Genomic DNA, 243,793 nt, shown 5'->3' on the forward strand with positions numbered 1-243,793 from the left:
GAAAATATGCCATAGAAGCGAGACATATAAGACGCGTGTATATAGCTGCACAAGCGTTACGTGTTCAAATCCAATATATATAGAGTATAAGCGTTGGCGTGGAGCCAAGTACGGCGCATTGGGTTAACGAAGACGAAATAAGCGATAGAAAAAAAAACTCGAGTAGTAGCGTAATTGGAGCAGGGAGCGTATTACGTGCGAGCGAGAAAGATGGAATACAGATCGCGCGCGATCGGGATGCGGCGAAACAATCGGGGGAAAAGTGCGATGTGGCGCGCGTGTCGTATCACCTCGATGCATACGCCAGATAGAGAGACAGAGAGAACGAGATGTATGGAATCGCATAATGAAACTGCGAGAGAAAGGATCCTCCTCCCACGCCAAGAGAGCTGCACACACACACATACACACGAATTTATGTAGACCCATACTAGCATAATATAAAATATATGTAGTATATAATACGGCGCAAGTTCTTGTTATGGAGCGCGGAAGAAGAAAGTTATCAAAAAAGCAGGTCAACGCACCGCGCCGCGGCTCGCTCGCTCGCTCAACAAGCGCAGCTCGATCTTTGCGGCTCTTTACAAGGCGCGCGCGGGTCAGCATATAAGTAGACTATGGTGGAAAGTGAGCGTGCCGCCAGCTCTCATGCTCGCACGTATACATATACTGCTTGATTCGTGCACGCTGGATATCTTTGTCAAAGTTATTCGATAAGCTGGACAGCAGCGGCGAGATCGGTCAACGATCCGGGCGAAATTTAATTCGCTACCTTATTTCGATCGAATCGCATACATTATGTAGCGGAGCTATCGATTTCTTACCTCTCAAGCTCATCTTGTTTGAATTTTCCACCCGCTTAATTGCAGACGATTAGCATTGTTGTGCGATCGTGTATACAGTTGTAACATACAGAAGCAGGCGGTCACGAGGGGGTGATGCTCGCGGAATGGTATATGCAGCTACTTCGCAAGCTTATCTCGCCACTCTCGACAGTCTCGGACTCTGTACTGGGTGTGCTGACAAAGATCTTTGCCGCTGTTATATTCATTGCGATTGCGTTGTTCTTGGCTGAGTCGAGTGCTGAAACTTTGGAGAATCGTTCCTTCCAAGTACAAATGCGTGGATGTCTCGATCGAAATGGAACATGTCCTCGAGCTTTTTGCTTTGGGTAAATTGGCATTTATATATCGATAAAGTCTGCGGGCTCTGCCATCAATCAGTGCACGCTTCATATAAATAAAGACTATATGCAGGAAATTCAATATACCCTCCCTCGCTCGCTCGTTCGCTAACAAAATCAATAAATGCCTTCGTATATGGATAATAATTGTACGATATGGAGCATAACGAGCTAATATGTTGGGCATGGAATATAAAGATGATATGTGCGGTAGTATGAGCAATGTAGTCGCTCGAAAAAATTAATCGAGCACGAAAGAGGAGGAAGATATTCCTCGAGCTGCGTCGGACTTTGTAGCTGTGTCGCGCGAAGGCTAAGGTCGCTGAGAGACAATTACATCTGTGCGCCAGGCATCCCTGCACATACAGATATAAGTCACGTACATATGGCAGAGCTGCGAAACGATCGTCGTTGCGACTATAAAACTGCGCGAGTATAAACCTGCCGAGGGATCATCGCTCGCGATACTACATCGATCCTGTACACGCGGAGTCGACGTTAACCAAGAGAGCCTTTTAAAGCCGCATAGGCCAGCGCGACAAAACTAACGAATGAAAAAAGCCACAAAATGCTGGTGTCGCTGGCAATACAACTCGTCACGGTTCGCGTTCGAGCGTGTGTGTAGGGCTATTGACGACTCGCGAGAATGCGGCTGATAATGTTCGAGTCGTCGTCACCTCTTTCTTTCTCTCGCTCTTTCTCACTTTACGTATAATTTATGCATCTGCTGTAGGTACGTAGTACATACATATATACAATACATACATGTTATAGGTATATAGGTGCACGCGTTGGTCGCGAGAAAACCGTTTGTTTGCATAAACACAAAGAGAAACGAGCTTGTAGCACTATAGCAGGCCTACAACAAAGCCGTGTTCGCCGACACCTCGAGAGCCGGCGCGAGTCTCGTGCTGCTGTAGCTCGAGCTGCACCGGCCTCGCGCTCCTTGTTTTTGCCGATTTTTTGTTGCCAGCGAGCGAGCAACTCGACAGCCAGCCTCGACGCTCGGGCACGAATGTAGCTGCGATTCAGCAGCAGTACGACTCGTATAGAACCAACTCTCGCAAAAGCGCCTGCGCACGCAGCTCGGCTAGCAGGTACGACACGCGTAGCTCGATCCACGCATCGCAATTGACAATTAGAGCTCGAGAGCTCGGGGACGCGATCGCGGCTACGTAAGCGCGTACGAAGCGGTGCGATCGCGCTGAATATGTAAGCCAAGTGCAGCGCACGCAAATTCATGCAATATACATAAGTAGCAGCGTATCGCGTCGCGCACAAATCGACGGGCTATATAGATAATGCGCCACTGCCAGATATACGCTATTATAATACACCAGTGCTATTGGCGATGGTACAACTGCACCGAGGGCAGCTCGTATCATTCTTATGGTCGCGCGAGACTCGCCGTTGTATTATGCGCGCCGCGGCAATTAACAAGTGCAGTTTATAGCGAAATATACCCGGGATATATAATGATCCGAATAACTGTATAAGCGAATGCGCGTATACGTGTGTACATAATATTATATCTAACAGTAATCGCGCGCAAATCGTGCCCGTAAAAATGATAGGCCGCGATCGGAAGGACTTTGGTGCTGTATATAGTTATGGTACTGCTCTGCTGACGATTTGAGCGAGAAACAACAATGCGTATTGGATCCACGAGTGCATGTACGAGTGCCTGGGCTCGTTCTCTTATTATAGACAATAGCGAGCCAAGCGCGCTTATCGTACGTCGAAACGACATAGCTGCAACTGCAGCGTCGCGATCCTTCGTTGGAAGATCCTTTTGATATTTGATGTCGCGCAATGAGAGTCGCGAGTTTCGCGCGGACGAAAGTATTTTGTTTATGTGGATGATCCTCCGTAGACGCATAACGTGTACGCTCGCGTGTGTGTCATGCGGTTGCAGCTATGTCGAGAGTGAGCAACAGCCATATGCATACTCGTGTATGTATTATATACTGGTGTATGGAGTCAGAGGCCCGCGACCTCCTTGAGAACGGTCCTTGACTCTTGCCTAGGCAGCCTTCCCCTTCTCGCGAGCTGTTGCTGCTGCTGCTGCTTGTTCGCGAGAGATAAGAGCGTTCGCTGTTGCAGCCGTGTGCTTGCAGCTATGCGAGCAACGAGCGAAAATCGCGCGCAAGAGAAAGAAAGAGAGAAGAGAGGAAGACGGCCGCCGCGCTGTACGTAGCCGAGAGAAAGAAGAAGAAGCAGCAGCAGCAGCAGCGAGGAGAACCAAGTTCTCCGCTCAAGGAGGAGAAGGAGGAGGAGGAGGAGAAGGAAGGAAAAATCACGAGAGCTGCACTCGCGCGCAAAGAGTTAGCCGAGGCATAGCCAAGCGCATAGCTGCATAGCTACGTACAAGAGAGCGAGCGAGATGAGAAATTGGAGTAGTCGGAGTGGAAAAGAGCGAGTTGGAAAACTGGAAGGGCTGGATACACACACAGTGCGCACACCAACAGAAAGAGAGAGAGAGGAGGTAATGGCGCCTCTGGCATTCTATATATTTTCTGCGATGCACCTCTATGTACGATCTGTGTACGTGCACTTACACACACACACATACACACACGTAGGGCTGTGAATGTGTGTGCTGCATTTATTGATGCTCATAGCGTACACGTACACGATATACAGACACATACACACGTCGACGTGGAGGTCGCTGCCTTTTCTATTCCTCGTGTGCATCTCTTCTTTCTCTCTCGCTCTTTCTTTCTCGTCAAGGTAGGCTGATCAGCTTTTTACTGCATGCATACTTGCGATATTTTATTCCTGCGCTGTCGTGACGCTATACGTGCATAGTACTACTCTTGTCGACAGAGAGATAGCTCGAGCTCAACAATTCAGATATTATGGAAAATGTCTATTCTTTGAAATGCGCCAAGAGCCAGCTCCGAAGAGCCAGAGTATATATCGCAGCTGTGCTCGTTGTTGACGTTTTTTGGCCCGTCGTTTATATTCACTAGGCATTGTTCTTTTTTTTTAACTCAAAAAATAGAGACCCATGAGTCCCACGAGATGTTTTAGTCGAGCGAGCAATTAAACATCGTCGCCATCGGTGCCGTCATCGCGCGCGTAAACATCGTTACGGCAGTTGCGGAAAGTTTAAGCAACTCAACGGCCTGGGTCAGTAGCAGTAGCAGCAGCAGCGGCGGCGGAAAAGGAGATGGGAACCGAAAGCGAAGGTTCCTATACGCGCTCAGGCTCGAAACTGCGATTTCTCAATACGTATTATCCCAGTGAGCTGAAAGCCTGACGAAGTCGCTCGTCTGTCCCCGAAGCTCGACGATACATTTACAGTAATTACTCGAGCGTCCTTAGAGGTAACGCGAAGATTGGCAAAAACCGATCGGCGCTCCAGGCGGTTCACCGAGAGGAAAAGGAAACTCGTAAAACGACGGTGTATACGAACAACCCGAGTGCAACTGCGCGACAGCAGCAGCAGCAGCAGAGGCTAAGCTGACCATCCAAATAAGTCGAACGAAAGTAAAAGACTCGCCGCGCGGCACACTTCTGTTACGCTACATGCGCCCGTTCCATGTGCAGCGTGTGGAGCTGTTACAGCTCTCGTGGTACCGAGCTCCTCTTGACTTTCGCGCTCCATTCATTGCCGCGCGAATTTCGGAGCCGCACAAAAGTTTGATACAAACTGCAGCCGGAGAACGTGTGCTGCGCGCGTACCTTTACCACGAGGCAGCGAAAATCGCGTCACGCAGATACACATACATATACGCTGGTCCGTTGATGTTGTTATACGTGTACAGTTTGCTGCTCGTTCGAGCCTGGCGCAGCTGAGCCGCGGCTTGGACGCACCCCGCCCGCCGCCCGCATTCACTTTCTCGACGACGAGAATGTTAAGCCTTTCGTATATATAATACGAGTGCGGCCTCCAATGCACAGTCTATCAAATGCACGGCTATACACCTAAGCCGACAATTGGCGCGCAATTCGATTGCATCGATGCCTTTATGGCATTATAAATTTCATTTCGACCTAGAGATCGCGAGAGGCATCCATCGATTATTGCCGAGAGATTGCAGAACGAAGCAAATGAGCAAACGAGCGCCGATTGCACACCGCGCTAGCTATTATATGTACGCGCTCGTACATAACAATTGGTCGGAATTTCAGCTAGCTGCTAATTTGTAAGCAAAATGAACGATTTAAAGAGCTACCCATTATTTCCTCTCTCTCCTTCAGCTGTGTATAGTACCTAACTGCTCTCTTCTAACTAATTCATTAGCGGTAACAACTGCCGAGCCGTCGTTAAAGAAGAAAGTATTTATTTTATATTTTCACGTTATATACATAGATATATATAAAAATCATGCAGCTAGTTAGAGAGAGAGAGAGATAACTTTGAGCCTTTATGATCTATAAAGTTGATGATCCCGCAGCTGTCGCTGTTTATCAGCCGATTATGATCCGAACCGTTAGACATGAAAAATTCGCTTCTATATAACGAACTATATAATGTACACAGAGCCGCACGAACTATAGCCTAGCTGCAGCAATGGTCTCTGCGCGAGCTGCGATCTACGCGTAGAAAATTTCTTTTTCTTGTAGCTGCGGCGCAGCTCTCGCGCAACGATGATCGCTATTCGAGCGCGCGCGGGCATTCTTGATATTTTCTAAAATTGCCTCTCGTAGAAACTACCCGCGCCGATCATAATCACGGAAGAAGAAGAGTATTTCTTTTTCAAGCTGCAAACTAGCCGCTCTAACAAAAAGCTCGATTTTCTTTGCCATTTCTCGTGTACAGAGGTAAAATTGGATATTGTCGGAGGCAGTGATATATTTTTGCCCTTGAATCCTACGTATAATTGGTCAAAGGTAAACAAACTTGTAATCTATGCTGGCTAATAAACCAAAGAATCAATTATAGAATTACATTAGCGGAGAACAAGCTCGGTAACGATGAAGACACGTGTATAGTCGTTTTCACAGTAGCAGCAGCAGTGCATTCTCTTGATTATTAAATACAGTATTCTCATTATATGCGACGTACGTTATATGCATCAACCTACGCTCCTGTTATCTCAGTAGAGCCAAATCAACTAATGATCGTTGGAAAAAGGATAGCCACTGGGGCGGAGCAAGCTAGTGACTTTTCTCGCGAATTCTTTAATTATATAGTTTTACGCTGCATTGGAATCGCATGTCGAGTTCAAGTCACACAACCGTACCACTTTGAGAGCTAGCAGAATATATCGGTAATCGCGTGCAAGTGAGCAACGTATTATGTAGCTGCGTCAAGGAGGAAAATCCATGCGGAATGCGCTTGGCTTCGGATAATCCTTCGTCGTTGAAGTCACCGCGCGCGACTAGCCTGCTATACAGGCATTATTACATTTGCCGCAGAAGGGATCATCTCTATCGCTTTGACCCTCGCGACAGGACTCAACTCGGAGCTCAACGAAATGGGGTCATAAAAAGTGCGATAATGCGCATGGACACGAGGAAATGTACTCGGAGCCTTATAGTTGGCTCGAGCTTAGACAGACTATACGCAGGATTTACCGTCGAGTTGTTTTACGGGCGGAATAGCTCGGAGCTGCCGAGCGCTAGGGTGAAAATATAATATAATCAGCTGGTAATTAAAAAGAGGCGAGCGTGCGAAAGCATGTGTGGTCTATATGATGGAATATGGCATATTATATATGTAGCAGTGCGCGCGGCGCTATACATAGGCAGAGTTCGAGAGCTGTTATATAGAGTGAGAGGTGTTGCTTTATCAGATCAGGCCCCGCGTACACACTCGAACGTATAGATATACCGAGGCTGCAGTCGGCAGTCGGGAGTCGCTATATAGCTGCATAGAAGGCGGATTTGAAGCCAGCGCGATTACGTAAGTCGAGTAAAAGGTCTATATACGTATAGGCTGCTGCTGCTGCTGCTACATGCGCTCATGCTAGTCGCGGGGAGAGTATAAGAGTCGGAGCCAACGTCGAGCTGCAGACTGCACTCGTACTGTTACCGTTGCGCGCCGCGTAACAACAATTCGCCTCGACGAAAAATTGCCTTAGTCGAGCGGGCGGCTCTCTCGCGCTATCTGGCCTCGCGCGGCCCGCAATTGCTTTTCTCGATTCCCACAGCACACAGCCGTACACGAGCCGTACGCAATTGCACCGGGTCGAGTTTTTCGGGACAGCTCGTTGTGGTACTCGCGGACAGGAGTTATACGCTATCGGGCTTATCTGCGCTACGAGCCATTTCTCGCGTCGATCCGCGGACGATCACGATCGTTAAACTCGGTATAATGGTGAAAAATCCGATATGGTCGCACATCAAGAGCCACTACATACACGAGCATCGTTTCAATTTTTACGCGTTATTATGGACTGCAGTGATGCGAGAATATTCGCGCTTGTACATAAATGCGTGTATATAGACCGGTTGCAATGTATTGTGCAGCGCGTACGTATGCGCGCCCGTACTTACAAGCGGTTATTCGCAAAGGTATATAACGCGTCTGCCTACCGCAGCAGTCTGACCTCGAAGCTCATCGTTATATTACGATCGTTGTTGCAGTCGTCGCTGTCGCCGCCGCCACTCAAGCCAGCAGCTCTCTCTCTCTCTCTCTCATTTTCAAGAGCTATTATTTGTCCGTACGTTTTGCCTTGTCCGCTCTTCGAGAGAGCTGCAGCACGGATCAAAGCTGCCACGAAGGACGGGGGGATTTTCGGAAAAACGGCAATCGCTGTGTAGTCTCTCGCTGCAATATGAGCGCAAAACGTTGCAATGTCTTTTGACAAAGCGCGCGAGAATCCGCAGGCGCGAATCGAGCCGTTGCACGCACGAAAACTCGCTTGGCTCGGAGCTGCGTGCACGCGGACTCGGAGCAGCTCGGCACATACCCGCACTTTGCTTTGTATGTATGTGTAATGGGTTATTTTATCTCAAACGACTTAAGTATACACATTACTAGCGCAGCGAGAGGAGCGGGCGAGCGCCTGCGCGTGCCACGCAGCCAATGCCCAGGTAATTTCAATTGAAAGGCCAGTTAAAGGGATAGAATTATCAGCTGAATCGACGTTTCGAGAGCTTATATTCCGGCGCACTGCGGCCGAAGCGCGATTAAATGTTATTTTCGAATCAGCGCACGAATACGTATACGTGTCCAATCGGAATGGTCTGCCACTGTGCTGCTGAAAATGCGAGTAATGCAAAGTGCCGAGTACGACTCCTCTATCTTTCTCTCTCTCTCTCACTGCACTGACACTTGAATTTAATTCTCGCACGTCTACGTAGTTTCTTCTCTTGCTCCGATACACATGCACGATACACATTCGTGTGCGTGTGCGAGTGAGCTGCTACTACTACGCTGCACAGTGCAGCGCACGCATAACCCACGTGATCGTCTTTTTGCCGCGACGCCTCGCGTGGAACCGGCAGAGAGTCCTGCCTGGGGAAAGCTCTAACATTAGCATACAATGCGATTTACCTATAGATCGCTTTTTGTAATGGCACACACTAGGGCACTTTATTAAATCTTTCATGCGTCTCTCTCTTCGCTGTTTCAGCATCTTCTCTTTGCTTGAATGAGTCGTAAAAAAATACCCAAGCTCTTTTCGACGTCGTTCTCGCGTGGACCGACCGACCATATTTACTCGCATTCTAAATTCTAGTCTTTTTTTCTCATCTTTTTCTCATTCCCTTCTTGTTATTTTCTGTTTATTTTCGGAAAATTCATATTCGATCTTAATTATAAGTTTGCCGCACTGCTTATACGCTGCTGTCAGCTGCGCAGGATCGCAAGGTGAAATAATGAGAAAATAACGCTGCGACGTTAGTCGCTGTTCGATCGAGACCGGCTGTAATTGTACCGGCTCGCGCGCATCTCGTTAAAAATTCGCAAATCTAATTAATCCGCGCGATCGGAACTTTTTTTTCTTCTTCAAAGACGACGATGTTTATAAAAGGGAAGCAATCGTGCTCTATTTGTAAACGACTGGTATACTCGTCAAGCCAGCTCCGTAATTCTCTATATATCGTTCGCTGTACACGTCACTTTTATTTCGCATTATATACTAGCTCTGCAACGAAAGTTGTTCCTTATTGGACGAGTCGAGCGAAACTTGCAGAGACTATCGATGTATATTGTATTTACGCAGTTGCTGCGCGCACCGCCGATTGTTCCAGCGTTAATTAGAAATGTTTTGCGCGTACGCGCGACATTCGCGTGTCGCAATTATTGGCCGAGTCACAGCAGCGAGGCAGCTCAGCGCCATACGCGCGAGAAGCTATAGAAAGAGCGTCTAGTCGCGTTGTTTGTCGCTCTCTGCTGTGACAACGATCCAGGTCAGCGATTGAATTTGAGATACGACGTGTACATAATACTCATAAAATGACATGTTGCACAGCCAGCGCCTTCGATTATTGCCGACCGCAGCGACTTATTATATACATATCTTCCAATGCAGCCGATATATATGTATGAAATATTCATTGTTCCAGAGCGAAACAATCGGCGCACGGACCGCGAAAACCGAGTAGAAATCGCGTGTGATAGATGGCCCTTTCGATTGCCACGATAGCGAATGCGTAGGAGAAATGGAAAACATAAACATTCCCAGCCTTGGAGCGGAAAAAGAGAACGGATTCACCTAGTATTGGAATGTCGCAGGCCGAGCAATTGATCTCGAGACAAAAAATTTGCCCGAGTCAGAGGATAATTTACGGTAAACCGAGAGCGACGTGCGCGAGCTCGACAAGGCCGACGCGATTATATTGTGATATCGCCAAATTTCATACCGAGCTCGAGCTTCCACTTATAATTACGACTAATTGGCTCGCTCATTGTTTGGATAACGTCATGTCCTCGGACGGCGAGCGTACGATCGGAATTTCGATCGCGAAACCAAAGAGAGTAGCAGAGAATGAAAAATAAATAAAATATGATGATATTTCAATCGATAGAAGCTGCGAGCTCTTATTCAAAGGACGGCAATGTTAAGGTCGCCGGTAATCGGATGAATTCATCAATTCGCTGCAATTGTGGCCAAGTGGGGAAAGTTTTTGTTGTTTTGGAACGAGTTTGCGTCCTTAATAAATACAAGCAGAAAGCAGTACGAGCTGCAACGATTTATAGCTCGTTTCTCAAATCGCTCGACTTGCTCTTTGATATTTGACACCTACGGACGATGAACTATAAGGCAAACATTTTTCATGCGTTATTTTTGTCAAACTGTCACGTACGTGACTCCTTTTTTGCTCAAGATTGGATTATATCTATTTTTTGCTCCTTGAGCCTAATGTTGACCAAGAAATCTTTCAAGGTAGAATTTATTCGCATCAAAGAGATGGACCAGGGCAGATAATCTTTGCAGAAGCTGTCAGAGCCTCGAGAATTCTTGGATACACAGCAGCATCAGAGAGAGAGAGAGAGAGACGAAGAGTTTCGACAATCTCGAGAGAGAATAAGCAAAAAAGGCAGAATTATGCGCAGGAGAGTGAGAGGGAGTGAGACTTGGAGATATGCGAGTCGAACCTGCAGCTTGGTACGCTCGAGATACATACCACAGACTAGGCAAAACAGTCTTTTCACACGTAGACATAGCGGTGCAGAGTGGATATGCATGCGCGCAGTACGGCAGTAGTACAGTAGCATCATGGGCTGCAGCAAAAAAAGTACTAAAATGGCAAAATATGAGCGCGAGCATACTGCGCCGTTGATCGACGGCCTGGCGAAGAAGCGCCGCTACCGCTGCTGCTGCCGTACTGCGGAGATGATCGCGCGAGATCCATGAGAAAATGCACGAGAACGAAATTATAGCGTGTCCATGAGTGCAGCGCAGCACTCGAGAGCTCGTGGGCCGCACACGGCTCAGTGGCGACAGCAATTTAGCATCGCGGCCAGCTGCAACGCTGCTATGTGTTAACGTGTACAGGACCGCAATTGTCTGGTACTGCATCGTAGGCCCAGCTCAGGATCGTTTCGTTCTTACGCACTCGCACGTACGCGATCGTTTGCGTGAAAAACAATGCGTCGAAAATAGACGAATGATATATAGTGAATTCACCGTCCTGAAAGTCGGGCGCGTAATTTACGATACGAAGCTCAATTAAGTGTCAAGGACTCGAGAGAACTGCTGCTAACTGCCTGCTAAATAACACGTAGGTCGGTATATAACTGAATTATGCAGCCGTATCCTGCGGATACGCGAGCGATAAGACGCGCTTTATATATGCGGCGGTGAGCGCTTAATAGCCAAACGATGACCCAACTGATGGCGGACTTTTTTCGCGCTCGTCATCATTAGGCCAGCTGCTCGCATATGTGCCAGTGTGGAATGGCATTGCATTGTTACGATGTATATATATTATATATTTTCTCCGGCGGTACATATCTGCGTATGCGCAGGCGATAAATAACGCCTATGGCAGAGCGAGGGACCGGTAACGCTCGGCGCAGGCGCGTCTCTCTCAAACTATGCACTCGTGCCGGCGATCCGCGGGCCGATCTTTAATATATATTAAACACATGCGCTCGCGGTGTCCTCGCTGTTATATAGCGGCGGCGCTCGATCGCCACAGAGTCGACGTGCAATTTATGCTGGGCGTTCGCGACTGAATAGCAGCTATATGCGCGACTACGAGATCTGCGGCTGCTGCTGCTGCTGCTGCAGGGTCAGATCGACTCGCGCATACAAGTACACACGAGCTCGCGTGGCGCACGACGTACACACACCAATAATATCTCGCATCCATGCACGAGATAGATATATATGCGTGCTTTCCTTTAATTGGCTCGGCCGGGCTATTTTTAGTTCTCGAGAGATCTCGAGCTCGAGCCCTATGGCGTGCACGCGCAGTCCCGCAGTCGCTGCGTAGCTCGAGCTGCTGCACATATCGATATGCACATACGTGTACCATATATACGTAGGCGTCAGTCAGCGGCGAGAAAAGTACACTCGATCCCGAGCGACAATTTCGTCTCTTTGGAATATTTCAGTGCGCGTGCCGATCGCCCAGAGTACACCGGCTGCCAGAGATATAGCTACATACTGCTCTGCCGATCTTCTCTTTCCACGCGAATAGGCTCGCGATCGAGAGTTGCTGGACTCGTCTTGGAGCTGCGCTCGCCTGGCTGCCCCGCGCTCCGAGTTATTCGCATTCTTAGCTGCGCCGCCTGCAGTATTCCACTATACTATAACACGCAATCGATGGGCCCTGAATAATATCGGCTGGGCTGTTATCTGCTTCCTCCTGCAGTATACACTGCACTCCTGCGCACATCGAGAGAGAGAGAGAGAGAGAACTTGTATATCTATATCGACTCCATGTCGGAGCATTAAAAGCTACCTGCATCCCTGCGAGTGCCTCGCGAATTATTTCGATGCGCAATTAAATGTGTAGCACACATAATAATGTGTTTTCCACGAAGCCTAGCGACTCGAGAGAGCTTCGGAAATAACACCCGATGGCACAATTATTATACCTGTAGCTATGGTTATATCGTTCGGTGAATCTATCCTCGCTGCCGTATACGCTCTTTTTCTACCTGCTCTAGGAAAGGTCGACGCGAGATTTTTAATTCAGTCGTCGCTACCGAGTTTCGCTAGTAACTCTCGACGATTGCCATCTATATTTGCATTCTATCGTCGTGCTATATCTGCGAGGGTCACGAATCACGCAATTTTTCATACAATTCATTGCTATGTAATTCATCAACGACGCCAATGAGTCAAATACGTTGTTATGTCAGCGCAGTCTCTGCGGCGTTTATAATTTTTAACAAAGCCATCGAATTATATTAAATTGCGCATAATTGACCGAGCGTTAAAACGTATTTAGCCTCTCTCACTCGTATATTAAGCGCATTTCTAGTACGAAAATTGATGTGTATATAAACGTGAAATATATTGCGAGGTAGCTCACTTTAACATACAGTGTAATCGTCGTCGTCGTCGACACGCTCCGCTGACTAAACACGTGTCTCGGGCCCCCGAGATTACGTATTACAGCACACACACATATTATGCAAAAGGATCGTTTAGGGCCATCGGAGTATCGAATTTTGTAGTGTGCTCAACGACGCGTGCACATGCAAGCATCGCTTCTTATTTGACTACACGTATCCACGGCACAGCTCGTTCGAGTATCATAACAGGTAACTCGCAGGTAAGCTATATACAAAACGTAAACTGCCTAAAAAGACTGCATTCTCCTAAAAGCGGAGGCCTCTTCGCGAAACGACGTAAAAACAGCGAAAAAAACAGCATTTTTTCCAAAGAAGCCCAAAAGAACACGACCATCAACACGAGCCGGAGAATTCGAGCGTGGCGCATGTCTATATAAACGAAACGAGTGGCCCACAAAACGACCACTTCATTAAAATTCATTCAAATATTTTTACAGGCCACTTTTGCTTTTAGTCGTTTAATCTGCCAAGCCGCGCGCGGCTCTTCCTTCGCTCCTGAAATATGTGTCTCGACGCGCCAAACCAAACGTATCACTTATGAAGTCGAAGCTTTTGGTGCAAAGTGCCGATCGATGTATTTACCACAATTTTTCGCTAGAATCCAAGATGGATTTACTTACGAGGGTAGAGCGCAAAAACTATTTTATTGCTCGCGCTGTCCACAATTTTGCAGCTATAAATAGCTGCTAGAAGAAGAGGGAGACTTTAGATTACACTTGTCAAAAAAAAAAGGAAAAAAACGACTATAAGTCGTCGTAACAAGCGACGGCGGTGGTGGCGGCGGCGGCGGCAACAGCCATAACGCATCCTGTTATTGTTGGATGCGCTCGATGCCTTTGCACGCACACGTGTAACGGCATTTCGATAATTACAGGCCTGCCCGTGCGATGCTCTGCTAGAGTTAGCTCGACTGCTGCTGCTGCACTTATGATCAACTAGACGAAAAATAAAATAAATCGCCCGATCCGCGGCTGCTGAAGGGAAAAAATTCCTTCGAGGATCATTTGTGCCTGGCGTAACGCCTTGGCGTGTACACGATCTTCCTCGTACAGCGCGTCGCATTCACGATCGCGACGAGTAGAGAAAGAGCTAGAGAGAGAGAGAGAAAGAGCAATAACTATTAGTCGCATCTTGGTGCGGTCGTTAGCTTTTGGAGCGAAATTTTGCAGAAGATAGCTGCTAGCTAGCTCGCGCGGACAAGTCATGAATTTTCAGATTAATGGATATGCTGGCGTTGCGCTCATCGCGTGTAGGTACTGCAGTCCGGTGACGGGCGCACGCAACGATCCGTACGGAGCTTGCTCTCGCTCGAGCAGCGCACTCGAGCCTATATAGACTCGAAAGAGTCGCTCGCCTTGGCGATTTACGCAGAGCCGAGCGCAGTCGAGTCGTCGTAGGCTTTATATATTTTCACCGTGATATCGCGCGTAAAATTTTCTCTCTCTCTCTCTCTCTCTCTCTCTCTCTCTCTCTGTCTTTCTGTCTTTCTTTCGCGTCGAGTGTCTGCATATATAATGCCAAGTACACGCACTTTAACGACCAAACGTAACTCGTGTACTCGCGCATAATATTATATGCTGTTTACGGTGCAAATGAAAAGCAGCGCAGAGAGACAGCGGCAGCGGCAGGGTCCAGGTCGAGCGCGACGAGCAGCGAGTTAACGTGGGCGGCAGGGCAGGATAAATGGCCCGAGTATGCGCGCTCGGTTCACCGTACCTTACATACACGCTACGCGCACGGGAGGCGAAGGTGACGCCAAGGTGACGAGCTCGCAGATAATCCTGGCCGAGCCGCGCGATATAATGCCCATATAGTAAATGGATACGTCCGAGAGCACACGATCGCGCGAGTATACACTGTTACCAGGAGTATTAATCTTTGACCGATGTATGAGCGCTGTGCACGAGTGTACGTATGTACGCGAGAAACTGTAGCCAAATCGCCCCGTTCAACGGGTTAATGCATGAAATAAAAAATATAAGCGAGTAAAATTTATCCGACGGGCATATCGCGCGAGACGCCCGATCGCAGCGCAGTGCTGTGTACCACCATCGCCGCTCCCAAACGTGCCCTTACGTACATACGATATATAATATGCTCTCTCGAGCTGCACAGCCATAAGTGCAGTGCTAGCACGCGCGATCCGAAACAGTTAGGACGATTAGCTAAAGCATCAACGCATCAACGTCGTCGTCGTCGTATGGCGAGGGCAAATACATTTTGCATTTGTATCGGTCGATGCCGCCGCCGCCGCCGCACTCGACTTTGACTTTATAAATATAAATCAGTCGTCGCGAGCGCACATTATGCTATATACATACAGCCGGAGAGAATGATGAACGACGACTAATTAGCTGCGCGCGGAGGATGTAATAGACCGTTATAGAGTATGGCTTATAAAAGCCCCACGCGTACGCCTGCTGCTAGCGATCGGCAAGGATACTCTCGTCGAGCCGATCGTTGCTGCTGCGGCTCGAGGTGCATGAGGCTCGGCTATCTCGCTTGTATCGCTGTTTTGCGCGCTTATCTCTCGCGCGCGCGAGATCGCCGAGTCTCATATATACATTTATAAAAGCATGTGTGTGAGCGTCGATCCGCGGCTCGAGCGATGCGCGTGGGAGTTTGTTGGTCAAGGCGGCTCCGACCAAGATTCATCTCTCGTTCTTGCTCAACCTCGACGTAGCCGATATCGTTTTTCCAGCACATCGAGTCTTCTACCCAATCCATTTGCAATATCTGCCAAGTTCAAAGGGCTGTATTATATAGCGCTACCAGCGTTGCATGTGTAAAAATCCACACAAACATCTCTGACAGTAGCTCTTATGGCTCGCAATGCACTCGCGACTCTCGTCCGCTCCAAGTCGACTAGAAAAAAGCTCGCTTACGCGTACAGCGGGTGAAAGCTGCCCAGGAGCCACGGCGATAAATCAGCTGGGCGTCGCTGGCTCGAGTCTAATTCAATGATTCTCGAAGTATATTCCAAGACCCCCCCCCCCTTCTCTCTTAGAGTAAACGACTGTACGTTTTTCACTCAAGAGAGCTGCCTCCCTGCCTGCGTTTCTCGCGCATGGCCAAAGTACTGTGTGCGTATTGTTGCTCGATGCGGCTACAGTTATACAAACAAGACCTTTAAAAACCGCCCAAGCAGCGATCTTGAAGTATTGCTTGAGACAACTCGAATAACCGGAGAATAAATGACTCTGTACTGTTGCTACAAAGTCTGATGTTTTCAAATAAAAAGTTTCGCATCAGGACACTCATATAGGTACGAAAGATCATATGCAAGTTTGAGCTGCAAAAAAAGAAAGCCCCGGATCACGTATTATTTAGCGACCGATAAAAAGCCAAAATCTAGGATCTAGGGTCTACAGGATAATAATGAAATAATTCCACCAAAACATGTAAGCTAACAGAAGCATTCGAAGTTGGTACCGTCAATCGGTCGCACAAGGGACCTAATTGATGTAAAAGCAGCCTAATTACAACGTCTCTGTAGTTTGTTGTTAAAAAACTGTAATAAATATCTTCAATTATAAGCGAACGTTTATTGTGCTTGTAGTTGTGCAAAATGATGGCTCAAAACAACTAAGATCGTTTAACGATATTGAAAAATTTGCGAGAAAATGTAAACTGGCAGGTCGAAGAAGATAGACATGAATTTCTCCGTCAACTTTTTTCTTTAATCAAAAATTGGACAATTGGACTTCCAAATCTCCAAGACGTTTTTTGTCCCGAAAAGATCGAGCGTATTCTCTTCGACTCCTTAAATTTTTGTGATAAAGACGAAGATACGGATATTACGAGAAGTCGGTGGAATTCGAAAAACTACCAAGAAGATTTTTTCAGGAATGGGCACTGGATTGTTTCTATGAGATAATACACCATCGGCTGCTGATTCTTTGCTGTGATAAGATTATCGAGCAGTTAATGAATCAAGATTTATGTAATATTTGTTTGGCGGATGCAGGACCATTTTTGTGAGGACGATCATCATATTTGTAGTGTTTTCTTCATATGTAATTAAAATGTGCAAATTTTCTACATTAATCAAATAAATAAATTGAAAAATGAGTGTCCGATTCTTTATTGACAAGCACACCATCATTCGAGGGGAAATATCTAAAATTGTACAGTCATTATCATGGCTCCTTATAGAGACTAAAGTTTGTTCTACATACGCATCAAAAGTATAAATAAAATTTTTAAAAATTTTAAAAAGTTCAAATACACGCAAATTTATCAATCCTATACGTACTCTCGAAGCTGCACGCGTATAAACAGCTTAAACTGAAATTTACTTACGCGCCTCACGGGCGTTGCAGCATAAGCCCGCGAGTATTGCGTTGGCGCGCGCATGGCAAGAATAGCCCAAAGTACAGTAAATCTTGGAGAAAAGCGATTTTTCTGTCGGAGCCGACGCCGAGCGCGTTTGCATATTGCGAAACCGATTCGCAGCCGAGCGAGCCCCTCTGCGTGCGCTGCAGTATGCGTACGTGCACGTACAAAACACAATGCCGATCTCGAAGAGAGTTCGGAAGGCGACTTTCTAAAAAAAAGCCGGACGCGGGCCTCGAGATCGATTTTGCGAAATATTACGCGCTCCAGCCCCGTTCGTTATGTCGTTGCTGCTGCCGTTGTTATAATGCGTGTTCGCGCGTCGAGGCCACTAACCGGTCGCCGCGCATATAATACGAGTGTGGCGGCGGCGCCAATCGCCGCGATCCGATTAGGCAGGGTCAAAACTAGAACGCCCGCCTCCACTTACACGCTGTACAAGCTCGGCTCGAGTTTGCCCAGAAAACGTTCACTTTCACGATCAATTCGCGGCTAGTCTCGATCGCGCTTATAAATTCAAAGACTCGACGCGCTGCGCTGCGTGTGCTGCATTGCGCGGCCGTACCGCACGTAAACAAAACGTCAAGGTTGCGCCGCGCGCCGATCGTTTACTGCTGCCGTGCGTCCAGCTATTTATTATATACCGGTTCGGAACCGATCGATAAAAGCCCAAATTAGACTCGATGAATTGACGCAATAAAATGAAAAAAAAAATGCCTACCGCAACGATGCGCAATATAATCGCAATGTATCGAGAGAAAAGGTCGCACGCACGACTCGGTCATCTGGTATATAAGTCGAGAGACGACTGCAGCACTCGTATCATAGCCGTGCAAAGGCGAATACATTTAAACGCGTTGCATTATGGCGCAGTTGCCGATCGCAGTGTACACGGAAAAAGGTCGAATTTCCAGTTGGAGAGCTCCTAAGCCAGGCGCTGCGAGCTGTTTCGTCAGAGGTAGGAGCGCGCAAAAAAGCCTCGCCAACGCAATCGGCGCAGCTAATAAGGCCCCGAGCCAAGCGACTACTCTAGCATGCACAGCCGAGCGCGAGCTAATTTCGGATATTCGTCTGCCGCTTGCGATTGTGCATCTACAGACGAGCCAATTCGGAGCTCCTTGTTCTTCTGTGCGTTATTATTGATGCGCTGCGTGTAGAGCACGTTCGCCGTCATGCATAAGTCATATGCATACCTCGATGCTTTGCTCAATTATTTGACGATTAAACTGGATACCAATGGTACTTTGTCAATTGTACAGCGTGCAACTCGTTTAATTCTTTTCAAGTCGAGCCATTTGCATGGCGGAGCCGTCATCACGAATGCGGAACCCGCAGTCACTTCGATTCATAGGCAGCGACTTTGCTTCGTCGAGCGAGGCATCGTTTATAATTCTTCGGTTCTATAATGTACACGCGTTGACGGAAGAGCCCCACGCATAATGTGTGTATAGCTTGTATGTATTCGCGGATTCAACAGCGATAAACAGTGCGCATAAAGAGGATTTGTCCGACTGCTATCTGACTCCTCGCACTCGAGGGCCTCTCGTAGCCCAGCAGCAGCTAGTGTTGTGTACCTTCGAGGATGGAAAATCGTGTAAGGTAATCCCGTATATATGTACAAGGAAGCGACGATCTTATCTGGCTGGACGCAACAATAGACACTCCCGTCAGAATTTTGAACTCGCCAGGCGAGCGGCCCCCGATAAGCTGAGAGATTTCGCGGCCTGATTCTATATAGCAACGGCTCGTGTAACTTGGAATCGATGCGAGAAACGAGAGAAAAAAAAAGAAGCGCCGAAAGACCGGCTCGCTTCGAGCTAGCTGTGACTCCGGTAGGTTTGCTGAAATATAAATTACCCGCTACTGTCTATGCGGTACGGCGTAGTGTTCGCGACTATTTCGCCGCGTCGAGCAGCAGCAGCAGCTGAGCCATTGAAAATCCCACGAATATACATCCATCTATCTATATATTATTCGCGATCTCTACGCTCGAGCAATCCTGGCGTATCATTACGCGCTGTACGCGCCAAGCCGCGTATACATAATACGCTCAATGCCTAATGATGATGGCTCGATACTTATTCGCGGCGGCGGCGGCGGCGGCGGCGGCGACGGCTGCCTTCAAAGAATAAGAAAAAAAAAACGAAAAAAATCGAGCCGCAACGCATCGCACGCGGTCATTCGTTGGTAGATATCTATATGTATAGCCGACAACGAGTACACACCACTGGCGTGCAGCGATCGAGACTACGGCAGCCTCGCGCGAAAATACGGTTCTCGGGCCAACCTTAGAAAAGCCTGTCATTTGCTATCGCGCCTGCCCCATGCGCAGACAGAGCCAGCCAGAGAGCTCGATTCGCATTGTATAATTCTCCGTCATTAAGTGTACACATCCTATACTTCGAGCGAATCGAGCTATGTGTATAGTTATATCATGCAGCGCGCCGCGGACTACGTATACAGAGTGTGTATGAAAAAAATCGACGTATTTTAGATCCACGATACGGCGTCTCTAAATATAATGTATTACCTGCGCAAGCAGACCAATTATATGCGCTACATGCAATGTTTATCTTTCCACGTGCACGAGTTCGATCGTACGGACGTTCGATCCTTGTGACGCGCTCTCTGTGCGCATACCTTCATTATTTGTATGCGGCGAACTATGCGAGCATAGAAAAAATAACACCGCGACATAGTTGCGCTCGCAAAGCAGATTTCCGGCGCTAATTTGTGCGTGAATCGAGTTTCGATTATTTTATTGAACAAAATCTTTCATTAGCTTTTGTTACAACTTTTGAGCTGTCGTGCTTAGACTTATATCATTATTTTGACTTTTTCACTTGCAGATTTACAGATGAAGGTACTCGACATCTAGCGGTGAATGCTTCAAGTGGCATCATCGTATTGTAATGCGACTCCAATTTATTCCTTTCATTTTCTACCCCTAAATTGCTGGAGTGTTCATAGGATTTCTATTAGTTCATAGATACATTTTGCAAAGAATAATCCCAAGCAAACGTAATTTTTCGACTTTTATGAACGTTTTGTGTACATTTATTGTGTTGAAAAACGAGCAGCGCAACACTGACAATAAAAATTCGACCATGAAACCCGCACCGGAGTGCACCAGCCAGAGAGAGAGAGAGAGACGAAAAAGAGAAAGAAGGCAGCTGATGGGCTTTCGTAGCTTCACTCTCGCTCTCCAAGCATAAATCTTTGAGATCGCAAATGTCAGGCATGATAGCGAAGCAAGAAGCTCTGCGGACCTTCTTCCAGCGAAAGAAAGAAAAAATACAACGCCAGAGTAAATTACGAGTAAGTACAAAGAAAACGCATGTCGCGAAAAATGTGCCGAGAGAGAGAAAGAGAGCAGCTCCCGATGAATATAAACGATTTAACCGGCTCGAGGGTGTCGGACTTTGAGCATCGACCGAGGCTTCTTGCGCCAACCGCAATCATCCTTGACTTGTTTCAAAACTCTGCTGCTCGAATCTTCGGCTCGGTAGTTTTATTTTCCTTCCTTTTTTTCTCAGCGATTTCGCGCATTAGACGTTCGAGGCTGTGCGACGACGAGTCAAAGTGCACAAGCGCGCGTTTCCAGTGTATTTTTTTATTCCTCTGCGCGTTACCTATTGCCGCAGTCTTCGTATACACTTGGCCGCACCATTTCACTTTCCGGAGTAAAAGTTGTTAACCTCTCGAGGGACTCCAGCGAGCTGCTCTTATTTTTCTTTTGTCCCACTGCCGTCTGAACGGTCTGACTTTTTTTAGGTCTCTCTTTCACTCACTTTTTTCATAACACCGATGACATTGGGCACACTTACCACGATACTCGCGACTGAATGAATATTTTCGCGCTTCGTAGGTTGATTCGAGCTTAGTCGTCTCATCAAATTACAGCTCGATTTTAGGTTTACGTGAAAATTGGGCAAATTAGTTACAAGCCCGTCTAATCGTCCAACTTTTTCGCTCAATTAGAGACCAGCAGCACTACAATATGGTAACGTCTCGTCGCAAGTCCCTTTCACGAGCTCTTAAACTTAACCTTGTCGAGATGAACAATTCGAGTGCACGTAGCGAGAGTACCGGTGTGTTTGAGCTGCAGTCAAAAAAATCCACTCTCACAAATACGTACGACGTGTTAACAGCGATTCGGAGCGATATTGCAGTTTACGCGCGCCGTGCTTAAGAGCCTCTAACGAGATCATTTCTCGTATGCTGCCCGCGTGTGTCCGTAAGTATCCTGCCCAGGCAATATCTTTTGTACCTTTGGACGATCGTTTCTTGCAGAATACCTGCTTGTATGCCAAAGTCAAACAGAGACTCATCAAACAAGCCAAGCGGCCGCATTTGTATTCGCGCGCATAGATATATAGGATGCGGTGCCTCGTTACTCGGCTTAAACACGAGTCGCGCCAGACGTCGAGACAAGCGCTGAAACGACTTTGTCGACTTTACCGCGCCATATTCGTGAATTTTCGCACAGTCAGTGTGCAACGTCGAGCCTTTGATTTCATTAGTCCGCATGTACATCACAAGGTCCTTGCAACGCGAGCGTCGATGACTTATAGTCCCATCGATAAGCAGGGAATTTGTCCTTTGCAGCCACTTGAGAAATGTAGTCGATAAACTCAAAGGAGAAATCATTTTTATGCGCGAATTGATGCGCCTCATCCTCTACGGCAATAATTCAGCAGGAACAAAAGTAAGGAAACGGCTAACGTATATACACAATGCTATACGTGTGAGTCTGCAGAATGGCTTTCGCACTCGGTGGCTGCTTTGCACGGACGATAGCAAAAAGCGAATTGCGAGGATCGAATGTACTTATACAGTCGCGCGCGGCAGAACAAATTGCGGGAAGAGTTTTGTAGAGAGAATCTCGTGTATAGCCGTGTACCTTCGCACGCGAGTGTCCTCGCGGGGAGTAATCTATGCCGAAGCGCTGCGGTGTTATTCTCTTGACACGTTGGGCGTTTTATCCCTCGCCATGTATACTGTACTCGTGAAGGTATCCTTGAAAAGTCACCGATACGCATCTATTAGCTTTAGCCTTTATTAGCCGGGTGCTGCTGCTCGTTCGTGTGTAGCTATCATCGAAAGTGGCAGAGCACATCGGGCGGTATAGTGGGCGGTGACGGGCAGCTTCGTCAGTACACAAACGCTCGTGGCGAATCGCTCGAATCGTTAGCCCAATTTCACGAGGCGACCAACTTCTCTCTCTTCTCTTCGCTTTTTATTTTGGCGAACAGGCGCGAGACCCAAGACGCGTTCAATCTATATACGTATTTTTGTGCGCGTACAATGTTTCGCGCGAGTCTCGCCAGGCCAACGCGTACTTTCTAAAAGTCATACATACATAAATATTGTACACGAAAAGGTGGCTGCACACGCGTACACTGTTGTCGGGCCCGCGGCTCTTGCTGCTGTTGCTGCTGCTGATCGGCAATAAGCAACGAGTCACACGAGCCGGAAGCCCTACGCGCTCGTGTTACGAATACGTATCTGCGCTGGCTGGCAAATATATTAAGCGAGCCGAGCACATGTTGCAGGGTGATCGAGCAAAAAAAAAAAAGAAGAATGAGAATCACGGGCGCAAAAGTCTACAGGAAGAAGCGTACGTATACGGACGAGCAGCACAAGGAGGACCTTATCATAGTCATTATCACACAATGTGGGCGTCGTTGAACGTGCTAATTTCGAGGCTTAGCTGCGAGAAATGTAGAGGCGATATTTTGAAGCATCGATTCAAGACGATCCCTTTTTTCGAGAAGCCTGCTATCCATGAATGCAAAATGAAAAAAAATATCGGGAGCTCGACTGGAGCGAGCCCCACGCCGATCGCGCCGGGTAATTGTTGTTGAGCTGCTGCTGCGGGCTGCTGCACATTTGCCTTGTTCTCGCGAGCTAGGCCAAAGATAATTTGCGGTTCGATCCTGTGTGCACTGCGGGCTGTCGTCGCTTTTTTTGTTTATGTGTGTGTGTGTCGGTCAGCCAAGCATCTTTCGAGAGACTCTCACTCGCTCGAATTGGCAAGTATAACGGAAACGCGCGATACATCTCATGTTTATGTATAGAGAGAATATATTCGCGCGCGTATTTAATACCTTCTACCCACAAAAAGCGCGTAGGTATATAGGCATACAAAAGCGGGCACAATTTGGGACGAAGACGACGACGACGACGATGATGGCTTTTGGAAAGTCGCGCTGCTGCTGCTGCTGCTGTATGTCGCAAATCGCTTTCGGTTTCGGCGCTGGCATTTGCAAAGATTGATATTGGAAACGCCACTGCTCGCGCGGTAGCGATATTTGTTATTCACTTATGTACGAGCCCGCGAGAGAGCTCCTACGCTATTTCACTTCCAGCGCGGCCGTATACATACAGCACACGCATCCGCGGAATTCTTTGTGAGAAAATTGCCACTGCGCGTTTACCGCGCGCGCGCTTAAACTTGTGCGTTAAAGCGTCGTAATTCATTCGCGTATATGCATTATATTATCGTAGCAGCAAATGTATCTCGGAGCGAGCTAATAGCTGCAAATATAACGCAGCTAATTCACGGCACGCATGAATGTATACTACGCGCTCGCGCATCCTAATAAGCATCATTTGCGGAGAGGCTTGGTATAGTCGATCGTTGTATGTACGTAAACGCACATAAAATGTATAAAAATCGCTCGACGCCTGCTGAACTTTCCCGAATATAAGCACGAAAACGAGCGAGTTTCGCAAAAATTATATAAAATCCTGTATATGCATTCGGTGCAGATAAACAAAACATTTATTCATGAATTTATGGCCGATCGTTGTATATACCAAGCCGACTAATCAATTTTCCAGCGCAGAAAGAGAAAAATGCTCGCGTACGCATATATTATTATATATATTGGCGCGGAATAAAGTGCATTCGCGTATAGCCGGAAGAAAAAGAGCCAAACAAACGCAGCATAGAGAGAGATAAGAATATCTCCGTGGCTGTGTACTCGTGTGTGTGTGTGCGTGTGTTACATAGCTGGTTTCATCTCGATATCTCGCGCTCCGTGGCCGAGCGCAATGAGCTCTTGCACAAAACAACGCTTTATACACATAGGTAGAAGCTGCGAAGGTAAGAAGACTACGCGACTATATATGACAGTACAGTGTGTGTATGTGTCTGTGCATGCGGGTAGTGCGCTCGTCGACTATGCGACTACTACTACTACTACTACTACATGGCTATGGACTCCGAGAAAAGGAGCAGCAACAGCAGAGTGCATCGAACTATTCGAAAAGGAAAATAAGGGACTTCCTCTCTGTCTCTCTCTGACTCGCTTGCACTCACATATATATAGATACGTTGCTTGTGCTCGCCTCAGTCGATGCTCCGCGCGCATATTTATATATATACACATCCGTTGCACGAAGCAGCGAGTACAGCGCAGAGAGCTCGAGCCAGAGTAGAGTATATACACAGCAGTCGAGCCTGTACACAGCACTCCTCTAAGCTCGGAGCTAGCAAGAAAGGATGTGTATATATAGCCTCGAAGAAGCAAAGAAGAAAGAGAGAGAGAGAGAGAGACGAAGAAGAAGAGAGAAGGAGATAGAAGGAAGAAAGGAAGTGAGAAGGTAGCTGCAGCGCTCGACGAGCTCATGCAGCTCACTCGCGCGCATTATATAGCCTATGCACAGCTAGACTCTCCGCGAGCCTCGCTAGCTCGCTCGCGCGTGCATTGACTCGGGCCAAGGTCAAAGCAGATTAGACATAGATCATTCGCTTTATTTTCGTCTCTTCGTCTAGGCTCTGCTGCTGCAGCCGACGACAAAACTTATGATTCATTGCTGGTTGTTAATCTCTGTCTTTCTCTCTCTCTCAGCTTCGCTTTTATCTACCTGGAGAGAGAGAAAGAGACAGTCTCGCAACTGATAGGACATAAACTTGCTTCGGTTTTCCATTCACTTCTCGTGGGAGGGACACTTTAACATGCGCTCGCATAGCTTTGAGCGAATATAACGATTGAAACGACGCGATGACGACAACTGCAAAAATAAACGAATGGAATATACCTATCTCGCGCATTATAATAAGTTGCAAAACGAGCCAGCTAATTCTAAGCAAAGAAAAGCCAACAATACGACTTTTGGCTTGACTTATATAGCGAGAGAAGAGACGCACGCACCAAATTCGTTTTCAAATTTTTAGCTGTCATTCGGTCATTCGTTCGCCCCATTGGGCCATTCGAAAGCACAATCGTTCTTCGTTCGTATATACAAGTCTCGCTTATAATTGACATCGTTCTGTCGGATTATACGTAGGAAATCTACTTGTCGCGCCTCTTGTGTGCGTCTACCACTTGAAACATCGCAACCGAGTCTGTAGAGTAAAAGTGTAGTAGCACGAAACGTTGTGCAATCGAGTTATTTAATTTGTACAGCAGTTACGCATCGAGTAAAACAAACGATTTTTCATTAAGGATGTACGCCAACTCAAAATTAGCAGAAAACAATTGAATCTTTTCTGTTTTGTAAACACTTTCATCGTACTTTATAGACAGCTCCAATGTACAAAGTGCTTTTTCGGAGACCACGCGCAGTGAAAATGATTTTTTAAATTTTGACAGAGTATGCGCTCTATGCGAGAATCATTACTTATTATCGGCGTTTCAATGCACCTTATTTTAAAGATTACTTTATTGTGCTTGTCAAAGGAGAAAACAATTAGTAAATCGGAGGCGTCAAAGTAATGAGTAAACACTAACGAGCTTGAATATTTTTGAAATGTCTATGATAATCTTTCTCAAGACTTGGAAAAACAAGTAGTTTTATTTGCAATCTGAACTAATATTTGAATCATTTGAACGTAGGTAAGACAGAACGGATGAAACGTACGTTTGTTGGAGCACATACAAAACTTTTGATAAAGAAAAACGAGATAAGGACGAATGTGTAGCACTGTACGAAGCTCGGCCAGGGGCTCGAGCGAGCTAAAGCGCAGTAAAGTGCAGAGTAAAACAAGCCTTATCAACAAGGACTCGAACGTAAGGATCTGAAAGTAAGCGGCCAACGACACGCAGCCGCTGTGCTCCACACTGCGCACACACACACATATGCACACATGTAATCGCAGAAATGCACCGCACAGAGATCACGCCTGTTATATACATGAATGTGCACAGTGGGTCCGATTATATTATGTGTACCAAGTGGTATGTACAAATGCAGCCGTGGTGCACGAGCTGCTCAGTCAGCATTAACAATCGCGATCGCGTACAGAGCTGCTCGAGCCCAAGAAAGTCGAGGGCGAAACGAGCGACAGGCACTCGCCGAACAACGCGAACTAGCTGCAGCTGTCACTCGACTTTGCGTATACCTAGAGACGTAATCGATCGACGATCTAGCCTATGCAGGTACGATCGATCGCACGAGTTACGCGAGCTCGTGTACATTCGTTTAAAGGCCACCTACACCGCAATCGAGCACATACCGATTTATTTATTTTAGCTTCTCCCGAAATTGGAGGCACGCGCGCGTAACGTAATGAAGATGTAACGCGCGACCGAATGAAGCCGTAGGGCAAGCGCAATAAATCGGAAAGGGTGCGCGGCGAGCGAGAACAGCCGAGAAGAACAAGGGGCCCCGCGCGCTAGTAGTCGGTAGCACGTTTTATGAAGGCAGAGCAAAGACAGTACGGCCGAAGATTCGGAGCATTGCTGCTGCACTGCACTGGGGGGCGCGCTTTATCGCGCCAGATCTGAAGCTCGTGTCTCGAGCCGGCCCCGACCCCTCTTGGACGTACTACGCGTTTTGCGAATCTCTCTCGAGAGCTTGCCGCACTCCGTACGCGAGATACGAATCGGCAGCGAACTACAACGCGTCCGAGCCCAACGACGAGAACATCATTGTCGGGCGCGTAGTGAATCGCCGATTGCGCGAGCGGAAGGAAGGAAAGAAGAGACGAATAAATCGAAATCGGTACTCACTGGAGACGGCCGTAGTTGCGCTTCTCGAAGTTGTTCGAGCCATTGTCGTCGTTGTTGTTGTTGTTGTTGTTGTGCGAGCTGTCGAGGCCTTTGACGGTTGCTCTCAGCTGCAGCGAGACGATGTCAAAACGGCTCCTGCTGTTGCTGCTGCTGCGCGGGTGCTCGCCTGCGTCGGTGGCTCACCTCGGCACGGCGACTTCATCGAAGTGGCAGTTTAGCAGCACCACCAGCAACGGGGGCCCCTTACTGCTAGCCCTGCCACAAGCTCGACTCGCAGAAAAACAACCTTTTTTTCCCCCTTTCTGTGTGTTTTTATTTTTCTAATGAACTTTTTTTTGACAATTGTTGAAAAACTGCACGTAGCACTGGTAGTAGCAAATTATTATTATTTCGAAACGAAGCGAATTGAACACACTGATCTACAAACTACTGTCTCGGGAAAAAAGAAACTACAACAACAAAACAACTTCCACTTTTATTTTCCGGTTAACCGCTGATGTTCGTGCGCAAAAATCGCTCAAGTATCGCGACAGGCGCGCGCGTCGCTACACGGCGCGGACCCAACTGAGCCTAGACTCTCCCGCACTCCTCCTCGGTGGCGGTGGCGATCGCGAAGCTCTTCGCCAACGTGCGACTGTTGTACGACGGTGTGGGACCCCGCCACAACGTCTTTACCTCTCTCTCTCTCTCTCTCTCTTTCGCTCGCACTGCTGCAGAGAGGCTCGAAAAACGGCTCTCACGGGGCCCGCATCCTTCTCTCTCTGTCTTACTCGCTCGGCTGTGCTCGACCGTGCCGCTCTACGCTCCTCTATGCCCACTCGCAGAGTCAGTCGCTCGCTCCCTCTCACTCGCGGTGCACACGCTATATACATCGACTCGCGGCGCGCGTATATACTTCTACCTACCTCGTGGAGTCGCGCTCGACTCCCCAGTCCCTGTACCCCGCAGTCCCCCACCAGATATAATATGCAAAAGTCAGGTATACCTCGAGACGCGGCTCTTCCTTCGCGGGCGCGATATCGAGCTAGCGAGACGTCGAGAATTCGGTTAGCCTAGACTCGTTGTGCAGGCGTGCAGCGCGAGCTTACGTTATCTATGCACAAGGCTTTCTCTGCGATGTAAGCAACGACCCGGCCTCGTGCCGAGGAAGTAGCTCCGACTCGCGGGTTCCTCATACTCGGGTGTCGCGTGCCTCGTTATCGCACCTCTCGGGCCTACGAGCGGGCCACGGGCGATCGATGTGTTTCCATGTAGCGCTAAGCTCAAAAGCTGCCGACTCACGCTGGCGCCGTGACTCGAACGATTTTTCGGCTGCGGGCCCAAAAGAAATCGGCTTTGTCGCTTCTTTTCCACGCGCCACTACGATCCGTTATAGGAGTCAAGAGACGCGATGATGCAGCGATCTGTCCGCGATGCAATACGGTAGTTATCCTCCCACGCGACCCAAACGAAATTGCGCAATCGCCACTTTCAATGTAAGCATGCCTATATAGTAATAATGACGCGCTCTTCGATAATACCTATATTACGAATCGTTGCCAGCCTATAACTCCATACGTGGGTTGTCCCGCGAACATCGATTGCAACCATTGTTCTCTCCTCCTGTGCTCTTGGCTTTTCGATATATTATAAAATACTTCCCGTAGCTATTGCATCCATAATTTTTCTTCCACTTCCCTCCTTCCCCTTCTCTACGGGCTCTCCTGAACGTTTTGATGGGCAAGGTCATGTTTTTGCTTTCTTTACATATTTCCGAGCGGTGCAATCAATGAGCAATAGGAGGGAAAGACCGAGCAACGGAGAGAGAGAGAGAGAAGGAGAGCTCTATTTCACTGTAATGACCGCTGTTAGCACACGCACACCCACGAGTTGCAACACTTTTGTGCATACATTACCCGATTCCGAAACATTCTCTTGTGCCACGCATATATTCTCTCGTAAATCTCCTCTAGTCGCATAAATTTTTATTTATTTAGAATGAAAGAACCAGGGACGAAGAAGGGAGAACAGAGAACGAGTAAACAAAACCAAAATTTGTGTCTACACATACATCGTTCTGTTTGGCTTTTCGAGTCCTTGACATTCTGCATTTTTTCGTGATACATTACCAAAATTTGTCCTGTATTCTTGAATGTTTAATTGAATAAAATTTTGAATTATATCATGGATCATACAGTCATTGAGCATTCAAGCTGAAATGACTTGTAAAAGAGGTTTAACGTTCACTGTAATAAAATATTTTTTGCATTGTATCAGATTTAAAAAAATAATCATGGTCATGACGTTAAAAAATAATTGTACTAAAAAATTTTTAAGACTGAACTTGAACGATGATATTATTTTGAATTGACATGTCATCAATTTTAATAGAAGGTAATTATATGAAAGTCAACAAAAAAATCATGATAGCGGACGTACGTAAAAACTTTTTCTTTTCTTCATTTAAATATTTAACTAATCGGTTTTATTCTCATTTTACAGAATTTTTGTTTGGCAAAAAAAAGGACTAATAAATTTTTTGACAAGAACTTATCAGATTGAAATACAACAATGTTTTGTTTTACTATCATTTATACATAAAAATATTATAAAGAATCAGCAAGTGTTTTTTATTAAATATTTTATAAATATACTATTAACAGTAAATATAGTAACGATATTGAAAATGATATCAAGCAACATAGGACACCGTATTGAAAAACATTTATAAAACAATAGTTAGAAAAAAAATAAAACTACCTATTAATGCAAGCTCTCACGAAATTAAAGCATAAATCAGATGAACTTAACACTAGTAAAGTACTTAGATGGACATATCTATGGATAAAGTTTGTAGCTAAAGGTACAGAATTTGACGTATGATTGAATTATGCTGCATTAAGATGAGATTTATGTTAGAGTTTAGTTAAAAATGAAATAAATCGATCTTTCATGGCATCGGTACGGATGCCGTTTGGCTAAGAGCAATAGCAGTTGATTGCTCTTTTTCAGCGAGAGCATCATTTGAGAAACAACTGTAAACGTTTACGGGGTATCACTTTTCAGTAACGGTGCGCGCCAAGATGGATGCATTATTTTTTGTCGTCAAAAATAGCGTATTCCTGTAAATGCGCAATCGGCCATCATTCGAAAGAGCAGAGAACAACGCATATCCCATGTGCAGGAACTGTGGCGTCGACTCGCCGCGCTGCAATCATGCACGAGCTCGAGATGCAGGAGATTTTCTTTGCGCGAGCACGTATAAGATATCGACGCTGTTGGCCGGCGTGAACCACAGAGAGCATCATCAACGGGTGTACGAATATTTTTACCGGGACGCGCGTCGGCGAGCGAGCGAGCGAGCAAATGTAAGAAGCCTCGTAATAAAGCGTAAAGGCAAAAACAAAGATATGCTAGGCAGAGAGCAGCAAAATAGATATAAGATGAGATAAAAAATTTCGATTTATGAGTTGCCGGTGCGAGGATAATCGAGAAGAGGAGAGCAGGATAGAGCGAGCCGAGGCAGGAAGATTGCCACGCGTGCCGAAATTACAATACATGACTAGGCACTGCGATCGGATTTTATTAGTTGCCGTGCGTCGAAGAATATCAAGAAAAAAATGAAAACTTAAATGCGACAATAGCGAAGCCCGAGTGCGCGACTGTGATAACGAATTCACTTATTCCGATCTCTCTCTGGGGCCTCGGGCTGGTCTCGAGTTCGCGTCTTCTCGCATCTTCTCGACGCCGATCCACTGAATCGGCATACGCATGTGCTGTTGTTGCTGCGCAGCTTGGGCAACCCACGCAGAACAAAATCATCGTATTCCAGGTCTTGCCGTTGTACGACTGTAGGCAGCAACAACGTCTGTTATGAATGCGCGCGCGCATAAAGCGTAGCTGGCACAGTCAAGTGCACGCGCGCCTTCAGCCATTCTCGTTTTATATATAAAATTTATATGCGAACACACTGCATACGTGTGTGTACGTGTACACGTAAAAGTGCACAACAGAGAGAAAGAATTTATTTATACTTTTAGCTTTATACGCGGCTCGCCGAGGACGATGCCGCGCGCTCGGTGCATCAGCCATAAATACATGCGAATTTGATATCAAGCGATGTGATACGATGCGAACAAGCGAGTTTTTACCCATGGTAAATCTGCTGCTACTGCTGCAGCTCCATCGCGCATATATATATGCACATATGTGTTCGTTCGAGCTCACGGGTGGGTGACGTGAAAAACGAGCAGAGCTTTCAAAACTTTCTGCTGCGCATGTTTTACAACGGAGCTCGATTGCGCTCCTAAGTATTTGATGAGGTGATTTGTGCGATAACATTGGCACAGTGTCAAGGATTATAATGCCTATTATGTTGATGCAATATTGTAAGAATTTGGAAATTCAAAGCTTATTGACATTAGTCAACATAACTAAGGAGATCAAAATGTCGAAAAAAAGTTAGAAGAGTTGGATTTCATGAGAAAAGTTGCAAGTTTTTTTATGAAAAGGAGGACATTGTCGGAAAATTTTAGGTAGAAAAATTTTTATGCTCGAACATTTTTCGACACTACAGAAAAAAATTTCGGAAACTATTGAACTGATCAAGCTGAAATTTTAACAGGAACTTCAAAATAACATTTTTCATTGAGCCACGTAGCTGTTTTTCCGCTAAAATCCCATGTAGCTCAATAGAGAAAGTCTGTAATTTTAATTGTACTTTATGTAAGAGGCGCGTATACTCTTTTTCTACAAAACGAGGGGTCGCAGCACGAGCCGGAGGAGAATTTTTAAAAGAAATCCTCAGAGCGGCGTTACCCCTAAAGAAATTTATATAAAAATCGACATGAAATCCACTTCAATACGTGTCGCTTTCCATTCAGAAATCCCTTCCTTTTTTTCATAATACAAGGTACCATCGACTCCCTATTTACCGTGTTTATCCTCCCAGGGTATCTCGCTGAGGGCGTTGCGCTCGATGTCGCAGACGATGAGGGTGCCAGCGGTCCTCACGACCGCGTGATTGTCCCGCTTGCCCATGATCTTGACGTCGTCGATCTCGTGGCAGCTGACGGACTTGACCACCACCGGTCGGCTGTGGTTGTTCTCGAGCGACCTCGCCACGACCTGGCTAAGCCCGACGTAGGCGACCTCGTGGCTGCCGCGAACGACGCTTCGACGCAGTATCGTCTCGAAGTGCTCGACGGCGCCGGTCAGTCCACCGATCACCAGCCTCGAGCCTGCAACGGTAAGAGTAATAATTACCAAAAATTCACAGTCGATACAAAGACGAAAGTTTGAAAAATTCACGATATACCGTCTCTTCTCCAAGCGATCGCCGTGACGGTGTAAAAATTCGGCAGGGCCTTGACCACGGACTCGTCCCACTGATTCTTCCTCGGGCTCCTTTTTGTACATGTTCATCTTACAAAATATTTACAAAAAATGATAATTACAAATAATCCTTTTCGAATCCCACCCTGCCGTTATTATTAGGTACGATCAAACATTTTTCGAAGCAATTATTTCAAACGGAATTTCTGCATAGGTTCCTTAGAAGAGAATGATTATATGAAAAAATATAATAAGAAATAAGCATCGCAGGCATAGTAGTGCCAGCATGCCATCTTGGAATACGCAGTAGCAACTTAAGACCGATGATTACTTCAATTTCAAATCTCAATAAACTGAATTTTACTGCACGTTCTTGCAGTGTTGAACGCAAGCAGCAAGTCCAAAGAAAGATTAAATTCGTAATCCAGTATCAAGTATAGAACCATAAAATGCATCGCTGATAATTAAAATAGTCTACGCGCGAATGCAGATGAAGATTCACTCGGCAGTAGCACCGTAGCCCCTCATAACGTACATAGCATCGCGCCGCACGGTCAAATGAGATGTACGTGGATATATACAGGCTTGCAATTAATCTTGCTTCGCAGCCCTCGCAATTCTTCGACGCCAGTTCATTAGTCCTCGCTCGCTCAGGCGCGCGCATCGATGGTAGCTTTTCCGAGAGCACTCGAGACTCAAAACGTGCTCCGGTCATTCGATGCCACAGCAATGTCTAGCTGCTCGGTGATCCTTCTTCGAGATAATTCGAAATCGGTTGTAGCATCCACGAGCTATGCACTTGTGCGAGCATTGCGAAAATCTTACGTAGTTAATGCGATGATGCATTTTGCGACAAAAGTTTTGGTGCAGTTGCGCAAATTTTTAATTAATACTTTACATCTTTGATTGTAACACAGACCAGAGTGCCAAGAAAAAAATAGAACCGCATGCGTACAACGAATACGAACACAACGAGAAATTCTCTCATATTCTCCAAGTACAATAAGAGAAATCGGCAAGCTGGAGCGAGCTTTGAGACAGAGGGACGAACGCCGCGATGGATCAATTGATTGGCTGTTAAGCGTGCAAGCCGCGCAATCAAAAGCGGAAAATCTGCCCAAACACGTTTGCGAGCTCATCGTGCCACTGCTGCTGCTGCTGCTGTTACTGCAATAGTCCTTTACACGGTACTTATCACGCGTAAATGCGTGAAAATGGAAGAAAACGATCGTGGAGGAAACTACTGCCTGGCCAAGAATGTCTCCGCTGCAGCTACTCCAAGCCAGCAGTGGCAACTCGTTGTTTTTGCCAGCTGTATAGCTCTTATGGCTCGTCTCTTTCTTCAGGCGCGTGTTCGTAATTTTCTTGGCTCGAATCTAGCGTGTGCGCAGGCCAGGATCCATTGGCTCGAGACCATATAGTATGAGCTGCACGCGATAAATCAAACGTCCGCACGAGCGTATGTATAATGCTCTCGCTGCGCGATGTGCTTCAAATAAATCTGAGAAAATGATACGCTTAGGTGGATGCGCTAGAGGCGGCGGCGGTGGCTATACACAGCTAACTAGCCCGGCAGAGCTGGACAACAGTTGGATATTCTATATAACTATTGCTGCCGGTGATGCAGTACATCCACAGCTGCAGAGCTCGCAGAAGCGCAACCGAGGACGACTGCGGCAACTCGTATAGGATATTATATATAGTGCGTGCAAGTTGCTTCTTCTGCCTCGCGGATGCATCCGCGCAATTCGTGCGCCTCGATAGCGGATGGCCACGGTGACTCGCGATATAAGCTCGCTGCCGAGCACTCGATCGTGATATTACGCTCGAAGCGCGGCATCGTCGACTCGCTCTTGCACCTGAGATCTTTTCATCTCGATCCTCGCAGCTACTCTCTCTCTCTCCACTCGGGCTGCTGGCCGTTTTCCGTGCTCGCTGATCGCAACGGCGGCTAGAGCTCGCAGCGGCCCAGCTCCTTCGTGCTCCCAGGCGGATCGCATATTTCGCGCCGGATAAACGTTTGTCATTTGCCCGTAGCCCTATAATACGCGCACTGCTAAAAGCTATATCATGGGCCCTATACTACCAGCCGTACACAGCACGGAGGATCCTTTTGATTGATGAAGCACAGGCACGATTTCGCTTTATGCATACAACACGCGCTTGGGACGCGGGCACAAACATGCCTGCGCATTTACACCGCGCAGCGGCCGGCTTATCGATGATTCGATGCATTAGCCGCTCGCTATACCAACACGTATACGTACACCGCGAGTGCCCAGAGTATACACGCGTGCAATCGCTAAAACTCATCGGGCAACTTATTTTTACACCTGGGACAGGGATTAATTTATATAAAATGAATATGCTGCTTGTATATGGTCGATCGAGCGTGACGATAGCTCGTACGGAGCAGCGCACGCAGAGCACGGCAATCATCTATTTTTGCAATGTCCTTGCGAGGCTGCGCTGCGCCGATTGAGATTAGACACGCACACGCGCGTGCACGCATACGATGCGCACTACTGGTCGTGAAGTAACAAAACTGTTCACGCCCCATCTTCGGACTGACGACGTACGTGTCGGATCTCCATTGCACCATTTTCATGGGTATCTGCTTTGAAAAAAATATATATAATTGAGCACTGCAGCTGATAGTAGTCGTTCATCAGCCAAAGCTTCTATAGACGCTATGTACTTTTTGACAGAACACATTGAAAATCCACAGTACACGCCTCGCCTTGCCCTCTCCCTCTCTCTCCCTCTCTCTCTCTCTTTTCCTCTCTCGCTTCTTCCACAATAGGAAGATTAAAAAGTTGTGTATTTACGCGAGCTGCAGCATGAGTCTGAGTGCTCACGTGCGCGCACGAGTGTGGATATAAGGTCTGCACCCTACCTACGTATAGACAACTTAAAAGAGCTCTCTCATAAAGCCTTAATTACGCTACGATGAGTTTTTTCTTTTTTCTTTTTTTTTTTACTCGTTACATTCGTCGAGGCAGAATTACACGCTTGCAATTACGAAGGCTCGTACTACATGCCAGATATCTGCTTCGTTGTGCAGTTTCGCTGCTGCTGGACGAGGATCGCGAGCGAGAGAAGAGCAGAGGCGCACGGTGTTAATACCACAGCTTGATTGAGTTTCTTTTCTCGGAGGAAATTCAGCTCGACCCTTTCTAGATCATGAATAATATGGGCTGCATTGTGGAAATCCCGATCAACTCAAAGGTGAAGCATCGAATAAATGCTTGCTCGTGGAATACTATAATTAGTTCAGCAATTTCGAATATTTCCCAGAAAATCTAAAGGGATTCAACTGTATCTCGCTATATTTTCCCGCGAGCTTTCAGCGTTCAAATCTCTTTTAATCATTTTTCTTATTCTAAAATCCTATTAAAAACTAGCAAATAACAGAGCAAACGAAGTTACTAATATTCTAAAGCAGGAGATGTTACAATGCAAGAGTGTATAACACTATGGTAATTATAATAGGTTCACTTTTAGAACATTCGAGGTATTTTACTTCTTATTAAATTAAATAGTCAGGTTTTTTGGTAAATTGGCTGTACATTACAATTCTGTAAATAATATCGGTCGAAAACTTGTAATTGACAATGAGAGCACATCAGTGCGTGAATAACAATGTTCATTTGAGATCATTTTTGTCCATGGACGATTCTCAGTGGAATCGAACGTGCAAAAAAAATTTTTTTCTTCTAATATGAAAAATTTGTTGTTTGTGATACATTCAAATTCCATTTGAATTTCTAGAAAATATATCACTCCTTTTCAAAGCTTCAAAATTGAATTTTGTTCGAAAATCAAGCCGTCGACCCCCAGCATTTCTCTAATAAATATTAAACAAAGTCAAGTTAATAATTATTTCAGTCTGTCCCATCAGGTGATATTTACTGAGACACTCCCTTTGCTCTATTCGAATTTTGAAAAGCAGCTGCAATTTATACAGCTAGTAATATCTGCTACAAGTAATACTCGTGTAGACATATAGCTTCGCCGCGCGCGTGTCTATTACCTGGTTAAGTTACACATGCGGCGTTTTAAGTGGGCATTTATTGAGCGTTTTCAGCCTTCTCTCTGTATACCTACATACGTATGCGTGCGCGAGGTAAATTTCTGTAAAAGTTCGAATCGCCAACGATGCATCTAGGTGCGATAACTGCGCTTGTTTCTACGAAAATAAGCAAGCGGCGTTGGATCAAGATGAATTACCGAAAATTACCTCATTGTGGTCGCGAGGGGGGTACGCGTGATCTTCGTGCTCGTATCTCGGGCTTATAGCTTGTACGACAGAGCAGTACATTGAGTCCATACACCCACGCGTGATCGCTCATTGAAATTACGAGTCGCATCGCAGCAAACACTGTAATCCAAGCGCGCGTCTACCTGCAGATCGGCTGGCATCTATGACGTTATGCTACAGATATTGCAAGTTCAGATCGTCGCTGTACGCATGGCTTGGTACAAATTTAAACTCGACGCGTCGATGATGGGCTGCATCGAGTGTATTGCCCGCAACGGCAATGCCAAGTGCATCGCACTTGCCGTGTACGGTTCGTCTTCTGTAATGATCTGATGAACTATACTAGTATAGTTGTGTGCGTGGCATATAATCTATATAATAGGATGAACAATATCATCTCTCCGAAAGCTAGAGCATCCGCTGTATGCTTGTGAGGTTTGTATACCGATGGATTGACTTATATATATAGCTACAGGAGCTGTGTAAGCTGTGCAGTTGGATTAGGAATGTCGATCGAGCCAGATGCCTGTGGCGTGGAACGGGGCTACTACAGTACGACAGATGCACGAGCGTGTGCTGCAGCGATTCTACTTTTTACTCGGTATACAAGAATTTTGAACTTAGAGGACATTTTTTTAAATTTTTATATCCTATGTTTCCACCCTTATTTTTACTTGTAGAATTGGCATTGTTGAATTACAAACAATTAAACATCTGAGCTTTTTTCGAGACATTATTATCACTTTTCCATTTTTTTGCGTCCACAGTGATCTTGCAATTCTTATTGAGTACTTAATTAATTCCATACTTGCATTACAATTATAAATATTCAAAGTAATTCGCGAAAAACGCATAAACAATTGTACACAAGTGAAAAAATAGCTGCATTAACTGATCTGCATTAACTGAGCAAAAACAACTTATATTACTTTAAAATTAAACTAAAATCAGTCTTCTTTTAAAGATCGTTGACTAATTTCATGAAATAGCCGCACTGAAGGCTAGGATTGACTTGAAAATCGGTTCGACTAATACTCTACATTAATCGTAGCAGCTTTGAACCCTTTTTCGGAGTTGACGCGAAAAAGACTGCCAATTGAATGCTGCGAAATAATCTTTGATCAGATAATGAATGAAGTTTTATGTAACTTTTTCTTAGTGGCTGCAGGACAAAATTCAAAATAGCGATAAACATATTTGTAGAATTTTTCAAATTCTGATTTAATATTGTAAGTTTTCTAGGGTACTTGGACCAGTGACTGACCACTTTTGGATATGCAATAATTTTATTTTATTTTTTTTGTTATATGATAATTGGTCATATGAAGCAAGATATTTTGTTCGCTGAAGAATTGAATAACGACCATACGAATATATATTTTTAATTGTTTTTCATATCATATTTTCCAAAATGTTCATTCACTGTTACTTGGTCATTGATTGGTCCGATTACCCTGTACAAATAAATAAATTTAAAAAGTGATTGTCGATTTTTCATTGATATAAACTCACGAGTTCTGTCGCCTCTGAAATATGAACGCCAAATCTGAAATCAAATGTGTAATGATAGTTGAACGCTCCAGGTTCGGATAATGCACAATGTTTTCGGCACAGTTTTTATTAAAATTTTAGAAAAACCTCTGTATACAAGTATCTATACATATTTAAAATTATCAATCATCATTTCTTCTCGTATTTGACGGTCACTTAATTTTGACACTTCGTGAACTTTCCTCAGGTGTGAGAGCAATTCCTTTGATGGTCAAATTTCCCCTCGTATTTCTCGCATGCGTAATCCTTGTGTCCGTCATGGACTGTGCTTTGGTGAACAAGCAGATGCGCTTTTCTTCCAAATTCCTTTACGCACTTGTCGCAAGCATAATCTTTGCAACCTTCGTGGACTATTTTTTGGTGTTGGATCAAATGGCCTTTTTCTCCAAATTTCCTCGGGCACTTGTCGCATACAAAATCTTTCTGACCTTCATGAATTGTTTTTTGGTGCTTAAGCAAATTCGATTTCTGCCCTAATTTCTTCTCACACTTATCGCATACATAATCTTTGTGACCTTCATGAGCTAATTTTTGGTGCTTAAGCAAATTCGATTTCTGCCCAAATTTCTTCTCGCACCTGTCACATGCGAAATCTTTTCGATCTTCATGTACTGTTTTTTGGTGAATAAGTAAATTCCCTTTTCGTCTGAAATTTTTTTCGCACTTGTTGCATGCGTAATCTTTGCGATCTTCGTGGGCTGTACTTTGATGCACAAGCAAATGCGCTTTTAGTCCAAATTTTTTCTCGCATTTGTCACAGGTGTAGTCTTTGCGACCATCGTGTACTGTCTTTTGATGTATTTTCAAATTGCTTCGTTCCCCAAATTTCTTCTCGCACTTGTCGCATGCAAAATCTTTCTGGCCTTCATGAATGGTTTTTTGGTGCTTAAGCAAATTAGATTTCTTCCCAAATTTCTTTTCGCACTTGTCACATGCGAAATCTTTTCGACCTTCATGTAATGTTTTTTGGTGAATAAGCAAATTCCCTTTTTGTCTGAAATTTTTTTCGCACTTGTTGCATGCGAATTCTTTTTGACCCTTGTGAACTGTTGTTATATGCAAGAGCAAACTCGATTTATATCCAAATTTCTTCTCGCACTTGTCACATACGAAATCTTTGTGATCTTCGTGTACAGTTTTTTGGTGGACGAGCAAACTAGATTTTTGTGTAAATTTCTTCTCGCATTCGCCGCATCTGTAATCTTTGCGACCTTCGTGGACTGTCTTTTGATGCACAAGCAAATATGATTTGGATCCAAATTTCTTCTCGCACTTGTCACATGCAAAATCTTTTTGACCTTCGTGGACTGTCCTTTGGTGACTAATCAAGCTCGATTTCTGTCCAAATTTTTTTTCACAGTTGTCACATGCATGATTTTTACGACCCTCATGGACTGTTGTTATGTGCAAGAGCAAACTGGATTTATATCCAAATTTCTTCTCGCAAATGTCACATAAGTAATCTTTCCGCCCTTCGTATGCTGTCCTTTGGTGTTTTATCAAATTGCTATGAGTTCCAAATTTCTTCCCGCATTTGTTACATGCGAAACTTTTGCAACCCTCGTGTACTTTTCTTATATGTAAGAGTAAACTGTGTTTTGTATCAAATCTCTTTGCGCACATTTCACATAAGTAATTTTTGAAAACATCATGAAATATTTTTTTGTGTTTGAGTAAAGTTGATTTATTTTCAAATTTTTTTTCGCACTTGTTACACGTGAAAGTTCCGCGATCTTTGTGTATCAACTTCTGATGAGTAAACAAACTCGATTTTGTCACAAATTTTTTCCTGCACTCGTCACATTCAAAATATTTTTTTTCATTGTGAATTGTGTCTTGGTGTGTGATCATGCTTGATTCTTGTGCAAATGCCTCTCGACAAATATAACAAACATGTTGTTTGTTGTCAAAAAAAACAATATCTTGTTCACTTAAATTAAACCTTGAGACAACTTCGTCGGATTTCTTCTCACTTTTATCCATTTTGGTGCTTACAATAAACGATAGATCTTTCAATAAAGTACCACAAAAATTCGACGAGTAAAATGTATCTTTTGGTATTATGGCTTGTATCGTCGGGAAAGACGACATTCAAACTTATTTGTTGTTCCTATAAACACATACAATGTCTCGAGAAAAGTGTAAAAATCGTTTATAATTACTTTGTTGACAATCAAGTTACCGATTTATCTGTTTATGTAATAAAATATTTGAATATTTGAATATTTGAATAAGTTTAAAATGACAAATTGGCGACGATTTCTTCGAGAAATTTATTTGGCCTTCAAAAACTAAATACTTTCCAACAAACTTCCGACAGACAATATCAGGTTCACATAAAAAACATCGAGTAAATAGATTCTTGTACTCATGCATGATAAGAAATTTTGCCATTCGTTTAAAAATGTGCCGCCCCCACGCCATGCGGTGCTTGGCGTGCTGCATAAGCCGATCGAATTGCAATATCGCGACGGATAATTCGGGAAAGTGATTCGCTCGCAGCAACAGCTCCTAGTTTGCCGGAGCTATTACGACGTCGGGGCTCGGGCTTGTGTGTACATCTACGCGCCCTCGAGGCACTCGGCTCGGCAATATGAGTTTTTGCTCGCGATCGGTACACGGAGCGCTCGGCACACAGTCCAGCCTGCCCCGCAGTGCGCTATATAAACGATGCGCGCGGGCGATTAATAGGCCTCTCGTAGACCGCGAAGTAGCCGAGCTTCGAGTCCGCAAAGTTCTTCCTTCGTATACGATATATCCAATCTTGCGTTCAATCTCCGCGAGGATCCGAGAATCGATAAAAGATCCTGTACTCGATCGCGAATAATTCAACTTATGCATCCCCGCCGTATATGTATAAACGTACTGAATACGTATGGGAGATACCGAGCTATGTATATACCGAACCGTATCGGCCGCTCGGCTTGATATATTGTAGCCACATATTGCGCGCAGCAGCTTCTATTATAAATTATATTATAAATATATACTCGCTCGAGCGAGAACTTTTTGTCGGGGTCTTATGCGGCCATCCGCGAGAGGATGAATTGACTTTCGATATATAGCATAAATTTTGCATTTTTACGCGCCTCGCGATCGACACTTTTTCGTCATTTTGTAAGTTTGTATTATAATACCTAGAGCGAGCTCGCGCGGGCGATCGTTCCGCGGGATATTCGCTTTTTATTACACTCGCGGGCACTCGATGCTGCTGCAGGTATGTGTGCAGCTACACAGCATCATATAACGTTTTTCGTAGCTGTTGCTGATGCTGCTGCTGCCGTTGATGTTGTTGTTTGCCTTCTTTATGACGAAGCCGACGAGTCATGCGTTTCATTAAGTTTTTAATGAGCCCAAGAGTCTCGGGGCAAAAATTATTGTGAGATAAAAATGCGATGATTAGCGTAGAAATAAGACGTAACTGCATACACCGTAAGTAAGTACTACTATGCCAGCGAGCCAGCTTCCATCTCTCGCATAGGATAGTACACGCGACAAATGAACGAAATTCCGAATTACTCTCGCACATGTACGCGGACTGATGAATATTCAGCGGGACGAGAATTATACGCGCGACTGTCAAAAGACGCAGAAAATTCTGCTGCTCATTCTCATTTGCTAAAAATATGAGTGAGTTGCGAGCCTGTGGGAGGCCCGCGAGGAATCTGAATTATAGCTTCGCGTGAGAAAGCCTTGACTGGAAACTAGGCTGATTAATTTAATGCCATTAAGACGAGACTACTTCCTTGCGCGCGAGCGAGAGAGGCTCTATATATATTGTACCATAGCTCGCTAATTCGGACTCACTGGCATTAGAGCCTTCCGTACCGCAGACACCGCCGCACTTGCCAACTGCGAATTTTCAATGCAGCAGACAAAGTGCGCAGATGTATACGGTAGCTGCGAGCGATAGAGAGAAATAGAGAGAGAGAGAGAGAGAGAGAGTATATCGCACAGCATTCGCACCGAGGAATTTTGCGGGCGCGCGTGTACTTTTCTTTTTTACGTTTTTTTTTCCTATATGCAGCTGCGTCGATCTACGCGTCGAGCTTTAATACCGCAGAGCAAACAGCCGCAAAAAGGAAAATACTGGCCTGTGTGTATGTGCACGATATAATTCTTCGCGAGAGAGGAAACAAAAATGCCAGAGCAATGGCTTTTCATCTTTGGCGTGGCTCTCGTACATATAGCCCCGGCAGTTTATTGTGCGTATACACAGTACGCAACGCGCGTAGTTTTATTTGCACGCCAGTGAAAACAAAAAGAAATCGAAAGTATGCTCGGAGCCGAGAGAGATAGAGAGAGAGAGAGAAAAGGCAAAAAGAGAAAAGAAAACGAGCAAGATAAAAGTGATTCGCAATGACGTACAGGATACATGCACGCAAAAGAGAGAGAGATAGAGAGAAAGAGAGGCCAACTCCGTGACTTTTTAATTTAACGACAAATCGTGACCACTGGCTCGGCAGAAGAATCGACTTTAGCCCAAAGCGTGCAGATGACGCATCCTCGCCAAAAGGAATACCAAATTAACCTGCGAGCTTATATATTACACAAATGAATAGCGTATAGACTATGCGACAGCGCCTTTACAGGTATGAGCTATCACACAAATTATGCGACGCGCTCGCCCGTCTCTGCGTCTGTATGACTTATACAGCAATCGAATGTATATAAAGAGTCGCGCCGGTGAAACTACAAGACTCGATACTCCTACGTTTACTCTCCGCCCGTGTATATATATAGCCGCATGAAAAACTGCGCAGCTCCATTATATTTAATAGGCGACCTTTTATGTGCACATGTAACGAATAATATGTATAAATAACTCATAAAGCGAGCACGATTCCCTCCTACTATGTACATATTGCTTTTGTAATGCCCTGTTTAAATTCGATCGATTTTTCGAGTCGAGCCGATTTTGATTAACAATGATTAATAATGCATCAAGAGATCGGTATCGTTTTCCATACCCAGACGGAATCAAAAACTGTATAAACAACCAGATATTTGCCAATAATTGTGTTGTTTTTCAGATCGCCGATTCATCTGATTTCCGAGTCAATTTATTTTAACAGTAGAACTAAAAGTATGTTTTGTATGCTATAGTCTTGCGTTGAAATTGATTGGTGTGTCGAAGCGAAATTGTTTTTGACTAGCTTGACAATGTCATGATTAAAGTTTAAGTTCAAGTAAATTTTCCCGTAATCTTTTCTTTTAAATATCAATTGATAGTAATTAATTCATACTTAGAGAGGGGATATTACTTTTTTGTAGTAGATTTAGCTCTTTCAAAACTAAACGAACACATAATTAATAATAAAAGAATTACTAATATGGTATTATTATTATAATGAAATGAGATATTATACTTTTAACATTCTTACCACACAAATTGTTGAAGTAAACATTTTTTGTACGCGTTGAGTATCGAGGAGTTGTTGGTTCGTCAAAAACAAGCGAGCGAATAATAACCGTACAGGCCTTTTTAAAGCTAAGATGGTCTCTCATTTACTTAACCCGCAACATCTTCCTTATTTTCCCTCCAAGCAAATTAAAATGACCAATAGTGATGACTACGAAAAAGAAGCGTCCATGTTGATACGCGCGTTGTAATTTTCCAATGCACGACAGTAGACAATGCTGAGAATCCTCTCGCTCAATTCTGCTGTAGTGAGTGAGAAGAACGCGCGACTATTTTTCGTCGCTCATTTCTTTGTAACGTCCACTCGGTCTACTTTAGCGTTGCGCGTCTCTCCTCTTCGCGCTCGCTTGACTTGTTCTCGCCTAATGGCATTTGGCGCGTATTCGTGCGGGTTGCTCGGACAAACTACACACAGTGTACCTACGTAGCTCATATACTCGTGTCTACACTCCACCTATGAGGACACAGATCGCCGAGTCTGTACATTCGACGACGTCGCAGTGTGAAGTAAACAAAGAAACATTGCTATATAGCAAGTGATTATCGTGAAAAAGTGGAAAATATTTTATAAGCGACTGTGCGTTCAGTGTTGTGTGTGTTAGAGAGCAAAACTATGTCTTCGTTCGACGACGAATCTAGTAAAAGTTTCCACGACGCAGACCACCAAATAAACGACAATGATTCCAAACGTATTGCGGACCAACTTGGCCAATCCGACTCGGAAAAATTGAAGAGTTTGCGCGAAAATGTCAATTGGGAAAGGGAAAATGAGCGAAATGAATTTTTTCGTGAACTTTATCAATTAACCTTATCCAAATATCATAATTGGGAGGGCCAACTTCCAAATCTTCTAGATATTTTTCGAAAGCAAGAAATTGATTGGATTCTTACACAGGATTTGATAATGACGTATAACCCCAATTTTAACCCAGTTCCAATCATCGAATTCGTAATCAACACCGGCTATAAGGACGTGCCAGACCTGAACGAAGACGGCAAGCCATCGTCGCGTCGCACCACTGCAGTGCATCATGTTGATAGCTACAATTATTACTACTACAACATTGTCTCTGATCTTTTTCAAATATATGACAGGTTCGACGTAAATTACACCAATGAGCGCGGCCTCACACATTTCCATATAGCCTGTGAGTATGGCTTGGACGACGTCGTCAAGAAATTCCTCGAACTCGGCCAGGATCCCAATCTCATTGTGCGAAAAACAGGCGATACGCCGCTACACTTGGCTCTGTCCCAGGACGAAATTGAAGTGGCCAAATTGCTTTTGGAAAATGGCGCCAATCCAAATTTGGCTAACATCAATCTATTGACTCCTCTGCACGTTCTTTGTAAGGATTGCTACGACGACCATGAAATGGTGCAACTATTCTTTGAGATCAGCGACGAAGCAAATCAGCTGGTGCAGGTCGACGCCCGTGATACGTTCGGCCGGACACCGTTGCAATGGGCCGTGGCGAGAATTGCGCCAAATACGGTCAATGTACTTTTGGATCATGGTGCTGATCTGACAAGTTTCGTTTTTCCTACTCAGAGTTATTTTGGCGAAGAAATTGAACCCCATCTTGCTGAAGTTTTACTCAATTTTAAATTAAGATTGGCGTCTGGTGCTCTGGCCGTCGTCGAAATTCTCGAAAAAAGAGGATACGAACTGGTCCGAAGCGACGCCCTAAAGATCATGACATTATTCTCCAAGTACGGATGGTTCGAGGAGTCGGCGAACTATGACGAATATTGGTATGACGACGAGGATTTTGTGAGGGAAGCGAAAAAAATAATGATGAATCCGAACCTGTGTCTCTACGACTTGATCCGGTTACGACCCACAGAGGCGACGAAGCTACTCACATACAAGGACTGCTCAGGATTCAGGCATTCGGACAAATTGAGCAAACTACCTGAAAAGCACAAAGAGGCGTGCGCTACACATCTTCTCGAGAAGCTACCGAGGAGATTTTTTCAGCGGTGGGCACTGGATCCCGTCTTGGAGCTGACACGCTATGAGCTGCCGATTCTCTGCTGTGAAATAATCATCGAGCAGCTAAAGAACGAGGACTTGTGGAATATTTGCTTGACTACTGCAGGCAAAATCTTGTAATGGCGATCAATATTTTGCAGTATTTTTAAGTGTCTCGTGGTATTAAATATTACAAATTATTTGTATGATTCAAATAAATAAATTGAAAAAAATTAAATTCATAATTGATCTAGATTTTAATTGTTTCATTATTCAATTTTATTACAATTTTACTTACGAACAATCAGAAAGAATTTCGATAGCTTGCGTCTTTTCTAATATAGCAGCAAGTATTAACGATCATGTGCGAAGTACTATGCCATATTTTTATCATGTTGACATATCATCACTTTCACAATTTGATTCGATGTTATGTAAATATATAGTCAGTCGTCAACTTGATTGAAACTATGAACGTGAAATTTTAAAACTTTGAATCAATCGAAACCAGGAACATTGGGCATTTTGTTAGATCTTACATTCTATGAGAGAAGTTAAAAGATGGGCAATGCATTCGGCGTCATAAATTTAAGAAAGATGAAGATGAACGATTCAAGCAAACCTAGCACTCCGAAGGTACAGTTATATTCATTTTAGCAAAGTATTACAATAATAATTTAATCTAGGAAAAATACCTTTAATTAACCTGCTGTAACAATTTTAATAGTAATTAATTGAAATAAATTTTTTAAGCGAAAAATCAAGAAAGCTAAATACGGTCAAAAAATACCTTGGAGATTTCCTTCAGCTCTACCACCAAATTTACCTCCTATTTTACTTGAAAATATCCTTATGAAAGATACAGCTCCATCGGTACTATTTTATTTTGGAAATATTATTATCCGAGTAAACTATCCAATTTAATACAAAACTTATTTTACTCTCAGTGCGAACCAACTCTTTTACATGAACCAAATAACGGAATGATAAATCATCTTTATAAAACTGAAGAAATTGATGGAGTCATAATGATTGCTAAGACGCATCGTTTTCGTAAAAAATGTGTTACAACCATACTCTGCAAATCTGCTCCAAAGAAAACTACACGAAATCGTAACTACTTTTGACGAAAATTGTAAAATTATGACAATACAATGAAAAAATATTAATATATTGTAATAATAACAATAGACATTGTTATGTATCTTACGTACGTAACTTTATTAAAATATATTAATATGAAATCGTAACTTGGATCATGACCATCTTTTTCATCAATAACAGTTTAAAAAGACTGATAATAAAAAATAAGATACTTTTTCTGATTCATATACATGTTCTCTGAATAAAGTGGTTAATGAATTTTTAATGTCCCTGACGATATTTATCGCTATTTTGAATGTGTTAGTCCTCAAGCCGAATTTAGAGTTAAAAATTCCTGCAAAATATTATTGCGATCTTCCATGACTTCAAACTTATAAAATATCAATAATCATATCGTCACATAAAAAGCACGATAATTATCTTTTCGATTTTCCAACTTCTAAAAGAAGGATTATAGCCAAAAATGCAAAGATGAAAGAAAGAAGTTTTGAAAATTGACTTGAAAAAAAATATTATCCGATCCTTAAAATTTATACTGCAAAAATGTTTTCGCTTGTTGCCGACTAAAATGATTGCTGTCCGTAGAGGAACATTGAAAACTACCCTTTAGCTTTGCGAGTGAGGCTTCAATCTAGCAGACCGCTCTCTGATGCCGTATAAATACATAGCTATAGGCTATAGCAGCACTCCCCAGACCAGTTCCATGATTTACTAAGTCACGATTCAGCGCGTTCATCCACAACATAGTAGAAAAGATAAGATTATCTTTGCGAACAGACACACACATTATGCTACTAATTTGCATCTGCGTGAGCGCTTATCTTAGCTGGCATTGATAAGTCGTAATTTCTTAGATCACAATGACAAGACTGTACTCTAACTCTGATTCTCTCGGCAAAAGCATATTTTCACTCGTGCGTACGAGCAGAAGATATGTATCAGTTTTCATTCGGCAAGATATAGGTTAAGAAGTGTCGATAGTGCATTAAAATTCAAGTTTGCCGAAAATGGGTGCAGAACTGGCAATTTTTCTAGTTTTTGTGGGCTGTTGCTCCAACTTAGTGTTTCTCGAATTATTAATGAAGTGAGTATTGATTTCGGTTCAATTTTGCGCAGTAATAATACTTGCTTATTTAACAAATTAAACAAAACTCTGATTTATTTCTTTCTAAAGAGAGGACCCAGGAGGAGGGAATCTTGTGACATTTTTACAATTCGTATTCATAGCTTTAGATGGCTTTATCTTTACCTCCAAATTTGGAAAAGTATCCCCTAAAGCAGGGATAAAAAGTTATATGATACTGGTTTCTATGTTTTTTGTGTCAAGCGTTCTAAATAACTATGCATTTAATTTCAACATACCAATGCCTCTTCATATGATTTTCCGAGCTGTAAGTTTGAAAAAAATATTAAATTTTCAATCTTAAATTGTTTATTTTAATTCGTGCAATTTTCAGGGTTCTCTGATTGCAAATATGATTATGGGTATTATTATATTGAAAAAAGTCTACACTTTTGATAAATATGCATCTGTTTTTATGATTACAATGGGTATTATAATTTGCACTATAATGAGTAGTAAAGAGGTGAAATCTACTGTACCAGCAACTGCTCAGGTCGTTTCAACCTCAGCCTTGAGTGATTTTTTTTGGTGGACCATTGGTATAACTATTTTAACATTAGCATTGTTTATCTCAGCAAGAATGGGCATTTATCAAGAAAGCTTATTTTCTAAATTTGGAAAAAATTCCAGAGAGGCCTTGTACTATTCTGTAAGTAAATCAATAATAAATCATTTTTCCTTAAAATAAATTTATTTATCATTTCAGCACTTGCTACCACTACCATTTTTTGCATTTCTCATCCCAAATTTGTGGGAGCATGCAATTATAGCTTGGAACTCTCCAACAATATACATTCCAATAATTGATATTAATGTACCCAGAATGATAATTTATTTGCTGGGGAATATACTCACACAGTATCCTTTTTCAAATTTCAAATATTTCATGTATAATATGCTCAACCACAATTGAGTATTAAAATCGATAAAATTATCTCGTCATGGTACCTTAACCAATTTTTCTAGATATTTGTGTGTAAGTTCAGTATTCTACTTAACAACAGTATGTGCATCTCTCACTGTCACGCTAATTTTAACATTGAGAAAATTCCTCTCTTTGATATTTTCGATATTTTATTTTAAAAATCCATTCACTATATACCACTGGATTGGTACATTGTTAGTTTTTACTGGCACATTAATCTTTACCGAAATACCATCGAAAATTCAAAATGCTATCCAGTCGAAATCTGAGGGTAAAAAGAAGAAATTGTAAATAACAAAAGAAATTATGTATACTTCTACGATTAATAATTGAATCTATTTGAAGGCAGTAACGTGCGCGAATGATTTGAATCACCCGCAGTATTGATAATTTAACGGTGCTCGCCTTAGTCAAAAAATTTTTTCCGTTAACGCGCTGAACAACAAATAGATACTTTCAAAATAAATTTATAAAAATATGAAAATAGTAACTATAACAACTTTAAACAATATTGATGATTTAAATATTTCATTTTATTGATGGAAATCATTAATTATTCGAAAAGTTAAAAATTATATTCTCAAGATTTTTCATGAGATTTTCCATGTTTATAATTATTTTTATAATACATCGAAATCAATTTATTCATTGACATGAAATATTGATGAACTATAATTTTTGACTTGAACTTTAAACCATATTGTTCAATGTAAAATTCAAAGAAGCCTAAAAAGATTGAAACAAATAAATATTTAATTTCATAAGTTTCTGTCGTTCGTCATTAAATTTTCAGTGAAGATTACTTCACTGGGGTCCACAAGTGAACCTGTTGCAGCAACGATGAGCAGTTGACATATTTCGTTGGCCGATTTTATATTGCTGGTTAAAAAACTGGTTTCGTGCTTGATTGTCGCGTTCGGGTACTGTTAAATTTAAAGAGATCTTTTAATAGAAAGAAAACTAGAGAAAATGGAGTATTTTTCTGCAGCTTTATCAATTTTGTCAATTTTATATTCATTATGTAATTGTTCGAACACTGTTTGAAAAAATCACTTGAAAAATCAATGAATAAATTAAAATTGATTTATTAAGGAGACCATATTCAGATCCAGAACGCCGAATTCATTAAATGGTTTATTGAATATAAAAAACTGATTACACTTTCGCATGTAAAATTATTACAATTGTATAAATTCTTTTTGACAAATTAAAATCTTAGCCACATCTATTCACATAAGATGAGACAGCGAAATTAAATTTGAAAAGCTTCGTTTTTTTCCTTCAATTAGCAAACGGTACTAAAGCGGAAAGTACAAGGAGCTTCATTGATCCGTGTCGTTACATCAGAGTTGCGAAACACGCGAAGATGACCGAGACGATCCGTACATCGACTCGCGTGGACAAGATGATAAATCGTCGATTTTGATATTAATGAATGAACGAAATGTGTATTTTTTTTATCGAATAATGAGCGACCGCATGTATAAAGATTCTCGGCTCGCGAACCTTGATCGATCCCGTAGCGATCGTTGCAGCGACATACTATACTTATACGAGCAGCAATTCGACGAGGGGCATTTGATAAGAGCCATGCTTGAAATAGCTCGATCACTCCGAGGCAGCTGTTAAAATATCGGCAACTTGAGAATTGAAGATACGAGTGATTGTTTGTAAAGCTCACTTTGTTCGTCACGCATATGAGAGAACAATATCTTGCATCGTGCATACTCGGGTAGAAATGAAAAGAATAAATAGCTAAATCAAACTATGCAGAATAGACACCATTATTGTCGATTCACTGTAGAAAATGCCATCAATTTAAAGTATGTTTTTTTGGAGTCACTTGCAATACTCATTATAATATAAGCTGAAGCGCACGGACGCGTATCAGGTGCTTCGTGCGAAAACACGCATTTTTCCGTTTATAGTGGCGTATTTATTCGCCTGTAATGTAGTAAAATCAAGCTCGTGCGAGAGAGAGAGAGAGAATAAAGCGATAATAGCTGCATGTCACGCTTGCATTTATATATTATACACAAGTGGAGAGTCGCAGTTAGCGGACTACACACGCAACTTTATATAGGCATCGGTATATGGAAGTGCATAAATATAATAAATGCATGCGTGTTTGTGCGTACGCGAGTTAACGTCGAGCGAGAGAAGATCCGCGCTCCGGCAGATCGGCATGAAAAGTACTTGGATCGCGTAAGTAGCTATCGGACGCGCGAGCGACAAGGCACTATTGGATTGTGCTCGCCCGTCAAGGAGCTTCCTATTTAATGCACACGCGCATCTCTCCCTATGTATATTCAGCAAAAGTATCGCAGTTAAATGAGCTTCTAATGGCGCACAATCTCTTTTTTGTCCCCCTCTCCGAGGAACATCTCGGTATAGGTAAAAGAAAAGAAAATGTAAAAATTGACAGCGTGCGCGCACGAGTACATTTTATATATACTTTTGACTTTTGTATGTGTAGCGCGAGCTGTGTATAGTATGTAAGCAGCAATAGCGGCACGTATATAGCTACTTGTCAATGGGACGTACGCGCCACGGCAGTAGGCAGCTTACTCATCGCAGCAGCTCGCTCTCTGCGTACGACACGAGAAAGCGAGACAGAATCGGCTTCTGTGCATTAAGGGATGTTGGAGCTGCTGCGGACATTACCAGCGCGCGACACTAACAGCTTTTAACGTTTCAAGTCTTCTGCGAGAAGAAGAAAAACAACGCACAACTGCGTTCTTTGCTGCTGCTGCTGCACTCAAGTCTCGGAGCAGCGCTGGATTTATGCATCGCTAGATGAATTTATAGGCAGCACACGAGTTCGTATAAGTAGCCGTAGGACAGTGCACATAATAGATACTATATAATGCGTCGCAGTCGTCGCGCCCTGGCCTTTCAATGCCCCATTGAAATTACAAGCATTTATCGCGTGCGCACCGCAAAAACAAACTCGCCGCGAGCCAACGCGTGCACGGATTGAAACGATCTTTATCACCGCGAGCTTGTTTCCTTGCACGGAACGACAATCCCTTCGATCGGCTGCAGATTGCTCACTTTTCATTAAAAATGTAAATGCCTAATCGACCATCGTTTATTCGCACCCGCTGTCATTGCGAACAAAAAGTTTTTCGCGATTCCGACGTGGCATTACGATTGGGCTAGTTTGACCATTTTTTTATCACTATAAACATGCAAATTTTAGAAAATGTTGATTAAATATTTTCATTTTCAACGTGGCCTCGGTAAAGTTTAATAATACGATTTCTCAGCAATTTATATCCAATTCCGCGTTAACGCGATTGGTATAGAGGCTTGTGCGTACTTTAAGGTGCGCATAAAGACGGGCCTCAGATACAGCTTGTCGTTGTTGTTCTTGCTCGCGGGTAGTACCGCAGGCACTGAACTGCACAGAGCTTCGCGCAATATAAGAATTCGTGCTCGCTGGATACAGCGCGTGGGCGATAGGCTTCGTTGCGATCGGTAATGGCCCTCTGCGCAGCGCGTCGAGCATCCGCTCGCGAGCCCATATAACAGATAACTTCCTTGTGTGTTAGAAATCATTAGCATGTGTATGTTGTGTGCCTAAGAAGTACCTAGATATAATGTGGCCAACTCGCTCGCCACAGCTGTATTATTTACATTTTCGCGTAAAGCAGCTTCTCCGCGCGGAGAAAAATCGCTGCTGCAACCTCGCGAGCCATTACGCTGTATGCCAGTTGTTTATTGAAGATCGCGCGAGTTCGAGCACGTGTAATAGGAGCCCCGCGACGATCTGGCTATTATAACAACTCATTAGAGTGGATTTGCACCTTAGCATGCACGAGGATACACGTATAAATTCCCCAAACGGGCAAAACCAAGCGCGATTTTTCGTGGTGGCCTCGTCAAATTTATCTGCCCAGCGAGTACGAAACCGTACAATAAAGCTTACACACGAGCTTTATTACAGGCAAACAAACATTTTTTGCCCCCCGCTCGCAAGCGTATAAAGGAACAACGGCACCGTTCGTAAACCGCGACCAAAAATTCCATCGAAAATCGTAATATTTTATTATACTTGCGGGTATATAATTGCAAAAAGTCACATAGGTGCAAAAAAGTGGGCGATCGAGCGGAGGCGGTGAATTCGAGCGCGTGAATCAGCCGAGCGGATCGAGCCCCATTAACATTTTATATATAGCTATAAACGATCGAATCCGCACGCAGCTTCTTCTTGGCGCTGATATAATTATTACGCGTCCTGTGCGCGCGATCCCGTAATGGCGAATCAATTTTGTGTCATTGCCAGAGATCACGCAACTCTCTCGCTCTCGCGGGAGTGCAGAATTACAAGCGCACGCGCGCAGTCGTAAAGCCGCGCCGGTATATTAATTTGAGAAAATATACTTGAAAGTCGCGCTCATTATTGAGTGAATAAAGTTTTAGTCACGTCCGAATGCAGCGAATGCGCACAATAATGTCGTATCTTTGAATGCCTGCACAAGTTTCGTAACGCGCTCGCGAGCGCGCATATTTATATGTAAATCATCGCGCGGGATAAATGCATATATTAAATGTGTACGTGTGTGTGTGTGTGTGTGTGTATCGCAGCAGGCGTGCAATATAGCAAGCGAACTGTATCGCTCGCGCGAGAGCTGTATACGATTATTCACTGCATCTGCATTCGTATGTACGTGTACTTGGACTCAGCGCGAGCTTGTATGGGACTTAATTTTCAAATAAAAAAGATATGCCTCGCGAAATAAGTGATGCTCGAGCCGATCGAAACGAGTCTTCAACTTTACGACCTATTATCACCAACAACTGAAGTAACTGGTGCTTTATTTATACGCTACTGATAAACTTTATTTGCGTTGCTCAATTCAATTTCACCTGATTGAAGCGAGAAACTGCAAAAGCAAAAGTGATTGTGTAAAGGGGTCGATTATTCAGTAGAATCCATAAAAATTGAATTCTCCGTGACCTTACTTTTTTAGTATAACGAGAAAAATAATTAAAAACTGTGTTGTATACTGAGATCTGTTGAAGAACAACACTGATGCTTAGGCTTTTTTTGTAAACTCTATTAGATTAAAGCAATTACAAATTTCGATTGATTAACAGTCATTAACCGATTTACAGTGAGGAATTCAACGAACGCGTATCAATTAATTGAGAGACTGTTCTGTGTGTCACGCACACACAGACTTTTTTTTAAAGAAGAGAGGATGTTAAATTATTTTTAGACACATATTTAGGGGCGCACGACGATCGTAAAGCTTGCAACAACCGCGTAGTCGACCGCCCCAAAGCCTCTGCACAGATCAGTACTCGCGAATACATCTTACAAAGTAGGTAAATAATTTGAATGGGACCTATAACGCGTCAAAATGTAACAAACGAGACTTGCAATTTGCTGTTTACTGAATTCTTAATTGTCCAAACAAAGATGCGAGACAAAAAAGCATGCTTCAGATTCGGTTGCTACTTATATGGCTGTGGGTCACGTAAATCTCATTCACGGGGGGTTTTGCATATTTTACGCTATTATTCGCCGTGAATGAAGATGCGATTTGAGAATTTATCCCGTCCTTTTTCACGTACGTCAACTCTGAAATGCTGAAAATTCGTGATTGTTTATTTAGGCACTAAACTGTCGTTTTATCATGAAAAAGGCGTTCTTCCTCGCAAACTGACGTTTTCAGGATACAATCGATTTATGGCAATTCTTTCTCTTTCAGTTCTGTTGCTGCTGCTGCTGCTGCTGCTACATTGCTATTCCGCATGCAGTCCTGGCTATATATACGTAACAACGAAATTCCTTTCTTTCGCTCTTCCAATAGCTTTTTAAATGCGCGTATGTGCTGCGCGCGAGCAAAGAAAAAAAGTTTTCTACTACTTCTGGCGCTGTTCTCCCTTGAATATTTTCAAGGCCATCTCTCTCGGGGCCTCTCTGCGCCTCGCATATACGCCTTCTTTTGTTACTCTTTTTTGCGAATATTTCTGACTTCTGGCTTAGTGGCAGTAGCAGCAGCTTGCCCATATTGCGCACGTAGCACACGGGTATTCGGATATACATATATGCTGCACGTTCGCGTTCGTCGCTCGGCTCGGGCTCGACCGAAAGTCCCTTTTAACTTTGGCGAAAAAATGTCACCGTTCGCCAGTACACGAGACGTAAAAAGAGACGGGAGACAAAGAGAGAGAGAGAGAGAGAGAGAGAATAATCGAATGACTCTGGCTATTCCAGCAGCTGGCGAGGCACGAGGTGGCATCGCGGAATGCGTGTACAGAATTTAAACTCGACGAGTCCAAAGAGGCGCGCAAGCAAGCAGAGAGAGAGAGAGAGAGAGAGAGAGAGAAAGAGAGACGCACAGCAATGGAAAGAGATATACGCGAGCACATAAGAGAGAACGAGAAACGCGATGAATTTCTCGTTCGACGGATGGCTAGACCGACGAGAGATACGCGAACAATCCGTCGCTCCGCGGCTAAATAAACTTATATTATAGCTCGACTGTCCGCGACGCTTGTGAGAAAATACTTTACTTTTTTTACCCTCTATCAAAGGGTTGTTGAATGCCAAGTCGACATCTCGGTTGTTTGTTGCGCGCCTACGAACGATCACATATATTCTGTCGATTTATCGCCTTCGATCGATCCCCCGTAAATTATTCAATTGAAACGTTTAGTTTTGCTGCGCGCGACAAAAGCTTCAGTGTAAGGCCGCGGAGCAACTTGCTGGTTTGTTTATGTTTTATTTTCTGTCTGTATATAGCCGCGCGCGCAAGTGCAGCTGCGCAAAGAAAAGCATTAAATTTTCAGTTATTCGCAGCGAATGAATTAAAATCGTCGGTGGCGTAGTTCATATTCCTTTGTCAGCCGCGACCGATCCAAATCTCTCGCTATATTATAGGCTTATAGTCGCGCTGGCCATGTACGAGCAGCGTTGATTCAGCTGATCGGACAAATGGACCTTTCGGTCGCGCATCGAGGTAACATTATCATCCAGTGCGATGCAATTTATACGCGCGAGCTTTTAATTTATGAGCAGCGATCGTGCGCGCGAGCTATTTCTTTCTCTCGCTCGCGCACCGTGGCAGTGCGTCAGAATCGACTCGTGTGGTGCACACTCGACAAAAGAGGCTATTATACGCGCGCCAATAAAAGGTGTGCGCGAGCATTAATCTCCGTGAAGATGGGATTATATTTACCGCGAGGATATCGTTGGCGTCGCTGGGCATGAAATCGATCTACGGCGACTCGCTAATCATCGAATTGATTCCGTATATATTATTAGCGCGCAGACGCGCGAACGAATCGGGTGCAGGGTTGACCAGTGCAAGCGCCTGGCCATATAAAGAAGCTCGGGCGTTATAATACGAGAGTCGGGCGCGCGCGTGACGATTGATTGATTTGGCGCGCGCTCGATCGACGATGGCCGCGTGTGCAATTATTGCGCTTGGCGCGCGACCAGTCAAAGAAACGATTATTCCGCCTGTATACGCGCGCCCGCCCGTAATAGTTGCCTTTGTATAATAATCCGTGCCACGGAGACGTGCGGCGATCGCGCGATACACAACGCATCGAATACGAGCCCGATAAAAATGACTTTGGAATGGAGCACGCGCCGCGTCGAGTCAAGCGGCGAAAAAAGTCGACGCCGAGGCACTTGATCATCCCGAGCTGTCATCGCGAGATCGCCGCGTTATATATTTACTGCGTATATGTACTGTATAATGGTCGTCGCGCGAGCACGACGCACGTCGAGATGGACGATCTGCATTCAAATGTGCGTGAGTGCAGTACTGGCGTCGAGCGAAGGAATGCATAACGGTGCATCGGGCGGACTATCGCAGGACTGGCAGGGCTCGCGAGAGCTCTCACTCGAGCTATCGTGCACCTATACTATTATACGCATTGCACGTGCATATACTGCAAGGTCATGGAAGAGTACGATCAGGAGGCAGTAATTTTGCCCTGGGACAAAAGGCAGGTATTTATAGAGCTCTCGTCAGCTGCGGCGCAACATGCCTGCCTGCCTGCCTGCCTCGTACAGCTTCCTTTTGGTCTTTTCGACGAGCAATCGTGTTATACGCGTCGTTATCAGGATCGTCATCTTGGCAGGATCAGTGATCCATCAGCGAGCCACGAAAGGAGGGCTGGGGCTGTTTATAAGCCTGTCCAGCCTCGTATGTGCAACTCGTTGCGAGGCATCGTGGGGCTGCGATCGGTAACACCCACCTTCAGCGGCTTCGGCCAAGCGCAGCTATATATACCTGCGAACGGTGCGAACGTCGAGTGTGTCGGCGGCTGTGCGCATCACGAACGTATTAGCGAGGCAAAAAGAGCCGCGAGAGAGAAAAAGAGACGAGTTGAGCGAGTTGGCGCAATTCTAGTGTATAATAACGTAGGTACATAGATACGAAGCTGGCGGTGATGGCTCGAGCTTGGACGGACGACCTCTCGTGCGCACGGAGCTGTCTCTTGGAATCAGCTCAGCAGCTGAGAGTTTCGCTCTTCTCCTCCCGCGCACACACAGACTTACCGAGACGCGCCGAACGACCAAGGACGTTGTAAGTGCGGCTGTGCAGGCGTCGGCGGCGAACAAGAAGAAGAAGCGAGTCGAGCAGCTACACGTCGACCGACGCATTCTTTCGCGCTCGAGAAGAAGCCGAGCAGCAGCAGCAGCCGCAGAGCTGAGAATGATCGCGTTAGATGGACAAGGTCGTGTAGCTTGTCGACTCGTTCAACTCGCTCGCGCATCTGTAGTCCAGCTGAGACCGGTCCGTGTCGGCTTCTGCAGCTTGTAGCCGCGATCGCGCGTACACATCCGTGAGAAATGCCCGATATGTCGAGAGCTGTAGCACCTAGCTCCAGCTTTACGACTCTGCCACGAGCTAACAATTGTTACTACCCGAGAGGCCCTTGTTTCAATTTTAGCTACTATTCTATATTCCATAGCCCTGAGCTTAATTTGTTATCACTCATTCGTGCACCTGAACATTTTCTTCAAATGCTCCGTCATATTCACCCGCTCAAACGAATCTGTTTGCCGCGTCAGAGAAATTGAAAATTATGTCGCGTGAAAAACAAATTTTACTTGTGCCAAGCAATTTTTTTATTCAAGCTTGCTTTTGACTAGTCTTCTTCACGTTCATGACTTCGCTGCGTCGTTCATCTCATGTTTGTATCTCATGCGCTTACTTGCCTCGCTCGTGTTCTGACTGTTTATGTATGTTGCTCTCTCAAATGACCCTACATAACAAGATCGATCGTAATCAAAGGTGTCATGTTTGATTTCGAGTTTTTACCCCATCGACAAATGGAGCATTGAAAATTCGCAAGTGACAAACAAATTTTCGTAGGGTATATAACCATTATCCTTCTTCACTGTAAGGCATAATTGTTTCGAAAGGACGAACTACGTATAAAAGATGTTTATTATATTTTTTTGTAGACAACTAAGTCAATCGAGAAGACTTGGAAACGATATTTCATTTCATAACATTTTTCTTTACAGGGTTCCTTTATTACGATTTGTCATAGTTCGAAAAATGGAGTATTATTTTCTGCTCCATACGCATATATACGATGTCCGGATGACAAATGTTTCAAAGAGTAAAAAGTACGTATAGCAGAGCGTGGTTTCGATCCACGGACCTCTGGGTTATGGGCCCAGCACGCTTCCACTGCGCCACTCTGCTCTTATTAGATACTCCACCTAGAGCCAATTAAAATAAAAAAAGATGATGCAATAGAAACGAGGAAACATACATTTTTCGTCGGCATCTGATTTACTCGTGACAAACTCGCAGCAGTGAAACGATGAGTAGAACTAACGAAGAAAATTGTATGTTTTAGTTACTATGTACTTTGTGCAAGATACTTGAAAACTTTTTTTACGATTATTGTTTCTAAAATTAAAATCATTTTATAACATTCAAGTATTTGGGAGTCTTATAGGATCGACATGTTTAATTTTATTATAATTAGCATTTTACAATAAAAAATACATACTATTGTCTAAAAGAATATGCGTTAAACTTACAAGTATATTCTCTTTCCATTCGGGCATTTGCATTAATCGAGTTTTTTTCTCGAAATTTCATAAATGACATCAGATTCTAAAAGAACATGACATTTTACACAAGAAATATAACGTCTCTGCATATTTTACGAAAATGGTTAATTTAGACCTTAAGTTTCAATTCATTTTGCTATTGTTGCTACATATAAGTGAAATGAAATCTAACTAAATAATCAATTGACATGATGTGAAATTTTAGTGGAGGAAATTGCCCGAAATTTACAGAGCATTATTTCACAATCACAGTAGATTACTTGTCTACAAAGTAAATAACTGGAAAGCATCAGGGTACGTGAATTTTTCATCTGACATGAATTATCAATAAAACAAAATTTTCTCCAGGCATCTTTAATTTTTTTTGTTCTGCGCAAAAGAATAATCTACATCAAATGTTACCATAAAATAGCTAACAGTAAGAAGCGCAGCTGAATTGCGCCAGCTATTGTTTGGGAGCCCGAGTGAACATTGACTCAAATGAATGATTTTTTTAAACATTCTTGTGCCTTACCAACTCTCAGGAGGAGGCCTTCTTGTATTGCTTCCATAAAGTATGCGTCAAAATCTACATACGTTAACTAGCTTATTATAAGAAATCAAAATTCGTTCTTCTGCATAATAACTTCTATAGGGTTACTTGGAGCTCCAAAATTAGGATCTCAAGCCCAGCATGAAGCCAAAGCAGGGATCACGAGTCGTTTTTCACAAAATCTCGAGACGAGGCTGCAGCGTATGAACTACATGGTCAGGGGAGTCTTCGCCGATGCATGCATAAATATCGATCTTTGAATGGTGTATCTTTTTCTGATTCCATGTCTTTCTCGATTTCTCTCTCTCGCGGGAACCGTAGAGCACGAAGGCGAAATATGAATCGATCTCTCGTAAAAGCACCAATGAACTCGTTATCTCGTCGGTATAACTGAAAAGTCACCTGCCGTATGCAAGCGTCGTATGGAGCGCGACTCGATCCTCTGCAAATTATCACGAGGTGGTGAGCTCGTTAACACCGCGGACGAGAGCTTATATGGACACGCCGATCTCGAGATCGTAAACATTCTTTTGGCTTCGATTCATAAACATTCGCACGTGCGTCGAACGACTACGTGTGTATGCTCCACCGCGGCGTGTAAATTGTAAATCAAAGACGCCCGAGTCTCGAGAAAAATACGAGCAAAACGAGCCATAAGCTATACGCGGTTTGTTGCTGCTCACCTGTCTATTTTTGATTTAGCGGAAACAAAGGGAAACACATTTGTCGTGGAATGCTCATCGATCACACTTTTCTCCGACGATAAAAAGGCCAATTCAATCGATGGTTAGCAATAAAGCTTGATTGATTCATACGCCCTTTAAAAGCATTCGATCAATGCAATTCTGCGAATACTATGATTCATAATAAAAGTGGTTCAAAAGTTTGACCTTCTCATGGCTACTATAATGCACAAATACTTGCATGTTGCAACTATACTCGTTCCAACTTACTACTATAAATTTTAGCAAGGCAGAGTAAAAAAGTAAATGAAACTACATAACAATATTTACATTATTAACGAAAAATACATCTTAATTAATAAGGTGCAAGTTACCGATATCGGTTAAAAATCTGAAGCTCGATAACGATGATGATAATTTAACTTGGGAAGATTGAACTATAGAAAGCTCAAAAAAACCGATGTTTCATGTGTTAACGTGACTTCAAATTACAATTCAATACGCTATCGATTGATCCACTGGCCTAATTTATAACAACACTTTCTTTTTCGAAACATGTTAAGCGATCTCTCAACTGTTGGTCGTATTGACTACGTTATCAATTCATTACAATTTTTAATTATATTATATTACGGTAAAAAATAATATCTATGTAAATGAAATTGTGTAGCTTCATGTTGAGCGATCTGCAGGCTATTGTTCTTCAATGAAGTATTGGAATGTTTTAATTTTCTAAATGATCACATTAACGTAAATATTACTTGTAGCTCAAAATAAATCAAAACTTCTAAAGAAATAATAAAATCCTATGCTATTTAATAAAATAACAGTATAGATTTTTAAAATTGGATACTTTGGTTGCAAAGTTAATGATATTTCAAATATGAATCGCGTCGAATACAAAAAATTATTTGCTTCAGAGAGAAACATGAAATTGATAATAAATCTGTCGAATTAATGATCATAACTAGTCCAAAAATATAGGCGTCTGCATAATTGATTTCTCATAAGTGGTCGATCGAGTCGCATTTCTTCTTTTAATAACCACACAAAAAAGATCTTCATTTATATATCGAAACGTGTGTTTTGGGATGATTCATGCGAATCGTTTCTGATTTATTTTTCATTCGCGCCAACGCTGTAAAATCGAGGCAAAACAAGGTAGGTGAGCGAAATCATTATTTTCGCAAAAACATCTGTGGACAAATTACAAACACGTTGATTCGTGTGCAATGTAAAAGATGCCTTTGCGAAATTCAATCGAAAAAGCTCTTCCGGTTCCTCCGAGAGCTCGAGTGCGAAATCGGCGGACGACGCAATGATCAAGCCTGCGTGTGCGTAACTTTCCATTTGCCTTTGCGAGAATGATTTGCATTTCCGAAAAGAAAGTGAGCCATTGGCGTGGTGTGTTGAGTATTTACGAGATGATCTCCTGCGGAGATATGCCAACTAAGTGTAATACTTGCCGAGAGTAGCGATTCAGTGTAATATTGCGAAACAGTTGCAACAGCAAATGCAATGTTAAGAGTCAACAAATTAATACCTTGCATTGTGTCGATTTTATCTTTCTTAAAAAAATATAAATCGATATTACGATAACACGAAGAAAATGATTTTTACTTATTCTACTGTCATTAGATGATGCTACAGATTCTAACAAAGCAGTGACAACTCGTTTTTCGAATTATCTCGCCTTGCTTGTATGCGGAAGCCTGTATAAATTATCACGTGCCCCTAGGAGATCGGCTATTATCAAACATTTTGGCAGAGATGCATACGCAAACACGAGGCTGCAAGTGAAATCAGCGTAGGTGGTTTGCGCGCTCGTACGTGTGTATATTACATATATGTGTGTGTGTGTATGTGTGTGTAGGGTGTGGGAGGCAGAGGCCTTCGCTCCTCTCTTTTTCTCGAATCTACTCGAGAGCCATGAAGAGAGAAACTCGCGAGCGATTAGTTCTCTCGTGGGTGGACCGGACTCTCTCATTCTCTTCTTGCTTTTGTCTTTATTCTTCGAGCGCTCTGCTCTCGACCAGGTGAAATATATTATGCTCTATGCGATGTTCCTCGACGTTTTATACATTACGCGTGTATAATTATTCTCATACGCACGCGGAGAAATTATAATGGTAAAAATTTTAATTTAAACTAGGATACATTACCATAATGAATACTAAAAGTGTGACATCGACCGATTATATTGAATAATGTTAAAATTTTAGCAAATTTTTTCATCTTCATTTTCGTTTTTACTAAAATTTGCTAGAAAATTTGTGATACAAAACAAAAATCTCCCGCTAGTAAAACTTATTTTATTATAATATTTGTCTCTATCGATGCCTCCCCATAATATAATGCTGCTCCGTCTCAAATAATATACTTAAACACATATAAATTAACATATACTTTTTTGAGTTTATACTCAACCTTCTCTTCAACTATATTAATATTGTTTGTTGAATCTAATTTAAAATATTTACATAATATAATTTGCATATATTATATTGCTACTCGTTGTATGTGATTTTTCCTGTTAATATTCATTAACAATGACTATCGTGTTACAAACAAGAAGCAGAAGACCAAAAGGAAAAGAAAATCCTTTAAAAAATACCATGTGAGTGCATTCACACTAAAATACTCAGTTTATTAATATCATTTTTATTGTGTTTCACATACATATTTTATCCTGGCACTCGCAGGTCACCTCCCTTTTACACACCCACACTGTTCTCGCTCTATTGCATGCTCTAGCTTAGCCACTAATTCACACTCACTATCGTAGTTCCACTAGATACCGAGTGGAAGTTGTGGTCACCCTGGACTATAAATTTAATATATTTGTTACATATTAATATTGTCCGAATTATCACTTTAATACTAAGTGGATCTTGTTTTCCAGGATGATCATTGCAAGCGATGTATGACGATAATCACAATCCACCCCTCATTTTGAGTTTTTTCAAGTGTAAGTTAAAATTATTTTATGAGGTTTTTAGGTAATATACATAATTTTGTACAGCAGGTTTCATCGCAGGCTTTTAGTTTTTACTGCGTGAACGTTCATCCGTGATAATTGATTAAAATAAAAAGAACTGATAAATTTTTATGCTGTACTTGCCAAATTATCTATTTCATATGCTTCTATAATTTCTAATTGTTATTTTAAATAATACGCCACTCCTAAAACATTAGGTTCTCATGTACAGTGGCGCCAAACTGTTGCAGAATCAACGCCAGTCAATCGTACTACCATACGATATTAGTTCTCACTCGTTTGAAAATTAAACTGTAAACGATAATTTATAAAATAATAAAAAAGTTTGTAATTGTTTTACAAATAATTTTTTAATGATTCCATTTTTTCAGCTCATAAGATAAAATGTAACATGTATTTTGAAGAAGAGACTTCAAAAGTGGTAAAATTATTGTACTTTTGTTAATTAACACGCAAAACACATTATAAAACTCAAATACATCTTAAATTTTATAATAAATTATTTATATATTTATAAGATTCAACATACAAATAACAAAGTATACATCCATATTTCTTAAGAAATTATTCAAAATTAATTATAAATCATTCATATAGTTCTGAGTATTTAAAACAATTACAATATGTTCATTAATTTCTTACATCTTCATAAACTAACATATAGAAGTTATTTACTAAATTTTATTATCATTGTGTTCTTTGTAATCTAATATAAGCTTAGTTAGCTGACCACGATTCCCTAGATTGTTATTTTTTTTTCTTAAGCACGATTCGAGAGTTACATTACTTTTTGTGCCTGTACAATGGATTTCTTTGTATTTGAGTTTCAAGGCTGGTTCAACAGCTCGAAAAGTATTTAAATTACTATAGACAACAAACATTTCAAATATAGAACCAATTTTGGAAGACTGTGACAACTTCAGCACACTGGAAATATCCTTGTCAGTTTGTACTATAGGTACCTTATTATCTGTAGTTTTTCTTACTGAAATACAATATGTTTCTATTATTACAACATTTTTATCAACCAAAATAAATTCAAAAATTTAATAAAAATTTTTACCTGTCATGTAATCTCGAACATAAAAAGAAATAGAGTCAAAATTGTACTCATCGTATCTTCCATGGTTATGAAGAATATCAAAATCATTATTTTTGATTTTCTCCTTATATGTCACTATAAGAGGATGATACTGTGTAAACGGAATTGGACTATAAACTTGCCACTGGCTAATGGTATTCATGCGTACCTGTTAGATACATTTTACAATAAACATTCAAATATTAGTTTTAAAAAAATAGCTTCATCATAATTTCTTTTCTCAATAAAATCATGATCAACCTACCCTATTGAAATATTCAGGTTTCAGCTCCATTTGAATATCTGCAAATAATATAAGATTTTCTGGAGAGAGCTTTCTTACGTATAAATCTGCAATAGCTACTTTCAATAGTGGTTCTTCTTCTATAAACTTAAAAGCAATAGGTAATCTTATTGAAAACCATGTAACCTTTAGTTGATCTTTTCTATACTTTTCAGTCAAGTATACAGCTCGTTTTTTAATCTTGTGATATAAATCGTTGTCACCTTTTGATATATTTCCAGGATCATATAATAATATCTTTAAAAAAAAAACCGTTTAGGTCTTATGAATATAAAATATTTACATGTATAACTATAAGTAGTTGAATAACACAAAAAAATACACTCACAATAGTTAGAGATATTTTGTCTTTCCTGTTCATACAATTGTCTTCATATCGACTCAGAAACTCTAAAGCTTGAATTATTTTGTTAGCGTCAATAATAATTATCATATTTATTCTTGAATTTTCTGTTACATAAGGCACCGGCAAAATTTCAACTTTACCCAATGGTTTACAAACTTCTATTCTTTTATTGATTATTTTTCCCAAAATTGTAATAAATTCAAAATCAAATAAATAATCAATACCTCTAGATGAATCAAACTTCCAGTATGCATTAACTACTTTTCTAAATTTTAGACCATTATTTATATTCCTAACTTTTTCTACAGTTTCATGAATTATAGAATTTATATCTTCTTTTTGATTTTCATCAAATTCTTTGACAGTTCCAAAATCATCATTCAAGAAGACATGAGTCTGATTAAAATATGTCCATCGCAAGATATCAAATCTATTAAAAGCCTTATTTCTCGGTTGATTACCTATTGGCCAAGTAAGATCAAATTTGTTTTTTGGAGTGAATTCAAAAGTTTTAATGATGTTTTCTCTGATCAGATCAATTTCTTCTTGAACTTTTTTCAATTCCATCTACAACATAAAAATGAAATTAAACTTTATGAAATATTCTTGATTATTTGTTATAGCTTTGAGTTAAATTTTACATTAAAAAATAAATTACCTTTGCATTGTTGATATTCAAATTATATATAGCAAGATGATCATATAACGGGTATATTGTAATTGATTTCAGAAAATCCTTGTTTTCAGAAATTTCTGAAAGATTTTCATTGTAATTTATTGTAGTATTTAATTTTATGGAATGGTAAACTTGTTCTTGAATTTCATTTGAACAATGTAATCCAGTGGAATGAGTAATACAGCGACCAAAATTAACATCATCGAGTGAAGAATATGTAGTTTTAACACACCAATCCAAATTATTTTTAACATTTTTGATGATTGAATTGCTCAAAAGTATACCAGAATCTAAATAAAATAATAACAAATTACTAATTAGCATATTAATTTTAATTAAAGAGATAAATATATTACCTAAAGAACAGTGTGCTCCATTTTTAGTGGGGACTCCCATATATATATCTTGACTAACACTTATTTTATTAACAAATTCAACGAGGGATCTAGCATTGACGTAGGCTATATCTTTTATAAAAAAGTAATAATCATAATCTTCTAAATAATTATCTGTTATATACTTCAATGTATGAAAAGGCTGTAGAATACTTTTAGTATCAGTAAAACCAACAATTCCTGGCAAAGATACATTAGGTTTAGTAGCTTCAGGTATTGATACAAAATATCTTATTTTGTCCACCAAGTGTGTGATTGTTTTATTTAACGCAACTGCTCTGCTATGGAGAAATTCTGGACTTGTCAAAATTCCAACAAATAATTTTTCTCTGATACCCAGTTCAGTAGAATAATACCTGGGTCTTATAAAAACTTTTGGGATTTTTTTGGCTTTCTGAGGTTTTGCATCCATGTTAAGTCTTGGCTCATACTCATCCACAGGATCATTACTGTTCAAAGAATATGGTAAGGGCTCATCCAAATCTTGGCAATCGTTTAATTCAATCGGAGCAAATAGTAGACTTATACTCAAACCAAGACAAACGCCAACAATCAAATAAATATTACTACGGCAATGTGAAAATAGAACATTTATTATGGCACTCATGATGAGCATTTCTCGACGCCTTCACGTCAAAACAACGCGAATCACTGAAACGTTATCGTTATCTCATGTTGTTCACGCAAAAATAAATAGTCAATTCGGAGCTTGAAATATTATACAGGAGCAGTTGACTGAAATATACCATGTTCCAGGTAATTTGTCTTGAATAAAGCTCTACAAGCTACGATTATTCACTGGCATAAAGATGAACGAGGCATTCTTTGAAGTCAAACAATGCTCATACGATCTGTCATTGCACGAACGGCTTGAGCAGAAGCAGCGATGACGATCGAGAAGCGACTAGCTTAGAAACAAGTCGCGTTAACGAGCAGCCTGCACAAGCGCTCGGACCGTTATTAATTTGAGGAGCTGCACACGATACGGATAGAGGGTCGCTGGCTGAAAAACATTACGCGTCGCGCGTAACTCGGCGCACTACTGTAACAGTAATATCACGATGTATATATAAGCTGCTGAGCGGCATCCGCCGTTCGCCGAATGCTCGTGCGATGTGACCCTCGGAACTACTGTCTGCTCGACTCCGCCCGTTGCTTGTCTGCCGAACGCGTTACTAATAATGATTAAAACGTCACGTTCGCGCACAATGGGACGCGCAAGCCTCAAGGTCACTGGAGTGGACACTCATTTCGATACTTATAATGCTTTGATAGCTGTTAGCAAGCCTTATCGTCCAACTCTAATGCGAGTCGAACGTGCGAGTTCACATCTTAGTGCGAGCGGCTGCGATCATCGACTGACTCCGTTAGCCACGCAGAACAGATCTCGCACAGACACACACACATACTCATGCAATAATAGATGCCCTACAGCTTCACAGCTCTACAGCTCTGGTGCTCGAGCACCCGACACGATCGCCGCGCAACAAGTAGCGCCAGCCTCTTACGGCTTTATCGCGTACTATGCATAATCCAGACCTTACGAACAGTGATTTGTTCCTTTGTGAAGAAATGCTCGATTGCGCGTTTGAAAGTTTGAATCGAGAAATTGATTTATGATGATTTTTTGGTGTTTATATGTTGCTTTTGATGGCTCACCAGAATTTGTCGAAAATATAAAATTTCTGACAACGTGTAAAGATGCAAATTAAACAAAAAACGCATAATTCTATAATTCAATTAGACGTCAAAAACTCATTTTACACTTCACTTAAAAAAGTAAATTATTTTTATTTTCAAACATTATGTGAATATAATATTTATAATTATAAGCTCATATATTTTTGCCACAATCTGCATAGATCAAATTTTTACATGTATCAATTTATCAATAATATTGATAGACAATTATTTTGAAGGATATTATTATTATTATTAAAAAAATACAACTTGAGAATAACATAGCTCATCAAATACTAAAAGTAAGTTTTTTTTAAACGTTTATGCTGAACAAATAATAATAATAAAAAGTAATGTTCGTTGTAAATGCTTATTGCCTTCACGAGCTTTGGCCTGTAGCTGCCTGACAAATATGCCATAAATCCTCGTTTATTAGATGTTTGATGATCATATCGCAGCAAAGAATCGGCAGCCGGTAGCGTGTCAGCTCCAAGAAATATGCCAGTGCCCATCGTCGGAAAAATCCTCTTGATAGGTTCTCGCACAAATGCTCAGCACAAAACTCTCGATGATCTCCGAAGACACTGTTCGAATTCGCGAACTCTAAGCAGTCCTTATATGTGAGTATCTTCGACGCTTTTTCGGGTCGTAATCGAATTAGATCGTAGAGCGACAGACTCGAATTGATCATCAAATATTTTCTGAACTCTTCACTGCTGTTAAGCAAACGTTGAAGACGAGTCGATGTCTCGAACAATTTGTGCTTGGCGAAAAATGCCATGAGCGTCAGGGCGTCGTTTGGCTTCAGTTCGTATCCTCTATTCTCAAGACGTTCGACGACGCCCAGAGCGCCAGACCCTAGAAGCAATTTAAGACTATTTTTACTTTTAAAATACCGATCTTCATATCCTTTGTCAAAATGAGCCTCTGTGGGAAAAACGAAGTTCGATAGATCGGCACCACGATCTAAGAGTGCGTCAATCATACGTGGACAGAAACTCGTTACAGCCAATTGAAGTGGTGTCTGACCAGACTTGTCTTGGGCATCCACTTCCACCGGCAGATATTCATCGCGGCTAAGCTCGAATACCATCTGTAACAAGTCGTGGTCATCGTGGAAATCCTTGCAAATGATGTGTAAAGATGTAAGCCCCTCTGCATTGGCTACATTCGGATTGGCGCCGTTTCTCAGCAGCAATTCGACCACTTTTTTGTGTCTGCCACACAGAGCGAAGTGTAGCGGCGGATCAGCTGAACACGATTCAGACTTTTGAGAGGTGTAATTAGGATCCTGGCCGAGCTCCAGAAATTTTTCAACGGCGTCGTCGCAGCCATACTCACAGGCCAGAAGAAAATGTGTCTTGCCTTCATCATTGGTGTAGTTTACGTCAAACCTGTCGTATATTTTAAAAAGTTTAGGAATCAAAACGAACTTGTCTTCGTTCCATCGTCTATCCGCAAGATGCACTGCCGTAGTGCGACGAACTAGTGGCTTGCCATCTTCATCAACTATGAGCTCGTCCTTGTAGCCGGTGTTGATTAGAAAGTCGATGAGTACTTCTGGGTCAATCGTTTGACCCTCGTCGTAAATATCATATTTTATAAACTCTGTGAGAAGCCAATCGATAGCTTCAGGACGAAAAATATCACGGAGATTTGGGAGTTGGCCTTCTTCATAATCTCTGATTATAGGATAGAGTGCACAAAGAAATTTACGATTATTTTCTTCCATCTCACGTTTAACGTTTTTATACGTATTCTCTAATGTTTTCCAACAGATCTTAGTTGCCTTGGGCCGCTGTAACGCACAGTTTCAACACACAACACAATACACAATTTTTGACAAGAACCACTCGCTGCGATCTTTTTTCGTTGCTTATGCTGCGGCGTCGCAACGTGCATGTATACTGAATTTTATAGATTAGATATGGCTGCGCGCGAGCAACCCGCTTGAACATGCACAGCGAAAGAGAAGCAAAGATACATAACGGTTGCAGCTACAATATACGTTTAGTCGCGCATGTACAGGTATACCTCACTTGTTTTTTTCGTTTGTTAAGGAGACCTTGTTTAGTTGTTTATATCTATATCCATCCTACAACCTCTCGCGTTACTTTGAAATTTGCTATATATATGCATAACTACTGGCGCCGCGGTGTGGCAGAAGAAACATTTTTTGATTTGAGAAGTCGTAAACTCGTACATAAACAAAAAAACGTTTTCCCTCGTATCTTGGTTAATATGCATGGTATTAAAAAAATAACTACACCAATCGATTTCCCGTACAATTTTATGTTAAATGTACTATCGATTTCAAAATTTTCGGTGTAAAATTTTTTAATGTAATGCAAAACGAAGACAAAATCGGTGTACTGCACCCAGGCCATATGTACTTACGTCTCTTTATTATTGTTAACGACTTTACGCATTGACACATTGATTGATTAAAATGCATTTTGATGTAAAATTTTACGATAAATTGACTGGAGTCGTTATTTTTCTAATTTCTCGCATATTACATTGAGGTCTGAAAGAAAGAAAAACTATACGAGGAGAGGTCTACGAACATGTATTTGGTTTGTTTCCTAAAAAATATGCAAGATACCAAAAAAAAACTATGCCAATCGATTACCGTAAATTTTACTTAAAATGCACTATCAATTTAATAATTGTCTGTTTGAAATTGTTCAAGAAAATGCAAAACAAATCCGTTACGGATGTTTCACTGGCCGATGCACCCTTGTATACTACTTTTTATTATTGTGAGAAATTTCATTCTAATAGTGTAGTTATTTCTAGCTTTGACGTGTTACATATTTACCGAAATAATTATGTGTATTTTTCATCGAACATATCTTGACAATTAAGCAGAATTTTGAAAAAATAATGTCATAAATTTATTCTTTGTCTATGTTTACATTGTTATTCATGATTGTCTATTCAAAAAGTATCATTATTTACAAAATCGAGTTGAACTATAGCGTGTCGACTATGAAACAGGTCTCGTTGCACTGTGACATGATTTTTGTTTCTAAAATAGATATTGTAAATAATTTTACACTGATACTTTTCGGGTTGGCAACTATTATTGATGCAAAATTTGACGAAAAATTTAGTGACGCCATTATTTTTCGAAAACTTCAGAGAAAAATAGTAGAGAACTCGCCATGTAAGCTAATGTTTTAGAGAATCCAAGAAACGATATTTTCAGTCAATTCGGCGCAGTACTGAGGCACAAAAGCTATGACTGTCTTGCTTGCTCGCTCGTACGGACGACGGACATACGCTCGTTTTCGCGGCTTCGCTCCTCATATATATATCCAACGTGCCTAAAAAAAGTTGACTTCAATAACTAACTGAACTTGCGAATTTGTCGATTAAGAAGTCGTTACTCAAATTTAAACATTTAGGACCAAAAAAATCGAATACCTCGGCATTGAAACATGATCCCATAGAGTTAAAGAGCTCAATATGATTGTCTAGCGTAGCAACAGACTCTATGTATTTAAAATAATTATAAACTTTACAAAAGTTGAAGACTAATATTACAAAAAAAATATTTTAGATAATCAGAATAAGGTCAACGAGTCGAAATAATATTGATATGTATAAAAATGCATATTTGATACCTATCAACTTTTTCAGTCCGAAGTTATAAAACAAAAAGTGCTTGAAATTAAACAAAATAATAATCCTATCAAAAATCAAAAATATATATTCAACTTTCCCTCGTTTCCATCGCATCATTTTTTTTTAAATTGATTTGTGTGGAGTCATGGTCAGGAAAGCAGAGTGGCGCAGTGGAAGCGTGCTGGGCCCATAACCCAGAGGTCCGTGGATCGAAACCACGCTCTGCTATACGTATTTTTTACTCTTTGAAACATTTGTCAAATACGCCTTGATACCGTCTTGTGCGTGGAGCAAATAGTAATTCTGTGGTTGAAAGGGCTAACCAGATAACTCCATTTTTCGTGTTTTCGAGAAAAACACGTTTTAAGTTGCGCACAAGTGCCTAGCTAGACACGGACGACTAAAGATCTGTACCTATAGTATTTTTACCTACTATGAGGTATCTTTTGACCCGTATATCTATTAAATTGAAAGTGGGGTTGCATTGCAGAAAATATGGACTTATCTCGTTAGCCCTTTCCCCGCTTAGCAGATAAGTCCACTTCTGCGGGAATTGGTTTTCGAAATCGATGTTTTGCCTGCATTTCATGATAAAAACTACATCCTACAATTCTACTTTGTAAAATATCGCTCATGTATAACTTTATAAAAATTCCGGAAGCCCTATAGGTATGTGTCATTTCACGGCAACTTTCCCAGTGCCGCATAGCGCGACGCGGCATTATTTAGTCGAATCACTAAATTTGTAACTCGCTGTAAAAGTACCTAAATGCAACTAGAAGAAAAAAGTAACCCAACATTTCGATGAAAAATCGCCTCAGCTTTCCGAAGGTCAGTTCAGATTTCCCGAAAAAATTTCGCGGTTTTTGCATGCCCGGTCGGCGTAGGGCGCGCTAAAACCACGTTTTTTCTTATTTCTCTCGCGATATCTCACTAATATCAAAAATCGCCTCTCTGGACATTGTCTATATCGATGGAAAATTTCCTGATCTTTCTATCTAGACTATTAGGGAAAATCTTAAAAATGAAGTTTTTGAGATAATTGACTCTAAAATTTTTCTAGCGATTTTCCCGGGTAAAGCGGAAAATTTCGGGAAATCTGACCTTAGGAAAGCTGAGGCGATTTCCAATCAGGTGCATTTAGATACTTTTATATGGAGATATAAATGTAGCGATTCGACTAAATAATGACGCGCTGTGCGGCTGAGAGAGTTGACGTTAAATGTCACATATATAAAATAAAAAGAAGTACAACGGTATGACTGAAATTATTTATACATTTTTTGAAAATTTATTTTATTACTTTGAACCTTGAATAATTATATGATATACTTACCATTAGCTAGTGTTATTCACATCATCGAGACTTGAGAGCGCTGTATTATGAGTTCATCTGCATTTATGCCTACTACTGTTTGGCCGGGAATCGTTTGCAGCGAAATGGACTTATTTCGTTAGGCACGGTGTTATATTTAACGATAGGTGTTATTTTCAGCTTTTGTGACACTTGTACCTTAAAGTAGACATAACATATAGGTAATTTATGTTATAAACTCGATTTCGAAAAAAATGAAGCTATCTCGTTAGTCCTTTCCACCGCAGAATTGTTCCAAATTGTAAATAATGAAAATACACAAATATATATCTTATCGACAAGAACACGATACAATCGACGCCTTCTTGGCATTTAGTTATGCCAATTTATAAACTATGTTACCTCATCGTTTAGAAATGATTTGAGCAGTTAGTGCGCGACGCTTACTCAAAATTTCGATCATCTATATGACCTCCAAATATTTGAATGTTATAAAATAATTTTAAGTATTTTCAGTATGATAATGAACAACTTCACGACAAAAAGTGCTTAAAATTGATCAAAGAAGCCGTGAAAATTTTTTCCAAGTTTTTGGTGTAATTTTTTAAATTTTAGAAACAATAATCGTAAAAAAAGTTTTCAAGTATCTTACATAAGTTAGTTCTATTCATCGTTTCACTGTTGCGAGTTTGTCACGAGTAAATCAGATGCTGACGAAAAATGTATGTTTCCTCGTTTCTATTTCATCATCTTTTTTTATTTTAATTGGCTCTAGGTGGAGTATCTAATAAGAGCAGAGTGGCGCAGTGGAAGCGTGCTGGGCCCATAACCCAGAGGTCCGTGGATCGAAACCACGCTCTGCTATACTTAATTTTTACTTTCCGAAAAGAAAATTAATAATAGCCTTTTCTACATCTTTTCGATTGACTCAATTATCTTCGAAAATGACTTATTCACAAATCCTTGATAAATTCGATGCCTTCTTGACAAAGTGTGTCGCGAACACATCGTAAACTTATCTTCTAGAACCAATTTGAGCAGTTTGTTCGCGACGCAGTAATAAACACAGGGCCAATTACGAGCGATCAACTTTTGACGAGAACGTCATTTTGAAAATTCAAAAATGTTCTGATAAATTTATGAAAAAACTCACACATATCCTTCGTCTAAATTGGAAACTTTTTTGTTCTTGGCATTTTTTTGTTAAACTTGATATTTTACGCGATAAAAAATCGTTATGGTTATGAACGTAAAGTGGATTTTTCATTTTTAAGTTTAATTGAACTGAAAGAAGCTTATGAGCAAGTTTCCATGTAACTCGGTGAATACTTGCAAGCCTAGGCATAGTCTAAAGTGTCCTAGTCCTTTTGCTACATTTGCACGTGCGAATCGCGCTTGATTGTCCGTGTATATTATCTACTATCACATGGATGTTGCGAATGAACTGTTCAAATTTTTTCTGAAACAAAGCCCAATAAACAAATTAATATCAGGAAGGAGTCGAATTTATCATGGATTTGTGAATAAGTCATTTTCGAAGATAATTGAGTCAATCGAAAAGATGTAGAAAAAGCTATTATTAATTTTCTTTTCGGAAAGTAAAAATTAAGTATAGCAGAGCGTGGTTTCGATCCACGGACCTCTGGGTTATGGGCCCAGCACGCTTCCACTGCGCCACTCTGCTCTTATTAGATACTCCACCTAGAGCCAATTAAAATAAAAGAAGATGATGCAATAGAAACGAGGATACGTACATTTTTCGTCAGCATCTGATTACTTGTGACAAATGCGCAGTAGTAGTAAAAATAATTACACAAAAAATTGTATGCAGCAATGATATTGATATTTTTTCAAAAGTTTACAAAGGTTTACGCCAAACAGCATCCCAACAAGCTTTTGAACGATTTTAAATAAATAAGTAATATATTCAAAAAACTCAATGTTAAATACTTTAAGAACTTTCAAGCTTGAAATTGTTCAACTTATCCGATGAACCTTTCTAATTGTTTCGTATAAGTGTCAAATAAATAATCAATCCTTTATCGATGTCATTTTCAGGAATAACGAAATTTTAAGTTTTTTTTTTAATTCATATTCTCTAAGCTTCTATATGTATACTTGATTGCATAATTCTTTGATACTTGCACCTTCAACATCTGCCAGACTTTTTCTATGACCAGCAGCAGTGCAATTACAAACTAAATTTTACAACTGCAATTGATTGCAATAATAATAGAAAGAAAATTAAAATACACTGAGAAAAAAAATTCATTGATTCAATGAAACGTTTAATTGAATCAATGATTTTTTTTCTCAGTGTACGAGCGCTTTACTCCATAAAATTCTCTGGTCTCGAATCATTTGTATCTATCTATTAACACTAAAATTGCATCGCTTATTACGATCAAAACCTCGTTTAACTAGCTCTTTCTCAGTGCGCTTCGCACACCAGATGATAATTTTTTAATATCGAATCTTTTTGTAATGCTATGTACTATTCATTTGACCTTCGGACACATTATTTCATTCTTTTAACAATAAATATAATTATAGTGATTCAGTTTTCTTTCTTTCACAGTTCTGCTTGCAGCAAACATCGTAAGCCGGGCAACACGTACAGAGGCCACTAAAATACCACGCACGATGTAGACAACAGAATGAGTACAGTACAGTTTTATAAGCTTTTAGTTGAAATAAATGTGAAATAATAGACAAGAAACAAGATCTTAAAAACTTCCAATTCTTGCCATTTTCAACTAAAGGTTAATCTCAACTGCACTCACATAGAGATGCATTCATGCATCGCACAATGGTATTAAGTACGTATGTGATGTATGCGAAAAAAATGCACTCAAAATGGTAATCTTTAGGTCCGCATTTATACGATTCAAATCGTGAATCATCAAAATCTAGCTTTTTAATAAAATTTTTTTTTGTATCATATTAAAGCTCAATGGAAGCTTGCAGTCGAGAATCGGATTTGAAAATATTTTTCGATATTCTCCTCAACTCGACTGGTCGGAAAATTAATATAAAAACAATCCGCGCGTTCACAGAATATAAGCTATCTATTTTATAATTTTGGTTTTTTGAAAGCTTACGAATTAATGGTGCATTATACATATGTGTGCTTAATCTTATCTCAATAGCAAGTCAAATCGAGCATTTGACATGGTTTGGCGATAAAATCAACGGAGCAGTATATTTTTATCGATCAAGCGCGGATAAAGTATAGGAGAAACAAAGGAGCGAAAATCTGCGAGAGAATCTAGCCGTTGTTTTCCGCGTCGAATAGGCGGAAATGCGCCAAGGGTCGCACCGCTGGGGTGAAAAGTAAGGAGCGCGCGTTGATAAACGTGCAAACGGCATACAAGCCTCGTTTCGTTGGCTCGGATCAGAGCCTCGAAAGCCGCAGCGAAGAAATCGTCATCGAGATTATTACACAAACGCGCGGAAAAAAGAGCTCGATGTGTATCGTATATAGGTGGAGATATGTCTTTGGTTGGGAGCGGGCGTCCATAGGTAAGCTGTATCTAAGCAGCGGCCAATGAGCTGGCTCTGCTCATTAGGAGAGGCCACGCCCAAGCCCACCAAAGAGACGAGTGGACTCGTTTTCTCGCGCTTCGGCACTGCACCGCGCCGCGCACATTGCTCATAAATATATGCTGTAGAGTAAAGCGCAGTAGCAGCGGCAGCAACGCATTATTACGTACGAAAAGCGGAGCCAGGCCGAATCGCAGTTGCGACCAAGTCGGGCCTCGCTCGGCCGCTCCGAGGAGCTATATACATGCACGTGCTGCACGAGCTGCGTCATTAATGCACGTAAAGGTGGCAGCGATCCTCGCAAAGCTCGCGTCGCTGAAAAGTCAGGATACGGCTCGGTCGCGCGCCCGAGCAGCTGTACGCCGCGCGGAGTTCGTTTCGCTTCGAGGCAGCGCCATTTTGTCTCGTACGAGCGCGAATGAGACGGAGCGACTCCGATATATATACATGTATATTCGCGTAAAAGTGTACATACATGGTACACAAGCCTATATATATTAAAGTACACATACGCCAAGTGTGCATATGCCAGCGCACACCTCCATACACGCACACACATCTGCGTGCATACATATATACATATGTGTATGCACAACATATTAGAAGGCAGTAGGCTCGCTGCTCTGCTCATTAGTCAGTTATGCAGTAGGTCGTGTGCATCGGCTACGCTGCTGCCAACTGTGAGCTGCATGTTTTCCATTTCGCTACGCGTCAATTAATTATCCGCGGCATATAAATATAGAAAATGTAAGAGTCTCGAACGGTCGAGTCTCATCGTTGACGAGTGCGTCCGCGGCATCGATTGTTTTTCCTCCTCAACTTTGCACTATCATTGTGTACGCACGCACTTGTATTCTCCGCCTGCATGTTGGCTGGTCAGTAGTAGTGCAGAGGCTGTGCTGCAGCATAGTAGCGCGCATATATACATACGGTGACGTTCATATATTTTTATATGCGTGTATGTAGAATACCTAGAATCAGCCAGACAGAAACATCAAACATAAAAGAAAGTGGGATACTGCGGGGAACGGGCCAGCGCGCAGTCTCAGTATCCCCTCGCGGCTCGGCTCTTCGCGACTCTCTTAACCAACCGAACACGGAGCTGCTGAGCCAGCGCTTACCTATGTCGTGCACTCTCCGTATCTATATGTTGGTGCACCACTCAACGCAGACTGAAGTCTGAAAATTGAACAACAGCTCTCTCGGCGACTCTGCTGGCCTCAGTCTTCGCGGACTGTGAGAGATGCCCGCGCGTTGCTCGCTGCTGCTGCTGCTGCTGCTGCTACTGCACCAGTAGCCTATGTCTGCGTTTTGCGCGCCTGTGTGCGTGCCTACGTCCGTCTGTGTGTTGTTGGCCTATTTAAACCGCGATGAATTCCAACAACTAGTGACCAGTGACCACTACTGCTCCGACTTGAATTATCAGCTTACACTCGATTGACTTTAACGAGCTCACCCGCGATCTGAAGCACACATTTTTGTCGAATGTAACATACACCTACGACGTCGTCGTCTCGCCTCGACCTCGTCGTCTTCGAATCGCGCATTGGTGATCGCGGAGCTTCGACGTTGCATAGCAGTGCTCCTGAGCTCGATCACGACTCGTGAACTGCGCTTGAAATTCAAGATCCCGAAATACGGCCGAGAGTTGCAGCGGCTAACGGGTTTTGTGCGCTTCTAGTGCAGTAGTAGTGTAAGCAAGTTGAAGTTTTAGCGACAGGCTGCGGGACACACGCATCACACAAACAGAGCAACAGCGAATAGCTGACATGGCTTCGTCATCTCGGCTGCTATTACTCGGCCCGATTATGACAGTCTATTTCTTCTTCTAGACTCCTATCACACAATATTTTTGCACTTACTGCAAATCGAATGAAATTTCAATAACCGTGCATCGCGGCTCATATCGAAAAAAAAAACACTTGAAATCATCCATGTAAGTACCTTGGGCATTACGTCTTTGCCTAAACGCATTTTCTAATAAACAGATAAATATTCATGCTTATGCGCGAAAGCTTACTACTTTCATATTAAACATTTTCGACTTTTTTTTTTATTATTGTATATACTTTCGCGTACGTTTAATTTTGAGGCTATATTTGCTTAGAAATAAGCTCGTAAACGACGTCATGTACTCATCTGCATATTAAAACGAAACGATTCTCAAACGATCCTTCAATAACAAGTTGTTACTTCAAATTTTTCTATAACTCTGCTTTAAAAAGGCAAGAAGTAGCCTACAGTGCTAAAACTTGAAATATATGCTCATTTTTCCTGTTAATGTTTATAAAAGAAATAAAATTACTCAAATTTTAATTATGATTTATTTCTTGCATAAAACCATTTATGTTATCTTAATGTCTTTCATATTACTTATCCAAGCATTTTATTTTACTTTATAGAATGTCTGGCCAAAGTGGAGGAAAAAGGCAGCGTCTGGCTGAGCTTAATAGTTTATTGACTTGTAAACTTTGTGGTGGCTACTATATTGATGCTACCACTATTTCAGAATGCTTACATTCATGTATGTTTTAAAATGACCTATTTATCGTGCAATAAATAATTATTTACTAATGTACATATTCACTTTTTAGTCTGCAAAAGCTGTATTGTAAAACATTTGGAGACAAGTAAACAATGTCCTGTATGCAGCATAGTAATACACAAAAGTAAACCTTTGTTGAATATTAAGCCAGATTTAATTCTTCAAGATATTGTTTATAAATTGGTGCCTGGATGTTACCAAAGTAAGATACTTTAATAATCATTTACATTGTCATTTTGAGTGTTTTCTTAAAATTGAGTTGATTTCTTTCAGATGAAATGCAAAAACGTAAAGAGTTTTATGCCAAAAATCCAGAGGCTAAAATTCATCTTATTTCACCAGAAGCTAGAGGAGAACCAGAAGATAGTTATATTTATTCTCCAGAAGAATCACTCAGCCTTTCTCTTGAGTACTATAGCCCTGAAACAACAAAGGAAACAGAAAATATTGATAATCAAGATGCAGCTATAAAACACTTACCTAGAAGGTATTTAAGGTGTCCAGCTGCAGTAACGGTTTTTCATTTGCAAAAATTGATAAGAGCCAAATATGGTTTAAATGAAACTCATCGAATAGACATAATTTATAAAGAAGAAACCCTTTGTGCTTCATATACATTAATGGATATAATGTATATTCATCATTGGAAAAGAGTAAGTTTATTTAAAATTTTAAGTAAATAAAAATTAATTAAAAGTAAAAAACATATTATAATACTATGAATTTTATTACAGAAAGTTCCATTGCATCTAAGTTATAGAATATTTGAGTCTGAAAGAAAAAAAAGAAAAATGTCAGAACTGAATGATGAGTTTAAACAAGTTTTATCATGTAACAAAATGGAAGTTGATGCAAAAGAAGATGATCAATTTTCTAAACGTGAATGGAAAGAAGTTCAGCTGAAAATTTCTGAAACTGGTGTTATGAGTGTTACAGATATATCAAATTTAGAAACCAAGAAGAGTACAAATGAAAATGTGATTAATCAACAAATCGATGAAAATTGTGTAGTTCCAAGTGTTAATAATTTAAACAATATAAATGAAGACAAGAATTCTAAGAATATTTCAAATGAAAAAAATAAAAACAGTCAACAAGAAAACGAAAGTGAAAAAAATCAACAAGAGCCAATTAAAATTCAAGTTGAATCAAAAAGTGATGAAAAGGATATAAAATCTACAAAGCAACAAAATGTTGCAAAAGAACCTGTAAAAAATGGCAGTGAATTAAATATGAGTAAAGAATCTGTAGTCACGAATAAATCAGAACTATCCCGGATCAAAATTGATTCTTCTTCTGAAAAATTGTCAAAAACATCCGATGAAAAGCTAAGAAATCTTCAAATGGAAACAGATGACTGCTCTGAAAATAAAGATAAATCTAGTAGTAATAAATTAGAAAATAACTCGAAAGCACAATCACACACAAATGAAACCAAACCAAACACACAAAGTGCAGGTGCTAAAATTAATGCACTTAGTGCTAAACTTCAGGTTCAACCAAAAATTGGTTCAACAACCAATTCTGATGTTAAAAAATCATTGCTGGATAAGCAAAAATCTGACAACTCAATAACAATTCTTGATGACCCTAAGATCCCAAACGTTTCTGTAAAATCGGAATCGTCAAAATTAGCGGAAAACATACCAGAATCAAAATTAAAAAATTCAACTGCAGTGTCTTTAAATTCAACTTTAGAAAATGATAGTCCAACAAGAAGATCAATAAAATCAGAACTGGTTAACAATCGTATAGAAAACTCTGAACATAAAAATTTATCTCATAAATCTTTAACAACAGATCAGCAGTTACGCTCTTTACCTGGCATGCCTCACATTGGAAAAGATATAATTTGCTCTACAACGTCATCTGGCTCGTCAGGATCAGTTGGTAGATTTAGCATCCAAACTCCATCCATGAGTATATACTCCATTACACCTTCAAAGAATAATTCTTTTGCAAGTTCATCACAGAGTTTCAGTAGTATTGGGTCCAAACCAGCTTCCTCGAGTGCAAAAGGAAATCATGAGATTCCAAATATGTATTCCACACCTCCCTGTCCAGATGCTATACCTATTTCTCAAATGAAGTCAAACAGAAAAAATAACATTGCTTCGAGTGGTTCCAAGATTAATGATATTTGTGCTAAGATTGGAGAGAGCACAAAAGAAAAGAACAAGCTTGAAGCCTCAGGAACTCAAAGAGTAAAGCCAGATATACCCGATTTATTGAAAATTTCTAAATCAACTCCTGAAACTATAGTACCTACTAAACATATACCTAATATTCCTAATATTTCAATGTTTAATGCGGGTACTAATAATCAAGTTATGGCTCTTATTGAAAATAAAGACAAAAGGCAATCCTCATCATTGTCACCTGCGCAAGCAGCGTTTTTCGCTCAAGCTGCTCAAAGTGTTCGGAATTCACCTCAAAAGAAGCAATCTCAGGCCGTTGGTTACAAAACACTCAGAGATCCACCAAAATCTTGGAATCCTACGTTATCTAAAAACAATTATGTTGCGGTGAAAAATCAAGCAAAGGAACTCATGAATCAAGCACAAATCAATTATGGATTGACTGATGGTATGGATACTTCTAAGCAAGGATCATCAAAACCAGCAAAAATATTTAAAATCAGAAACACTCCACGATTTTTAGGTATTTAAAAATTATAAGTTTATATTTTCAAAAACGAATGATATATTAAATATTATAAAGTTTATTAAACTCACGTACTTCTTATTACAGGAAATCCAGCATCAGGTGTAAAACCTATGTATGGAGTATCAAATGATCAACCATCACCAAAAGATAAAGATCAGGCATTAAATCAGAAATTTTCACAACATCAAATACCTAAAGGAAGTGTAAGCATGATGAAAATTGACCAACAAACGATGCCTCCACTTCTGCCGAATTCAAATTCGCCGATCGGTCCACCTTCGCCATATACGCCTAAATCTACTCGAAATTATCCTACCAGTCCTTTTTCTATAAGGCCAAATCTTTCTACGAGTAGTAGTGCAAGTGCACCATTATCCAAGGGTAACTCTCCAATCAACATGCTGTCGACAAATCCATTCATTCCGTCACTTACTCCAAATACAAACCCAGGACTTATGTATTCTCATTTTCCAACGACATATAAAAGTCCAATTAACCGATTTACCAATCCCTTAATTAGACCCAATCTGAATATACCACCCCAAAGTGCCTTCCACACCAATCTTCCACCCTCTATCAGTAAAATGTACGAACGTTCAAATTTTTTGAACCAGTCCGCGACTTCACGAGTAGCTGGTGCACTTGCATATAATCAAGCCAGGCTAGCCGCTGCTATGGCCTCTTCTGCCTCGGTGCACGCTTCCAGCTCTCCATCTATAAGTGTGGCTCCCACTACATCCAAATCGTCAAAACCAACTTCTAATTCACCAAATACCAATCAATCGGTACCAGACAGTGTCGGCTTATTGGGTGGTGCTTTGCAGATTCCTAAAAACCTTCCGCAACGTGATGTCAATGCTTACGATCTTAGTCGTCTCGACAATACTTCTTCTAAGCAACAGATGTCAAGTAACAAATCAAAGCTAGAACAACAATTACAGAAATCTGAAGAACCAAAGCATGAAAATACCTCTGAAACCAATAATCAGCAGGCTGAAAAAAAGACTGACGGTAAAACCCAAGTTAAACTTAATGGAGGTATCGACGTGTCTACTTCCAATGATGAAACGTCCAAAAGTAGTGCACATGAATCTGAAAAATCAAATGACGAGGTAAAAACGTCTGTGAGTGGTGTAAAATCGCAATCTTCTACCAGTACTGAAATGGAAGCAAAAGATTCTACAAATACGGCTACAGAAATAAAACAAAAAAGTGGTAATGTTGCAGATGTTGAATCGGAAAAGGCCAACACCAAAATTATCAATGACCCACAGAAAACTAAGACAGAATCGTAAATCGATCAACAAGACAAAACACATGTAAATAATTGTATTGTAAATATGCAACAAAGGTAATTTATTGTTTCTGTTTTATGGCAAGTGTCTAGCATTATATGATTGTTTATTATGTGAGTGCAACAATTTAAAAATTATTTTAAGCTTATAGTTATTGTTTCTGTCAATTTCTACTTTTATTCAAAACCACAAAGTCCCAACGTTGCCAGATTTAATCATTCATCCTGCCATTAATTTTATCAACTATTTTCAGTCACACTCTTTTATTTTTAAAATTTGAGAAAAAAAGATGTTACTCAATATTGAATGATATTTTTCATTGTGCAGTGCACAAATTTTAAACGTTAAATAAAAATTTTAAATAAAAAGTGTTGACATAATATGCCTTCGTTATATGTAACATGCATGTAATCATTACTGAATATTTATGCAGAAGATCGTATATTTATAACATTTTTGACTAGTATTGAGGATTATCGTTATAATTTACAAACATTGTGGCCTCTTAAAATTTATTTGAATTATACTGAAGTAATATAAGCAAGCATCTGGTCTTACTTCAGAGTCTAAATAATTTAACAACGTTCATAAGCATTGTTTATATATACAATATATATTATTTGTATCTCATAAAATATTAATTTGATACATTTTTTAAATGCACTAGCTACTTGAATGGAATGAAAATGAGTCATACCTAACTGATCATGAACTAATATCTACAAAATATATATACATCGACGTTCTTCGTAAATATAGCGTTGATATCGCTGAATAAATTATTTTTATCTATTTGCTTTCACTAAAAATTTATGATTTTCAGCCATCAAATACATAAAAAAAATCGTAAAATTGTTATCAGTATATTATTTTGTAAATGACATTTCATGATCTTTAATTTACTGTGTATTTGAAACAAAATACTATGTTAATTAAAAAAATTAAGAATAGTACTTTTAGTGAAGCAGCTTAGTGTTACATACGTTTTTAATGAAAAGTTTAAGCCTCATATTAAGAACAAAGAAATATTTACTTGTTTCTGCCAATGCATTTTTAACCGAAATTTTAATTATTGAAATCATAATCCTTTTGTAATGTCTGCTTCACCTTATGCATTGATTTTGCCTCATTTTAGATAGCTTAGGACATATTAAACAAGACCCCTGATTTTATTAAAATTAAGAATACAATTTTTTTAAATCTCCAAAATAATTGAACATAGATGAAAAGAGAGCAAAAATTTCATGAAAAAAATCTTTAAAGTGTAATTTAGTAAAATTCCTGAGGCCTTATTATACCTTAAATTGAGTAAATTGACATGGAACAATAAATTTATTCAATAGTAACACTGTGCATATATCTTTGCACCACTTAGAAAATAATAATCTTACACTGTGATCGTTATGCCGTTTAGATAAAAACGAACCATGCTGTATTTTCTCCATGAATTATCACAGAGTACCTTGCCTCAAATTTGAGGAAAATATATTGCTCATAAAAAAAAGTTGAAAAAACTATATATCATCATATCTTTTTTATAAAATGATATTTGAGTAATGCATCAGTACTCAAAAAAAAAAAATTTAAATAAATTTAAATTTTGATGTATAGTCTCAAAACTCAAGAAAATTCATTTTATGTTTAGTTGAATATCAACTCTACATTTTATTGTAAATATTGTAACATGTTTAAAGAATTTATATAAATATAAATAACTTATATGTAAATCAATATCTAAGAATTATATGATATATAATATATAAATATACACATATTTATTATTTTAGGACATAATCATAACATCTTACTTTATTGTGAAAAAGTTTTTTAATTTATAAATTGATATTAATATTTGTCAGAAAAGAATGTATTTTTAATTAGTTGAATAATAAATCATAAAGGATTGAATTGTCCTTGTCCATACAAAGATATAAAAGAGTGTATACTTTATTAAGACTTTCTTTAGAATTATTTTTTATTTTAATTTCTCAAGAGCTTGCCAATTTTTCAGTATGTCTGGCAGCATCTTTTAATTTGTAAATTAGTTCTTGAAGTTGCTGAATAGTACATTTAAACTTGACATTTTCTAAACTCCCATGTTTGATTGTACTAAGTGACACAATGTATACATGTGTTTCCGCTGGAGCACCAAAGTTAGACTGGAAAATTTTTTTGGAATTATGATTTTTACATCAAATATTTGTATGTTATTAGTAGCACTTACTTTTATACAATAATCTAATCTCCAGTCAACATCAACAATGTGTGGTAAAGAGTTTCCGAAAGACTCTAAACATTGCTGGATTGTAGATTTATGATTTTCATAAATTTCACAAAATTTAGTTATATATTTTGGATTGAGAGTAGAACAGCGGAGTAGGCTATTTAACTGAACCGAACTTGAATCATATTTCGCAGCTTCAACTAGTAACCTTAGAACATCTTTGTATGCTGATTTGATTATGTCTGGTTTTGAGCCATATATATTACTGAGATCTAAAAAAACATTAGTAATAAGTTCAAAATAATTATATTATACCTTTGAATTATGAAAAAGATTATTACAGTAAAATTAAACTATAAAAATGATTAATTTATTCACCTTTAGAGTTTGTTATTCCACATATGTGAGAAACAGAAATATTTATTAATTGATCGAAAGTCTCTTCACTTAAATCGTTTAATTTTTGTCCGTCTAGCAGACATTTCACTCTACTGTCAGTCAGTTCCATATCTACTTTTGTTATGACTTGAGGTTAACATTCATGTTCTGAAGAGCTTTATACTTGAATTTCGTTTTGATACTTTGCAGAATAAAAACTAATATAAAAACTAAATAAGTAAAAAAAAGCACAGGTTGCCTGTGTAGTTCTGTGCTAAATATATCTACACAGTATTTTGTACTACGTATAATGTGTTTTGAATAACAGAACTTTCGAATAGCGCATGACCAACACACGATGCACGTCAGTGTGTTTACAATCCTTACATAGCTTATTATTAAACATAAAATACCGATTATGATTACATGTTTTGGTGCGGAGCTAGTATCGGCTTACAAGGCGCGTGGTAACGAGCTTAGTTGTCAAACAATCGCGTTACATATCGCGCGAAAATCCGGAAGTAGCAAGCAGTATTCCTTTTAATTTGCACATTGCGCTGCACGCTATCGAATGCGATGTGTGTAGCATTAGCTCGGCACACGGCAGCCGACAGCCGACAGCCGACAGTCGGCTCATGTATACGCATATAGTCATGATTACAGGACTGATGAAATAAATAGAATACAACGTTGGTGCTCTTTTTTTGCCTCGTAGCTTTTATCTATTTAAGATACAGACGAACTTAAATAATTAAGCTTGCGATAAATTATGAACAGCAGCAGCGAGCTGTATTGTTGTACTTGAGATACAATAGATTGATCAAATCACTGCGCCTCGAGCGATTGATTGATCTATATCAGAAATTCTGGAAAATAATTACAGCTTCAAGGTAATGAAGTTTTATTATATTCGATTAGGCTTATAATGATCTTGATGAAAAAAATCTATACTCATGCTGTAAATGTACGATAGAAAAAAAAAGATTTCAAAAATTCTGTCGAATCATTTGTACAACACACCCGCGCCTAAGTAGCAAGACAATTACATACATTTCGGACTACTAATTGTACAAGAAATTTTTTGATTTTTTTTAATTTTTATAAATAAAATATTTTACTATATTCAAACAGAATTGTTAACCCAAATTTGATTATAACTTTTTCAGAATGGATGGAAGTAATCCTCAGTCACCTGAAAGAATGCCATTAAATCTTTCTTCAGATTCTTCAAAAGACGATGACTATGAAGTCTCAAAAAAGTAAGAAATTTAATGTTTAATTTTGATTAATAAACACTTTTGTCAATCCTAACTTGGCTAATTTTACTTAATTGTTCTGTTTTTTACATTGTGTTTTCTGCTTAAGTTATCATTTCAATAATTACAATTTTTTTTCTTAGCAATGATTAAGATGAATTTTAAAAATATTCATAAACACTAAATATTAGATTAGTTTATTTAATTCTTATTGCAGTAACTTATTGATGATAATTGGGTAAACACAAGAACTATTTTACCTTTCACTTTGCTGACAGATTTAAAACTCAATGATATATTAATGAAGGTCATTGCGTTCATAATGAATGCATATTCTAAAACCATCTATGTACAGCAGTATTACATTTGATTCAGTATGATGTAGACAATATATTGAACTATCTCACTTGAAGTTAGATGTTCTTGAAAACAAATTTTTTCTACATCAATTTTCAGTCAACTTCTGTTTCAATTATTATGATTATTATGCTCTTGACAAAAATGTGAAAATTGTTCAAATATTCCTTAAATTATGTTATTTTATGTGCGTAAAGTATTTTTCAGTGAAGTGGTATTGGAAGGATTTGATTCAGTCAAAACACACAAATTAGTTTATAAAGATGTTTTACCTCAGGTAAGATGTTTTGAATAATTCAAAATTTATTTAAAAAAGAAACTATATTTTTTTATATGCTTTCTTCAGATTATCATCAGTTGTTTAGCTCACTGTATAGTTATCCAAGCTGGAATTAATATGGCATATAGTACGATTTTAGAAGATGGTTTAAAAGATACTTTGACCACGGACCAAATATCATGGATAGGTAAGAAATAATAAAAAATAACTTTATTTTTAACTCAAATTACATAATTAATTTATTTTTTAACAGCAAGTTTAGTAACTTTATCATTACCTTGTGGTTCATTGTTTGTTGGGCCGCTAATGGATTATTTTGGAAGAAAGAAAATTTGTATAATTTCATGCATTCCTAGTATTATATCATGGATTTTTTTAATAGTAGCAAAGTCTGAAGTATTGATTTATATTGCAAGAATTATTGCTGGAATTTCGGGTGGACTTTCCACAGTTAGCCTTGTTTATATATCAGAAATAACGCATCCTCAAATAAGACCTATGCTGCTTTGTTTCAATTCAATTTTTGTTTCACTTGGTATTCTTTTAACATATTCATTGGGAGTATGGCTAGCATGGAATCAAATGGCAATTGTTTTTCTAATTATGAATATTTGCATATTTTTTTCACTACTATTTATTCCTGAAAGTCCATACTGGATTATGTGTTTTGGAAAAGGTGAATCAAGTCAAATAAACCATCAAGTTGAAACTATACTAAAAAAATTAAATAAAACGGAGCAAGTAAGTAACATTTTTAAATATTCAATTAAGTGAAAATATGTGTACTAAATTCGATTTTATTTTTTTTATCATTGATAAGTATTCTTCCAATATTGTTTAATCTAAGTAATCATGATTTTAATAGAGTTTTTATTAAATATTTTTATTGCAAACAAGTACACATATTGGGTCACTCTAACACTATAAAAATAATCATTATTAAAGACCCTCATGGCGCTACATTTAAAATATTTTTGAACCAATTTTGCAGATATATGATCAAGAACTTGTACGAATTAAAGAAGTTTCACAAAATAGTAGCAATCAAAATAATTCACTAGTCAAAAAAATGGCATGGTTTTATCAACAACTGAAAACACCTACAGTTTATAAACCAACTATAATATTACTCGTTTTGTTTTTATTGCAACAACTAGCAGGAACTTACGTGATTATTTTCTATGCCCTTTCAGTATTTGAAAATCTAGGAGGATCGTTTGGAAAGAGCTTTGATAAATATGATGCTATGGTTATTCTTGGCATTTTACGCTTTTTAATGAGTGTACTAACGTCGTTTTCTAGTAAAAATTATGGTAGAAGATTTCTATGTATTACAAGTGGTCTTGGTATGGCATTTTCAATGTTTTTCTCTGCAATGTATTTTTATCTTACATCTGCTGTTGATGAGAATGGTCAAACTAAGGAAGTAATGGCTGATCAAAAATGGATTTTGCTTGTTCTAGTCTTGTTTTATGTGTGCACTAGTTGTATAGGTTTTGTTATCATTCCATGGACTTTGATTGGTGAACTATTACCAATTTCTGTAAGGGGAATCATGGGAGGGTTTTTAGTTTCTGCAGCTTACGTTATGATGTTTGGAGTAACAAAAACATATCCATATCTTGTAAAAGCATTGGGAGCCCAAGGTTTATTTTATTTCTTTAGTGTTACTTCACTTATTGGTGCTACTTTTGTCTACGTATTTTTACCTGAAACACTTGGGAAATCATTTGCAGAAATCGAAAAATATTTTGATAAAAAAGATTAACGATGAAATCAAAATGAATATTCTTTATGAGGGTGATAAGATTTATAAAATTTTCACGGATAAATGCAAGATTTTATGCATAATCGTTAATTTAAATAGGCCGCACGATCGCGGTGTCTGCTCTTATCACGAGAGCTATGAAATGACTCGTAAAATTTATAAGTATGTAAATTTTGTAAGTATTTTGAACAATGTGATTTTATAAAACAATTTTTAACTAGTTTTAATAATAGCAAATAAATCAATGATAGAATTTGAATAAATCATGCATCCAGTTTATTGAATTTTCCTAATATTGAATTTGAAATGATTATACTCTCATAAAAAATTGAAAAGACTAAATAGAACGAATTTTGTAGGCACGAATCGATTATATTTCAATCAAATGTTCTTTTATGATTCATAATATTTAATATTTTGATGACATTCGATTAATTTTATTCTTATAATGTACAATTGCTTAAAAAACTGAAGTGACTGGCTTTTTACGGGTAATTACATTTTACTGTTAGTTTAATTTGATGAAGATATAAGAACGTGTCACTTTTATTCAAAAAGTTTCCGAAAACGTTGCAATAAATTAAAATTGTTTAATTTGTCTTTTAAATATGTTATTGAATACGTTTTGCGTTGCTTTTACACAATACGATAAAATACAGTTGACCATAAAAACTTCACGAAAAAATCGTTAGTTAAGTTTTTTTAACCATAGTTGCTTGCATCTGTATAATATTTTTTGAAAATTTGATGATAAAAGCAAATTTTATATATGATGTTCCTAATATTACATTATTAAAATAATCATTTCGAATAGAATTATAGTATTTTTATAAAGTAAAAGTAGAAAATTTTCTAAAACGTCAGGTCAGATTGATAATTTTTTTAACTCGATCTGCGGATAGACGTACCGATCAACATTCCTTTCACGAAGACCGGTAGAGTAAGTAAAATGTGACTTATCCGTACCCTGCCTTGCCATAATAAGCCTAATTCTTAGTACCAAGTTGTTAAATCACTATACTTTTACATCCTTTAAGTAACATGGAAGATTATCGAACTGAATTATTTTGACTCAAGTTTTCATTAAACAATTGTCAAACTTTATGTAGAAATGAATTTGCAAACGCTAAAAACTAAAATTTCTAATCGCCATTTATGGAAGTAAGTCCAGCACGGAAGATCGTGACGCTCGTATGCTCCGCATTGCAGACGCGTAGAATTAACAACCTGTTTGCCCACACGCAACTGCAACGTTGCGTTCGGTATATATCTATACACATAACATACGCCGTTGCATTTGCCCTGCAGTTTTCGCACTGTTTATACGATCTAACCTTACCCAGTGGCAAACAAAAAACCACTAGTTGAGCCAATAAGAGCTACAAAACACCGTCAAACATTCCAATTTCAAACAGGAATGACCATGAAAGTTTGGAAAAAATGAGAAATTTGCGCTGCAAAACCAGATGGGTAATTTATATACTATATTTGATCATCATATGCGCTATTATTAGACAAATATTGTTAGTAAGACAAAATAAAACCGACAATCATGAAGAAGAGACTTCAATTCCAAGCACAACCGATATTTACAAAGCGAAAAACGATAAGTAAGTCAAATTTGAACATTTTCAATCGTGGCAAAAAGTTTACAATGAAAATTATTTATTATTTTTTAGATATGAACAGTTGATTTTAAATTACATGAAAGGTATTATTCATGGACTGGGTGAATATGGTAAACCTGCATATTTAACTGGTAGAAGTAAAATGAAAGGAAAAGAATCTCTAAAGAAAAAAGCTATTAATATTGTACTCTCCAACAAAATTTCCTTGCAAAGGAAATTACCTGATGTGAGAGATCCATTGTATGTATTTCAATTTCATTAACGATAACAAATAGTTTTGATTTTTAATTTTAGTAATACTTTTTTTAAAGATGCAAAAATGTCACTTATGATACTTCACTACCAAGTACAAGTGTAATAATAATTTTTCACAATGAAGCATTTAGTGTCCTCTTACGTACAGTATATAGTGTTCTCAAAAGAACCCCATCTAAACTCCTAAAAGAAATTATTTTAGTTGATGATAAAAGCAATGAAGGTTTGTCTATGAATAACTCACTATTGAGTAAATATTTAAACTTCAATTCTATCAATATTTACAGAAGAACTTCTTGGCTTGTTGGACTATTATATTGAAACCAGACTACCCAAAAAAGTAAAACTAATTAGACTGAAAGAGCGACAAGGATTGGTGCGAGCTAGACTAAAAGGAGCAAAAAGTGCTACTGGAGAAGTATTAATGTTCCTGGATGCTCATTGTGAAGTTATACAACAGTGGTACTACTAACTATACTTTACTTTAGTAATATTTTTATTGAATACCAACCAAAGAATGTTGAATTGTTAAAGGTTGGAACCATTGCTACAACGTATTAAAGAAAAGCCAAATGCAGTTGTTACACCTATTATAGATAATATTTCTGAAGAAACCTTTGAATACTCACATAATGATGAGCCATCATTTTTCCAAGTTGGAGGGTTCACATGGTCTGGACATTTTACATGGATAAATATACAAGATGTTGATTTAAAATTAAAATCATCGCCCATATCACCAGTTAGATCTCCAACAATGGCTGGTGGACTATTTGCAATTAGTAGACGATATTTTTGGGAGATAGGAAGTTATGATGATAAAATGGAAGGATGGGGAGGAGAAAATCTTGAAATGTCATTTCGAGTAAGTAACAAAAATTAATTTTTACAACATTAAATAAAATAATTTATTCAATTATGTAAATTACAAGATTTGGCAGTGTGGTGGAATACTTGAAACCATACCCTGCTCTAGAGTAGGACATGTTTTTAGAAACTTTTTGCCATACAAGTTTCCATTTGATAAAGATACTCATGGTATAAATACAGCTAGATTAGCAAATGTATGGATGGATGATTATAAGAGATTATACTATTTACATCGAGAAGAATATAAAGTAAACATTTCTTTTACTTTCAATTTTTTTTTAGGATGATCAAATTAAATGAACATATAACTTTTAAAAATATTATATTATTTCTTATAGGATAAATTAAAATTAATTGGTGACACAAAAGATCGGGTAAAGTTAAGAGAACGTTTAAAATGTAAAAGTTTTAAATGGTACTTAGATAATATTTATCCAGAAAAATTTATACCGGATGAAAATGTACAAGCATTTGGAAAAGTTAAAGTTCAATCAAAGAACTTATGTTTAGATAATTTACAACGTGATGAAGAGAAACCATACAATTTAGGAGTATATGAATGTCATGCAGAACTTTTTCCAAGTCAGGTGAATAGAATCTTTTAAAATAAAAAATTATATTATGATTCAATTAATTACATTAAACTATGGTTTAGTATTTTTCTATGAGTAAAAACGGCGAGCTTCGAAGAGAAGACACATGTGCTACTGTTGTTGAACATGCAAAATTGAAAGATGTTTTTAAAGTTAATATGAAAGCTTGTGATGAAATTGACGACGACAAAGAATGGACTTTGACTGAGGTAAAATTAAAAAAAATTTTTAAAGTCTCAACAAGTCACTTTTTGTTAATTTGAATTATCATTTAGGATGGAAAAATCATACACTTGAGAACTGGTTTATGCCTCGATGCTTCTGGTCTGAATTCTAAAGATGATGTTTTAGCTTCAACTTGTTCTGATTCTTCAGCACAATTTTGGAGTTTTGAATTTTATGGTGATAGAATCAATCCAAGATGAAATCGAGTGATTGAATATTTATATGTAATGTTTGAATGGCGCTAAGTTATTTCTTAAAAAACTTTATACAAATGACACAATGGTTGAATTTTAGTCATGAATTTTTTATTAAAAAAATTGTTAAACTAATAAATATTTTTTATACTAAATTAATTTGTTATATCCTACAAACATGCCTGTACAACTTATTACCTAAAGTAAATCGTCTTCATTTCTGATATATTCTCCTACATCTGCTTGGTGAAAACAAATAACAGTCATTGGATCTGCATTTGAACATTCTGGAGTACTCTTGGCAGCAACTCCAAAACCCTATGAAACATTTTATATTAATAAATGGATAATTTCAGTAATATAAGTTATATCATTGAAAAAGGGTTTATTTCTCACCAGTGGTAAATCGCTCATGGATAACACAATAACTCCTTGATACTTTGTAACTTGATCCGTTATTCTACCCAAACCAGATTTATTAATATTGTGTCCATACAAGAACTGTTGCTCCGCTGATGATTTGACCCATATTTTATGCTACAGAAAATATATATAACTTTAAGTTGTAGAAAAATGAATGCAAATAATACATGAAACAATGATTGACATCAAAAAGTCAGACAAATAATTACCTTAGCAAATGGAACTAATATTGGCAGGGCTGTAATATGCATACGGAATTTGCCAGATTTAGTGAATTTTCCTATGCAGATACCAAAACTCATTAAATTGTCAGGAGCGACTGTACTGGCGAGATTAGCTATTTTTTCGGATGCGTAATACACGCGATCTTTTTTTTCTCGGAAACAATAATCTCCATCGGGACGTTTGAATAAATTTTGCACGTCATCACCAATGCTGTCAAATAAAAAATTGACAAAACAAATTAACAGATCTGCTTATTTGAGATAATATTGACTTTAGTACAACCTACTTGAAGAATACTTACTATTTTTCGATTTTTGCGAGGACTTTTTCCTCTTTATCTTTCGCTAAAACTCTCATTATGTAAATGTTAAAATTAAAAAGAGTGTAAATAGTTTGACTGAGCACATGGACACTGGCACAAAAGCAACAAGCAGTTTCACATGGCGCACATCGTCAGCGACACAGGACACTCCGGCAGATGCGGTCTGCTAATGCAGACGCACGCGCAGTTGAAACCAACTTGAGCGGCAGGTTTAAAATGTTTCATCTTTCAAAATTCGAACATGATTATTTTAAGAAGTATAAATTTTTGTTGCATACATTTTAAATGCTAATAACGAAAAAATTAACAATTCTCAAAGATAATAGTTGCCTCTACTATCAAATTCGAATTTTAAGGTTTATGAAAACCAAAAAAAAATTGTGGTATAATTACAATGTGCATTGTTTGGTACAATAAATAAAAATCGTTAAAAAAATATCTAGATAGTCTCCTTTCTCAGGCTTTAAATTTTTTTTCATCCTGATCATAGCCCATGCGTTTATATCCGCTTCATGGTAACGTTACCTATAAAGTGTCTTTCTCATCAGAAGAATCACTAGCGTATTCGTGTTTTTCACTCTAACTTTTAGTCAATTTCAATGCACTCGATTTTCGATGTGAGAATGATTTTTCGAGATTTTGCAATATTGTTCAACTTTTCGAGTGATGCTGTGCCATTTCTCAAATCGTCCTTCAAGTTTGAAAACTCTCCACCGATTTTATTTTGTTTCGGCGCAGTTTCATTATCATCGTCATTTTGATGCTCATTATTTCATACCCATTTTAGTATGTAAAATATTAAGGATGTGTATAGGTAAGATGGTCTGTTTTTGTAACGTATTAGAAATTAAAATTGCGATGCATATAACGAGCGCATCTCCGCTATGTTCTGTCAGAGAGAGAAAGAGAGAGCGCAAAACGCACTTATCTGTACCGCATCAATAGATTAATTTTTCTAAGTTAGACCACTTAAAGCGAGCTGAGTATAGTAACTCCAACTAAACTAACTTCAATTTGATCATTATGTTTAAAATTATTATTTCATCTTTAAATTTTCGAGCTTGATAATTTTGAGAATTATACATTTTTGTCTTAAAATCATTGTACTATTTTTGAATATTTTACATTATTGGAATTAATTTAAAATAATAACAAGTATGCATCAAGATTATTAGATAAATATTTTTGTTATATCTATAATTTTCACAGTGCTGTTATCGATGAGATATCATGTATTATTTATGATTGCTATGTCTCTTAGCGATCGTCAAAACGTTATTAAAGTTGAAACGTCACGCAGCAAATGTAAATATTAAAAAAAATACACGATAGAAAGAAGGATTACGTTGTAAAAAGCATGTGCTCCCAAGTTTATAAATTGCCACTTCTCTTATTACCGAATGTCAAGGCTCGATCGTTTCTGCACTCACGCGCACGTAACTCGATGAACTTTGCAAAAACCACGTGTATAAGTAATAAGCCGAAGTCGCCCGTACTCGGGTTTCACTTTTGAGTCGTCGTTTACACAGTCCGCAGAGCTCCGAGTGTGCGCGATACGCGTGGGTGGTTGGAGCGACGCCGCATCGCAGCCAACTCATCGAGTATATTTATAGTGGGATATAATATAAAGATATATATATACATATACTCATTGACATGTGGTAGTGCGAATGTTTACATGGCGCGTTTAGTCGTAAACTTGAAACTAATCCGCAGATCGACTGTACTGCGCAGGACGTCGTGTGATTCGAGATCCTGCAAATTCTGCCTTTGATAATCGCCGCTCGCACGTATTATATTATACGGAAGCGAGTATAATTAAGGGACTCTAATGAGCAAAAAATTATCGTCGTCGCTTCGATTCGCTAGCGTAGTAAGTGCCGGGAGCCCCCGACTCAACATTGTTTATCGTACAGCGATACAATGACATTGACTCGAAAAAGCGAGCCGATAAAAAGCGACGGCGCGCCGGGCTCGAGCTGGCGATTGCGTCGCCGAAAGCCCCACTATGGTGAGCCACTATTTCTTTCTCTCTCTTACTCTCGCCTTATCGCCGTTGCTATATCAGTCGCGGTCAAGTCGACCCAGCGTTCCGGCGAATGTTCGTTCCTCTCCCGTCTTGTACACGCAGTCTCCCACTCGACTCCCTACTCGTGCAAAGCCCATAGAAAATTTTGCTCGCAGGCTACGATCTGTCCCACATGAAGGATATATACACATAGACTCACAGCTACAGCTCGGTCGGGGGCAAAGAAATTCAGGATAGACGCAGTACTCTGTGTATTGTTGCTGCTACACAGGCACAGCTGCTGCTGCTCCAGTGCAGCAACTCCGGCTTACTTAGCACATATATCCCCGTTGCGCAGAGCAAAATCAATAGGATAGAAAATTGTGCCGAGTGCGTAACGCGCACAACTCGCCGTTGCAGCTGCTGCTGCTGCTGCTCTATGCCGCCGTGGCAGAGGTAGATTTTCTCACCGTTAGTTGGAACTCGGCAGTCGCGCCAAGAGCTTCCAGCCGCACCTGTTGATTACATATACTCAAGTTCAATCGCGGGGAGTACTTAAATAAACACACGTTCTACAGGTAGTCGGCTGCAGCCTAACAGTCGCAGGTATTTGGCCAATCATGCGCGATCGATCGCGAGCTGTTTACATTACATTTTTTGCACGCTCATTTTGTCAACTTTAACATAATTTCACGCACAAAAACTGGAATCGTGAATGGTCGTGCGTGTATTCATTGTTCGCGACAGTCGAGACCGCTTGATTGCCGTAAACAGCTTGAGAGAACCTTACGCACGTTCTCAACGACGCTTGCATTGTTTATCCTCATTAACGTCACTCGTCGTTTTCCGCTAAAATTGGGAACGCGACTCCGATCTTCGCCCGAGCAATAAACTCGACGCGTCGGGGCGCTTTAATACCGAGCCTATCTCGATTGCATTGTGTTGCGAGTGCATCTGCAGCGGCGCGTATTTTCTCAACTGCGCGTGTTGTTATGTAAAAACTCGATGAGTAACTTATAATTGCATGAATTCAGATATTGCGTGTCGTATTTTTTTCAATTTAAAAATACTTGCCGACGCATGTATAATTTGTATATAATTATTTTATAGTTATGTAAAATATATATCTCTACTACCTACTTCTCGCATGCGACTGAACGACCCCCCCGCTTATGCGTAAATGTGTCGATGTTTTGTTTTCATTCAGTTTTGAGAGCGTCGCACGCCGCCCGCATCTTCCCATATGCCCGACGATTATCCCTACGAGTATAGCGTGTGCCAAGGTACGTCATGGAACAATTCACTTTGCTTTTCGTCGGTTAAGCTAGGAAAAATCAATTTTCATAAAAATATCGCGTGAAAATAATTTTCTCTCTCTCTCTCTTTGTACTAACTGCGCGAATGTAAAGAAGAACTTCACCGAAGACGCCATTCCACAAGGCTCTTAATCCCCGAAGCAGACTTGAATTACCGGAATTTCATATCGCGCCGTCCAATAAAACCAAGATGATAGTTAAGTCGCGATAGTGCTCAAGGAATTCTCATACATATACATCCCAAGTACTGCGCGGTACTGAAAAGTCATGCAAGCCTCGCTTGAATTAAATATTCGTTTAGCAGATGTGTATCCGGAGTCAGCACTATACGCATGCGATACATCGATCGATTTTTCACCACAATCTTTTTTATTCATGTATGATAATTCAGCGACGCCCTTAAATTTATTGGACTCACACTACTCTATTATTTCATCTCTAAATTTCTATTTTCTTTCACTGTCATGAAAAATAACAACTTTTTGAAACGAACGCAATTTAAAACTAATACTAATTTACAAAAAAAAAGCTTTTTCTAAAAACTCTCAACATCGTAAGCGATTCAATTGCATGATTTTCAACAGATATGGATCAATCACCCGAAGCTGCTCCTGTTCAAAACTTGAAAAATTTCAACCTGCTTCTTTATATTACCGAAGCGGCCGGAATTCTATTGATTATATTAGTTGGAATATGGACCATCAGTTATCGCGGAGGATTTGCGTGGAGGTCGCAGCCAGGCTTAGAGTTCAACTGGCATCCTCTGTTGATGACCATCGGTCTAGTATTTTTGTACGCGAACGGTAATTATTCAGCCATAGTCGAATGCTTTTATATAAAATGTATGCTGATAATTCATTTATATCAAATTGATTTAAATTTATGTGCAGGAATGCTGATTTACAGAACTCAAAGGACTGTACGAAAAAGGCGCTTGAAGTTGATTCATTCTGGAATCATGATATTTACAGTATTACTTACAGTAATCGGACTTGTAGCAGTGTTCGACAGTCATAATCTAGCTATTGATAAACCCATTCCTAATATGTACTCGTTACATAGCTGGATAGGTTTGGCAAGTGTCATTCTATTTTGTTGCCAGGTATGTGATGTTTGAATGATTAAATGTGAAATATAATTCATTCCAAAATGGTCATCGACGGACTGATTAGAAAAAAAAATGCTTTTGAAAGTGCTCCCTTTCTTAATACTTGCTATTTTCTTTTTCTATTAAAAATGAAACAGAGTCTAAGAGCCATTCCCGGTGAACGTATCAATGATAGCCAGCTACTAATAGTTTATTTCAGTACGATATTTTTTTCTACGAAACTAATACGTGAATTATACGAGAAATTTTATAATAACTGTACTCATTAAAAACTATCGCACAATATTAGAAAATTTGTTCTTCCCCTGTACTCTATGTAACAATACTCGCTGAATTGATATCACGCGTAGTATGTGACATAAAGTTATTATATTGTAGCGATGTACGTTTCATTTATTTGCAGTGGCTAGCTGGATTTTTATCATTCCTGTACCCAGTCGTGCAACAGTCAACGCGAGCTGCTTACATGCCCATTCACGTTTATTTCGGCACTGCTGGTTTCGTGGGGACCATTGCCGCTTGCTTGATGGGTTTGACTGAAAAGGCTTTTTTTACTTTGAAAGATGCAACGTAAGTCTACATACTTAAAACTAGTTCAGAATAACTTCACCAATTGTGATTAAAAGTTGTTACATTTTTTTGTTTTCATTGGATTCACGTTTTCGTAATATTTTTACAGACCTTACAGTGATTTGCCCAGTGAAGGAGTACTGGTTAATATAATTGGTCTTGCTTTTGTTATTTTTGGAGGCTTAGTTGTGTATTTAGTTTCACAAGAAGCATACAGAAGACATCCTCAACCTGAAGATGATATATTATTGGAAAGAAGAAAGAACTAAAAGTTATAACTAAAAATATTTCTGAAATATTTGATTTTTATAGTTAAAATGTGGTGCTGATAAAGCTTTATCAATCAGGATTTTTTCTTTTAATACCAATTTGAAATTAAAAAACATTTCATTTATTGGTGCTACAATTCCCAATGTCATAGTTCATTAGAAAAATGGTGCAATATTGTCAAATTTTGAAAACACTTTGGTGCATAGATATTTATACATATCCAGACTTTTTGTATTTAAATTTTTAAGTCTTTTAAGTTGTTTAGTTAGATTTTTCAAAGAAAATAAATATATAATTTTTAACTAAACTATGCTTTTTCATACAGCAAATTACATGTTTCTTCATTAACATTAAACACATTTCCTTCTTTTTAATTTAGACTTAGTAATCCAAATCAAAACCTTCATATTTTTTAGAAAAACAATATAATATTACTTTAACTATTACACGTAAATATTTGTTGAATAATAAATATTTTTGAGTTAGAGCCACAAAAGTATTATTTCAAATTTTGTTAATTATTTTTTTAGCAAGCCTTTATCTGGTAGTAAATATTTTTTTGCTAATTTTGAAACAATAACTCATAAATTGAAAACTGATTGTCATTTTTTGTGTTGAATTATCATGTGCTGATTGCTTACGTCTTGATGTAAACTAAAAATAAATAGGTACAAAATGTAATTTGATGATTAGTTTGATTATTAAAAAATTTCCTGATCTGACTTATCCATTTAAATGTGTCATGAACAGCATGAAGGTTAAAACATTAAGTCCTGCTCTTACAAATATGAAGCTTAATTATAAATATATCAAGTATCTACTATATCATTCAGATCCTGTAATCTTTATAGATCAGCAGAAGTTGTATATAGTAAATTCAAAAGGAAATAAAGTGAATAAATATTTGCATATTATGTTGAATGATGCTAAGTTAAGTTTTGAAAAAAATATTGGAATTTTAGTGAACAATTTTCTGTATTAAAAAATTGTTATATTAATAAATATTTTTTTTTACTAACTTAACTTGTTATAATTTACAAAGGTCGCTGTACAATTTATTACCTAAAGTAAATCGTCTTCATTTCTGATATATTCTCCTACATCTGCTTGGTGAAAGCAAATAACAGTCATTGGATCTGCATTTGAACATTCTGGAGTACTCTTGGCCGCGACTCCAAAACCCTGTGAAACATTTTATATTAATAAATGGATAATTTCAATAATATAAGTTATATCATTGAAAAAGAGTGCATTTCTCACCAGTGGTAAATCGCTCATGGATAACACAATAACTCCTTGATACTTTGTAACTTGATCCGTTATTCTACCCAAACCAGATTTATTAATATTGTGTCCATACAAGAACTGTTGCTCCGCTGATGATTTGACCCATATTTTATGCTACAGAAAATATATATAACTTTAAGTTGTAGAAAAATGAATGCAAATAATACATGAAACAATGATTGACATCAAAAAGTCAGTCAAATAATTACCTTAGCAAATGGAACTAATATTGGCAGGGCTGTAATATGCATACGGAATTTGCCAGATTTAGTGAATTTTCCTATGCAGATACCAAAACTCATTAAATTGTCAGGAGCGACTGTACTGGCGAGATTAGCTATTTTTTCGGATGCGTAATACACGCGATCTTTTTTTTCTCGGAAACAATAATCTCCATCGGGACGTTTGAATAAATTTTGCACGTCATCACCAATGCTGTCAAATAAAAAATTGACAAAACAAATTAAATGATCTGCTGATTTGAGATAATATTGACTTCAATGCAACCTACTTGAAGAATACTTACTATTTTTCGATTTTTGCGAGGACTTTTTCCTCTTTATCTTTCGCTAAAACTCTCATTGTGTAATTTGTGTATTAAAACGAGTATAAATAATTTAGCCGGCAATATTTTGGTCACGAAAACGCACGTGGAGTGGCATGTTTGCCGCAGAGCAGACAGGCAGATCCCAGATGCGATGCTACCAACTTCAATTTGAGCGGCAAATTTAAATTATTTTTGCAACTTATAATTTTCGAACATGATAATTTGGGCAAGTACATATTTGTCTAAAAATTATTGTAACGTTATTTAATATATTACAATATTTAAATTTACACGGCGTCATTAAAGAGATATTACTGTTTGCATGGAGCCGTCCTCGTTGTGTTGTTTATGTTGCATGATCCTTGTATTTGTTTGGCTCGGAGTTTTGTACTATGCTACGTAGATAATAAATATGCTACGGAACTTGTGAAGCATAAGAAGCTGGCGTCCTTTGAATACTTACAGTTTTGCATATTATAGCGAGCACAGTTCAGCAGTCTTCATCGGTATTTTTTTGTTCAATTAGTTTTATGTGTTAAATCATCACAGAAACATTAATTTTTAACAATATTCCAAGCGAGAAAGATAGAATCTAGCATTTTATTCAATTTTTCCTTTGGGTAATCATCATTTTTTGAGAATGAAATTATAAAAATAATATAACATAATAATCTTATTGGAGTTGTTTCATAGTAAATGAAGAACTTGGTCAAAATGATTGTGAAATAATAGACAAGAAATCAAATCTTGAAAACTTCCTAATCTCACCATTCATAACAAAAAATTCTATAAGTTTTGATAATTATATTTAATACTAACAACATTTGTTCAATGGTATGGATTTAGTAGTAACTAAAAAATTGACAATAATTCTCTAAAGTCTAAACCATTTGCGGAATGTAAAAGACATGGATAGTTATGAAATTCGAAACATAATTAAAATAGAAACTGCAGAGGAAGGGAAAGAAGAATTAAATTTTTTAATTAAATTTAAAATTTTCATAAACAAAATCATAACTTCTTTTGAAGTCATCACGTTGTGTGAAAACTATATTTAATTTATTAAAAAAAGCAATAACTTTATGGGAAAAATGAAGCATATTATTAATTGTAAGCCGATCGTCTTATAAGTTTCTCGAATTTACACCATTCGAATAAATCTATTCATTTTCATAACTTACTGATATAAACAGTAAATTCTTTCTAACGATAATGAATATCTTGTTTGTTACCTTACGACTACTTTGAAAATTTTTTCCTTTTGTTCTACTGCTAGCGCGTAATCGAATGATAATCGTTTGTTTAAAATTGTAAAGTAAATTTTAACTTACAAGTACCAATAATATTTCACGATTTTGAGTAAGGTTTGAAAACGTAATATTCTTAAATAATAAATTAGCATAATATCAGTATGAGATGCGTTCGTTCCCTTCCCACAATAGAATTTTAACAATATTGAGTGATATAATACACTCTTAAAGAAAGTAAAAAGCAAAGTGGTCGCGTAAGTATGGGTGCTTCTTTATATTTATAGATAAAAATGAAAATTCCAAAAAGAAATTTTAGTCAGATTCATATCAGGTTGTATGAAGACGCAGGGGAAGGAAAAGTAATAAAAAATTGCTTTCAATACATTAAACACTGGTATATTGGTTTTTAAAAATGTAAACCAAACATTCGATAATATTATTATTTTAAATCATAATACAAAAAATTAATCCACGTTTTATTTCTGATAAATTGTTTAAAAATGCCAAACATCCATCTCCAATACAGTATTCAACGTGAAAATACCACTTGCCAACTAAGCGTCATAATTCCTTTCATTTTTCAAATTCTTTGTATCAAAATGTTTGACTTTAATGTAATGAAACTTTATTAGAGTTATTTATATAAGAGCTCAAGTAATAACAATGGCATTTTCAAGTTTATCATTACACCTAGTCTTGATAATAATTATATGATAAACGGTACGACATCAAACCGGAGATGTAAAATATTATCCAATTAAAAAATCAGAGCGTAAACAATTTGAAAAATCATTTCGTTTAATCTTATTGCTATGCATACAAATATAAACGCATATAATTTTCTCAGAGGCGAAAAAATACTTAATATGACTGTACAAACATTTTTGTAAAAAATCTTATATCCACCCAACAATTTTCAAATTCGTAAACATGAATTACAAAAATATTTTGTATTTACTGATTGATTTGATGTATACATTTTAAATTAGGTAATGAATATCAGTTATTCAACGTTTTACATCACCTCATTTGTTAGTGCTTTTTTCAATGGTCAGCAATAGAAATTAAAGCAGTTTGAATAGTTCGGAGAAGACTAGTGTTGGATCAAGCAACTTTTGGTAGTAGCTTTGAATTTGGCACAGAATGGAAAAAAGAATTTAAATTTTATCGCTCGAATTATTTACACATGCCAAAGGGCTAGGCAACGGTCTCATGAACATTTCCGAACTTTTCAATAACTCGCTTCAAATGTAAATCTTTTGATTTTAATATTTCATGGTGCGCAACCAATTGGTTTGTTGTACATTTTTTATTTTGTGAAGTTTACGAAAACAGCATTGCTCAAACAGGACGGATGCGTTTCGATCTATTATATTAATCTTATTCTATATTTTTTCGCTTCAACTCTCACGCTCATGTTTACTGGAACACTTTCTTCATGTAAGTATCGAATACGTCTTATGCATAATTTTTAAACGTCGCAAAAATATGTAGATAATCTAGCATTTTCATTTTCTTCCGTTTAAAATGTTTTGACGCAACGTGGGATTCTAATGCATTCAACAGTTAAGGAAGAATCAAGTATTACTTAATATTACGCATGCGATTACTGAACGCCTTCAATAGAGAATTAAATTTTTTTACTGATGTCTAAAGATAATTTTTTTAATACTTATAATTAGTCGTTGTTTTCATCAGTACTTGTGAAGTTTTTATAATATTCGTATACTATAAAAGTCGATTGTTCAAAATATGACAAATATTACATCTTTTCTTAATCTGTGAAAAATTTTAGACTATATAATGGTATTTGAATGTTGTGAACAAAAGTATAAAAGGCGTTTTTTAATCATTATTTTCCTTGTAAAACATACAAAGTAGGCCGTGGCCCTCAAAATCGTATCAGTAGCAATAACAAATAATAGCGACTCAAAAAATCCGCTGTGTGTGCAAAGAGGGAGGCCCAGCCTCTTGGACAATTCTAATCTTCATTGACTTCGATGGGGATGCTTGTTGTGAATGTTGGTGTTTCTAGCTCCTCGTGTTTCTTCATTTTCATGCTCTGGTGACAATATCAATAAGTAAGTAAGTGTGGTCATTTTTTCAAGTATAGAGATAATACCGAAGATTAAGTAAAAGTAATCGTTATGATGAATAATTATAAAACAAGAATATTAAAAATGTTCTACAAAAATTTGTATTTTTACACGGTCTTCAGCATTTCACGAGGGTAAAAATTATTCGATTTGAAATTCGTTAAACTGTATAATTAAGAACTTACTTGCTGCAGTTTGTAATGATTGATAATGTCTTGATCAGCTGGACAACTTTGAAGGAAAGCATCAAGCCTGTACATATGATGCATATATCTCCACAGATTCACCATACTCTCTGGTATGTCAAAGTCAGCAAAGTACTTGCCAGCCACACGGATGTGCTGCAGGCGAGGCATTAGCTCGCAGTCGAAACAGCACATCGTATCGCCGGTAAGGAAACGCGTACCCTTGCGCCCCAAATGTTCGTCGATTTTGCGTAAATGAGCCATCAGCGACGACGATTTTACATCCTTATCCTTATCTTTTGCGTTGAGCAATAGCAACTTCAATTTCTGTGACCGCAAATAAATTTATTCTTGAGATTAGTACATTTCAGGGGTAAATTAAAAATTATTTTTAAAAAATGTATCATTTTGTGTCAACAAATGGAATATTTGCTATAAAAGTTGGATTGTAAAAAAATTTAAATGAAATAATTATAAAACAAGTACACATGATCAAGATCGATTATTAAGTGAACTTACGCTAAAGAGATTCTCCACGAGCGTAGCCACATCCTTATCTTGAACAAACAAATTGTGGCCACCGGGTATGTTTTTCATGATGTGTCGTTCGATTTTTTCATTCTCCAAGATCGCATCACCGTTGTCAATGAGTATGGGTGGTGGAGTCGCCTGAAAATTGGTACGGAAATCCGGAGGTGGTTTTTGCATGTCAACAGTTGTCACTTTCAACGAGATCGTCTTCAGCTCGGCTAACAGATACAGATCCATGAAATATTCTTGGCAAAAGAGACAAGCACCTTTCCTACGGCCATCGATTGTCGATGCCTGAAATGAGAAAGAAACTTTATTATAACAACCGCTTCGACAATATTTTTTTCATACCAATGTAAAAATTGAAGTTGAAATAAAATGATAGTTTGAAATCAAAGTCACGCCAGTTCACCTCAACGATTTGCGAATCATCTTTTATCTTTACGAGAGGAATTCAGTGCGCGAGTATTTTCACCTAAAATTGGCAAATTCAAATATATTTACTTTGTTGTTGGTTATTATTTTACGTACAATGGTTGATCACAGTTATAGAAACTTTCACGAGGGATTAATGTCTAACCTACTTTGCCGTCGCCGAGACGACTATTAGCATTATTTTACGTTTCACTAAAGGCATGCAGAACAAAAAGAAAGAGAGAAAAAAGAGAGACTGTATCTAAGAGAAGTGATCCCCTGCTGAACAATGATTAGGCATTGCGATCGATCTGTTCGTCGATTGGATTGTGAAATCGATGCGCACTTCGACACTATGCAGAGATTCCAAAATGTAAATTTAGCTGCTATTGAAAGTGTCAGGGGTAATCAATTGCATCTACCAATAAATACTGAAAACAATTTAATGCACTGTAGCAAAAAAGCATTAATAGATCGATAATTTGCTAAAAACAACCGTATATCAATAAAAAAAATTATTGAAAAAGAGAAAGCCTGACTCTTCAATTTTTCAATGGTTTTGTAGCAGTCATTTTATGAACAATTATTTGGTTTGCTTAATCATGATACTAAATTTATTATACACTTTTGTCTATTAATAGTCAGTCGCTATTCTTTCCTTTAGATGAACGTGGGCAGTATAGAGCGTCAACTCGGTAACAACAATTTTTTAGTCAATTGTTCTAGGAATACTTGTCGAATTCACGTAAAAAAATTGCAATCGGGAAATTGTTGCAAGCTTGTTATTCTTCTGTTACGTGTAGCTCGTGCTCCGATCGCATCAGCTTGTTGCGCAATCGCGAGAAAGTCAAGGTTCGCCTCTTTCAGCGAGGCAAGTTTTCTTGTGCAGCAATGCTCGAACTAGCTAAGATGAAACGAACAAAAAAATCACGAATCGAAAGCAAAAAGCAGGAAAAAAAATTCGCTTTACTCTTATTTATCACGTAAATTAATGTCGAGGACGACATAACATCATCATCAAACAGCCCATTTTAGTAGCTAGATTAAGAATCTTTGAAAACGTATCTGCCTTTTATCATGTTTATTTGTTTGCGTACAACAATCGTCTACATTCCCGTGAACTAAGAATGAGAAAAGTACCATTTTCAATTTGCATATAGAGCAACACGTGCATTGCTTAATTTCAATAGTCACGCATAAATCCTGTCGCCGGCGAAATAATTCAATTCAGGTTCCCGAACTAAATGTACTCACACTGAGCACAATGGCAATTCGCAGCAATTACAGGCAACATATATCCGGCAAAATATACGTGCAAGGCGCGGCACGGCAACAGTCGGTTCGGCCCGCATATTTCGAGTGCCCGCAAGAAAGAAGTTTGCACCGTTCCTCTACGAGCTGGATTATTGTATCCAGCAGATTTTTTCACAGAAGCTAGAGCCGAAGTTGGCATTCTGAGCAAGCTTTAGAACGATGCAGTCGATAAGTACTTTGGACTAAGGAACTGCGCTGGCGAGCTCATAAGCCAACCAAACTGCTTACTTAAATCATTGCAAAATTTCCATAAATGCGTATGCAGTAAAGTACGCGCGAGAGAAGCAAAAGTAGCAGCAGCAGCGTATAACGGATCCACGGATTCTTAATCGTTGGCTGCGAGAGTCGTTGCTCGCTCGCGAGCGTATGATGTGTGTCGTCATGCTGGCTGTGTATATACGACGATAGCCTTGCATTGCTCAGCAGCAGGAGAATGTCTGCGTGCAGTGAGTTTATCATAATTTTCGATCTCGAATCGAGTGTACCACACCGCGCGTTTGAGAGAACGTTACTGCGGACGCGGCCACGTGCTCCGTGCGCTGCCGCTCTCTGCGTGCACAGACGCAAATGCAGGACGGGAGAATCGGCCAGCGGATTTCTAATACACAGTACTCGCATGCAATTTAAAGCCCTCGTAAAAAATCAAAAGTTCCAGTATACATTTTTACGGCTTAAATCTGATGCTAAAAATAGAGATGAGTTTTAATTAATTATCAATTTTTGTAAGAACCGGTCAGGATTTTGACTAAGTTTTTAGCCGCAAACTAAGGGTACTCCTCGTAGAATCGAATTTAAAAAGAGATGAGAAAAAATAAAAATAAAATAAAATCGTTGAGATTTTAGCACTTAACTGTTGTCTAAATTTTTTCAAAATAAATTTGTTTCAATTTATAAAGTGAATTTGTTATGATAATGTGGCTAAAATTCATATTTAATGAAGACTTACAGGGGTTGATAAATCAAACCTAGAAATTATTTCATGTTTAAGCTCTTTCCATGGTAGTACATAAAATGATTCATAAATTCAAGAAATTGGACAGAACATCGATATTCTAAAAATACAAAGCACCGTAGGAAAGCAAGCGAATAGGTACTTTGAGAAATTCATAAAGACTCTTATCGCGAATTGCGTCACTACATATGCATTCGTAAACCGTATGCGCTACAGTCACGTGTTTACAACGAGAGAGACAGGATCAAAAAAAGGTCATCAGCTTCGGAATCTCATTTAAAAAATTTTAATTATTACCTTGTTTTTACGTAAACAAATTAACATTGGGAAGTGAAAAACAATCGTTTGATGTAATGGCATTTTTCTCCACTACATAAGAGTTAATTTTTGTTTTCATTTAATGTGCACGCTACGTGAGGTATAAAATTCAATACTTTTAATATTGTATAAGAATATAAGTATAGACTCGAGCGCAGAATAGAACAAAGATCGTGCGTGCAATAGTGCCTCCAGTCATGTATGAATTGTCTACGTGTTTCTTGAGAGTATTCAACGCTAGTTTTTCAATTCACACCATAGAAGAGAAAAATATTTCTCGCGAATGATCGAGTACGTATAATAATAATACGAGTGAACATTTTCCAAAACTAAAATTATCGACAAAAGAGACAAAGAAGAAAACAACAAATATGCATCGGTTGAGATAGATGAGTGAATAGTTTGTAGAAATGTATTTAAAACGAAAATGCGTTTACAATTGATTTCAACGAGTGACCCACTATTTTAGCAACTTAGCATATGAATAAAGGTACAATGAAAATGGGAAGCTAAAACAAAGATACGGATGGCTCATTTGATAAGTTCGTAATAGTGAGAACAAAATTGTGAATGAGAATGACAAGACGGTGAGTGCTTATCTGCGAGTCCAATTGCCATAAGTCTATTATTATTTATGGGTATGCGAGTATGTGAGTACCGTAGACAAATATCACACTGCATGTATTGCCGAGTATATTATATATGCGTCATCTCATCTCTCGCGCTCATGACTGTACATGACTTATGGCATATGGTGAAAGCTATTCTTATTAAGAGCCTCCGATTAAACGACTGAAATTGGCATAACTATGCGAAAGCCGAAGCCAAGCGAGTTGGAGCGACACGATGCTCGCATGTATATGTGCTATTACAGAGCGCGACACGAGTAAGTCAACCACCATACGTGCACGTCTACGTGCTTAAGCTAATATTTGCTGATTTTGAGTGGAGAGATAAATTTTAAGGCACATTTGCGTTTGTATCTCGTGTATATTTTGCAGATATATACAGGCTCGACGAGGCGTGCAAAGCAAGCTGAACGCTGTCGAGGCAGCAGTGACGCAAATTTGGTCGGGGAAGCCATTGCAATGCCTCGCGCACGACGGCCATTCAATGACCTACACGTGTCTCGTACGTAAGCCCAACGTATATTCTCACGATGCATGTAATAATGAGCGCCGTAGTAGTAGTAGTGTATGCAATGTTTTAAATTGCGCACGCCACCCGGCGAATGCGATGCGTTGCTATATATGAGAGCAAAAAGCAGCCGCGGCTATGCTCATCACTCATGCTTGAACGTCTTACTCGAGTCGAGCTAAGACATTATGAGCATCGATGCGATTAGGTATGCCTCGCTATGGAATTGCTTTTTTAAGAAAAGCAAAAAAAAAACAAGCAGCATCGATTTGTCGTTCAAATATAATTTCAACTTTTTTGTTTTCTCGCTCTGTATCTGGAATTTTCTTTGCAAAAACGCCCCAACAGCAAGAATAATATCGTCCTTGAAGTACGCACACTATCGTCTAAATTCATTCCATGTATTTTTCGATTATTTATTAAGTTTGCACGAGAAATGTGTGTAATTGCAGAATGCATACTTAAAAAATATGTGAGTGCGCATTAGAGTATACACAAATTAATTTACATCTGTAAAATATCGGCGAAAGATATATAAGTAAAAATATGAACAATACATCGAAGTGTAACAGAAAAGAGGTTGAAATTCTTTAAGAAATTTGATAAACGGGGTTGACATGCTACGTATAGCTATGTCTTTTCAGCAAAAATGTCGCTTAACTGGCAACATTTTTTTCTTCTCGCGTCAGTCATTCTGACACGCGCGATCACAATTTGCGAGCCCCATGTGTGACACGCTTCGAGGCATTCAGCACACATAGGGCTCGTATTATAGTCTCTCGAACGAGTCGCGAACATCGGAAAAATTTGAGCACGAGTTCGAAGCGAGAAATGTAGCTTGGGCACGAAGCGTAAAGTGAGAGAGCCCAACCCATTGCTTGGTATCGCGCGCGCGCGCGTGCGGCAGATGCGCCTACGCTTCCATGCGAGGCTTTGTCACGGCATTGTACAGCTTGATGTGTATGTATATGCACACAAAAGTTGCACATGTATACGTACACATACGTTTGCTTCTTCCTCTCTTCTCTTTCTCTCTCTCTCGTGATTCGCGACTCGCAAGAGGCGATAACGGGACTGTTGACCGACTGATAACGAGCGCCCGCTCTGCCACGTCTAGCCTGCAGAACAATATCGGTCTCGGGTATTTTGCACTGCGTGAGATGTCGCTTTGCGAGCTTCTTTCAGAATTACTTGACGAATACGCTGAATCTCAAGCGACATTAATACACGAATTTAACGCAAGAATTTCTTCATTTAATTGAGAGTCGAAATCTGAATGAACTTGACTCAAACAATTACCCCTTTGAAATTATTATTTCCATATTAACAGTATAACGCGTGCAAGTCCGTCCGTTCTTGAAGCTATCAAAAATTGAGCAACGCCATAATTGAAGGCTGAATCATCACTTGTATATACTGGACGAAAACACGTGTTTGTTTTGGTCTTGGGCCATTCTCTCGAACAACGTTTTCTTTTTGTTTCTTTTCCCACGCAAACATCCAAAGCTGACACATATACAGCAAGCGAATGCTTTTGAAAGAATATTTCGGAGAAAAAGTTTTTTTGTTCAATTATATTCTCGTATACATCGAAGAGTTGATATAGTGGCAACTAGATAATTAATCGATTATCATAATAGTTTTTATTACTTTGATCATCATTTTTATTCTTCGTCGTTACGTCAGAGAGCTGGAAAAAGAAGAAAACGTTGTGTTTTCTTCGGCCGTCGGCGAGCATTAGCGCAAAAAAAAACGATCGTTGCGTAAGGCATGATAACTGCTTCCTATTTTTAAAGTAGCTTTAATGTAATCGCGTTCGCAACGTGCTCGTGCCATCATCTTGACCGAATTAGCTCATGCATGACTCGAGATTCAATAAACATTCAATGTGTGCGTGTGTGCACGATAAAGATCTCTCGGTGTGGAAAGCCTCGTTTTCATTACGATGTTATTTCAAAATGGAATATGTAGAGCATATTCAAAAATTTGAAAGAAAAGTTATCTGCATGGGACGAGTGGTTTGAAATTCGTTAATAGTATACTTGAATTTTGCACTATCGAAGGATCTTAACAAGGAGCGAGTATATAAATGCATAAGATGTGAAAGCTTTTGGGGTCAGTATTGCTTGTATAGCCGCACCACGTACAAACATTACCGTTTCATAGGGTTGTGTCTTTTGCAAAAAGAATCAGCAGCGACTAAAAAAGAAAAAAAAAATTACATACAAGTAACAGGTGCAAGGCATAAACTCGCGGCGAAATAACTCGACTGCTTGTATGTATAGGCATCTGCCTGTATTGCCTCTGGTTTTCTGGCGATACAAGTATGTATAATATATACCCAGGTATAAGAGTGTGTGCACCTTCATACACGAGTCAGCTGAAACATGCTCATCTCTTCTAGTTGTGCGATTGATGAGTAATTTATTGTCTTTGGCTCAAAGTTGAAATGAACTTCTTTTGGAGCAATGTTGATGTTCAAGTCGAACAAAATATCCCGCGTAGTATCCACTAGTCTACAGATGAAGGCGATGTCGTTATCCAATTCTTATGACACCGACACACTCATCGGCGGATATGACAAACGTGTGAAAATAAAAAGGCGACGAAAGGTTTTACATCATTCGCAAATATCTGAATGTCTTTCGGAACTGTTTGACACTATTCAGTTGATAATAATGTTCGTGGTCGTGTATTTTCTCTATTTCTTGACTAGCAATTAGAACGTATACTCGTCTCGACTTGTTGCACATAAGATCAAGTACAAGGAGACAAAGCGAGCTCACACTTTTCTTTTAGAAGTTCGAGAAGCGATAGGTATAATAGGCTCGCACAAGCGTATACGTGCATTGTCGTGCATATAGCGATGAATACTTCTCTGTGGCAACAACCACTAACCGCAGCATAGGGTTAACGGTAAGACGCTTGAATGAGAATTAGTTCAAACATCATTACAGTTTGCATATAATACGTGTAACATTAGGTGCGAGGCGTCGTATACGCCCAAGGAAAAAACGCATCGACTTTTTCGACCACAAAATAATTCCGATCGTAAACTGATAATGCGTCAACGCAATCCAAACGCGAGCCCACGCAAACCTGCGAGAGTGCCTTTTTTCGAGTAACAAGAATAACACAACACACGAGTATCGTCATTGTTTCTCGAGAAGATGAATAAATTTTTCCGTTCCGCTGAGTCAAGTTGATTATAAACGAGCGATTTATTCGAAATTGAAATCTCGAAAGCAATAATTAGTTTAATTGCTCAATGTTCTTTGCATATACGTTATACAACCAAGTGTTGGTGAGGTGTGAACGCAATCAACTGCGAATTATTATTGTATCGCCAAGTTGTTAATAGATTAAAATAAGGTAAAAGCGTATCTCTCTCTCTCTCTCTCTCTCTCTCTCACTTAGCTACATATTTGTGCAAATGACTTTGTAACAATGTTTCGATTAACGAACCCGTTTATAATCAGGTTACGAGTCTCATTTTGCAAATAAATTCTCACACGCGAAAAAGTGTCTATCTAGCGGTTCTTTAGCCGCTAAACTATATGCATTCAATATACAGATGCTATTACTTCTTCTCCTTCGTCTCTTACAGCCTTCAGAGAAAACTTCTGTCGCGTTGCATGCCTGATTGACATACTTTACATGCCATAGATATTCATGACATTTTGCAGCGGCGCCTTTAAAAAAAATACTTTGTACAGATGTGACATTTAATTAGTGGTTTTTGGTTTTAACGCTATATGACTTTGAACGTGAGAAAATTTTAATTAACGCTATTTTAACAATTTTACCTTCCAGATTACTTATACAGCAGAATCAATATTTTAAATTCAAAATGGAAAGTTTTGATATAACATTGTTCAATATTACATTGTATTATTAAAAAAAACTATAAAACACTTTTCAAAATTTCTAAGATTTTCTGCTCTGAAAAAATGCAAAAATATAAAAAAATGTGGCATAAAAATAATGGCGCCTTAACATCGATTTTAAAGGAGACATTTTATTTACAAAGACGATATTGATGATCTGCAATAATAATACATATTGCAGAATAAGTAGGCCACAACTTTATGTAAATTTTATTTTTCTTCATTTTTAACACTCTTATGCTGATATCGCTTCAATAGTGATTCATTTTTAATCGAAATTAAAAATCACTTGAATGTATTTAAAACAGACGATTCAATTATCACGATACTTGAAAAGAGCAAGGTTATCTCACAAACAACCACGTATACGTTCCGATAAAATGAAAAAGCCAATACTTAGCTATTAAAATTCGGAAATAAAAATCTGTTATTCTTTGGTAGTTAATTTAATCACCATGTGTTGATATTATTACAGTAAAGCATTCGAAAAAATCAACCTATAAGCTTCAATTTATGTTGTTAATAAAGAAAACAAACTTCCAGCCCTTTTTATTGTTCTACGATTTTTGAATGAATCATAATCACACATTCAATAGTGGGTAAATGATAAATTTATCTTTCATAATTCCTAATTTTATTATTAAAAAATGTGTGAGATTTATACCAGACAAGGCCAGTGTAAATAAACGAATAAATTTTTATTGAATTCCAGTGAAGTAACATCTTGACGAATGGAAGACGATAAATATTCGAGAGATAATTTTTCAATTGTTTAAGACTCTCTTTTTCGCGTGACTCGTACCTGACGTAAAAAGCGATACGAAGATTTATCCTGACCTTTAAGCTATTTAATAATATGTACACATCTAAAAAGAGTAAACGACTATCATATTGTATTGTTGGATTTGGTTGTCCCTTTTTCTCGGTAACAATGACCATTGGATTACGATATATTACCACCCACTAGCACGGAACGCCCACATTGTCTATGAAGATTTTTATAGGTAAAATGAGAAAATAGTTATTAAGTATAATATACAGTTTAAAATCTGGTCATACTATCCGATATCATTAGTAACGGCGTCGATATGAATTCATACTAATAGTATACTAATAATTGCTCGAGGATATTTCACTTTTTAGTTGTGTTCTCAACATTTTCTACCTCTGTGATGTGTACAAGTCTGACATTTTTCGAAGCAATTTAGTCCATTGAAGAAGATAAGCAAAATAATAATAGATAGTTTTATCTAAATATAAGAATCTATTTTAAAATGACACTATAGTGAAATTTCTTTTTTTTGCTCCCGCAAAGTACTGAACGTTTTATGAAGAGAAATATCTAAGAATATCACCAGCCTCTAATCTTTAGAAACTACAATACATTTTCATAAAAGAGAATTATTTTTTAGTACTTCTTTTACATTATACAATCTACTGAAAATTAAAAGTCGATGGTCTACTTTTCTACATATTGCGTGAGGCTTTGAAACGCGAGAGAGCATTTTGCCTTCCTGATGTTACTGACGCTTGCAGCGTAAATTTGAAACTTGTGCAAGTTTTTATCGTTAGCAAAGTTACCAATTTAGCAGTTTTATCTAGTGAGTATACCAGAACTGGAAAAACATATAGTACTATCGATGAGAAAACTTGGATATTAGCATTTTACTAGATCGCGTCAAATAGGAAAAAGATATAAGGAAAATTTTATCCGTACGTTTATAGAGTAGCTACTGGATTGATATTGCTTTGAAATTTAATTGTGGAATTTTCAATAAACAAGTTTGTATAAGAATACATTACTATTTTGTGTCATAAAATCGGACAACTCTGACAATTTGGCAAGGAGTGATTGGTACGTTAGTAACAAACATTTATAATTAAAAAAAGGACTCTCAACAGAAAGTAAAACAAAGAGGTATGAATATTAGATGATGTTTCGATCGATTTTTTCGTGCCTTTTAATTATATATATCAAGATAAATATCGAGTCCGAAGGTAGCGGCAAGGATTTTTCTCTGGTGCTCGGTGGCAGTCGGCATGTATAAGGCATGGCCAATAAACCGGTATCGCGTGTTCCCATGGGTCAACTTTTTAACGAAAGTTGCCATACTATACTGCAGAAACTTTCGATTCGCGTAGGATTGTTCTTTCTCTTTCCCTGCTGGGACGGGGCGCGTGTAGTGCGCGCGAGTAACGGCGAAAGCAATGCAGCAGCACACGGGTTTTTTAAAACCGGTAATTTTGTTTGCTGTCATGCCGGAAAAGGTGGCTGAGATGCGTCGCCGCCGCCACCGCCGTCGCTGCTCTTTGCTTCGGGCACTTATTATGAATTGAATAATAATGCAGTTTAGGCTGCTGGCACTCGTTTCCAATCGGCTATTACGGATGAATTTTTCAATTACAACTGTTGATAAATTATTGTGAATATTTTCATTGGGATGTAATTCATTAAAGCGAAATTTATGTGTCGAAGAACTCCGTAGGAGGTATATCATTCACATGCTTAATTAACGACTTCTTAAAATCCAATAAACTTGAAAATTTAAAGTAGGGTCAGTGAACTGGTGAGTCGGTCAAGGTTGAGACAAAAAACAATTTTAATATTCGTATGCGTATATAAATGTAGGAAGTAGAATCATTTCTCAACTAGACTAGAAAATCACAGTTTGTAAACAGTGAATTTTTCAGATTTAAATGAACTGGCATGTTTTTTTGTTTTTAAAAGTTCATTTTCTAATCTTGCAGTTGTTCAAGTTGGTTTAAAGACATCTTACTTCTGATTTTTATAATTTATCGAACAGTTAATGAATAATAATCGATTTTTTACATGTCGATAAACGTTATATCAACCAAGAGTAAGGCACAATTTTAAGAATCCAATTTTCGAAATAAGTGGAATAATCGATAAATTGACTTGTTCTGGAGGAAAAATTAACTCGCAGACATTCATTCAATCCAAAGGCGTCTCGAAGATTAGAGACTAGAGCAAAAAGTGCTTTTCACTGGGACCGCTCGGCTTTCTATATAATACGTTCGTCAAGCGCACAGCCGCACACGCTTTAGCGCGAACTTGGCTTTGTGCACAGCAGGCCGCATGAGACGTCGCCTGTCCTACTGCACTGTGTATATATAGATGTGTATACAACATAGTCATGGCAACAATTGGCGCAGCAACAGGTGCACAGCGGCTGCTCCGATGGTCCGATGTGCGTCTGTGCGATTTGTCTAAAATAAGCCGAGCTGCGCGTCTCCAGCTAGCCGAAAATAAGGGAACTCTAAATACGTAAGTCGGTCTTGGTGTAGCGACAGGCGGCCCAGCTTCTAAGGCTCCGGCGTTATTTCGTGCACCGCGACGAGCTCGGCACAATTTGCAAGCACCGATGGCGTTCCCGATGGAAAATTTTTATTCCCCTCGACTCCTATGTATTTTATTTTCCGTCTTACGATGCGTTCTTTTCAATTATGGTAACATATCCAATTTCAAAAATATTGAGATACGTATAATAAGGATGTTTATGCTTTCGGCCGCGAAGGCGTAAGCTTAAATCAACATTATGTGCTCATGCATAAGCACGCATGCTCTCTCGACTTGAGCATGTTTGAACAACAATTTGAAGCTTATTTAATCGTCCAACACGTTTGTATCTTTTCGGTGCGTGAGTAAATTTGAAACTGGATGTCGAGCGATATCCAGTGATAAGTCTTTGCTTCGAAGCCTTGAAGTGTGTGAGTCAAAATTACGATTTTCGAGGAACGTCACTTCCTTTATTTAACGCATGGGCTTTGGCCTTTTGAGCGAGACCAAACAATTATCAGCGCGTAGATTGTCTTGTTGGCAATCGAAGATAAGTTCTCAAGTATTCAACTTCTTCAATTTATAATAAAATTTTGTGAAAAGTAAGCCGCAAGGCTTTCCAACAACTCAAGACAACTCTGACGATGTGTGTAAAATTATGAGTAATACTTTTGTTCGATTTACGGTGCGTCTTCGACACTCATCCTTGGTACATATGCATAACGTCGAAACTTGAGTTTCGTTTTTTTTTTCGTTATGTATAAACAACTCGATACATCGACGCGGCTGCAAGTCGGGACCATTGTTAAAAAGTAGCTTACAAAGTTGAAACTAAGCATACGTTCGACTAGCAAAAACTATCGGTATAAAGAAGAAGCGACCATTGAAGGTCGCAACTGATTATGTTAAACAACAGGGACAAGTTAACGACTAAGTATTTGCGTCTACGGAAAATTAGACGATTTGATTTTCTTTTGGTAGTTAGAATAGAAGAGCATAAGGGCTAATGCTGTAGATGCAGAGCAGCCTGGACAACAAGCGAATATTAGTTGTATCAGTACGAAGAGGACAAACCAAAGGAAAAGTTCGGGATGTTGGACAAAAACAATTAGACTTAAATACATGGTCTATTGATGAAAAATCTAAAATAATGCGAGAAAAATTTTAAACGAATTGGACACGAATGGGATGCGTACAATAAGGTTGATCATTAGAATTGCGAGTGCTATCGACTATGTATACCGTGGAAGTCAAGATCTGACAGTCTGAGAGAAAACAAGAGAAGGATGGGATGTGCGTAGGAGTCGAACGAGGCCTGTCGTTGAGCGTTGCACCGCTTCGAGTCGAGATACCGATATTTTAGCGATATTAGCCGAGATATTAGCATGGAGAAAATAAGAGATATGGGTGGGACGCGTCCGAAAGACGGGCGCAATGATTTTTACCTTGATAATGAGCTCGATCTCGGGGACGTCTCCGTTGCTCGTGCCGTTCTCGTGACCGTCGTCCGCCATTCTTGCCTGTCGGAAATTCTAAGCGACGCTTATTATTCTCTCTTTCTTTCTTTCTCTCCGTTTCTCGGCACACTGGCACACAAGCGTTGCACTGGGGGGCACACAGAGCTCTCGAGGAGGTTATGAGCCGACAACAACTGGCTTCTTTCGTGAAAATACAATATGCACGAATCACGAGATCAGTCGAGTGACTCGACGAGAACTCGCGAATTCGCGTAGGCGTTATTACTGCGAACTATTAAGGCGTAACCGCGCGGCGCTCCGAAATCGAAATCTCGGCCCGACACAGAGAGATCAACTGCTGCTACTGCTGCTATCTCGCACAACACACTGACGACAACGACTACTCGACTGCGGCGCGATCTCGGGAGACGGCAAAAAGAAACAGACACACACGGAGCGATGTCTATGTATGTATAGGAGTATACACACTCTTACTGGAGAGGCAGTTTCGCTGCGCCGCGTATGTTATATTTCACGAGCGCTCCTACAACATGTATTGTATGACGTCGTCGTTCGTTCGACGCTCGAATCCTACTCGACTCGCAGTTCTTGGCGTCGGCGATATAAGCGCGCACGATGCAGCCCGGTACACACGTACGCACGGACACACACACGCATACGTTTATACAGTCACTGGAGGCACCGCTGCAGCTTAGTCACTCGCCGCCGCGCGCTGCTCCCACTTTGCAATTTTTGCCGCAAAATGCCTTCTCTCTATCGCGATCCACGCTTAGCTTACGTACTATTCTGGCAGACCGCAGCTGCTGTGTACCCTATAAGGGTGCCTTGCCTGCAGTAATTCGACGTCTGAACGTCTTTGCAAAACTGTGGCCGCGCCGCAGTCGATGCATTTGGCGCGAGAGCTCGATTTTCCAGCTGCATACAGAGAGCTACATGCACCGCGCGCGGCACCTATAATTTGCGTATGCGTTTGTACAGCCACATGTGTACAATCATCGGCGCAATGCGCTCGTACCTAATATGAGATCGACATCGGTTGAATCCCAAAGTCTGCACGCAAACTTTATAGAAACCGATTGACTCCAAGATTGTTCATTTACCCTTTTAACTGTTTGATAAAAAAATTGCTGATTCAGTAGAAATTTCACCTTACAGCATATTGTTTTCAAAAGTAAAAATGCTCGATAGGTATGAACAAAAAATTAGTACAAATTTTAGCATTTTTCCCATAAATTTTCCAATCGGGCTAATTTCAAAATTATATTTTTTAGTAGGCTTCACTATGCTTTTTCAAAATCACTCATCACTCATCATCCATTATCATTAAAATGCAATGTGGATATTGGCTAAAGGATCGTGCAGATGATATAACAAATTGTCGTAGTCATAGCAATGTATCCTAACAAGTGGCTCTCTTCATTGAACCTTGACTAGAAATGTTTTCAAGTTTATCATTCAACACCAAATATATCGATTGAGTTTCCCCATCTCTTTTTGATTAAAATGGAAAACGAAGGAACCAACGATGCACTCGATGCAGCAAAAAGTTTGGATTTACTTGACAAAATGAAAGGTATCGACAGACGTGCTACAGAGGAAGAATTCCAAAACTTTATGCATCGTGTCACTGAAGTAGGTACGGCTTGCTTCATAATTTGTACACTAAGTCAGTGGTAATTCTGTCCGAGGAAATTTCCTATGCTTTAATAAACATTCCACCCCTCTGTTGAACCGGACAAAATTAAAAGCGCTCACCTAGTGTACAAATGTTTTCAATTTTTTTACTTAAATTGCACTCAAAGCGCGCCGATCGAGTCTAAGTCGATGTTGATTTTCAGAAAAAATTGTAAAACAAATTACTTCGTCGGATGAGCAAGAGCAGAAAACGGGTATGTTATTAGCCGACGAAATCTTGAATAAAAATGTCAAGACTGAAATCTCTGAGATTGGTGAGCTAAAAGTGAAATCTAGCAGAACTATCATTAATAAATACAAAGAAGAAAAAAAAACTGATCCCGGTCAAATGTCTCAAGGTGTGTTATACTTTTAACGGCATAGATTACAAAATTACAAAAATAATTAATCTGTTTTGCATTCAGAAGCTTTTATGCGAGGTGTCGAGGAAGATGTGAAAAAGCGCGCCGCGAATCGCAAAATTTGCAACGAAAGAGCTGAAACTTATAAAAGAATCGGCAACAGTGCCTTCAAAGATGGAAATTATGAAAAAGCCGTAACATATTTCACAAAAGCAGTAGAACAGCGCAAAGATTCTTCCGTCTTGTGGAATAATCGAGCTTTATGCTACATGAAACTCAAGCTTTACGAAAAAGCTTTGGAAGATTGCGAATGGGCTCTCAAGTGCAATCGAGCCAACATTAAAGCTCTTCTCAACAGCGCCAAATGTCAAAAGCTTCTGGGTGATAACGTCAAGTGTCAAGAGTTCATCGAGCTTGCTAGAGAGAAAAATCCGCATCTTAAAAATTACATCGCAGGTAAAATTTCTTTACTTTTAATCAAGACTTTCAATTTATATTACATAATCATACTGAGCTATTACAGATTTTGAAAAAAATTTAGTACATTCTAGTGAAGAAAATATTGGAACTGGGTCAGGAGAAAATTCGATTGACTAAAAGCTTTTCATAAGCAAATGTATAACATTTAATAAAGATTCTGAAATACTGAACTTCAGCAAAATAAATAAAATATATGTACAAAACCAATGTATTTACAAATGAGTACATTACACATTGAACATTAGCTGCTCAAATAAAGTACTAAAATGATGTCAAGATGATTCCGGATCCAGTGGCGAGAGCTCTTTAATTTCAGATAATGATCGTGGCTCATGAATGAATACCATACATTCAACACCCTGAAACATTTTTTGAGTGCATTTATTTCAGCACGATCTTTAAAATCAAAATAATGTTCAATACATGAGGTTTCATACCTGCATTCTAGCTGCTCTAACGAAACCTTCATTTGCAGAAACTGTAATACTCTTAAAGTTTTCTCCAGTAGCAAAAACTAATCTGGATCGTTCCTTGATTTTACCACCAAGACTAAGTTCCATAACTCTTCCTTGTGGAATATCATTTACAATTTTTACTGTGTTTATTAGTTCGTTTGCACGTTTTTTTTCATTTTCTCCACCAATTAAATTGATGATATTTGTAAAGTTATCATAAGCAGTTTGACACACAATTAGTTCCTTGTCTTGAAATAATTGATCAAGTACAGGTTTTAATGGACTACTTCTTTCCCACATAGCTTGCTGATTAAGTAATGGTTCTACATACAAAAAGTTAGCATGGCCATTAGTCATATTGGTAACATATGCTAGTAACGTTGATACATCTAGATTCAATATTCCAATACTTTTGGTTTCAATACTTTTATTTAACTCTAATAAATCGCATAGATTACTATTTGATGATGATTCAGATTGAGAATCAGATTCTGAGTACAGGGCATCATCTGTAAATAATACTATATTTAAATGAAGTAACAAAACTTTTTTATAAAATCTTAAAAGTATATAAATACCAGATGCAACATCGTCTTCTGCAAGAGCATCAATTTTTTTCCCTTCAACGATAATATTTAATGAATTTTCCAATTTTTGAGCTAATGGAATTTCTATACCACATGCAAAATAAAAAATTATATCTGGTGGCTTATACATATGTGGATAATTTTTAGCACACTTTAAATATGCTTCAGCTTGATCTAACACAGATTTTTGCCCGTATTCAGCATTTCCACAAGAAATTAACGTAAGAGCTTTGGCATTGCGAGCTATAACTTTTACCCAACTTGAACCACCATTGCATACAATGTCAACTTCTAATCTTGAGTTCTCATTTTTGAATGGTTTCAATACACTTACTGGTTCATTAGCAGATAACAAGCGTTCCACTATTGCATTTAAATGTATCAAATTGGTACTCTGTAGGTGTTCTTTTTTGACATTTCCTGTAGAACGTACCTTATTAAAATGTAAAAAAGGTATAAATCACTGTACTTTTGTAAATGGTGATAAATATTTATCGATGGCATACCTTTTTTAAAAATTTCACTTCTTGTTGTATTTTTCGTATCAACTTATCAATTCCTTCAACTTTATTTACTTGTTTTAATTTTTCAATCATTTGCCAACCCCATTCAATTTTCTCGTCAAAACATTTCAGCAATTCCTGTGTTTCCATTTTGATTTTGTGTATTTGTTGTAAATTTGAGAATATTAACAAACGCTCTCACAATCAGCCTATATTAAATTGAAAAAAAAAGTTAAAATACATCGAAGCAACGATCCATTTCCATATAACGAAACTTGTTTACCATTATAGTTTACTTATTGCTAAGCAGATGGCGATAGGCGTCAGCAAGTAAGTGTGCACTCAGATGCGCTTCTAAAATGTTCAACGATCGAATACTGTTTTGGAACTGTTATTTTAAAGACGAATTAATTTTAATTTGTCTAATCTCTATCAAATACTGATTGAATTACATAAAAAATTATAAAAAGAAGCATCTTGTTGAAATAACAATAATCGGATTGGAAATCTAACGCATAAATTCGAAGAGCGATGCATCAGCACAGTCGCGAAGTTTAAATATTCGATCGCTGCAACAATAACGGACGCAACGTGAAAATCCATCGAAACAGTTAAACCGAAACCAGAAGTAGTCGTAAGAAGTATGATTTTTTGCTTTGCAAGCTTGTCATAACTAGATTGTATTAATTACACGGTGGTGATTATTCAGGATAAAAGTAAAAATAGTTCGAAAATATATCATTTTGTAAGCAGCATCGATAAAAAGTTTAGAGAAAAAACCAAAGTAGATAAGTCCAACTAAGGTTGGATACTCGAAAGCTTATAAACAATGGACAGAATGAATGTTTTTAATAATCCAACATTCCAAGCAATCCAGACAATTTTGACTCAAAAAGTGGATCAAATAACTGGAAGTGAAATGAAAAAAGTTGAATTACAAAGGGTAATTATGAACAATTTTTTTCTAGTAAAGACCTTATAAAATCGAGCATTAGCAGTAAATCATGACATTTTAATCAGATGAACGATGACCTTACCATCAAAGTATTGAAAAGAGAATATCTCGAGACAAAGCGGACTGTCATAACTTCTAAAAAAAAGTTGGACGAAGCTCATCAACAAGCATCCAGTCGAACGGAGATCATCAATCAGCTTGAACAAGCGAGAACTGCCATTACAGCAAAGTGAAAAATTATCGATATATCTTATGCAATGCTATCCCCGATTTTTTAATATATTTTAATATTTATTTAATTTTATAGATTCGGTGAGCTACAGAGATTTCAGTACGAAACTTTACTGACCAATTTGAATAATAGTGAAAATCGATTGGTAAATTGCAAATCTAAAAACTCGGAACTATCTAATGTTTTACAAATTATATTTGGAAATGAAAGAACTAAAAAGATTATGAAAGAACAAATCCAGATAGAAAAATTAAATTTGGACCGTGAAAGTGAGTTTATTTTATTATAGCGGGTTGTCAAAAGTTATGAAGTACATATTCTTTGATAAACATATCTAACGTTTTTAAAATTTTACAAAAAGATAAAATTCCGTTACTTGCGTAGAAAAGTTTGTAAATGAAATAGTTTTTACGTCATGTTAAACTTTTATTTGAATTTAATCATAGTTTCCAAACAAATTGAAACAAGAGAAGAAGATTTTCAAAAATTATCGAAAACCTTATTTCAACTCCAAAATCAATTAAATAGTTTGAAAGATTTAATACTCAAAAACGACGTTTTGGGAAATCTGAACGAGCAGTTGGATAAGAAAAATTTTAGGTAAATCTATTCATGGATTTTCATTAAATTTAAAATAAAACTAAGCAATTAACACTTTCTTTCAGACTAATGACTCTAGAAACGGATTATGAAACAATTTTGAAAAATTATGAAAACATAATTAATGCTTTTCAAAAAGAAAATGAAAATTACCATATTGTACGTTTATCTTTATAAAAATATGAAACAAATTTTATAAAAAAATTTCGATATTTTCTAGGACTTGCAAAAAAATGAATCGATATTTATTCAAAATGAAACAGCCCGCGAAAAGTTACTAAAAGAGAATGAACTGAAAGAGTTGAGTATTTTATTTTTTACATGTTCTTTATTTCAATCCGATTGCAAATAATTGTCATTCTTATTCAGGAAAAATGTAGTGCAATTACGGGAATCTGTAAAAAAACTTCAGGTTAAAAAAGATGAAGTATTACAAAATGTAAGTAAATTATAAAATCAAAAAATAATGGTTACTTATATACTTTTAACGGCTTTAAATAAAAATGACATTAGATATCGAAAAAACAACAAATTGACAAAAAATCAAAAGAATCCTATGAAGAGGCTGTAAAATATATTACTGATCAACAAAACCAAGTGAATCAAGAACTTGTCACTTTGGAAAATAATTTTACGAAGACCGAAGACGATTTACATCGTGAACTGAATCAATATCATTTAAAGAATGAAGAACAAAAAAAACTTGTTGAACGATACGAAAATGAAAAAGAAGCCTTGAATAAACTCAAAGTTTCATTAAAAAGTAAAGAAAAAGAATCGGCCGTATTTGAAAAAGAACTACAAGATAAGCTCAAAAAGTGTGCTGATTTGCTGAAAAAGCAAGAGAAAGAATTATTAAATTTGAGCGGAAAACAACAAAAAATAGACATTAAAGTTCAAGATTTACAAAGTGAACGAGATGCTTTGAAAGAAAAATTAGTTTCCAAAAATAACGATGAAGAGGCGAAGATTAAAATGGTATAGTTAGATTCACTGTTTTAAACTTTTATATAATATAATTTTTTTTATTTTTATAGAGAAATCATCTTGTTAGTCCTTTAAAGAAGCAATACTATTCGTGGGAAAATATGAGTAAAAATAACAGCTCTACAAATAAATCTTTGCCGTCTCCAAAGCCAGTGAGGATCTTTTTTTTTTTATAAATTGAGTAAATGAATAAATTAAATTATAATAGAATATTTTAATTTCAAATTTAAGAAATCTCAGCTATCCTCGAGTCAAAAAGCTAAAACTGTTCATTTTGCATTGGATGCCGATTCGTCAGATTCTGAAGACGATCTTCTAATTGACAAGCTTATGCGTAAAAATGTACTGTTAGCGATAACTTTCTACCATCTAAAACTCATATTATTTAGTACTGATTTATTGTATTATTTTTCAGAGCTCAACATACACTCCCAATAAAAGTTCCTCGCGGGAAACTCGTAGCTACTATAGAGAATCTGTACGTAAAAAATAATGATCTTAATAAAAAACCTTCTTTTATCATTCCATAAAAGTCAATAATTACTTGTATGATTATAGACTGTGCCATCATCGAATGGAAAGCTTGCCGAAACGACATCACAAAAATCTCCTTTTAATCATACGAGCGATACGGTAACTTTTCATCATATTGTGACATTTCAAAAAATGTAATTACAAAACTATTTTCTAACTTAGAAAATTTAATTGTTTTACAGAGTTTATTCAAAATTCCTTACGCTTACGCAACACCAATCAGAAAAAAACCGCAAGTTAAAAAACATTAAAGGAAATATTACAATTATGTGTTTACTGTAAAATGATTGAATTTTTTTGGAGTAATTCAAATTCAGTGTCTCTAGATAATTAAAATCAACAATTCTGTATTTATTTTATAATTAATTATTTTCAATCTAATAATTTTAACAAGTTCTTAATTATTAAAGTTATAAAAGTTTTTTTGCGGGCAAAAAAGTTGGTACTAGTGTTATATTCTGGTTGCTGCCTGGCGTCTGCTGCGATTATTTCTATTTGGCATTTGATTGCGTGAGTGCAACACAGGTTACTTCGTTTATAAGTTAATATTTAATACTCATTTTAAGTGAGTATATTTGAATTTAATCTAATTAATTTATCATTATCGAAAAATTTAATCTATTGATGAAATGTATAATTTTTATGCCCATTCATTTGTCTCTGCAATTCCAAATTCATTCAAAGTTTGGTTTAATGTAAAGAGTGTTGATTAATTAAAAATGTGTAATCTTTGAAATAAATATTTCTTTGAATCAAATTGATACCAATTAATAAATGATAACCTGAACCTGATTAAATTCTAACTGTTTTGTGTAGATTATTTAAAATTCCAATTTTAAAATTGCACAAGTACAATCACATTTTTAAACTAATATTTTTTAGAAAAATGAAGGTGCCACCAAAGTTCACACCACAGAAGCCCCACAGAATGGCTATAATTGCAACTAGTTCAGCAATTGCTCTATCAATGGGATCTTTTCTCATTGAGTTCCTGCCTCATTCATTTTTCTTGGACAAATATAAAAATTTAATACATTTAGAAAGGTATTTTTTTAAGTGAGATTAAAAAAAAAATTAATTGTCTCTTCAATTTAATAATTTTTTTAATATTTTCCAAGACTTGGAATTCCTGTTCAGCTAGATACAAAAATTGTAAATCTTTTTGATAAAGTCATGGAAGATTTAAAAGTGTCTGAACATCTAAAAAAGAAATTTGAAGCATTCGCAATAACAGGATTTAATCTACATCATGCTGGATTTCCTGATAGTAGATTTGGTGCAATAGTTGGAATACCTAATCATTTTACTTATCAAGAGAAAAGTGATGTAGATTATGTAGATATTCGTTTAGGCTATGACCGAAAACCTTTAAACTTATATCATCCAGCAACAGAAAATTTGATCAATTCCCTGGTACTGTCAGAAAAGGCTAAAAAATTTGGGATTGCTAGGGAAGTTTTAATGTCTCAAAAACAATTACCATTGTACAAATCTCTAGAATCGCCAGCAGTAATTACGCTATCAGTGCTTGGTGCGGAATTATTAAGAACAAAAATGAAATTGCACAACAAACCTTGGACATTTACAATTTTAACTTACCTTGCCACAAGTACAGTAGCATATGCTGTATGGTTTCAAATAAGAGACAGTCTCAAAACTTATTATGAAAAAAGTGTTGATGAGCAGCTTGCAAAATTAGGAAAAGAATATATTGAAGGTGGAAAAGAATTTTATGATAAGTTAATATCACGCAACATTGCATTAAGAGCTTTACTAGGTCCTCAAGGAGCAAAAACATTCAATAGAGATGGAGATGAGCAATTCCTAATTCGAGTTAAGACAGTTCCATTATCTCAAAGAAAAAAATTCTTTTATGAATTTAAAGAAGAAAATGAATCGTAATAAGTTGTACAGTTACCAAGCAGTTGTTGACAGGAATTAATAATAATTTGATTGATTGTAAAATTTAATTTACTTGTACATAAAGTCATTTTTAAATAAAATTTAATAATTACACTATTATTTACAATGGTATTTCATATTTGCCATCAAAATTTGAATAAATATTAACATAAGTTGATGGAATGCTTTCATAATCTTTTGTTTTTTTACATATGTTCCACTTTTTACCTTCTAAGGTGTAACATTTTTGTTTTGAAAAATTGTAAAAACAGACCAAGAACTTTTAACTGTTTCTTATTAAATATTCAAAAACCTTTATAAACATTTTACACAAATAATTTCTAACATATTCTCAGATAAACTTTAAGCATCAAAATAGAGTTATGCAAACTCAGTAAAGTCATAGGGATATTTTACATTACAAAAATCATGAAAAATCTTTAAAAAGCTCTTGACTTATAAAATAAAAAACATAACAGCTGAACTCAGCAAGTAACCATCTTATTAAAATGCATTAAAAACAGTTAACTTTTTCAACTGTTAACATCTGTGCTTTTAATAAATACAGAATGGTAAGGTATGTTATGTCAAACCCAATTGCCCCAACTGAAAAAAAATATAATTTGAAAAAATGATGAATGATAGAGGTGGTAACAGTAATGAATTAATTTTTTTAACGTACCAATGTTAATTTATCTTCTTCTTTTTTTAAAATTTTGTTTGTTTGATCTTGATCAAATTTTACAACAGCAGCTATAACTTTGGCTAGTACCATTGTTTCTTTGCCCATCATATATTTATATAAAATGTTTCTCAAATATTCAATTTCTGTTGAATCTTCTACAGAGTCTTGTTTCATTTTAACTATTTTTCTAAGTTCAGCCAATTCTCTTTTTTGAGATATTAAAGTTTGCTGTAAAGTGTGGAATGATCCAGTATTAGATTGTACAGCTGCCATTGCAACCTTAGTTGTATTTTCCAGTTCCTATATAAAATAGAATAAGATCTTTAAATATATTTGAAAGAGACTTCTTGATTTTTATATTGCGAATTCATTTGTATGGATGAATCATAAAAAGTCGTGCAACGGAAAGATGAATAAATGGAAAATACTCCCGGAGTAAAAAATAATTACCTCATCAGTACTATCATTACTCTGGAAAAATGGACAAAAGAAAAAGTAATGAAAATGAATAATGAAAAAACATAAAATGAAAAACACATAACAATGAGTTGGTCATACTTTTTTCTCGTTTTGCCAGTCATCATTTAGTTTGGATATTTCTTCCTCATGTTTAACTTTAAGTTGATGAGCTTTCTGAAGTATTGCTTTATTCATTTGTACTTCAACATCTTGTAATTGTTTTTCATGGTCTATTGTCATTTTATCTATTTGTTTTAAATATTTTTCAATTTCTTGGGATTTTTTCGTTAATTCTACTTGAAAGTCCTTAAGTTGTTCTTTATATTCTAGTATAATTTCTGATTCATAATTTTGTTGTTGATCTGAAAACACACATTAAAATAACATTTAAATTATTTGAACACTATAAAAACTAGCTAAAACTAGCACTAGCAATTGTTGTAAAAATTATTTTTTACCAAATCTTTTTTCAAGTGCAGCTTGTAATTCCTGTTCTTTGTCCTGAAGTTGTGATTGAAATTCTTTAACCATTTGTTTAAGCCGTAAATTATTTTCTTCTTCACTCAATTTTATTTGTTCACGCATTTGATTTGCTTGACTTTTTAATTCATCATTTAAAGTTTCCATTTGCGATTGTTTGACTTGAAACGTAACTAGCGTTTCATCCAACTGGGATTCTAACTTCGTTTTTTCCAATTTCATAAGTTCTAGATTTTGAGCATATTTCTCATTTTGTGATTTACATTCAGTAAGGTTTTTCATTTCGAGTTTTAATTGAGAACATGATTCACTAAGTTTTTCAATTTCCAATTGTTTATTTTCTATAGTTGCATTCAAATGTTTCAACTCTTCTTTCAATGTTTCAATACTTTTATCTTTTGTTTCCTCCGTGCATAATTTTTGAGATCTAAGTTCATCAATTTCTTTTAATAATTCAGAATTCTTCTCTTCTATTTCTTTTAATTTTTCATCTTTGTCTTTCAAGCTTACTGATTTTTCATTGGATATGTCTAAAATTTTTTCTTTTAAATTTTCAATTTGACCATTTAATTCGGTTTGACTTTGATTCAACATGGTATTTAAATCATTTAATTTCGCTTCATTATCTTTTAAATTTTTATTTTCATTGCTTAATAATTCATTCAATGATTGAAGTTTATTTAATTCTTCAATACAAGCTAATCTATCATCTTTTAAAGTATTAAGTTCATTATTTTTCATTTCCAATTGATTTATTTTTTTTTTTAATTCTTCATTATCATTTGTCAAAAGGTCAATTTCATTTAATTTTTTTTCTAATGATTGATTGATTTCTTCCTCTTTTGATCTAAATTTTATCATTTCTGTTTCAATTTTTTGAATCATGACTATTTTTTCAGCAATAGTATCTTTTAATTTTTTTTCAGAAATAAGTAGTTTATCATTTTTTCCCTTCAACTCATTCAAATTTTCATTCAATTGTTTAATTTTTTGATTATTTTCTTCATGTAATTTCTTATAATTTTCACACTCAACTTGTACTTTTGATGTTTGTTTTTTTTCTTCCACAAGTTCAATTTTATTATTTTCGAATTCTCTCGTAATGGTTTCTAGTTCACAATTGAGAGATTCTATTTTTTTTATAAAATTGTTTTGTTCATTGCTTGCAGATTTTAATGTTTCAACTAGATGAAGAGTGTCATTATATTTTCGTGATAAATCATTTAATTCTAAACTTAAATCTTCTTTAGCTTGAATATGAACTTTCAATTCATTTTGTAATATTTTATTATCATTCTGAGTAATTAAATGATTATTCAGTTGATTTTTCAAATCTTTCAATTCATCATTTTTCAAATTCAGTTCTTTTTCTAATTCTAATTTAACATTTAGAATTTTTTCCAATTGTTCATTACTATCATTATAATTAGTTTGCAATTCTTCTGCTATCTTTAATTTTTCTACCAGTTGATTCATTTGAGTTTGCATTTTAATATGTTCATTTTTTAATGTTGAAAATATCTTAATAGTTTTATTGACTGTTTCACTAACAATATCTTGGCTATTTTTCAAATTATCCTCTACACTTGATCGAAGTGAAGTGTACTCAAGTTTAACATTTTTTATAATTTTTTTTGTGTTCTTCAAGTTTTTGATCAAATTTTTGTTATGATCTACAATATTATTATTTTCTTTTTTAAGATCAGTCACAGTAATAAGAGCTGATTTAAGCTCACTGCTGAGACCTAAAATTTCTACGTTTTTACTTTCCAAATCGCTTTGAAGTAATGATAGTTTTTCTTCGTGACTTGTTTCATCCCTCAAAATTTTTATTTCTTCATCTTGTTTTTTCATTTTTATTTTTAATTGTTCCATTGAGTCTGTGCACTGACTAATTTTTAAATTTAACTCATCACAAACCATACTTTTATCAGTTAACATTTGATTCAATTTATCTAATTTTTGTTCATAACTTTCTATCAAACTATTATCTTTGCATTCTTCTTTAGAGCTTTGTAATTCTTCCAAAGTTTTCTCAAGTTCTGTAATATTTTTCTGAAGATTGGCAATTTTAGTCTCATCACTTTGATTTTGTTTTTCTAATTCTGCAATTTTCATGAGTAAATCTTTATTTTTATTGGCTTCTTCTTGATACCTCAAATTCATTTTCTCTTCTATATCGACAACTTTTTTGTTCATATTTTCCTTTATTTTACTTATTTCTTCCAGTTTATTTTTTTCATTATCATGAATATTTTTAGTATTTTCTTTTGCTAATAACTGTAATTTTTCAAGTTCTTGTTTTTGCATGTCTATGGTACTTTTTAATGACTTTTCTTCTTCCAAGTAATTTTTAAGTTCAAATCTCAATGATTTTATCTGTTCTTCTTTTTCTTCAAGTTCTCTGTGAATTGATAATTTATTTTCTGCAAGAGAGATGACAGATTCTTCTTCTCTTTTTTTTAGTGTATCAATTTCTTCTTTTAAATAGTTCATTTCTATTCTGGTGTTCTTTAATTCATTTTCTAAACTTTCACATTTTTCTTGACTTGATTTTTGTAAAAGATCATAATCTCTATCTAATGTAATTTTTTCATTGGAGATCTCTTGAATTTTGTCTTTACTTCTTTTCAGCATTTCTTTATACTTCTCTAAAAATGCCTCTTGTTTTTTCATTTTATCTTTTAATTGCATAATTTCTTCCGAAAGTTTATTTACTTCACTAACATTTTCTACACTTTTATTCATTGACAAATCAACTAATAATTCTGATTTATCATTATTTTCATCACATTCCTCAAGCAGTGAGTCCCCCAACACTTCAGGATTTGGACACTTCTCTTGAATTAATTTTATCTGTCACAAAATTAGTACCTTAAAAAAATATTGAACATATAAATATAGACAAAGGCACTATAAAAGTAAGCAATCAAATAAAAAAAGTGCAATAGAAAAATCATTTTTAACTTGAATACTGTGATAAGAGAAAATTTACAGATTTGAAATGTTTATAAAATTAAAATAAATTATTAAAAATGCTAAAAATAAATAATTTATGAGAGTTGATTGTGTTTTGAAAGATGAATTACTTATAATTTTATGAGTGCCAGAGTCTTAAAAGATTATTTCAATCAATTAATTTTTATAAAAAAACTCACTTTAGTTTTTAATGAATTAATTACATGATCTTTTTCTTCCAAATCATTTCTCAAAGCCTCTTCTAGATGAGCTTTAGCTTGTTGTTCTAAAGTACATTGTTCTTTGAGATCACTAATTCTTCTCAATGCTTTATCTTGTGTTTCGACTAACAAACTTTCTAACTTTGTTTTAGCTTTTTCTAGTTCACGATAATGAACACCAAGGTCTGTGAATCTTCCCCGATACTTATCATACTTGCTTTTAGATTTACGATAGGCTGTATATAGTTGTTCTTTTGACACATGATCTAATTGGGAACTGATATTATCATCCATTTCATTAGCACTAAGATCCATGTCAGACTAAGAAAAAATAAATCTCACTTAATTTGTTTATCCATATTGACATTGACATTTATCAAAGTGTAAAAATTACCTGGTAATGATACATATTTCCTGGGCTTTCGTAAACAGGGAAGAGAAATGATGCATCACTAACATTACTACTTATAGATGATCTCCTAGAAGTATTTGAGTTAGCCGAAGGTGGAGTCAAATCTACTGTCTGGAACCCATGCTTTGCAGGGCTGTTTTTTGGTGTTTCTAAATTTTTAAGAATAATTGGTAATGAATTAAAAATAACTTTTTAAGTTTCCAGTAATAAATTAATTTTTTCACAATGTTATGATTTATATAAAAGTGTTTTTTGCATAAATGTCAAATATAGAATTGAAAATCACATGCATGTATTTTTTAAGTATAGTTAACTCAAATAATTTTAGATCAAAAAAGTTAAAAGATACAAAATAAACAATGATTTACCATCTGTTTCTTCAGTTAAACTGAAATTGTCTTTTGGTGATAAATCTTGAATTGAGCTATTAGACAATGATGGGGATACTACAGCCTTAAAAAAAAATATTATTGTAAATAAACAAATGAATATGCAAAATTAAAAGATGAATAACGATAAAAATAAGTTTGAACCTGGGCCAATTGCTGCATACCAGCTTGCAATCTAGCTGGAGATTGCTTCATTTCCTCTGCTAACTTATCTTTGAACTTTTTAAACATGTTGAAGTAATAAAATTTTCAGATGTTTTGATATAATTTTCTCTTTGAACTTTGTCAATTGGGTTGCCAAAAATGTATTCAAATCTAGACGAAAATCATCTGCACCCACTTGTACTGTAATTTGGTAAATTCTATGACAATTTCTATGTAGAACAACTTCTTATTTGCATGACATTTTGAGCATTTCACATGACATATTTCATGATTAGATTTCTATTTTCACCTTTTTATTAGGCTATATATTCACGTTATTATTGATGGACTGTCAAAGAAAGAGTTTCAAACAAACAGTTAATCGATTCTAGTCACTCGTAGCAAAATAATTCAGAAAAGAGCAACTAATTTTCTGTTAGATATACCAAACTGTTTAGTTCTATACTTTCGTGCAATCATTCGTAGGCAGATTGTGTATGTATATATAGCATACGTGTGTTTATCATGTGTGTATATCTGACGCATACATTCTATATATGCTATTGGTGAAGTGGCAAACTGGCAAGTGGCATCTCACACTGCTGACTAACACCCACACCCTATGAAATTGGCGCGTATTATTCAAATACTCGTAATTTTTTGTTTGCGATATAGAAACGAAAATAACGTCGAGTAATGAACTCTTTAATTACTGATTCATCATAAAAATGTTGTTATAATTACTTCATTAAACGAATAATACATCGTCGATGTGAGAGGTGAGATTCAATACGGTTTGAAAATGGATTGGCATGGTCTGTTTGCCGATGTCCTTGTGGTTAAGAAGAAACTCAAAGATTGTCAAATAAAGCTACTTTTGAGCTCCTGGATTGATTTTTTACAAGAAGACAAATATATAATACTATGAAACAAAGTAGTAAAAGTTCAAACAACTATTACAATAATCTGACGTGTCATTTATAATAAATAATATTTTCGAAAACATCTCATCATTTCTTGCTTTATCTTATCTCATAAACCATATCAAGAACATATACCATATCGGCGTCGAGCGGACTGAGCAACACCACACCGTGGACTAGTTACTACTACTCTTTGATAATAGTTCAAGCCAGAGGCAGAGCTGACGTTCGGTTATGGTAGGCGAAAAGTTCGAAATCGGCCGCTTGAGCGCTGCTTATACAAGCTCATGCGCATTTTAGTCACATAATACATACAAACAAAAACACATATACAAGTACAAGTTTACAACTGAGCGAGCATACGTCGTATCAGTACGCAGCCCGCAGCACACGACATGTGAATCGGGATTAGCAGCGACATATAACCCCACTATACAGATTCGGTTTGTTTGGGTTCGAAGTTTGAACATAAGTCAGGAAGCCGACATCATATAGTTAGACTTTTTACAATAGAGTCAGCTATGGTAATATTTTCATTAAAATATAGATATTTTAATTGTTTAATAATCAAGTTCAATCTTACATTGCAAGTTTGAAAGTTGCAAATAAGAAGTATATTTTATCGGCTCTTTTCTAGGTTATTACAGAATAGTTTATCAGTATTTTTTAATCTACAATTTCGTTGATGAAACGTTTTTATTAGCAATTATTACATGGATATATTTTTTTAATTACGTAGGCTTCAAACGATGGAATTCCGACGCCAGCGGTTACTGGTTTTCCACCAGCACCACCCACGTTTGTGCCACCTTTGATGCCAGCAACTCCATTCATACCACCCCCTAATTTACCACCAGGTCCACCAGGAATGATGCCTCCACAGTTTTCTATTCCGCCTCCAGGGTTTGGATTTCCAATGGCACCAACTGATCCTAGTGTCATGGGTATGTTTTGCAATTTATTATGCGTTGTAACTTACAAATTTTTTTGTGCATTTTTAAATTAAAGTTATGATTTTTTTTTACTTTTTTTTTATTTTTTGCATGGTTTTACATTGCTTGAATTAAATATTTTTAGCTGTGCCTCCAATTATTACAACTGCTATAGGTGGACCTCCTCCAGCTCCAGCAGCTGCTGATCTAGCAATAAATCCATTATCCGAAAAAAAATCTGATTGGACTGAACATAAAGCACCTGATTCTCGCACCTATTATTATAATACGGTAACAAAACAATCAATGTGGGAAAAACCAGATGAGTTGAAAACACCAAGTGAATTACTGTTATCACAATGTTTATGGAAAGAGTACAAATCAGAAAATGGAAAAGTTTATTATCACAATGTTGCCACAAAAGAATCTAGATGGATCATTCCACCTGAATTAGAAGAATTAAAAAATAAGATAATAGCAGAAGAAGCTGCTGCTGCTGCCGCTGCTGCTGTCGCTAGTGCTACCAATACGTAAGTCTTTTTTCTTATATATCATCTCTTATTAAAAATATTTATGCATTAAATAAGCAAATATAAGGTAAATTAGCATAGATCATTAACTAAACAGTGAATCAATTATTTTTTACAGCGGAGGAATGGCTCTGCATCATATGCCCTCAAATTTAGGTGTTATGTCTCAAACAAATTCAGAATCTATGGGAAAATCGGCAATTGAACAGGCTATGGCAGCTACTCTTGCTGCTATAAATATTCCCACACCACCTGCCAAAAATGATGATGATAGTAATTCTAAAGACTCAGCAGGTGGTAGTAGAAATAGTACACCTGAGCCAAAACTGCCTTTTAAAGATAAGAAAGAAGCTATAGAAGCATTTAAAGATTTGCTACGAGAAAGAGATGTTCCTTCAAATGCAACTTGGGAACAGGCAGTGAAAATAATTCAAACCGACCCTAGGTATCCATCAATGAAAAAATTAAATGAGAGAAAACAAGCTTTTAATGCTTATAAAACACAAAAATTGAAAGATGAAAGAGACCAAGAAAGACTACGGTAAATAAACTTAATATTTTTTCTCAATTTTATTTTATTGAATAATTGCATTATCATTGATTTTTTTAGCTTAAAAAAAGCTAAAGAAGATTTAGAAAAATTTTTACTAGAAAACGAAAGGATGACTAGTACAACTAAATACTACAAATGTGAAGAAATGTATGGTACTCTAGAAATTTGGCGAGCTGTGGGAGATCAAGATCGCAGAGATATTTATGAAGATGTAATTTTTAATTTGGCTAAACGAGAAAAAGAAGAAGCAAAACAGTTGAAAAAACGAAATACAAAAAGACTTGCTCAAGTTTTAGATATTATGACAGAAGTTACATATAAAACTACTTGGCAAGAAGCACAAGCTTTATTATTACAGCAACCAGCTTTTGCTGAAGATGCAGATTTATTGCAAATGGACAAAGAAGATGCCTTACTAGTTTTTGAAAGTCACATTCGTCAACTTGAAAGGGATGAGGACGAAGAAAAGGATCGGGAAAAGAAACGAAGAAAGCGTCAAGAAAGGAAAAATAGAGATGGTTTCATTGTAAGTATTATTTTAGTGATAATTAGTAATAATGGGTTTAAATCCAATTTTTATTAAATTACTTCATTTTTTAGAGTTTATTAGATGAATTACATGAACAAGGCAAACTTACTTCAATGTCTTTATGGGTGGAATTGTATCCTATGCTATCGGCAGATCTTAGATTTTCAGTGATGCTTGGTCAATCTGGATCTACTCCCTTAGACTTATTCAAATTTTATGTTGAAGATTTAAAATCTCGATTTAATGACGAAAGGAAAATAATTAGAGAAATTTTGAAAGAGAAAAACTTTGAAGTGCAAGTGAACACAACATTTGAAGAATTTGCCACAGTTGTTTGTGAAGATAGGAAATCAGCAACGTTAGATGCTGGAAATGTCAAATTGACTTTCAATTTATTATTGGAAAAGGCTGAAGCTCGGGAAAAAGAACGTGTTAAAGAAGAAACACGAAAGTTTAAAAAACTAGAAGGTGGATTCAAAAATTTATTGAAAACTTTAGATGTTAATCACCTGGTATCATGGGATGAAATTCGGAAAAAAATAGAAGAAGAACCAGATTTCAAAGCTATAACTCTTGAAAGTGAACGTGTTAGGATTTTTAAAGAATATCAGCATGAAATTGAAGAGAGTTGTAGTCATCATCATATAAGAAGCAAAAAGAAAAAATCCAAAAAGCCTAAAAGAAGATCACGCTCAAAATCACACAGTGTAAGTAAAAAACATTTTGGTTTCATTTATTTTATTATTATAAATTTTTTGAAGTTCAGATTAAAATTTTAATTTCATTAATTATAGGATTCCGATGAAAGTAAGAAAGAAGCGAAGAAAAAGAACCATCGATCTAGGTCACCTAGTATTGCTACCAAGTCAGATAGTTCTGAATCTGAGCTTAGAAAAGTTAAGAAAAAGAAAAGCAAAAAGAAGAGAGCTCGAAGTCCTTCACAAATGTCATCTGACGAGTCATGCGATAGAAGAAGGAGAGGTAGTATTAGTGAAAATGTTCACCAAGAGCTTTCTGAAGATGAATTAGAAAAGCAGCGCGCAAAATTATTACGAGAACTTCAAATGCAGCAAGAAGATAATTAGATAAAGGTCAATAATTTCAAGTTATAATATATAATATTATATAAACACATTTTATCATATAAGATTTGATTTAAACTGTTGCGATTTACAGTTAACTAACAAGTTAACAAATTTGAATACAGTTAGTAAACATGATTTTTATGAATTACAATTAAATATTTATGTACATAATAGTTTAGCAACATAACTTTAATTATGACTTATTATCTTATATAATAAATTGCGACGCTGGTTATGTTTTAAAATGTAACTTATTGTAATTAAAATAGTTTTTTTTCTCAAAGAAGGGACAGTAGTTCCTTTTAATTTGGATTTATTGTGATTGTGTACAGAATTTGGGCTTTATTGGTTTGATTTAGTAATTTCTCTATCTACTAATTTCTGGTTTGAATGATAAATTTCATCTGTAATGCCCAAATTGTACAGTTCATCAAGTTTAATACATGTAAAGTCATAATGGATGATTTTTCAACTACAATTAAAGTAACAATAAATTAAAAAAGAATTCTAAAAGAAGTAACTTTATTATACAATTCCTTCATTTTTGAACTGATAAGATTTCAAAGACTTATTAGAAAACTCCAGATATCGATTGCAATTTTTAAAGTTTGTTCAGAAAAAGTATTGTATCATGGATGAAAATTGAATTCGAATTATGTAGGTTTCATTATTTTTACGTCCCTGAACGCCAAAAACAATGTTACAATAACTTCGCTCTGAATTTTTCAGTGCTTGCAGGCTTACGGATTTCAAATTTAAATTACAACTATAAATACGGAAATTTTTTTCAAATCAGCAAACGTACTTGCGGAAGACGCTAAGCAAATTATAGTACAGTGTTTGTACGTGTCAATCTCATCAACATTCGACAGAGGTCCTACAAAAATTTAAAATGATGAATGAAACTTTGGCCAAACTGAAACAATGGCGCAAAATATTCATTGCTAAAATCTTGAAAGTAAAAGCAAATAAAAAATTATTTCGAATCAGTGCCTATAGAAATGAGGAATTGCAAGTTCATCAAGAAGACATTTTTTACAATTAAAGCCGCATTTCTGGTTGTATTTTGCGAAAAAAACATTATACGATTGGATTTAAATGTCGGATAATGTATACACACAAGCGGATATTTACTCGCAAGTATTTATACAGTTGAAGTAAAGACTACCGTTTGTGTAACCGACAACATATGTGATGAAAACACGCATAGCATGTCCGTGCATTTACGTGCATACAATACCTTGGACCGTATTCATTTTTGTTAATGCATATACACACATAGGTCAACGTGTGTTGGTGCATTACAGATTGTCGGTGTTAGTATAAGTATTTGCGAGCGCCCGTCATGTGTGTCGGTGGCTTCCATCATGTCCGTGTTATATGTGTGTAAGCTGGCCCCGCTGCGAGTTCGTGGGCTGCGATGGGTATCCTATATATATACAAAACGGCGAACTACGGCGGCGGCTCGAAAGTCGAGAACTCGAGAGAGCGTTCGAGACCCGAGAGTACAGCTGGAACACAGCTAAAGAGCCGAGGAATTATTAGTAGCGGTCGGCCGTCCGCGGCAGTGCCTCATACGTCAGTCAGGAGTTGTCTGCAGCTTTGCACCCATCCCAATTATTATTAGTGTGCGACAGTAATCCAAGCACGACTCGTGCCACAGACAACACACGCACCGAAGCTTTCGTCGTATTGTGCTCTTTTAAAGCCAATTGTCATCACAGCTGAGTTAGCTTGCGGCCTTCAAAATGTTGAATCTTTGCAAGCAGTCGTTCCTCGCGAACGCCCAAAAGTGAGTCTTTATGTATCATTATTTTCATTGAAAATCTAACAAAATTCGAATGATATTTCGACTCGTCGGTGTTTATCGTTTCAATCGACCGGGCGAACCACGAAGGTTTTTCGCCCTGGGGTAATTTTATTATTGTATCGATCACGCGGACTGTATTATGTGTGTTGCCGATGTAAGCCGTGTAAATGCGTGCAAAGTAAGCTGGCCGTGCTAATTTTGACACTCGCGTCTCGCGTTGGTACGTGCCACATTAGTAAAGTAACTCTTGTCTCCTCAGAATGTTTTGGTTCAACGACAATGACTAAGGCCGATATGACGCTTTGCGCTATTCGTGCGCTCGCTTTTCGCCTCGGCTGCTACGGCACACACTTATCGTTTTCTATACGTATATTGCGCATTGCACGCACAAAAACGGCTCACCTGCACTTGGATTTGCCCTGCATACCTTTGAGTGCATATGTGCATGTACGGGTTTTATAATAATGATGTATCCCATACATATTATAATACGTGCATCGACAGAGTTCGTGCAATGACGCGTCCTTGCCATTTCTCTCGAAACGCGCGAGACTCGAGAGGCAAAGCGCTCCGTATTATAGGTATAACAATTTCGGAAATTTCCACTCGTGTATACAGCGAGCGGCCCTCGCGCTCATAGTTGTGCCGCATTATAAACGTGTAATGCTACATGAGCGAAGGCTCGAGATCACCCTAATCGACTTTTTTAGAGGCATCTCTCCCGCTCTTTAAAGTTCCACATCACCGAGTGGATTTTGAAATGGATATTTCCATTCGCTGTGATTTACGGAGAAAGCGCTCAGCTGCTCTGTCGTTACGAAATACTTCGAAATTAAATGCAAGCTTCTAAATTCATTCTTTTGTATTCCTACACGTACATGTATGTGTGGATATCATAACAAAATTCTGAATCTTTAAAAGCTGACAGCTATTACATTTGGTACAAAAATATTGCAGCTCAATGAATCTCCAGCTGCATAATTTTTTTCGCGTCCATATCGATACAGTCCATGCATACATTTTAGTCCACAAGAATGCCGAAAGTTCACGATTTTTTTTAGACTTCACTTTCCCGACTTTTCGAAATTTAAACATACAGCTCCACCTCAAACTTGTTTTGTTGGAAGAAGTTCTTTGTTTAGATCATGCTGAGCTAAGCTTGATTGAGCTTCTCACAATGTGTCACATGCTCAAGTGCGGGCTTTAAAAGCTAAAGAGTTCGTTCATCTATCTACGTTTAAAATTTTGAATCCGATTCGATAATCAATACGCGAATTTTAAAATCATTCTCGTCAATGAGCTTAAACTATTACTTCATATAATCATTCTTTAGATTTATTATGTTATTACAAAGAGAGCCATTTATCATTGTTCATGAATCATTTAAAATTAGAGGGATGCAATCTTGTAGTTTACATTTACAATTAATTAAATTCTTGTATAGTTTCAAAACAGCTTTCTCTGATTAAATAAAGAGAGTTTTGCAAACATTTACTTGTACTTTTTCAAGCAATGATTTATTACAAGTGATAAGACTATTTACACAGCTCATTTAGGCAGATAAAGATAAATAAGTTAATATTAGTCTAGCTTATATTTGCTTAATCATTCCTTTTACTTTATTGAAATTCTCTGTTTTGACATTAAAATTATTGTTGAAAAATTTCTTGTATAATTAATTTATAACAATTATTTTACAGAACGAGTGCGAGATGTTTTGGCAGTGTTTTATCTGTACCAAATCCAAAAGAGTTTCCTCTGGAAAATGAGCCGCTTTTGAGCTACAAAAAAGGGAGTAAGGAGCGAGCAGAATTAGAAAAAGTTTTAGATAAAATGGCTGGCGAATGTGAAGAAATACCCTTGGTTATAGGAGGTAAAGAGATAAAGTCTGATGTAGTTAAATATCAAGTCATGGTAAGTTCATAATACTAATATATTATTATTTGTGTTTTTATTTATAATAATATATATTCAATCATTATTTACTAAATTTTTCTAGCCACAAAATCATCAACATAAAATAGCCAAATATTATTATGCTACACCTGACCTAATTAAAAAAGCTATTGATGTTTCTGTCAAAACGCAAAGAGAATGGGAGCAAGTTTCTTTTGAAAAACGTTTGGACATATGGAACAAGGCAGCAGATTTGATGGCGACTAAATATCGGCAGCAATTAAATGCCGCTACAATGTTAGGACAAGGAAAAACTGCCATTCAAGCGGAAATAGATAGTGCAGCAGAACTAATAGATTTCTTTAAAATCAATGGATATTTTGTAAAAGAAGCCCTAAAATATAAACCTATTTCACCAGATCCTAAAGAAACTCTTAACTCAATGAGATATAGAGGAATGGATGGTTTTGTTGCTGCTGTTTCCCCTTTTAATTTTACTGCCATTGGTGGCAATCTTGCCTATACTCCAGCTTTAATGGTTATTATTTTCACTAATATTTAGTACTTATAAAGTTACAGTTTATGAAAAATTTGATGAATACGATTGCTTGAAAGTAGAAAATTTATCGATTAACATTCATTTATTTTAGGGCAACTCTGTTTTATGGAAACCATCAGATACTGCTGTTTTATCTAATTGGTGGATTTACAAAATATGTAAAGAAGCTGGAGTACCTGATGGAGTTGTAAATTTCGTTCCTGCTCATGGACCAGATTTTGGAGATACTATTACAGCTTCTCCCTACCTATCTGGCATAAACTTTACTGGATCAGTTCCAACCTTCAATCGATTGTGGATGCAAGTTGGAAAAAATATTAATAATTACAGAAATTACCCAAAACTTATAGGGGAATGTGGCGGTAAAAATTTCCATTTTGTACATCCTAGTGCAGATGTTCAATCAGTTGTCATGGGTACTATTCGAAGTGCTTTTGAATATAATGGACAAAAATGTTCAGCTTGTAGCAGAATGTATGTTCCTGAATCTTTGTGGAACGAGGTATGGAATTTATAAATTAAATTTTTCATCTTCTTAAACTATTCAGTTAATATAAAAATAATAATTTTTAGATCAAAACTGGTTTATTATCTACTCGTGACAAATTGAAGATGGGTGATCCGCGAGATTTTTCGGTATTCCTTGGAGCAGTTATTGATGCTGCAGCGTTTAAACGAATTACTGGATACATCAATCATGCCAAGAATTCCCCTGATCTTGAAATAATTGGTGGTGGTCATTATGATGATTCGTAAGTAATTAATACATGTAAAAAAATGTAAATCAATAGCATATATTTAACGAAATTGATTTGTTTTGTAGGAAAGGATATTTTATTGAGCCAACAATAGTTCAAACTAAAAATCCCAAGGATAAAATTATGACAGAAGAAATTTTTGGGCCAGTTTTAACTGTTTACGTTTACAAAGATGCAAATCTCGATGAAACCATGAAGTTAGTTGAATCAAGTACACCTTATGCATTGACTGGAGCTATATTCAGCCAAGATGAGTGAGTATTTTAGTTTAGATATTATATTTATATTAGTTTTGTGATATTAAGTTTTAACCTTTGGTACTTTTTTTCATAGAAAATGGGCAAAACGAGCTCTGGAAGAATTCAGATATAGTGCTGGTAACTTTTATGTCAATGACAAGTCTACAGGATCTGTTGTAGGTCAACAACCTTTTGGAGGTGCTCGTATGTCTGGAACAAACGATAAAGCAGGCGGCCCACATTATGCTTTGAGATGGGCTTCACCTCAATCGATTAAAGAAACATTTGTACCTCTTAAAGAGTATGATTATGAATACATGCGTTCGTAAACTTATTTCCTCCACAAGTGTGTCTTAATTATTGCAATAGAGTAGTATACAAAAGTGGACTTAATGGTAAACTAGTATTTTTTGAATTACTTAACGCATTTTAAACTATTAAATTAAATATGAATCCACTTTGATTGTACAATAATATTCAGAAAAAAATCTGGTTTTTTACAGACTAGATAATCAAATTCACTCATCTGATTTTTAGAGTATTTTAGTTCCTTTAATTGCCAAGTGTATTCAATTTTGGGTATTATTATTGTAATAAAACTTCAAGAAAATCTGTAGATAAACATTGAATGCATAAAAGTTTTTCTACCATCAAGTGATAAACTGTTTAATAGATCTGAAAAATTAAATTAAGATTCTTTTATAACAAAGCGTCTAGATGTAGGTTGATAATTGTTTGTAAAATGAGTGTAAAAAACTGTTACAGCAATTACTTTAAATATTTACTTTTTCGTATGATCAAGGGGCACTGCTAGCACCTATCTGTCAAGCTCGACAGACGAGCTGTAGTTCGGCAAATACATTGCAAACGGGTTTTTCGTTTGTATTTACAATAATAAAGACAAATAATGAGACTTTTATCGTTTTGCTTTGAGGATGCGGCATTTGAAGGCCACTGGTGGGCTTACTTATTGTAATGTTGTAAAATTATGTACAAAAGACACTGATAGTTGATATTTTTAAAAATCATGTCAAGACTTGAGATTATCTCTCAACCCCTGTTAAGACGTTACCGACGTCGTCATAGAATCTCAAATAAATAGCTTTGTAATATAATATAAAATATAATTTGACACTTGTATTCAACCACCAATAACTACATAAAACAAAAATTTATTGAACAATTTTATAATTATACTTATTCTTTTACCCATGCCACTGTTCAAATATTGACAATGATAGATTTAGCTTGCAATTTTTAAATCAAATTAAATTCATGATTATAAAAATTTTCAGGATGTAATTAAAATCAGACAGTTGAGGATTTTGGTCTCATGAAAACGAGTATGATGGGTGAATTAGGCTTCCTATCTACCACATGCCTTTCGTAAAATGGTACTTCAATAAAAATTCGATACATTTACATATGTACTCAAGCTTTAGTTGGTTTATTATCTTTTAATTCAATTATACTCGACTAGAAATCATAAGAATGTCAGGAGTTTCATAGGATAGTGGGAAAAATGTATAAAACAAGAAAAATTACATCATTTTGACATACAAAATCATTTATTCATAGAAAAGGACACTTTATACTAGAACGTACTGTCTTATGATTCTTATGTAGCCTAGAGAAGGTTTCCACCATCCTGGATAACCAAGTAGTAAACAGACTCGTTCATTCGTCTATCACATATCGTATAAAATATGCAGTGATTCGTATGAATAAAAAAAGTATAAATTACGAAAAAATACGTTGTAGTTAATAGCGATGAAAAGACAAATTGTTCATCATTATGTAATGGCTCTTAAAAAGTATAGCTTATCAAAGTAAGTAATTGTGAATTATAACTATATGAATAGCAAAACCAACTGCCACTAGGTATTGTGTGTAATTACGCAACTTTTTTCATCGAGTACCTTGAGAGGCGCTTGCATATAAAATGATTATATGCGTACGATGAGAATTGCCCACTTTTATTTATATCTAATAGCTTGATGGATTGTTTACATTGTTACATCGTTTGACAGATTATGATCAACAACTGAAGTCAGTAGAAAAAAACCGATCATATTCTTACAATGTGTGCGCATGTATATAGCTCGTACGTAAGGATTATTTTTATCGATATACGAATCACAACTCGTTCATATGTTTCATTTTTTTGTTCAGATTTTTTTGTTGCTGTCAATATAATTAATACGCATAATAAATATGTGTTGTTTATCATGTATACATAACACATTCAAGTACACCTATAAGTATAATATTTTCTATGAGACACAGATAATATACATGCTCGCGTGCACATCAACACCCACACATGCATTTACACACTCATACACATTCATACATACACTGCACAGACGAGTAGTGCACAATTGTCATTTACTAATGAAACATTTAAACACATCTATCGCTACGTTATTACATATATTATAATGGAGCTTTAACAACTAGAGAGGGATTGTTTTAGTTGCCGCATGTAGAGTCGGCTCAAGCCGCGCAGTCTCTCGACTTTTTTCTTGTCAAGTTACGCAATTTCAATTTAATTCGAAAATGTAAGTAACTCCGAGCTTTTATCCGAGTGAGCGAGTGGACGCGCCATGACCACTGCCCGGCCCGGATAAAAGCGATACATTCTCAAATATCGACGACTGAGTTGCGAGCCGACGCCGCGGCGCCCCGAGCTTTCTACTTCAATGGAAGGCTGAAGATTTGCTGATCGAGCAAAATGTACAAGTGTGTGCCTGCAGCCTATCCGAGCGTCGAAGTAAGTAGAATTACCGTGTCAAATTATTTTTGGCTTAGACGTCGTCACGAATGTTAATTACAAAAAAATTTATCAAATAACTTATGCAGAAAAATCCGATGAATTTCGACGATTAATTTTTTTTTTCAAGTCTACCAGTCGGACTGCTCGGAAAAGTTGTTTTTCCTTCATCGCTAAACAAACAAATAAACGACGAGAAAAAAATTTTCCAATAATCAAATTCATGGTTTACATATTGCTCTTTTTACGCTTCTCAATTTTTTGAATCGGGCGATAGTTTTAGAAATTTACTGAATACTGAAAAATAAAAAATGAGCCGTTATCACTAGTGTATCTCACGCTCTCAATTTTTTCGCACGTGACATTAATTGTTAATTGTTGCTTGAGATTATTAAACGTTACTTAAAATAATTTAATTTCATCGTGTAAACCTAATCGCGTTGTTAAAAAATCGTCAGCCCACCGGAGAAGCAAGTAGTTTTTTGTATACTCGGTCTTCCGCGCGAGCCGATGAGTAAGTATTTAAAAAAAAAAGATAAGTTTTCATTCAATATAGTATCGAGTTTTTTTCTTTCTTTTTCACAGAATAGTTTTCTTTTCAGATTTTTCTGAGCGTACCGCGTAAGTTATTCCATGGCTAAAAATGCGTTTTAACTTAACATTACAACATGATAAAAGTTTATAAGAATTATGTACAGTGACAAAAATAAAAATAGAAGGAAAGTATGCCCTGCCATCAATTAATATATCAATTAATATATCAATGAAAAAATTCTAAGGAAAAAAATAAAGCACATAGTAGGCTGAAAGCGCGTGTGATTCGATCATGACTTACCACGTCTCGTTTTTAAACTCTTCGTTTTAAGGGAAACACTTTGAAATGAGCTGGGTGAGCGATCAAAATTACGGTTCCTGAAAACTTGGGAAATATTTTCGAAACAAGTTTTTTTTTCGTCAATTGCGACACGTTTGTAGAGAAATGGTATTATTATGAAAATCCGATAGTACTAGTGCAACGCAAAAATTTCCCTCTTAACGAATAGCCTATAAACTATAATGCGTTTCTTATCACTTGCTACTCTCAACTACATTACACATGAATTTTACTTTATGTATCATATATAATATACTCGGCCGTTATGATTTGGCACCGTAGTAATTGAATTCGTTCACGCTTTGATCCACATTTACTTTGTCTAACATTTCTATATACGTATAGATGTATAATGATATATACATACACATATACAAATGAATATATGTTTATGTATATAAGATATATATATTTATATATAATCATATAAATATGTATAAATTTGTATATATGTATAAAACAATATAATATTTATATAAAACGTTTACATTTTGGCCACTCAGTTCGCGATCGCCTGCTAATTAATTGTCTTTGTCTAAGGCGATTTCTACAGAGGTAGATATAAAATTTCAATTCACACTTACTCGCGCACTTTTTCAACGAAGAGTCATTCAATCGTTTCATTCATTCGATCCACTCACGCTCGCATTCGATTATTTTTGTACAACGCCTATTACTCGCCGCAGTACTTTGTTTTTTTTTTATTCCCCCCTTTATTTTCTTCAAGTCGAATTTTCAACGTAACCCGTTGAATCCAAGTTCTTTTGCCTCTAACGAATTATTACTTTAATAAATGGCTCATCTCCTCCTCTTCCTGGCAGCGGCGTGCGCTATCATTTCCTTCAGCATCGGACTCGCCGAGCACGCCTTGGGCTCGCACTGCATCTTGCCGTCCCCGCCGCAGCTGTAAAGAAAATTTCATAGTCGTTAAAAAATAATTCTCCACTTTTCAGGAGTATAACTCGGGCACGAGATCAGAACAGAAAGCAAAAACACTTACATGCAACTCATGCAGGGTCCGGACTTGGTTCTAATGTCCTCGCCGACTCGGTAGGTTCGGTTTCCGACTTGGCATCCTCCGCGATTGACGCTTCCCTTGTACGTGTTGGTGTAGAAGTGAGGCGACACCGTCGTCGTCGTTGTAGTGGTCGTCGTCGTCGAATTGTAAGCGAGACCCGTCGAGACCGGACACGAGTATCTGGGACAGCAGAAGCCGGGAATCGGCTGCTCCGTGCAGGCGGATATCGGCGGTGGACAGCTCTGCTGCAGACAGATTATGTCGCTGCGGAAGCAGAAGCAGAAGTCGCAAGGATCGTCGCGCGGGATCTGCTGAGCCGACATGTAGATTTTGCCGCCGTATCGGCAGGTGCCGGGGCCGAATATGCTGGTGTCGTCGTAGTCGTCCGGATCCGAGGGCGTGATGTCTCCGCTCTCGGGCGGGAAGTCACTAGGACTGTTGGACTCGACGATTCCTTCGTCGGGGCCGGCGGGTCTCTTATGGCCGCCGTTGACGTCGGGCTCGTTGTGGGCTGTCTCTTCCTCGTGCGATCCGTGACTCATTTCGTCGATCGCTTGGGAATCGACCGGGTGCTGTTCTTCCTCGGTGCTGCTCACGTAGCTGGCTTCGCTCGACGATGCCGATTCCGTGCTCGGTGCGCTGAATTCCGTCGATGCTTCTTGTTTCACTTGGCTGTCTTCTGGTTTTTCACTGAAACTGGGCATGGTTGGAGTGACGTCCATTGTCGCGACATCTTGAGGTGTGATTTCTTTCATCTCGTCGGTAGAGACGACATCGGAGGAATCGCTCGGAGCAATAGGCGATGCCGAAGTTTGCTCCTCGGGTTCTGCTTCAATTTTGATAGATTCGATGGTCGTGGACGATTCGTTATCTAAAGTTTCCTTAGGAATTTCGGATTCCTGTATTGTTTCTTGCGTACTCGATGGTTCTTCGAAGATCGCAGTACTTGACTTCTCCGTTGTTGCTGATTCGGACGAACTAACATACGATTCAGTCGTTTTTGCCTCTGCTTCAGTAGTTACTACATCTTCGACAACAACTGGAGGTTCGGTTGGATTTACTGCACTGTCGGTTGTCTCTGATTTTGGTGTTACTGTAAATGTCTCCTCGCTAGTTTTTTCGAGTTCTTCAGCAATCTTGGATGTTTCTGTAGATTCTTCTTCTTTTGGCGTTTCCGACGAAACTCCAGGAACAACTTCGCTAAGATCTTTGTTTGCAATAGTTTCGTCGATCGTAGATGAAGTTTGAGTAGACGTCTCTTCGATTTCTGGGGCCTTTGAAGATTCATCACTGGCGATGATTGAAGCCTCGGAGCTACCTCTCAAAACCTCGTCACTCGTGGTATAGGCTACCGACGATGACTCTTCTTCAAATCGAGACGTACTGTACGCGGATGTATTATCTAATCCGGACGCAGTTGAAGATTCGTCCCTCATTATTGTAGCATCGGTAGGTGTTTGCTCTTGTTCTGGACTCTTTTCTTCCATCGAACTCGATGGTATTTCTGGTTTTAGAGTTTCTGGCAATGGGGTGGATTCATTTTGTAAAACTTCATCGGGAAGAGAGCCTGATGCGGGAGTAGTAATTTCATTTTCCAATCCCATATCTTGACTTGTTTTTGTTACAATCTCTACAGTTTCATCTGGAATTGAAGTTGAGCCGATATTTTTGTCATACAAAGATGGTTTTGTCTCATCTTCGGAGATAATTTCATCGATCCGCTTAGCCGTCGTTGACTCATCCATTGATACACTGCTGAAAGTAGTTACAATAGGTTCTTCGAATGCAACAGTTGTTTGTTCAGCTTGATCGACATTGTTTTCGCTGACTCCGGATGCAGTCGTTCTTTCAATTTCTGATTTAATTTCTCCAGATGAACTGTCTTGTTCTGTTTTTATTGGAGATTCTGTGGATGAAGAAGATTCAATAAGTAGATGAGTCGTACTTTCAGTCAATTCAACTTGAGGTTCAGTAGTGTCGTATTGCTTTGAGCTCGTTTCTACATCCACGATGTTTTTATCTTCGTTTGATTCCGTAGGTGAAACTGGTTCAAGTGTAGATGATAATCCATCTCCTCTTATGTCAATTTCAGCCCCCTCGGTACTTATTGGGATATTTTCTGCCTCGTTGATTGGGCTTGGTGTCTTCTCTTCCATTTCTGGCATGGGTGTTGAGGACTCTTTTTCCATATCTGGAATGTTTGATTGATCCGAGGATGCCTTATCTTCTTGGGTTGATACAATTTCAGGAGTAATGGTTGTGCCGTCGACTGACAAACCTTCCGTTGGTTGAGATTTATCTTCTTCGTATTTTGGAGTATGCTGTTCCGACATTTGATTGTTCACTTGTAATTCTACACTTGGAGCAGAATTGCACGTGTAAATCGGACAACACATGTTCGGATCGGAGAGCATCGAGCAGTTCGTTAAATCTGCAGGAGGTGGCGAACATTTGATAATTTCACATTTGACTATACTACTGACACATTGGCAACTGATTTGGCAAGGATTCGCAGGTGGAATCGCTGAATTATTGATATAAGACTGTCCGTCAACGAGACAATTTCCTTCACCAGGAATTCCAGATGATTGATTCTCCGTTAATATTTCGTTTGTATCCTGAGAATGACTAGATTCTTCTTCAGATTTATCCATACTTTCGGGAGATTGAGTTGACTCTGGGCTGATGGGTACACTTGGCTCTTCGATCTTAGAATCATCTTCGACCGGGGTGTTGGAAATTTCAGTCGAAGATTCTAAAGGTATCGATGTAATCGGTGGTTGAAGATCTTCTGGTAATTTCTGTGGTTCTTCTGCTTCATCTGGAACTATTTGCTCGGATGCTTCTGTACTCACACTAGCTGGGGCTGTGTTGACATCGATTTCTTCCGGTGATTTTTCGGAAGTTTCGGAGATGTTGGGATCATTCGTCTGAGACTCGATAATTTCAGGATCAACAATTTCTGGCATTGCGCTAGATGGTCCAACCATGCTGGATTCATCGGTTTTGTCGTATTTAGGAGAAGTTTCTGGTTCTCTAACAATAGCATTATCTCCGACTGACACGTTTGTGTTTTCTTCACCGGAAGTTGGGGGCATAATTTCTTTCTCGTCTTCAGATACCTTAGTATCTACAATCGGTGTCGTCATGTCAAAATCGTCTGTACTTTCGTGTTTAGGGAGTTCTTCGCGCGGAACTTCTTCGGTTTCTTTTATTTCATTTTCTAGACTTGGCAGTGTAGTCATTTCTTTGGCATTTTCATCACTTGGTTTTTCAGTCATACCAGTATTTGAGTCAACGATAGAATCTATCGAGGATTCGGAAGGTGGTTGTTCAAATGGAGCCTTGGGAGTAATGACAACGGGTGTTGTAAATTCTGTACTTGAATCTTCTTTGGGAAGGTCTTCGTATACTGGTGTAGATGGCTGTCTGTCAATTTCGTTGCTTGAGCTCAACGGTGGTAAATAAGTTGTTGATCTTGTTTCAAAAGTTTCGGGTTGCATATTATTCACACCTTGTGGTGAGTCACTACCCATTGGAAGATAGCTTTGTGTTACTTCATCTATCACAGCATCATTGTCTTCAGCTTTATGTTCAGGAACTCTTTCTGGGATTGGTATACCCGTTGATCCTTGTTCGTAAGTTCCAGACTTGTCGTCAACTGGTGTTTGTGTCGATGATTCAGTGAAGTTTGGAACATTTGAATTGTCGTCTTCATTCGATGAAATAATTTCTGGACTGAGAGTTGTCATAATTTCGAGTTCTTCAGCTTCATCATTTGTAGAGCTTGATGAAGATTCGTCTCTTGATCCCGGAGTCGTTATAAATTCAGATTCAACAGACCTATCTGTATAATTGGTGAGATCGGAATCTTCTAATTTAGATTCATCTAATACATTTGGTTTCGTTGAAAATTCAGGTTCTGTTGACTCATAAGTTTCCTCTGGATTTTCCGAACTAGTTTCAGTTTCCTTAATCGTGAGAATTTTGTCTTCTCCTTCGATTATGCTAGGCTCTGATGATTCACTTATAATAGATTTGTCGGTTACTCCTACGTGTGATTCTTCGACCGAAGCGAAAGGTGTTGTTGCAGGTATTTCCTCGTTTCTATCATCGAAGATTACTGTAGTCGGTGAATCAGAAATGGGGAATGGTGTATGATCATCTCGAGGACGCACCGATGAAATTTCAGAAATCACAAGGGCATCTTCAGTGGCAGTTGGCATTACATTGTCTTGATCTAAGGTCGGAGCTGGTTTTTCCTCAATTTCGCTAATTTTAATATCTGGAGTAATGGTAGTTCTTTCTTCTTCCATTGTTTGATATGGGTCTTGTGTAGTTATCGATTCGATTATTTCGTTAGCTTCTGGAGTCGTCACTAAGCTACCTGGACTAGAAGATTCACTAGATACTTCTGATTCTTTATTCATATTTGTATTTAAAGTAGAAGACTCTTTTTCAAACTCATTTACTCCATGGTCAATAATTGAGCTTTCACTGATGGGAGTCTTCGTTGTTTCAGAAACTTCATCAATGACAACTGCATTTGTAAATTCATTTTCAGCGGAACTAGTGGTAGTAATTTCGGGATGAATTACCGACGCATCTGCTTCAGTAGATTGTTTCATTTCGGCCTCAGATTCCGTTGACGATTCTGCAATTTTATTCACTAATTCTTCTTCAGACCGCGAAGGAAGTTCTGAAGAACCAGGCGAGGGTCGAGAAATTTCATTGTCTGTTTTAGGAATTGTGTCTATCGGGGCTTCCGAACGATCCTCAATCGGTTCGATTGGTGCTTCGGTTTGAGCTGGTTGATCTTTATCCACTCGCTGAGTTGAACTGTCAGAAATATCCTCGGGAGATTTGGTCGGTATAGATTCGGGAATTTCATTTCCAATCGATGAAGATTCTAATAATGAACCATCACTCGTGGGTTGCTCAGCACCAACAATCTCTTCAGGAATTGAGTTATCAGCACCGGGGAATATTTCCAGAATTTCCATGGTTGTATTGTCGGGAGCTGAAACGAACAAAAATCAAATTAATAAAAAACTCGATAAATATTTACGCAATGCTTCTTTTCGATTTACTTACCACAATGATAAGTTGGACAGCAGTTGCTATCAAGCGGTGGCAAAGCTGTACAATTTTTGCCATGGAACTCCATTGGTTTTTCGCATTCCTGAACGGCACAGGCAATCTTGCCGTGCAGACAATAACAATGCTGACACGGCTGAATGGTGTAAATTAGTTCTCCGTCCTCGTACATTTTACCCTCGTGATCGCACTGCGGTGGCTCCTCGCGTGGTGCCAAAGTCGTTGTCATGATCAGACCCGGAGTCGTGTCCATATCTTCGTATTCTACGGGATATAAGAAATTCATTTAAAATCTTTGCTCGATTTCAGATAAAATGCGCGTTATTAAAAAAAACCTACCGCAATTGTACTTGACTGGACAGCAAATTCCATCTTGATAAACGGGCTTGCAGCCAGCGACGCTGAGGGTGCATTGTTGCATAAGACAGGTCGTCTTGTTGCGTATGCAATAACAAAGTTCGCAAGGATTACGGGGATCGAAGGGCATCTGCGCTCCGTCGGCGTAGAATCTTTCGTCGACGTTGCAGCCGTAAGTGTCGGGGAAGCCAACGTCGGTCGGACCTGGCAGTTCTTTCGAAGGCGCGCTCGTCGTCGAAGTCAGCAGCTGCACCAGTACTTCGGGGCACGTGATGACTGGACAGCACTGGTCAGGTCGCTTTTCCACCATGCAATCTTGGCCGATCGCTTTCGTGAAGGGACAGACTCGCAGGTAGCATTGGAGCATGCGGTTATGGCACGTGCAATTTAAGCAGGGTTCATTTGTGATAATTCTTGCACCTTCTTGGTAGCGCTGATTGTTGTAGTAACAGCCTCCTACATCAAAACGCACGAATCATTTTAACTGTTTATTATTCTTCGTAATTTATTGATTTGTTTATCCTTCATCGTAAAAAATGATTATTAAAAATTAATAAAAAATTCATTCAAATTCCATTCTTACCATCGTATTCGGCTATCTGTGTTGTTTCTGTTTCTTGGACAGGTGCTGAAACAAAAATTGAGTTCGAATTATAAACTTTAGTTCCAGTATCATTCATTATTTTCAAATTTTAATATAATTGTAAAATGTTTTTTTCATTTTTAAGGTTTGGTATTTTATCAATCAGAAATTATATGATGTATTATTTGAATATTTTTAGATCACAGCGGTATTTACCACCTTTCATAGATTTTCTTAACTATACAAAATTGAAAACGTGTCGGAAGCCGAGATAGAAATGATTGTATTTGTCTGCGAAGTACTTAAAAGCTACAAAGAAAAAGTGACACTTTTTGCTCTTAAACCCCATTGAGAACGACTGCGAACTGACTAAAGCTTTTTTCTATCTGCGTTGGCCCATAGTTTTCGTTTTCAGTTTGCCTCGTTGTAAGTTTTCTTTGTCCAGTCGTTTCTTTTGTGTTACAAGTTATGAGATCTGTTTTGTTGTACGCGGTAGAGATTGAATTTAATTATTATTCGACATCTCATTGTACGAATTATCAAACTTTTTGCAGACCCGTCCTTTTGTCGCCTTTATGAAATATGTCTTTCGAGCGCGGAGCTTTTCATCGCAATTTTGATTGTTGTCTTAGTAAAAGACAAGATTTAATTTCAAAGTACGAAATTAATTCGATATTTTGCTTGAAAACGGTGTAAACGACAGTGTTTTTAAAACTTTACACCACACCATTGTATTTTTTTGTCGAGGTAAAACCATTCGACCATTTTGTCGTAAGCTTGCGAAAAACCGTTTGGATGGAAAAATCACGAGCAGAAAAAAAGTCGCAACATTCTTTAATGCTCCGGCGCATGTTTAGCAGCCTGTACATTTAAATAGCTCTGGCATTGTAGGCGGAACGAAATGCTAAATCGAAAAGTGATCGTTTGATCGTGAAGAATATTACAAACGACTAGGCTGCTCATTAGAGGAGAGCCAGAGGTATCTGTGATTTTCAAAATAAGTTCTCAAGCCGAGAGAAAGAGAAGCGATAAGGGGTCTCTCTCTCTCGAGCGAGCTGGAACTATATAGCCGAGCGGATGTACGTGTAGCAAAGTGTTGTGCTGTTGCAAAATAAATTAGGCATTTTTGCTCTCTAGCTAGCCCCTTAGTCAAAGAGATGTTCTCTAATTAAAGATTAAGCATACATACATAGCGGAAGAAAGAAAGAAAGAAAGAAAGAAAGAGAGAAAAAACGGGGAGGGAGAAAAAGAAACGAATAGAAGAAAGAGAGAGAAACGGCTAGGATTCGTGACCAACGATCGCAAGAGAGCAACAGAGAGAAAGAAACGACGAGAAAAATGCCTAATGAGCGTCTTGGCCTTGGAGGTTGGCGCTCTCGTATATAAGAACATCGGCATGGGCATCCTCGCGAGCAAAGATACCAATACACCTCCCTCTAAGAATATTTGAATTCGTATTGAATAGAAAAAAAGTTGTTAGAAGGAAGAAATTTCGGTTACCGAGTTCACGCGATCCGATTGATTCTTTATGTTTCTAGTAATGTGATATCAGGAAGTGATACGATTGGATGCGAGTTATTCGATGGAAAAAGTAGCGTAAAATTATTTTAGTAGACAGATAATCGCGGAGTATATTTATAAATCCATAAACAAGCCGACGCGGTGGTGGCTGGCTGCGGCGAAAGAGTCGTCAAGCAGAGATACGGAAGATTAATTTATTCGCTCCTCGAGGGCTGAACGTGTAAGGACGATCGGTATCTTTCTCTCTCCGGAGCTCTCTCGCTCGAGTACAATAAGCGATTAATAAAGTCACAAGGCGAAATTGCTGCCTTGCGCGCTTGCCGAGCGGCAGCAGCTTATATACTTACACGTGCGAGAGAAGGAGCTTGGAGCGAGCGGCGATGTTTATTAATGAACGCCATGCGACGATCTGCAGTCTTAACAAACATGCATTACTCTTAATTAACGAATCATGCTGCGTGCTCCAAGCTCTCGACGCCAAATGCATAATGATAAATGTCGCGCGCGCGCGAGGATTCGTTTGGTATCCTCTCCAGAACTCGACAAAATCGTTTTTTATTTCGAACGAGCCAAAATTATTCATTAAAATAGGAGCTCCGTAGAACATCCAGAGTCGACTGAGACTTAATTCAGGTTCATCGGCTGCAGCAACAGCCGAGCATGCAGCCATCGCGGCAAGGCTCCCGCACTCGATAAGTTCAAGTTCACGGGGCACACTTTGCTCGCAATTTTTCTCGCGCTCGTTATTAGGAGATCGGTGTCAATACACACACATACATACTCACAAAAGGCAAGGCACACACACAGAGAGTCAAGGCAGAGCCGGAAGACTGGCGGCCTTGCTCGCGCTTCAAGTTCATTACCATCGGCCTACACCGAAGCCACTCGTGCCGCTCGTATATATGTACGCTATTACATACACGGACTATATCTGCCGCCGCTTGCGGTAGTCGACTTTTATACACGTCATTGTTCGCGAATCCGAATGGATCGAGGCAAGTGAGAGGTTTCCGCCTCGTAATATACATTTATGGATTATATACTACTCGAGTTGGAGCTGCGCTGCATGTAAGCTCGACCCGCTGCAGCATAGCATCCTATGGTTCGGCCGCGATGTATCTCGATCCCACACACCTTTTCAGGTTGCTGTTGCGTGTGCCCCCTTCGCTCGTCGCGAGCTCCTCGTATGGAGCACTCGACTCGAGGAGCTTGTGTATAATGAAAATAATTTCGCACGACTTTTTACGCGTTGAATTACATAATTGCAAGTTCAGCGAACGGGCTATGACGCGCTGTCTCTCTCTCTCTCTTTCTGTATACTTTGAACACCCGCTCGGCAGAAATTGTTTCCGGTCCCGTGCTCGAGTGTGGCGCGCGCAAGATCGCGAGCGAGCGGCTTATTTGACACTGTGAGCTCGAGGATTCGTGCGATTTTTTTCTTCTCGAGCGATTCTCGAAATCAGTAGTCATCCTAATGTGTTTCGGCATATTGTTACACATATCCTATATATGTTATTCACGATAGATAAATCGCTCGAGCATTGGTTCGATCGATGCGCTAGCATATATTCAAGTGTAGCAGCAAAAGCAGCCGCGCAGGAACACGAACTCGATGCACTACTAGTGCAGCAGGGCCGTTATTCCGACCCCCCGTGAGTCGCGAGGGCCGTCTCTGTATATGCTCCAAGCTCGGGTCACATATTAGTCGATAAATCGTCATGGGAATAAAGAGGATCGATGAGAGATTGCTCGTCAAAGCCAGCCAAGAGATCGCTCGAACACGAGGCGCGCGTGCGCCGTACAAAAGTTTGCCGCTGCCATCCTCTTTATTTTCTACCTCATTTCGATTTACCACGTAACATCAATAAGGCAAATCGAATCCTCAGACAGGACCCCGCGTCGATCTTTGGTCCACACGAAATAAAAAATGTAAAAGGCAGCAGCAGCAGCTGCGTGCGCGAGAGCAAAGTTCGCCGGCGCAAGGTGCACAGCTCAAACGACCCAGATGCAGCTCGCCGACGACGATGACGAATAGGTCGTTCTCTCTCTCTCTTTTTAAGCGCGTTACAAGTTACAAGCTCGCGAGTCGCGCGCGCGATCGGTCAGTGACTTTTCAACTTTGCTGCAGAGAGGCCCGACGCGTATATGTATGTACGATATACGTCATGCGTGTACCGCGAGCGCAGTTACGCGTGCAGAGACATGTATGTACTTACGTGTACCGCACGCGTATACACACGCGTGCCAAGTGCACTTCAGGTGTACACCTTATACATGAGCATATATACAACTGACACACAGACTCGAGGCAGCCGTATGCTCTCCGCGCTGATTATTTTTACAGATTAAGCGCGTACTTGTATCTTACATGCGCTTATATTTATATCGTGCGTATATTATATACGATGCAGCACACGCGAGATGATTACGAATCCTTGCACTCTCTAATCGCGATTGCTTATTCTTTTTTTGTTTTTCTTTATAATTATCACAACCTCGCGTATCAGCTTTATCGAGGGACACCGGGAGAGTTGAACCTCGATGATCATTAATTGACCGTGTACATATCTATGTACGCGAGTTGTTGGTCGCGCGTAAATTTCGACGAGGCAGACATTCAACGGCAGCAGCAGATTCATTATGATCGATGAGTTATTACGCAGGTACATGATAAATAGTATATATACGCGAGTTGTTTCTTTGGGTAGCTGCGGGACGAGCCGGAGTAGTAGTACACATCGTTTGTCGCGAGATTGCTCAAACGAGTCATGATTCGTCGCAGCGATGATCGATCAAGCAGCCGAGGCAGAGAGATTGAGAGAGAGAGAGAGAAAACGCAATTACGCGCGAGAGGCGGCGGTGGCTGACAAAAAAATCTCGAAATTTATCGACGCGTCGAGAGCTAAGAGACTTCATAATCGCTCGTTCGATTCATTTGTATTATTTCCAGTGGCGATGCAATCGCATAATTAAGTCGGTGCGCGCGACAAGTCATCGCGCGCGCCAGAGAAAGAGAAAAAGAGTCGCGGCTAAGCGAGTGCGCATATTAATAGTCGACTTGGCTCGATTTGATGTTAATTGGCCGTAATACCAGCGGTGTAATATAAATACAAGACGCGGCGGCGGCGGCGACGACGACTGGACGACTGTCGGGCACTGCGAGACTCGCGTGCAAATAATCCGTCCGCGTCGCTCGCGAGTGTGTAACGCGGCTGCGATTCGCACCGAGCCACTCGACTATACTCGGCACATAACGCAGTACCTATGGCGCGCATTAAGGCGAATCGCGCGCAGATCGTTATAAGGTATTCCTCGCTCATCGCGCCGTTTAATAGAAATGCGAAATTTCCGCCTCTCTCGAGGCAACGGTGATTCTCTCTCTCTCTGTGCGCGTCTGTGCGCACTGCACTGCACTACGCTAGGCACATATCGAAGAAGCTTCGCTCGACGATTCGCGCGCTCGCGACTCCGTTTTCGTATGCAAACAGAAAAATATATAGGTAGCTGCTCCTAGGAAGCGCAGCAGCGCAGAGTAGTCGTCGTCGCCGTCCGTTCGACGACGACGCGTGTGAAGCATTTATATGTGCGCAGGCAGCGCAAATGCAAACGCGTCCGTCCGTCCGTCCGTCCGTTCGAGCAACTATAAATATATGTAACTTGGCAATTGGCAAGCTGTAACAGCTAAAAAAGTACGCCAATGTTGTAGCTTGGAAAAACTTCTCTTCGTTTATAAGAACGTGCATAGAGTGTAATTGAAGCGAATTCTCTCGAGTATACTGCATGCACGGGGCGCCGATCGTGCCTGGCCTATAGTTCAGCTGCACTGCTGCACACATGCATACTTGCGCGTTTCTCGACGAGAGAAACAGAGCCAGCGTAGATATACGTAGCTCGCGCAATTTTCACCGAGCTCCGTGGCGCGAGATCCAGCTATTACAGCTTATATTGTATACACACACACACACACAAACACACATACGCACGGGAGCCAATCTGCCTCGTAATGACCGCCACGAGCGAATCCTGGGCTCCTGTCCATATTATAATATTTGTGCAAGTGTGTGTGTATTGTATATAGCGCGATACTTGCACTGCAGCTCACATGCATGCGTGCGATGATATGCTGTTGCAGTCAGCTCTTGGAGCGAGTAGCAATCCAGATGAATACATAAATACCCATAATATATTTGCGCCCCGGCAAAATGGTTATTATTAGCTATCGGGGTATGTAATATACATATTTTATAATAGTCGGCCTTGGTGCGCAGTTGCAGTTTGCTACCAACTATACATCCACACAGCTTCATGCTGCTCCGCATACATATAGCTACGTACATGCTCGTGGCGCGATTCTCGCAAAGTTTGTTTACATTTAATATGCCACATTTATCGCGTCCGATTGCAGGTTTCGCTTACGTGTAGTTTGCATCGGTTCGAGCTTTCGTGTGGAAAATTGTCGGCTGCACGCGGCGAGCGATCGCAGCGAGATTTTCAGCGGGGCCTCAGTCTGTTGCAAACACACACAGTAGTAGTGTAGTCACTGCTACATGCGGTCAAAGGCAGTCGCCACGCAAGCGTACGTACATGTAGTTGCACTGCTTATACCACTAGCGGGATCGACAAAACAGAGCACAAAAGTCGAAAAGACAGAAATACATATACGTGCATATAATCTTTGCGCGCTCATCGAGTCGAGGCAAGGAAGAAGAAGGCAGCGAAAGAGAGGGAGAAAGAGCCGAGTTTTTCTCCCGTTTCCGCGAATGAGCCTCGCAGCGAGTTTTGCGAGTCGCGATCGTGTGTTTCCGGTGAAAAAATAGCCGCTCTCTCTCTCTCTCTCTCTTAGGCTCGAATCGCACAAGAAGCTGGAGCAAGGGGAGAAAAGAAGAGCAGCAGGTAGATAGGTAGGTAGGTAGGCTGGCTCTACTCTATATACAGCACATCTCGTTGACGATGCATATACACGTGCGATAGTATAAGTTCGTCTATATATGTACAAACGCGTACAGCACGCTCGCTCGTAGGTCTATATATAGCTAGGCAAAAAAAACAGCGAGACCTTGAAAATAAAGTAGAGAAGCAGAAGCAGCAGGAGCTGCTCGCTGCTGGGCGCTGCGATGAAGAGCCGCGGCCGGTACACCTGGCGATTTCCATGCGCTCTTCGCAGAATCGAGAAAAGGGCTTTAGTGATCTCCTTGCGAGAGAGAGTGAAAAGAGCGAGGGTACGTATGCGAATAGAAATGAAACGATCCGGTACGCGGGAGAGATGCGCCGAAGAAGAAGAAGAAGTCGAAGAAGCAAGAGGAACGGAAGAAAAAAAGGTGCGCAGCGAGAGAGCGCCGATCGTAAAGCAAAGCAGCGCGAGGTTCTGTCTTGTGCTTTGTATATTGCTCCTTATATCCTATACCTCTACGTGTGTGTGCGAGCTATTATGTATAGGTAGAAGAGCCAGAAATAAGCGCGAGAGCAGTGCAGTCGGCTATCCTCCGTACATATACAACTGCGCACGAGTAGGTACGTGTGTGTGTGTAATGCCAGTAAGAAGCTATATATGCTGCGCGAGGAGGAGTCCTGGGTCCTTGAACTTGTTCGAGCCAAACCGGCTTCAGCTGCTACTGATGCGCTGCTCCTGCTGCTGGCCACACGTAAACGGAAGCATTTTCGTGCTGCATCCAGCCGATCATATGCATTGCAACTTTGAACCAGTCATGAGCCAGCGCGAATGTACTTGTAATGCGAGAGCTCGAACTGTATAGTCTATATAGTGCCAAACGGGCCGCTCGCCGCGGCTTTGCGTGCGCACTTATCATTTTCACCAATACGGCCCATGCAGTAGCACTAAGCCTAGTAGCAGAAAACGCTGTTGTATACCTATACAATTATTATAAGCGCGATCGACTGCGAATATTGAGTTACTCGAGACTCGGCTTCCAGCACCTTCGCCTCGCCGATATATAGCCTACACACAACACACGAAAATTTTTCAACTCGAGTATTATATGTATATGCAGTGCAGCATGCAGGTAATCGCGTGCAGGCACACATTTACTCCCTCGCAGCTACAGCTACGGTGTGTATACTCGAGGGCATTAATCCAATCCCGGGCAGAGCAGCTGTAACTATGTAATGTACCAGAGGCAGAGCTTCTCTCTTTGCCTATTTAACGGTTCAGCAGTTGAGCGAGATTCGGCCTCGCACGCGCGGGACTAGCCGCAACACACACACGCCCATACGTGCAGGACTTTTTTCTCGAGACTCTCGAGACTGGCTGTCTTGTGCGCTGCTGCTAATAAGCTCGCGACGCAACTTGACCGCTACCTACGTACCTATATATCCGAACTTATGCACACGTGCGCATGATATATCCTTTTGAGCTGTATAACGTACGAGACAATTGTTTTTTATACTTTTTATTGCTCGTTTCCGCCGCGAAAATAATATTTTTGCATAACTATGCGAATATCAAGACTTGTGACCATAATTTGAACTTACCGGAATATGTGCTGCTGATAACGAGGAGAAGTACGACGGCCAGATACATGATTATCCCGGGTCGGCAGAGCCCGGTTCTTAGAGCCGACATTTCGCCACCTGTAAAACAAATACAACGATACATTATAACTCGTGCGCGCCGTTATTCATATATAATTTCAATAGTTCGTAAAATATCAATATATTTTCATTATAGCACTCGCAAGTAATTGTGCATGAAATGGGGAAAATTGTTACAAGTTGCCATGCGCCTCGTAGTCGGATGAATAATTACCTATTAATATGTATTTATGGACCGATATAGCGCGTGCATATATAAATACGCCCACGCGGACGATCGCGAGAGAGAAATTCCTCGAGGGCCGCGGCGCACGACCGATAAATCTCGGTAATCGCACACAGCCAGGCCCGCGCGAGATGCGCGCCAAACGTCGCGGGTCGCGGCTGACTGGATGCGTCGCGCGCCGCTCGCGCAGTGTGCAGTTATATCCACGAACGCAATGAATAATCATGCTCGCGCGAGCTAATGCCGCTTGACAAGTGGCCGCGTCGCTCGGTCGTGGATCGCACATGCGCGCATGTATTTATAAGAAAAGAGTAAACGAGCCTAAGCCGAAGCAGGCCGTTTTCTACCTACGGATCGGAGTCTGGAGTCCGAACTCGAGCGAGTATACGCACGAGACGGGCCGAGCCGACGAGTACGAGCCGGTGCATGCGCGTGGGCGACCGAGCTGCTACATAGACTTCTTATCTGCCTCGAGATAAGCCCAGGCCCCGTTAAAGGAGTATTCGGCAGTTGCTGCGTGTACCGATTGGCGAGCAACGTTTTATGTATAAGGAAAATCAACAACTAGTGCAAATGAAATAGCCAACTTGCCTTTTGCCAAAAGGTGTGCAGGCCTGCCGCGGCGCTGCCACGATGAAAATAGCTTCTAAACTGGCTGCGACTACGGAACGAGTGGCGAACACGACAGAGAGAGAGAGAGAGAGAGATAAACACGTCGAATGAATGTGTCTAAATGTGCCGCATAGAGCAAAGTCGGAGCACTGCAGCTACAATACTACAGTCACACTATACACTCGCGCGCACTCGACAATGAAAAAAGGAATTCTTTAGAGCTCTCGTGTGCGCGAGCGAGTCTGTACGCACATCGTCGGAGGCGCGAGCTGGCGCGGCTTTATGTTCGTCTGCGCTTGTACGCACGCGTGTAATCTCTCTCTCAAAGTCCTCGATATATACATATAAACACACGAGCCACACACATGTATGCAGACGCACCGGCACCGTATTATACAGTATGAGACTTTTGACGTCGACGGCCGGCCGAGTCGCACACAAAGTCGGCGCTGAAAAGGCGCTACAGTTATGTCAACGCGACCGAGACGCGACCAAGATGCGTGTATACCAAAGCCAATAGCCGTACGAAGACTTGGGAGCGATGCGCTCGCATCTCTTCGTATATAAATACGGCTCGGACGCGCGTCGAGAGCGATAAATCTTCGCAGCTGGCGGCAGACTTGAATACGTCGAAATTCCAAATTCGAAGGAGCCTCGCGTACGTACATGCATGTACAACACGTCATATAGAGAGAGAGAGATGGAGCTGGGAAAGACCGTTAAGCGGTGGCAAACTTGCTCGTTTTCTAATGCACGCCTGTATACAGTACGTAATAATGCGTGCTGTAGTTCGACGAGAGCCGCAACGTGCCCCGGAAATACGTGCCCCTGCCACCATTCCTATACTAGCTGCTGCAACTTTACGAGTGTCGCGAACTCTCCAACTGCAGCACGCGTATCTTTCGCTATTTCGTACGTATATACGGCTTATGAGATTGCGTGGGCTCCCGACGCCAAGTGCCCAACACACAGCCAACGGCAAGTGGCAAGTATAGTCTTTACGACGTATACCTACGACGAGAGCCTCGAGAGTTTCGAGTTCGACTTGCGGCGCTGCTGCTGTTCTCCCCCCAAGAGAGAGAGATGAGGATAATTTGTCACGTGCGAAAATCCACCTGCAGCGATACTCGCAGCTGATAATTGGCAATTAGAGGCATCTCCCTGCAAAAACGACGACTGCGATATTGTCGCGGCTCGGTAAACTTCCCGTGTAACGCGATCGTCGCGGCGCGTCCTGTACTGCGCAATTATTAAACAATATTTCAGCTCGGTTGCGCCTCGCGGAGGATCGCATCGAAGCTATAAATAACTGCACATAGCTTCAATTTCGACATTTTTTTCTCTTTGCTCCGATTTTGGCCTAGCGCAATTATCGGCTTCCTTCGAAATATACTCGATCGCATTCCTTTTTTATTACTTTTACAACAATTTCAAGAATAAAAAATTTCATCAAACACGAGGCTACGTTCGTTCGACGAGCTTTTGCTTTTAGCTGGTGGAGTTGAAAAATAAATTTCCTCAATGGGCTGAACGTAAAACGAGAACTACACTTGTGACGCACGATTTTGCTATTATAAAGCAAAGTGAGAAGCGCCTCGCGCAGCTGCTGGAGAGCTCCAGTGTCGGTATATATTATGTGCGTGTACGCGTCGAGCACGTGCTAAGAGATATGCAGACATTACATTATGAGTCTCATAGAGCTCTCATTGAAGCGCTTGAAAAAAAGAGCGCCACCTCGAAACGAGTCGTAACGATCACGCGCCCGCGTCTGTGGGAAATGGCCTCGCGCCGCAGTACATGCACTTGTCCCATTCTAGGCGTGTACGCGTTTAATGTATCCCGCGGCTCGTTATACTCTCTCTCTCTCTCTCTCCCCATCTCTCGATTTGGACCCAACAGAAAAAGCCATCGATTGGCCTAGTTTCCAATCGAATATAATAATATTATTTATATAAAGGCTCGTTTATGTCTCTTCTCTCTCTCTCTCTTTTACGTGTGCGAGTGCATCGCCGCGGCAATGACGACGACAAAGTACCGTTGGCACCTTGCGCGTTTGTTATTGTGCGAGTTGCTGCTGCTGCTGCTGCCACCGGTTTTATATATTATTAGATCCTTTGCCGACCAATTGAATTGGCCTTTTGGTACAGTGTGCAGTAGAGCCCCATATAGCTTAGGCACTCAACGACGCGGTAATTTTATGTACGAACGCGCTCGGCGAGCTGTTATGATTGATCTGGCGACAAGTTTGCGCGTGCCTCCAACGGTATAATAAAGCTATGCTCGGCTCAGGGGTAGTTGCAGTGCACTGCACCGAGCAAGCTTGTATCCGAGAAACTCGTTTCGAGTCCTTTTTTTTCTAGCTGCACACACAGATACGTATAGCTTATGGCAGGCAAGCAGGTTCGAGATAAAGTTTTTGAGTGCGTTTCGGGCAAAGAGTCGTTTGTAGCTCATCGACGCGCGGTGTGCAAGATGCGAAAAGCCCCGTTAAAGCTCGCCGAGTCAAAAAGTAAACAGAAAGATCGACAAAGAGATCATCGAGGCGGATCGGCGCTTCGAGTGCAAGCTACGCCGCGCGCTCGTTTCAATTTTCGTATCCGTAATCTGTTTGTTCTTCTTGTCGCGAGTCGACACGAGGAACAAGTGCTCGCGGCGCCGTATACACGCTGCGATAAGCGAAGCAACTTGTGTGTAAACTCGCGAGAAACGATGATTTTAAACACACTCAATGAGGGGAAATGCGCATGTACACGTAGAATATACACGAATAGGTGTGAACGCGCGCCATAGGAATATAGTCGATCTATCGGTCGATGCGCAACGTCACGTGAATTAGGAGAAAAAAATAAATCAGGCCTCGTCCGCCGCGTAGTAGTAGTTTTTATTTTAGCCATACGTGTAACTAACTACACGCGCGTCGCGATACATGTGGAGGATAGGTGAAATAGGTAGGTACGCGCATATAGTGTTGGGGTGCGGCTCATTCAACGGTTCGCTCGAGTTCCGGCATTTGTAGCTCTTCTCTCTCTCTCTTTCTCGCGTACACGCACATAGGCATACACCAAGCAACACTGGCTGCATAAATATAATATGTATACTCGCGGGCTATTACTACAATTGGCATTAAGTTAGAGCTTCGAAGCCAGCTCGAGTACGTATAAATGCGATATCCGAGTGTGCGAATGCGCTGCGGTTCAGCTGCTACTAACACACTGCACAGGCTAGGATGCAGCCAAGGCTCATAAGTGCGCTCTAAGTATATACCGTTGCCGCGGAGCCTAGCGAGAAATGCGCGACATTCGTGTAAGATAATTGACAGCGCGTGAGCGGCTGCTTGCGGAGAAACGAATGTCCGACGTCGCGGGCCGCCGCCGCCTGCATCGAGCGCTATTAAAGGGACACGGCATAGAGTAGGTAGGTACCTATATAAGTGCAGCGCTTTAATATATACACACGCGAATATAATATACACACGTTTTAGCTGGGTTTAGTGCTGCGCGCTAACGACGATCCGCGCGCCGGCCCAGAATTAACAGGGAGAAAAGAGAAAGACCATTTCTCTCTCTATCTTTTATATGCATTACGAGTCGCGGCCAAGTCCAGCTCTCGGTGCTATGATATTGGCTCGCGCTCCGAAGGATATATATTCAACCTTATAATAACGATGTGCATTATTTCACGCGAAGCTATAAGCGCAGTCATGTTGCGATCGAATTTCTCTCCATCTTTACGTTGTTGAATTATCGTACACACATTATAAGTAGTTGACTGTGGCGTCAGGTGTTTGTAAATTCTCGCGAGGCTCGAATAGCTACTACACGGTAGTAGTAGTGCCATAATTGTATCTCTCGCGGTTCAAGGGTCACGAGCTGCGCGCGTCAAGGGAAGAGAAGGAGGAGCGAACGGCCTTGCCCTTGCAAATGAGTTCTCGTCAGCAGCAGCAGCAGCTGCCATATGCAATAGCTGCGCCGAGCTTGTACGTATATAATACGATGCGAGTATACATATACAAGAAATTGCACATCAATTAACGTGCCTCGAGGCGGCTCCCTCGTATTACTCGGGTAATTCTCTCGAGTGAAAAAAAACAACAACAACGGCCTAACAACAAGACAATTGGTTTTTCATTCGATGGAGGCATGTTTTGCCATATACCATATCCTACGGGTGCGATGCTCGCCTATATGAGCTACGTTATATAGGCGCTGCTAGAGGCCCGAGCGCATGCAGCTATGAAGATATACCCACGCGATGTCGAAGTGCACGCTGTACTACACATGGCTATCATTAAAGCTCGTTTTTCCAGGCAACGCCGAGTACACCGCACATAGTGGATAGTGGTGCATAAGCAGGCCTGCCTATGTGCATTATGCCATGTTTAGGTACAGGTTGCAGCGCAACGTCGTCGCGCGCAGTAGCAGCAGCAGCGTTATGTTAACCGCGAACGCCCGAGTAACCGTTATGATAAGAGACTGCACATTATATACATTTTGCATTTATAATTGTATCATCTTGTCGGTCGCTCGTCGAAGCGGCTGTTGTCGTCGTTTGCTATACTTTTGCCAAGACGACGACGACCACGAGGTTAGCTCGAGCGAGTATAATTTGCAAATATACGGCGGAACTTGGCGATTCGCCGAACAGCTTTTCCAACAGGACTCTGTTATGCTATAGTTGGGCGCCAATTTTAATGCAGCCTCGCTAAATCCCACCAAATTATTCATTTCCGATCCTTTTGCTGCGAGAAAATCTGAAACGTTGTATAGAGGAAGAGTGGTAGTAGCCTCATCTCGAAATTCCGGAGTAAAACGAGCTGCTGCACGCGGCTGATTCTCCAACAAACTGTCGCAATAAGCCAGGAAGAGCTATACAGCAGAAGTGTGCTGCAGCCAAGTGCAATTGCAGATTCGCCGACTAATCAATGGCGCGCACTAGTCTCTCTGCATTAGCGCATTAGGTAAAGCCGAAATAATCGATTGGTCGCGAGGCGTCAGAGCTCCAAAGCAGTACTAAATATAGTATGGAACGATCATATATATAGCGGCTGATCCTGCTCGTGCGTATACACTCGTTCATCTGGGATATATAAGCCGCGCCGATGAGTTATGGACTGTGGCTTTTTCTCTCTCTCTAACTCTCCAGCAGTTCAGTACTTGCCAGGATTGATGGATTGTGTAGGTTTGGCCCTTGGTATACACTACCGTTATAGAATGCGTATACAGAGGGATCGCGAGCAGCTCGAGTCTCTCTGTGCCGGACAGCGCACGGGGACCTCGGCGAACAGCTCGGCTAGCTGCAGTTCGATGGCCGCCACGAGCTCATAGCTATTATATATATTTTATATATATGTAACATGTTATGTATGAAGAGAGATGTAGAAGCGGCGCAACGGCCGACGCAAAGATTCGATGCTCGGCGATCGAATATCGCGAGGGAGCTATGTAGCAGCCGAGGAAGATTTACCATGCCGACGAGAGCTCGTGAGCGTAACATCCGCACGCGTATAATCATAGGTCGAGATAGAGATTGCTCTTTGCTCTCTCTCTCTCTCTCTCTCTATATTGATCGATCGTGAGCTGCGCAGTGCTCCTCTTGCATTAATGATTATACACGCGGTCGAACACTTTTCGTCGTCGTCGTCGGTTCCCATGATACGGATCGAGCTTTTAATTGCACTTGTCCGTGCAGCCGCCGCCGCAGCATCCATGACAATTTTCCGAGTCTCTCGAGTCGAGTTAACCCTTTGGACGAAGCTCACGAGCTCCATCTTGGCCAAACGATGTCGTGCATAAAATAATCCAACACCCTCGGGGCTCTCTTCTAAGAGCTCACTCGGATGCTGCGCACCACACACACACACATGCATAGAGAGCAGCTATCACGTGGCAATCACACGATCGACGCGGCGGCCCGACCGGCTAACAATTTCCCGCAAACAGCATAAAGCTCGTTATGCCTGCACGTATACTACTAGTCTCGGTGTGCACTATACACACAGAGACTCAAGCTCGAGCGCAGTTAAAGGTCAGCTTCTGCGCGCCTGGTGCATAGTTCGAGAAAGCCCCCCATAGTACTACTCGCCTCACTGGTGCTTATAATATACACGAGCTCCGCTGCGCTGTGCATGTCTCGAGGCCTAGCTCATTAGTATCGGCCCGGCCAATCGATATACACACACACACACACACATACATACATACATTTCTATATAAGCTTCCGAGCGAACCGCATAAACACGTTGCGAGCATTTCTACAGCTCAGTGCCGAACACGAGCGAGAGCTCCTCCGCAAAGTCCATACCTAGTCTTATAATATGCTACTATAGCTATAGCTACCCGCACCCGAGATGTATGTGCGAAGCTCACGCGGAAGTGCCAATTAGAAACGCCGAGCTCGAGCTACACTCGAGATCTGTACCTATAATACTCGGCGCGATCGGCTCTCGAACGGCGAGCTAGCTCCAACGGTTGCGACCGAGTTCATGCCTGCTGCTGTATGTGTATTATTGCCACGGCTTCGTTATATGCATTTCCAACCCCACAGCTGTACAATAGTCCGTACACCCCCCGTCGCTTTTTCTTAATCTCTGCGATTTCTTATTTCTCGGCTCATTTTCGGTTTTCACTCGTTCGACGGATATGAGCGTTGATTTCATTGCAGATATGAAGCAATAACGCATAGTTGAGAAACGATAATAACAGTTTAATCAAAGCAGGTCGTATGTCACAAGAGCTATAAACATTACAACGTATATCTGCCTCGCATCGGTAACAGAGTCGAAAATCTCGTAGCCCACAGTACATTATAATATATGCCTGGTGCTGGTGCTGCGAGCTGGCCGCGATCGCAAGCATAATATAAGCCCTCGCGCGCCGACGATTCGACGCGGTGCGAAGAAAACAGTATTACGCCTTGTCGGTGACTTATCTTACACCTGCAGCCGTTACAGCTGTACACGCAGAGAAGTAGAAGAAGAAGAAGAAGCAGCAGCGATACCGATGAAGAAGAAGAAGCAGGAGAAGAAGGAGAAGTAGAAGAAGAAGACGAAGAGGGAGAAAAGCAGCTCCGAAGAGATAAGTCAGCCGTTTTCTTCGGCCTTTTTTTCTCTCGCTCCGGCTCGGCTCGACTCGACTCGACGCTGCCGCAACTTGCGCGGGTTGTGCTTTCGTGCGCGTCTGTTTGTGCGTATGCGCGTAGATGTACGTTCGCTCGAGCTGTGCGGAGATTGCAGCGCGATATCGGCCTGTGTCCCGACGACGCTAAGAGCGAGCTGCTAAGAGAAAGAGAGAAGGTAAGAGAAAAGAGAGAGAGAGGCTGCAATTGAAACGTCCCTTCGCAGGACTCGATCGATCTCTCTTGCGGGCGCGGAACGAATTACGCCGCTGCGGCGATCGATCGCCAGGCGAGATTAGCTACGCTGCTGCCGCTGCTACCGCGATCGGATGATCGCAGCTCGCTACGTAAGATGAATCGATCTCTATCTCTGCCATGCTATAGCTATCCTTATTCCTTGCTCGCTGTATATTGCAGCGGGATGGTCTCTTGGCTGCTCCGTCGCGATCGCTCGAATGTAAAGCAGTCGCTCGCTCGAGATCGGCCTGTGTGCTCTGCAGTCTCCTCCGAGCGTAGCTAATTCCACTATGCGTGCGGCCTCTCTCTCTCTCTCTCTCTCTTTCGCTCTCTCGGCCGATCGGTGGTGCGTTTCAGCACGCGCCGAGCTAAAAAAATTACTCGAGCCAAGTATGCGAAAAAATCGGCGATCGATCGGCTTGCTTATGTGCGTGCATCGATGCGCGCTCGCGACTGCCTATGGCAGCTTCCATGGAAAAGCTTCGCGCAGCGAGGACTGCCTACGTAGTGTACGTACTCGTCTGTACCTTGGTCTCTTCGCGGCCACGCGTCCTATGCTATGCGGCGTGGCCGCGATCGAGCAGGCATATTATTGCCGATCGCTGCACATAATTTCAGGCGTGTATAGTCGAGAGAGCAACACGGAGTAGATTGCTGCTGCTGCCATATTATATTATACAGCTATTATACGTTACACAGCGGCCCCTGCTAATATTTATACGTGTGCTGCGATCGCTCTTGTTTTCATTTTAAACCCATTCCATGCCCTGGTAGAAACGCCTCGAACACTAAGTGACTATTTGAAAAATTTTAAAATACATTACCATTAATTAAATTTTTTGCGGGTATTCTACTGTTACAATTATGTTGCAATTATTGAGTATTTCAAATGGCCTGGAATGACAACTTAACTGTTTCAAAAAATGTTGATCGGGTTTGAAACACTTTAAATACGATAATACCACTTCAAATACCCACCACTAGATGGCGAGTATCTACAGATCTGTAAATCTGCAAGTGGCAAAGTCAAAGTAATTGTACAAATCGAATTATACATTCATCCCTTTTCATTCAAACTGTGTCTTATCTTTTCCTACTTTCTTTCATTTTCTCAACTACGCACGTGTGCATTTTACTATACTGCGGGGATTGCATTATTCACATTGGCGTGCTAACTGTGACTCCAGCGCGAGTCGTCAACATCCCTCTCTTTAGGGTCATTAAGCACTACAAGTAATGCTCTCGCGGCCTATAATGTATTTATATCCGGTCGCCGAGCATAGCCATATTTTCATTTTTATCGGGATTGAAAATTGCCGCGCGGGATTCACGAATACATCTCGTGTTCGGCATCGACACGCCGATCGATCCACTCCGAGGAATGTTTAATCAACGACGATACGATCCCCGAGCGATCAGCTTGCCTCGCAAATTTTTTCTCCAACGCACACACACCCCGGCTGCTTTTATTGTTTTTATTTTTTTTACAGCGTATACTAATATAACATGCCGCCTAGCTACGATAAAAGCAATTTTACCTGTACACGATACACAATATTTTCATCGTTTATACGCATCTCGCTCTGAGTGGCTACTCGACGGTGTTGTATAGGAGACGCGCAATTTACGCCGATCGTAATTTACATTCGAATAAGCGAGCGCACGACTAGAAAATGCAATAAAGGGCGCGAAAACGGGTCGCAGCGTTGCTCTCTTTATGGGATCTTGTGACTAGTAGGCGCGCGAGCAACAGCCATCATCTCCTTCATAATCAAGCCCTTTAACTGTTTTATTATTCTGATTTTGCAAAATGAACGAGGTTTAATGCTACGTGCCTTTTAACGACTTCATTCGTCGGCGCGGCGAATATCTTTATTTGTTCCGCGAGTACAGCATTCAGTTGTCATTTTTCATTAGCTTTATAGCCTGATAATTCTTATGAAAACAAAAGCTAAACAAAATATTGCTTACTATGAATCACTGCAAGACTTTGCTGAATCAAACCAATGCTCGTTTTTTCTCACCTAAAACATAAAAAAAGACATCTCGTTAGTATGAATAATATTTAGTCGTAAAAGATCCTATTAGAATTGAAAAACTTTTAATTTTATAAAATAATAAAAGAAACATCATCGGTAAAAGCTCGCGATTTTGAAGGATGGAAATGAAAATCTCGCAGCGTGACTTTCTCTCTCTTTCTGACCGTTCTCAAGCAATATGTATTATAAGTTGACTGCATGTCCAAGTATAGAGTCGCGCACCGTTGCGGCTCGCGAGTGAATAGCAGCAGCAGCAGCCTCTGCTCGGGCTTTTCCGTCGTTTACGATCGCAGCCATGTACGAACTCTCACTTGGAGGTGTGAATTGGTTCGTTTGTAAGGGCCTCTGTACACACAGACGGTATATAACGTACGTACACGCGGAGGCAAAGGCGCGCAATGCCAAGTACAGAGAGAGAGAGAAATTCTTCTCGTTGTTTGACCGAGCGCGAACCTCTTCATCTTTCTCTCTCTTTTTCTCCGTTATTCGTTTCTTATTTTTTTTACCCACACTTCTCTTTCATTCCAGCCAGTATATACTGGATGCAGCTTGCACGCGTGCAAAACTACCTTTTCTCGGGTTTAATATATTATAAAAAAACGATCTGTGCTCACGAGCCTGACAACTTGCGGCAATGAGTAATATTTTACACGAAAGTAACGAATTATTTGATTCGATTATCGCTCGATGCGACGAGTTATTAAAAAAATGCCATTCGCAAAATTAGTTTGCCAGTCTGGATCGCGACTCAGCGCGTCGCGTTATTACGTGTTAGCTAAATGAATTTCAGCGATTACATCGTTGACGCGCGCATTAAATTAAAATGCGCGATCGCGCGTGAAAAGTTGCCCGTATCACGAGCAGTTTGGTAAAGAAATTAGCAATCCTTTCCGAGTTCCTCTCGTTGACCGATAAATCTCACTCTCGCGCAGGGCTGGGCACGGATATTTCGAAGATCGCTGGCTCGAGATATCGCAACGATCGCGGTAGCGCAAGACAAAAACAAGCGAAAACATAGCGTTGACAATTACTCGCGTGGAACGCGGTATGTACTACGAGTATACTATCTATATGCGTAAGTGGCGGTGCAGTACGCCGAGCAAAAAACGCAACTCGAGCTCGCGTCGAATGTACAGGTACATAGGCTCGATGATAGATAAAAAATATCTTGGCTTCGCGATGAGTAATGGGATCGGAGATATGGGATCGGCGCTCCGGCTCTTCTGCTCCGTCGACATATGTGTACGTGTGTGTGTGTGTGTGTATAATTAAAGCTGCCCTCGCTGCAAGTGGAAGCAATCTGCGCTCTATTAAGCGCCATCGATTACGCGCTAGCTTTTGCGCTGCGGAGCTCGCGAGCGATCGAATTTTCATGTTCTGCACGCAGTAATTTATCCCGCGCGCGCCTATAATATATAAATAAGAATTCGCTGGGCTGCTGCGTGTGCCCGTCATTACTCGTGCGAGCAGCAGCTATCGTTATTATCTTTATCATTATTGTTATTATCGTCATCGCCATCATCGTCGTTGCCTATATAGATTATTGCCGCGCGCGGAATATAATTACGAATATATGTGCGCACTTGCCGATACATGTGTAGCAACCAAAGCCAGGGGATCATGATGATTTTCAATTTTCCGATCGGATGAAGTCGTTTTCAACGGCTCGTAAATTAATTCGCGAGCAAATAAATACATCGAAAGCCTAAGGACGCTGCAAATTCGTGATCATGTCGAGGCATTAGGCATGCACGTATGCAATACGTGTGTGTGTGTGTGTACGCACTGCACCGGAAGCACGTTTCAGTGCATCGACCAAGGACTAGTGTGTCGTAATATACAGCGAGCGAGCGAAGTGCGCTCGTACGGCGAGGATCCTTTTCGAAGATGAACGACATGCGAATATAGCTTCAGTTTGCCGTACGTGCAGTCGAGTTTTGCCAAGAAAAATGACAATTTTCTAAATCCGCAAAGCTGCCAAAGGCACAAGGCTTCGAGGACATGTAGCTCGGAAGTTTTTAGGCTTGGACGAGCCACGAGGGAGCGAAAAGAGTCGAGAGAAAGAGAAAGAGATAAAACGACGACAAGCTTCGAGCCGTGTAGTTCGTGTGCGGTCGTGACAGGCCACTCGATAGGCGATAATACCCTTGACAAATATTGATACTGTCGGCGGCGGCTGGGCCAACTGCTCCGCGCAGCGAGAGAGACAGAGAAGGGATAATGCTTTAGATGTGTCATCGAGTACAGGTACGGAGCGCGGGTTGTATGCGCTATGCATATAGACAGTCGATGCGTTTGTCAGTCGGAGCAGCTCGTACCTACGCACGCCTGCATTGCACAACTAAATACAGAATTTGTATATGTTACACGCATACACGCACACGCGCGTGTATCGTACACGCGAAGCAAGTGAGAAAGGAACATATAACGTGCTGTCTTCTTGTATGTGTATGTGAGATGGCCGATACTCGGTATACTGTAAGTATACATGGACGCGGCGCGCTAAGCAACATAATGATCCTACATTATACCAGATTTGTGCGAGTGTGTGTGTGTTTACACAGCGATGTTTATTTTTTATGCAAAATTAGACTCTTCCTCTATAAAAGTAATAGTTGCGCGACTGTGTAGTCTAGCCTCAGCAGTCGTACAAGTACCAACTACTATACTCAGAAGCGGCTCTACATACAGGACCGATCTGCACTGGAGTCGCTCGCGCAGGTGCATACACACAGCTGCGTGGGAGTCGTTTTTTTTCTGCAAATCTGTCCTGCACAACTGGGTCTATTATATAATATATAGTGTACATATATAGTCGCCGGCTGATTAGTCGCTGCGACGTGTCACGTGCTGCCGAGGCTCGACAGTAGCTAGCTAGCTCGAAGCTCCGTGCGAACTTGACGCGCCGCGCAAGGCTGCACTTTTACGAGTCGTGTTGCCCGAAGGAAGTCGCTCTTTACTTTGGATTTGCCGGGCGTGGCTGCAGTGCACGTGTACCCGTGTATATATATCTTGGGTCGCTTTGTTCGAGGATGATGGCCGCGTCGCGCGCGCGAAAAGCGTTTCCGCGAGACCGAGTTCTTAGCTGCTATATATGAGCGAGTCCGTTTCATGTTTGCTCGGGCAATTATCGGGGCTCTGCTGCTCTTCCGAGCGAGATATATGTGTACGAGTGCGGCCTCTTCAAATTAACGAGTCGCAGTGGCAGGATTTTCGTCGCCGACGAATCGCCTCGCGAGTCCTTAAGCTGCCACGTGCGACGCGTCGAGCAAGCGTCCCTTCTATATATACGTTCGAGTATTATACGTACGCACGCTCACATGTAGCTGCCTATTCAAAGCTCGGGCCCATAATAGCCATTGTTTTGGGACGAGAGAGAGAGTAGACAGTGTAATATTTCGCAGCGGGAGGTTGAGCCTGCTGCGATCGGCGATCGCTTGTAAAGCTCTCCCCGCGAGAGCCGCGCACGAATCGACTTGCTTTTATATTATTATAGCCGCTGCGGCTCTCAGTTATCCACAGCTCGTATTATACGGTAGCAGCGCAGGTTTTATCGCCGCTCGATCTACAATTAAATTATACCTGCCTCTAATTAGCTTGGTGTGCTGCTGCTGCTTCTTCTTCTATGTAATGTATTTATATATGTATGGTGTACGTCTTATACTGGTACAGCACACACACATGGCACAAGTCACATTCACAGAGGCACGCGCGCGCATTATAACATCGGAACTGGCTATAATGGGATCCTTGAAAGTGTTGGTCATTTAGCTTTTACGCACTATAGGATGGCACTTTGCCGAGCGGCTAATAGCTCCGCGCACCTATATACTCGTATCTCGATCGACGAGCCTATTCTTCCGATTATATATAGTGGCAGCTGCAGCAGCCGCGAGTTGGCTCTATGAGCCGCGCAAAGGCTTTCTCCGACTATTCATCCTATGCGCTCGCATCTATTCGCCTCCACCTTCTTCTTTACTTTTTTTTAGGCCAGAGGTGCGAGCCTCTTCACTTCCATATATAGACGCGCTCCGAGCCTGAGTGTGTGTGTGTGTGTGTATGTACCTGCGTGGGGAGTTTTTGCAAGACTCAGTCCTATTATGTGCGTCAATAGATGCACAGGCCAATATAATGCCAACGTAATCCGAGGGCTCTTCGAGCTCTTACGCATTCGTATTGCTTGTAGGCGCGAGCGCAGTGATTGGCATTTTGTCATTAAAAGCCAAGAGGCTTCCCGCAAACACGACTCGTATTATCGTTCCTGCAGAGCCTCGGCCTTTGGTGCATATGAATATAACTTGGTACTTATAACCTTTTGCTTCATTCAAAACTGGTATTCGCTAGGTAGGTTGCTATAGCTTGAATTTTTCGTATAAGCCACGATCCAACTTGTTTATATCGAGCTCTTCATCTAACGCATGGGGCAGCTATCTCGAGTCAACAGGTGGATTTGTATCATTCGATATTCAGTAAAAAATATATTCGGTATTCGGTAAAATCTTATTTTAAAATTTAAAACTACTAATTTTTTACTATCAAGTATGATGATCGTATGCATGTCGTTTACGTTGGTTCTTGTTTCGTACATTTGAAGGTAGAGCGTCACCGCGTTACAGTTAATATACACGCAAATAATTAGATCGTGTGTGCACTCATGCAAATTGAAGGGATAATCAACGCTGAAGAGCCGATGAACGGGTAAACGGCAGGTGCCGTGGGATAATTCGTAGCTACACGATTTGTTGTTGTTACTGTAGTTTGAAGAGCTACCTATACTTATGTACCTGAAAGTCATCAAGCGAGCACTTGTAGTTATAAATCGCAGCTGCTCGCGTGCAATACATAATAAGTAATAGAGATGAGCAAGTGAGTCAAGTGCTCGGTGTAGTGCTGCTGCTGCTGCGAGCTGATAATTAAGACGCTCTCGCGCGTCGGCACCTCCTTCGTTTATTAACGCGGAGCTTTGGAGCTGTGCCGCTTTGATTCTCCTCGTCATGGCGGTCGAGGCCGCTGCAGCTATAGCTGCAGTAGAGCGATGTCGAGGGCAGGGGCCACGTAATATCGCGGGCTACAACAAAACGACTACTACTCGTCGACTCGTTATGGTATTACGCTTATCTCGACGCCGACGATCGCGTATACGTATACACCGAGGCTGCGCAGCTCACGATCGCTCGCTCGACGCTGCACCGCAATCAATGCATATACAGTACGCTGTATCATGTAATAAGTAATAAGGCAGTAGGCATCTGTCCGATCGTCGAGAAAGAGAGAGAGAAAAAGCTACCGCGAGCACGAGCAGCTACCTGCGTTATTATAACGGGCTTGTTAATAGTTTAATAATCGACGACGTGGGCTGGACGCATCCATATATAATAATAAAGCACGTATTATCGGCTGCGGCCCAGTCCACCCCGTCGAGCTATCTCTCTCGGCGCGACTACTACCGCAAACGCATACATTGCACGCACATATCATACACTGCACTGCTATATACGATATCATGCTACATTGCATTATACATGAACGCGCGTATTTATATACGGACGAACTAGTGCGGTATGCAGCTCAGATGTGTATAGCAGAGAACTGCGGCCGATCGCATACGGTATGAGACGGTGGCGGCGGCGGCGGCGGCGGCGGCACTGCTATATAGGTACACGCATCGACGCATCGGCCAATGGTCATTCCCGAGGAGCACATATATACACGCTGCAGTGGAGAGACTTTAACGGTTCCAAGTCCGAGGATATCGCGCGCGATCGAGAGCACATAAATTACACGCAGTTCGCCGAGAGAGAGAGCCGATGACTGCAGCGAGGCTCCTCCGCTTGTAGCGCAACATATTTGTAGTAAGCTGCTGCCACCACCACCAAAGTATTGTCTATGTGCGCGAGTGTCGAGTGCCGCACTCCCTAAGGCTACCATATATACCTTTGCACGCGCGTTATATAATGCTCATTTGAATGTATGTAAGGCCGTCTCTCTCGAGGCTCCAAAGTCAGAGTCTCGCGCGCCCTAACGGTGTACTGCAGCTAGACCACTGCAGCACACGCTCTGTGTGCACATCCGAGCTACTGCCAATACGCGGAGCTGCGGCACTTTTCGCGACCGGCGCAGCGACGAGACATTGCTCCTGCGACCGACTACTCGCGAGAAATGTATCGGCAATGGAGCACCGACTCCTCGTCGCGCTTGCGACGTTTTGGATCAATTCGCGAGCTTATTGCGATGATCGAATATCGATCGATTGCCGCGAGCTTTAGGCCAGTCAGGCGAGCTTGCGAGCGATCTGCCTCGAGACATCGATCAGTGGGCGACAATTCGAGCGTGCTCGTGCGTGTCGGTCTCTCGAGCTCGCAGCTCGGTCGAGCTAAGCCTCCAGCGATGCTATCTGCGAGCTTTACGCGCTCGTGTAAATTGTCTCAGACTCGCACCGTATAGGACTGTTATGCATACATACATACACGCACGCGCTGCGTACGCTTATAACGATCAATCTTCCTGGAAAGGTCCGTACTAGCTCGAGTTCTGCAAAGCTTGCCTTTTTTTCAGCTCCGTCTTCCTCTCTCTTCCTCTCTCTCTCTCTCTCTCTCGTCGACGAGAGTTGCACGAGTTTGTTTTAATAAGATTCAGTGGACAAACACAGAGCTTGCTGCACCGAGCTCGGGTCTACGACTCGAGAGAGATTTTTTTCTTTCCGCGCGCGCGAAACGCAGGCCTGTCGGTTGTTAAGAATAATATATTATATGCGTGTGCTCGCGAGAGTATATATACCATGTGTTTGTGTGTGTGTATGCGAATCCGAATAAAAATGCAGCGCGATCGCGTCGTAGAGCACAGGCGTCGGGAATGCAGTTAACGAGTACCTCTTCCCCCAGCGCCTGCAAATTAATTAATTAAGTCTGCACGAGAGACGTGAGCGAGCGAGCGAGTGAGCCAACTGCGTGTTCGTGTTCGCGAGTCGGAGCCACTGAATATATATATAGAGCTACATGGAAAAAAGTGACGCATTATAAAGCACACACACACACACATATACACGCACTTGTGCTGATGCTGCCGTTGTTGTTGTTGTTGTTGTTGTGCTTGCCTTTCATTGTAAATCGCAGGCGTAATAACGATTTTTCCGGCGCTTCCGCTGGAGCGCGCGCGTAACGTTCCTCGCGCTGCACCTCACGCACGCGTCTACGGCACCGATGTGCTTTTTCTTTCTCTCTCTCTCTCTCTCTCTCCTCGCTTCTCTCTTCTCTCTTCTTTGCCAGCGTGCACCTGATCCTGCTGGCAAAAGTTCCCATGCAGCAGCGGCAATTTCAACGACCAAGATCACAGACACACAGAGGGAGAACGAGAGAAAGAAGAGCAGCTCGAGAGAGCTCGTATAATTACGTCAGGGCGACGACGCACATTCATAATATGCGTATTACATGTACATTGCCTGGCTGCTATATACATATAATGCAGTCGCAAATGTAATAAGTAGTACTGCCGTTCAAGGCGTACCAAGAATCTCGTTACGGGTTTGCTTGTACCCGCGACGTAGCTCCTGTCGCTTCGTCGTTTCTCCGATTTCCCTATTTACTCAGCATCAGCTTTTGCTGCTTTGATAATTCGACCGAAACTCGATCGGATTTGGCTATTGGCCATGGTAACATCGACAGTCATAAAAACTGTGCTTACTTATACAATTACTTTGAATTTGCCACTTGCAGATTTACAGATATTTAGATACTCGCCATCTAGTGGTGGAAACTGATAGTAGTACTGTATTTAAAGCGGTTAGAAAAATTAGCTTAACTTTTTTGAAACAATCAATTAATAATTTTTAGGTAACTTAACATTCAGAAAAATCATGAAAATAAAAACAAACAGTCAATTTCTTAAAACAAGTTAAATTGTCATTTTTCGTGATTAAGCCGTTATTAATGTTGAACATTCCTACCAGAATTCAACGGGCCATCGAAAAGTATAGAATTATACAGCCACAGCAGGAGAACTTTTTACGACTGCATGTGCGCGGGTCGTTGACTGGCGGACGCAACGCGCGGAGTCAGCTAAGAGTAAAAAAGCGTCGAGTATAGCGCAGATCAAGCTGTTGCAATTTTAAAAGCTCCATTAAGCGACGCGACGCGCTCGTTGGCGATTGCCGATCGATTTTCCGAGCGGATTCGAAGCTAATACGTTATCCTGGCTTGTGTCCATTACTGGCGTTACTGCACGTCTACATCACAATATACAGGACATAATATACAGCATTATGTGCCGCGCACTCAGAAGCGAGATTTTTCGGCTGCTTGCGTTCATTAATCGGACTTTGAGCTGCAGTTGAAATCCAGCTGTATAAACCAAATCCAACATGTTTTGCATATAATATGAGAATCTTGGTACATAGCCGTGCTATGTATACTAGACCGCGCTAAGCTCGCTGTGTACAACATTTACCGACAATGTAGTTGCTCGAGCCATAGCCGTACGCTGTACATGGCGTATGCGTTTTTGTACGAGTCAGTGCATTCGTTGTTTTTCCATCCCAGAGCGCGAAATAAATCAGCAATTTTAGTATTTTCGAGGACGTACGGAATGTTGAAATAATGCCAATCACGAGTATACTTTATTTTCTGCTCGGTGACGCTGGCTCGCTACGTAGCTGCTGTTGTGCTAGCTGCACACCAAGAGTAGGAGCTGCGAGTCGAACGCATCAATTGGCACGTTCGAGTCGAAGAAATTCGCTCGATTGAAATAATACAGGCATGATTTCTTTGTTTCGAGAGAAGCACGAGGCAAAAATCTGCATAAAAGCTGTATCGGAGAGCCTCGCGAAGTATCAGTATAGCCTAGCGTCCGATCGACATTCGAATCGAAAAGGATCGAGTCGATGCACATTAACAGCATACGAGTTGCGCGTTGCATGTAGATGTGCGCGGATGGGGGAAAGAAGCTACGGCTATAGAGTCCGGGGCAACAGCAGCCGACGCCGATGATTGCGCTCGAGCCCGAGTTTGCATCGGGCTGCATTACGAGCACATCTCGACGCGCTGCAAGCTAATTACCGAGCGTGTAACATAATTAACAGTCGGCCCTGGTCGAGTTGCGCGGGAGTCGATTCTTTTTCCTCGCTCTCTCTCTCTCTCTCTCTCTTTCTTTCTCTTTGGGCACACAAGAAGAAAGAGAGAGAAAGACACTACACGTATGCAGCAGCAACTACGAGAACTGCAGGATAATAGCAGTGGCGCGTCGAGCGACTAATATAAGCATGTGTGTGACCATATATGCTGAATGTGTGTGTATGTGTGTATGCTTCGTATACTGGCAGCAAGGATCCTCGCGATCGAAAAGGTTTGTACCGTTAAGACGAGAGAGAGAGAGAGAGCCGTGCGCCCGCTAATGGAGATTCGTTCGCGGATAAAAGTCGCGCCGCGCATGCGAGACACCGTAGCAGACGTACAAGACTCGAGAGCTTCGCGGCCACTGTACCAGCCTCCTATGTCCATATTATACACACACGTGCATATAATATATATAACCGAACCGTAGGCCCCATGTGTGTGTGTGTGCAATATATATTGCAACTACTTTTGCTACTGCAACTCGCGCGCGTGCGCCCCGTGCTATATTAGATGCGCACTTATACATGTGCGGCTCGCTTGCATACATATGTTGTTGCCAACAGCTGCACTCGGGTACAGCGAGGCGAGCTTCGCAAAGTCGCGCACACACAGACACGTTGCTCGCACACACCACTGCAGGCCACTATGTGTATACGCTCCACCGAATGACTTCAATCACGTTCGCGCTAACAGCGTATACCTCTTTCTCTCGTCGGTATCGCGAGATGAAGCTGCTGGATAAGCTCGCTTTTCACCGAGTTATTTGCGAGAAAAATTTATACATCTTTTGCCATGCGCCGAAGAGAGGAGAAATAACGCAGCTCATTAGCAAGATCGACTTGAGCGGGAAAAAATTGCGCCGAGCCATCATCAACGGCACGCTTTCTTACGCAGCGCCTCTCTTTTGGTATATAGCTTTACCAATTAAAAGCTCACTTTTACTCGCAAACAAGTCACGCGTTAAAAAGAGAGAGAGACGCTCCGAAGCATCGAAAGATCAAACTTGCTGTATAATACGTTCCGTTTTCCTTTCGACTAGCTGCTTGCCGCTCCTGCAGTGTCATCGTCGTGCAGTGAAAGGGTGATCCCACAGCGAGTCGACTGCAATCGTAGCTTGTGACGAAATCTCCAGTCTCTCCAATTCGAGTCAAATTTCTATCCTCTAATCGCGAATTTTCGTAAACACGGCACACCGCCGAAAACGGCGGAACGAATTGAGGCACACTTATTGAATTACGAATCGTCCACTAGGACGGCGATTTCTCCCGCAATGGCCAACGGAGTACGATCGTTCGAGTCGATAGGTCGCATGATCGAAACCAGCGTGTGTACGTGTGTACGTGTGTCGTTGGATTTTCGTGACCGTGACCTCGACTCTCGCTTTGTCAACTCGAGCGTATACATTTGCGAGTCGAGCTTTTACGCAGCAGTGTCGCAGGTGCAACGACGTACACCAGCTCTACTGACTAGGACAGGCTCCAGCTGAATACGAGTTTACCCGAGGAAAAATGCTTTACATTTTTCGATCAAAAATGTTTTTAGAGTGGATATATGCCTCGCGCTTGATTTATTTATCAATCCCCGAAGTATTTGTCACAATGAGAATTAATAATTTGTTTTCTCGAGCATTTAAATACATACCGAGAAGCGTTGATGCCTATATGCAAAGTAGCCCCACTAAACCCAAATCGTAGCTTGGAATAGACACGCGTCGCTGATTATTTTTCACTTTGTGTTTATTAAGTAGCGCGAGAGACAACGGCAGCTCCTTTATTATGATTTATCGGTCGATTGAGTCACGACGAATCGCGGCGGTGGTGGCGTCATCTTGGCTGCAATTTGCCCTCGCTATATAAGCCGCGCACGCGCTGCACGTTAATTGAATAATCGGCCGCGTTTACCGCGCTCCGGATCCCGAGTTATATAGACGATTGGCTCGAGATTAGTCAAGCATCGAGGGGTTGAGAATTCATTGGAATCGATTGGCTATGCACCGCTATGTATAGTAAGCTTTGAGATGACAGAAGAGAGGAAAAAGTATAAAGATCGTGTTTCGATTTACTTCGATGGCTTACGTACTTTATAGCACTTCAAGCGCATATTGGACAATACTCGAAGGCTACTTTAAAGGATCGCGCGTTATATTTTCGCGGGTCATTCGTGCGTTGAGAGATGGCAAAAAGCGCGGCATCCGTTGTATGCACGGTGCAGAGCTGGATCCCACACGCTGCACAGACGACCGCGCGCAGTTCGAAGGGAGAGATGATTTATCGTGGCTTAGCCGCGAACGCGTTACGCATTCGTATGCGAGGTACTCCAGATCGACAAAGTTTAATTTTTACTCGAATAAACTGAGCAAAGACCGCGGCCGTGCACATGCTACTGGGCTGCATCGTTAACTCGATCGCTTTGCATTGTCGGGGGATGACGCTATCTCCGCCAGGGCACGTTAATGGCAATCGTATAATCGGGAGCACGACCCGGGGACTGCGGGGACGAGGAGCGTCCGCGATAGTATTGTGCGGCTCGCGAGTCGCACGCGCGCGCTCGACCAAAATCTTTATTACCTTGCGGCACATTCGCGTCATTTTGATCGGCACGATGCGATCCTCGGTACGCCGAGCTCGGCCAGAAATAGCCCCATACGTACGCTCGTATCGTAAAACTCGCTGGAATCGCCGACAAAAATAGTCCTATAAAATATGCATCGGGCTTACGGGGACCCGCTTGGCGGTGTATAGCCGAGCAGCAGCAAAATTTGCATAGGCAGCAGCAGCAGCGACGTTTATCCGAGCATGTGTGTGGGGCTCTGTATGCAGCCGATTTGTTAAGTCCTTTGCGAGGGACTCTCGGCACATTTAGCATTCGGTCATTTACATGCTGTAGCCGCGTCCGTCCGTGTAAGTGTATATCCACACATATTATTACATCTGTGTGCGGCGCGCGCGTATATAAATAATATACGTATCGCCAGCGGGACCGAGATCTGCTGCTGCCGCTGCAAAGCTGCAGAGAGAATCGTTTAAACCATAGCTTTTATTTATCGTGCATATTTACGTGTGCAAGCAGGCGCGATCTTACGTAAGAATATGCAGGATCGTTGATGGGCCACTTCATTTTCAACCTGTCTCCGGCAATGATCCCAGCGGTCCTTTGCGGCTCGAGATGAATAACCGCTGCAGTTACTTTTTTTTGTTGTTGTCGCCTTCAAAAATATATCTGCTACGGTCGAAATGATGCGAGCTGCCGTATTATATATGTGATTAAAATTTACGGCTTCCCAGAGAGCTTCTCATCTAAAGCCGATAATCTATTGACCGAAAAAATCGTAAAGTACGAAGATTTCACAAAGCGGACACCATCTCGGCCAAATAGCTCTCGCAGTCATTTTACATGCCGAATATTGCCTACAAATGTGCGTAGCGAATTTTTCATTTGAATTCCAAACTATGGCCATCCTGTACATACGAAGGCATGAATTAGTTCAGCATTTTCCTGCCTTTTGTCTTCTTTTTGCCAGGATGCTTTCGTTCGTTCGTGGGAAGAATATATATGCGATAAAAAGTTTGTCTATACGTACACGGTGATTACTCGTTTTCGATACACTGATAGATTATAAAGCTCGAGTTTTACAGCGCTGCGTTACGTACGCCAAATAAAGGAGAGACGAGTGAAAATTATCGTTTTTACAGCTTCTGTGTGCTCGGAGTATACACGAGAGGAAAACAAAAAAGAGTTAGCCGGTCGAGTCTACATACACTAATTACGTTCTTGTATCATGCATGGAATTTTATAAATAAATATTCGGACGAACTGGAAAAACTGATCAATAATTAGTGGCTGCTATATACAGATGCGGAGGAGGGGCCAAAGCGCGGAGGAGCTTATAGATTGGCCCCCTTGGAAAGATTATAGAAAATCGATCGACTCGTCGCATAGGTTCTCGTGTCCCGATACGCTTTAAAGTCGATATATTAGTCTATTTTAGCATAAGGTAAACGTAATGGTTTACGTGTATAGTCGTGCTGGCTCGAGTAGCGCAGTCTTAGCGTCCGTTGATTGAAATGCAGCGTCGTAGCGAACGCGTGTACACCGTACACGCACATAATATACGCAAAAGGAATAACAGATTCCCTGGCCGAATGGAGTTGGCGATGCGCTGCACTTGGTCGTTCTCTCTCTCTCTCTACTCTCGAGCGCACCAGTTTGACTGTATAATAGCTGGACACGGTATATTATAAGCTGGAGCAGCGCAGTAAGCCGGAGAGCGACTTTTCCGTGCGATCGATTGGCTTTTTTGTCGCTCGAGGCTGCTGCTGCTGCACGTCTCTCTCCCTTTTTACCGCGAGCGAGTCTTTAAACGTATACGTACAGAGCTCTTCGCGTGTGTGCGCCATTGATATTATTTCTGCAGTGCGCGGCATGCTTATTCATGAATCGAGTAGCTCCGCGCGCGCTTAACTCGGCTGATCGTATGCTAATACCAGATAGAAATAGAAACGAGCTGCTACTGCCTATGTGCTAGCCACTTTGATCCATCGCTGCACCGTTAAATTCCAATTCTACAGTACGAGCCGAGGCGTACACACTGCACGTATATATGTATGGCTGCGGTGGACGCGCGACGGAGGAGAGCCCCGGGAGAATGCGAAAAAGTGCCACTCGCGAGCGAGCCAACAGAGCTGCGAAATCAGCCATTTCCTCGGCGCAGGATAGCTACTATGCTACTCGAGGCTCTCGACCAACGACTCTTACACACAGGCTGGAGATAGCTTTGCGTAGTTCCTGCACAAATAGCTGCACGCTTTAAATAGCCATCGAATTATAGCCACGGCGGCGGCGGCGGCGCAATTAATTGGGCTCCTCGGAACAATTAACGCCGCTCGCGCGCTCGTTACACGCTTGGCGCATCTCAGTCACGAGCGGCGGACGCGAGTTATTGTTCCAGGCGACGACTTTTTTGCACGCGGCGCTGCGCAGATACGAGTATTCGTTGCTCTCGACATCGCGCTTATACGCGTATTTAACCGTTTGTACAAAAGCGTCGAGCTATACACGCGAAACTTGGTGCGCGACGCCCGCTTTCGACCTGCGCGAGAGGCATAAATCAGGCAAGCGCTTTACATACTTATATATAGGTAGCCACCGTCGCCGCCACCGCAGCGGCAAAACAAAAATTTATACGCACACACGCGGCTCACTGGGGTATTATCCTCTCGGTGGGTGAAATAAATCCAAGTTTCTGCGGCGACCCAACAGGCCTGTAGAGAGGCAGGGAGCCAAAGCCTGTAGGATAGGATGTATATATATACGGCAAGAGCGGCCGCGCCGAACGCACGCATACCTATATATAGGGCCCGAATAGAACGCGAGAGAGAAGCCAAGAGCAGACGGCCAGGCCTTGCCATTGAAACGAGAAGCAGGTAATAATTCACGCTTATATCTGTGTGAATCGAGCGCGCCGCCGCACGCCTGGCCGCATTGCGAAACATTCGAACACTGTGTGCTGCTGCTGCTGCAACTCTTTTGCACACTGCTCCTTTATGGGCTGCAGCGATATACGACAGATATGTAACCGCCGTACACGCATACACGTATACACACACGACTATGGAGTACGTAAGGTCGACACATAGACATACGCGCAGAGTATTCTCGAGGACTTTCAGTGCGACTCTCGACTCTCGCCGATCCGCGCGCGGGCCTTTGGGTCAATGGCCCGCGATATGTAACCGAGTTAGCGGGTAATTTGCTTTGCCGCATACTTATAGGTACGTGTACGCGCCTCGCGACTGTCCTTATAGGATGTATACTCATATATGCGCGCACACCACTTTTGCCCCGCTGAATTTATTTGCAGGATTAAATCGTCGTCGTCGTGGCTATGCGGCGACGACTTATTGACCCATTTCGCTTTTCTCAAGCGCGACGACGACGACGACGACAATTTGCAGAAGCACCACTGAGACGACGCAACTCGATAAATTCCAGCGATTTATTCGTGACTGTTATCTCTTGTCGAGCGACTCCGACCCTTGGCAGACAACTCATCCCGGAGCTTTTATTTTCTATATCCTCATCTTTCGGAGTCATCGGAAAAATATGACTCGCTACTTTGGAGAAAAATATCGTCAGCTCGTATACGTTCGAGAGCTCCTCGAATACACCGAGTACCCGAGTATAAGAAAGAAAATCGAGACAATTTCTTTGCCGCGTAGCCGAAATCTACTTTTAAACGAGTCTCGAGTCTTAATGCAGGACACACGCAGGACATTTTCGCACAGTACTGCAGAAATAGCGTGAAAGTATGCGCGCTCGCGACTACTCGCTCGATGCGTGTTGCACGCTTGTATATGCGATGCCATGCATGTAATTCCCGCGCGCGGAAGACCTTTTAAAACACACATTCGAGCACGCATGTAACGTGGGCTCGGCGCTCGCAGCTCGCGCGCGTGCTGGCACGAAGTTACACGGCGCACATATTATATAGGAAAATTTTCGACACCACTACTGACCCGCAGAGAGAGAGATCTGTGTCCACGCGACGTCGCGAATAGTAGCTCAGCGGGACGCGTGCCCTAGTAAGAGTCGAGTGCATAAAAAAATCACGCCCGGCTATCCTGATGTATGCGCAAGCGCACGGAGCATGAACGAGTTGGACGGCTTTTCTTCCTCGGCGAGAGACGTTAATGAGCGATATTATGCTCGAGCGACGCGACGAGCTTGATTGCCGAGTCACAAATTCCCTCTTGTCCCATTTGCCATTGATCCTTATCCATTCGGGGCTAACTTTATACACTCTATTTAAGAATGAAAATTGATTTACAAACGATAACGTGAACTTCATAATTGCAGAAATCAGAGTGAAAAATTCGTATTATTTTGTGCGCAGTTGTTGATTTTTAGTAGCGCAAATGATTTTGTTAGAGTTAATTTAATCTCTACTCGCAGACAATTATATATAAATGATAGAGTGTTTTCAGAAATAAATCTTTATAATGGGGCAGATTTCCAAAATTACTTGTGGGAACTACCCGACTAGTAGCGACGCAGGTGGCAAGTCGCGAAAATACAAATCTGAGACAAATCTCCGTAGAGCCATTCCGAAACGGCATCGGCTCTTCATTTTTCACATTATATGCACATTTTATGCATTATCGTATAATTGGATGTTAATGCACAGCGCGCTATGATTCATGCGGCAGCTAAATGAATTTACAACGGAAAAATCATGGAAATTAATTATACAAACACCTCTCGTCAAACCGTTAAAAACTTTATTAAAATATTACTCTTTGAGTCGAGTGTCTTTTCTACGCGTGCAAACTACCTCGCACCATAGCTCTCTTTCTCTCGCAGCAGCAGAAGCAGCACACCTTTTGCGCCGGTAAAGAGTTTTCATGAAAATTTTCCGCGACTTTTAGGAAGTAATTTAGCGTGGTAGAGGGGCGAGGGGGTGGTGAAAATTAACTTTGAAGCGCGCCCTGAGTGGATTCCCTTAAAATATAAGAGCAATTACGACAGTGTACTATATGCGCGAAAAAAAGAAGGAAAGAAAGAGCAAAAAGCGAGCGAGTGTATATATACTCGCTTCGGTGTGCTTCATAAAACGCGCTTGGATGGTTGAAAAAGTGAGGCAGTTTTCTTTTGAAAACCTTTTCAAGGGACCGTCACACACAAGCGCACAAAAGCTCGCTGGGATATTAGATTTTGATTTTCCTTTGCAATGATCGTTGCGCGGATTCAGACTCCGGCTTATGGCTCTATTCGGCCGCGGCAATTGGCTTGGCAAACATCGACGAGGCGGACTAATTTTCGCCGAGCGCTCTTCATTTATTGGATTCCGACGAAAAACAAGCGAACAATTTTAGCCGACTAACGACTACAAGGACTCGAGTACAAATATCATTGGTTTACGGTCCTTTTTGCGCTGCGCCTATTACCCGACGTAATTCCATATAAAATCTTTGCAAAGCAAACACGCGCTTTTCGTTACTCACTACGGCGTTTGAAGTTGATCGAGCGTATTGTTTGTTCAAAGAGAAAAAGTTGCGCAACTCGAGGATCACTCGGGCGCGAGCAAAGCAAAGATCCTCGTCTCTCGAGGCGTTATCCAATTGAAAAGAGGTAGCGGTAACGTATTACGCGCGAGTCAGGTGTCTTTGAAAGAAAACAATATATATTCCTCATAATTTCGGGAAGCCACTCGATGTGCTTCACCGTTACGCCGACGGCACGTCCTCGAAGAGCTTAGAATAATCTCTCGAAGGCAAAAGTTGCGGCAAAAGCGATCGTTGCGTCGAAAATTCGACTGTACACCGCTGGATTTTGGTTATCGATGGCCGCATGACTGCACTCATGATGTGCGCACCGTTAGATCATCGAGCCAGAACGGAGATAGAATTTCCACCAAAAATCCGTCGTGCGACGACACGAGCTTCGAGAGAGAGAGAAAGAGAGAGAGAGAGAGGCGAGCTGGATATATATCGCTTAAACAAGCAATTCTAGATTTTCTCTGGAATATAGTCTTGCAGTATGCGAGATAGGTATACGAGATAGGAGGACAAGATATAGGTGAGAGATGCTGCTGCGAGTAGCGCTGAGAAAGCAGCAGCAACTGAGAGTCCAGCAGCATCTTTGCGCGAGTCTCTGCTGGCAGACAATGCAACCTGCTGCTCTCGTTCGAATCCTTGACTGCTGCTGCTTGGTCCGCCGCCGCCACCACCACCACCAGCGTGTACGATCGACCATACCAGAGTTGGCCATAGTGTATAGGGTATACATATCTACATGCATTAGTCAGGCTTGAAAAAACCGGCTCCTTTTCGCACGCCGCGCACTCGAGGCAGAATTGTGTGATTTTTTGTTCTCTCTCTCCGGCCGCGACTGCAACACGCGATAGAACTCTTTCTTCGTTCGCTTCTTCGTGCTGGTCTTTCTTTTGTCGGACGTTCGAGGGCAGAATCGAGTGCGTGTGTCCGTGCTCTCTTTTTCTCTCTCTTGCTCTCTGCGTGGCGATCTTCCTCTCCCGAGGAAATAGCATTATGGGGGCGTGCGTGTATCGGATTTCTCGCGGCGATATTCCTACACGGCATAGAGAGAGATCGGCGAAGAATAATTTTTGCCTACGAGTCGCGAGTCGAGTCGAGTCATCGCGAATTTCGGATGTACGCAGCTTTCTATTATAGCTACGATGTGGCACGAGCCTCTTCTCTCGACTCGTCTATATATTACACGTATAAAAGAAGAATACACAGCTCTTGCAGTTGGGCTATACTCGTCAAGCCGAGGCGAATAATCGGCTCGATAATATGAGAATTCAGTCTGCGTGCGGGACGCCTGCGTGGAAACTACAGTTGCAACGAGGCATGCTCGAGCTCTTCTTACTCGCTCGCTCGTCGTCGTCGTCGACAAAAAAGTTGCGCGCGAGAATTTTCGGGAAAAAAAGCCTCGAAATTGCCATGGTAGCAGGAGAAAAATCGACGCGCGCGCTAACGGTATAGCGCATACACGTACGTGCAGGACGACGTGCACCGCGCGAAAGTGAGCGCACCGCACGTAACACACGAACAGACGGACAGGAGCGAGGAATGCAGCGCGGAATTTGGTCGACTGCACTGCGCGCGGATGTGCACTTACACATATACGCACACGGAGACAGACGATGTGCAGCATTTGTCGCACGCGGGAGTCGATCGCGTACGTAGTGCGTGCCCCGTCGAGAATACACAGCGCCGTTGCCGCGGGATCGGGCTCGAATTGCGATTTTCCGTACAAAGCCGCGAGCTCGATTGTAACAGAATGAGAGAGAGAGAGAGAGAGATCGACGGACTCGCTGATTGTATGCTAATGCGCAGCGACGCGTGTCGGATGGATTTTGTCACCGGCCTCACGCACGCATATATGCACGCCGAGCTAATACCGAGCTCCGATTCCATACAATCAAAAAGTATGACTGTTTACTTTGGCTGACTTATATAGGTACGAAGCTGCGTACAGGCAAATGTGCTGTTTCTACAGTAGACGACACGCGGCGTTATCGGCACACATTGTCGATGCTCGCGAGAGCTGCGATCCTTGACGCGATTATTATATCATCGTCCGTATGGCCTGAACTGAGGACGGATCGGAAGGCGCGCGAGCATCGAGTCCACGCTGATTAATGGCCTCGCGAGCGCAGGCCGATTTTCTTTTGTTCGCTCCGTGTACTCATCGACGTTCTCATGATTTTAGAAATGCGCGCTCCCGTGCGATATGCACCTATTGTTGTGGCTCGATTCTGCGCGAATCATCTTACATAATTGCACTCATCGGGCGCTCGACTCGATTACTCGAGTTCCGAGAAATTTCAGCGAGTGCTCGCGAAGCAGAGCCCAGCCGAGCTTTCGCGGACGAGTGCGTATACGCAAGGATCTTTGCTCCGTACAGCTTGGCGCGACACACTCGAGCGATGCACCGCGCGACTCTGTGCGATATACCGAGTATACGTCAAATAGTCCGCGGACGAGCGCGACTATGTATCCTGAATATCTTACGCGTGCTCGGCTCGGCGTAGTTTGTGCAGCATTTATATTTATATGTATGCCAAGTCTCGCGTAACGCAAACACGCGAACACGTATCATTATCTCGTTAAAGTATCTCTCTCTTTCTATGGCCTCTCCGCGATGTAACATTATATAATCCCGACGCTTTATCCGCAGGATCTGCCTGCAGCTAATTAAGCAAAAACACATGCAGCAAGCTCCAAAGACTCTCCAAAGGAGGCCTCGATCGCAAAAAAGCTTTTTTCTCGACGCGCGACAACGACGACGACGACTGTTTAGTCCGCGAAAAAACGGGATCTACGTGCGCTCGCTCGCGCGTTTCCCCAAATTTTAACGAGCTCCAAGGGCAAGAGCTGCAGAAAAAAAAGGTAAAAACTCGGAACAACGCGATTTTGCGTGAATCTCTAGATCGTCGACACTAATCACTAATTTGAGGCACAACACACAGCAGAGCTACGATTTAAGATTGTTTATCATTTACAACACATTGATTTGTGACACATTGATTCTCGCACATCGACACCACACACAGACACACGAAGACCGAAGTACAAATTATTTATGATCGAGCCTCCGTAATACTGCATCGAACGTCGCGGTTTGCGATGCCAAAAATGTCCCGAAAAATTGGAGGATTATAAATTTCAGAGTCGAAATATCCGTCCAAGCTGTACAGTCGCCAGGGGGTTAAATTCACTCGCTCTCGTTTTTCGATTCCCACACTCGACGATTTTTAACAGTAAGAGAGATACTTGGGCTTTTTATTAAAAAATAAAAATAAAAACGCGAGTGTTATATGCGAGCGACTTACCTTTTGATCGAAGAACTCTTCGTAGCAAGGAAAAGCTTCGTATCTCTGCTGCTGCTGCTGCTGCTGCAGTTGCGTTAAGGTCGGCGTTACTGCGGCTCACTCCTCGAAGCGATTTGCGAATTATTCGACTTTTCGAGTCGACTAGTTCAGTCTATATATGTAAAAGTTGCACTCACGACTCGCGTTGCGGCTTATTAGCAGCTTGTCAACGCTGATTATTTGTAACTTTCGCGAGATAACACTGTGTTAATACAAAAAGAACGAGCTGCGATACTGAAAGCACTGTGATCGATCGGCTCGCAGGACGAGTTCCTCGTCGAGCAATCGTCGGACGACAGAGATTAGCTGCGGATGACAGCTTGCGGCAGTAAACCTGCGCTCTCGATTCGGGGTTGGCACTCAGCGTCGGCGGCAGTGGCGCTTCCACCGCACGATCCTGAGATACGATGTCGATTCGAGACGACGACGACGACGACGATGACGAGCTAGCAATGGTGCACTAGCTCTCTACTACCTGCGTACGTGCAAAATTCGTTTGTTTGTTTTTCTATATTAATAAAAAAAGGTGCGTGTGCGTATGTGTGTGTGCGTGCTCAGCGACGGCTGTTGCGGGCCTGTTGAAGCCGGCGCACCGCATACGAGTCGACTACTCGTGGCGCGCCGGGCCTCGGTACCTTAAATACCTTAGCGCTTGGAGAGCGCTAAGCGCGCGCTCCCTGCCCCACTCCTGCCGGCTGCTCCTCGCGCCGGAGTTGCGCCTCGATCGCACACCGCTACGCGTTATCTCTCTCTCTCTTTCTCTATTGCTTCTCTCTCTCTCTCTTTCTCTCTCTTTCTCTCGTTCGTAGCGAGCACTCGACGAAGATGAGTCCTGCGGAGCCTGCGGGTTGGTTCAGCGCCGCGGTAGGGGGATACATTCTGCACGACGTGGTACATACGCGTCGCGACGCCGCCGCCGAGAAGAGGAGCTAGAGCAGGGGGGAAAAGGACCGAGCTTCGAGCGGTGGTGCGCGCCTGCGCGCTTTCTCTCTCTCTCTCTCTCTCTCGTTCTATCTTTCTCTGCTCTCACGCTCGTTCTCTATTTCGCCGTCGCCGCCACCGAGATTCGCGGAGGATGCTGCTGATGCTGCTGCACCGATGTGTGTTCTAGTCGGTGCTGCTGCTCCCTGACGTTTCCCAGATTCAAGGCTCTCGAATCTCTCGCCAAGGTCCTTCGAGACTCATTTTTTTGCTTTAAATATTTCACCCATTTCTAATGTTGAATCGGTCGATTAAAGCTCTGTCGAATTGAGTTTAAAGTACTGAACCCGAAATCGCAATCTCAATGTTGTTGAAACGTTTTTCCCTCGGCACGTATGCGATCGATACGACTCGATTTATCGTTTTGAAGCCGCAATATAATTATATGAAACACGCGTTATTAAGCTGTGAATTGATATTGATCTTGTCATCGAGCGGCAGATGAAATGAGAGCTGCCGCGATCGTACGCGCGTGCGCAAGGTCATCAATTTTAACTGGTTTCGTAGCTCGATCGCGAGCATGCGTTTAATTATCTAATAATATCAAAATAGATCTCGCTCTAAACTGAAGATCATCGGCGGATTATAGTGTATATACCCACAGGCTGCCGCGGAGAAAAACATTCACCCGACGATTTATGGCAAAATAAATATTTATTATTCCGGAAGCCTTCGCGAGGCGTCTAAGCTCTCGCGCGCTCGCCGTGTGCGTGGAAAATACTTTTTCAATGTACCACCAAGGTTAATTCACGGTTACTTCGATGTAGAGTTGATCCTCTCTCGTGGCGTACCTGCGTAGCAGCTATATACGCGTACGTATTTATAACGTAACATATTGATCATCGAGTGAAAGATTATGCCCGGGCTTAATGCAGGTGAATGCGTCGGGGGGCCAAGCGCGCATAAGCTCGATAAAGCTTACATCAGCTGTACGCTCATCGACCAAAGAGAGAGAGAGAGAGAGAGAGAGAAGCGAAAAACACAAGAAGCAGGCGTTACCCTGTCCTGCGTACGTATATATCTCATTGCGATCAGTTCCTTATTGGAGGGAAATTATGGCAGAAGGAGCATCGCGTCGATGATCGACCAAATGAAATCGGTATAATTTTCAATACAGGTTTCTCGTTTCGCATAAACGACGAGCAGTCCTGTTGCTCGAATCAATACTCATTCGTTATAGCCGACGCGCGCGTTTCGTTCGGTGCCCGATCATCGACGCGCCGGAGCGAGCTGCTCTTTGCGCGACTGCCAATGCCTATATACTGGCGCTTTGCTGATACGCAGGAGACTGCACGAGAGCCTGGCTGCTTTTTTATACGCACGTTTGTACGCGCTCTCGCGTCTCGATCGAGTGTGCTGCTACGGCAGAGCCTCGGCTTCATTAGTCATCGACGCGCCGTTTTTCAGAAAAACAATTCGATATGTGGATAACTTTGCATATCGCCGTGTTCATTCACAAAACTCTTTAACGATCCGCGCGTCCCAGCCGTTTACTGACTTCATCGATTCCGGTGAATTCGATTTTTTCCTGCGAGCATGTCTTTGTAAGAAATGCATCAGCAAATTTTTTACATTATATACACTTGTCGAGCTCGTAAAATTATCTCGGCGATCGCGAGTCTAATTCGATAAAGCATTAGAAATAGCCGCTGATGACAGACAGACATCGTACAAGTAATCTCACTAACGCCGAGATTGGAAAATAATAAAAGCGGAGCACGCAAAATAAACCTATTTGTGAATCGTTTCAAAGATCCGACGTGAAGCCAGAAAATTACAACAATTAAATCGCAATGAAGAAAATAGGTACATGCAGTACTGTCCAAATCGAGAGTGCGATTCAAAATATATTATATGTACACGATCTGTTTTGTTCTTTACAGTGGCGAGCCAAAAATCGACAAAAAAGTTAAAAAAAATGTCGTCAATGCACACACAGGTGAAGGAAGTAACTCATCGCGGTCAAATTCTGCTCTTGTATCATCGGCGATCCGTTGTGGCCTCTGCGGACGAGCAGCAGCATAAGCAACAGTTCTCGACTCAGTCTCGAATTCTTTGACTAAAAAAAATCCGCGTGTCCTGTTTTTTCTTCGACTTTTTTTACACTCGCGCTGTTTTTTTGCATCGCGCCACGATTTCTGCGTATTACACGTGTATATATAGAGATGCCCGCGACGTACAAGTGGGTATGTATAAGTCTGTGAATTTTCGGCGGTGGAGGGTGCATGAGTCACACACACGTACGGCAGCAGCTTCGCCGTTATATGCCGTTTCTCTCTCTCTCTCTCTCTCTCGAGGCAGATCGATATTTTTCGGAGGGAATCGCGTTCAGCGTGATGCGCCCATGGGAGAGAGAGAAAGAGCAGAAATATAATAATTTCGCAACCGCAATAGACACCACCGACTAGAGAGAGAGAGAGAGAGAGAGAGAATCGGACGTGCGTTATTACAATTGTGGCTCTCTTGCGCGTCGACACGCAGCAGCACGTATAATAATCCTTTTGACGTTTTTATTTTCGAGCGGGTATAGCTGCCGCCACATAAGATCGCGCATAAGTTGCAATTAACACTTGAATTGGCTTGAATTTAATTTTGGACGCTCTCGCGATGTATATACATATAAGTTTGTGTAGCAGTCAGGCAGGACGATACTCGAGTGGTATAGGACGAAAAACTCGTGCTCTGCGGGCGTTTCGCATTCTCCTCCTCATCATCATCATCTTCTTCTTTTTCTTCGTCTTTTTCTTCTTTACATTCCGACGACAAGGTTTGCTCGGCACTCGAGCAGTATTTTCTGCTCTCACCCCGTTTAAGTATAAGCGCTTTCTTTCTCTCTTTCTATCTCTCGGCTCCTTTTGTTCGCACTCAAACTTTTTCGGAAGATAGCTACATGGGCATTAGCAGAGAGAGAAAGAGAGGATACTACAAATCGGTAGCAAAAACCATACGTTAAGTTGTAGGAGCAAAATCACACGATCCCTGTGATGCGCGTACGGGTCTTTTTGGTCGCTCGCGGCTGTTATTCTAATACGCTACGTGTTTGTTTAAAATCGTTTCGCTGACAATTTCGAACGCGAACGTGTGTACGTAATACACATTATGATATGCAGGAGCGGCTGCGTCGGTGGCGACGACGGGCCCGTAACGAGGATCGCACACGAGAGAGCCTACGGTGACGACAAGTTAATCGACGAAGCGCAGCTAGGCAGCATATTAAACGCTTAGATCTTTCGATTATCCTCTTCTGCGAGCTCATCCCGAACCAGATTAAAGTCCCGGCGCACACGTATATGCGTTGCTCTGCTCCGTTAGATATATACGTGCGTACGTCAGTCAACTAAGCGGAGCTCCAACGTATAGCTCTGTGTGCGTGCGCAAAACAGACTACAAGCCATATAATGTATTATGTTTATGTATACACTTTTCAATGATATACGCGCATGGCTCTGTGTATGTGTGTGTGTGTACTGTAATGTACTGTATGGAAGCGCCGAGGCTCGAGCACGCAGTAAATTGCATATGCCAAGCGCAGCAGCGCAACATCGCGGCAACTTTTCACTTAGCGCTCGTCAGTCGCTGACGTTGATTTCATTTTGAAAAATTTATTCGACTTTACTTATCGCATATGTATACGCGCCTGCGTTATACAGATGAATAAATTAGTCCGCTCTTGCATGGCCTTTTGGTTTTCCATATAAATTTCGACGATCATACTGTTACGCACGGGATGAAATTCGCGATCGTTGCTCGAATGTAACGCGTTCGGGGAGTTTGTTTTGATTTCGATTGTGATCACGCTGTCTAATCTTCGCGTCACGTAGCGTATTATATATTTTTTCCGATGACTTTGGGGAAATCGCAGGCCAGATCGAGAGAAAAAAATACGCTGCCGATCAAATTCGCACTGAATTCGCGCTCGAAGAGGCAAAAGTACTCGCGGTACAATAGAGCCAAGCCCAGTCCGAAAAATTATAGAAAAAGGAGATAGCTACGTTGCATAATCTAAATATCGGTAAAAATTGGCGGCCTAGTGAGGCAGCTAGCTCATATTATATTTAGCAAAATGACTGTGTCATCGCGAATCGCTTTTGACGCGTAACGATTTCTCCTCCCAAAGCGCGAAACTCGCAAAACCTACATTATAGACGCAATGTGCGGGAGTCGTGTCGAGCGTAGTTACTTCCTGCCGCGAAGTTTCGCGTGCAGAAGGCGATTCGCGCCGAGCAGCTAGCTCGTGAGAATTCGCGCCTAATACAATATAACGACGATCTCGAAGCTAACGCGACTCGCGCGAGTACGCGGCTAAGCACAGGTCGGAAGTGTCAGGTACACGTCGTACATCGGTCGATCTTATTGGTTTTTCACAGTCGAGTGGCGATGGCAGGTACAGTACATAAGTATAGTGGCACACTGTCGAGCTTTTGTGCTCCGGCTCACGTGTCATTGACACCGCAGCAGCTCGCCTGTGTATATTATATATGTACGCCGGCCGGCCGGGCACGCGCCCGCCTCGCGATTACGCAATTACGATCCGAGTCGGCTGCCGGTGCAATATAAACAACAGCTCTTATGTGCACGACGACGGCGGCGGCGGCGGTGGGCGGCTATATACGTACTCTCGCGCGCGCGGTGAAATGGAGCGCGGAGCCAGTGGCAGCTCTCTTATATAGCATTGAACTTGACCCGAATCGGAGGCACTCGGCATTGAGCTGCATGGCTATATAACAGCAACAGCAGCAGCAGCGGCGGCGACGGCGACGGTGTACTGTGCACGAGAAAGAGAATCATCCGGAGAAAGGTGGCTCACTTTCGATTTCGGCATTCTATAGAGCTCGCGCTGCGATTGAGCAGTGGGAGCGTACGTATATAGCTCCGCCGACGTCTATCGCGCTGCACAGCACGGATACACACTGCCAGAGCCAAAGTCTATACGGCAAGTGTATATAAACTCTCCGAAACTTTCTCCGCACTCGTTACTCCTGCACCGATGTATCTGTTACATCATTCGAGGCGCAGTTTCTTGCACTTGAGCGGTCTGTAATCTAGCCGGCACATCGCCTCTCTCTCTCCCTCGATTGAAGCTTATACGTATCGGCGCCTCAGCTGCACTCATAACACAGTTTGCTGCTCTTGTCGGATCACCGCGGCCTTCCTTCTATTGTGTTGCTGCAACTATTCGAGCTGGAGGATGTATATTTGCCGACGTCGATTGCGACCGAACGACAACTACCTCCTTTGAAGTATCGAAAATCGTTTTTGCACTTCCAAAATTTCCTTCGAACGTGAAACTAGACCGATCCTAAAGTGTAAATTGATTAATATTGGGTCGTGCTAGGGACAAAATGATAAACGTTTCATTCATCCTCAAAGAGTTTACCCGTTTTTAACGAGCTCGATTTAATAACAGTCAAGCCTCATTGGTCATTTTCATCTTCAATATTTACTTTGGCCTTATATCTAATCGGACTAGAAATCTTTGACTTTACCAGGAATTCTCAGTGTCCTCCCTAATTGATACCGATTAAAAAATCACGATAAGCGATAGTGATAGGCTCTCATAGTATCGAGAAAAGACGCGAACCTGGGAAGAAATTTCAACGACGCATTACACGAGCGATCGATTTCGGCGGATCTTCCTGCCCCTGACACGCTTGTAGCCATGCAGCACAAGTGCTGAGTCAAGTTGCTTCGTTGGAACTCCGACGTTAATACCGCTGCGCGCGAAAAATAAACATTACGTATCTTAATGTAGCAGCTCCGGTTCCTGTGTGTGCACGAGATCGTTACATTATCAATTGCAATTAATTCATTCTGTAAACGCGCACTAATACATCTCCAAAGCCAATTGCGACCGTCAACGTTTTTAGCCGTTATAAGCCCATGACGAAAAGGAATAATATATATCCGGTTGATTAGCGGCGAACAAATTGGACAAGTACGCAGTAACGACCAGCCTCTTTTTTGCTCTCTCGAACCATTTGACCAAGTCGAGCGATGCCAGCAGCTGGGGAATTTGCATGAATTGAGATGTGCTCGCGACGGCCTGTGGGTCTATATAGCAGAGGTGTTTTATCAGGTGTGAACAGCCGGTCGTCGAAATTACGAGCATAGCTATGGACCCGAGCTTATGCTATAACCCAAAGCTAACAGCATAATCATTTGGTCGTCTTAGAGCATAGCTTTGCCCGCCGCACACGTTCGAAATGTAACGGGAACATGCTTCACGCGCAATTGAACTTTACTTCTGACATCATTTTGCCGACTCAGAGAGAGAAAGAGAGAGGACGACCTTTATATACAATTTAACGATAATATTGCCAGCTTGGCTGTGTGTTACGGCCAGCTCTATTATGTGGCGCTCCTCTATGTGTTTTTTGCCTTACGTAATGATCGAGCGACTAACGTTACCTGCGCGCACGTCTCTATGAAAGTAAATTTCGACGCGATTCAATTTGCTTCGCGCTACCTAATCATTGGCAAACTTTCGAGCGCGCCATTTATTTGTTTTTACTTTGCTGCGCGCGACTTGAAATATAAATGAGTGTCAGCCGTAGAAAAAAATATCTACGCTAACCAGCATTGACAGAAATGATAAGGTGCTAAAATTTTGCATAAATGTTTGCGTCGATTATAAAATTCAACGAGTAGCAGCAGTAGCTGCGCATCTTCTCGAATCATTTCAACACGTGTACATTACTCTTAACGAGTGTTGAACGAGTGATTAACGAGCGATGAATCCATGACTCAATATGATGTCATCGAGGTCTGTACAAAAAAAAACGATACATTTGAAACCCTCATCTAGTCTCTGATCATCGATAAATTTGTATCTTTAGTAAGGATTGGCGATTGTCTATTTTTATTATCATTCATGTATCTTGGAAATTATCACGTGTTTGCTTGCTTTCAAACGGTTTCAAATGGTAAATATCAGCGAGATTCCAAGTCCGAACGTGTGAAAATTTAAAATAATGTTGTGGGTTTTTGAAAACGTTTTGAAAACGAAAACAACGTCTACTGTGTGTATAACGCATGTTGCGTTTTATCTATGTACACAAGTGTGGGGATTTAAATTTTTACTTGAAAGTGATCACATTGACTTTTTATGAATCTATTTATATGCACGAAGCTCATGTTCGAGAATTTTTTTTTAATTATAACTCAATCATTTTTTCATTTTTTGCAAAATTTATGAGATTATAGCCAAAGTTGAATTGTTTATACTTTACTGGCAGCGCTATGATTGAGTATTTAATTAAATTTTTGTGCAGAAAAACAAACGATGGACATTCCGAGGATACATCATTGCCATTTACGAGCTCATTCGTCAGAATATACAACTCGAGCGGTGATTCGAAAATTGCAACAAAACATACGTAGCGAGTTTTTTTTGTTGTTAGTCGAATACACTTTATTTACTCAATCGACGCATGGTAATTTTTTTTCTCCACATTCATCGAGAAATGATTCGGGAAATAATAGATTGTTTACGGCGTTTCAATACAATTGAGATGTAAAAATACGTGCGTGAAGTATATCCAAGAATTTTTTTATATGTGTACTTAAGCGCGGCCTGAATTAAGGAAAAAGCCTTTTCGTGTCAGATACGATTTTATTTTCAGCGTGCATTAGAGCTACGTAGCTAGGTAAAATTCGAGAGAGAAAGAAGCCTCTTTATCCAGATCATTTGTATATAGTTATATGTATACATGCGCACACTCACACATCACGTAGGGTATTAGACGGTAGCCGTTTTTCTTCCGGCGTTGCTACGCCGAAGCGAATGGATTACAGCAGTAAACCGTGAGACTATTTGTGTAAAATAAAACCGGCGATTCGTTTTTTTCCGCAAAAAAATTTTCTTCTTCGTCTTCTTCTTCGGTCTTTTTGGACAATTTAAGGCAATAAGCTACACGATGTCGGTCGCTTACAGCTCGGAACACGTAAAAAGTCGGGTCCGCAAGAAAGCAAATAAATTTCGGTGGTATATATTTGGCCGTATTAAAGTTTGAAGCGGAGGATTCGGATGAATTAGCGCAATGAGCTTTTCGGAGGATTCTTTGTATCGTCGGCCTCGTTGTCGTCGTTGATTCTCCTTAATTGCACGGACAATGTAAGCTGCGTGCGGCACGAATTTGCAGTTAGCTCGCTTTAACGATATCATCCCGATACATCGAGGCAGGCGCGTCTACTCAAAAAGAAGAGATAAAAAGCAGCTTCCCTCCCTCTCGGATTTCGATCAGCTCGGCAGCTTGCGGGATGAAACGAATTTATATTGCTCGCACGCGATACAATCTGTCTCGCGTGAAAATTAGCGCGGCGAAAAATGATAAGGAGCGTTGGATTACCCAGAGTGTCTTAATGCGAAATAGGAGCTGCTGCTGCTGCGTTACGTTATGTGGTATTAAGCTGCGGCCGAAACACAGCACTCGAACTAATCGAATCGACGACTCGACGTGGGCACAGTCGATAATCAAGGTCCTATATAGCAGTACGCAAACCGGAGCTTTTGTGGGAGCTCCAATGGGTCGTACGTAGCAAATGTTGGAAACGCCAGCGGCGACAATAGAATCCTTGATCTCACTCGTCCATATTTGTGTGCATAAGCAAGCGCGAGTATACAAGGGAGAGAGCAGAGAATCAGTTGGAAATTTGATTGTCGTCTACACAGGGAATAGGTTTATATAGTCGGCGAGCGAAGAGTACACAGAGCAAAGCTTGCGATAGGTCGTCTCGTGCAGCGCACGACGTTACGTTACAGGCGCGCATACAACGTAAGCTCGAATTCTGAGGCGGCGAATATGTACTATCGAAGGAGCGCGACGGGGTGTAAAAGCGACTACACCGTACTCGGAGCAGCAGAGCTCGACGTCAGGACTGCGCCGTGCGGGTATTTCTCGCGCGCGAGGCTCCGTTGATGGCTGCACGCAGTGTACGTACGGCACAAGAGAGAACCGTACATAGCGGGCGCGATGCTGCTCGACGCACACACACACACATACACACATTTATAGCAGAGAGAGAGTCGACGAAGTAGAAGCCAAGAGAGTAGGAAATCAATAGCGTTGCTAGGGCTAAAGCAGAGAGAGAGAGAGAGCAGGAATCGTGTATGGTGCGCAGCACACGTATTCGCTTATATAGCACGCGGGCGCGAAATTTTCGCCAACAGAAGAGATACGTGCGCCTCCGTATACTGGCAGTCCTGTATAGCTATATAGCGCATAGCTGAAAATGTGGCGGAGCCGGGAGAGGTACGCGACTCTTATATAGGTATAGGCGCGGACGAGTAATCGCATTGGAAAATGAACTCGGGACGTATGAGGTATAATAGTAGCGCGAGGCAGTCGAGACTCAAAACTCGAGTGCTCCGAGCTCGGCTCGAAACGTCGAGCCATCGTATACCACCTTCCTAGTCATTCATTCATGAAGCATTTGCCTGCAGTATATAACTAAACGTAAACTACGCGAAGGCCATTTTTCATTAGACGCGTCCTCCCGGCGTAGCAGCTTTCCTCCGAAATAGCTAATTAATTACCGACTCGATAAAACAACGCGGCGCGCATGGGGGTACCTATAATAATAATAATAATGATAATAATAAATGCAGTTATAGCGGCACGAGCTGCAGGTCTTGTAATACGTAGGCTGCAGACGACGACGAGGACGAGCTGCAAGAAAATGACGAGGGCGTCCTCGCAGCCACCTCGCTCATTTATTAATATTCGCTAAGTGATTGCGTTATATCGATCTGCGGCATGCGCCGTGCAACTTGCGAGCGCCGCGCGACCAAAAAGGGCGACTCTGCCTATATCTCGCTTTTCTTGTCTCTCGTCTCGACGTATAGCAGCAGCTCCGAGCTATAGCTCGAGCTTTCGCAGTAGAAGCAGCCCTCGCACAGGCAGCGACGTGTACTTTTTTGCACTTTCACGAGAGAGATATTCCCGCCGACTTGGCTTTCGAGGCGTAGACAATCGTGATGGTGCACATGGCTGCTGCAAATATAGGACTAGCGACGTGCCGAGTCTCCTCCGCGCATTGTCACGTAGGACCATTATTCGAGATCGTTCGATTCACTGGACACATAGAACGATGCTCGTATAATGTGGTACGCGTCATCGCGGCGGTCGCGCCATAAATGATATTACGATCCAAAAAGTTGAAGATGCGCAGCGGTTCGCGTTCGATTCGATCGACCATATATATATGGAGGTGTTCTCTCTCTTCATTGCTTCGAGTTTTTTATATAACGCAGAGTTGCAGGAGCTGACGCGGATTACGATTAGCCGATCCTCGGTACACGTATATCTACATAGTCGCGCGTGTGCAGTCGTTCGGCTGAGCTACTTATACACAATAAGAGCTCGACTTTTTTTCCTCTCTCCGTCTCGCGCTGATCGCGACCTACAAGGTTGTCGCTGGCAGCTTCGCTGCGGACGGCTGTGTCACGATTGATCGTGAATTATAAACAGGGTCGAAAATGACGGCGCTCGCGATTAGTGCGGATTCGACGCCGTCGTCCGCCTGCACTGCTACAAACACCTAGTCACGGAGCTAGCGCCTATATTATATATGAACGATTCTATAAAAAAATCCTGAAAATACCTTCGAAAAAATAATTATTTTCATAGCAACTGAGGTACTCTCAAAAACCCATGAAAATCGCCATGTATAGTAAATTTTACTACATAAAAAGAAATTATTACTATTAAACGTATAGTAAAATTTGCTGGGGCATAGTAATTTTCATAAAACCAGCTCTCGGTGTGTTTCGCGCACCGAATGAATTTATCATTTTTCCTATAAAATATAAATCATTGATAGAAATATTATTTTTAAATTAAACTTGGGCTACAGGGAAAAACTAACAAAGAGCATTACAGAGCTGTGCTCGTTATGTTGTTTACGAAGTATGACCTTCGTATTTGCCCGGCACGGAGTTTTGACGTGCCTGCCATAGCGCTATACTACATGGATAAGGACTGAGTATGCTTCGAAGTTGGCGAAATTGAGCAGGCGCTCTAGACGCATCGACACAGTTTTTCAAAATATAGTGAGCACAGTACAGTGTACTTCGCCAGTCTTTCAGTGTATAAATAGTAGCTCTTTTTATGAAATCATTGTATAGAGGTTAATTGTTAATATAATTACAAAGAAAAGATGGAATTCAGTGGTTTATTCAATTGTCCCATCACGTAATCTTCATTTTCTCAAACTTGATTTAGAAATAATCTATAACATAATAATCATATTGAGGTTATTTCAGAGTGAGAGACGAACCTAGTGATTGGTCGCTTAGAGTAAATGAACCTGATGTGATTGATGAAAAACCCGATATTAAAGACGTCAAACTCTTGTCATTTCTACCAGAAAATTCAGTAAGTGTTGATAATTTATATTTAATTGATTTTCTGTAGTTCTTTTTCTATGAAAATTCTCACATAGCTTTTATTTCTTTACAGACTTACAGGCATCTAAAATGTGATAAAAATCATGAAAGTGAAGTGAAAATAGTTTTTGAATGTGAAGACGTCAAACCTAAAGTGGATTCGTCAGCAGTTAAAAAGATTGAAGATTATTCTAAAAATCACAGGCAATTTATGAAATATGGCGATGTTTATACAAATCTTAAAATGATTAAAATAGAACCTTTTAATACAGTAAAAAAATTATTGGGCGAAGACAATGCAAACAAATTGAACATGAATTTGAACTGTGACCAAAATAAAAAACGAAAAGTGAAAGAAAAGTTAACCTACAACTGTGGTACATGTGGAAAAACGTTTAAACGGAAATCTCATCTAAAAACTCACGTCGTTTCTGTGCATAATAAAATTACTTATGCATGTAATATATGCACGAAAACATTCACACAAAAAGGTAGTCTCCAAATTCACATCGATTCGGTACATAATAAAATTACCCATAAATGTGATATATGTATGAAGACATTCACACAGAAAAGTAACCTCAAATCCCACATCGATTCATTGCATAATTGTATTACACATGAATGTGATGTATGCGGCAAGACGTTTTCACAAAAGGGTCAGCTCAATATGCATATCCAATTAAAGCATAAGGGTATCAAATATCCATGCGATATATGCGGAAAGACTTTTACACGCAAGTATTATCTCCGAGTCCACATCGATTCGGTCCATAATAAAATTACTCATAAATGTGATATATGTATGAAGACATTCACACATAAAAGTAGCCTCAAATCCCACATCGATTCATTGCATAATTGTATTACACATGAATGTGATGTATGCGGCAAGACGTTTTCACAAAAGGGTCATCTCAATATGCATATCAAATTAAAGCACAAAGGTATCAAATAGCGAGGCGATACATGCGGAAAGAAATTCTAAACGAAGAGTAATCTGAAAATCCCTATTGATTCAACAACTTAATAAACTTATAAAATTTAATATACATGATCGGCAGATCAATTCATATTTATATTTATAATGCATATCTTAAGTCTCTTCAATGTTATCTCATTACGTAAAAACTATACTAAATTTTTCAAAAAAATCAATGAATTTGCAAAGTAAAATGTATCAAATTATTAATAATAAATCTAATAAAATTTGAAACCCTTTAATTTATATAGATGTTATAATTCAAGTCACTTTTCAGTGCACTTTGCTTGGACTGAATTCTACATATTTTGTTTTGTGACTTATTCGGAATTGAATCGCTTCAGAACTATTCACTTCAGAACCATTTTGTACATAAATTATTTATGATACCATTTTGCAGCATATCTCATGTTTTTTTGAACTCGACTGATTTTTTTTCGGATACAATTTAAATGAACGAATAAATAGTTATGTTGACGGTAGAATGCGATTCTTCGGAAAAATAAAAATAGCTGTATAGTATTTGAATCAGTGATTGACCGCTTTCGATCAAAAATGACCACTTTTGAATATGTAATAATTATGCTTCTTCCTTGTTATATGATGATCGGACATGAATAACAAGATGTCGTCTATACAAATATATTTTTAATTGTTTTTCATATCATATTTCTCTAAATCGTTATTTACTGGTACCCGGTCATAGATTGGTCCGACTACTTTGTTCCGAATTTTCCCATGTTACCGAGACCTCAATGAATTATCAACGTTCATTACACGGGTCGATGGACAAAAATTTTAATGGCTATTTCAGTCTCGGATTTTACGAATTTTTCACGGGATTGCTCATATACGAGCATCTTGTACACACTGCGTCTGCAGCTCTCGATGTAGCCCAATCTGAATAAATTAGCATAGCGTCCTCTAGCTCTCTTTTATTATGTGCGTTGTGTGCTCAATAATGCGATCGCGACTCGAGTGCGCCTAGAGCTAGTCTCTGTATAAGAGAGCTCGATTGGCGCACCAGCTGCCAGTCATTTCAAGTCTCGCGAGTCGATGATTGCTCGCAGGTCTTAATCGTACTTTGTCGGAGACGGCGACGAAGAAGAAAAAAGAAATGAACACAAATCGATCGCGAATGCGCATTCCCCGATGAATTGCAACTACACTTTGTTCCTCTCGAGTCATATCGTCTCTCTCGCGCTTTGTTCCATTCATCATCGATACATCGCGCGGCATATGAATTGCGGCTTACATGCAGGTGCGTTCGACGGCGTTGCCAAATCTCACTCGGCGGCGTATATTATAGACCTAAGAAATAACGATGTCACCCATAAACGAGCCGCGTTATATACTATTTTGTGACGGCGTGGACGCGAGCGAGAGAATCGGCGAGGTGTCCTCGTTGCAGCGAGCAGCGGCTTTGGGTCAGTCGGACCGCCAACGGATTCGAGCTGACTGTGCATGATGCAGCTCACTCCGCGCATTAAATAGATAACGATGATCGGTACGTGCTTGCGTATTATGTGTGGCCAGAAATCGACTGGAACGTTCTTTGGCTGCGCACGGCTTTGCACCTCAGTAATGGGTAGTACATATAGCCCCCCGGAGTAGGTGATACACATAATATAATGGGCTGCGCGTGTCGCACAGTTGGCTCGGCTTTGGCGCTAACAAGTGCAGCTCGCGCGCATTGTTCCGCACATCGTTTCTGGGCCTTTGTTTGTCTCTCTTTACGTACATAGGCGCGCGTCGCTTCTCGAGCAGCTCGTCAATTCTCCAGTTTCGCCCGTGAGCAGCTAGTCTGCGCGCGTGTGTGCTCGTGTGAGCGAGTCTTATCTGCTCTCTTTTCTCTCTCTCCCTCGAGTCGCGCACGCACTTAGCCGCTGATGTATTGGCGCCCTTCGGGCCGAGCTCACGAGCTGCTGCTTTTGCCGAAAATGAAAACGATTTAGCGCACCCTCGTGAAATTTTTCTTTCCCCAAACGCCAGTATATTTACAACGCATCCTGCACTGGTTCTACGCTATTTTTCTCTCTCTTTCTCTCCGACCCTGTACACACATCGAATCTTGATCATATTATACGTATATTTTTTCCTCGTGTCGAACACTGTATTCGCGTCTGTTTGCTCGTGTGCATACGCGTTTACGCACGAGGTGCGCGCAGCGTCGCCGCAGTAAAGCATGATAGACGAGGCAATCTCTTTATACACGCGTAGGTATAGGCTGCTCCGAATATCTAGAAAGTCTCTGTTAGTTTTGCCGCAGTGCGCCCGCACCGACTCGAGAGCCATCAGAATCTATTTACTTCGCATTGTTGAGCCCGAATCCGCATAATATAATATAGGCTTCGAACGTGCATAAGCCACGAGCGAGCGATGTGGCGCAGAAAAATTGCGCTGCATCAAATTTTAATGCCGCCTGAGCGTATAGGTGCGCGAGTCGAATTTCTCGGACGGAATACAAATGTAAGCCTGGTTCTCGCTTGCAGCATACGACCGATCGATATTATGCCATACATCGCAACTCTCGCGACTTTGCGTCGACTTCGGTGCAGCTTTTTTCACTTTTCTGCGCGCACTCGCACAAATAGCAGTGCGATAGGTACCGTTCGCGCTCGGGAAGAGGTCTTAGTCGCTTACGACGCATTCATAGCCCGTCGCATAGTCTCGTCATCTCTACGGACGGCCATTCGGGAGATTCTTTCAATGAGAACTGCCGCAGCTGACTTATTCGATGGGTATCGCTGCAAATAGGCTTACGCGATACGTGCGCAATAGCAGCAGCTCGACGATTCACGAGCGCAAGGAGGAGAGGAACTGCAACGAACTCGCAGCAGCAGCACATAGACGTACCGCACAAGTATAACTATCGCTGTACGGACTATTTAGCTGCGCGGCGAGCAAGAGACAAGCCCCGAGTCTATATCCTCTAGGCTCGGGCTCGACCCTTCGCTCAGGCTCTGCTATGTACGCGCCGAGGATTTACAGGCTTTCCAACGGCTGAGTCTAATTAACGTTAATTGCTTATGGGAGGAGGGTACACATCGCAAGCTCGCCCTAACACCTATAGCGGAAGAGATCGCGTCCGAGCTGCGGGGCCAGGATTGATGGATCATTGATATTGAAGCTTCCGAGCGAATTGCTTAGACGAGCAAATTATCCTGCCTATAGTATAGACTGTGGTTTCGGTTGCAAGCCGTGCGGCTTTTAATATCCTTTTTTTTTATTATCGTCTAATGAAACGAAAGCAAAGGAAGATTACGATTCCGTGAATTTACACACGCGTGAATATAATTCGTATTCACCGGAGCAACGAATTTAAATGCTTATAGCTGATGAAATGGAAAAAAATTAATGTGATATATATGTGAATCTAGCGGAGGTCTTTGGCCAAGAAAAAATTCAACGTCATGCATAATAATTGCGACATATAATGTGAAAATCTCATAGCTGTCACAATAGTATAATATAATATGCGTCTGGCACCCGCAACAAAACGCTTCTTTTCATTCATCGCCAAAGGTTTTTTCTTCTTTTTGCTAGAGAAGCAACGCGCGAGATAAAAGCATTTATAAATTATAAAAACCAGTAGCTGAAACGAGTAAAGCTTATTCAAGATCGCAATTGATAAGAAGAGTATACGCTGCGAGGAAGACAGCGGCTTCATGTACACACACGCGTGTTAAAAAAAATGTTATTCATGTATGTAATGTAATAAAAGTTGCTGCTGCGTGGAGTAGAGTCGCGCGGGGGGCAAAAAGTTGATTATATTGGCGCGTTGAAGAGGATTTCTCGTACAAGTACTGTACTGGAGCGCGCCACGAAGCGTAAAACCAAGCGCCAAACGCCCGGCTTGGTAAAAGAGAACCCATTGAAATAGCCTCAAACGGCGCGAGTTTATTTAAGCGGCTGCGTCGATTAAGTTCGTCCAGTTTTAATGGTGTGCTCTGCGAGTTCCTATACGTACGTATGGATTTTCTGTTAAGACCCTCTCACGCCCAACTCCCCGCACAACTCCCAGTGGCAAAAATCAGCGGCCGAAGAGCAGCCCGGATCGAACTATACTAAATACTGATTCTATACATACGTGGGGATGTATTCGACCAGCAGACTCGAAACATGCAGCGCATTTTCCAATGCTTTTAGCGATCGTATAGTGCTTTGTGCGAGCTGCAGCTTCCCACATGGCGAAAAGTTAGTCATCCGTTAGGCATTAAATGCGAAAGCGCATGGACATAATATAGCGCGCACTGGACTCCAAGTAGTAGTAGTAGTATGAGTAGTAGTCGTTAATCCGCAGATAGAAGCTGGGGCAAATAGTCGAATTAGATTAAGCCATGGCTACGAAACAAGAGACTCTCGACTATAATACTGACTTTCCGAAGCTTCCGAGTAAATCCAGTTTGAGTTACTCTCTGCTTTTGCGCGCTTCAATGGTGCGTCGGCAAACAAGTACAGTAATTGTTACTCCAAAACGTCAGATGCACGTCTTAATAATTTATAGAGTGAGAATTGAAATTATTTTAACTTTATCTCTGGGAGGTACTTTATGGCGAGTTTCTGGTCAACAAAAATGTTTATTTAACATAAAATGGCCATTAGAACTTGCAACATGTAACTCCTGCTATACCTAAAAGCCATGCTTCGGCTTATACACTTATATGTACTTTTACACTTGCAGATTTACAGATTCAGATGCTCGCCATCTATTGGTAAAGGCTTAAAATAATATTATCGTAGTTTAAGTGGTTAAAAATTGCTCAAAATATTTTTAGCAATGCAATAGAAAAGTCGTCAAAAACAAACCATAACTAATGATAATGTATTTTAAAATATTGTAAATGGTCATAATTTGGCCGTCAGGTCATAATTAACGTTGAACATTTCTATCAGGGGTTCATCGACAATTTATTTAAATGTCGGAAGATAGCAAGAGTCGTGTATAAAGACATTCGTGACACGCGTTCGTGCGTATACGTTATAGCTGCGGCGTGATAGTCTCGAATCGATATTGAAAATTGGTGTGCGTCTGTCCGAGCGAGCTCGAGAGCCGTGTCCGAGGCGAGGCGGGCTTGGATTAAGCCCGAGCTTGTTTGTACTGGCCATTTGTGCCGAGCTATATGCTGATCCGATACGTCCTCGCCGCCCATAGTCCCTCTCGAGTCGATATAGACACCGGACGCGCTCGAGTCCTGGAACAAGCGGCCGACGATCGAGGCGTAATGAGTTTGTGCTCCCTCAACCTGTCATCTCGATAAATCATTTGTCACTTGCAATGGGGAATACTCCCTCCACGGACGCACCGGCACGATCGTAATGAACACGATCTCGTCGGCACACACACACACGCACACACACATATACACATCGCATGTATGCTTATATCTGCACACGCTTCGCACTCGTTTTCCTGCTCTTGTTTCCTCCTCCTCCAACTCCTCTATCGCAGGCTTTTCTAGCTTTCAACCACTCGACGTACGGTCATAAATTTTTTATTTTACCTTTCTACATTTTTCCGTCATTCTCTTTTTTTTAAACTCTTGTTCACTCGCTGCTTCGCAACTGATGATCCTCGGATTGAATTCACGAACAATTTCCGAGCTTTATTGAGCTGCAGAAATCCTCTTACTTCTAGCATATTAAGCACCGATTAATGATTCAAAGCATGTTTAATTTATTCGAGAAAACTACACAAATAATAATTTATTATCTTCATTGACGTTTTGTTGATTTTCTTATAATTATGTCGACATTTTATATCGATCGACGCAAAAGGTGAAAAAATAGAAAATGTAAGAAAAAGCTCTTGTTTGATTTCAATATAAATGTAAATGCATATTTAACGAAGGAAAGAAATAATTCATTTAAAAGGGCCTTTTTGAAGCGTAATATTAAGTAACCCTTTTAGAGAAAAAAGCAATTAATCTCCCGAGCTAGGGACGACGTTGGTTTCTCCAGGCGGAAGAAGAAGCTACTTATATAGCTCTGAAGCTCGCTCACTCTCTCGCTCGAAGTAAGAGAGTCCATTAAGAGGATCTGGCTTTAGTCCCTAGTCCCCAGTCTTAGTAGAGTCTCTTGAAAGCGGAAGCAGCAACAGCGGCAGTGGCTTAGAGTCTCTGCTTCATGCAAACGAGTTCGAAAATGAAAGATTTCAAGTATCGCGAGAAAATTCAGTGAGCTTTCCGCCTCCTTATTTTGTCGCCGACTGATCTAGATGTCCTTCGCCTTATAAGATCTACGGCCATAGGGTGTATATCCTTCTCGCTGCATTACGCGCGCAGCTTGCTTGACTCTCCTAGTGCCTTTTTTCTCTGCATATAAAAAAAAGAAGAGGAAAAAAGAGAAAGATTCACTCGCACAAGCTCGCGCGACTCGTGCACGTGGAGCGGCGCGCAATAAACTTTTTCATAAATTTTTACGCTGCACGTATTCTCGAGCACTTGATCTTGCGCGCTGCATAGCATATAATATGAAAATATATCCCAGAGACTATTTTTAGAGCTGCGCCGCGCCGTGTTCTAGCGCGAAGAAAATCTCACACACAGACACACAGGTGTAAATGCGGACATGGCGCGCGCGGAATAAATTTTCTGCGCTTCGCGCGAGAGTAAAAATATATAACAGCGTCTATAGTGCTCGGTGCATGAGCTCTCGTAAACGTGTTATTATATACGTGCGAGCTGTGGCGCATCCACTGCACTGCGCAGTCGGACACGTGCTACTTTATACATAGAAGAACCCCTGCATACAATTCGATGCCTTTTTACTTTTTAATTGTATAATAGACTTTCTAACGTGGCTCGTCGGAGCCAGACCTAGCTTTACGAGCACTCGACGTTTTATACTATACGTACGTAGCTCTTCGACCTTGAACTTTCATCGCTCGCGTCTATGCCGGGCGAGATTATATTCTTCAAGGACGAGTGGCGCGGGCTCCTCCATCGATCACGAGAATTTCGCGTCAAATCTATATACAGGCTCGTTTCCGACTGCGTGGCAGGATACAAGCTGCATAGTTATGCGCTATGATCACGCGCGCGGGAAAAGCCCAGCTCGTGGTGTGTCGTAGCTCGCTCGACGACGACGACGACGCGCCACCGGCTGATTATTTACAACGAGTTAAATACCGACGCGAGAGAGTGCATAAATGAGCGTCTCGTAAATTTATAAATATATTAACTATCAACTAGCGACGAAGGCTGAAAATAATTGAAAATAACTTGGCGGATTTATCAAGTGTCGTCGCTACATATATAAAACACGCGCGTGCACGTGGCTTATAAATAATTTTCTGCCTCTGCGCGCGAGATATCTTCATATTTCAGAGCGATGACAAAGTATGCTAATTTTCCTAGCAACGAATGAGCAGGTACTTAATGTATGCGCGAATGAAGGATTACCTGATTTGTTCGTACTGCTGCTGCACGCGCCACCGCCGCCGCATACAGAAGCCGAAGCGCGTGCACTTTACGCGCTCGCGCTTATATTTCTTATATACGGCAATTATGCGACTTTAAATCGAGCGCCTTCGTGGCGACTCTCCCTTCGACGATCTCGAGTTCGGATAATTGATAATGATTTAATTAAGCTCGCGAAACGAGCGCTATAGTCGTCTCGACAAAAATCGCTATCGGCCCGAGATTGGCTCGCGAACGCATGGCTTATATGCAGGAAACGAGCAATTATGCGACGCGAAGGATGGAAATGCAGTCGCGACGTTTGGACTCGAGGGCGTACCTAAATAAACCCGACCAGTCTTGCGTGACCGAAAGAGATCGCGAGCTTGCCTGTACTATACAATATACACAGCTTTTCAATTACTTCTTCGGCAGCTGTCAAAAGCTTCGCGATATCGCTTAACTGCTTTATCAGAGAAAAACGAGACGATCGAGGGTAGCGTTTCGCGCTCGAGTTCAAGGTCTCACGAAAGACCTGCGAACAACAAGTGCGATAATAGTTTTGCGCATTATCCTTTCGATCGAATGCAGAATATAACGTAATGAAATTAGCTGGCCGGGATCCGTTCACGCACAAGTGAGCGCCACCGCGACCCGCGCGTGAACGGATCTCGCTCGGATCGCCTGGTGTTTTGCGGTTGGCGAGAATTCCGTGTCGTTGAACTTCAGTGATGTTGTTGCCAGTTCGATATTACTCACTGACGGCTTCATTTCCTGAAAATTTGATCGAATTTAAATCTGACTCGCCAATCAATTGTATCTTTTTCCGTAGAATGGATATTATTGAAAAAATTAAATGATTGATTTGCAAATTTTTAATTAAAAGTTGGTGATTATTAGATTTGGCTCAATGCATTGAAAGTAGAAAATTCGCGATGCGAATGAGGCGTTTCGAGTCAGACCACTTGTTTAGTTGAAATTTGACGTCACGATAGCTTTCTTAGGACCACAAAAGTGTTTGCACGAAACGAGTAGCTCTCGTCTCAAGTTCTCTCTCGAATCGCATGGTTTCGCCAACTCCTGCATCTCTTCGTCCACCTTCTTTTTCTAGAATGATGACTTAAGTGTTTCTCTTGACACTGCATAAATCCAGGACCATCCGTGGCTATGTTCCATCTAAGCTCAATAATTCAAAGTAAAAAGTTATCTATTTTGCAAGATAAAAGAATATTGTAATAAAAGGTGACAAAAAATTGTAAACAGAATTTTTAAAAGATGAAATTATGTTAAGACCTGTATTGCTTATCCGCATACATACATTTCCGATCATTATCCACTGATTAATACGGGTTTTGAGATTATCTTTTTGTGAAAAAGTTTTCCCACATTTGTGATATGGGTGATTGATATAAGAATGCATTTAATCATTGAAATTATAATTATTAATTAACTTACGGTACTTTTTTGCTGATATCTGAAATATTTTAAACATTTAGTATCGGATATTTAATCATTCGTTTTACTATCATTCATTTCGTTGTAAAACATATCATTAGACTTCTCTTTTACACAGAAAATATCGATAAAATTATTAAAAATACACTTATTTTGTTACATATAATTGCACTATGATAAGTACTCGGTAGCACAGTTGACTGTCAAGACTTTATTTTATTGTATATAAAACTAGTGTACGTCCAGTCGTCTATATTACCATCATATATAATAATTAAGAGTTATAACCGATGTATGAAAATCTTATATTCGAATAAAAGTTTGAGCTATTACAAATCTTATAATCAAAAATTAAGAACAAACCCAATTACATTTTCTCTATAATTGTAAGTTTGAGAAATGTTACAATCTACGATATAAGGTATAAAAAACACATTTTAGTCATTTTCATTAGACTGCAGGTGAAAATCAACGTGCGTGATTATCAGCTTTTTTCAGCCCCATGTTCAGACACTTTTATCGGGCTGCAATGAATAGGATCTTTAGAATTGGCGAATCGGTGCTTCAACGAGACGTCATTTATCTTTGTTTGAAGCTTAAAGTCCATTATTACTGTTCGCGAGTTATGTGTTTCGGGTAGCTCGTGAAATATATCCATGCTATAAATTTCCTTTCTTTCACAAACTAGAATCGAGATTTCATTCTTAGTCACTTTGGGCTCGTAATTTCACAGTGGTTTACTGAAAAACATCATCGCTTTTGTCCAGTTGAATAATTCCGTGTCTATTTATACCGACATTTTTAGTATTTGCTTATGAACTTCGACAAGAGCAAAAAATTTCGGGCTGTAAATAAGTAATAGCGAGTGTGTAGATTGCACCAGGATATTTTGTCCAAGTAACTCATTTTTAAGATCAATAACCAGCTATGTAAGACTACATGTTAAGCGTGAAACTAACAAAATCCCACAGAAAAATTAAAATCTAAACATAGCTATAAATTTTAAAAGCATTGAAAATAACAAAAAAAAGAAAAATTTCAATCAAAGAGAGGACTCTAAAGATCCAATGTTTGAGACGTTTATTATATAATGTTTTACTGAAAATATTCTATGTCTCATCCTTTTTTCAAAAAACATTATAACGCCTTAATTATGGAACATAAGTTACGTTTTTATTCACAGCATATGGTGCAATTTTCAAAGCAAATTTAACTATATTTAACTGTATTTGTCCTCCGATTACTACCTGAAAATCAGATATACGGCTTACAGTTGTACTTTTTTAATTTACCAATAAATACCTAGATGGCGAATTTTCAAAAAGCTCGCAATCTAAATGAAAAGTGTCTGTGAGAATGTTTAAGAGTTGAGTAGACCTCTTGAGGTCTATACTTCAATCTTTTTCAATTCTTCTTATTCTCTCATACGGTCTAGAAATATAGGTCCACCTATAGGTTTAATACTGCTGCGTACTATGTGTTAATTTGCAGCTCAGCCATCCGTAGATGGTCGAAAATGGTGTTTCTTTCGCGCGTGCCCAAGGAACAAGAAATCATCGAGGTCTCAGCAGGGAGTATCATTGCGATCTATAGGCTCAAGAAATGAGCTATTCCGATGTAATTAAAGTGTTATCTCGCGAGCGGTGAGGTGGTCGTTGGCGAGGCATGACGACGAGAGACGTGTCCAACTCGATCGCTCGCCGTGCGCGAAGTTCCAGCACCAAACAGCAGGTGGGCAAGTACGATCGCATCTTTTTGGCTTCATACACAACGACGGGCGCGCCCCTCACCTCAACGTAACTGCGAATATCTTTATTTGCGCTTTATTCATACAAACGAGCTATTGTCCAAAATTATTTTGAAAAAAATTGCCGCATCGCCGGCCGCTCTCGGACTGATCGATCGAATCATCGCCACTCTCGATTCACGCTTTCATTTTTGTATTATATACACACGCGCACAGGCCGGACGTGGCTTCGCGACAGTTACTCGGTGACTTGATATTTTTTTTTCCTCCAACGATTAGCACCGATCGCGTGTAAAGAACATCGAGGAAAGGAAAAATTCTCAAGAGCGTTTTATACACATCCTGAATTCTTGGTTTATTATAGCGTCGAATGAATGCATGAATATGTACGTCGCATATAGCTGCTGCATATAGCAGCAGAATGCCTACATATGTGTGACTATGTGTGAGTATAATGTATAATGTATTTTTCGATATGAGATAACATTTTATGCCCTTCTTGGAAATGAACAAGCGCGTCGAGTGGATATGCGTAAGATCCACGCGTACATATATATACAGTAGAACTACACACACATACTCGCAGTGCGACTTGCAAATGGCACGACGTGATAAAGAGTGTATGTACTTTGTAACTGTACAGCGCTTGAATGAAATTTTCGCGGATAATGCGAGGAAAAGCAGGAAACTTTGTTTATTCATTACGTAAGCGACTCGGTGAGTGTATGTATACCATGTATGTATGTATGTGTGTGCGTGTCCACGAAGCTGACTCAACTGCTGCGACCTATTGAACATCGCGACGCGCAGACCGCAACGCGCCGACATTTGAGTAGTGGTCTCTCGAGTAATGTGCTCGCGAGACCAGCCAAGTGAACTACCCCGACTGTTTTTGCTTTGCCTTTTATTGAGAATAAGCTAGATGCATTTTTTACCCCTATCTGCAGGAGTAATTGAGAGTATTATGACTGGACGTTCCTGTAGTAAGACGGTTTTCCATGTATGGCTATATTCAAATAGATTTTCAAAAATGTGTCAAGATATTATGAAAGGTAAGAAGTTTTTACATTTAATAAAGACAGTAGTAATTTTAATTGTAAAATACATTGGGGAAATATTAAGCATTTAACTATCAAGATTATTCAAACCATATTGTATTCATTAGTTATAATATAATTTTTTTATTTATTATTTTTCCGTAATAATATCATATTGATAAAAGAATGTTGACTATTCATTATACATGAGATACATAATGTCATTTCTTCAATGATATAATTATATTTTTACTTCGTTTGCGTTTATAACTTAAAAATTTTGGTACATGATTTGTAAATATTATCAAATATTATTAAATTAAATTAAAATTACATTAGCATCTATGAGCGTGCTGCGCATGCACTAACCATACGTGTACTCTATCACGTTATCAAGAGTTTAAAAATTTGCGTTAAATACTACGTACGATACTTGACTAAATCTGATACTAATCACAATATATTTATTTTTACGAAACAGTGGAACCATTACTTTATCAAAGGAAAAAAATATAAGATGGCAATAGTACACACTCTAATTAACAAAATTAAAAAAGTCATCATCTACACAGACTCTCAAAGTGCTCTGACAGTCCTAGCTAACTACTCCTCAATCAAACAAATGAATACCTCCTACATTATCCTAAATAATATATCGCTACTTTTCTTAGCTAAAAACAAAATCATAGATATCAAACTAATGTGAATCCCAGCTAATGCTAACATGTCGTACGTCGTTACGTACAATGAAGCAGTATAGACACATTGGCAAAAGAAACAATAGAAACAGGAACGCGACTTGTCTTCAACCTACCATAGAGACCTAAACGAAATAATAACAAATATCACCAACTAAGAACACAAGCAACAAATATTGAACTAAGCCAAATTCACAGGCACTCAATATTTTTCAAACTGTTTCCCACAAAGCACAAAAAAGCCATGGTCCGACAAGTCAAGGTATGATAGATATACCACATCACTACGATCAACCAGCTAAGAGCAAACTACCATTCACTAGGAGAAAGCCTTCAAACAAGGATAAAACGATTTATTTAAATGATATTCACGGCATTTTTGATCGAGCTTTCTTAAAAAGTGCTTCAACAATTACTACTGTGAACGGTTTTAAGGAAACAAGAATCTGTTCATATAATAAGAAATATTTTATTAAAGAATATTTTTCAAATAATATTTCGACGATCAATCCAAAAAACCCCATCCAATGCAATCTTTTTAAAGCTTAAAAATATAATATTAGAAATTAAAAACCCAGGAAAAGAGGTAGAACTTATATGGATATCTGCCCATGTGGGTATAAATGAAAATGAGCAGGCTGACTCTTCAGCTAAAATCGCGACAAAAGAAGGTAAACTCATGAAATCGACAATTCCTCATACCGACCTAGTTGCCAAATTCATGCGAGACATCAAATCTAATAATAATAGTAAACTCAAACTACAAGGAGAAACGAAAGGTAGAAAATTCTTTGAAACATTTTACAACGAAGAAAATAAGGAACCTTATTTCCACAGTTTTGATCACTTTGAAATATCGAGAAGAGCAATAGTTTCTAAAAACAGGATTTGGAGTATTCATACTTTTCTCAATCATAGCTTAGCCAGATTTGGAATCGTTGAATCCGACCTGTGCTTGTGTGGGGTAACACAGGATACAGCGGATCATATATTTTGGCAATGCACACTATTTGACTCAACCCAACTTCAAATGCTAAAAAAATTAAGGGCTATAGAGCTATACGGGCCTTACTTGACATACGCCTTTATAGTGACAATGAATGTTAATATAATTCGCATACTAGGGACATTTATCGACAAAATTAATGTAAACAAAACCTAGAGCCAAAGGTAAATCAACTGTGATTATAAGTATAGAGTATAGAGAAGAGCTGCAAGAAGCTAAAAGAAAAAAAAATAACCAAGCTAAGCCATTGCAAGTAAAGACAAGAAAAATTGTTGCTGATGTAACAAACTAAGAAATTCCAACGCAGCAACCGATTCAAATACAAGAAATTCAGATGCAGCAGCCAATTCAAATGCAAGAAATTCATTTGTCTTACAACCATTTTATATACTTGAATAACAATTAAGTTTTTAATTCAAATGTGATTACACTAAGTACTAATAAAACAACTATAAGTTTATTAAAAATACTTGTTTGAATTATAAAATCTGTTTAATATAATTTTAAAAACTTTTTGTTAGATATTGTCAAATGTATGAAAGTTGGTCCTATTTATATGTTATAATTTGTTGGATAATTATATAATTAAAAACAATGTGATGTACAAATTATAAAAATTTAATTTTTGAAAAATTTTAAAAATGTTAATAAAATTAATTGTTTTGGGTTCATTGAAAGCTCATAATTTCAGGAAAATATTTTTTCATTAGGTTTAGTGTTTTTTTCATTTTCTGAAAGTTTTTTTTTATTCTGCCCCACCCTCCTTTACAGGAAAAGTTAGATGAAAAAAAATTCATAGATTTTAAGTGCAAATATGTTAAACCTGAACTACCGTTACTATCGACAACCATCTGCAAATCTGAGAATGAAAATGTTCAACATTTTGTAAAAATAGAAAGCGAAAATCAAACCAATAACATGAATGAAAATATATTCATTAATATTGCAGTACATGATCATGTCAATGTGAGATTTGTCATTTGGACTTTAATAAATTTAAAAATATTAAAAAAAAAGAAGAGGTTTCCGTGCAGTCATTATTTCATCGTTTTTTAAAGATTACAACAAGAAAAGCCCTTTCCTCGGCCCACGTACTAAATACACCATATTTTTATAAAGTAATATAAAGTATAGACGAAGGCTGAAAATCGCATTTAAGTGATGTCCTTGTTTACGTGAGAGAGCTACTACTGGTAACGTGGCTCTGAGAGCTTTTATCTCTCGGTGGAACTTGGCGGGCCGTACATAGTGCACAAATTATCCGGCGACTGTACTTTAGGCTCTTAGGCATTAGGATCGCGCGCGTTTTGAAATAAATTAAACTTATATTGACTGCGAGAGGCGCGCACGTGTGTGCTTATGTGTGTGCAGCAGCAATCACAAGCAGTGTCTCTCCTTCCCAGCTGGGAATCGCAGTTCTGTAAGTACACACATGCAGCGGTATCGCATGCGATCGCTTCGGTATATATATAATACGTATTATAAAAATGAACGACCCCGTGCGCGGCTAATTAAGTTCGAAGCTGCAACGATGCAACGTTTCGCAGCCAATACACATACAAGGCACTGCAGCAGTGCTCCGCCGTGCGCGCGCTTGAGCTAGTATTCGAACGGTCCTGGAGCGATGCAGCGGTGCATTAGTTGGCGGCGGCGGCGGTGGGCGCGAATAGGGTCACCGCGTCGTGCGTGCGAATCCGCGCCGCGCACCTCGCACCTTCTTAGCTGACTCTGTACTCTACCGAGAGAGGCTGCTTACGCGTTCCATTAGTCCTTGTCATAAAAATGTCGCATTTCTCCCATACCGTACTAATCGCAAGACTGCCTGACTGCTGCATTTTCTTCGTCGTCGTAGTCTTGCTTCGTCTTCTTCTTCTCCGCCATCTCCTCACTTCGTTCCCTTCTTTTTTCATACGTTCACGCATGCCGCGGCAGTTATTATTCTTTATGCTACTCAATGTGGCATATTTTACACGACCAGTATTTTGTCATTGTCGTGCGAATTCCTTTGTAATTGTTTGTCGCGCAGCCAATATAATTAAATCATATCTCGTTATCTTTTACAGTTCTTAAGTTGATAACGTAATTGTTTCAATCCAGGTCGTTCCTCACTTTGTTTTTCATTTGTTCAGGTTGAATTGAGTTATAAAATTGTCAATTTTTTTTCGATCGTGTACATAGAAGCAAGAAAAAGTAATTAACTAGGATTCTGGTCTTGAAAAATAATATACGAGTTATTTTACAAAATATCATCAAAATTAGCGAATGAAGTCGCGAAAAAAATTTTCATCACTTGACGCGTATGCTGACCATTAAGATCTTTTTTGGGGATTCCAGAAACATGGAAAAATAAAGGAACAATGAACATTTTTTATACTTTTTACTTTTACTATATACTTTTACTAAAGTCTATAACCCAAAACCGTTCTCGAACTCTTTTTTAACTTCGGACATCAAATATCTAAAGAAAAAATCAACAGGGTTCAAAAAATGTCATTTAAATATTTTTTTCAGTGCCTTTTCTCCAAAAATTTATTGATTATTAGCAATATAAATTAAACATAATTAAATAATTTTCCAGTAACTTATAATATTTACCATGAATAAAATTTTTAAGTGGTAATATATGAGTGATGACGCAGTTGGAAATTTCTTTCAGCATGTATCATGTAAATATTTGATATCTTTGTGCTTTAATTTGACATGCATATTAAGATGACCCTTTTGTGAAAGTGACTTACCGCATACATCACATTCGTGTATGATACAGTTATGCACTGAATCGATGTGGAATTTGAGGTTACTTTTCTGTGTGAATGTCTTCATACATATATTACATTTATGAGTAATTTTATTATGGACCGAATCGATGTGGACTTGGAGATAATACTTGCGTACAAAAGTCTTTCCGCATAAATCGCATGGATATTTGATACCCTTGTGCTTTGATTTAACATGCATATTGAGATGACCCTTTTGTGAAAAAGTCTAGCCGCATACATCACATTCGTGTGTGATACAATTATGCAATGAATCGATGTGGGATTTGAGGCTACTTTTCTGTGTAAATGTCTTCATACATATATCACATTTATGGGTAATTTTATTATGTACCGAATCGATGTGAATTTGGAGATTACCTTTTTGTGTGAATGTCTTCGTGCATATATTACATGCATATGCGTGTAAATGTCTTCATACATATATCACATTTATGAGTAATTTTATTATGCATAGAATCGACGTGAATTTTTAGATGAGATTTCCGTTTAAACGTTTTTCCACATGTACCACAGTTGTAGGTTAACTTTTCTTTCACTTTTTGTTTTTTATTTTGGTCACAGTTCAAATTTATGTTCAATTTGTTTGCATCGTCTTCGCCAAATCCTTTTTTTTACTGTATCTAAAGGTTCTATTTTAATCATTTTAAGATTTGCATAAACATCTCCATATTTCATAAATTGCCAGTGATTATCAGAATAATCTTCAATCTTTTTAACTGCTGACGAATCCACTTCAGGTTTGACATCTTCACATTCAAAAACTATTTTCACTTCGCCATCAAGTTCTCTTTCATAATTTTTTTCACATTTTCGAAGGGTATGAATCTGATGAAAAATTAAAGCTATATGAGAATTTTTTTTTAAAGTAACTACAATGCGAGTTAATATAATTATCAACAATTACTGAATTTTCTCGCAAGAGTGGTAACAGTTGGATGTTTTTAAAATCATGTGCCTCGTTAAACATTTCACAATCATTTTTAATAAGCGACAGATCACCATGTTCCTCTTTCACGTTTACACGAGCACACTCAAGACTATTATCAGTGGATTCCATCTTTTTTACTTGGAATATCTATAAAAATTAATGTTACTGAGATGATTGTACATCGTGTCAATTGTATACTCGGTATGACTGACGAGGACTACTGTGTCGCGCTCGATATGTTTTGAAAAACTGTGTCGATGCGAAGAGCATCAGCTCGACCAGCTCCGCGACACATTTCTTATCGGTGTAGCGTAGCACTATGGCATGTTTCACAGAAAATCATCGTGCGGATCAACTCGCGGAAAGGTCGTAATGCGACGCGCAGCGTAAACATCAGGGCGAGCATAGCTCTAGCTCTCTAAGTAAATTTTTCTGTGTAGTTTAAATTTGATTCAATAATATTTTCAAATCATGCCATGAAATTTCAAATTTACAATGCAAATGAAGCAAATCCAATCGGATCAAGCGGTTTAAATAGTTTTTTGAAATTTTATAACTTTATGGCATTGTTTTGTTTTCTTTACTCCAATGCAATTGCTTTTAAAACAAGGCTTACATTCCGAAATGTATAATAGGTAAATAAAAATATACAAAAAGATTCTTTCATACATTGAATACACTTAAACATTTAATGGTTAAATGACATTATCATCCCTAAACCTTAATTATACTAATGGGATCAATAGTCTTCAACGTTGACGATATTCGGTAACTAGAAAAAAGTATCGATTATTGATTCGAGGGACATACGTTGACTAATAATCGAAGAATTAATGTATTGGCCAACGATAAGCGCAAGTGCACTAGAACGAGTCTAGGCCGAGGGGCTGGGGTATTGAAAAATCATCATCTAGTCGCAGCTTAACGCGCGCGCATGGACGACGGGGGCTTGCGTTGCTATAAGATGAGAGGGTTTTTGTGGCAATAAATCATGCCGGTTTTCAGGCTGCGCTCGCTCACCCTGGCCCTGCCTCTATCAGGCTGCCTCTTTCTCTCTCTTTCTTTCTCTCTCGCAGTGGCCGTTTAAATATGCCAATAAGAGCTACGTACGGCCGCTGGTACGAGGGCTTCGCTTGATTAAAGTCTGTATGGAAACTCGTTTCTTGCTCGGGACTACTTGCGTCAGTCGTCACTTTGGTGTAAAAAAGTTGGTCGCGGATAGGCATACGATATACGTATACACGTGCATCGCGGGGCTACACACACATATACACACAGCGTCGGATTCGCTGCTTATACAGCTACGTAGGCTGCATAAATCATGCGCGCAAGTGAAGATGATATACAGAGTATGGACAGTAGTCTTTCGATGCGCGCGTTCATGTAAATGAGCTTTTAAAAACACTCTTAGGCTAGTTGCGTAGTCGCGGGGCTGCTGCTGCGCCGCTGGGATGAATCTGCTCGCGAGATAAGGAGCGCGTAGACGTGCGACGCCGCGAGGGCAGTTTCCTTTCGGGCGATTTATGATATCGCCGCCACAGGTATGTTGCGCGGCCTTATGCGTATCAGCTGGGCTGTCCCCTCGGTTGCTGCTGCTGTAGCTATTCGTCGAGCCACTCGACGAGAGCGAGATTATAAAGTACTCGACGATCGACGCTGTATAGCTGCCAAGCCGAGAAAGAGGCTCGCTATGCTCGGTCCTTCTCGTCAAATTCAATCTACCTTGACGCCCGGTGAAAGTTTACGATGCTCGTCGTATTATATTATACGTGTTATATGCATATTACGCGCGCGATCTAAACCGTGATAAGTTCCGCCGGCGATGGGTAGGTAAACGCGATCGCGATAAAATATATCTATACGCGGCGCACCACTGCACATGTTGATTTAATGCAAAATAGTCGTTCACCTTGCCATCTTACCCGCCGCCGTCGCCGACCAATCGCGACACTCGGCTGCGACATGCTTATGCCCAGTACCCAGTCGTGCAAATAAACTTTTATAATCGACGCGCGATCCAGCTCCCCGTGGGTAATTAGGCGCACGTTTTCAGCGCTTCGCCGAGTAATATATCGAGCTGCGCATTGCAGCGCAGGGTAGATGGTAGTAAACCACTCGATGGCTTCTTTATGATTTCTATAAATTTTTCCACTTTTTTTTCATCGTGAATTTTTTCATATTTATGAAACTTATTTTATTTTCCGGCATCGATACTGACGTTAAAATTGTGCCGTTTTAGTCGCGGAAAACAAAGCAAAATAAAGCAGAATTGTTGTTACGTAAAAAAAATAAGCGAGTCGACGAATTGCTGCCTCAAAGCGAGCTCGTTCAATTCGTTTTTGTTCGAAAGCCGCATAAATGAGCCACGTGCGCAAATAATAACTAGACCGCTTACGTAATACGCGTCAAGCGCTTTAGTCGCGAACAATAACGCTATCGGTCGTTCGTTAGCCCTAGAGCATCGGCTATCGCGTTGTAAATATAATCGTTAGCCGCGAGGACCCACGACTCGAAAGGCACAGACACGCGCGGAAGCTTAGTCGGAGCTTGCGAGCGAGCTGCAATAATTAATACACACACACACACTCAGGCGCGTGCAGCACAAATATGCCACTCACGTGCGGACAAGTTGAAGCCGATCAAAATTGCTCTGTCCGTCATGTCCACTGGGCTTGCATACGCGCACCTAAATTACCAAGAGGAGGAATGGATGAGCTGCTGAATTCATCGCGCGCTCACGGCCAAACTTGCCCCAGTCCGCGTGCCGCACGTTCATCTTTCGAGATTTTTCGCGCTATATTTGCTCGACCAGCTGAACTCTCAACTTGGAAAATAGACGCATAGCTGCGACGTGCATCAAATTAATCCGATGCCGTTATCTTGCCTGTATTTTTTCAACTTGCAACGAGCTCCTGCTGAAAAAAATGTTCGCGTTAGTTACTTATCCTTTCTCGGTTATTCTTGCACCTGATGCGAACGTCAGTGCCTCATCTGCGTATAGATCTTTTGTTCGCGAGGTATCGATGCATTGGGCACCCTTCGTTAATGCAACGAATCCTCTGGATCTCAACATTATCAAAACTGGTTTATATGTGCCCATCTTGCATAGCACATTATACGTAATTGCGCACGAGAGGGAGAAAGAGAGGGTACACATCTCCATCGACGTACGAAAATTTAAAAGCCCGATCCTTTTTTCGATTTGTATTACAAGGTTTGGTATAATATACAGGCGCTCGCGAAAGTAAAAAAGATGTTGCGCCGAGCGATGATGATTACAGGTATTTGGACGAGCGGCGATGCGCGCGAGTATGTATCTGCGATCTGGATATATGCGCTCGCGTGCATTTTGCTATCAAAGCCAAAATTTTAACCCAAGGCGCGCAGCAACGGCGACGCGCGCAACACTGTCTGCGAGGCGTGATTCTCATAAACAACTCGACGCGTTATACATCACGTACGAAATCAGACTCGCGTCGTCGCGCGCGGCTCCGTGTATACGTATATACCTCATAGTGACACTTTACTCCCTATGTTCTAATCAAAACTGCGAAGACACGTGCCAGCCCTGGCAACATGGCATTCTCCATATGCAGCCTCTACACTACACTACAAGTCGTCGCGAGTCCTTCTTCTTTTTTTACGACGCGTACATCATCTTGTATTGAGAACGCATTACTCTCGTCCGACTGACGATACTTTCTTTTCTCTGTCATAAAAATGACGATCGATCCCAGCGATCCATTCGAGCTCGAGTAATACGAGGGTGATGTACCGTGGCGCTTACGACAAAAAAAAATAGTAAACGAGAGTAAGGACCGAATCTTTTTGATGTCTTGTTTTTTTAGTTTACTTATATTAAGCCGCTTTCTTCCGCATCTATACGAAAAAAATGAGACGAAAGAAATGTAAACATTTTACTTGAAAATCTCATGAAAACTCGAAAAGTAGCAGCAACTGGAATACGAAACTGTCACGAATGCGAACAAGCAATCGGAGTTGAAATGTCAGGAAAAAAGAAGAAGAAGTAAAAGAAGAAGTAAAACGACGCAGCGCCGCTCGTTGACCGAGGAAATGCTCCGGAAACGGCGCGAGAGAAAGGCAGAAAAAGGGGAAAATGGAAAAAAGGATCGGGACAAGTTTCGCGTGAACGATATGCGGAAAAGGATGGCTGCGAACAATATGAGCCATACACGCGTGATAGAGACGCGTACGTATGAGTATGTAAAAGCGAGCGTGGCTAAACTGCAACAACAAAGAAAGAGCCAAGCGAGCGAGGGATACGCAAGAATGGAGGAAAACTTGCGAGCGTACTACGTACGTGTATGGGCAAATTGGACTGTGAGCTTGCCATCCACTCGCAAGTTTTCACGGAAATCAAACATTACGAGAGAGAGAGAGAGAGAGAGAGAAAGAGATAGAGAGCAGAAGGAAGTTCTTTGACCGTTCACTTAATGAAAATTACTACTTTAGCCCTCGCTACGAGTATATACACGAGTCCTAGCATTAATTCGTCGTTTAGGCGTGTACATGGAAAAAAGTCAGGGCAAATTGATTCGAATACTCAAGTCGAATGAACTCGCGCTGCAGCAGTGCTGCTCCTCGCAGTCGCGGAAACGCGTAACGACGTCGCAAATCCGACTACTCCTCGGCGCTCTCGACTCGCAGAAAAATGGAAAAAGTCAGTGTTTTTCGCTGAAATTGCTCGACGGCAGCAGCAGCAGCAGCAGCAGCAGCAGCAGCTTCGTGGCTCGCAGTGCGTGCACAACACATGCACACACATAATCCGTAACTAAAAAGCAGCAACGCGCTCGACTGTACGTACGCTCGCAGTATTACAGAGAGTACAATGAAAATATCACTGCATAAATGAACGTGCGCGTCACGCGAAAAAAAGGGAAAAGAGCGACGACGGAGAAAAAGAGAAGAAACACAGAAAAAAAGAGAGCTGGGGGAGAGAAAAAAAAATGAGAGAAAAAGCCCTCCAACAAAGTATAGAGGAAGTAAGTAGGCACATGTGTACCGTGTGTATATATATGCGCGTACGCGAAACGCAGCAACAAACTCGCATTCGCTGACAATACGATCGTAGCAGCAGCAGCAATCCTACGAGTGCATTAACAGCCCGCGGGCTTGTGTGCATACACGTAGGCTGCGTGCATATAGGAGCGCTTCTCACGCGCACACTGCTCGGCTCTGTATATATGCGTGTATATGTGATCGCCCCAAGAGCCAGCCTCGGAGCTATCTCGCGACTACTACTACTACTCCTACTAGTTTTCCGAAGTATATACTCGAGTTATATTATTGCCTGCTGCTACGCGCTGTACAATACCGCGACGATGCGCACGTAGCTTTACGTATATGAGCAGGAACTGCTTCGTGGCCACGACTCGAGCTGCTCACTCTGCTCTGCTTCTCAATAGGTCTTATGATGCGCGCAATACTCGAACTGATGTAGCTTTGCAGAATCCACGTCGATCGAGCAAAAGTCTCAGCTATTACAGTCAAACTAACACTGTCTAATATTCGTTTTAGCCGCGTTTACTCGTATAGCTGGATGATCGTCCGGGTCTGTCCGACTTGGGGCCTCTTTGGAAAATCAAATCTACGAGGGCTGGCTCGTTAACGAATAAATCGCACCGCTGTAACTCACCCTTCGATCTATTATCTACTCGCGTTATATATACTTAATCGATCGGACGTTGGGCGCCAAATACGATAAGTATGTACTCTCGATATCGTATGCGCTCACGGCCGAGACGTTCGTGTATAAAGAAATTAAAAATTCGAGACAGGCGCGCATGTGCGCTCAAAATGCTTAACGCGTTATGAAGCGCCGAGATTAGTATCTCTTTACTTGTATACAACTAGCCAAGCGCAACTACACAAGCTTCGCTGTACGTAGCTGTGCGAACTTGGCGCGTTAAAAATCCAAACATGCGCGATTACGGCGCGCTGTAGCTCGATTCAGCCGCGCGAATATTGATACATAATTCGTACGTACGGAGCTACGTCGATCGGAGCCTAGCTGCGCGTCGAGCGTAGGCGCGCGATGCACATGCAGATGCAGCAATACGTGCGACCGATTACGACGCGTCTAGGTATCTAGGCTGCAGCGAGCGATCCAAGCCGAGCGATGCAAGTCATCGACCGACGTACGGCCCCGCTCTGTATACGAGTCGACTCGGCTGTGCATCGCTGCTGCCCTCGTGATATCGCACCGCGTTCGGAGCAACTGCGCGACTATATGCAGTTGCTACGTACTTCCGGTGTAATCAGCGCCGAGCGCAACGCTCAATCACACGAGCTGCTGCTGCTGCGGAGTAGACGAGCAAGGCTCATATTTATATGCCCTCCTATGTAGTACTACACCGGTGCACGAGTGCGGTGCAGCTCAGTGCTCGGCCAACTCCAAAGCGAGGCCCATCATCAGCCTACAAGCGGTGTCCGCGTGCGGCAGCATCGAGAAAGGGACTCGCTCCAGCCTGGGTTCGCACGTTTTGCATTTGTCCGCTGCTCAAGATCTCTGCGTATTGCTGCAATTTGCAGTTGGATCGGCCGAAATATATCCTTCGGCGCCGACGAAATTGTCAATCGACTTGCGAATACATCCGCGATTCTGGCGGCAACGCGAACCGCAGCGTGTTCACCGCATTAAGCTACAGAACCACTGCAACAGCCACGCAGCGCAATATAACGCGCCGACTTATAGCTCGCATTATCGAAGGCGCTAACGCGCGTCGAATTGAACTGCACTGCGCCGCCAGTACCTCGGAATAAAACTACCGTGCGATGCGGAAGTCACGCGCTCGTCCCGCGCTTCTTTTTTCCCGGCTGCGATTCGAGCTCGACTAACGATCGCTCCAAGCTCGACTTCTCCAGAGCTGCGGAGGCTGCGGTTCGTGCACAGCTGCAGCCTCGGCTCGAGCCCGACTTACCTAAACTCCAATGCAGTCGTCATATAATGCTCAAATTTTGAACAGGGCTGCGGATCCTTTCGACATCTGTCCTGCTAGCCGTGATTATTCAGTATTATGAGAGACTCGACGTTAGCGTAGCTGTAGCATTTCATATTCGGGGCGATTTTATATCTATGAAAAGCTCGTCGACTGTCTGAGCTGACAACTGATCGTTCCCGGTCTCTCTTTGAGTGTACATACGAGGACGCGTACGAGTACGTATAAGCGGGGGTGAAAAATTTCATTGGATTTTCATAGGGCGCGGGCGAAGCAGCTGCTGCCAGAGAGCCTACGAGAAAAGCAATTTCATTAGCTCGCTCGTGCGGGCGTGCGTTTCTTTGCCCGATATATAGTCGAATCCGCTTTGATATCCGATAGAGCTCTACAGCTAGCGGGCGTCGCGCGTACATGACTACGGGCCACGGCTACCATATAATATATAAGGGAGCTGCTCTCTCTAGCTAGACACGCGTTTTCATCGACGAGCAGCAGCCGCCCAAAGGGGAACGAGGCGGAAAAAATCGTGCTTGAATTACTCGCCAGGCCATGGGCTATATACAGCAGAGACAGTAGCGAGTGGATTTTCCGCGATCGCAATTCTTTTAGGATATAACGCGCGCGCCTGTGTGTATTGGTGTAGGAGGCTCGAGCCATAGTTGCTATATACATAGATGAGCGAGAGAAGCTGCTGTGCGTGAGCGCTGACTGCATAAATCAATAAGCCTCGGCATGAACGACGCTAGTAGTAGCACATAGTTGTAGTAGTAGTAGTAGTCGCGCCGCCCCCGAGTCGGGTAAAAAAACGAAGAAACGTCGTCAGCAAGGACATTCGGCTCTCGTCTCTCTCTCTCTTTCTCGATTTTTCTTCCCTTTTGCACCGCTGCTGCTGCTACTGCTGCCGAGTAAGCCTGGAGCGCGCATATATAGTTTTTCTCTCTGGCTGCGGCGCGCTCGCTTGCCATTTTCGCTCTGTCGCGAAACCGAGAGCTCTCGCTCATCCTATCTTTCTCTTTCTCTCTCTGTTTTTTCTCCCTCGCTGCACGTTATAATGTATATACTCGTGCGCCATTGCTAGTATAATACACGCACACACACGAGAGTTTGCCTCGCTTCAAAGCTTCGCTCTGTTCCCTTATATGGTGAAATGTGTACAGGCGGCGCCCTTTTCTTCCCGCACTCGCATCGCGTGCGAGTGCGTGCGTGTATTTGCGAGTAGACGCGTATATCGGTCGCGAGGCAAAAACTACGACGCTACTCTACGCGTATACACTTTTTTGCTGCCTTCGCTCGTGTTGTGTTGTATAAACGAAGCATTAAACATGTGTGTGCTGCTCCTTGTGAGCGAAAAATACCCGCAGCGACGTTTCAACTCCGAATGGAAAATCAATTAGCTTTTGAAAATTCAGATGTTGCAAACTCTCTACTTTTCTCTCTCTATCTCTCTCTCTCTCTCTCTTTCTCTTTTTCTCCTTTTTTTTCATTTCGTTTTTCGCTGTAAAGCAGTTTCTTACTATACAGCCAACGCGATCCATTGTCTCATCAATCTTACAAGTATGTTTTGTGTGCACTTTTTCTAACGGTCTCCTGTTTTTTCACCCCTGCAATGTCAAGTTTGCTAAAACCAATTTACATACTTTATTAGATTGTATCAAAACAAATTTAACCCCCCGCTGAAAATCCAGTTTCCTATCGATCAAAGCCATTGTAAAATCGAAAATAAATATTCCATTTTTTTTAACCATTTATACCACAACAGGTTCAGCAATTGTCTTAAAAACATAAATATGCTTAAACGCAATCGCTCCTACGGTGATCGAACCTATTAGTAACATGATTTTACAAGTACTTAACTGAAAGTAACAAGATCAAAAGTGTCACATTTGATTATGAGCTTTTTGATGCCACCAACAGATGGAGAATTGTAAATTCGCAAGTGGCAAACAAATTTTCGTAATACATTTGAGACTCACTTGCGGTAATTGCGGTATAATTATTTCCGAATAAAGTTGCTGATATCCTCAATGATTCGTCAAATAATCGAAAGCTTATTTTTTACTATTATTGAAGAAAAATGCGTTAAAAACTTCCGGTAATATCCAGTAGATATAAAGGGGAACCTAAAAACTTACGAGCGCAGATGATTCGCAGCTTAAACGCTTTATCAAATAGAAAGAGTCAAAAGTCATGCGGCTCGGCAACATTGCGCAATCGTCGAAGTAATCGCATAAAATCGCACCGATGAGCTCGCGAAAAAAGTGCCAAGAAAAAGATTATTTCAAATTATTATAGGCAGTCGACCGTTTCCATCCATTTTCCAAAGACAATGTATATGTGTGCGCAGACTGAAAGACGAAACGAACGCGCAATATGCAATCTTTATTAATTTGTATAGGCTAGCTGCAAAAAACAGCAAGATGCGTGTATATTATATAGCGAGCGATGATACAAAGCATTAGTCACGCGGATGCTCGGCTCCTTGTTATAATCGATCTTCTGAATTTTAAATTTAGTTATTTACTATGTATATATGGTTACATCACAATCTCAAAGTGGCATCTTATACTATAAGATCAAGGCAACAATGGAGAGCCACTGTAAGCTACTTGTAATAATTCAGTGAAGATTTTGCTATCACCGCGTATGAAAAAGACGTAATATCCAGTCATGCTATACCCATATGCTGTAACAATAGAATTCTTTCTATACAACATTTCTGAGAGATGCAACTGTTATCTTGGGGTTTTCCGTAACATGTCGCCCACGCATCTTCTCTTAATGTAAAGCTTACTCTAACAAAGTAAAAAATTAAAAAAATGCATTCAATATGGTCCTGTAGGTGCACGAGCAGATGAAATTTCGAATTATTGTACTTCATTTTAATTTTGCATTAACCTAAAATTTTTTTTATATTAGCAATTCGATTTCGTTCCAAGCGATAAGTTATGATATAATTTTCGGGCTTGAAAATAAGTATGATTTCTCATGAGGACACGTTTTAATCCTCTCCGTTTAATTAAAAAGGAATAGTTAATAGCGAGGCAATTACCAATTATTGTGTTAAAAACGCTGGTAAAATTTTAATTAATCTCGAGACACGTTTGAATGGCTACGTCTGGAACAAATCGCCTCGGAGTTATCTGCGAAGTCGTCGTCGTGCTGAGCTTGAAAAAAAGCCTCAGTATTTTCACCCCTCTCGATTCGCACAAGGAGGCTAGACTATAGTCCCCTGAAAGAGTTTGACGAAGAAAAGTTGACAGTCCGATAAATGATAATGAACTTACCTATACGTTAGCTCTAACGATTCTAATTCATTTGCCAACAGCATTGCAGTGGAGCTCCTTCCTTTCGCAGTCGGAGCCCTCCCCACTCATCCTTGGCTTTTTTTTTATTTAACTCTCGGAGAGAGCCTTAATACAGAGATATTGATCATTGGCTCGGAGATAAGCGGAACGTATAAGAAAACTATCGTAAAGCGAAGATAAGTGGGTCGTATAATAGCTTTTTTCTGAACGAGCTCGGGTCTCTCGTTAATTGATTTTTAGCATAAGAAAAATTTCGTCGCCAACTCAATTACCCCTTAAAAGTTTTCACTTGATTATTATATTTATGAAGAATGATTGCCACAATAGTTATGAAATTAAGGTAAAAATTAAAAGCTCAGTTTTTATAATGTAATCGAGAAGCTTTAATCATGGATTACATAGATTTAATTAAATTTATTGAAATAAAAATCTATTGAATAATATAAATATTTAAGAAAGATTGATAGTGTAAGCTAACGATTGAAGATGCATCGAACCTGATTTTTCAAGCATTGTTTCATATTTGGTTACAATTTTTGTGATTTTGTCTAGCTGAGCGAGCCATTTTTATCATCATCAAACTTTTATCAGCATACTAATTCGGTAATCCTACGTCCTGGAATTGTCCATGAATAGATTGACTTAAATGAAATAACAACATAATATTGCAACATCCGGAAAAAATTTCGACTAGAATATATAATCGCAAGCTTAAATTCTGTGATTATTCTTTATGGTTGACAATTAATTATCGATATTTGCATACAATACACTATATACAAAGTTATACCTGTAAATAACGATATAAAAATTTAAGTTTATTGACAAATATTTAGTCTTAGTACTTAGGCGAAGGATCGTCACCGAGTTTGAATTTTAAATTGGTTCAAATGTTGTAAAAACAATGTATAAACAGATCAATCGGAACCTTAATTGTAAACAATATGATCATAAAAGATTTTAATATCATCTCTCGAAACACTGATCATGTTTATAGTAACAACAAATTAGTTCAAATTTTGTTTTCCCGATGAAATAACTCATAAAACTAGAAGATATATTTCACTCATTCAATTTACGTGACATCAAATAGAAGGATCCATTGTTTGATTTAGACACAAAAATGGATAAAAGTGAGAAGAAATCTGTGGAAATTATCTCGAAAAATAATTTAAGTGAACAAGATATTGCCGTTTCAGACGACAAAAAACACGTTTGTGATATTTGTCAGGAGGCATTTACACGAGAATCAAGCATGATCACACACCGTAATACACTTCACAATGACCGGAGAGATTTCACATGCGAAATGTGCGAAAAGAAATTTGAATTTTGAAGTCATTTGAATAGGCACCAAATATCAGAACACAAAAGCCGCAATGATTTTGCATGCGACAGATGCGAAAAGACATTCGTGAAAAAATCGAGTTTGTTGACGCATCAGAAATTAGTACACAAACAAGAAGATTTGACGCGCAACAAGTGCGAGAAGAAATTTGAAAATAAATCAACTTTAGTTAAACACAACAAAATATTCCACGAAGTTTTCAAAGATTACTTATGTGAAAAGTGCGCGAAAAGATTTGGAAATAAACAAAGTTTGTTCCTGCACATAAAAACAGCTCATAAGGATCGCAAAGATCTGGCATGTGACAAGCTCTTCCACCTAAAGATAGTACACGATGTCATCAAAGATTAGTTATGTGAAAAGTGCGCAAAGAGATTCGGAAATAAACACAGTTTTCTCGTGCACATAAAGGCAGTCCATGAGCGTGGACAAAAATCGACTTTGCTCTCACACCATAGGACGATTCATGAAAGGCGTAAAGATCACACATGTAACATTTGTGAGAAGAAATTTGGAAGAAAATCGCATTTGATTGAACATCAAAAAACAGTCCATGAAGGTCGAAAAGATTTTTTTTTTGTGACAAGTGCGAGATGGGATTTGGTCAAAAAATGAATTTGCTCCGACATTTTTTTTTTTTTTTTTTTTTTTTTTTTTTTTTTATAGATAGAGAAATGCGTTACGCACCGTAAGGAGGTTGGAGTTGAAGTCAACCCCGAACCTCCCCGTGTGTGGGACTCGCCCTCAACCGATTTGCGTCGGTGAGGGAATACCCACTAAAACTCTATCTGCCCGAGCGATGGAAGTGCTCGGACGCGGCTTTATTTCGTGGTGCCGTCTTAGATGGTGGGAGACCACGTTCTTCAAAAGATGTGCGCGAGATGATGCCAAGGCTACCCTATGCCTTCTCTTCTACCTGCAGAGTTAATACCTGTATAACCACTCATGTGCGTGGTCATTTTATTCCACCGGAGCCAATTCATGTACGAACCACGGAGAGCTCTAAACGTGATGGAATCCAAACATTTGCTCAATCCGAGTTCGCACAGACTCGCGGCGGAAGCAGCGGACCAGATAAAAAAATTTGGGTTTCAAAGCGCTTTGATTAGGCACCAAAGGATAGTACACGAAGGTCGCAAAGATTAAGCTTGCGGGGAGTGCGAAAAAAAATTTGGACAAAAATCAGATTTGTTCCAGCATCATTACATTGTACACGAAGGTCGTAAAGATTACGCATGCCACATTTGTGAAAAGAAATATGGGGATCAAAGAAATTTGAGAAGACACCTAAAAACAACTCATTAATTAAAGATTACTCGTGTGACAGTTGTGAGAAGAAAACAGTTTTTTTTAGACATAAACAGAATTTGCTCAAACACCAAGAGAAAATACACGAAGGTTGCAAAGATTACGCACGCGACAATTTATACACATTTTTTCTAAAATTTCAATGAAAATTGCGCTAAAATGATTGTGTGTTACTTGAAGATTATTATCTATCATCACACCTTTTGTTCACTGTCGTGGTTAATGTTTCATTTTTTAACCAGACGACTACTAATTTGTAAATTTTGGCTCATGCAGAGAGAATTTTTTCCCCCGTATTGTTTGAAACTATGTCATAACAATTTCAACTGACGTACAAAGCATGGATAACGTAAAGTAATATTTTTAATTATAACTCACAGCCACCCTCGAAACTTACAAAGAAAACACCCCTAAGAAAAAGCGTTGAACTACCTACGCGCGAACAACAAGTTCAAGTAAGTGCGATAGATGCCGTAAGAAATTTTGAACTATTTCTATCTGGTAAACAGCAGCTATAGAGATGCAGTAAAAAAAGCGAGCGCGGCAGCGACGGTAACAACAACAGGCATGGCGCTGCGCGACCAAGTGCGATGCGACTGTGCACAGCAAGAAGAAAGCAGACAAAAAAAAGACGAAGCACATGCCGCCAAGTCGTGATGTACATATCGATTCGGTCGGGCGCTCGCGTGAGCTCACGGCTAGCTCGATTAATGGCTCTATTAGAGGCTCTCGCGCGCGCGCACAGCTTGTAATTGCGTGCCAAAGCGATCGTGACACTCGCGGCCTGAGCGCGCACTGCCTGACGAGTGCGAGCCGCGCTTCTTCTTATCGGACGCTCGTATCATTGCGCCAATACGCACCCGGAGGAGGCTTCGAGCGCGCGAGGCTTTTCGTAATTCAAGCTTTGGATCGTCGATTCCATAGTCCTAGGGAGTCCTCGAGCATCGCGTCGAGCTTGAAGCCTGCCCATTATTATACTCACCCTGGTAAATGAATTTTAATCGGTCAAGAAGGAAGGAAAGTAAAAAAAAACTCGAGCATGGTATTTAGCCGTAAAGACGTAAAAAGAAGGAGAGAATACACGAGGAGATCGCGCGCGGTATCGCCCAGGCATTCGCGTAATAATAAGTTGCCTGCGCGCGATCGCGACGTGAACACGAGCACCTTCTATAAACATGACCGCTGCGCGCAAGGAGGTGAAGGCGCGTCCGAGTTAAATTAATTTTGCCCCTGTTCCTTTGCGCGCGATCGTAATGAAATAGCCGCGGCAGCGAGAGACCGAGGTGCAAAAATGTAATGAGCTGCTGCTGCCAGCGCCGCCGCCGCCGTAGCTCGTCGCTGTGGCGACGGCCGAGAGTGAGACGAGCCAGCCCCAGCCATTCGACAGCATTTATACGGTGCAGTACCGTCTCGAGCTGCGGAAAAAAGCGAAAATAGTGCAAGACTTTTATTATGTAGAAGATGAAACACCAGCTGAGCTGGGAAGAAAAAGTCGCGCGTAAGTGATTCCAAGTGTCTGGGGCGTATCGTCCTCGTCAGGAAGTCGGCGCTGGCTGCGCCACAAAAGCGCGTATCAAAGCGAACGAGCGAGATGGGCTGCTGCTCTGGCTTGCCCCGGACGCGCCGCAGCCCCCAACGTCTCGCCGATCGTCGGCGGCCGTGTCCGTTCGTGCGTGCTAGTGCACGAGCTCTACTATATGTGCACGCGCGCCACTGCTACAGCCGTTGCCCGTTGTTGTGCGTGCGCGGCTACATTAAATGTATAGCGAACGGCTTGATAATTACAGGCGTTTACTCGCGCGTACACCTATATATACAGTCGCGCACTGCACGCACGTCGCGGCCTCAGCTCGAGAGAGAGAATATCGGCCCCGACACGACTAGCCCACGATCACCCCGACGCAAGACTCGCGCCTGCCCGATGATGCCTCGTGAAATCTCTTCCCTCTGCTCTCGCAGCCAGCGCTACAATTACTCTCTCTCGCTCGCCGATAACAGAGTAGCCGAGGCAGCAACTGCACACTCAAGGTTGGAGCCGAGGCTCTTTATTCTGCAGGCCATGGCTGCAGCCAGCTCGCAAACGTGCAATTTCGAGCGACCAACTACGACGTTGCGGCGCACGTCTAAATACACATGTATCCAGAGTGCGGATCTGCAGCTTTTTTGGAACTTTCATCGCTCCCGCTTGGACCGATTCTATTGCTGATCGTCGAGCTCACGCACATATGGCTAATTTATAAGCTTTCCCCTTGCTATTATGGACGTGACAACCCCCTAAGAGCCGACCTTTAATTTTCAACTTCGCAAAAATCTCGAATTGCACCCGCGAGCTTGAATCATTTTTTTTTTATTTTTTACTAATTTTATACATTTCAAGCGGCCCCGAGCTCGTGCGTCATCTAGTTCATCGAACAGAATTGACCAATAAAAAGGACTTTCTGCCACTTGTGAGATTCATCGTCTTTGGCTTTGTCCTGAGGACTTTATACCCGAAGCATACGTCGAAGTTTGCTTAGTTTCGCGGAAAGCGTCTCATCATCGGTGACGCAATCAAAGTTTGTGGTCGACGCTGTCCACTGTGCAGGTTTACCGTATAGGCGGTTAACTCGAACGTCGTCGCGCGACGTTCTTCGTGGCCGTATTTTCTCTATGAGTCAAATTCCGCATGTCAAAGGGCCCCGGTATAGACGCGCACCGCTGAACTACGCATGTGCCTCTGCTGCCTTTTGTCCAATAATAAGCTCTACGAGAAAAATCCCTTCTTCGCGTAATTAAAGTCACCTGCATCGTATTATTTATTAGTGCTTATTGACGAGCGCGTCAAAGGTTCAAAACGATGATAATCGTGTATGTGTGCACAACATCTTGTCATTATTTTTACGAGCTTGATTTTTTTCAATCCAATGTACACAACTAAATCGAATGAGAAACTATTAAAATGGTTTTTCCTAAAATGAATTATGTAAAAGTATTTTAATTGAGAATGGTTGAAATCACAAACAGTGTTGAACTAGCCTGTTAAAACTTTTTCTTTCACACGAAATTTTGCGTACTACTAATTGCTACTATTATTGAAGAATTAACCTTATTGATCTTTTGTCCAATGAAAAATAAACATTGCTAATAATTAATAATGCTTGAGAAGAAGCTTCCTTTAAATTGACTGGCACAGGACTTTAAGTTTGTTGGGTGACCTAGACTGACCGATAATCTAACGAAATTGCCTCGTCAGTGAGTCGGCGAGCACAAATTTACAGCGCAAAGTATTCTCAGCAAGATTCATTGGAGGCTTTGCTTTCTCTCTTTCTCTCTTGCTCTCCTTCGCTCGTTCAAATGAAAAATTTGCAATTTAAGTCGTTAGACAATCTTTGGATCGTCCAAGTTGTTGTTGAGAATTAGAGTACGCCTTTATACAGTATATGTAAAAGCCTCGTGGCTGCATCGGTATGTTAACGAGCCTCGCACCTCTTGGACCTGGCACGTGTTTATATATATGAGAAACTTCGCTCAGCGCGACTGAAGTAACTAAGGTAAGGTGAGACTATATCGGTAATCATCGGCGGCTTTAGCTTTTCGGAAATGAGACTAGATTATTTACTGCAGTCCGTTATTTCTTAACATTTTCACTGATTAGCTTACGGATAGAAGAAAATTTCAAGTGTTCTCGCAAGCTACGAATGACAATACTTTTAGATGTTTAATTAATACACTTTTCAATTGTAACTTTTTACTTGCGTTGCGATAAATTATTTTTCAGGGTTACTAATTAACAATCTTTCGGTGGGTATTAAAATAAATGTAAAATCTATTTCCGATAATTTTTACGTTTAAACAAAGATTATCATAAATCGAAACGATTAGAGTGTTAGAATAGATGAATGAAAATATCGCTGGTTTCTTGATCGTTGATCGATCGACGTTGAACTCGACAATGTTTTTACGCGCAACAGATTCAATTATGAAGCTTCACAAAAAGCTCGCGACTATTCGTAGAGCCTACGATTCTCCCTGGCTCCTTTATATGCCAGTTGGTCGGTTGCAGAGACTGATACGCACTCTGGCGTGTGTATACATACATAAAGAAACACACACGCGCACCTAACTACACCACTCGCATACATATATGTATACACATTTACTAGTGCAGTGTTTTAAACGTAGTTCAACTTCACTCGCGCGCTGCCGCTCTCAGGTCTCTATAACGGTGTCTTCGATGCACTCGACAAATCATTCGAGAAAGAGAGAGAGAGAGAAACCATAGCTGCCGCTGCTTCGGCTGCTGCTGTTGCTGCTATCAAACGAATCGTCCCGCGAGTCTCGCTTCGCTTCTCTCTTTCTCCAAGTGCGTGCATAGATCGAGAAGTCTTGCAATTGCTGGCGAATACGCGTATAAAAGACTCATTCGTATCATATGAAAATCATAATAATACATATCCGCGAATCTAGGACCCGGTTTTTGTTACCCCGAGACGTAAAATATGGATGTATCCAAGTATCGCAGTTCTAACCCGCGATGACTGTTGTACTTGTTATATTGTTGATGATGTTGTTGATGTTGCCCGAGTTTGTTCGCTTGTCGTATTCAAGTCTATAATGTTGACATTACTTGTACATATAGCTATTTCACACGCGGGAGCTATTATCGTGCGAGTAAAAATTAGACGTAAGTACCTCGTCCGAACTTGCTATAAATTCATTCATAACGTTGCGGGAATAATTTATGAACGTTTCGAATTTCTCGAGCTCGTTGAATTTTATCCAGACGCTGCAGGGGAATGCGACCTTCCTGGCGCTAAATGGAACGATCTGATAAGAGCCATAGGCCCAGCGTGCACGCATGTACCTTTACTGACTCCTTGCCAGATTATATATGTACTAATATTCATGTTACACCACGGTAAACTATACCGCTGCACTGCCATATAACACTGTTTTACCTATAATACACAGCTAATTTCAATTCCTTGCTCGGTCGCTTTATTTACTGAAAATTTCGCTCGGCCGCGCACTTACTCTCCCACGCTGTGCTTGCGCAGCGTTACAAGCTCGCCTCGCATTTGTCGGCAAGGTGTTTGCCACTGATTTCTGACTCGATATTTCTCACTTGAACTTTTGCGAATTAGAAATAAAACTTTCCGAAGCTACTTGTACAATCGATGAATTTTACCCTATTTACTTCTGGAACTGCTAAATTATATAGTCATGCCGTATATAGGTACGTTGATACTTGGCTGCAGTACTGTGTTGTTAACCGCGAGGACTTTGAGATAACGAAAAGTGTGTTGCTGCCGTCAGCAGCGACCCATGCGAAAATTAATGCGCCACGAATCTTACGTCTCCTTCCCTTACGCACGCACACCGACAACAACTTTGAGCACTAGCTGCATGAGATGCAAGTCGCACACCCACAACTACACACACACACTTGCTAACTCGTAGTTCGAATGTATTATACGTACGAAGAAGTTGGCCTTATCAACGAGCTCGAGGGAATTGGCTCTTTTTCGCACTTTTTATCGTCTCGCAGCTCGGGATGCAGCGGCAGAAATTCAGCTTCGAGCTCCGCGGAGAAAGGAAAGCGATCGCACATACAAACATTCGCTACCCGGTGCAAAGCAAGCAACGGTTTTCTAAATTATGGCCAAGCTTTAATTAACGGATAGGCCGGTAATTAATGACCCTCTCGAGCTTACTCGCTTGCTACCTAATTGTCTTGCGCAGATATATGCGGCCCTTCTGCCTTTTCTCGGACTTTGCACTTCTTCTAGACAATTTTATCTCGTGCCGCGCAGATAACGACATATGATTCTCCAAAAAGCGGGTTTAAAATGGATCGAGCGGTTTCGGAGATAGTGCCTCTGAATGACCGCATATAAGGGTCTTTTTTTGTGGAACTCCCCTTGACGCCAGTCACTGTAAATTAAGCTTTCACTACTTATTTTGTTGCAGCATGCACTTTAAATATAATAATGAGGCATTATTTCAACAAATGTAAAAATCAAGTTTATTAACTTTTGATGAGTATTGAACGAGTAAAATGTAGTATTCCTAGATAGCCAATTAGCTTTTTACCTTATATCACGGAACATATCAAGTATTTTTTGACAAGTTGATAGTTGCTTTTTAACGTAGCTTATTGATTACAATTCTTAAGCTATTACTTCTAGGGCTTCTTTTTTTTCTTTTTTTATCTCCCATTGAGGAACACTCATTCGAAATCAGTAATGTTTTCATCCACGTCAAGACCGAGCACAGAATCATTTTGAAAGTGTAATTCATCCTATAAAAAAGCAGTCAAAACAATTTTCATTAAATAAATCTTTTCAACAAATACTTATTTGTACTCACTTTAACTAGCACAAATCCTATGCATATCGTAGGCTGGAAATCCGCGTCGCCGTTTTCCTGGGCCTTGAAATAACTTTGGAGCAATTTTTTTATTTTTGCTAGTCTTCTTTTTTTTGGCTTATCAGTCCAAACTTTGCTGTAGATGTCGAGCAGCAAGGAGGTGTGAAAAGCTTTTTTACATAATTTTTTTGATCTTATTGCATCCATAATTCGAAAGACTTCCTTGATAGCCTCTTTTTGCTGACGCATTAAAACGATCTCATTTTTGGAGCTGAAAATGATAAAGATTATATTTAACCAGAATATGGAAGCTAACCGTCGTTTATTCACATTTTCTCATCATAATGATAAAAAACAGTGTGTATACTATTCTACTGTTGTGTTTCATACCGAGCTCCCTGCTGAATCTATCAGTATGGCAATGCAAGTGAGCTCTGCCATAGACACCCAGTGAAACTACCGCGTCCATCTATGATTCAATAGGGCGTTTTCAGATTGTCTCGAAATGGTCACTTTACTGATTTGCCTGGAGGAACAACAAACAAGGTGCTGCGGGTTATGTAAATGAGAGACCTTGTTTGTTGTTCCTCCAGGCAAATCAGTAAAGTGACCATTTCGTGACAATCTGAAAACGCCCTATTCTACGACTAAAAGATTTTTTAAATTCAAATATTCTCCTCTCCCCTCATCTGTTATAATCGAGGTATTATTAGAAACAAAGTACGAAAATAAAAAAAAGTGAATCGAAATATTCTCGCAGATAAATATCACAATACACAATACATTTGGGTAAAAAATGCCACTTGAGTAGGGTACTTTTCACAAAAAGAGTTCAAATGAAATTCAAGAAACTTCCGTTTAATGAATGTTTTGATTGTGAAATCGTGCAAAATCAATTAACTTAATTATTACATTCTGAATTTGCACTCAAGATTTTTAACACGTAGGAATTTAGTTCGGATTTTAGTAAGCTATTCAATTATTACCTTATATGCGAATGAATCTCTTTTTGATGACTTCTTATAAAACTCCGTAATTGTACCACTTCTGCGGTTGTTGTTGGTTCACGAAAAAGGTGACGATGAATGCCCCGAAATTGAGCTGCGGATATTCCCTCGATATTCAAATTCATTTTTTTTGAGTATGAAATGAGATCTTGATATTTACGAGGAGTATCAAGAATCCTTGAAGCAATGCCCTTTGGCATTTTGATTGGAAAATATGATTTTACGCAGAGAAGCAACGATTACAAAGTATCAAAACAATTGGTGAGTTGAGGAGTAAGTATTAGGTTAAAAACCTATGCTGTACTACACACGGGGATAGAAGTTTACCCTTGCCTCAGGGAGACTAGTTCCGTAAAGACAACAGAAACGAGTTCACCTGCAGAAATATATTTTTTAGCAGTTGGATTTGAAAACATTGGTTAAAGACCGTCGAGCAGTTTCGAGGTTATGAGAAAGCACTGGATCGCAGTATAGCCGTATTTAAACATTATACACGCACACACATACACCCACGCGCGATATTTCTCATCGTTATGGAATACGTTCGGATTCATCTGTTCAAAAACATACGTCTCTGCATGTATAGACGTCCAAGCAGTGGTGTCAAAGCTCGCACAAGTCGACGCGTTGAAACAAAAACAAATATCACCGTGAACAACTACTCATTGGTGATTGGAAATTCTCCTCGTAGAAGCTAGTTCCTCTAAGATATTCGGACTGTGGAAAGACATAACCAAATAAAAAAATTATTTTACTGTCAACAATACTCCGCCGGTAGCAGTGTATCCTTTATCCGCGCCTCTGGACTCTCTGCCCTGCAGCGCACTCGGGTGCACGGCTCATTCGTGCCTTGCGGTCAACGCATACACTACACACCCTGTCACAAGGAATAATTTCAGTTGACCCAGATGAACTTAATCATATAAATCGTTTTTGATGTCACTACAGAATTAGTCTCCCTGAGCCAAGGGTAAACTTGTA

The 243,793-nt window shown here is 40.5% G+C and overlaps 21 protein-coding genes and 4 non-coding genes across 34 annotated transcripts; 14 read left to right on the forward strand and 11 right to left on the reverse strand.

The window, feature by feature from the left end:
• Positions 1-46,380: 46,380 nt before the first annotated feature.
• Positions 46,381-47,122, forward strand: LOC106651072 (5'-AMP-activated protein kinase subunit beta-1-like). The gene is made up of 3 exons (XM_014369411.2): positions 46,381-46,570; positions 46,688-46,807; positions 46,882-47,122. Exons 1-3 carry the CDS (start codon positions 46,496-46,498, stop codon positions 47,059-47,061), a joined length of 375 nt encoding a protein of 124 aa, XP_014224897.1. The 5' UTR covers positions 46,381-46,495; the 3' UTR covers positions 47,062-47,122.
• A 603-nt stretch (positions 47,123-47,725) lies between these two features.
• On the forward strand, positions 47,726-49,850 carry LOC106651060 (UDP-xylose and UDP-N-acetylglucosamine transporter-like). The gene is made up of 5 exons (XM_014369396.2): positions 47,726-48,122; positions 48,213-48,429; positions 48,496-48,810; positions 48,868-49,019; positions 49,128-49,850. The coding sequence occupies exons 1-5, from the start codon at positions 48,046-48,048 to the stop codon at positions 49,375-49,377; spliced, it is 1,011 nt and encodes a 336-aa protein (XP_014224882.1). The 5' UTR covers positions 47,726-48,045; the 3' UTR covers positions 49,378-49,850.
• An 8,850-nt stretch (positions 49,851-58,700) lies between these two features.
• On the reverse strand, positions 58,701-58,772 carry Trnam-cau. The gene has a single exon. It is a non-coding gene; the product is annotated as a tRNA-Met (tRNA).
• A 4,921-nt stretch (positions 58,773-63,693) lies between these two features.
• On the reverse strand, positions 63,694-67,538 carry LOC106651041 (chondroitin sulfate glucuronyltransferase). The gene is made up of 6 exons (XM_014369374.2): positions 66,126-67,538; positions 65,752-66,059; positions 65,076-65,660; positions 64,709-64,984; positions 64,426-64,612; positions 63,694-64,347 (listed from the first exon to the last, which is right to left on the reverse strand). Exons 1-6 carry the CDS (start codon positions 66,778-66,780, stop codon positions 64,037-64,039), a joined length of 2,322 nt encoding a protein of 773 aa, XP_014224860.1. The 5' UTR covers positions 66,781-67,538; the 3' UTR covers positions 63,694-64,036.
• Positions 67,539-71,630: 4,092 nt separating this feature from the next.
• On the forward strand, positions 71,631-71,702 carry Trnam-cau. The gene has a single exon. It is a non-coding gene; the product is annotated as a tRNA-Met (tRNA).
• A 1,879-nt stretch (positions 71,703-73,581) lies between these two features.
• Trnam-cau lies at positions 73,582-73,653 on the forward strand. Its single transcript has one exon. It is a non-coding gene; the product is annotated as a tRNA-Met (tRNA).
• A 748-nt stretch (positions 73,654-74,401) lies between these two features.
• Trnam-cau lies at positions 74,402-74,473 on the reverse strand. The gene has a single exon. It is a non-coding gene; the product is annotated as a tRNA-Met (tRNA).
• Positions 74,474-76,998: 2,525 nt separating this feature from the next.
• On the forward strand, positions 76,999-83,143 carry LOC106651129 (polycomb group protein Psc-like). The gene is made up of 6 exons (XM_014369511.2): positions 76,999-78,268; positions 78,735-78,856; positions 78,927-79,079; positions 79,151-79,530; positions 79,612-81,538; positions 81,629-83,143. Exons 2-6 carry the CDS (start codon positions 78,736-78,738, stop codon positions 82,837-82,839), a joined length of 3,792 nt encoding a protein of 1,263 aa, XP_014224997.1. The 5' UTR covers positions 76,999-78,268; position 78,735; the 3' UTR covers positions 82,840-83,143.
• Positions 83,144-84,581: 1,438 nt separating this feature from the next.
• LOC106651038 (COMM domain-containing protein 3) lies at positions 84,582-86,211 on the reverse strand. Its single transcript, XM_014369369.2, has 3 exons — positions 85,442-86,211; positions 85,064-85,335; positions 84,582-84,998 (listed from the first exon to the last, which is right to left on the reverse strand). Exons 1-3 carry the CDS (start codon positions 85,569-85,571, stop codon positions 84,828-84,830), a joined length of 573 nt encoding a protein of 190 aa, XP_014224855.1. The 5' UTR covers positions 85,572-86,211; the 3' UTR covers positions 84,582-84,827.
• Positions 86,211-89,309, forward strand: LOC106651037 (facilitated trehalose transporter Tret1-like). Of its 3 annotated transcripts, XM_014369367.2 has the most exons (6): positions 86,211-86,331; positions 86,608-86,700; positions 87,262-87,331; positions 87,401-87,521; positions 87,588-88,075; positions 88,326-89,309. In XM_014369367.2, the coding sequence occupies exons 2-6, from the start codon at positions 86,609-86,611 to the stop codon at positions 89,100-89,102; spliced, it is 1,548 nt and encodes a 515-aa protein (XP_014224853.1). In that variant the 5' UTR covers positions 86,211-86,331; position 86,608; the 3' UTR covers positions 89,103-89,309. The 3 variants fall into 3 exon arrangements, with proteins under 3 accessions (XP_014224853.1, XP_014224854.1, XP_023316952.1); XM_014369368.2 differs by lacking the exon at positions 86,211-86,331 and having other exon boundaries at positions 86,609-86,700; positions 87,252-87,331; positions 88,326-89,308; XM_023461184.1 differs by lacking the exon at positions 86,211-86,331 and having other exon boundaries at positions 86,619-86,700; positions 86,915-87,331; positions 88,326-89,308.
• Positions 89,310-90,411: 1,102 nt separating this feature from the next.
• Positions 90,412-92,892, forward strand: LOC106651029 (polypeptide N-acetylgalactosaminyltransferase 1-like). The gene is made up of 9 exons (XM_014369356.2): positions 90,412-90,712; positions 90,782-90,970; positions 91,042-91,208; positions 91,273-91,447; positions 91,520-91,850; positions 91,918-92,103; positions 92,194-92,442; positions 92,511-92,657; positions 92,724-92,892. The coding sequence occupies exons 1-9, from the start codon at positions 90,543-90,545 to the stop codon at positions 92,871-92,873; spliced, it is 1,764 nt and encodes a 587-aa protein (XP_014224842.1). The 5' UTR covers positions 90,412-90,542; the 3' UTR covers positions 92,874-92,892.
• A 64-nt stretch (positions 92,893-92,956) lies between these two features.
• LOC106651030 (60S ribosome subunit biogenesis protein NIP7 homolog) lies at positions 92,957-93,950 on the reverse strand. The gene is made up of 4 exons (XM_014369357.2): positions 93,817-93,950; positions 93,500-93,725; positions 93,264-93,404; positions 92,957-93,185 (listed from the first exon to the last, which is right to left on the reverse strand). The coding sequence occupies exons 1-4, from the start codon at positions 93,870-93,872 to the stop codon at positions 93,066-93,068; spliced, it is 543 nt and encodes a 180-aa protein (XP_014224843.1). The 5' UTR covers positions 93,873-93,950; the 3' UTR covers positions 92,957-93,065.
• A 1,144-nt stretch (positions 93,951-95,094) lies between these two features.
• On the forward strand, positions 95,095-99,585 carry LOC106651026 (cytochrome b reductase 1). Of its 3 annotated transcripts, XM_023461185.1 has the most exons (6): positions 95,889-96,451; positions 97,053-97,128; positions 97,746-97,964; positions 98,052-98,263; positions 98,673-98,839; positions 98,949-99,585. In XM_023461185.1, exons 2-6 carry the CDS (start codon positions 97,089-97,091, stop codon positions 99,106-99,108), a joined length of 798 nt encoding a protein of 265 aa, XP_023316953.1. In that variant the 5' UTR covers positions 95,889-96,451; positions 97,053-97,088; the 3' UTR covers positions 99,109-99,585. The 3 variants fall into 3 exon arrangements, with proteins under 3 accessions (XP_014224836.1, XP_023316953.1, XP_014224838.1); XM_014369350.2 differs by lacking the exons at positions 95,889-96,451; positions 97,053-97,128 and adding an exon at positions 95,095-95,848; XM_014369352.2 differs by lacking the exon at positions 97,053-97,128 and having other exon boundaries at positions 95,893-96,451.
• Positions 99,586-99,787: 202 nt separating this feature from the next.
• On the reverse strand, positions 99,788-101,074 carry LOC106651027 (60S ribosome subunit biogenesis protein NIP7 homolog). Its single transcript, XM_014369353.1, has 4 exons — positions 100,923-101,074; positions 100,606-100,831; positions 100,370-100,510; positions 99,788-100,291 (listed from the first exon to the last, which is right to left on the reverse strand). Exons 1-4 carry the CDS (start codon positions 100,976-100,978, stop codon positions 100,172-100,174), a joined length of 543 nt encoding a protein of 180 aa, XP_014224839.1. The 5' UTR covers positions 100,979-101,074; the 3' UTR covers positions 99,788-100,171.
• A 1,498-nt stretch (positions 101,075-102,572) lies between these two features.
• LOC106651034 (chloride intracellular channel exc-4) lies at positions 102,573-118,352 on the reverse strand. Its single transcript, XM_014369363.2, has 4 exons — positions 117,771-118,352; positions 104,994-105,299; positions 104,475-104,801; positions 102,573-104,255 (listed from the first exon to the last, which is right to left on the reverse strand). Exons 1-4 carry the CDS (start codon positions 117,837-117,839, stop codon positions 104,175-104,177), a joined length of 783 nt encoding a protein of 260 aa, XP_014224849.1. The 5' UTR covers positions 117,840-118,352; the 3' UTR covers positions 102,573-104,174.
• A 919-nt stretch (positions 118,353-119,271) lies between these two features.
• On the forward strand, positions 119,272-120,436 carry LOC106651023 (tetratricopeptide repeat protein 12-like). The gene is made up of 4 exons (XM_014369347.2): positions 119,272-119,439; positions 119,642-119,836; positions 119,903-120,295; positions 120,363-120,436. Exons 1-4 carry the CDS (start codon positions 119,307-119,309, stop codon positions 120,434-120,436), a joined length of 795 nt encoding a protein of 264 aa, XP_014224833.1. The 5' UTR covers positions 119,272-119,306.
• Positions 120,437-120,484: 48 nt separating this feature from the next.
• Positions 120,485-122,136, reverse strand: LOC106651063 (UPF0415 protein C7orf25 homolog). 2 transcript variants are annotated; one of them, XM_014369400.2, is made up of 4 exons: positions 121,868-122,136; positions 121,353-121,794; positions 120,757-121,283; positions 120,485-120,678 (listed from the first exon to the last, which is right to left on the reverse strand). In XM_014369400.2, exons 1-4 carry the CDS (start codon positions 122,012-122,014, stop codon positions 120,592-120,594), a joined length of 1,203 nt encoding a protein of 400 aa, XP_014224886.1. In that variant the 5' UTR covers positions 122,015-122,136; the 3' UTR covers positions 120,485-120,591. The 2 variants fall into 2 exon arrangements, with proteins under 2 accessions (XP_014224886.1, XP_014224885.1); XM_014369399.2 differs by having other exon boundaries at positions 120,757-121,295.
• Positions 122,137-122,568: 432 nt separating this feature from the next.
• LOC106651022 (protein Hook homolog 3-like) lies at positions 122,569-125,076 on the forward strand. Its single transcript, XM_023461165.1, has 9 exons — positions 122,569-122,807; positions 122,885-123,048; positions 123,127-123,320; positions 123,498-123,651; positions 124,021-124,094; positions 124,385-124,629; positions 124,689-124,790; positions 124,870-124,972; positions 125,054-125,076. The coding sequence occupies exons 1-9, from the start codon at positions 122,694-122,696 to the stop codon at positions 125,074-125,076; spliced, it is 1,173 nt and encodes a 390-aa protein (XP_023316933.1). The 5' UTR covers positions 122,569-122,693.
• Positions 125,077-125,554: 478 nt separating this feature from the next.
• LOC106651130 (transmembrane protein 177) lies at positions 125,555-127,268 on the forward strand. The gene is made up of 3 exons (XM_014369512.2): positions 125,555-125,737; positions 126,055-126,216; positions 126,291-127,268. Exons 2-3 carry the CDS (start codon positions 126,059-126,061, stop codon positions 127,072-127,074), a joined length of 942 nt encoding a protein of 313 aa, XP_014224998.1. The 5' UTR covers positions 125,555-125,737; positions 126,055-126,058; the 3' UTR covers positions 127,075-127,268.
• Positions 127,163-133,582, reverse strand: LOC106651021 (golgin subfamily A member 4). 2 transcript variants are annotated; one of them, XM_023461170.1, is made up of 9 exons: positions 132,823-133,582; positions 132,658-132,742; positions 132,272-132,438; positions 131,857-132,198; positions 128,677-131,554; positions 128,318-128,580; positions 128,210-128,230; positions 127,757-128,059; positions 127,163-127,680 (listed from the first exon to the last, which is right to left on the reverse strand). In XM_023461170.1, exons 1-9 carry the CDS (start codon positions 132,907-132,909, stop codon positions 127,657-127,659), a joined length of 4,170 nt encoding a protein of 1,389 aa, XP_023316938.1. In that variant the 5' UTR covers positions 132,910-133,582; the 3' UTR covers positions 127,163-127,656. The 2 variants fall into 2 exon arrangements, with proteins under 2 accessions (XP_023316938.1, XP_023316939.1); XM_023461171.1 differs by lacking the exon at positions 128,210-128,230.
• A 518-nt stretch (positions 133,583-134,100) lies between these two features.
• LOC106651040 (pre-mRNA-processing factor 40 homolog A) lies at positions 134,101-137,573 on the forward strand. 2 transcript variants are annotated; one of them, XM_014369371.2, is made up of 7 exons: positions 134,101-134,269; positions 134,485-134,689; positions 134,823-135,207; positions 135,326-135,748; positions 135,818-136,286; positions 136,361-136,996; positions 137,084-137,573. In XM_014369371.2, the coding sequence occupies exons 1-7, from the start codon at positions 134,267-134,269 to the stop codon at positions 137,372-137,374; spliced, it is 2,412 nt and encodes an 803-aa protein (XP_014224857.1). In that variant the 5' UTR covers positions 134,101-134,266; the 3' UTR covers positions 137,375-137,573. The 2 variants fall into 2 exon arrangements, with proteins under 2 accessions (XP_014224857.1, XP_014224858.1); XM_014369372.2 differs by having other exon boundaries at positions 134,853-135,207.
• Positions 137,574-138,815: 1,242 nt separating this feature from the next.
• LOC106651032 (delta-1-pyrroline-5-carboxylate dehydrogenase, mitochondrial) lies at positions 138,816-143,758 on the forward strand. Of its 2 annotated transcripts, XR_001339340.2 has the most exons (8): positions 138,816-139,166; positions 140,885-141,098; positions 141,184-141,618; positions 141,731-142,141; positions 142,213-142,391; positions 142,463-142,651; positions 142,731-143,031; positions 143,140-143,758. XR_001339340.2 is itself a non-coding variant. In XM_014369361.2 (7 exons), the coding sequence occupies exons 1-7, from the start codon at positions 139,123-139,125 to the stop codon at positions 142,963-142,965; spliced, it is 1,707 nt and encodes a 568-aa protein (XP_014224847.1). In that variant the 5' UTR covers positions 138,816-139,122; the 3' UTR covers positions 142,966-143,758. The 2 variants fall into 2 exon arrangements, 1 of the variants encoding a protein (XP_014224847.1); XM_014369361.2 differs by having other exon boundaries at positions 142,731-143,758.
• Positions 143,759-146,733: 2,975 nt separating this feature from the next.
• Positions 146,734-222,422, reverse strand: LOC106651020 (mucin-17). 2 transcript variants are annotated; one of them, XM_023461161.1, is made up of 8 exons: positions 221,568-222,422; positions 171,568-171,620; positions 161,349-161,447; positions 153,339-153,383; positions 152,738-153,211; positions 152,396-152,662; positions 147,284-152,321; positions 146,734-147,187 (listed from the first exon to the last, which is right to left on the reverse strand). In XM_023461161.1, the coding sequence occupies exons 3-8, from the start codon at positions 161,437-161,439 to the stop codon at positions 147,082-147,084; spliced, it is 6,021 nt and encodes a 2,006-aa protein (XP_023316929.1). In that variant the 5' UTR covers positions 161,440-161,447; positions 171,568-171,620; positions 221,568-222,422; the 3' UTR covers positions 146,734-147,081. The 2 variants fall into 2 exon arrangements, with proteins under 2 accessions (XP_023316929.1, XP_014224830.1); XM_014369344.2 differs by lacking the exons at positions 171,568-171,620; positions 221,568-222,422 and adding an exon at positions 192,099-192,716.
• On the forward strand, positions 204,194-234,914 carry LOC106651019 (zinc finger protein 431-like). The gene is made up of 4 exons (XM_014369343.1): positions 204,194-204,310; positions 204,382-204,493; positions 204,578-205,021; positions 234,816-234,914. The coding sequence occupies exons 1-4, from the start codon at positions 204,276-204,278 to the stop codon at positions 234,912-234,914; spliced, it is 690 nt and encodes a 229-aa protein (XP_014224829.1). The 5' UTR covers positions 204,194-204,275.
• A 6,601-nt stretch (positions 234,915-241,515) lies between these two features.
• LOC111694168 lies at positions 241,516-243,567 on the reverse strand. The gene is made up of 3 exons (XM_023461172.1): positions 242,792-243,567; positions 241,806-242,076; positions 241,516-241,737 (listed from the first exon to the last, which is right to left on the reverse strand). The coding sequence occupies exons 1-3, from the start codon at positions 243,010-243,012 to the stop codon at positions 241,666-241,668; spliced, it is 564 nt and encodes a 187-aa protein (XP_023316940.1). The 5' UTR covers positions 243,013-243,567; the 3' UTR covers positions 241,516-241,665.
• Positions 243,568-243,793: the final 226 nt, after the last annotated feature.

The sequence above is a fragment of the Trichogramma pretiosum genome, unplaced genomic scaffold (genome assembly GCF_000599845.2).
Source record: "Trichogramma pretiosum strain Unisexual culture from Peru unplaced genomic scaffold, Tpre_2.0 scaffold36, whole genome shotgun sequence".
NCBI classification, from domain to species: domain Eukaryota; kingdom Metazoa; phylum Arthropoda; class Insecta; order Hymenoptera; family Trichogrammatidae; genus Trichogramma; species Trichogramma pretiosum.

Excerpts from the sequence above, each read along its gene's own strand:
- LOC106651027 (XM_014369353.1), bottom strand. The coding sequence starts at position 100,978 with ATGAGAGTTTTAGCGAAAGATAAAGAGGAAAAAGTCCTCGCAAAAATC. Across the intron at positions 100,511-100,605 it reads TATTAGTTCCATTTGCTAAG|CATAAAATATGGGTCAAATC; the intron begins GTAATTATTTGA and ends TATTTTCTGTAG. Across the intron at positions 100,292-100,369 it reads CCATGAGCGATTTACCACTG|GGTTTTGGAGTCGCGGCCAA; the intron begins GTGAGAAATGCA and ends AATGTTTCACAG.
- LOC106651129 (XM_014369511.2), top strand. The coding sequence starts at position 78,736 with ATGTCTGGCCAAAGTGGAGGAAAAAGGCAGCGTCTGGCTGAGCTTAAT. Across the intron at positions 78,857-78,926 it reads TTCAGAATGCTTACATTCAT|TCTGCAAAAGCTGTATTGTA; the intron begins GTATGTTTTAAA and ends TTCACTTTTTAG. Across the intron at positions 79,531-79,611 it reads ATATTCATCATTGGAAAAGA|AAAGTTCCATTGCATCTAAG; the intron begins GTAAGTTTATTT and ends ATTTTATTACAG.
- LOC106651040 (XM_014369371.2), top strand. Across the intron at positions 136,287-136,360 it reads AAAATAGAGATGGTTTCATT|AGTTTATTAGATGAATTACA; the intron begins GTAAGTATTATT and ends TTCATTTTTTAG. Across the intron at positions 136,997-137,083 it reads CACGCTCAAAATCACACAGT|GATTCCGATGAAAGTAAGAA; the intron begins GTAAGTAAAAAA and ends CATTAATTATAG.
- LOC106651063 (XM_014369399.2), bottom strand. The coding sequence starts at position 122,014 with ATGGAAACACAGGAATTGCTGAAATGTTTTGACGAGAAAATTGAATGG. Across the intron at positions 121,296-121,352 it reads AGAAGACGATGTTGCATCTG|TATTATTTACAGATGATGCC; the intron begins GTATTTATATAC and ends ATTTAAATATAG. Across the intron at positions 120,679-120,756 it reads TTAGAGCAGCTAGAATGCAG|GGTGTTGAATGTATGGTATT; the intron begins GTATGAAACCTC and ends AAAATGTTTCAG.
- LOC106651026 (XM_014369350.2), top strand. The coding sequence starts at position 95,761 with ATGACATTGACTCGAAAAAGCGAGCCGATAAAAAGCGACGGCGCGCCG. Across the intron at positions 95,849-97,745 it reads TCGCCGAAAGCCCCACTATG|ATATGGATCAATCACCCGAA; the intron begins GTGAGCCACTAT and ends GATTTTCAACAG. Across the intron at positions 97,965-98,051 it reads AGTATTTTTGTACGCGAACG|GAATGCTGATTTACAGAACT; the intron begins GTAATTATTCAG and ends ATTTATGTGCAG.
- LOC106651038 (XM_014369369.2), bottom strand. The coding sequence starts at position 85,571 with ATGGAACTGACTGACAGTAGAGTGAAATGTCTGCTAGACGGACAAAAA. Across the intron at positions 85,336-85,441 it reads TGGAATAACAAACTCTAAAG|ATCTCAGTAATATATATGGC; the intron begins GTGAATAAATTA and ends ATGTTTTTTTAG. Across the intron at positions 84,999-85,063 it reads GATTAGATTATTGTATAAAA|TCTAACTTTGGTGCTCCAGC; the intron begins GTAAGTGCTACT and ends AAAATTTTCCAG.
- LOC106651030 (XM_014369357.2), bottom strand. The coding sequence starts at position 93,872 with ATGAGAGTTTTAGCGAAAGATAAAGAGGAAAAAGTCCTCGCAAAAATC. Across the intron at positions 93,726-93,816 it reads CTCGCAAAAATCGAAAAATA|CATTGGTGATGACGTGCAAA; the intron begins GTAAGTATTCTT and ends TTTATTTGACAG. Across the intron at positions 93,405-93,499 it reads TATTAGTTCCATTTGCTAAG|CATAAAATATGGGTCAAATC; the intron begins GTAATTATTTGT and ends TATTTTCTGTAG.
- LOC106651130 (XM_014369512.2), top strand. The coding sequence starts at position 126,059 with ATGAAGGTGCCACCAAAGTTCACACCACAGAAGCCCCACAGAATGGCT. Across the intron at positions 126,217-126,290 it reads AATTTAATACATTTAGAAAG|ACTTGGAATTCCTGTTCAGC; the intron begins GTATTTTTTTAA and ends ATATTTTCCAAG.
- LOC106651041 (XM_014369374.2), bottom strand. The coding sequence starts at position 66,780 with ATGCTCATCATGAGTGCCATAATAAATGTTCTATTTTCACATTGCCGT. Across the intron at positions 66,060-66,125 it reads TGGAGCACACTGTTCTTTAG|ATTCTGGTATACTTTTGAGC; the intron begins GTAATATATTTA and ends TATTTTATTTAG. Across the intron at positions 64,613-64,708 it reads AACCTGAATATTTCAATAGG|GTACGCATGAATACCATTAG; the intron begins GTAGGTTGATCA and ends TGTATCTAACAG.
- LOC106651032 (XM_014369361.2), top strand. The coding sequence starts at position 139,123 with ATGTTGAATCTTTGCAAGCAGTCGTTCCTCGCGAACGCCCAAAA. Across the intron at positions 141,619-141,730 it reads CCTATACTCCAGCTTTAATG|GGCAACTCTGTTTTATGGAA; the intron begins GTTATTATTTTC and ends CATTTATTTTAG. Across the intron at positions 142,142-142,212 it reads CTGAATCTTTGTGGAACGAG|ATCAAAACTGGTTTATTATC; the intron begins GTATGGAATTTA and ends AATAATTTTTAG.
- LOC106651029 (XM_014369356.2), top strand. The coding sequence starts at position 90,543 with ATGAGAAATTTGCGCTGCAAAACCAGATGGGTAATTTATATACTATAT. Across the intron at positions 90,971-91,041 it reads CCTGATGTGAGAGATCCATT|ATGCAAAAATGTCACTTATG; the intron begins GTATGTATTTCA and ends CTTTTTTTAAAG. Across the intron at positions 92,104-92,193 it reads TACATCGAGAAGAATATAAA|GATAAATTAAAATTAATTGG; the intron begins GTAAACATTTCT and ends TATTTCTTATAG.
- LOC106651060 (XM_014369396.2), top strand. The coding sequence starts at position 48,046 with ATGGGTGCAGAACTGGCAATTTTTCTAGTTTTTGTGGGCTGTTGCTCC. Across the intron at positions 48,123-48,212 it reads TTTCTCGAATTATTAATGAA|AGAGGACCCAGGAGGAGGGA; the intron begins GTGAGTATTGAT and ends TTCTTTCTAAAG. Across the intron at positions 48,811-48,867 it reads GAGAGGCCTTGTACTATTCT|CACTTGCTACCACTACCATT; the intron begins GTAAGTAAATCA and ends TTATCATTTCAG.
- LOC106651019 (XM_014369343.1), top strand. The coding sequence starts at position 204,276 with ATGGAATTCAGTGGTTTATTCAATTGTCCCATCAC. Across the intron at positions 204,311-204,381 it reads TTATTCAATTGTCCCATCAC|AGTGAGAGACGAACCTAGTG; the intron begins GTAATCTTCATT and ends AGGTTATTTCAG. Across the intron at positions 205,022-234,815 it reads TCCAAATTCACATCGATTCG|ATAGAGAAATGCGTTACGCA; the intron begins GTACATAATAAA and ends TTTTTTTTATAG.
- LOC106651021 (XM_023461170.1), bottom strand. The coding sequence starts at position 132,909 with ATGTTTAAAAAGTTCAAAGATAAGTTAGCAGAGGAAATGAAGCAATCT. Across the intron at positions 132,439-132,657 it reads TTTAACTGAAGAAACAGATG|AAACACCAAAAAACAGCCCT; the intron begins GTAAATCATTGT and ends TTAAAAATTTAG. Across the intron at positions 127,681-127,756 it reads AAGAAGATAAATTAACATTG|TTGGGGCAATTGGGTTTGAC; the intron begins GTACGTTAAAAA and ends ATTTTTTTTCAG.
- LOC106651037 (XM_014369367.2), top strand. The coding sequence starts at position 86,609 with ATGGATGGAAGTAATCCTCAGTCACCTGAAAGAATGCCATTAAATCTT. Across the intron at positions 87,332-87,400 it reads ATAAAGATGTTTTACCTCAG|ATTATCATCAGTTGTTTAGC; the intron begins GTAAGATGTTTT and ends TGCTTTCTTCAG. Across the intron at positions 88,076-88,325 it reads AATTAAATAAAACGGAGCAA|ATATATGATCAAGAACTTGT; the intron begins GTAAGTAACATT and ends CCAATTTTGCAG.
- LOC106651072 (XM_014369411.2), top strand. The coding sequence starts at position 46,496 with ATGGGCAATGCATTCGGCGTCATAAATTTAAGAAAGATGAAGATGAAC. Across the intron at positions 46,571-46,687 it reads GCAAACCTAGCACTCCGAAG|CGAAAAATCAAGAAAGCTAA; the intron begins GTACAGTTATAT and ends AAATTTTTTAAG. Across the intron at positions 46,808-46,881 it reads TGAAAGATACAGCTCCATCG|TGCGAACCAACTCTTTTACA; the intron begins GTACTATTTTAT and ends TTTTACTCTCAG.
- LOC106651022 (XM_023461165.1), top strand. The coding sequence starts at position 122,694 with ATGGACAGAATGAATGTTTTTAATAATCCAACATTCCAAGCAATCCAG. Across the intron at positions 122,808-122,884 it reads AAAAAGTTGAATTACAAAGG|ATGAACGATGACCTTACCAT; the intron begins GTAATTATGAAC and ends CATTTTAATCAG. Across the intron at positions 124,095-124,384 it reads TGAAGTATTACAAAATGTAA|CCTTGAATAAACTCAAAGTT; the intron begins GTAAATTATAAA and ends ATGAAAAAGAAG.
- LOC111694168 (XM_023461172.1), bottom strand. The coding sequence starts at position 243,012 with ATGCCAAAGGGCATTGCTTCAAGGATTCTTGATACTCCTCGTAAATAT. Across the intron at positions 242,077-242,791 it reads GAGATTCATTCGCATATAAG|CTCCAAAAATGAGATCGTTT; the intron begins GTAATAATTGAA and ends TATCATTTTCAG. Across the intron at positions 241,738-241,805 it reads TAGGATTTGTGCTAGTTAAA|GATGAATTACACTTTCAAAA; the intron begins GTGAGTACAAAT and ends GCTTTTTTATAG.
- LOC106651020 (XM_023461161.1), bottom strand. The coding sequence starts at position 161,439 with ATGTCGGCTCTAAGAACCGGGCTCTGCCGACCCGGGATAATCATGTAT. Across the intron at positions 153,212-153,338 it reads ACAGATAGCCGAATACGATG|GAGGCTGTTACTACAACAAT; the intron begins GTAAGAATGGAA and ends GTTTTGATGTAG. Across the intron at positions 152,322-152,395 it reads CTGTCCAACTTATCATTGTG|CTCCCGACAATACAACCATG; the intron begins GTAAGTAAATCG and ends TGTTCGTTTCAG.
- LOC106651023 (XM_014369347.2), top strand. The coding sequence starts at position 119,307 with ATGGAAAACGAAGGAACCAACGATGCACTCGATGCAGCAAAAAGTTTG. Across the intron at positions 119,440-119,641 it reads GCATCGTGTCACTGAAGTAG|AAAAAATTGTAAAACAAATT; the intron begins GTACGGCTTGCT and ends GTTGATTTTCAG. Across the intron at positions 120,296-120,362 it reads TCTTAAAAATTACATCGCAG|ATTTTGAAAAAAATTTAGTA; the intron begins GTAAAATTTCTT and ends GAGCTATTACAG.
- LOC106651034 (XM_014369363.2), bottom strand. The coding sequence starts at position 117,839 with ATGGCGGACGACGGTCACGAGAACGGCACGAGCAACGGAGACGTCCCC. Across the intron at positions 105,300-117,770 it reads AGATCGAGCTCATTATCAAG|GCATCGACAATCGATGGCCG; the intron begins GTAAAAATCATT and ends TTCTCATTTCAG. Across the intron at positions 104,256-104,474 it reads ATCATTACAAACTGCAGCAA|AGCATGAAAATGAAGAAACA; the intron begins GTAAGTTCTTAA and ends TATTGTCACCAG.